General features: G+C 43.4%; 2 protein-coding genes and 1 pseudogene across 2 annotated transcripts; 1 reads left to right on the top strand and 2 right to left on the bottom strand.

Moving 5' to 3' along the window:
- The first annotated feature begins 7,938 nt into the window (after window positions 1-7,938).
- Window positions 7,939-9,388, top strand: TEDDM1 (transmembrane epididymal protein 1). The gene has a single exon (XM_086944437.1). The coding sequence runs from the start codon at window positions 8,147-8,149 to the stop codon at window positions 9,074-9,076; it is 930 nt and encodes a 309-aa protein (XP_086800563.1). The 5' UTR covers window positions 7,939-8,146; the 3' UTR covers window positions 9,077-9,388.
- A 75,749-nt stretch (window positions 9,389-85,137) lies between these two features.
- LOC147684080 (uncharacterized) lies at window positions 85,138-86,541 on the bottom strand (annotated as a pseudogene).
- Window positions 86,542-125,572: 39,031 nt separating this feature from the next.
- Window positions 125,573-269,327, bottom strand: LOC147684079 (dehydrogenase/reductase SDR family member 4-like). Its single transcript, XM_086944436.1, has 10 exons — window positions 269,224-269,327; window positions 244,992-245,164; window positions 238,925-239,102; window positions 205,915-206,016; window positions 182,566-182,636; window positions 181,905-181,956; window positions 156,692-156,826; window positions 156,294-156,356; window positions 154,324-154,379; window positions 125,573-131,705 (listed from the first exon to the last, which is right to left on the bottom strand). Exons 2-10 carry the CDS (start codon window positions 245,135-245,137, stop codon window positions 131,591-131,593), a joined length of 918 nt encoding a protein of 305 aa, XP_086800562.1. The 5' UTR covers window positions 245,138-245,164; window positions 269,224-269,327; the 3' UTR covers window positions 125,573-131,590.
- Window positions 269,328-288,358: the final 19,031 nt, after the last annotated feature.

Raw genomic sequence — 288,358 nt, 5'->3', positions numbered from 1 at the left:
ATTTCACTGCTCCACTTCTAGGGTGCAAATGCGTCAATATATTACGCCTGCCTCACAGCAGACGTAAGACTGACGGAGGCCCTTTTACATGGGACTTGCCCCATGTGAAAGGACACATTGCTGGAGTTGTGTCACTTTTGTGACACACTCCAGCAATGCGTCACTTTTGCACCTACAGGTACATCAGAAATACTGACGTATCTGTTACTCCTTGCGACATGATGAGTCATACTGTAAATATGACGCATCCATCATGTCGCTAGGAGGGCGCACTGAGAAGTGACGCATCGTTGCTTTCACGCAGCGATGCGTCACTTCTCATAAATGAGGTCCTGAATATTTACCATGCCCCTGTGTTGGTAACTTTGGTGAACAATATTGCATTTTGCAATCTTTTTGGGATATTATGCTATGTACTCAAGGCAGTACATGGTCGCAGGACTATGATCACTGAGTAGATTTGCTGTAATATTGTATGTCCTGCCTGAGAGATCATTGTTGAGAGACAGAATTTTAGCTGATCAGATCTGTTTTCTTATGTGTGTATTTGAATAAAGTTTTTGCATGCACAAATGTTGTGTCACTTAGTCCCAGGTTGACATATATTTGTAATAGAGGGACTGGGCAAAATGTCTAAACCTGCACAATTTTAATGTAATGTGCATACACATTTTACAGGGTGTCCCCACTGCTAACCACACAACCTGCCTCTAATGCAGACACCCTAGCACTATGTTGAAAGCTTTCATCATTTTGCACTAAGCAATAGTTAATGCAACATCACTCTGAGTAAACAGAAATGTAGGTTTGTTCTTGTCATGCAACGACACTGTGCAGCAAGGTGCATTGCAGCGCTGTGCAGCGTCACTTCCGATTGAACCCTTCAGAGCAGCGCCAAGAAACCAACCTGGTGTACGTGCGCTATACAAGTAAATATTAACATTTAACAATGTAGAGCAAAATGTGTGTGCTGTCCATCAGTGAGGTAAAGGTAGATTGGTAACACAGCCAGCACCTCTAACATGTCCTATGTACCCACTGTTTGTTAAAATGGTATGCTGTGCACACACATGTCTTGCCTAGCCCCTGTGCTGTAAGATGGTATGCTAAATAGGACAAACGAGCTTTGTGGGGCCCATGCATGGAATTATATGAGGCTGCCTAATGTTAACATTTCTTGTGTGGCCGCCAACGTTGTAAAATAGAACATTGTGTACCATCAAAATGTCTTGCTTGGCCCCTACCAGGAAGAGTATGAAATGTACTTTCACTTTCTCTTTGTGTATTTGTGATTGGGGATTGTGTGAGATTTTAGGTTGTGTCATTTGTTCTGTCAGTGAAGAATAGTGTCTGCTATGGTGATTTGTGTGTCAATAAGTGTATTGTCTTTACAAATTGTTCTTTGTTTTTCTGTTTGGAGAAGTTTTGAGGGTTAGTTAGGGGTGTTTGGGGTTTTTACTATTTTTTTTCCCATTGATATTGAGTGTGCGTGTGTCGTGTGTGGTAAGGAGAGAGAGAAAAACTTTGAAAAGAGGGAGGAAGTGGCCTTGATATAGTTTATTGTCCACTACCTCCCTTGGATGCTTGAGGTAGGATGGAGAGTCAGCCAAGGGTATGGCCAAAGAAAACCCTGCATTCGGTAGGGGCAGGAGTGAAGATATCTGCTCCCGTCACATGTGTAGACTGCTTCGGCCACCAAATTCAACGTATACTGGCTGATGTGGTCTCAAGAAAGCAGATTTAATGGAACTACTGAGGCTGGAGATCACTGGACCAACTGGTTTGTATTCACTCTCTGACATCATTACTTTATGAAGTACAAAGAATAGTAACTTAGCCATTTTTTATGTGCATATCCACTTACCAAAAAAGGATGCTTATAGCTCCTCAGCAATTTTCTAAAACATAACTATCTGATTGTCATACAAAGCTATGTAAATGTCTCAAATCCCATGTGTAAAGAGCACTTAACAGACGTTTGATGATGTCGCTTAATGTATTCCATGGTCTGTGAAATATATTCAGGCACATGCATCAAAGGAAAAATCGGTCGCAAACGGGCAGATTCTCAGAATCTGCCCCTTTGCGACCGGTATTTTTGCATTTGGGATGCATCATCCCAAACGCAAAAATCACAGTTTAAGGAATCTCTAAATAGCGATTCCTTAAATTGTGATTGCATTTAAGGAATCCCAACTTGAGATTCCTTAAATGCAATGCATTAAAGTTAAAACATTAGCGATTTCGCTAATAGGAGTAGCAAATTACCATGAAGTTGAACTTCGTGGTACTTTGCAAAAACTTTGAAAAATGCACTTTTGTGCATTTTTCAAAGTTTCATGTTGCGCACACACATGCCCTAAGGGCATGTGTGTGTGTGCAACATATGTGCACAGATCAATTTCAGGGGTGCAACATGGTGTCATTTTGACACTCTTGCACCCTGGAAATTGCATGAGCAATTTGCGAGTACCTACTGGTACTCGCAAATTGCTCATGCAATCTCCAATTCATTCCTATGGGCCTGGGACGGCATTCTTTAATTGCGACTAGCAATTTGCGAGTAGCAATTAAGGAATGTGTAGGCATCGCTATTTTTCTAGCGATTCCTACATGCATAGGCTTTTGCAATTCCTAAATAGCGATTCCTTAAAAATCGCTATTTATGAATCGCAATTCCTTCTGTTGATGCATGTGGCATTCTGTTATTAGAAACGTCACCTCTGTCAAATAATTAATGCATCACTAACTATGACAAAGAATACCAACCTCCACATTTGTAGATGATTAGCAGATGTATGTATCCGATCATAATTGTTTAAAGGATGTAATTACTACTATCAATAACACTTTCTAAAGAGGCAATCACAACACATAGGGGCATATTTACAAAACAATTTCGGAGTGCGGTGTTATCCCAAATTTGGTAACTACCATTCTGGCATTTTTTCAAAATGCAAGGATGCACCATATTCACAAGAATACAGCACCCCTGTGTTTCCCCTAATGCTGGCGCTAAAAAAACTGACTAGCGCCACTTTGCAAGCGTGCCTGCACTGCAGGGGCAATTGTTTATGCGCAGGAAGGGACACCTTCCTGCACATAAACAATCAATAATGGTGATTTGCTCTTTCTATGTGTGCTGCTGAATGCATAGAAAGAGCCAAAAATGAGAAATTAATAATTTCACCTTGTATCACCATTCTAAGACCAGGTATTTCCTGGCCTTAGTTTTTGACACTGCCCAGGCCTTGTAAATCTGGGGCAGCATCAAAAGGCAATGGGTGTTGCGCAGTCGCGGCTGGAGCGGGTAAGAGCGGCGAGGTGGGGGCGGGGCGGTGAAGACGACAGACAATGTTGAGGGAAAATAAAATATAAAAAAAGAAAAACACTTACCCTGTGCTCTTCATATTACTAGTGCGAGGAAAGTGTTTTTCTTTTTTGAAATGTTATTTTCCCTTGTCGTAGTCTATCGACTTCACCCCCTATACCCGACCCAGCCACGCTCCACCACTCAAGAACATTTTTATTATTGTGTAACATATCAATGTGCAATAATGTGTTTTGTGCTTGCAAGTAACAATTATCTTCTAACATTTCTTTCAAGTGGTGCAAACCATATGACATATGTGAAATAGCGTCTTTCCCAGACCCAAATGCCAAGGGCAAGTATCAGTAATCTGTACCATTTGCAGCTGACAACATGAGTGGGTGTCAGTTACCTTTTCGGGATTAACAAATAACTAGGAACGTGTTTATCAAACAATATAAAAAAACGTATATGTTGTTCTTAGCATACTCATAAGTAAATTATGACAAAGGTGTGACTACACGACCACACAAGTCCTTTACAAAATGGAATAGGTGGACAGCATATTTCTAGTCTTAAAGGTTTCCATGAGTGGGTCCAAATACAACCCCATCAGTCTCTCACCATCACTCACAAGGTAAAACAAGACCCCCTTAATTACATCTTTCTGGGCACTGTCCTTCTCCGCGACCGCATTGTGCATACCATCCTGGGGCCTGATTTATCAAAAATGGAGGCAGCACCATGCAGCAAGATAACATTCTCTAGTGTGCTGTGTCAAATAGAGAGGGCAGGATTATGCAATATCTATCAAGATGTGGCACTTTTCTGGTCTCTCCTTGTGCCTGTGCATTTGTGGCTGCTTGGCGCATATACAGGCACCCTTGTGCCATGGGGGAAAGGGTGCCTGTGTGCAGACCAGGCACCTTCCTGCAGGAAAACAATCAATAGGGACCCGATTCACAGAACTAATCTGAGACAAACTCCTAAACTTACTACTTTTGGTATTCACAGAAGGCAAAAGTAGTAAGTGCCTTCTGTGAATACCAAAAGCGCCCAACATGTTTATTGATTGCATAGGAAAATGGATTGCCATGATACAGAGGTAATCTTTTATTGTTACAAGGGTATCTTAGTTATGCTTACAATGCTACAACTGTGAGCCCATACTATGTGCAAAGCAAGCCTTTGCTTTGCCCTTGTGTCACTTGAGGTGACAGGGGTAGATACAAAATATTTATGTGTTATTTTACACAACCACTACACCCATTTCTGAGTTCCCTTGAGTGTGGTTGCAAGACAGCATTCTTATATGGACTTATCTGGCATTTCTGGCTGGCAGACATTCCATGGATGAGTCATGCCCATTCACATGGATTACCATAATGTATTCCACACATTGCCAGACTCGCTGTAGCTAATAACTATGTTCATACATTAATTGATGTGGATCCCAGACACACACGTAAGATTGGGACATATCTTTTGTACTCCTAATAGTTTGTCTGTCAACATGTACTACCATCTGCAGCACACCTAGTAAGAGGATTAATGATTTCAGTTTTATTTTGTATTTGCAATGTTATCCCTTCCTACCAGTAAGGAGTTTACAGCCTATAACAATGACACATGTGCACTATGGTGCAAGGGTACCTGTGTTGTTGGTAGACTGCACACGGTGCCCCAGCACACGGAAAAAGAAAATATGCCCATATCCTAGCTGGTATTATGGATGTGCCCTCTCTCAATTGGTCATGAGAGCACAACAACCTTGTTTGCTGACCTGCATTGCTTGAGAAAGTAGTAAAATGTACTCCCAATGGTACACAACTGGCTATCTGATTGGTTTCATTCACCCACTATGTGTATATTTTACACCTTATTTTTGTTTAAATTTGATTTTTGCTACTCAGTTTTTCACCCACATAGGTATAGTAGATGTGCAATTTGACATACCAATAGTAGCTCATTTCCATAGCTTCCATTCTCGAAATGTTTATTGATGGTGTTGTTCTCAAAGATGTAGGCATCATGGACATTTCTTGGTGCTTTGCTAGGACATTGGTAAAGAGCCCATTATGGTCAACAATTGACTGCACACAAAATGGAGTAATTATGCTTACAATGAAGGAAAATATGTGCAGTAGCTTCAGGTGGCACCAATTGCACATGGGTGCGGTCAATTGTACCAAGCAAATAAGGGAATCCTACAATGTCAAAAAAATCTAGCTTGGTGGCTAGTTGTTGTTGGCTGGTTTTTCGAAAGAACAGGTACTTCAGTGTAAGCTTGATGATGGCATCCAACTCAGATGACTGAATGCGGAAATAGCACCCTGTGATATGGCAGCAAACATAGCAGGGCTATCAGGAAAGACCCAGAGTACAACATGTGTAATACTGCCATCAATTTCACATGTGGTGGGATGGCATGAGTCCTCCCAGTTGCTGGTTGCTGACTTGAGGAGATCTTATCCCGTCAGAAATGCCAGGATCCAGGGTCTGCCGTTGAGATGGCTTTCCTCCTTCCTTAGCAACCGTTCCAAGCAGTGCTAATTTCTCGTCCAACAAGAGAAAACTGATTTGTGGGGTCCCCCAAGGCTCCTCCCTTTCTCCACTTCTCTTTAATTTGTATCTTCTCCCTCTAATTCAATCTCTGAGAGAAAAAAGGATTGGGGCGTTCAGCTATGCTGATGATCCCTAATTGGTGTTTGACATCGACTCATCAGCATCCTCAGTCATCCACTTTCAAACTACCATGATCTTTATAAGTGACTGGATGAATAACAACCAACTTAAGTTGAACCCTGACAAAACTGAGCTGATTCTTACAGGTGGCTCTGCTAATCCTTGGCATTCCAATTTCTCACCATACTCTCTAAGCAACTCCCCGGTGCCTGCAACCTCTGCCAAAAGCCTAGGCATCGTGATCTCCAGCAATCTGTCAATGAATGCCCAAATCGGTTCAGTGGTTTCCGCAAGTTTCTTCAAATTACGGAGAATAAGGGAGATTAGTAGATTTCTGTCTAGGAAAACTTTGACCTTGGTTATTTTAGCCTTGGTTATCTATGATATGCTAACTCTTATATTGTGGCATCCCCGCCTATCAACTGAGAAGTCTTCAGTTGGTTTAGAACCAAGCTGCCAGACTCATCTGGCAGCAGGTGACACCTATTTTGAAAAAGCTACACTGGCTCCCTGTGGCTAAGAGGTGTGTTTTCAAGCTGGGAAGCACTATTTTTAAAGCCCTTCATGGCAAAAGTCCTGCTAATTAAAAGCACAAAAAAATAGTAAAACCACTTTTCACCTTACTCCCTTACCAGCCCAGCAAACCGCAAAAAACATTAAATAATACGTCAAATAAATAAAAAAGTACACAACTATACTATAACGAAAACAAAATGTATTACATAAAAATAAAGCAAATAATTAACATATTAAAGTTATTTACATAACTATTAATCACAATATCCAATTAAAATAAAAATAGTAATTACAATTTACAATTTTTTTTTCAATTAAACATTTACATAATTGATAATCATTAAAAATAAAAAAATATTAACAATTTTTAAAAAAAGGAGTTACATAAAGTATCAGTTATATGATTTACATTTTTATTAATTTAATTACCAAATAAAATTGTATAAAAGTAAGAAAATGTACGAAGAATTAAATATAGGATTTTTTTAAATCCCACCCTTCTCACCTACAAACACAAAACCCAGCAAATAATGCAAAAATTTAATTAAACAAAAAATAACACATTCAAAATATAACCAAATTAATAATAAAACTACAAAAAAATTACTTAAAATTAGCAATAGCATATTTATAATTTTAACACACAAAATCAGAAAACATTACAACATAATGACAAATCTATGAACTACATAAAAAAATTACGACAAACACAAACAGGATATTCTTCCCTGAAATGTTCTTTCCCTTGCTATTCTTGCCATCATGATATTTTTTTTACACAAGTTATTTTTGTGCACAATAAGCACACATGTGCAATGACAAAATAAGGACTGCATGCATCATTTAGGTGCAGTGTAGTGAAGAACACAGGCTGATGGAACACTTGAAGATTTTGACGCCCTATTTTAGTACCACTTTTTTACCATATTAGAACACTTCTTAGATCTCTATGCTTTCAGATGACCTGCCACCAGGGCAGGCACTATGTTTCACGTGGCCACTTAGTTACCTTTTTTGCTTTACAAAACAAACTGAATCGCCCCTTCCTTCCATTCTCTCTTCATTCATTCTTTTACCTTCATTCATTCTAAACGTTCTCTTTACTTTCCTCTCTCTCTTCCCTTTTTGTCTCCTTCCTTTCAGCTCTCCTTTCTTCCTTTCTCCCCCCTTTTTTCTTTACTTCCAGTTTCCCTTCCCAAAAGCAGCCCTTTTTTTTCTGAACCCCGTTTTGACGCTCGTCTTCTCAATCTCTACTTCTGCACAATCACTGCAGCACTTTTTTTCCTCTGTTTGTCCCGCACTGATTTCTGCGTGCGGTAGGACGTGCCTTGGTAATCCTCTGCTGAACACGCCCACGAGTTCGTGATTACCGAAGGGCGGAGCGAGAACATTTATTCTTGAGCGGAACAGGTGCTCTGACTAGACAGCAAACCGCGGCTGTGATCAGCGCGCGCGGCTGAGCTGCTCAGGGCAGTCAGTGGCAGCTGGACTGGTCCCCTCTCCTCTCGCCGCCTGACAGGAGTTTCCCGCGCTTTTGAAAGTTGCTTTAACTCCTGCCTACCTACACTACTGAACACGTTTGTGCAGCTCCCAATACCCTAAGGTGCCTCGAGGCGCTTGGATCTCGCCTTCACAATGGGATCGTTCATTGGACACATCTCCCCAGGTCTGGCTTTTCTTTCCTTTGGCCTCTTTTATGCCTTCAGGTTCTCCTGGAGGGTTCTGAATGGGCAGAGGACTCAGTACCAGGAGTGCAAGAGGCCACCCGGGCTCAGGGGAGCCCTACGACACATCCCTGCGGAAGGGGTCTTGAAAGTCATCTACGGCACCATGGCCGTCATGGCCGAGTTCTTTTACCCCCCTGGGGTCAACAAGTTTTACTTCTATGAGCTATCCGACCCCGCGTTCCGGTTCCAACACCCCAACGAATGGCAGCACGTGACCATGTACGGCTACTTTGCGTTCAGCGGCTGGTTGGACATCGTGAGCCAGGCGTGTCTACCCAAGCGGCTGATCTTGCTGGAGCAGGTGGCGCTGTGCGTGGCGTTCTACGTCACCACGCTGCTCTTGAAGTTTCACATGCACGGCAAAGATGGTGTGGAGAACCAGATACACTCCCTGCTTCTTATGACCTGCTTATTCACCTCGCTTATCCTCACCGTGGAGCTCTGGAGGCCCAACTACCGGCGCCTGTGGTTCGCCAAGACTCTAATGGTCATGGTACAGGGGACCTGGCTTCTCCACGCCGCCTTCATCCTCTTCCGTCCGCCAACCGGGGTTCGTTGGGATGACACCAACATGGAGAACCTGATGTTCTTAACTAACTTCTACTGCTGGCACCTGGCGGTCAACGCGGCTTTGCTGGCTGGCATATTTGGACTCACCAAAGTTCTACACAAGTTCTTGCCGAGTAGGCTGAACGAGCCAAGATGCCGCGGCGTGCCGTCCAAGGGGTTGTACCGGTTGGGATGGAACGGGATAGGGAAGCATCCGGAGGAGTTGGAGAAGCTGGCGGCTCAGGATGTGGAGGAGGCGGAGAAAACCTGGGAGGAGGAAGTGTTGTGACTTTCTAAAGTGAATTGGTGAAGTTGGTAAAGTGGAGGCATTGATGTTGATTTGATGGGACACTGAGAGCTGATGAAAATGGTGACCATGCTGGTGATATCCGAGAGACTCTGGGAGACCACACAGTGAGCACCAAGCTCACCGATCATTTCGATTGCTGCTGCTAATACACATTGCCCCTTCCAGGTTTGCTCAGACCTTGAAGAAATGAGCAGTGGAAGGTCATCCTGAGGGCCTGCACTGTGGCCTTATGAATGGTCTAAGTATGAACCTAAGATGCTATGAATAAATTATACCTGCTGTTTTCAAGAACTACTATTTTTTTAGTGTGTGTGTGTGTGTATGCTAGTATGCTCCAGAGCTCATCACAGAGGTAATGCAGTAAAGGAGTGACAGACACACTCATATTGGCAAACAAAAATGTGGGTTAGTTAAAATTTCACTCAGGCTGGGGGCTTCACTGGAAAACCAGTTCCTTGAGCACAGAACAGTATTATTTCATGCAATCAAATTTGCTGTGCTGCATTGTGTGAAAGGGAGAGAGCAGGACAGCACCATAGCTACTAAGCTGCTTTTCTCACGCACTGGTGCACAATCAGGCTGCCTGGCAGCACACACACACACACACATGCAAAGTTTGAAAAGTTTGGAGAAATAAAAATATTTATGTTAATTTGTTGCTTCAAGGAGGCATTATTTTTTGGTGCAAAGCCCAGTCTACCATTACTCGTAGACACAGCTTTGTGTCACAAATCATGGGTGCTAGCGTGACAACTCACTTGCGCCACCCTTGTGATGCAGTGTGAAGTGTAGATAGATCTGGCTCTGTGTGTGCACTGAACTGTGCACCCTCGTATGTTGTCTGGTTTTGTGCCTGTATTTGATATCTGCTTAGGTCTATGTTTGTTGTCTGTGTGTTTGTTAGTGCATGGCTGTATGAGAACAAATACTATTCAGTTTATCTGTTGCTCTAAGCAGACCAGTCGTTAGTCATCTGTTGATGTTTTCCCTCTGAGGCGGAAGCCGGAGGTTTGCTTTGCTCACTTGCACTTTGTAGCATTAAACTGATTGAAAAACGATTGAATTGCTAATCCGTTTATTTTAAAATCTGTAATATATTTTACCAGGTGCTATTTTATATCCCCGCCCCCTCACCTCAAGGCGAGATTAATTTGCAGAGGCTTTGGCACGTTCTCTTCCCACAGCGCCGCTGTACTCAGGCGCTGGGAAGCTCTCAGCATTACTTTGGGCGCCATCTTTAGTTGGGAAGGCTGGCCGGTTTGCTCTGCGCCCCTCCCGCCCTCCCAGGGTATTTAAGGGCGTTACCCTCACTCCCCAGTATCTGTTGATGTTTTCCCTCTGAGGCGGAAGCCGGAGGTATGGTTTGCTCACTTGCACTTTGTAGCAATAAACTGATTGAAAAACGATTGAATTGCTAATCCGTTTATTTTAAAATCTGTAATATATTTTACCAGGTGCTATTTTATATCCCCTCCCCCCCACCTCAAGGCGAGATTAATTTGCCGAGGCTTTGGCACGTTCTCTTCCCACAGCGCCGCTGTACTCAGGCGCTGGGAAGCTCTCAGCATTACTTTGGGCGCCATCTTTAGTTGGGAAGGCTGGCCGGTTTCCTCTGCGCCCCTCCCGCCCTCCCAGGGTATTTAAGGGCGTTACCCTCACTCCCCAGTATCTGTTGATGTTTTCCCTCTGAGGCGGAAGCCGGAGGTTTGCTTTGCTCACTTGCACTTTGTAGCAATAAACTGATTGAAAAACGATTGAATTGCTAATCCGTTTATTTTAAAATCTGTAATATATTTTACCAGGTGCTATTTTATATCCCCTCCCCCCCACCTCAAGGCGAGATTAATTTGCCGAGGCTTTGGCACGTTCTCTTCCCACAGCGCCGCTGTACTCAGGCGCTGGGAAGCTCTCAGCATTACTTTGGGCGCCATCTTTAGTTGGGAAGGCTGGCCGGTTTGCTCTGCGCCCCTCCCACCCTCCTCCCGCCCCGCCCAACTATGTATATTAACAACCGATTCGCCCGACCGCGCAGCGGGCGGGCGCAGCGGGCGCGCCGGCGGTGCGCCGAAGGCGCGCCAAATGCAAGCCCGTCTGCGCCCGTCCGCGCTTGGCCCGGGCCTAGGGCCACCCCCCCTAGTCTGCCCCTTCTACCCCCACGTATCCATTACTCTGCCGCCCAGCTACAGCTTCTTCGCTCCACGGCCAGTCAGTCATGTCTCATATTTCACCCAAACTCTTTGTTCACAAGCCCAGTTGCATACTGCCCAGGCTGTCACGCCATGATACCTTCCACCCGCAAATCACCCCCTGGTGGTAAGCACCACTCTACGGAAACCTACACCATTGCGCTCGCGAACGTCCGCTCACTTGGCAAACACAGCCAAGACATCCATGAGCTGATCCAGGATCATAAAATAGATCTTATGTTTATGACAGAAATATGGATGGGCCAAGCGTCTGACCCGGATCTAGTCATAGCCGTTCCTGCCGGGTTTACCACCTACAGACTGGATAGGCAAACTAAGAAAAAAGGTGGTGGTATTGCCATCTTTGCTCGTGACACTTACACTGTAAGGTTCACGATGATTTCACAGACTTCCTGTGAAGCCTTAGAATTTGCAATCAAACTGTCCCCTTCTTATACCTTTAAAGGGATTCTCCTCTATCTGTCCCCGGGGCCCAGGAACGATTTCCTTGGGGCTCATAGGTCCTTTTTGGAAACATCTGCGCTGGACAACTCCTTCACTATCCTAGGTGATTTTAATTTTCATTTTGACGTTCCTGACAATCCCGATACTGCTACGCTCTTAGCTGACATGTCCACCTTTGGCCTTCTCCCCCTGGTTCACTCCCCTACGCACGAAGGAGGTCACACGTTAGATGGCATTTTTTCTAATGCCACGGGCCTCCAACTCACAGAAATACTCCCCTTAATTTGGTCTGATCACCATCTCATCTTGGCATCACTACAAGTACACGACCCCTTGGCCGACAAACCTAACCCCAATCCCCGTCAACCCTACCTGGCATGGGATGACATAGATGAATGCAGGCTGAAAACCTTGCTCAATGATACCCTCCCCACTCTATCTCCCGACCCTAACACCGCTACTTCCCAATTTCACAACTGGATTAGCTCGGCAGCCAAAGACTTGGCCCAAGTTAAACAACGGTCACGCAACAGATCTACCCCGTCGGCCCCGTGGTACACGGAGGAATTGCGTACACAAAAGCAACAGTGTCGAAACAGAGAGAGACACTGGCGGAAGGACTACACTCCCGAAGCCAAATCCCTGTACAAAGAGTCTGTAGCAAAATACAAAAATCCTATTTTTGACGCAAAAAAAAGTATTACTGCACAAAACTCGAATAAATCTCTATATGAGACCACCAAACAATTAGCAGGTCTCTCTGTCGATCTCACACCTCCCCCGTCCCAAGCTCTCTGTGATGCTTTGTCCAAGTTTTTCTTCAGTAAAGTTGACGACATTTATCGGGTCTTCGCCAACAACGCAACCCCTTCCCACAGGCCATCAATTCAACTTGACGGACCAATCCTCCCTCAGTTTAGAGAGGTGACCTGTCCGCAGGTGCTAAACATTGTATCCTCCATTAAATCCGGCTCGGCCCTAGACCCTTGCCCCCTGAAGGTTCTGCGGCCAATCATGGATGCAGTTCTCCCGGCCATAACTGATATCTGCAATTCCATGTTTAGCACCGGTACCTACCCTGAGACACTAAAGAAAACTCTTATAAAACCGCTTCTCAAAAAACCTACCCTTGATAAAGAAGAACTCAAAAGTTACCGCCCCATCGCCAGTCTCCCACTACTAGCGAAAATAGTGGAAAAAATCATTAATGCCCAACTCTCTTCCTTTATCGAGGAAAACAAATGCCTGGACGAATCGCAGTTTGGCTTCCGCCGTTTCCATGGAACTGAGACGGCCTTGGTCAAAGCGGCGGACGACATCAGATCCATCCGGGATGCGGAAGGCACTGCTGTCCTGATATTATTGGATCTGTCGGCTGCCTTCGACACGGTCGACCATACCACCTTGGTCGACCCTGTCGAGAGCATAGGCATTCGAGGCAACGCTAAAAATCTTCTTGCTTCCTTCCTGGCTAACAGGACCCAGGTCGTCACCGTAGGACCTTTTGAATCCTCCCCCCTGTCACTACCATGTGGAGTCCCCCAAGGCTCATCCCTCAGTCCGACACTATTCAACATTTATGTGTCTGACCTTGCCAATGTCATCAGGGCACATGGGATGAGCCTCACGTCCTACGCAGATGACACTCAATTGGTCCTCGCCGTCAAAAACGACGGGCCTCAGAAAGCCAACTTGTTCAACCAGGGCATGCTGGCAATCGGGAACTGGATGGCACACAACTGCTTGAAATTAAACTCCGATAAATCGGAAGTTGTAATTTTTGGCAATCTTTCCCCGGAGTGGTCCCCCCTTTGGTGGCCTTCACCTATGGGCCAGCCCCCAGACCCGGTTAACAAGGTGAGGAACCTGGGAGTCCTGTTCGACAATCGTCTGAACTTCTTACCACATGCTAACCAGATATCCTCCTCAGCCTTTCATAAATTAAGGCTCATCAAGAAAATTCTGCCCTTTCTACCTGAAAACACTGCCAAAACATTGGTAAGCTCCCTGGTACTCTCCACCCTAGACTATTGTAATGCTTTGTTTCTAGGTGCCCAGGAGAGAGTGTTATTGAAAATGCAGGCTATTCAGAACGCGGCCGCAGGCTCCTAGGGCGAATCCCCAAATACCAACCGGTGTCACCCACCATAAGACAACTTCACTGGCTTCTGGTGAAGAAGAGGATTAAGTTCAAATCCCTGTGCTTGGTATACAAGGCTTTACACAATGCCGGACCAGTGTTCTTCACTCAGAACCTAACCCCCTACTGCCCTTCCAGAACACTGCGCTCCTCCAGTTCCTTGGAACTGCTGGTCCCCCGAACCAAATCTGTCAACTGGGGTGACAGAAGATTTCTCGTAGCCGCACCGAAATTGTGGAACACACTGCCTCACTCAATCAAGACTAGTACCCCCCTCTGGTCTTCCGCAAAAACCTCAAAACCTGGCTTTTTAATCAATGAACTTCAGCTCCCCTTGTTGGCTAAACATTGCAGTTACTTTACGCCGAGATGCCCACGGGCCTTCGTTCGCGCTTTACAAATGCTGTTATAAATAAATAAATAAATACATTTTATGTATTTAGTGCTTAGAAGGTTTACACTCAAACCATTATCATGTTTTTGTCAAACATATATTCGCATGAGAACATACACAAAACTATTTATATCATTAGACTAATTTTAGAGAAAATCCACAAAAAATCGGTTTATCAATTCTAAAGCCATTAAAAAAATAAATTAAACTACTAATTACTCGAATATCCTAAGTAGGGTTAATTAAATGATACATGCCTTGCTCCTTTGACTGAATATCCACATCACCTAATAGCAGCCTAATTATTTTATTTATTTAGCGATTTTCTATATATAGCGCAAACATGGCCTCTGAGGGCGTAGAGCACTTTACAATGAGACTGACATGTTACTAGAGTAGAGGTATTTTGGGATGGTGATCTGTATGCAGTCAAAAAGTTACAGCGGCAAGCAACTCAATTCTGTGGCACTGTGGCCATTACTGGTGAATGTTCAAGTGAATGGAGAGGGCCAAAACAGGCAAGAAGGGTGTTGTAGCCTAGGCCACCTAATAATGAAGGTTGATTGTCAAAACATGAACAGAGTAGGGTATTTTCAAAGGAAAGGACAGTGTAAATCAGGCGAGAATAGGACAAATACTCACAGGAGCTGCAAAAGTAAGTAAATAAATGAGGGTAACCAATTTAAAAAGCCATTTCAATGAAAAAGGGCATGTCTTCTATTGTCGGTTTGGTTCCCATATGGCAAAAATTTCCGGTCCACAAAGAACAACCCTTGCCACCTTTCCTAATTATAAGGCAAAAGGGCGGGGTCCTACGCAAACTATAGGCCTCATTTATGAGTTTTTGACGCAGGGGGCAGTGCACTTTGCAGAGCTTCCCTTCGACAAAAGGAAAGGACAAGAATGCACTAAATTTATGATATACAGCGGATCCGTGTTAGTGGTACAAACTTTTTTTTCTTTTGGTTAACGCTGCATATCGTTTACTATCTTCCCCTCTGAACATCTAATATTGCTATATTTTACTACTAAACAGGCAGTCACAATTGCATACCTTGCAGTTAAAAGAAGCTTGATTTAAATGGTGCAGCAGGTGCGTGGCCCTGGGCCAAAAGCTCTAGGGACCCCTCTAAACACAGATTATTGCAAAATGTTACTACTAAACAGACAGTCACAAGTGCAGTTATCTAGCAGGCACTAGGGTCATGATTACAATGGTGAAGCAGGTGCAGTGACACCGGGACAAAAATCTCTAGGCACCACACTAAACACCTAATATTGCTATATTTTACTACTAAGCAGGCAATCACAAGTGCAGTTACCTTGCATGCAATAGGGCATGATTGAAATGGTGCAACAGGTGCGATGGCACACGGGCCAAAAGTTGTCAGAACTCCTCTAAATTCCTAATATTGCTATAATTTACTACTAAACAGGCAGCCACAATTGCAGTTATCTTGCAGTTAAAAGGGGCATGATTTGAATGGTGAGGCAGGAGCAGTGGCACCGTGGTCAAAAGCTCTAGGGAACCCACTAAACACAGATTATTGCTACATTTTACTACTAAACAGGCACTCATAAGTGCAATTATCTAGCAGGCGCTAGGATCACTATTTCAATGGTGCAGCGGGTGCAGTGACACCAGGACCAAAAGCTCCAGGCACCTCACTAAACACTTATTCTTGCTATATTGTACAACTAAACGTGCAGTCACACATGCATTTATCAAGCAGGCTCTGGGGTCATGATTTGAATGGTGCAGCAGGTGCAGTGGCACCAGGACTTATTATAACAAGTGACTTGAAAAAAAATACAGTGTTTGTTACACCATACAAACTTCAAAATATTTTGCACAATTATTGAAAATGTCACAGTGTACTGTTTAAATAAAGAAAAACTGTAAACCCTGAGTAACACAATGCTAATGGCAATGCAAGTGCAAATATTTACGATATGCTCATAACTGTTTTAGAGTTTATGTTCATGTTTAAGTTTCTTTTTTGCAATTATAAAAAATGTGCTATGCAAAATAAAAAAATACTTCATAAGAGAAATCCGTAATAAAAAAAATGCACATCTCAATAAAACAATAATCTCACTTTCAGTGTGTTTCTTTCACTTATATTGCACTGTTCAAATGCTCATTCGAAAAGTTTAAAGATAATTTTCATTTGTTTATCTGAACAATGGACAATAACCAAACAACACCTTTTTATCTAGTTTATGTAATCTTGTCTTTTTAGATTTGGAAATACAGCGCTTATGCTGTACTTGTATATGGTTTTTCATCTACCCTTTATCTATTCTCCCCACAGCTGCACCACTTTCAAGCCTACTTAGCAGGTACATGTTTTTAGGCAGAGCGTAAGCTTTCGACCTCTTGTATACTTTAGTATACTTCTCTTGTGGGCTTAAACCCATCTGATTAGTTTGTTGCAGCGTCCTTTAAAAATCCTTGCTTGCTACTGTCAGTCCTGCCTTTTTGTCCCTCCTTTTCACTTTCCTTCCTCCCACACAGCGGTGGCTAACTACTGTATCATTACACTTTGATACGTTCATGTGTTCTTCGGGGGGACTTTTTTTTCTTGGTTTCCTGATTGTTTCTGGCGAAGCTCCCTTTCCATTTGTAGAGCATTGTTGCTCTGAGCTTTGCTTCCTTACAACACTTTCTGTAAATTGGGCTGTAAATCACACTGTTATCTCCTTCATATTTACAACACCATTGCCCCACTTGTGTTTTTTTTTTTATTCCTGCATCAGGTAAACTGCAGTGCTCGGTTCTGCTCTCCATGCCGCGGTGCCTCGTCCTCCAAACCTTTCTGGGCTCTGTCATTTCCTTGTGGTCTGCCTGCTATTCTGAAGGTCCCCACGCCCTCTCCTCTGCTGAGTATAGGGCTCCCGACGCGACTCCTTACTGAACCAAGTAACATGGTGGGAGGAGTGAGGGAAGAGAGCCCCTCCCACCATGCTACTTGGTTCAGTAAGGAGTCGCGTCGGGAGCCCCAGCACCTCCACAGCGTAAAAGAGGAATGCAAAACATCCCCTGGAGCATCAGCTTACATCAGGGCAGCGTTCCTCCTCCCAGGGGTCAAATGAGTCTGGAAACGCCAGGCTCCCGCAGAGGTAATTGAAGGCTATAACAGTTGTGGGCTGCTCGTAATCACATGGAAGCACCCTCCCTCACTTGAGTCTTTTGTATTACATTCATGTAGTGCTTCCTACCCGTGACGAGACGTTGAGGAGTTATAGGAAAGAGACAATGTCAATAATTGAATGCTCTTCTTCAGGAGCATTTGTTGACAGGATCAGAGCACCGAACTTCTCTACTGTAAATCTAACAAAGAAAAAAAAAGGACAAATCCATGTTTTTAAAGCTCAGTACAAATTGTGCATGGCTGAAGTTACCACCTCGGACTGTGTTGTAAAGCGACCATGTTCAAGCCTTGTGCCTTTAAGTTGATGGCCTACTGCCCTGTGGGAGTTGAAGTGTGTGTGCTTCCATTAAAGCAATTGGTTTCAGGTGCCTAATTTCAGTAAATTGTAACAGAAAATGCCACAAGCGACATGTTCACAATTTCTGTTGTATGCCTAATTTTAACTCCGTGAAGGGGAATCCACCTGTAAATCCTAGGCCCAGGATTAGCAAACCCACTATTAACCCCTTCCGTGCTCCCGTCGGCCACTCCCTCCCCAGTGCTGCCGACGGCCAACGGCCGACGCAGCCCCGCCCACCCTTTAGAACGCCCGCACCGTGGCGGAAAAAACGCTGCCGTTAAGGCGTTAAGTCACGTTTCAAATTACAAAGTTTATTGAGGTATGAAACACTGTGTGCGGGAGGGGTAGCCGGGAGACACATGAATGTTGATGACGGAAATGATGTAGGTGACTACAGACGAGGTAAGCAGTCTTTCTTCTGAACTTATATTTTTGTGACTCGAACTCTGACAAGGCACGAGGGGACATAATTAAGTAGAGTTAAGGAAGGGACTTGTAGAAATCACGATGGTTGATTTTCTCATTGCCAGTACTTTACTTCTAGGCAGGTTATTCATTCTTTAACATTTCCAGTCTAGTACAAGTATTTGCAATGCAATAGATCTTGCATTTGCAAAAATTGGAACTGTTGGCATTGTAAATGACAATGCCTTTTTGTTTATGTGTTTTGAAATCCTGCAAATGGTGCTAAATACACACTTTCTACTTGTAGTCCTTACTTAGAAGAAGCAAGGTTGGCAATAAAAGAGGCACAGTTGCTGCCAGCCTTGCTTCAAGTAAGCAACGACTACAAGTATAAAGTGCATGTTTACGCACCGCTTCCAGATTTTCAAAACACATAAATAAAAGGCATTATGATTTACAATTCCAATAGCTCAAACTCTTGCAAAAGCGAGACCTATTGCATTGCAAATGCTTGTTTCATCCTGGTCCTCCACCATTTACCTAATCTCCTCACTCAATACCACTAATAACAGCACAATGTATTGCCTGTTTCTATATAAACAAGTCATAACACTTTAACAAACTTTCTGTAACTTATATTGTACAACTACTCAGCAAGCTACAACTTACAAGAAAAAAAGCTTATTATTAATCACATAGGCAAAACTTAATGCATTTACTAATGCTTGTTTTTTCTACGTAGGTGATCTGCGCTGCACAGGTGGGGTCGATTGCTGACTCTTTCACTCTGGTTCGTCTTTCATATAATCTCTTCTTGCGTGGGTAACCAGTAAAATAGGATTGAAGGCCTAGCCATGCGATCCAGTTGGCCCAAGCTAACTGCCTAAATGATTTGCAGACTTCATGCTCTTCTGAAATCTGGTGCCTTCAATAGAGATTTAAGCACAAGGTACAGCATTTCCTTCGAGAGAGCATCCTCAAATTTAAGGCCACCATATGGATGCTCCACACGTAAAGAAATAAGTTACTTTTTCCAGAAGAGCAGCCCATCACTTGTGAATCCCATTGTAACATGTAAGACTTCCAGAAAGTTGTTTTCATGGACCAGATCTACTTTTTGTCCATCAAACCAACTTTTGAGATAGCCTTTTTTTGTTCCAGATATTAAGCATATGGGGCATATTATCAAGGGGGTTTATCTCCGCTTTTTTGGCTTTAAAAGCCAAGAAAGCAGAGATAAAATTATCTCCCTATTACCTAGCTGTCGCTAACACCAGTTAGTGGCAGCTAGTAGGAGATAGCGACCATCTTGGGCCCCACTTTGCATTTCAGTGATATTTATCACTAATGACATGCAAAGTGGGCGTGCCAAGATGTTAGTGACTGAAAACAGTCGCTAACATCGCTATCTCCTATTACCAACTTTTGAAGATATTCGCGCTTAGCGCGAATATCTCCAAAAGCTAACACCTGCCCTGAGCAGTTCTTAGCCATGTTATCCAATGGGAGGTGGATAACATGGCTAAGAGCATTAGCTCGGTAATGCATGAATATCACTGACTTTTCAGCGATATTCATGCATTGCGGCGATTTTTATCGCATTTGCGATAAACCTTGGTAATACCAAGGTTTATTTGCGGTAAAAATCGCCGCAGCTCAGCGGTAAATTTTTGTCTCTAACCAAGCAATAGCGATAATTATCGCTATTGCTTGGTAATATGCCCCTTGGTTTTGGAGATACTGCCCACTCTTAATTTTTTGTATTGCAATTTGTAGGCTCTCTATCCAGCGGTTGTTGGTGCTTGTGTATTTATTCATCATACAGAGAGATCATACTAAATCGACTCAGACTGGTCAAATGCAAACATTTAAATCACAGGCATATTGAGGAAGCATCACCACACACCGTTATTTATAATCATTAGATGCACCAAAGGCAATATCGCAAATTTACAATAATACGCAGACTTAAAATCCCTTTAGCTAAATAAATGGATTAAAGCCATATTGTATCCTAAGTTCCCATGTCGAATACGCAGGTGGAGACTTTCCCTTACACATCCCACCAGATCCATTCATCATCACCTCCTCCATCTTAGAATATATGACTCTCCTATAGTTTTGCAGGGAGACTTTTAAAATGGCAACTTAAAGTAGTTTCATCTTCGCATAACTGTGCTAAGAGTGAGTCTGGGCGGTGAACTCCGCTCCGCTCAGGGAGTTTGTGGTGATTCCTACACTCTGCATTACACGGAGCTCGCAGAGTTCTGAAAACTACGCGGAGCGGAGTTTTTTTCCTCGCTCGCATTTGTCAACTTCAAGTTGGCGAGCACAAGTGAGGAAAATCCATCTCCTGGCAAGGTTTTTCCTCAATTGCGAAAGTCAGCATCAAGTTGGCAGGGGCGAGTGTTGAAAATCAAACTCCAAGCAAGATTTCTTAATGCAGGCGGTCAGATTTCTAAACTATCTGTTCGCGTTGAGAAAGGTGCCGCTTGATCAAAAATCTACTCGAGCGGCAGAGAGGAAGCAGCGCCCACTTGCGCTGTGCATGGTGCCGTTCGTGATGATTGCTGTTCAGTGAAGACAAGCATGTGGCATAGAAAATCATTGCGAACAGCCTTTTTCCAACACACTGTGCCGCTTGCCGAGCGCCACATAGCGCAGCAGAGTTTTTTTTGCACTTTACGGAGTTCCGCGCAGCAGAACTCTGTGTACTCCGCCCAAGCTTAGCTAAGAGGCACAACTTCGCCTGAAACATTTTCCAGCAAAATCATTTGAAGGAAAATTGCCCTGCAAGATTTAAGCTTTATTGGGTTCACTCACTGCAAAGCCTCCTTTCTAGAGAATTTCTTTTCTCTTGCTTTCTGTTTTTCAATTACGTAAAAATCCCCAAATTGGCGAAGCTTCTAAAACACTAACTTCATACACTACTGCAGTCGGCAGTTAAGTATAAGGGGCCTCATTTATGAGGCTGTGCATCACTTTTTGTGACGCACCAGTGGCGTAAAAAAATGCGCCTTGTTGCTCCATATTTACAAAGTAACGCATCTAGGTAGATGTGTCACTTTGTTAACCACTGCGCCACATTATACCTGCGCCAGGTATAATATATGCAAGGGGGGGCGTTTTGACGCAAGAAAGGGTCGTAGAAGTGACGCAGTGAAATCTATAAGATTTCACTGCGCCACTTCTAGGATGCAAATGCGTCAATATGTTACGCCTGCCTCACAGCAGGCGTAAGACTGACGTAGGCCCTTTCACATGGGGCTTGCCCCATGTGAAAGGACGCATTGCTGGAGTTGCGTCACTTTTTTGACACACTCCAGCAATGCGTCACTTTTGCGCCATACAGATACATCAGAAATACTGACGTATCTGTAACTCCTTGCGCAATGATGCGTCATACTGTAAATATGACGCATTATTGGTGTCGCAAGGAGGGCGCAATGAAAAGTAACGCATCGCTGTTTTCACGGAGCGATGCGTCACTTTTCATAAATGAGGCCCAAGGTTTGTGGTTTCGTGTTTGTGTCATTTTAGCACGTTTGAGGTTTCATTATTTGTGCCTGCTACACTACAATGGTCATTGTCAGTGTGTGTGTCAACGTGAGGGTGTGCCGGTCTCTGCATGTCACTTTGTCTTTGTGTATATGTGTGTGTGTCAGTTTGTTTATCTGTAAGTGCTTGCTTGGCAGTTTGTGTCAATGTTTCATTGTGCTTGTTTTGTCTGTGCTTGTTCTGTTGCTGTGTACCTCCATTGCCAATCGGTGTGTTACACATGTGCCTGTTCATTAAATATGTTATCTTACGTTATATAATATGCACTTCTTTAGTTCTCATTCTCGCATTCGTATTCATGGAAGGATATAAATAATGTGTTTTATAATGAAAATGACTGGTATGCAAATAACCCATGCTCAAAGCCTGCTTGCCTCTCTCCTGTGAGTCTGGCGCCCTCTTCTGGTTACTGTACAGACTTCGAACACAATGCATCTGCTTTCTGAATGCTTACGGTGAAAGTATTAAAACTAACAAATAACACAATACAGACCTTTCACTTGCCTCACTATAGTATACATGTCAGTGTTAAAAGTGAAGGCTGAAGAGTGAAGGATGAAGAGTGAGGGATGAGGAGTGAGGGATGAGGAGTCAAAATGAAGGATGAGGAGTGAGGGATGAGGAGTGACACATGAGGGATGAGAAGTGAAAGTGAAGGGTGAGGTGTGAGGGATGATGGATGAGGAGTGAAGGTTGAGGAGTGAGAAATGAGGGGTGAGGATTGAGGGATGAGGAGTGACACAAGAGGGTTGAGAAGCGAAAGTGAAGGTTAATGAGTGAGGGATGAAGAATGGGGGTGCCCTAGAAAGGCACTATAATATATGTAAGGACGTCATGATTTATCTACTTGACTCACTCTTTGGAAGTGAGGGGTGAGGAGTGAGGGATGAGGGTTAAAAAGATGAAAAGTGTGCAGTGGTGGACGAAGAGAAAACATGATGATGAGGAGTGCGAGATGAGGAGTGACATGTGAGGGATGAGAAGTGAAAGTGAAGGGCGAGGAGTGAGGAATGAGGAGTGAAAGTGAAGGGTGAGGAGTGAGGAATGAGGAGTGATCGTTGAAGTATAGTGGTGCCCAAAAAAAAAAAGATAATGTATGTAAGGACTTCGGGCCATATGTATCAAGCAAATTCGCAAATGCCGAAATTCTGCGATTTTCGGTGTTTGCGAATGCAAATTTGCTAAATGGTATGTATTATGGAAAATCTGGTGCAAAACAAGGAATTGCAAAATTTGCGGTTCCTTATTTTGCAATTGCATTTAAGGAATCGCACATATTGCGATTCCTTAACTGCAATGTATGAAGCAAAAAAAAATGCAAATTGTCCTTAAGTGAATCGCAAATTACCACCAACTTCAAGTTGGTGGTAAGTTGCGAATTCCTTGAAAAATGCTAATTTTTGCATTTTTCAAAGTGCCATGTGACGCACATACATGCCCTTAGGGCATGTATGTGCCCCACATGTGCACCCATGCTCATTTCAGGGGTGCAACAGGGTGTCCTTTGGACACCCCTGCACCCTTTAAATTATTCTCAATTTGCAATTCTCAAATTGCGAATCGCAAATTGAGAATAACTTCCCATTCATTCCTACGGGCCTCCTGGCCCATAGAAATGAATGGGAAAGTATTCCTTAATTGCGATTCACAATTTGCTAATCGCAATTAAGGAATACTAAGAATTCGTTAAAAAAATGCGAATTTGTACATACATCCCAATTTGCGATTCTGAAACAGCGATTTCTTAAAAATAGCTATTTCAGAATCGCAAATCAAGATGATGATACATATGGCCCTTCATGTTCTGTCTATTTGACCCAGCCTTGGTAAGGGAGGGGTGAGGAGTGAGGGATAAAAAGAAGAAGTGCACAGTCATGGATGAAGAGAGAAAATGTGGGTTGAAGGGTGAGAAATGAGGATTGAGGGACGAGGGACGAGGAGTGACAAGCAAGCCCGTGGAGGGAGGGAAGGAGTGAACATGGGAAGATGAGGAGTGAAGAAGAATTGGTGAGAATGAGGAGTGAAAAGTGATCTGGAGAGAGGGACAAAGTGAGTGAGACGTGGCATAAGGGATGGGGCGCGAGAGATCAGGAGGGAGGGATTAGAAGGCACTGAGGAGAAATGGAAGACAAGGACCAAGAGATGGGAATGAGGTTTGCGAATCGATGAGTGATGAATGAGTGCTAGGATATGAGGAATGCCCACTGAGGGGTGAGATGAAAGTGATGAAGACTGAAAAATGAGAGTTTGGAGATGAGTGTTAGTGAGTGAGGGACAATGATAGAGGGATGGGGTTTCAAGAGTTAGGAATGAGAAGTGAGGATTAAGATGTGAGGGATTATACTGTCCTAAAATCGATGCTAAACTGGCTTCCTGTTCTACATATCTCTGATGAAGCAGATATTATTTATGATACCAAATGCATATGTCGCCAGGCCCACTTAGAGTGGGAGTTGTAGCCCATGCCGTGACCTGCTGTGACGGTGTGAGGAGAATCCCTATAATGAACCATGGCATCTCTGGGGGGTGAGGGATTTCATCCTATTGAAGCAATACACCACTGACATCCTAGCTTTCAAGTAATCGCTTTTTTTTAGACCTGAGTATTTTGTTGTGTGTAGAGTTTGTGACTCAGGCAGGGTGGTATCTCCGCAGTGCCTGATTCCGCGCTGACTTGGTGCAACCTTGCCTCCAGTAAATCTACTTCTCTTTTGCCACTTAATTTTCTCCTGATACAATTTGTTATTGCACAGTGCATAAGTGGGAATACCATCTGGCAACAGCAGTTCTGGTCTCTTTGGGCCCGATTCACAGAACTAACTTAAGACAAAATCCTAAACTTACTACTTTTGGTATTCACAGAAGTTCGGATTTTGTCTTAAGTCTGTCTTAAGATAGACTTAAGACAGACTTAAGACAAAATCCTAACTTAAGTCTGTCTTAAGTCTGTCTTAAGGCAAACTTTTTTGTTTTACTCACGATTAGAGCGGGGCCTCCATCACCGAGCAGTCGCCGGTTGAGGTGAGGCACACTCCCACAGAAAGCTGGGTGAGTACCAACACATTGTTAAAATATATAAATGGCTGAGATACCCGCCACCCCCTCTCAACACACTCCCCAAGGATGGGAAACCGGAAACAGTTCTGAACTTTTGGAAGACGGGAGGGAGTGACCCTCCCGGCCGTATTTATTAAAATATGAAACAAAATTAAAACATTAAAATAACAGTTTCATATTATGTACAATTTCATTACCACATTGCGATGTTTGGCTAACCTTAACATATTCTCTAATACAAAGGTTCTCCTAGCCGAACTAACATCCTACCAAACATTAACTTGAAATTTTGAAATTGTACATCCTAACGTTTAAGGGCCAACGGCAAGGTCGTAACCGGTGTCAAGATCCCTAAACCAGAAACATCCCCCTCACTTGTGAGGGGCGACCGCACAGAGGTGTACCTCAAGTGCAACTACCAATTTCCCTTGACTTGACGGGGGCCCCAATAAACTCGACGCCACTTAAAGGTCGTCCGAGGACTCGTGTGAGGTATCTAGAAGGTAGCGTAGACCCCCTCCCAAACCCCACACAACTTACCACATCTGCCGTCGCAGATATCCTGGGCCCGGGAAATTCCCCAGGAGGGGGCTGTAACCCCTCCTACCCAGGAAGGGGCCTTGACCGCTTTTCCTTTCCTTTCGGCGGCCCATCCTTAGACGGGACCGCCTACCCGTTGAGGGGCCAATGGCCACCTCCCTCGAGCGCTCCCATCCGTAATGGGTGACGCCCACTCATAGGGATCTTCCAATTAGTGCTCACCGATCATGACCTTACCGCCACAGGCCGGATAGTTGACCGGCTATCCGGACCCCCCACACACTCCTACCTAAAGGTCATGTCTTAAAGTCCTCAGCCAAGCTATCAGGTCTCCTATGAGTAACTCGTTCCCCACCCGGGACAAGTGAACACCATCCCCCAAATACATACTGTCCCCTTTAATACAACCATGCGAAATAGAATGCAGTGTACTTGAACGGAACAATCTACTCACTTTATTATTAATCTTCCTTACTGAATGATTCAGAGCAGAAACTGAAAGAGCCCCCCGCCACACTTTTCGTGGGATCATATGGGACCATGCAATCGTGCACCCTGGAACTCTTCTCGCTAACCAACTTACAGTGGAAAGCATCGCCTCAAGAAGAAGTCGTCTACCAGCGGTCACCAAATCATTTCCCCCAAGATGTACTATGACTATAGCCGGCGGTGACCTCGTCCGCCCTAACAAACCCTCGAAAAATGATTGAAACTGGTCAATACAGAGCCCGCACTTTCCGTAGAAGGACACACTGTACCCGTATTCCCCAGCCACGTGAATCATGTCACCTGCTTTGAATACGTCCGCGGCACGCCTCACGTATGAGTGGCCCACGACCCACACCTCCTTTTTCACAGCCGGTGATGTTTGACCGCTGGCCCGGTGTTGGGTCGACTGCATAGTCCGCCCCGCCTCGTAGGCTTGCGCAACTGAAAACCAAACAAAAACAAGAAGCGTGAGTACATCATTACAGCTTCACAACATGTGCAACCGCACATACCTTTTATAACAGTTGGAGGACCAACGCCCCACACGCTTAACTTGTTCGATATTCAGACCCCTGGCTGTAGCCTCTGTAGCAGCCCCTATCCGAAAGGAATGGGTCCCAAACTCGCCGGGGTTCAAGCCCGCAGCGGACATCGACATCGCAAGCACCCGCTGAAACTGAAACCTCGTCAGTGGGGTGGCGTCAGCGTGTCTCAACAAGGTCCCCCCCCATGATGCCACCCTTTGCGCTAAATATTCCTCTACGCAACTTACCGGGCACATGGAGGACCCGGAAATCCTTTGTATGATTATGCAGTCCCCCATCGCACCCTGATCGGTCTTGGACCTGACAAACGAGACAGTCATTGTCTCCCCACTGACCTGAACGTGCTCTCGGCACAGTCCCCCCATCACATCCCGCTTGTTCCTCGCCACTAGTTCGCTTACCCGCATAGCCCCATGGAATGCCAGCGCAAAAGCGGCTCGAAATAACACCGTCTCAAACTGGGATGAACACGTTGAAGGGAGTACCGATAATAACAGGGCCAGCCTATCCAGACCTATCGGGCGCCTTTCATCTACTCTGCGGCCCTCAAGGCGTTGCCACCCACGTAGCGCTTTTTGTACAACGAAAGACGCTGTCGGGTCCTGGATCCCATAAGCCTTTGCCACAAAGGAGATGGCTGCCCGATGCCTCTGGGCCGTAGCCACTGATTTGCCTGCCCGATGTAGAGACAGCAGGAATTCTACTACCCACTCCTCCTGGCCCCAAAGCTCCCCTCTAGCAGCCCCCAAAAAGGACAAATAGGAACGGAACGCCCCTTCATATGCCTTCCTCGTCCTGGGTGCTAAACTCTCTCCCACGAGGTTTCGTAGTTCGCGGCACCGAGAGACCAGAGAGCTTCGGGAAAGGGTGCCACCACCGGGTCCGCTGTGGGCAGAAAACCCCAGAAGGCCTGCATACGGAAACGAGAAAGGGCATCAGCCGCTTGGTTCATCACCCCTGGCACATGTCTTGCCTTAAATAGCACATTCAATTGCATACACAACAAAACAATTTCTTTGAGCAGTCTCAGAATCCATTTGCATCGTGCCGCCTGGCTATTGATACACTCAACCACGGTCATATTATCGGACCAGAACACCACAGAGTGATCTCTGAACCCCTCGGGCCAAGTCTTCAGGGCCACCAGAATGGGGAACAGTTCAAGAAAAGCAATGTTACTCGTCAGCCCACCCTCATGCCACCATGACGACCATTTTTGAGCCGACCATTGTGTGCCAAATATGGCACCAAAACCAATGCTCCCTGCCGAATCTGTCCACAGCCCCAGCTCCTCGGAGGACACCGCCGGTTTGTTCCAGACAACTCGACCATTGAAATCCGCCAGGAATGCCAACCAAATGCGCATGTCCTGACGAACCTCTGCCGAGAGCCTCGTGCGATGATGACCCTCCTTCAGGCCGACCATGGCCTGAGCGATCGAGCGGGAAAAGGGGCGGGCCATTGGCATTACTCTTAGGGCAAAATTCAACTGCCCCACCAATTGTTGTAATTGATGTAGCTTAACCTTGGACTCACTAATACACGTTTCCAGGGATGCCCTGAACCTTAGCACTTTGTCTCCCGGTAAACGAAAACAACCTTCCTCTGAGTCGAGCTCGATCCCTAGAAACTCGAGGCAAGTCGAAGGACCCACAGTCTTACCTGGTGCCAATGGCACACCAAAATGATTCATCAAGACACAAAAGTCATTCAAAGCCTGACCACATTCCGGATCCCCGGCTGCCCCCAGAAACAAAAAGTCATCGAGATAATGCATAACCTGTTGAAACCCCGTCTTCCTTGTGAAGACCCATTGCAGGAAACAACTGAATTTCTCAAAATAGGCACAAGATATAGAGCACCCCATTGGCATACATCTATCCATGTAATAGTGACCCTGAAACATGAAACCAAGAAGACGCTGATCGTCTGGATGTACCGGGAGCAACCGGAACGCTGACTCGATATCAGATTTTGCCATCAGCGCACCGGGCCCTAGGCGATTCAATATGGCTACGGCCTCATCGAAAGATGCGTACCGCACCGAACACACTTCCGGGTCTATCGCATCGTTTACGGAAAGACCACGTGGGGCTGACAAATTATGTATCAGCCGAAACTCACCCGGGTCCTTCTTGGGCACCACCCCTAAGGGGGAACAAACAAAGTTAACAACCGGTGGCACATTAAATGGACCGGCGACTCGACCTCGAGCCACCTCCTTCCGAATCTTCTCCTGTACCACGGTCGTATGTTGCAAGACTGATATTTGGTTTTTACATTTCGCTACACCCTGAAACTCCCCCACTGGGATGCGGAAACCATATCAAAACCCGTTCCGCAACATCCCAGCGGAAGCGTGATCCGGGTATTCGCTGAGCCAAGGAATCATTGCCATGGTATCAATCGGAGTAGGTAAAGGCGCCCCTCGGACTATTTCAGACCTGTTTGGCGCCTCCTCTACCCCCGTTATCACCCCTTTTGGCTCTGCACATGGACTCAGGATGGGATGATTGCCCACACCCACCACATTCGTGCCTAAATTTGCATGACCCCTGGGGCCTCGTACATTTACCCTTGTTAAAGTTCCAACAAATCCCCCTTTTACCTGTGGTGCCGTTCGGCCTCGAGTGGTAGTCATTACTCGTACCTGATCGAAAAGGCGCCCCAGCATATTGGCGGGAGGATTCGCCCACACTACTCCCTACCAATGGCAAATTCAACATACCAGTATCCTCCATTTTTGACCATGACACAGAATCGTAACAATCCCAAGTTAAGTTTTTATCATGTTCTTTCGCTTTTCTGAAAATATTATCGTAACAGAACCACTGATTGCCCCCATATGATACAGAATACCCCATGATCCGTGACTGATAAATCGGCAATTCGGACAGTAACTCGGGCCTACGTTCACCCAGGATGGATGTAAAAATCCCCCACGCTTTGCTCCAATTGCCAATGTTTTCATTTACCTTAAAGGCGGCCATCTTTGCGCGCCAAACACTCGGGTGCATGAGTTCCTTTTGGCTCTTAACATGCTCCATCTCATAATGATCGGTAAGCAACGAGAAGATGTTTACATACTCATCTGCCCATATCTTTTCTTTAATAGCCATAGGGACATGTTGACCCAACTTTTCCCTTCGTGAAGGTGCAGACTCATCCCTCGCAATCGGCAATGGCCGCTTACCTGAACCAGAAGCTGTATCTGCGGCTGAGCCTGTCCCAGGTGGTTTTTCTACTGCCGCAGCCGGCGCGATAACTGGCGATGCTGCCTTCGCCGCCTCCCTCGTTTCGCGCAGCTGCTTCATCAACACCCGTGCTTCGTCAGCCGTGGCGCCCTCGCTATTCTTACCCAACCACGCTGCTAATTGTGCCGCCAGCTCGGGCGGCATATCCTCCCCGGACACGGGGGTGACCACCACGGGAATCGGATTCCCCTCTGCCGGCACCGGAGTCGGCCCTTCGAGTGGGGTACAGGGAACCGGGACGTCTCCCCCAGCTGCTCCCCTTCTGGGCCTCTTGCCTTTTCCTCCCGGAGCTGTTCCTGCCAAAGGACGTTTCGGTCCCCCTTCCCCGTCTTTATCCGCCATTCGCTTCTTTAGGTCGGTCACCTCTTTCATAAGAACACGCAGCATCTGGTCGGTAGTCATTCGCTTTCCAACTTTCTTAGGCATTCTCCAACAGAGTATCTGTAAAACAAACAAGAAAGATTAACACGCTCAAAATTGGCTCTTCGTTCTGTCTCGAGCTCACGTGCAGCGAGGGGGTGCAGCTTCAGAGCACAGGAACAAGAGGATGCGTTCTTGTCTTGTTGCTCCTTTTATCCGTCTTCAGGGCGGGCGTAAACCCGCCCCCGCCTGCCCCTTAGGGCGTGGCCGGCCGCGTCAGTGTCTAGGCCAGCCCACTCTAGGGCGGGAAAAAGCGCGCCCCGGCTACGCCGCTTCGGGCATACCAGCCGAGGCTCGCCTCCCGCCCAAAAATGGCTTCCCGGGGGGCTCGTGGTACTCCGCCATACGTTCGGGGGGACCGAATGGTCGCCCCTTTCCATAAATGCCTTAAGAAAGTTACAATAATGAACTGGCCTGGTCGATTATAATTTTAAATCGACTTCTTTTGACTATTGAACCTGTAAGCTCCTAGTTTTTCTTTCCACCAGAGTTAGCTTGACCCTTGCACTCACAAAGGTTTTGTGTTTCAGGAATGGAGAAAATGGTCTCACCTGCATATATATGAGAACCATATCGGAGAGGGTGGTAACAAACCACAGATTTATTTTCTTCTTTTTTGTGCAAATCACTTTATATATATTTCTACATTGATTGCTTTCCTTGCAGTAGCAATTGTAATGATCATTAGGTCCTGAAGAAAGCCGGGCAAGGTTGCTGTACGGCTGAAACATGTCGACCTCACTACTCGCCGGGAGATAGTAAATTTGTTACATACTATCAGGCGATCCTTTTTATCCCATGACATGCGGACAATACCTAATAAACCTTAATTTTTGTCCCCATAGTCATTTTTAATTGCACTTGTATTTCACGAGCACTGCACTCCATCAGTTGTATCTCACCTTGAACAACTACTTTGGCTGAGAACAGTGAGAGTATTCGGCCGGGTAACTACCCACGTTAGCCTTGTGTTATACTTGACCTTTCTCTCATAGTCTTCCACATGACGAAGTTCTGCCAAATAGGTGGGCTGATGGAGACTTCTCTTTAGCCGAGTATTGGGCAGGTTATTTGCATTTGGTGGACGGTCTCCTTGGAGCTGATCAGGTTTTCTTGTCATAACAATAGACTTACCTTCTCTTGTTTTGTTGCAAGTTCTGTATTGGGGATATTGAGTAGAGTTGGTCTATAAACACCATCCCTCAGACCCTTCCACACACGTTTCTTTTTCGACTCTTTCCAATCGCCAAGGTGCCATCCAGAGAAACAACCTCAATGCACAACTGGGGCCTTCCAGAATGAGCCCCAAGAACAAATAGCCATAAGAGCAAACAACCTTCCATAAGGAGTGGAGCTGAAGATGGCCATGAGGAGCAGGAACTAAGAAGATTTGGAGACAGCAGCAGGATATCAAGGACTTAACGGAAATCAGAACCAAGCAGGAAGGGCTGGAGCAAAAAAAAAGCAAATGCAATGAAAGAACCCCAAAAGGTTTGCAGCTATCCCAATATCCCTCTGTATCACCATCGTGGATTGAGATGCACTAAAAGAAAGCCATAGGAAGCCCCAGCTAGAGTTGGGTCATAGTAGAACCTCTACATCACTTCCTGTACGAATACTGAGAAGAAGAACACATTGACGTGCATCCACCATGGGAGAGAGGTAAGGATCCTGGACCTGGAACAGACCTGTGAGAAGAAAGCATGGTTTGTAACCAATGGAAGAGGGTTTTAGGAGAAGCTCCAGTATAGCAGGTAAGTACCGCAGAAACTGTGGGTCTCTGACACACTAATGTGCTCAGCCCCCATATCTCTTGTGTTTAGGCATGTCAGTAGATTGCCCATCTCTTCTGTACCTGACTTGACATTCCCATAAACCACTTTTCTCATTTCTTGCTCAGTTACCACATCTTGCCTGTCTTCACTGTCTAAAGAGTTTCTTAGAGGTTAGCGAATTCTTCCTTTTCTTTAATCTCTTCTGTCCTCTGCCACTTTGCTTTCGATCATAACCTTCGCTAGGCAGTCTTTAGCTATACACCCACCTTGATTTCAATCATACCCCTCTCTAGTCAGTGCTTTCCCGGTCCTTCCATCCTATCCCTGCTCTCTCTCACTCCCATCTTTTAATTTTCCCTTCCTTCTTTTCACAACACGCTCTCTTCCATACTTCTCTCCATGTCACTCTCCCTTCCTCCTATTCTTTCATCCATCACTTGTTTCTTCCTTCTCACCTTCCTTCCATTCTCCTCCTTTCATTTACTCCACCCTGATTCTCCTGTCATTTCTTTATCCATTCTTTCATCTGTCCTTTTTCCATGACTTCCTCAGTCAGTGTTTCCACTCACCCTTGATTCCATACTCCCTTGTTACCTTCTTTCCCTTCCTCCCTTTCATCCTTTACATTCTTGCTTCATTCCTGCCTCCTTTCATTCCTTGATCTACTTCCTACCTGCCTGTCTTCTTTTCCTTGTCATCCTTTCCTTCTCTCCTTCCTTTTGGTATTCCTGTCCTTCCTTTGGTTCTCTTTCACTACCCCTTGCTTTCTCCATTCTTTGATAACATTACTCCCATCTTCCTTCCTTTCCCTACATCTTTACTTGAGTCTTGGCATTACTTACTTCCAGTGCTTAATTTGTAAACTGTTAAGTGCCAAGGCTCTGACCAGGAGGCCACTGCAGCTTACACCGCCCTTGTCATCGCTGCCAAAACAACTACTAACCATCTCTCTTGTATGTAAATGCCATAGTTCAGATTATTCCAGGTCCTCAAACCTAAAGGAATGGCTGAGGAGGCAGGTATTAGCACTATTTTTACGTATATGTGTTGAATATCTTTATTCGGTAAAAATTGTTCACCATAAAAGAGTACATATACACAATAAAAGTACATTTTCCCCCTAAAAACAGTGATAAAATATGACAGTATAATTAATATAGACCTAGGACGAAGCATCCTGAACAGTTCACTAAGATAAGTAGGAGAGCCATCAATTACATACAGTCAAGCAATTGGTAGCCTAGAATGCAGCTTCAATATCCTTGAGCGCGTCAGCCATGCACTACTCAAAAATTTTGCCACCCCGCATATCATGGCAGTGGATGTTGAGTCAGTAGAGAGTACACGTAGGGCCAGACTGTGACACCTCAACCCCAACTCCCTGCATACAGGTTTCAGCCAGATCTTCCGAGCCACTTTGTAGGCGGGGCAGGCAAAGAATAGGTGGGCCACAGACTCCTTAGGGGCTGCGCAACCAGGGCATGAACGCGAAGGGACACCAGAGTTGGACCACCTCGCGGTGAATTCATGCACCGGGAGGGTCCCGTACCTTTGTTTTAAATATAACGCTCTGTCTAGAGGTTTGGTTATCAGATCAACAAAGGGTTCCAGCTTTCTAGCCCATTTGAACTCTAAAAACCGATCGGTGAGTGAACCCCCAACCATACCGCGTATTGCCTCGCCCTGTACCCAATCCCAGTATAGCTTCTTGATCACTAGTTTGGGCGGCGGCATTTGTGTCTCCCATGCATCTCTCAGTCCCAGTTGGAAAACCAGGTGTCTCACATTGTTCAGCCATCCAATCTTTTTGCCAGTATCGAGCAATAATAGGTCATCCAACCCTTCAGCATATTTAACAAGCTCCTTAGTCCTTCTTAAGCGGACCCAGAAGAGCAATGGGCGCAGCCTCACTAGGTCCTTAAGGGATCGTCTACCCAAGTCTAGTCGCAAGGGGATCAGCGGGGTAGAGGCGGGGAGAGCCACCACCTCCCTCAAAAACTTATTTTCCGCTAAGGAAAGTTCCGAAACGTTTTCGAACCCCCAAAGCTCAGAGCCATATAATGCAGCCGGGAGTATCTGACCCTCATAAATGGCCATGGCCGGGGACACAGGTTTACTTGTTGACTCTCGAAACTCCCTCAGAGTCACCCCAGATGCTCTTTTATGACCAAGTAACATTTTAGCCAGATGGTCCTTCCAATTCATTCGACTATTTATCCGCACCCCTAAATAGTCGAATGAATTGACCATCTCCAGGGGGACCCCATTAAGTGAAAAGTTGTTTTTAAATCTTTTGGAGGGTGAGAAGGCCATCAGCTTGGTTTTCGAGGTGTTGATGGTTAAGCCTCTATTTATGCAGAAGGAGCTGAATCGATTCAGAAGTTTTTGCAGACCCACTGGGGATTTGGAGATCAATATAGTGTCGTCGGCGAAGAGTAGAGTGGGGATTCTTTCCCCCGCCAGGGATGGGGCATCCGACTCCTCCCCTCTCAGATGATCCACCACTCCATTCACAAACAAGGAGAAAAGAGTCGGAGCCATAACACAGCCCTGGCGTACCCACTCCTCACAGGGACCCTATCAGTTAACTGTCCCTGGGTGCCCCATCTGATCCTCGCGTAGTTCCCCTCGTGGAGCTTTACAATTAAACTCAAGAGTCTACCGGGGAAGCCCACCCCTCCTAAAATCTCCCACAGTTTAGCCTGAGGGACCAGGTCAAAAGCTGTTTTAAGATCTATGAAGGCCATATATAAACTGCCCTTTTTGATGGTAACTGTCTTCCAATAGATAACAGAAAAGCGAAAGACCTGGTCCATCGTGCCTACCTTCCGGCGGAATCCAGCTTGGAAGTGGGAGAGGATGCTAGCCTCCTCCATCCAGTCGCCAACCCTTGAGATAATGACCCTGCCAACCACTTTCTGGATTACATCTATCAAACTGATAGGTCTGTAATTGGCAGGGTCATCTCTTGCCCCCTTCTTAAACACAGTTACCACCTCAGCCCCCTTCCAAGAATGAGGTACAGGGTGGCCCCTTACAACCAAATTCATTATTGTGGCAATTAGGTTGGCCCAGGCCAAAGGTTCCGCAATCAAGAGGTCCCCAGGGATTCTGTCCGGACCGGCCGCCTTCTTGCTACTTCAGAGGCCGTAAATGGAAGCTCGTCCTCCCCTGTAGGTTCCCCACCCCCACAGCTGGCTACCTCGAGGCTATTTATGTCCTCAGTTCCGCCATATAAAGCTGAGAAGTGATTAAACCATTGCTGGCTAGTTATATGAGCAGCTAGTGGTTGCGATCTCCCTTGTCTAGCTCTATTGATTAAGTCCCAAAAAAGATTCGGGTTCCTCATGCTCACAGCATCTGTTAGGTCCTGCCAATGCTGTTCCTCCCATTCGCGTTTAGCCAGCGCTAATACTTTCAAATAATCCTTTCTAGCCGCTCTAACTAGTAAAGTATCCCTTGAAAGTAGGGCTTCTGTCAGGTTTTTCCTTTTACCCTTGCACTGGACCGAATACCAAGGGTTGCTTGAAATGGGGGGTGTGAGGTTCTTTCTACGGCTTTTCCCTTTGTAGATAAAAAAGTGACTTACTTGCTCAATTGTGGCTTTATAGACTGTATCTAGGGTAGTGGGAGGGTTCTGGCTACTCCCGTTTTCCCGATCCCAAACCTCCAGATCCAAATACAGGCCCACCACAAGGGATTTAATGGTCCCTAGATGGTCCTCCTTCAAGTTTGCCTTATCCCATTTCAGTCTACGATTATTGTTATATGGGATAATCTCTTTAGTTAGCTTCGTAGGGGCACTCACCCTCCTATCTTTAAAGTTACCCCACTTAAACTTGCTGCACAACGGGTTATGGTCACTATCCTGAGTAGGTATCACCTCCATATCAATTAAGTCAGTCCACATGCTAACATCCATTAGGATGTAATCGATTCTGGACAGCCCTATGAGCCTATTAAAGGTCAATGCACCGGCCCGGTCGGACATAGTCCTACCGTTAAGAGCTCTTAGTTTGTGATCTCTGGTAAGCACATTAATTTGAATTGCACTAGCAGACCATTTTCTAATGGGGGGTAAAGACAAGGTTGGGATGGACCATTTAGAATCTTCTTCTTCGATACCTAGGGGGTCATCTCCGAGGAGAGGTTCAAACGTACAATTGAAATCCCCCCCACAATAATTTTAGCTGCAGGAGGACAGTTGACTAATGCTGAATCTAGACTTAATATAGTTGCTGAAATGGTATCCCCTGGTGCCCCTAGGGCATACACATTGAATAGTTCAAGCCTACATCCCTCAATATGACCCCTAGAGGAGAGATGTAGTATATCACTACACTCCGAATCGTGGTGGATCACATCCCAATCCAAATCAATTTTTATCCAGAGCGTGAGGCCTCCCGCCGGCCTGCCCTTCCCTCTGCTTACTGCTGGGGAAAAAAAGGTAGTATAACCCGGTTTGTTTATGGGTAGCAGGCTCCAGGTTTCCTGAAACAGACAAACATCGAACTTCTCGATGAATGTATGCCATTCCGGTATGCCCATCTTCCTTTTTAACCCCGCTACATTCCAAGATAACAGGTTTATTACCCGTCGGCCCTTGGATACTTTGGTATGGACCCCCTTGCTCCCCCCACCAATACCCGCCTTGGTCGTGCAGCTACCCACCACCCGGATAGGAGATTTGGGGTGTACAGTGCAGCCAACCGTACTGACCGTACTCGCGGCTACCAATGAAGCCCTAATGGTGCTGTTGATAGCCGCATTTTGAACTACAGGGGATCCCTCCTGCCTTGTACCATTACGGCCACCTGACCGCGGAGCCTCCACACCTAACTGACCACCTCTCTCCCCCTTAGACTGTGAACATCAATCGCAGTCTTCCAACTGAAGGACTGGGTTCTTTGGACCCAGCGGTGCCAGGGCACAACACCTGAAACCTTCGTGGGTAACCTGCTCCGGCGTACAAGTCACAGAGACACGGGACACTTCCTTCGGCGTCAAAGAGTCAAGGTTTATTTACTGCAGGGAACACAGAAGTCACAGGAAGTACATCGAGTGTAGTTCGGGGAGACTGCTTCAAATTGTATTTGTGGATCGCTCCTTTTATACAGTTTTTACCCATAGGATAACATGATACACAATAGTTTACAACCTGGTTCCCACAAGTCGCTCTCAGAGGGGTCGCTTAGATCACTTTGAAACACACAAGATCCGGAACATAAGTGCGGAAACATTTGGCGGTTCCCAACTGTAAAAACCCATCTTCCCACCATTAGCAAATTCCAATCAGCAGTAAAGTAGATCGAAATAGGAACGAAGACAGGTGCAGAGGAAGACGGAGACAGTAGGGAGATCGGAAAGGGTGTAAAAGGGGAGTGTCGAGAAGCACGAGATACAGGCATCAAAGGGACGTGCCTAATGAGATGCACGACTGAGACAATAAGCCCGTGCGGCAAGATGAGCCTCGAGCGGCGCCATCTGCCTTACAGTAGCATCCCCCTCGTCATAAAGACACTTACAAAGAACATGCGTCTTCCGCCATATCTTGGGAGTCCCAGGGTCGCGAAGCGGACAGCGTCCGTTCGCTGGCTACTTGAGGGCAAGAGACAAAATGGATGCCGTATCTAAGATGGAACCCGTGGGTACAGATGACAAACCCACATAACAAACGAACGGTTTAAGTTAGCACAGCGAAACTGCGCACACTTACAAAACTCGTCATTTGCGGTTCATAGATACTAGACTCGACCATATTCGTGCGAGTTAAAAACACCAATTACAATTGTCACGGAACCTCAGACGCTCCTTTTGCCCTCATGTAGGCAAGCACTAGTCGGAATCATACTCGATATTCATCAGACCATCAAGATGTCGCTGTAGCATAGCTCTGTCCAACCGAGTCCCCTTGGTAACAGATGGTTGTCTCATACACGTTGTAGCACAGAGGCCACATAAGGCAGGACCACACTGCACACAAAGGCAACACGTGAACAGGAACACTACCACAACCCCGATGATCGTCAGAATCTTCCAACCCCAAGTCGACACCAGGCCCCAAAACCAACCAAGTAGCGTCCAATCCCCTACATCCACGTGTATGGATTCGGAGATCTTGTGCAACTTCGAGATGGCTTGATAGACAGTAGGAGCATTATCTGGAATGAAAATGCAACAGCTCGAATGGATCACTTTACATACCCCACCGCGATCTGCTAAGACAACATCTAAAACCATACGGTTTTGTAATGTCATAAGTCTCTCCGCCTGAAGTTCTGTGGTGATATTACCAAGGGCACTGGCAGTAATGTTAGCTGTCGATTCTACCACTCGAGTCAAATGTCTCAGGTTCCTACTATTAACCATAGGTCCCCAAAACGGGAGGAAACCCTTGAAAAAGTCTCCTGCCTCTTGACCGGCAGTATCCTCTTCGCTAATTACGCCTCGTACAACTCTAGTCTTATGATAATCGGCATCTACAGTAAACGTCGGAGGCAACAGATTTGCAACAAAACATGAGCCCATGAAGTCTGCGGGCAACCATGTGTATGCACGATCATGACAGATAAAGTATGTACCCTTGGCAGCCAGAAACACAGGGGACGGGGACATTGGCAAAACGTAACTTTCAGTGCAAGCACTTACTCCAAGTGAGGCTTGCGAGCCACGACCCACAAGACAAAGATTACCAGTGTGGGGTACGACCCATATTGGAGGCGAGCTTTTAAGCTGCTTTTCATTAGTGAACGTACTATATTCCCCTCTATTCGGTGCCCTATAGGCTTGTACCTCTGCCTTAGGGATGAGAAAAGCATCATAGATCTCATCTTCTAAATCCTGTATTGCCATCGATACCACCCACTGATACGAGGTAGGACCTGGTTTGGGGGAACGTTCTGGAGAGGGGTGGAAACCTAGTGCGCTTCGAAGCATTGTTTGGTATGCTCGAGCTGACCCCTGGGAACTATACGGTAACACCAGATATGGAATTCCCTTACCCGTAGTATGTGGCATCAACCCACACACCCAACAATTAGTAGTGTTAACCACTAACTGATGCTGATGGAGGAGCTGGATAAAGGAATTGTTGCGGAATTCTACACGTCTAGCCTGTTCGTGTTCTGGTAACATATGAAAGGAATGAGGAGAAGCAGTAGAAGTAATGTTAGGGTAAGGAGTAGGAGTAGGGGTAGGAAGTAAGAAGTAAGACATAGTGTAATACACCCCACCCGCCAAAAATGCAGAAGCAGTTAAAAACAAAACAAACAACTGGGATACAAAACATTTCGTACGACTAAGTTTCTGCAGCTTGACTCTATATGCCTGAGCTCCTTCCAAATCATTCAGCTTCGAAAATGCCATTTCCCTACGACCGTCCGCAACGTTTCTTGACGCACTTCGTTCTGTGCAGCAATAGTCAATCCCCAGGAGTTCCTAGGAACCGACGGTCTTTAACCTAGTGTCAAGACCTACTGTCCAGAAGGAAGTACGCGCGCGGCCCTACGGCCCTCAATACACAATATGTATATATTAGCACAATATTTCTCAGCTGTGGAAGAAAAAGATACAAGGAAGAAGCTTGATATATATATATATACAAAACAATTTTCAATGATACGAATGTTCAAAGTTGATCATGGGAAACGAGGATATTGCAGTTATCAATTTCAGCAAAGCAAGCAAATTTTTATTTGTCCTTAGTGTGAGATCGCAAAGAATATCGATGTTTCCCGGGACGTGTCTGCACGTCGAACAAAGGATCTGTCGAAGAGACAGCGTCCTGCTGATCAGTTCGTTGGTCTGGTCTTGAGTCTCTTGCTGACAAATGTTCAACAGTGGCTTTCTGCTGCGCTGAGGGTTCTCCAACAAGCTGTGCGTCGCTAAAAGGTACAAACGCCGGCAATGTTTCTGTTTCTGTTGACGCAATGCCTTTCCTTACCCACGGGTCTGCCGACAAAGGAATAGGGACTCGCTTACAATGGGTAGCATGTACCCAATTTTTCCGCCCCTCAAGACGAACGGCAGTCCTCGTGGCCAGGAGCACCTGGTAAGGTCCGGTGAAGCGAGGGTCCAGATTGTTTTTTCGTGAAAAATTTCGGGTAACCACCCAATCTCCGGGCTGGAGCTGGTGGCCTGGACCCTCCGTCTGCGTCGGCAAGGCGTCGTAAACCTGTTGATGAATTAACCTCAGTTTAGCAGTCAAGTCATGTAAGTAATCAATCAACATCGGAAACTCAAGATCAGAGAATATTCCTGGCCTAGGAACCCCCCACACATTCGCAGGACGGCCGAACACTATTTCATAGGGACTGAGCCCTATTCGGGAGTGTACAGTCGCCCTAGTTGACAGTAATGCTAGAGGCAAAGCATCAGGCCACGAAAGTCCAGTCGTAGCTTGAATCTTCGCTAATTTTAGTTTAAGGGTGCCATTGTACCCTTCAACCAATCCAGCTGACTGGGGATGATTGGCGCTATGGAATTTCTGATTTATTCCAAGGCCCTTACACACACTCTTCATCACACTTCCAACAAACTCACTTCCGTTATCTGACCACACGACTCTAGGCATTCCATACCGAGGAAAGTATTCCTTCAGTAGGATTTTCGCAGTAGACAAAGCAGTATTGTCTTTGAGGGGATAGGCCTCGATCCATCGGGAGAATGCGCAAACCACAACCAAAACGTATTTCAGGTTATTGCATCGCTCCATATGGATGAAGTCCAATTGGATCACCTCAAAGGGATACAAAGGAGGAGCAAAACTGCCAGGGGGAGTTGGGGTTCCTTTGCCAGGATTGTACATTATACACACCATACAATTCTTCACCAAACGTTCAGCACACTTAGTAATTCCATCATTCTTCCACACATCAGCCAACAACTTGCAAATACCTTTCGCGCTAATATGTGCTAACCCATGTGCCATTTGCACAACGGCCAGTACATACGCATCAGGCAACATCCATCTTTTCTGATCTGACAAATCAATCCAGCAACCATTCACATCCAACCTTCCCGTACTTTCTTTCCACTTCATCTTTTCAGTGTCGGTGGCCTCATTCTGAATTGCTTTCACACTCTCTATAGTATTCTCACACATACTTGATTCTGTAGGCCACCTAACCGAATTCGTCACATACATTCGAGTGCTAAGGTTCCGGGCAGTCTCCTTAGCAATCTCATCTGCAAACGCATTACCACGACCAACATCATCCGTCACTTTACGATGCGCACTACATTTAACAATTGCAACTTGAGCAGGCAAAGTCAATGCATCCAAAAGATCGTTCACAAGCTGGCCATGCTGTATTTTCGTGCCATGTGACGTCAAGAAACCACGTTCTCGCCATAATCGTCCGAAACTATGCGCTACACCGAAAGCATACTGACTATCGGTGTACACATTCACACGTTTACCTTTTGCTAATACACATGCTCTAGTAAGAGCGATCAGCTCTGCAGCTTGGGCAGAATTCTGATTCAATCTCGCAGTCTCAACAACAGTATTCAATGTCACCACAGCATAAGCAGTAGTCACATCACCATTCGGCAATTTAAAACATGACCCATCCACATACAGGATGCCATCCGGGTCTTCCAATGGGGTGTTTTTAAGGTCCACACGACCTTTTGTTTCCTCCTCTGTCCGCAAGTAACAGTCATGTTCTGTTACTGCATCTGACTCTGCACTAATTGGTAACAAAGTTGCCGGATTTAGGACATTACAACGTTTTATCTGAATGTGGCTTGCCAAGAGCGTCAATTCGTACCCAGATAACCTCGCACTCGTCAAGTGCTGAGTTTTCGTACGGTTCAAAAGAGTATCGACTGCATGCGGAACCATCACCGTAAGCATATTATCCATGACCAATCCTGCTGATTGTCGGATGGAGACCGCAGCTGCCGCAGTTGCTCTCAAACAACTCGGCAATGCTCTAGCTACTGGGTCTAAGGTCGAGGAAAAATATGCACATGGACGTTGCTTACCACCAAAAGGTTGCGTTAAGACGCTTAAAGCACAACCTTCCCTCTCGTGAACATATAACGTGAACGGTTTACTGTAATCAGGGGTACCTAACACAGGAGCCGAACACAATGAATCACGTAATTCAGAAAAACTTTTCTGACATTCTTCCGTCCATGGTAAAGGAGTCGAAACATCCTTGCACGTAAGAGCCACCAATGGTTTCGCTAGCAATGAAAAATTAGGAATCCACTGCCTGCAGTACGATGTGATACCTAGAAAGGCACGCACATCTCTTTGGGTTTGTGGCGCAGCCATGCGCGCAATCGCTGCAATTCTCTCTGGGGTCAATCTCCTTCCCTCCTTTGACAATAAGTGACCTAGGTAGGTTACTTCTTGACAACAATATTGGAGTTTAGAAGGTGACACCTTGTGATTTAACTCACAGAGATGTTGCAGCAACGACACTGTAGCAATTTTGCAAATGTCCTGAGTATCAGCAGCCACCAATAAGTCGTCGACGTATTGGATTAAAGCCGCACCAACCGGCAACCTAAACGCATCTAGTTGACCCTTCAAAGCTTGACTGTAAATCGATGGACTTTCACAGTAGCCCTGAGGAGCGCGTTTGAACCGGAAGCTACGTCCACCAAGAGAGAAACCGAAAAGGTCCCTGCTCTCTTCGGCAATCGGGATGCTGAAAAACGCATTTTTCAAATCAATCACCGAAAACCATGAAGCTGTAGCTGGAATCAGAGTCAGTAGCGCCGTAATGTCAGGCACAACAGGGAATTGAGGAACCACAATTTTATTCACCTCCCGTAAATCGATAACAAAACGATAAACAGGCGGTTTGGTAGGATCAGTACGTTTAAGAATGGGCAGTACAGGACTATTGCACACGTTTCCCCGAGTTTCTTCAATGACATCTTTCTCGATCAAATCATAGATGATCGCTAACAAAGCTCGTTCACCATCAAGGGAGATACGATATTGGGGAATACGTGGCAATCGCACATTCGATTTCAACTGAACAACATAAGGGGAGATATCAAGTAGGCCCACGTCATTTGGACCCGTCGCCCACAAAGATGCAGGAAGAGAACTCAATTCCGGTGGAAGCTTATCGAGGGACAAGTACATGGGAGAGACTACCCTCTCTCCTAACGTAAGCTTTACACCCGCAGGAGAACAATACAAAGTCGCATACAAGCGTTTAAGCAAATCCAGACCCAAAAGATTTTCGCCACAACCAGTAGACAAAATCAATGGAGCTTCGAGCTCACGTGGCCCAATTTTAAGGGGCAAAGGGCGCGAAACTGGATTGCTAACGGGGGCGCCAGAGAATCCAACGGAAACATTTGTTAAGCCAGACAAAGGTGCGCCAGGGAGTTTCGAATGCATGATAGAACTTTTCGCTGCACCAGTGTCCAACAGAAAAGGCTCAACGACGCCCGATGTAGCAACTGCGACGTAAGGCCCTCTCTGATCAACCGGAACTGATACCACTCCCTCTCCTTGTCTTTGGCTGTCCTAGTAGTTACTATCGTCAGGTCCCTGATCGACGTAATAATCGTCTACATTGTACTGCGCAGATCGTCCTTGCGATGATCCACGTTGATCGAAACAGTTATTAGAATTTGATGAATGGTCAGAGCGATCATTCTGAGCACCACGACCTCTACCACGTGATGCGTGCTGTGCACCACCACGACCTCCTCTAGACGAATTACCACCACTACGGTCATTTAAAACAGGACAATTGAATTTAATGTGTCCCTCCTGTCTACAATAAGCACATTGATTGTACCCTAATGAAGATCTCTGAAAAGATGAATCATTACGCGGCTGCGATCGATTCGATTGCGACTGCGATCTATTCTGCTGAGGCGCATTCTGATTAGAACGCGGCGGATATGCTTGTTGTAACAACACTTTAGTTTTCAGCTCTTTCGTCTTTTTATCGGCACGGTCATTTTCCTCTTTTTCTCTATTTTCGTAATATTGTGCCGTAGCCAATATCTGAGCTGAGGTAGAAACGGCCCATGAACTTTCTGAATTTTTCAATTTATGGCTTAAGTCGGGCAATAAGTTCGATACGAATTTATCCACAAACAACCTCTGTCCACCCTCAGTACCCATATCCTGCCCACTATGATCGACGAATGTTTCCTCGAACCTCGTAAAGAAGTCTGAAACACTCTCATCTTTCTTCTGCTTACAGGCTGACAACTTGTCCCAATTTACCCTCATAGCTGGCATAAGCGTTTTCATTAATGTAATGATTCGCTGGGGAAGAAGTTCAATCAACTGATCGGGTTTAGTAGCAGCCACTTGTCCAGCGTCTGCCGCTGTAATGGCAGCCCAATCACCACCTAATTCATTCGCGTGATCTTGGTGACGAATCTTGGCCCATACCGGTTGCGGTACGACATTGCCAAACAACATGTCGATATCGGCCAGATTCATTATCGTAGCGTCTACGAGCTGCGATAATTCTTTGTAATACCCCGCAGGATTTTTGCGAGGATCAGGCAAAGTTTGTTTCACCTGAAGCACTTCCGATCGTTTCCAAGGGAGGTGTATCCACACTCTCTGGAAATGTGCTGGTATTGGAGCATTAGCATTAGTATTATCAGCGGGTACCCAAACTGGCGGAACTTCACGCATAGGATATTGGCCAGACCCATCTCGTTGTTCAATGTCCTCAACGAACAATGCATGAGGAATAGGAGCGGGACGAAGAGATAGCAACCGCTCAATAGCACGTCGGACATTAGTGTCGACTATCAGTCCAGTTGCGAACTGAAGCCGGAGTTCAGACAGGGCGGTCAGCACCTCGTCAGGCGCATTGGCCGCTATCTGATCATGTAAGAACTTGCACATTTCATCAAACACATATCTCTGAGTAGGTATGTTGAATTGATCAAACGTTTCGAGGACAACACGAGGTGGATTTCTAACAGGGTTTATCATCCAACCCATCGCCATATTGTATAGCGCAACACGTTCTCTATTACCAGGAAGCTGGCTACGTCTCTGTGGACCATCAGAACCTGCAGACCCAAAAACAGGTCCGAGCGACTGAAAGAAGTTTGTCGCAAGGGGAGAATCACGATTACGAGTAGAGGGAGAAGAGTAAGACACAGGACTAACAAGAGAAGGAGTAGAGACGTTAGCAGCAACAGGGGTTAACAACACAGGAGCAGTAGCGTGAGCAGTAGCGGGAACAGGAGTATGTGGAAGCGGAGGAGCAGTAGGAATAGAAATAGGCAAAGGAGCAGGAACAGTCGGAAGAGCAGGTGCAGGTTGAGGAACTGGTGGAGGAATAACAGGTGGAAGAACAGGTACGGCAGGGACCACAGGAGCTGCGGTACCCTGTACGTACGGAGGTGGCGACTTCATAAGATAGGACATTAAAGAATCCTCAACTGCCTCTTCCTTCTTATCCGACTCCGTAGGCAAAACAGGATAGCATTTGTCTATGGACATACGCTGTAATCTCTCAAACACTTCCTTATCCTTATCCTCCTTATCACGCTGAAACTGCTCAGCTTTCTTCACTATAGTAGCAACAGTATCTCGCTGACTACGTTTATTTTGTCTGATCTCTTTCTGTCGGGCTTCTTTGCGCCAGAACCGAAAGGCATCAAACATGGCCGGCCTTGATTTACGTTCGAACAACTTTATTTCCAAATTATCTAAGATCGACGCTTCGAAGCTACCGTGAGGTGGCCAACGAAGATCGCCGTCTTTCTTTGTATATTTGATCCAATAATCGTTAAAAGCAATCGGGCCTAGCCCATGTTTGCTATATAAGTCATATGTAGGAGTTCCAACCGGAGGTATCGGACACGAGTCCTCCAGCAGGGAATCCGCACCACAAGGTCTAAAGCAACTGAACAAAGTACTGCGACCAGGCATCTTGCACACTAGCCGAGTTTCACAAACTTCAAGGGTTACGGGATTTCGGGATTTACCAAGTCCCAGCAAAGAACTAAACCCTCGGTCTTTGGCGGCTGCAGTCGTCAAACAAATACAACAACAACAAAGTACGCTAGCAAAGTGTCACCGACAAAAACACTCACACAGCGTGTACAACAAAGACACCCGCTAAAGTGTCTACAACAAAAACACTCGCTAAAGTGTGTACAACAAAGACACTCGCTAAAGTGCCTACAACCAAGAACTCTGGGAGCGACCCACAAATACTTAACTCAAAGATCAATGGCGTCCTCAGGAAGGCCCGTCAATCGTCTCGCTATACCAAGGTCTACGCCAGGCGCCAAAACAGGTCTACAGTCAGGGCAGCAGTCCGTCGCAGCCGTTAGGAGGCGGGAATCTTCGCGGGAAAAGTCTTCGGGCCACTTATTTCGACAACAGGATCGATGAAGCGGGGTGCACCTTCCCTCGGAGATTTCACACGAAGTTCCTCACGATCGTCGGGCTTGGACCGGTACCACTGATGCAGCCCCACGTTGGGCGCCAACTGAAGGACTGGGTTCTTTGGACCCAGCGGTGCCAGGGCACAACACCTGAAACCTTCGTGGGTAACCTGCTCCGGCGTACAAGTCACAGAGACACGGGACACTTCCTTCGGCGTCAAAGAGTCAAGGTTTATTTACTGCAGGGAACACAGAAGTCACAGGAAGTACATCGAGTGTAGTTCGGGGAGACTGCTTCAAATTGTATTTGTGGATCGCTCCTTTTATACAGTTTTTACCCATAGGATAACATGATACACAATAGTTTACAACCTGGTTCCCACAAGTCGCTCTCAGAGGGGTCGCTTAGATCACTTTGAAACACACAAGATCCGGAACATAAGTGCGGAAACATTTGGCGGTTCCCAACTGTAAAAACCCATCTTCCCACCATTAGCAAATTCCAATCAGCAGTAAAGTAGATCGAAATAGGAACGAAGACAGGTGCAGAGGAAGACGGAGACAGTAGGGAGATCGGAAAGGGTGTAAAAGGGGAGTGTCGAGAAGCACGAGATACAGGCATCAAAGGGACGTGCCTAATGAGATGCACGACTGAGACAATAAGCCCGTGCGGCAAGATGAGCCTCGAGCGGCGCCATCTGCCTTACAGTAGCATCCCCCTCGTCATAAAGACACTTACAAAGAACATGCGTCTTCCGCCATATCTTGGGAGTCCCAGGGTCGCGAAGCGGACAGCGTCCGTTCGCTGGCTACTTGAGGGCAAGAGACAAAATGGATGCCGTATCTAAGATGGAACCCGTGGGTACAGATGACAAACCCACATAACAAACGAACGGTTTAAGTTAGCACAGCGAAACTGCGCACACTTACAAAACTCGTCATTTGCGGTTCATAGATACTAGACTCGACCATATTCGTGCGAGTTAAAAACACCAATTACAATTGTCACGGAACCTCACAACCCGGAAAGCTGCGAAAACCTATTACAAATATCCAGAGGGGTAAAGGGTCTTAGATGTTCCATCCTTGTGTCATAATTCAATGTGTGTCTCTGGGGTACTGTAATCCAGGCAAAGTGATCAGCAGCCTGGGCAGGGTACTGCCCGTACTGAGAATAAATGCTGCTGTATGTTAAGGGAGGGTTTGGTCTATAACGGTGGAACTTGTTTTGGTGATTGGGGGGAAAAGCCTCTGACCTAGGATAGAAATATGTTAGGGCCCGAGGTATAATACGAGTGTCCCCACTTCCAGTGGGCCAGTTTAGAATGTAGTCTACTGCCCGAGGGTCTCTAAAGTTAACCACCACTATGTCCCCTTCAATATCTTTGTGTCTACTACCAGCCAATTGATCCGCCTGACATGCACTATGTCCCCATCTATATTGTGTGCTATGGGCCTATGTGTCCTCAACCAGTGTATGATTTTATTTTTTAATTCAGCATATCCCTCCTCCTTATTTTCTGCTAACGGTGGAACCCCGGTCAAAACTACCACAAAGGGCACTGCTTCTGGGGGAATTTGCACTTGCGGCCCCTTGTTTACTGGGCCTCTAATATATCTACCTTCCCCATGTTCCTCCCGTTTGTTAGTTGTGGGGACCTTCGTCACTAACCTTTTGCGGTCACCACCCGTTTCAATTACTGGAGTATATATATGTTTAGGAGGGGGTGGATTTTGAGGGCCGGGCTCAGCCCTACCCTGGGGCTGTGGCTTCTGTTTAGTCGGCTGGGGTGGGGCGATTGGGGTATTAGCAACATTGTTAGTAGGTAGCCTAACTGGAGGTATGGGATGCACCACCCCGCTCCCCTGGGCTTTGGTTAAAGTAACCATGCTGTTTATAGCAGTCTCCAGGGTTGTCAATCTGATTTCAACTTTTTTAATGGTCTCACTAATAGGTAAGAGGAGAGATCTCAGTAAGAATTCCAAGTTCCCTATTAATGTGGGGGGAGATGGAATATCTGATGCTACGACCCCCACATTACTATCAGAACCTACAACCTCTGTGACTGTTTCAGGTGATTTGGTTTCTGGCGGTGGGGCCTCAGATGATGGATGTTCCGGCACCTCCACTAGTACCCTCTCATTTGTAGTGGGAGTTTTTAACACTTTACCAAAGTCAGAGTGCGGGATTTTAGCTTTACCTAGGGCCGCCCTTGATTTCCTCCTTTTTTTACTAGGTGGTGGGCCGTGAATCTGGGCAACAACCAATTGCTTAGGTTTCAACTTCCTCGGCTTTGCTGTAACAGTGGTACGGCGAGGGCTAGGAGTAGGGGAAACAATTACAATATGGTCTGAGGGCAAGCAGGGGGTGGGGGTACAATCGCGCAACAGAAGAGGGACACCTTCTTGACTGGCAGTTTCCCCACTCATATCAAGTGAACCTCCCTCCCGGGCCATAGTAAGAGGAGCACTGTCAGTAAGAGATCTATTTTTCAGACTCTCGACTGAACGTCGCCGCTCAGCCCTTCGCTCAGCCAGAATAGAATCCTTGTCACCCTCACACAAGACCGTAGGAAAGTAATTGTCCAGAGACCCATTGCGTAGTCTTCCTCTTTTTCCAGGAGTTCCCTCTTCAGACAGCATAGCCATTCACCTGCCTGTAGCACGGACAACAGATCTGCAGATGTAAATGGGTGGGCCCAGCCCAGCCTACTCAGGCCTAGGAGGGCCTTAGAGGGCCCGCCCTTTGCCCGGGCTTCGCCCCGGACTGCGGCCCGCGCGCGTCCCGCGTACGCGTGGACGGGCGGGGTTAAGTAGATAGGAGGGGGGAGGGCGGGAAGAGTCACAGGTGCGCTGATGACCAGAGCGCTAATCCGGCTGGGACTCGCAGTCCCGCCCTGACGACCCGGCAAGCTTCTCCTCTTCGGTCAGGGAATCCAGGCAGCAAACGGAAAAGGTCAGTTGAGGGAATCCAGGGCCAGCAGCGAGGATCGCTCCTTACAAACCAGGGAACAAGGCAAAGGTCCTGATAGCCCCGCGTCACCAAACACCACAGTGACTCACAGTTGCACTTCCAAGGCTGCGAGCGGCTCCCGCGGAGCGGGGGCCGCAAGCCGTCTAAGTACTGCAGGCGGAGCGGGGGGGGGGCGGGAAGAGTCGCAGGTGCGCTGATGACCAGAGCGCTAGTCCTGCTGGGACTCACAGTCCCGCCCTGACGACCCGGCAAGCTTCTCCTCTTCGGTCAGGGAATCCAGGCAGCAAACGGAAAAGATCAGTTCAGGGAATCCAGGGCCAGCAGCCAGGATCGCTCCTTACAAACCAGGGAACTAGGCAAAGGTCCTGATAGCCCCGCGTCACCAAACACCACAGTGACTCACAGTTGCACTTCCAAGGCTGCGAGCGGCTCCCGCGGACCGCGGGCCGCGAGCCGTCTAAGTACTGCAGGCGGAGCGGGGGGGCGGGAAGAGTCGCAGGTGCGCTGATGAACAGAGCGCTAGTCCTGCTGGGACTCGCAGTCCCGCCCTGACGACCCGGCAAGCTTCTCCTCTTCGGTCAGGGAATCCAGGCAGCAAACGGAAAAGGTCAGTTCAGGGAATCCAGGGCCAGCAGCGAGGATCGCTCCTTACAAACCAGGGAACAAGGCAAAGGTCCTGATAGCCCCGTGTCACCAAACACCACAGTGACTCACAGTTGCACTTCCAAGGCTGCGAGCGGCTCCCGCGGAGCGGGGGCCGCGAGCCGTCTAAGTACTGCAGGCGGAGCGGGGGGGGCGGGAAGAGTCGCAAGTGCGCTGATGACCAGAGCGCTAGTCCTGCTGGGACTCGCAGTCCCGCCCTGACGACCCGGCAAGCTTCTCCTCTTCGGTCAGGGAATCCAGGCAGCAAACGGAAAAGGTCAGTTCAGGGAATCCAGGGCCAGCAGCGAGGATCGCTCCTTACAAACCAGGGAACAAGGCAAAGGTCCTGATAGCCCCGCGTCACCAAACACCACAGTGACTCACAGTTGCACTTCCAAGGCTGCGAGCGGCACGTATATTGTATTCATAAACAACCGTTGTTCTGCTCATCTCTAAATTAGATGAGCAGCACCACCATGTGGCAGACTGTTCTAAATAGGGTGTTGACAATTAGATGCCGGTGCTGAGCACCAGAAACCAATTAAGTGCTGGTGCTGAACACCAGAAAGTACCGGTTCAAATTAAGCACTGCTTCCTTCCTGCTCTTCAATTGCATGGATGGATCTTTCATCATCCAAGCCTCCTTTGCTTTCTTTTCCTATTCTTGCATTCCAGCTGCCTTTCCTGCTTCCTTCTTTACTACATTCAGCTTGCCTTTCTCCCTTCGTTCCTCCCTTTTGCTCCCCTCTCACCCTCCCTCCCTTTCTCTGCACCTTCCTTCCTTCATACCTTCTCATCAGTATTTCGTCCTTTCTTTATCATTTCTTCTTTCCCTCCTTTTCATCCTTCCATTCTTCTGCCATCCATTCTTTTCACACTTGGTATCTTCCTTCAAGTCTTCCTTTCTACGTCCCTCAATCCTTTCTTACAATATTCTTTCATCCACCCTTTCTTCCTCCATTTCTCTCTTCTTAACCCTTCCACCCTCTGTCCCCTTCTCTATATCTTCTTCTATCCTTCCTTAATGCCTTTCTACTGCCTCATCAATCCTCCTGTCCATACTACAACCTCCTTTATTTCTTTTCTTCCCTCCCTGTGGCCCTCCCATCCTTTCTTCATCCCAATTTCAATTCAAAATGCTTTATTTGGTTTGTACAAGTACAACCATATAGCAACATACATAAATACAATTTCAAAATCACATTTATGTAGGTTTTAAATGATAAAACAGTTTAAATTATATCAATATCTATACACCAAACCCATTTTTCGTTATATTATTATACAAAGCATGTCTCATTTGAGTGCAAAAAGGCTATTCAGTCACTATAAACATTGTAGAAGCAACTATTATAGTAAGAAAAGTTTGAGCAAAAACGCTAGTGTAAAGTGCAAAATACCAATCCTATCGTATACATATGGTACTTACGACAGGTGCAAATATGCAATATAAAGTGCATAGCAAATAAATACATATGTAAACAGTTTGACTCAAGCGGTAAATTACACACAAAATAGTACACATTCATATTATAAAAAATCATATTATGATTGATTTCCTTAGTGACATACATTTTAAAATGTAGGTGGCCACATAATAACACACGTCTGGAGAAGCAAAATTAAACATCAGTTGCATCGCGGCTCTTGTATTGCACATGTTATAGTTTAGAAACAATTGCATCAGATAAAACTTTCTAAAACCAGTATAAAAATTGCAGAATAGTAAGAAGTGGCAGACGCTCTGTTTGGATTTTCCATCACATGGACACAGACATATCCCAGGTTTTTTTGCAATGGGGAAGGCCACTAGGTGGTGAACTATTCCCAGCCTCAGACGCGCAAGGACAAAGCGATGGGAATTAATATTAACAAATGTAAGATAAGAAGATAGACCTGTGCTAAGGTTGTATTCCATATATAAGTTAAAGGTACTTTGCATTGCATACTTGTTCATTCTAGTCCCTTTTGCATGGTCCAGGTAAGTGGATTTGAGGTCACGCTTTGTTAAAATTGACTCTGTTAAGGTATCTTTAAAAATATCCTGACCAAAGAGGGTATTGTACCAAAATTGTATATGTTTAAGCCAGGGGATATTAGAGTGACGATCAAGTTTAATACAATCCACAATTACTTCCTGTGTGAACCTGGTTTCTTCCTTGGCCCATATAGATCGCCATAGGGACAAGGGACGCAATGCAATCAAATCTGTAACGTAATTTAGGCCAAGCTCTCTGTGTGTAATCTCGCTAGAGGCCGCAGCAGGGAGGCATAATAATCGTTTTAAGTACTTATTTTCCTCCCGCTGGATGGACAGGGCAATTTGGGGATTATAACCCCATATCCCAGCTCCGTACAGGGCAGAGGCCATACACCTTGAATTGTAGATGGAGATCATCTCACGGATTCTGCGACCCCCGAGTTTTGATGCAAATCTAAAAATACAATTTACATTTCTGATCATTTTCAGGTCAACACATGATTGTTCATTGGCCCATCTCCCATCTCCTGAAAAGGTGATGCCTAAATAACAAAAATTCCGGACGGCCTTGAGTTTTTCCCATCCAGAAAGAATGCCTTATTTTTCCTCATTTTCTTTCCACAGGTCATAGTCATCGTCTTGCCCTTGTTAATTTTAAGCTTTCTACCCTGTATAAAAATATAGAACCTGTCAATTAACTTTTGCAGTCCTTTCGCGGTCCTGGAAATCAGGACCGCGTCGTCCGCATATAAAAGGACGGGTATTTGCTTTCCATTAATTATCGGTGCATCGGCATTAGATTCTCGTAAAAATTGATCAACCTGATTGATAAAAAGAGAGAATAAGAGTGGGGCTAACACGCACCCTTGTCGGATGCCTCTTCCGATTTTAAAAAAGGGGGTACATTCACCATCTGTTCCGAATCTAACCTTACTTGAAAGACTACTATACATTCTGGCCAGGAGGTGAATGATTTCTAGTGGTGCACCCATGGCAAGAAGTGTTGGCCAGAGCAGCGCGTGTTCCACCAGATCAAATGCGGAACTTAAATCGGCAAAGCACATAAACAAATTCCCTTCCTTGGCTTTCGTGTACTTGCCGATAATAAGTTCCAGGTTCACGCACTGCTCCATAGTTCCTAGGCCCCTTCGAAACCCATACTGGATAGGTGAGAGGATGTTGTTGGCCCTCCCATCCTTTCTTCATCTCATATATCCATTCTCCCATTCCCTCTTTCCTTTGTTCCTTCTTTGAAACCATCTTTTCTTCCAGCCTACCTTTCTCCTTCCATGCCCTGTCTTTCCTTACTTACTTTATTGTTACTGTCCATTAGTCCATTCTCTCTTCATTCCTTTTGTAATGTAATGTAAATGGTATGCAGTTTTAGAACGCAAGCATTACCACGGAATACCTTTACAACGCGGGCGTAACAACGAAAGTTGTTACCACGCATTGCACTGGGGGGCGCTCAAGGATAGTAAATGATTTAATTTACTATCCCAACACCTTCCCTACTATCCACGGGGACTGGTGTTGGAATAATAAATTAAATTAATCAATTTTGCGCCCCCCAGCGCAATGCGTGGTAACAACTTTCGTTGTTACGAACGCGTTGTAAAGGTACGCGTTGTCAATGTATGCGTTCTAACGTCATACATCCAGAGCAACAGTCGAAGAGCCAGGTCTTCAGTTTCTTGCGGAATGTTGTGAGCGTGAAGGCTGCTCTGATGTCCTGGGGGAGGGCGTTCCAGCTGTTTGCTACTAGATAGATCAATGAGCGACTTTTTGCTCTGTGGAGAAGTGTGGCTCAATGGTTAGAGCGGCAGACCCTGATGCAGAGGTCTAGTCTGGGACCAGGGTTCAATTCCCCACCTCGGCGGGTCTTCGTCTCAAAATTCCAGGTACCTGATAATTCTCGCCTCGGTGCCTATTCCAATTATGGAGTGCAACTCTGGGCAATAGCTTGCTTAATCTCCGCAATGGCCCCCACAATGCTAAGGATGCTTGACCTCCACCTTGGGGGTGCTCAGGAGTGGACGCCTCACAGAGAAAGCCAGGATGGGTTCCACAGCGGTATTCGTACAAGCGCCTTGAGACCCTTGCGGGTGAGTAGTGCGCTATACAAGTATCAATTTACATTTTTGCATCCGTGAATGCACGGAATGTGTGCGAGTGGCAGTGAGACAGATCGGAGGATGCGGGTTGGCTGGTGAAAGTTCAAACAGCGGTTGAGGTAGGCGGGTCCATTGTGATGCAGCGCGTTGTAGGCTATACCTTTTTTCCTTCCGTAACAGGCATCTTAAAGTAAGTCGGTACTCAGTAAGTAGGGATCTTAGTTCTGAACGTCTTTGGGAAAACATAGGGAAGGAAGACTCTACAGAGAACGAAGTCCAGGCCACTGGTGTGGACAAGTGAGTGTATCTCACTAGCATAACGAGATGTGCCTTCAGATAGTCAGGCTAGCAGTGATACTGGACAGTCACTGATCAGTAAGGAGACAACACCATTGCACAATATACATGTTGCATAGATGAGCACCCAGCACAAAGTATAAACCTATGACTACCATTCCTGAGATTTTTACCAAGCGGAGGGTGTCGCGATTTACGACCAATCGAACCATTCTGATTCCCTATTTTGTGGACTGACCTATTAGTACATGGATTGCTTTGTACAATAAGTATCTGGTAGCAAGAAGGGACTCAGAAATTGTAACCACTTTTTGCGACTGGAACAATAGTACATCAGGCCAAGTATTCTGCCATACAACTGCATGTACTTGGGTGTCCATATATGTGTGTACCTATATGTGTCAGGTTGTTTACGTCTGTATATTATGCCAATCTATGCGTCTCTTCCAAACCTGTCTGTCTTCATACTACTTTTTTCTGATTTTCTCCGGCAGCAAACCTACCCATCCAGAAGTTTTCGATCATGTGTTTTCGGGTATCACTGAAACAATTTACATGAACTGATACCACATATAAAACACATGCCGCTTACTTTGCACCCTGCTGTTTGTCCCAGGCCTATAAGGTCACAAGGGTAGTATATAGATGGTAACAAAATGAAATGCAAGAATGCTTCATTACTATGAGTACCATGTAATTTACACATCTAGAACTTCACAGGAAAATGAATAGCTATATGTCATTTGATGACCACAAACTGCTAATTAAATATGCCTGGACTTTCTTTGAGGTAGATTTTTTTTCAGTATGTGATTTTGTATGTGTGGTTGAGCAAAATGATGAGTGGTTAAATCCAGCAATGAGTCAAAGATAGATGGGAGTTTGAACAAGTTCATGGATAAATGAAAACAGAGGTGAGCAAGTGAATGATGGGTGAATGAAAGGATGAGGGATTCAGTGCATGGATAGCAGAATGTGTGAACAGGTGAGTGCAGAAAGGGATAAGCAAGAACTGTACCCAATTGAAGTGGGATAATGGCAAAACATATTTTGTGAAGAAGACTATAAAAAGACATTCATTAAGACCTTAATGGTTGAATAAAATACCCAGTTACAGGCCAGTCTATTCTCGACCAAAATAAACCTCTTGGGTGTACTTTTTTCCAGTCCTTTAAATAGTAACACCATGAATGAGTGTATTACATAGAATTTAAGGACTTGGTCTGCAGTTCAGTTTATTTCCTTATTATTACGAAGCTACTTTCGCCTGCATTTCTTTATCGAATTATCTGCTAGGTCGAAAATATTTTTTTTAGTGTTGTGCAGAAAAAAAGCTGTATGACGTGGTCAACACTTGCCGCGTCAAAGTGGCAGATGTACTACATTGTTATTGCTTTCACCGGTTTTTATACACTGCAGGCGGAGTTACAGAGTGATCCAACCACTTTGCACTGTAAATAAACCAGGAAAAGTGATCAAGAGAGGAGGTTGGGTGGAAATAGCGCTGGAATGATTAGTGGTGGGTTTCATTTGGAAGTGACTGCACTCCTGTACTCCCTGGAAGTATTGCAAGCTGAGTATCTAAGGTCTGGCCCATGATTGCTCCTTGATGGGAGCCTTGTTCGTCTAGGTATGGCCTTCAGATGTGAGGTAGCCCCATGTGAAGTAATTTGAAGTACATCCTTTATCAGTTGGTATGTAGTCATCATGCCTGTTGGTTAAACAGCCTTGCAATCAGCTGACGTAAGCTCATCACAGGCTGCTTTTGAATTGCTGATAAGTTAACCCTTTACCTTTTTTTAATAATCCTACAACATAAATTTCTCCAATGGAGGTGTTTGCTGCCTACTATATTATCTGCTCTTCATTTTTATAGCGCCTATCTTACATGTGTATTAATGAGTTTGTGCTTGTTGTTTGTCTGTGGTATATCAATACACTATATATTGTCAAGGTACATATATGTGGTTATATACAGTAAAACTTTATTTACCTACAAAAATTTACCTTCACTATATTTTGTCTTCCATATTCTGGACACAACATTTTGTCCCAGAATATTTTTGGTACCTGCTACCTCCACCTTCTGAGTATTATGGAGGTTTGTATGGCTTATGGAATGCAAATAGCCTTTTGGTGGAAAGCATATTGGGAAGTGAAGCCATGGAGTGTGTAGTGTTTTCAGAGAGAGAGACTCAATGTAAAGGTTTTTATTGCATGAGCTAAGCTCCGCAAGATTCCAAAATATAGGCCATTCTGTAGTCTGTGAAGGTTGAACCTTTCCCTTTGACTTCGCTTATGCATATTTTTTTCTCTCACTTGCTGGTAGTCATAACACTTTCTCCTGAGTGTTAGCATTACTCTGAAACTGAGGGGCTAATTTACAAGCCCCTTGGTGCCGGAAAGTCACTTATACTGACGTTCCGGCGGCACACAGTGCAGTGCCATATTAAGAAGGCCACGTTAAACCACCCTGTGTTGCTTGTCTTGGTTTTGGTAAACAGTCTAAATATCAACTTTTTTATTTCGACAGAGAATAATATCGAGTTCAAAATTTCAGAGGGACAGAATATCGAAAAAAATCAAGAATATCAATGACAAGAATATAGACCTGAAGGTAAGAAATATTGTTTTTGTTAATATGGAAGTTAGTAATATTGATAGCAAAAATATCGATGTTACTAATATTGGTATTAATATTAGAGTTCTGTATTTTACTGATATATGTATTACATTTTTAGAAGTTAGAAATAATGTATTTAAGTAAATTATGCGTTGTAGTACCGTAGCAGGTTGTGGGTTTATAGGGGAATAGGGTGGGGAGTAATTTAATTATAGTACATTAATTAAATATTTTTTAGGCAGGATTAAATATTTTTACTTCTGTAGTGGGTTGTGGGTTTATAGGGGAATAGGGTGAGAAGTAATTTAATTGTAATTAGGTAAATATTTAATTTTTATTTTTTGGTATTGGCAAATATTTTTCAGTTAATTAATTATTAATTGGTACTTAATTTTTATTAATTGGTAATTCATTTTTATTATTTGATTAATTGGTAATTATATTAAGTGAATTAATTTATTATTGAAGTGTGTTGTGAGGTTATAGGGTAATAGAGTGGGAAGTAATTTAATTGTAATTAACTAATTAATTTTTTAGTGTTGAGTATTGATAATGACATTATTTTTAGTCAATTATTAATTGGTAATACATTTTTAATAATTTTTAAATACCATAACGGTTCATTAATTATTATTTGATTTTTTAGAATTTATTGGTATTTATTAATAATGTATTGTTAATTAATTTTTAATTGTCAAATGTTTTTTAATAATTATTGTTTTTTGGTATTGCATTTTTTTATTTTTTATTTTATTATTATTTGTTAATACATTTTTGATCATTATTATTTATTTCTATTTATTTTAATTGTTAATTAATTATTCATTGGTAATCATTTTTAAATAATTATTTATTGGTATTGTTAATTAATTTATTGTAATTTAATGATTACATTGTTATTTAAAAAAAAATATATTTTTTTTAAATATTAGTACATTTTTTTGACCAATATGCTATCCAACACTTTCCCTACTGTTGCACCCTCTGGAGTTGGAAGAGAAATTTTAACCCCTACGCTATCTAACACTTTCCCTACTGTTGCACCCTGGAGTTGGAATAGTACTTTTAACCCCTACGCTATGTTATGTTATGTTATGTTAGTGGACTCTGGTATAGCGCATGACTCACCCAGGGGCATCTCAGCGCTTACCTAAAAAGATATCTCAAAAAAGGAAGTCCAGGGAAAAGCTACAATTACAGAAAACACAATATTAAAACAAGAAAGTTTTAAGTTGTTTTCTAAAAGCCAAATAGGAGGTGGATTTACGTAAGGCCTCTGGAAGGGAATTCCAATACTTGGGAGCTATATATGAAAAAGCTCTGCCACCTACACGGCTACGACGAATACTGGGCGTCTTCAAGAGGGCGAAGGAATTTGACCTAAGATTTCGCCCAGACACCTGTTTGCAAAGTTTATTTTGCAAGTAGCCTGGACCTGTTCTGTTGAATGCTTTAAAAGTGAGGCAGCAGGTCTTAAAAAAAGATCTTTTTTTCACTGAAAGCCAGTGAAGCTCTCTAAGCAAAGCGAGTGATGGAGACCCCGGGGGACGGTTTAGGACCATCCTCGCTGCGGTATTTTGGATAACTTGAAGTTTGGCTAACATGGTTTCACCCACTTCAGCCAATAGCACGTTCCTGTAGTCGAGGCGGCTCATATGTACGAAGGGACCCCCTCAAAAGAATACGTTGTGGCCCAGGAACAGAGGGGAAAAAGCAACAATTCTAATGTGGAAATTGTTCCTGCGGTGGCCTGCTAATTCACTTAAACAGCTAAGTTTATAAATATCTAACCAGGTGACAAAAAATAGAAAAAATACTGAAATTATTCAAAACGTATAACATTTATTTTTCTCTTTTTTTATCTTTTAGTTTATATGAGTTCTGTTATCAATCAGAAATCACAGGACATACATTTTTCAATTCATATCAAAAACTTTTTTTCAGGACAAATACAGTTAAATCCTAAATATCTACAAAAAAAGAATATGTACAACATACAAAATTATTTAATAATAACCCTTGGTAACACCCATATCTCTCAACACACTCACGTGCTAACAATCATACCACACTCAAACTCCAGACTAGGATGGTGAAAGGAACTGAATTAATATTTTAGCAAGATGACAATGCTAAAAAAGATCGGGCCAAGATGTAACTTTAGGCTCCCGTCGCAGGTCTACGCGCGTTTCGGCAGCTTAAACCGCCTTCATCAGGACCATTTTCATCATAACTGTGCAGATACCAAGGGATCTGAAAAAGATGTGTATATATATTTACAAAAAATATGTAACCATATTGTCACCACAAAAACGTTTAGACAAATTTAATTTTGTTGCATAACAACAGGGGCTCAACAACATGACCACAGCAAGAAAGAATCTAAAATTATGCAAGACCTATGCTCATTAAGGAAGGAGACCAGACCTAATATATATACCCAAGAGTCCTAGATATAATGATATAACTATGATATAACTATCTCTTCCTTGCAGCTACTTACTGGCGGCATAGGACGTCCTGCCCCCTGAAATGTATTGAAGACGTTCTTTTTGGTGATTCCATTGCTGTGTTATAAGACTGGTAAGCTCAAGGGCTATGTCCTATGGTAGAACAAAGATGATTAATTGAGAGTATAGCTTGAGGTTTGAGACTTTCTTTTCAACTCTATTATATGATAATTCAGATTTACTAGATTACAAGTAGTGTGGTTCCAAATACTTAGCCTCAGTTATATCATTATATCTAGGACTCTTGGGTATATATATTAGGTCTGGTCTCCTTCCTTAATGAGCATAGGTCTTGCATAATTTTAGATTCTTTCTTGCTGTGGTCATGTTGTTGAGCCCCTGTTGTTATGCAACAAAATTAAATTTGTCTAAACGTTTTTGTGGTGACAATATGGTTACATATTTTTTGTAAATATATATACACATCTTTTTCAGATCCCTTGGTATCTGCACAGTTATGATGAAAATGGTCCTGATGAAGGCGGTTTAAGCTGCCGAAACGCGCGTAGACCTGCGACGGGAGCCTAAAGTTACATCTTTGCCCGATCTTTTTTAGCATTGTCATCTTGCTAAAATATTAATTCAGTTCCTTTCACCATCCTAGTCTGGAGTTTGAGTGTGGTATGATTGTTAGCACGTGAGTGTGTTGAGAGATATGGGTGTTACCAAGGGTTATTATTAAATAATTTTGTATGTTGTACATATTCTTTTTTTGTAGATATTTAGGATTTAACTGTATTTGTCCTGAAAAAAAGTTTTTGATATGAATTGAAAAATGTATGTCCTGTGATTTCTGATTGATAACAGAACTCATATAAACTAAAAGATAAAAAAAGAGAAAAATAAATTTTATACGTTTTGAATAATTTCAGTATTTTTTCTATTTTTTGTCACCTGGTTAGATATTTATAAACTTAGCTGTTTAAGTGAATTAGCAGGCCACCGCAGGAACAATTTCCACATTAGAATTGTCGAGGCGGCTCATAACCATTGCCTGGACCACCATTCTACGATGTTCTAATGGCAGGTAAGGCAGTATCCTGCGCAGAAAGCGAAGACTGTAATAACGGGAAGCAGTGATATTCTTAATATTGTCTTTCATGGTCAGTTTGTAATCCAATTGTGATCCAATTGCTATCCAACACTTTCCCTACTGTTGCACCCTCTGGAGTTGAAATAGTAATTTTAGACCCTATGCTATCCAACACTTTCCCTACTGTTGCACCCTCTGGAGTTGGAATAGTAATTCTTACCCCTACACTATCCAACACTTTCCCTACTGTTGCACCATCTGGAGTTGGAATAGTAATTTTAACCCCTACGCTATCCAACACTTTCCCTACTGTTGCACCCTCTGGAGTTGGAATAGTAATTCTTACCCCTACACTATCCAACACTTTCCCTACTGTTGCACCATCTGGAGTTGGAATAGTAATTTTAACCCCTACGCTATCCAACACTTTCCCTACTGTTCCACTCTCTGGAGTTAGAACAGTAATTTCTACCCCTACGCTATCCAATATTTACTGTTTTAGTTCATGTAGACTGTAATTTATTTAAAATTAGATTTTAAAATTGGTTATATATAGTTTTCATATTTTTATTTATATTATTGTTCTATGTGTATGTAGGTATCTATAATTTATAAAATGTTTTTAACAATTTATAAGTTATTAGAATAATTAATTGTAAATATTATTAAGTACGTATATATATATTATATTTTATATGTATATATTTCTTTTTTTACATGATATGTATTACTTATAATTTTAAATATCTTTTTAACTATGTTTATTTTAATTATCTGTATTATTTAATTTTATATTATTTTTAAACGTTAAAAAAACGATATTTTTTTACAACAATATTTTCTTACAACAATTTTTTTTAGATATTTTTGTACTTACCTTAATGTAGATAGGACTTCGATATTCTTGACGTCGATATTCCGCCTCTGATATTTTTGACGTCAATATTTTTGACGGCGATATTCTGTCAGTGATTCCTTGGCTTTGTAGCATTGGTGTGCAGCAACGCATCGCAAGTTGCTGCGCTGCCTCACACTGTGATTTGGAGGTGTTCCTTGGGCGTTACGGTGGAGGTTCCCACATAACACCCATGGCATTTGACACATTCCAGGATTTGCAAAGTTCTGTAAACCTGGGATTGCGGGGAAATAACTTTAATTCTTCTTGTTTTTTCCTTGTTCTATATGTGCTGCATTCTGCAGCACACACAGAAGTAGGAAATCATCTCCACTGATTGTTTCGTACAGAAAGTTGTCCCTTCCTGCACAAAAACAATCATTCCCACAATGCAGACACACTTGCACCATGGTGCAAGGTTGTCTGCTTTGGCGCATGGCAGCTAATTGTGCGTCAGTGCTGGGGCAGAGGACAGGAATGCACCATATCTGATAGACAAGGCACATTCCTGCCCTTTTGTTTTTGAAGTAGTGCAGAGGTGCAAGATGACTTGCAGCATGGCTCTATGCCAAAACTTTGTAAATGAGGCCCTGAGTGTTACCTTTTCCCAATATTTTATCATGGAATCAGATGGTGTGCTGCATTTCCTACATTTTCCTCAGATGTGTGGTGCAGCGGCCAGAGCGGATGATTCCAGAGCATGTGGATCACGGTTCAATCACCTGCGCCGGCGGGAGCTCAGCTTCATGTGACTCTGGGTAATAGCTCACTGAAGCTCCCCGATGGCCCCCAGCGCCTTGAAACCTAAAGGGGTGATATATTTGTGCTTTATAAGCATGGATTATTAATATTACTTTGAACCTAGATGGATAATTAAAAAAAAAAACATATTTACGATGAAAAAAGTTACCAGCAACATTTGCCCGATGTGGTAAAGTGTAGAATGATATAGTCAAAATGCGTATAACTTCACAATTTTTAGTTGTTTAACAAAGTTTTTATGATAAATATGCAGCAGTTGCAAGAAACAAAACTTTGTAACTTCGCAAACCCCTAGCAGAGACCTGATAGAGTGAGCTACCAGTGTTAGGCACTGTTCTAGTGGATATCTCTATAACTTCCTGCATGTGATGGTTCAGAATGTGGCTGGGTTTCCTGAGAGGAACCAAGATTGGCCTGATTGGTTTCTTGCCCTTTCAAGCAAACAAATGCTCTTAGAATTACAGGCCCTCATGGTTCCTAGAAGAATTTCATTTGACCTCTTTCTGCACAGTGTCTAAATACAGGCTCAATTGTTCACTATGACATGCATGTACTAATGACATACCCTTGGGGCATAAAAAAGGTGTGTTAACATTCCAGCGGAGAGACATACTATATGTGCATTGAGGCAAACTAATACATAAGTAGACATTCCTTAAGATCAAAAACTCTTCAAGAACAATGGGCAGGAAATCTTCACCCCTATGATCACTTCACGGTGCACTTTACTCGTGGGTGTCAATGCAAACTTGGAGGAACTCTTAAAAAAATCCATATCTTGTCAATTTTCTCACAGTGCTGCCAGACTGAGAAAGCCTAGCAGAATTTTGTTGACATCTCCAATAGTTGCCTTACAACTGACGCGGGGTGATCAGTTTTCCCCTTGAGGACCTGGTGGTTTAATTGATGAGTTGAGTATACAGGTATTCATTAGTACCACTGTCTGAGACTGGATTGAGTTCATCGTAAAAAGAACCAGGAGAATATAAGATTGCAACGCACAGTGCGATGATATAAAAGTTATGAATTTTTCTAGGTTCAATCTACCTTCAAGGTTTCATAGGTTCCTGTATAGACAAATGTACCTCCTAAAGAGATTTATGTCTAGTTAGAATACATATATTTGGGCAAATTAGCCTAAATCATGCCTTGTAAGTTTATTCTTATTATTATTTGTTTATTTCATATGAAATGTTCAATAGTAGAATGCTACCATAATTTAGGTGCCGGCAAACTTCATAATTAAACAACTGCAGAGATCAAAATTCTCATTAAAATTAGTTAAGAAGAAAATTATGTGATTTTCTCCAACAAAAACTTTAAAGGACTAAGGGTACAAACGAGCAGACTCAAATATAGCCAGCTAGAACCAGGTGATCAAGCCCTGTCAAAGGCAGTGGGGCTGATGTATATTAGGTACAAGTTCTTTGTGTTACACACAGTAAAGACAGAGGGCCTTATATACGAGGCCTTGCGACAGTTTTGCACTTCCGTTGCGTCACTTTTTGTGATGCATCAGCGGCATAAAACATGCCCCCTGTTGTGCCCTATTTACAAAGTGACGTATCTAAGCCGATGCGTCACTTTGTAAACCGCTGAGCTACATTATACCACCGTCAGGTATAATGTATGTAGAGTGGGCGTACCCACGTAAGTATTCCTTGTGGAAGTGACGCAGTGAAATCTACAAGATTGCACTGCACCACTTGTAGAGTGCAAATGCGTCAATATCTTACGCCTGCCTCACAGCAGGCATACGACTGACACAGGCCCTTTCACATGGGGCTTGCCCCATGCCCCATGCCCCGCCACCCGCTCCCCGCCGCCGGAAGTACTGACACGCCCCCTTCCTCCCCGCTCCCGCCTCCCAGCTGCTCCGCCCTCCCTGCACTTGCCCATAAATGGCGACCGTGCGACGCAGGTGAGTGTGACCTATTCATAGGACACCCCCGCGCCGCATGGCCACCAGCTGTCGCGTGTGCCCCCGCCTGCCGCTCTCTCAGCCTTTCTGAGCCTCCCACCTTCGGGCCACGCCCCCCCGCCGCCGATCTTCGTACCCGCATCCCTGCATTGCGCTCCTTCCGTTAGACTGTGGTGTAATTGTATTTTTGCTTTAATTTAAGTTGCTCAGTAATTTCATTTCTGTATTTACATTCCTGTCTGCCTGTGTTTGCCTCTCTGTCCCCCCCCTGTGCTGCTGTCCCCTTCGCGCCTGTTCCCCGCCTCCCGCTTCCCGCCGCCAGAAGTACTGACACGCCCCCTTCCTCCCCGCTCCCGCCTCCCAGCTGCTCCACCCTCCCTGCACTTCGCCATAAATAGTGACCGTGCGTACGCGCAGCGGGCGCGAAGATTGTGCGCCAAAGGTAAGCCCGTCTGTGCCCGTCCGCGCCTGGACCGCGCCCAGCCCCAGGACCCGTGGCCCCCGCAGTACCCAGCCCACCCGCCGGACGTACGATGCCGCCACCCTCAATGCAAACAACGCCGGCCGAATCCCAGGATGCTACCGAGCCACCCCGAGACGCACCCACGGGCCCTTCTGCTGCAACGCCTGCAAGTTCACCTGCATCCGGACCAGCACTACTCCAGCACCAACCAAGACCATGACGAGCAACAGCAGCAGCCACCTGAAATGCATCCTGCTCAACACCCGCTCCGTCCACAGACACGCCATCGAGCTCTGGAACCTGCTCGACACAACCTCACCAGACGTCGCCTTCCTCACGGAAACCTGGATGAACGCCTCTTCAGCGCCCGACATCGCCATCCCAGACGGCTACAAGATCATCCGGAGGGACCGCATCAACCAGACCGGAGGAGGCATCGCCATCATCCACAGGAACACCATCCGCATCACGACCAACACCGAAGACACCCTCGCACCCACCGAACACCTGCACTGCCAGGTCCACATCAACCCCAAGACCACCCTCAGAGGCACCCTCATCTACAGACCCCCGGGACCACGCACACAATTCAGCAAAGACATCGCCGACTTCATCAGCCCGCACGCCCTCCTCTCCGCTGACTACATCCTCCTCGGGGACCTCAACCTCCACGTGGAGAACAACAACGACCGCAACACCACCACCCTGCTGGACAACCTCGCAAACCTGGAACTCAAGCAGCTGGTCACCACCCCCACCCACTACGCCGGACACACACTTGACCCCGTCTTCTCATCCAGCAAGGACATCACCTTCAGCCACCAGACTCTACTGGACGGACCACAGCTGCGTCCACTTCAGCTTCAGAAGGACCACGATCCACCACCACCAGCAACAGGTCGCACGCAGAAGCTGGAACAAGATCACAGCCGACCAGCTCGCGACCTCCCTGAGCATGAACCCTCCCACCAGCGCAACAAACCCAAGCCAGGCGGCCACCAACCTCGCGAAGTGGATCAGCAACTGCGCAGACAACCTCGCCCCTCTGAAGACCCCGCCTAGCAGACCCGGTAGCAAGAAAGCCCCATGGTTCACCGACGAACTCAAGAGCTCCAAGAAGAACTGCCGAGCCCTCGAGAGAACATGGCGCAGAGATCCAACACCGGACAACATGACTGCCCTCAAGCTCGCCACCAAGAAAACCGCATTCAAGGAACGACTGGACAACAACGCACACAACAGCAAGGAACTCTTCAACATCGTTAACGAGCTCTCCAACCCCAACGCTGGAAACAACGACATCACCCCTTCGCAAGACCTCTGCAACTCCCTTGCCTCCTACGTCCACAACAAGATCGCGGACATACACAACAGCTTCAGCACTCAACCAACGCATGCTACGACCGAACCACCACCCCCCACCACCACCCTCCGCACCTGGACCCCGATCAGCACCGAAGACACCGTCCGCACGATGAACTCCATCCACTCCGGATCCCCTACCGACCCCTGCCCTCACCACGTCTTCAACAAGGCCGACGCTGTCATCGCACCCCACCTGCGGGACATCATCAACTCCTCCTTCGACACCGCTACCTTCCCGGAGAGCTGGAAGCACGCCGAACTCAGCGCTCTACTAAAGAAGCCATCAGCCGACCCCACCGACCTCAAGAACTACCGCCCCATCTCGCTGTTCCCGTTTCCTGCTAAAGTCATCAAGAAGACCGTCAAGAAGCAGCTGGCCGCCTTCCTCGAGACGAACGGATCCCTCGACCTCTCGCAGTCTGGCTTCCGGGCCAACCACAGCACCGAGACCGCCCTAATCGCAGCCACCGATGACAACCGAGCACTGCTCGACAACGGAGAAACAGCAGCCCTCATCCTCCTAGCCCTCTCCGCGGCCTTCAACACTGTCTGCCACCGTACGCTAGTGCAGCGACTCAACATCGTCGGAATCCAGGAGAAGGCACTGGAGTGGATCATCTCCTTCCTCACCGGAAGGACACAGAGAGTCCGCCTCCCCCCGTTCAGATCTGAAGCTACCGAAGTCATCTGCGGCGTTCCTCAAGGCTCCTCGCTCAGCCCAACCCTCTTCAACGTCTACATGAGCCCCCTCGCAGACATCGCACGCCAGCACAACCTCAACATCATCTCCTATGCCGACGACACCCAGCTGATTCTCTCCCTCACCAACGACCCCGCCACCGCCAGAGCCAACCTTCACGAAGGGATGAAAGAGGTAGCCGAATGGATGAAGAACAGCCGCCTGAAACTGAACTCGGACAAAACGGAAGTCCTCATCCTGGGATCCTCACCCTCTGCCTGGGACAACTCCTGGTGGCCCCCCACCCTAGGCAGCGCACCCAAACCAACAGACCACACACGCAACCTGGGCTTCATCCTGGACTCCTCCCTCTCCATGACCAGACAAGTCAACGCCGTCTCTTCGTCGTGCATCAACATCCTGCGCATGCTACGTAAGATCTTCCGGTGGATCCCCACCGAGACCAGGAAGATGGTCACCCAGGCCCTCGTCACCAGCCGGCTGGACTACGGCAACTCCCTCTACGCCGGAACCACCGCCAAACTCCAGAAGAGACTCCAGCGGATCCAGAACGCCTCAGCACGACTCATCCTGGACTTGCCCCATCGCAGCCACATCTCCGGACACCTGAGAGACCTGCACTGGCTCCCGGTCAACAAGAGAATCACCTTCCGACTCCTCACCCACGCACACAAAGCCCTACACACCAAGGCCCAGGATACCTCAACAGCCGCCTCAACTTCTACGCTCCCAAACGCCAGCTTCGATCGACCGGCCACGCCCTCGCCGCCGTCCCCCGCATCCGAAGAGCCACCACAGGGGGACGGTCCTTCTCCTACCTCGCCGCCAAGACATGGAACTCCCTCCCGACCCACCTCCGCCTGACCCAGGACCACCTCGCCTTCAGAAAGCAACTCAAGACCTGGCTGTTCGAGCAGTAGCGGACCCTCCGTAGTGCGCTATATAAATGCTTTGATTGATTGATTGATTGATTGATGTGAAAGGACACATTGCTGGAGTTGCGTCACTTTGGTGAAACACTCCAGCAATGCATCATTTTTACGCCTACAGATACGTCAGAAATACTGACGTATCTGTAACTCCTTGCGACATGATGCATCATACAGTAAATATGACGCATCCATCATGTTGCAAAGCGGGCACACCGAGAAGGGACGCATCGCTGTTTTCACACAGCGATGCGACACTTCTCATAAATGAGACCCAAGGAGTATTGGAGAAATTTCAGGCTGTCCTATTGGCGAGTTTGAAATTTAGTGTAACCCCATTAATCAGGTCTCCATTTTAGTGCAGACAGTCCCTCTTCCATGCATTGCAACAGTGAGGAATTATCTTTACAGACATATATTAGAAAGATAGTATAACTAATACATCATGAATGACAATGTTAATGTGGAAATCGGTTCATTCATGAAAATGTTATTTTGCCCTTATTAATAGAATTGCATGTTGTGAGCTCCACATCAACCTTGATTTGCAAATATCTAGTCAAGCAGGCTCTGAGACCTAGGCTTGGGGTTGCTGACTGATAGGTTACAGGTGGGAGGGTGTGCAGCTGGCAGGCAAACATTTGTGCCTCACGGTTAGGCGCAGCTACATTTTAATGGTCAGAGGAGATTGCCCCAATAAAGTGCTCAAGAGGGTAGGCACCCTCCTAAAAACTCCATAGAAGTTCAGATGCCACATGAATTAGGAAAACATAGCCAATCAGGACCTAGCACAAGCAGTGATGACACGCTCCCCATGCCAGACATCTGGACAGGTTATCCACTGGTCATATTGTGTTTCATGCAAGGTTGAGACCCACCTGTGGTAAGCGTTAGACAATTAATTTATGACTCTAAAACCAGCGCCCAACATTCCTCACCCTATATAGTACGCTGAAAACTTTTATAACCCATCATGTTTTGTATAGACAAGGCCAGTTTTTTCCATAACCATTCACGCCTACTTAGGACTTTGTTATAGTTGTTGAGAGTGTTGTATGTGTAAAGAAGGGTATGACTGTATGAATAACCTATTAGGTATTTTATATGAGAAAGTTATCAATGATGACAAGTAGGTGGGCAAGCTGGTGAGAACCTGCCAGTAAGTCCTCCGGTGGTGCGCACGTGAGATACTTTCTCATTTCCCTACACTTTTTTGCACCATTTTGTCTATGTGACACGTATACACTTTATTGTTGACTGGCGCTGGTTGAGTGAACTGACTGGTGACTGGTATTTCTCCCCACTGTGGGACTTTTAAATTATTAAGTATCAAGGCACAGGGGATTAGGCCAGATTTCATGAAAAGAACTACTGATTTTGGAAAAAAAACAAAACTATTGCCCTATAAGTAATCCTACGTATTTATGTATACAAATTGATAAAAGTGCCTAACAATGCCAGGTCCTTGCTGTTGCCCTTCTGTGCCTGGTGGTGTTTATGTGCTTGGCATAGATCCAACGTACCCATAAGAGTGGGGGCAGACTTCCAGACAATCCCTTTTGCTTTGCAGGTACATGGGACAATGTTAGTGTTATTTCTTTCTACTGTTCTATTTTATGTGTTTTTATGAAAACCTTGACTTGTGAATCCTGTTTAAATATAAGACCAGAGAAACAAAATATCCCTTTCTGGTGGGCATTGGCTGCATATCTTGGGTGCTGATTCAAGCTCCCAGAGGCCTCATCTAACCACTTGTGTTGTAAGTGAACCACAAAATGAAATTATGGGATATCTCCCCTTATCAATGCATGTGCAAGAATGTCAAAAGTAGATGTCACCAATACATTAAATAGGAATCACATATCCTTAATTACCACCTAGATATTGTCAATAAGCAGAAGTAAGGCTTCAGAGTTGATAAGCATGAGCCAACCCATCATCCCTAATAACAAGGGGTTACTGTGCTCGAGTGAGGTGCACACATGGAACAAAATTAGCAAAGGGACTAATAACAAACAGCTTTTTTTAAAATATGTTTACAAAACGTCATATCGAATCATAAACCAGGTGGATTTTGTCATACATTTTCGAACAACTTAAAATGTCTGACATGTTGATAAGTACTTTAAAAGGACCTTGGTGATGGTATCTGTTCACTTCAAAGGAATGAGTAAGGGACATTTTTGAGGTATCGAATTTGACTTGGATGAAATGTAGATAATTTTGGCATGCCATGTTTTTCATTTAGGTAGGCTTTATGAAAATATCAAAATATCAAAATACAGGACATACGTTTGTATTTCAGCCTTAGAAAGGTGAAATTCGTTTGGAAAACACTAGTCGACTGTAAGTACATGAAACTCCAATAAAGATTTGTAGCTATTTTGAAACTTGTGTATACTATATATTAAAGATGTTTGATATGACATTTTTTTGTGCTAAATAATCGAAACCCTGCCTCTAACTCTCTTTTCACTGCTGAAACCATGCCATGAACATGAATTTCAACCAGTCATAGGGCCCGATTCATAGAACTAACTTAAGACAAAATCCTAAACTTACTACTTTTGGTATTCACAGAAGTTAGGATTTTGTCTTAAGTTTGTCTTAAGACAAAATCCTAACTTCTGTGAATACCAAAAGTAGTAAGCTTAGGATTTTGTCTTAAGTTAGTTCTGTGAATCGGGCCCTCTGTTTTTAAGTTGAAACTGAACCTGCTGGGACTTGTAAGTCCAGCCTTATGCACGAGAAAGTAAAGCATGCTTAGCACTGCTACCTGAAAACAGTATTGGCTTTATGACACATTTATGACATGGGACCAGTTGGCAACTATGGGAGATTTAAGAGTTACACAATATTTTGTATGAAACAAAAGATAAAATCTTAAACAGATATCCCAGACCTTTGCACCTGCCTGCCAGGACACACAGGCTGTTCAGCTGTCACCTTCAAGAGCACGTTTTCAGTCAACAGAAATATTTTTCTAAAACTTTCACCTGCTTCTGGTATTTGTTTCTGATAAGACATATTTTTGGTAAAATAGATTACTCTGAGCCAAGCCAGCTGCTTCATGCTAAGCTGTACAATTAGGCCCTTATTTAAGAAGGCCTAGCGCCACCGTTGCGTCACTTTTTTGTGACGCTGCGGCAGTGTAAACAATGCAACACACTGCCCCTTAATTACAAAGTGACGCATCTAGGCAGATACGTCACTTAGTATATGCCTGCGCTAAAATATACCTGCATCAGGTATAATGTATGCAGGGTGGGCGTTCCCCTGTAAAAAAGCCTTGTAGTAGTGGTGAAGTGAAATCTATGAGATTCCACTGCACCACGTCTACCACTTGACTGCGTCACAATCCTTACACCTGCTTGAAACAGGTGTAAGGAGTGACGGAGGGCTTTTTACATGGGACTCGCCCATGTGTAATGACACATTGCTGGAGTTGCGTTAGATATCCGACATACTCCAGCAATGCGTCATTTTTGCGCCACTAGATACGTCAGGATTCCTGACGTATCTGTAAATTCTTGTGCTATGGAGTGCTGTATTGTAAATATATTCAGCCAAACAAGTGTCAATACTGTTCTTTTGTTTATACCTGAATTCAAACAATCATATTTATCAGAACAACATGTTCTGTAGACCTTTTATGTCATGAATTAATCTGTATCTTTTTAATTAGTTTTTTTCCGAAAAGCATAGGTTTTTTCAATTTACAAAACATGTACATAATTCACATCAGATTGCAACACAGCAAAAACATAAAAACATTTACATCTCTCTATTTACCATTCCATTTCTCATTCAATCTCTACACACATTCATATAAACATTCACTATATTCACAGCTCTCTTTCCCTATTTACAATTCAGTCTTTTTTTTGGTTTACAATACAAGCCATAGAAATCTTAATAATCCGTTACTCTTTTTTTTGGACACTATTAGAAAAAACGTTATCGGTTTTTCTTATGGCTACACAAAAATTTGACAGCAAGGAACTCCTTCCTCAGGTTTGACAGCTTCCACCCCAGAGCCCTGAGGGAGAACCTACCATTTGGACAATTTTTGCGCATCCGGCGCAACTGCAGCAACATTAACGATTACAAATCCCAATCTACTGCTCTAGTTCACAAACTAGAGGACCGAGGTTACCCCAACAAGGATCATCTCGAAAACATGCAAAAGGGCACGTAACCAAAACAGAGACGCGCTCCTGGAAACCATCATAAAACCATCTGAAACACCCGTGGTAACCTGTGTTACTACATACAACACAGCATCTAACCAGGTGTCCAGCACTATTCGTAAAAACTGGAAAATCATTAACTCAGGAACCAGAAACTGGGAAACGCCCAGCTTTGCGTACAAAAGGTCCAAGAACTTGAAAAATCAACTGGTGTCTACCAGACCCAGGATCACAATCATCCTACAGACAACACAATCCTGAACGCTTGGGGCCTTCCAAAACTCATCGGCCACCAACCCTGTAACAACTGCAGCGTATGTCTCCTAACCTCCCCGTCCAAAACACTCTGCCTAGAAACCGGCAAAACCTGGACGCAACGCCAATTCACCAACTGAAACTCAGCCAATCTGGTGTACTTAATAATATGCAGATGCGGCCTGAGGTACATAGGTATGACCACCAGAAAAGTAAAAACCAGAATGACTGAACACAGGAGTACCATCCGTTGCGGCAAAAACATAAGTAGATTGACTGAACATTTCTTGTCGCAGAAACATACCCCAAATGACTTCACCTGGACGGTCATTGAACAGTTTGACGTGACCCAGTCCAATGAGAAGACCCTCCTCATGCAGGAACAACACTGGATATATCGCCTATCCACGCATACAGAGGGCCTGAACGACTCCATCCCGTGAAATTCACTCACCACCTGAGCCATAAGCCTACATTCAACACTGACTGCGCCCTTAGATACAAGCGCCACCTAGGAGCCATACAGACTCCCCACCATACTCTAATGGCCCATTGTACTGTTTCTCTCTGAATATAGTCAGTGACCCTGACATTCCCAGCTCCCTAGTACTGTAATTTCTCTTTTTTTAATTGCTCTACTCCGTATAATCAGAGTATTAGCCTACATCAGGCCAGTTTTCGTATCCTGACTCATGTGCGACAATTGCGCATGCGCAAGCACTCCGCATTACTTGGAGTGTATACAGCCCAGGCACACAGATGCCGCATCTCCTCACTGCTAGAGGACACACAGTGCATGCACGGTAGCCACGCTACTCCCGTCCACATGCGCAGCACACAAGATGACTCAGCTCCAGGAGCGAGTCGGCACCATCTCTTATTTTCACCAAAACCTCCAGGTGCACATTATCAAGCGGGCTATTTAAACCCGATGAACGGCCCAGTCCAGTCATTCGGGGCACCGCAGAAGGACGACAGGTCCAAGGAGGATCCAGACCGGCAATTCCGTGAGTAAAAGGCTATCGACCGCTACGATCCGGGTAAGCAGATACCTTTCTCTCCTCACAGGTTGAATCCTAATCAATCCCTTTTTCAAACTACCATAGGGTCTTTTTCTCTGCCAAGTGACCCAAGGAGGCTTTAACAGCAAGTAGCCAGTGTGAGGATAATTCATATTACTTACCTGTACCTCACCATGCTATTCCTCGCTGTTTAGCCCACCACCAGACAATCAGCTTTACACTAGGATAACCGACGCCAGTCATGCCCTTGGCATGACCACCTTTTAGCCAACTCTAGGCCGTGCACGCACCTTAGTAGTCAGCAATATGTTGTGTGCCTAGCAAATCATGCTAATTGACTCTACCCTGTACGTCTGTCTATGTCCTTGATGTTATATGTACAGTAAAGCAAGAGGGATTCCCCCTCTGGCATATAACGCACCTTAGCGAGTGCGACACATTAATTAAACAAACACAATCACTTAAAATCAAGTATTTATTTGCACTTTTCACATACTCATTGGTCCTGAGGAAAGCCAGTTTTAAAACTAAAAAGGCCTGGCTGAAACATGTAGACCACACAGGACGCAGGAGGTCATAATCTGCACTCCAGCGCGTCTGTCTGCCTTTTAGCTGCTAACAGGGGCCCGGTGATTAAAGTTTATCCATTTACCCTCGGGTACTGGGCACCACTGTATAGCTTTTAATTATCACTAACTCACTCACTACACTGCACACTCAGCAACAATACCAGCTCCGCAGTAATCTGGCGTCGAAGCACACCCGGGACACATTCGGTGTCACTGCGGAGGGCCCGATGATGAAGCATGCCACCAACTAGGTTGGTGGGTGAGGGCTTCATGATCAAACCTAATGGTTTGCCTGCACACGTACCCATTCTTGAGTCTCTAACCACAAACATAGCTAGTCCTTATTGATAACCATATATAATTTTGGGGATCTGGACTAGCTTACCTAGTCCTCTCTCTCCTTTTTGATTTGGCAATATTAATACAATATACCTTAACAATGGCTAACACCTACCTTCCAAGCCATTCTTACAGCTTTTGAGGCATTAAATAGTCTGAATTACACACTTGGATGAGTGTAATGCTTAGTAGTTGTGTTGGTACTGGCATTGGAAGGAGCAATGGGTTGCTCCAAGCTGCAGTGGCCTCCTGACGAGGGCCACAGCACTTATTTTTCTGCAAATTAAGCAATGCTCTTGGGCCCCCCTCTCACTCTCCTTCCCATAGGGGATTGAGAAGTGCAGTGTTGGACAGTCCCGGGCTGCTACTTAGCGTAAATGGTGAAGGAGCTGGAGTTAGCAGCGGAAAAGATGAGCTCCCTCCTTGGAAGATGAAGCTTACTGTTTATCGAAAGTTTACAGCAAACTTGTAACAAGAACACCATAACAGAGAGAGAAGCTGAATTATGCTGCATGAGTGCTGTCATGAACAGGCACAAACCGGCTTCACAAAGGTGCTCTGGGCCTACATAATCTTGTTCAACAAAATGATGCAACAATCAACAATCATGGTTCCACATGTAGTCAGCTACAAAAACGCTAAGGATTATATTTAAGGCTCCCAGTTTTCTGTTTTTACTGATTTTTACAGATAAATGCAGACACAAAACAATCTAGTTCCTGTCTGTATTGATTTCTGAAAGCAAAAAAATACAGAAAATTGTGCTGCTTGAGAGTGACTCTCCTTGTTGTCCTTAATGAACTCCACACCAACTGCTACAACAGGGTGAGATTCCTTTACATACAGGCATTTGTTAACATATATTTGGCTGGTTAATTTGCTAAAATGCGACAGGCATCAAAGTATGAGTGGATGTTTCTCAGTTAAATAAATGTGGAAATATACCATTTTATGACTCCATTTATTCTCCAAACATGAAATAAATATGTATAAATAGCAATAAAATGGCCAAAAAATAAATATGGATGAATACAGATGCAAATGTTTTTTTTTAAAACATAAAAATGGGAACCCTAATTATATTTCTAGACTACAGACCTAGACTCCTTCCACGTCATCAAGGAAAGGTTTCCAGCCAAGAGCCTTTCCCCTGCAAATAATATCCATCTGGTGCTTTCATCATTTACTTGAATAGCATAAACTGCGTAAAGCCACGCCTCTTCCCCTCCCATGAGCGATTAGTGTGATCCTTAACAGAGGGAAAATAACGTCAGGTTTCTCATGCATGTCCACATCTGATCTCTGGCTTCAGATCCGTGGTTATCTCGCTGCACATCTGGGTCAAGAAGTACAGCACATCCGGGTCAAGAAGCCCAAGTAGGAACAGTTCATCATACTGCAGAAAAGATCCAGTTAGTAACACAACCTGATACTCTGTGCCTCGTGCAAAGGTCTTTAATGCGCTTTCGAATGTATTGACTTTACTGTAGGGAGACCAGGCATCCCGGTTTTGCCGGGACAGCCCCGTTTTTTCACCAGATGCCCAGGCAGATTTCAGGAAATTCAGCTAATGTCCTGGTTTTTAGAGAGAGTCGGCTGAAAACGGTGGGAGATATCTTTTTTATGTTTTGCAAAGCAGGGATATTTAGTAGCTGCTATAAAAAAGCAATTTAATTAACAGTCATTCTACTGGCTTTAAAAATTGCATTTTATGTATGTTCTTACTGCCTCTTCTGTAATTCTCTGCTAAAGAGCACGGTCATTCTGTGAGTTGGGTTGAAGTAAAAGTGTAGTCCTTCTTCTATTTTTGGGAAATGTCCTGGTTTTTGGCTTTAAAATTCTGGTCACCCGACTTTAGTGCTTTAACCTCTTGTGCTCAGGTTATGTTAGTGACCAACCAGTTGGTCAAACAAGACATAGCAGGACCACGTAGAAATAGATTTTTTTTTAATGAAATACCTGTACGAGGGTTGTGTTTACCAGGTGAAGCATTTCCTCTCCATTTTGAGTTATGTATTTGTGGTGTCTTCTTGTTAATGAATAATCACACTGGAAACAGATAGTCTTCTGCGTAGGTTTTATTAAACCTCATCCACAAACGCCCAGAGCCAACTGACTCCAATCACAATGAACATTCCAGAATACAGAAGGATAGAAAAGAACCAAGAAACATAGGTATGAGATAAATTAAAGAAACAGGGGAAAAATAAAGAGGGAAGCATAATATGACACATCTTCCTTCCTAACAAAATAAAAATAATGAAAAATGAAAAAACAATCAAACATAATCTTTCATGTACATAGGGGCACTACGTAACCTCATGCTCCTCTTAGGGGAAGTACAAGACGTGGAAGGAACAGCTGCAGAGCAATCGATGGCATTGAACGAATAATTTTCATTAGACAAATCAGGAATAAAAGTATTAGATTTAACAAGTACAACACGACTCTTATTCCATATCCTCCCATCTTGTGTTTTAATTGCATTCTTGAAAACCTTAATGACAGGCCTTATGTTTGTATATTTAGACCACAACTTACAACCAACAGGAGCTTTTATTTTAACAAGATCACCCACGTTAATCACTTGAATTCGTACACACTTCTTCTCATCAAAATAAACCTTTCTCAACATCTGTTTATTCAACTCCCTTTCTCTCCATTCACCAATGCTATTATCAACCAAGCCTTTATTCAGTTTCATCCAACCAGGACACCACAAAGTATTGGGTATCCTACCCTTGAACAACTCAAAGGGAGATCTCCCAGTAGAGGAATGAGGAGAAAAACGATAGGCATTAATCCTTTCTTGGAGAGCAACCAACCAGTTCAAACCATTTGACCTAGCCAATTGTATAGACTCTTTGAGTGTTTTGTTCACCCTCTCAACTACACCATTGGTCTCAGGATGATATAAAGAACATCTCTTGTGCACTACACCACATTTTTTTAAAAAGTCAGAAAACAAACTAGAACAAAACTGAGGACCATTATCGGACAATAAACTATTAGGAAAAGTCTCCCTTTTAAATATATCCTCCAAAAACTTAATGACAGAGCTAGAAGTAATATCTCTAACCGCAGACACCTCAATCCATCAGGAATACAGATCAATAAGAACAATCAAATACGGGGTGTCAGACACACCACTAAGTGGACCTAAAATGTCAATAGCAACTTCATCCCAAGGGTAACTAGGCAAAGCTCTGCACACCATAGGCATTTGTCTAGTTTTTAAAATCTTGTCACTCGCACAACATTCAACACAATCCATGACTAATCTTTCTACCTCTAAATCCATGTTAGGCCACCAAAACTGCAAACGCATCATCTCCTTTGTTTTAACTATACCCAAATGACCATTATAAACATGAGACAACAGTCTTTTCCGAATACACAAAGGAGGAACTAATTTTGTACCACGAGTCAGCATACCATCCGTGATAGAGAGCTCATCAGCTACAAGAGACCAGGGTTTATTCAAACGCATATTTCCCTTCAAGGAATTTATAACAGAAATCATCTCATCATCCTTCTCCAATTCACTTTTCCAAACACCTTCTTCCACAGCACCATCAGTGATCTCACAAACATTGATAACTTCCTCCATTTCATACATGACATCCTCCTCACTACACTCACTGTCAACCAATCTTGACAAACAATCAGCAGATTTGTTTACCACACCTGGAACATATTGTACGTCAAAATCAAATTCCTGCAAGGAAATAATCCATCTCCTAATTCTTGAAGAAATAGAATCCAACCCTTTCTTTAAGAACACCTCTTTTAAAGGCTTATGGTCAGAAAACACAACCACCTTGGTACCCCAAATCAAATTCTTAAATTTCCTTATAGCCCAATAAATGGCCAAAGACTCTCTTTCAATTACTGAATAATTTAATTCAGACCCTCTCAGGCACCTGGAAGAACAACAAATCAAAACTTCTTTTCCATCCTTCTTTTGAAGTAGAACAGAACCAAGACCCTTTTCACTTGCATCAGTAAACATATAAGTAGAAAGACCTTGTACAAAAGCATGAAGAGATGGAGCTTTTTTTAACTCATTCTTAATACACTCAAACTCTTTCTTACAGTCAGACGACCATTCATAGATGACATTTTTTGCTGTCAATTTTCTTAGATTAAATGACTTATCCGCAAAGTTCGTTATGAACTTCCCATAAAATTCTACCATACCAAGAAATGAAAGTAATTCTTCCTTGTTAACTGGCTCCTTAACTCTGTCAATGGTGTCAACTAATTCTTTTTTTGGAAACACACCTTGACACGTGATGCGATGACCAAGATAATTTACTTCTTCTAATCCAAATTTACATTTTTCTTTTTTAAAGACATTCCTGCAAAACTCAAGCGTTCCAAAACAGCACACACCTGGGAATTATGCTCCTGAATGTTCTTGCCATAAATCAAAAGATCATCTTGATAGCATTTTACCCCCTTAAGACTTTTCAGTATCCTGGACATAATACGCTGGAAAACGGAGGCTGCCGATACGAACCCAAACGGCATCCTCCTGAACTTGAACATACCCATGGGTGTAATAAAGGCAGTCAAATCTTGAGAGACTTCATCTAACTCCACCTGGTGATAGGCAGAAGCCAAATCTAAAGTAGTAAAGTATTTTGCCCCCTCTAGTGTACCAACCATCTCATCAATGTTTGGAAGTGGAAAATGATCTACAACCACCTCCTTATTTAAAGCACACAAATCAATACATAAACGAATCTCATTATTAGGTTTTTTAGCACTAACTACAGGTGCCAACCACTCTGTGGCCTCAACAGATTCAATAATTCCATTTTTTATAAGTTTCTCAATTTCTTTTTGTACACTAGCTTGTTGAGAAAGAGGAATTCTTCTTACCTTCGCTACAACAGGAACAGCTCACTCCTTAAGTCTAATGTGATGTTTGTACCCCTTCAAACATCCTAAACTTTCTTTAAAAACATTGGGGAATTTATCAGAAAACATGGTCGACATGTTACCTATCTCTTGAACTATAACTTGAGGAGACGCATTAGGATTGACTTAAACACCAAGATCACGCTGATGTAACCAACTCAACAAAGAATCACCTTTTTTTGTTACATATACTTTCCCAACTGTCATGCGACTACCCAATTCAAGCATCGCTATAAAGTAACCCAACATTTTGATGGGTTTATCACCATAACCCAACGGAGCAACATCACATTTGAATAACTTCACTTTTCCCTTATAATACCTCAAAAACATTTCCTCATCAATCATAGTAATATGTGAGCAAGAATCAAATTTACAATTGATCATCTCATTTTCAACAGAAACCAAATGAGAGGGATGATCCATTTTCTCACAATTAACTTGAAATGTCACAGTTTTCACTCGTAGTTGCGACCATTTCTTATTTGAACTCTCACCAGTGAACATTTTGGACCTACAGAACTTCGCAAAATGTCCTCTTTCCCCACAAGTGTTGCATAAAGTTTTTAACGCAGGCCAATTTGAAGAATTAGCTAAATGACTAAACTGACCAAATCTGAAACAAGAAAACCTATTTCCAGAATTAGTATTAGAAACATAAGACATATAATTTTTCTTCTCTATATTAACATTAGTTTTTTGTTTAACTTGACAAACAACTTCTTCAACTTTACCTTCACTTTTAGTTTCTACTGTAGATGTCTTCTCCTTTTCACCTTTCAATTCTTCTACACATTTGGTCATATGTTCCACCTGTTTTGCAATAACTAAAACTTCATCCAGTGGTGGTTTGTCCTTCAACCACAATTCTTTTCTTATGTTGTCATGGGGACATCTCAAAACAAATTGGTCTCTTATTCTCTCATCTAAAGTTTGACCAAAATTGCACGAAGAGGCTAACTTCCGTAAGACAGAAACATATTCTTCTACAGTTTCATCTTTCTTCTGCTCCCTTAAATCAAAATGATACCTCTCCATTATGGTACTTAGTCTTGGTAAATAGTGCCGATCAAGTTGAACAATAGCGATTTCATATTCATTTAGATTCCTTTGTTCAGCCGCACTGAGTTCAGGTAAATGTTCTAAAACTTCTTGACCCTCTCCACCCAAACAATGTAAAAGTAACAAATGTTTACGCTCAGCACTTAAATTAGTTCCACAAACTCTTGCATGATTTGCAAAAAAAAATTCTCCACTTTTTCCATTTAACATTTGGTTCACCAGGACTGGTCAAGAAAAAAGCTGGTTGCGTAACATTTTGCATCTTTCTTTAAAGAAAAAATAAAAAAAAAAAACTTTTTTTTTAATACAAGTAATGTTTCTTAAATTTAAAAAAATATATATAATGTCTGAATGTTTTTTTAAACCCATCCTCGTCGCCAATTTATGTGGTGTCTTTTTGTTAATGAATAATCACACTGGAAACAGATAGTCTTCTGCGTAGGTTTTATTAAACCTCAGCCACAAACGCCCAGAGTCAACTGACTCCAATCACAATGAACATTCCAGAATACAGAAGGATAGAAAAGAACCAAGAAACGTAGGTATGAGATAAATTAAAGAAACAGGGGAAAAATAAAGAGGGAAGCATATTATGACAGTATTGATGCACGTTTCTCATGGTCCAAGCTGCAAAACTCAGAATATTGAGTTTGTTTACCTCACAAATGTTCTGGGAGGTATTATCTGTGCAGCAAAGAGTGTGGAAATGTTGGCTTGATTACAAATAGCCCGGGAAACATAATTTACAACGAATGCATTTCTACGCAAGACGTTTACTACGAGGCACTTACCACGTAAACGTCTTTTCCACGCGTATGCCTTCCACGACAGTCTTTACCACGCAAGATACACTCCGGTCATCCTACGTTCTGCGTGTTACACTCCAGTCATCCTACGTTATGCGTGTACGTCTAAAAAGTAGTCCTTCTTTTATTTTGTTTGAAGTGTTTTCAAGCTTGTTTCTTTGGTTGGTCGAAGTAAGGGCTGCTGGTGAAAGGCGTGCGGCTGACAGGTAAGTAATCTACTTTGTATTTATTTTTTACGTTAATACGTAATATTTTAGTGCACTTAAAATGAAATGCATATTTTTTTTACGTAATTGATGTATGTGACATCATTGCTTTGTTCTGCACTTGTGGAAGCTGAAGACAGCTAAGCTAGAAACATTGAGCAGCCCTTGCTTCTCTCTAGAGCATGCCTCAACTCTAATTCTATGTGCAAGGCAAGCATATTAATAGTGGCCTTTATCTGTTCCCAGCTCGATTGCGTGCGTTTAACATACGGCTCAAAGTCAGAGCAGCAGCATTTTTAAAGGTTGTGTTATCTGTAAATATGCTAATATGGTATCCTGGGTGAGACATGCTGTATAGTGTAGGATTCCCACTAGTGGTGCCTTTGTGGATTTTAGGAGGCCATACAGATTTCATTTTAATTGCATCATCCTTATTTTAGACTTCATGGGCTTGAAAAGCAGTTCCGAATTTGCTTTTTTGAGGACCTATTTCACTTGTTCAGTAAGGTGAGCTGGTCCCTGGTGGCCTTTGGCTTCCTGGCTGTGTGTTCCATCTGGTGAATTTACTTTCCTTACTTATAGGAGTAGGATGCTTGGGGTATAGGGGTATTGGGTGGGGTAGTGTTTTAATACCCAGGTTTTTTTTCTTTGTTGAATAAAAAACCCTGAGTATTAATTTGTAAGTTGCTATTCCTTTTTTTGTGTAAAACATGAAGTATACTTTACATGAAATTACTGTGCTAACTTTTAGGAGTGTGATGCTTGGGGTATAGGGGTATTGGGTGGGGCAGTGTTTTAATACCCAGGTATTTTTTTCAACATTGGAAAAAATACCCGAGTATTAATTTGTCAGTGGCTACTTCATATTTATTTGAAAAACATGAAGTATATTTTACATGAAATTACTACGCTAACTTTTAGGAGCGGGATGCTTGGGGTATTGGGTAGGGTAGTGTTTTAATACCCAGGTATTTTCTTTCCTAATTGGAATAAAAACCCTGAGTATTAATTTGTAAGTGGCTACTCCTTATTTATGACAAAACAAGAAGTGTATTTAACATGAAATTTCTACGCTAACTTTTAGGAGCGGGATGATTGGGGTATAGGGGTATTGGGTGGGGTAGTGTTTTAATACCCAGGTATTTTTTTCAAAGTTGAAAAAAATACCTGAGTATTAATTTGTAAGTGACCATCCTTATTTATGACAAATTCAAGAAGTGTATTTAACAAGAAATGTCTACGCTAACTTTTAGGAGCTGTATGCTTGGGGTATAGGGTGGGGCAGTGTTTTAATACCCAGGTATTTTTTTCCTATTTGGAAATAAATACCGAGTATTCATTTCTAAGTGGCTACTCCATATTCATTTGAAAAACTTGAAGTTTACTTTACATGAAATTACTACGCTTACTTTTAGGAGCGGTATGCTTGAGGTATAGGGGTATTGGGTGAGGTAGTGTTTTAATACCCAGGTATTTCTTTCCTAGTTGGCAAAAAATCCCTGAGTATTAATTTGTAAGTGGCTACTCCTTATTTATGATAAAAACAAGAAGTGTATTTAACAAGAAATTTCTACGCTAACTTTTAGGAACGGGATGCTTGGGGTATAGGGGTATTGGGTGGGGTAGTGTTTTAATACCCAGGTTTTTTTTTTCTTTGTTGGATAAAAATCCCTGATTATTAATTTGTAAGTGGCTACTCCTTATTTATGTGAAAAACAAGAAGTATACTTTACATGAAATTACTACGCTAACTTTTAGGAGCGGGATGCTTGGGGTATCGGGTATTGTGTGGGGTAGTGTTTCAATACTCATGTATTAAATTCAAATGTTTAAAAAATGTTGTACAATCAATTAACATTATAAGCAATGGATCAATGCAATTATTAATTACATCATGCACATTTTATATCTTTGCAAATCAAATATATAATAGAATCTAAGATTAAATAATGAATTAAGAAAATAAATTAAGACATTTTTTCAGTTAAAAAATGTATTTATTGAGAAAATATTAAAATATTTTTCAGAAAAATGGATCAATATATTTTTAATAACGCACAACAAATATTTATTTTAAAGCAAAAACATTAGTAAATATTTTCTTAATATGATATATTAATCCTTTTAGAGTTTAGTTTAATCGTTTTAATAGTCCATTTTAATTTTATAGATACAACAGCTTCAACAACCAACCAACACACACCATGACCGAACAACCACCCCCCACCACCACCCTCCACGCCTGGACCCCGATCAGCACCGAAGACACCATCCGCACGATGAACTCCATCCACTCCGGATCACCGACCGACCCCTGCCCTCACCACGTCTTCAACAAGGCCGACGCTGTCATCGCACCCCACCTGCGAGACATCATCAACACATCCTTCGACACCGCCACCTTCCCTGAGAGCTGGAAGCACGCCGAACTCAGCGCTCTACTCAAGAAACCAACAGCGGACCCCACCGAACTCAAGAACTACTGCGCCATCTCGCTCCTCCCGTTTCCAGCCAAAGTCATCGAGAAGACCGTCAACAAGCAGATGGCCGCCTTCCTCGAGACGAATGGATCCCTCGACCCCTCACAGTCCGGCTTCCGAGCCAATCACAGCACCGAGACCGCCCTCATCGCCGCCACCGATGACATCCGAGCCCTGATGGACAACGGAGAAACAGCGGCCCTCATCCTCCTAGACCTCTCCGCGGCATTCGACACGGTCTGCCACCGCACCCTAGTACAGCGCCTCAGCAACTTCGGAATCCAGGACAAGGCGCTGGAATGGATCATCTCCTTCCTCGACGGAAGAACTCAGAGAGTCCGCCTACCACCGTACAAGTCAGAGGCCTCCGAAGTCATCTGCGGCGTCCCTCAAGGATCCTCTCTGAGCCCCACCCTCTTCAACATCTACATGAGCCCCCTTGCGGCCATCGCACCCCAACACAACCTCAGCATAATCTCCTACGCCGACGACACCCAGCTGATCCTCTCCCTGACCAACGACCCCACCTCCGCCAGAGCCAACCTGCACGAAGGGATGAAAGAGGTAGCCGAGTGGATGACGACCAGCCGCCTGAAACTGAACTCTGACAAGACGGAGGTCCTCATCCTGGGCTCTTCACCCTCCGCCTGGGACGACTCCTGGTGGCCTCCCGCCCTGGGCACCGCACCCAAACCGACAGACCATGCACGCAACCTGGGCTTCATCCTGGACTCCTCCCTCTCAATGACCAGGCAAGTCAACAACGTCTCCTCGGCGTGCTTCAACATCCTACGCATGCTACGGAAGATCTTCTGGTGGATCCCCACCGAGACCAGGAAGACCGTCACCCAGGCCCTCGTCACCAGCCGACTGGACTACGGCAATGCCCTCTACGCCGGCACCACCGCCAAGCTCCAGAAGAGACTCCAGCGGATCCAGAACGCCTCAGCCAGACTCATCCTCGACATCCCACGAACCAGCCACATCTCCGGACATCTGAGAGACCTTCACTGGCTCCCCGTCAACAAAAGAATCACCTTCCGCCTCCTCACCCACGCACACAAAGCCCTACACGACCAAGGCCCGAGCTACCTCAACAGCCGGATCAACTTCTACGCTCCCAAACGCCACCTCCGATCAGCCAACCACGCCCTCGCCGCCGTCCCCCGCATCCGAAGAGCGACTACAGGAGGAAGGTCCTTCTCCTACCTGGCCGCCAAGACCTGGAACTCCCTCCCGACCGACCTCCGCCTGACCCAAGACCACCTCTCCTTCAGGAAGAAGCTGAAGACCTGGCTGTTCGAGCAGTAGCAGCACCCCCCCTCCCCCAGCGCCTTGAGACCCTACGGGTATGTAGCGCGCTCTATAAGTGTCATTGATTGATTGATTGATAGTCACTAATTGTTTCACATTTGATTCTGTAGTCGGTGGTTCCTCTCAGCATGCAATGGCATGAAGACGGGGTCCGGTTAAGTTTTGTTCTTTTTTTACCAAATACATTATAGCATTTGGAAGGTACATTTACTGTAAGGAAAGTTCTGTACGTTAATTTCAAATTCTGTGGTGAGTATCATTTTTTATTTTTATAAACTACACTTTGATCCCCATGCAGGTTGCCGTAATATACACACTTTGGGACAATTATTTTCAGACTAATGAACTTTGAAACATTCTTTTATTCATACCTAGCCTTACTTTGTTAATTTAAAAAAAAAGAAATTTAAATAAAAGTGTTTCAAATTAAAAAGATTGATCCAAAATTGATGTGCCATCAGTTAAAAAAAATATGTGCTAGTTGGTAAGATAGCAAAAGTAATTTTTTTTTTTATATTTGGGTCAATTTTGAAAAATGTCAATTATAACTTTTGGGTGATGTGTAAAACAGCCGATTAATTCACATGTTAGAAATGTAGAATATATGCAATACTTTCAAGGTAGTCAGACATGCCCAATAAAGGAAATTGTTGGAGTTTTGATTGAAGTCTTTCAGTCATCTCTCGGCTACGTCGTGTCACTCGAGGATTTAGCATACCTGAAAGTGACTGAGCCATCCTCATTTCTTGAAAACTTTGTTCTTTTTTTAAAATTTCCAAGAAATGATAAAAGTTTGGATGACTCCTACCTATCGATTTTTTAAAAGAGTTTTGCCATCCTTCGATGGAATTGTTTGTTTTTGCTCCTCCCTCTAAGCAAGTTAGGTAGCAGTTCCACCACTCAATGGGGAACCTTGGCTTCCTCCTGCTACCTGACCTGCAAAGATTGCCAATCCAGGTTCCCTCAAAATAATTTAAAAGAGGTGTCAATTTCTCTTCATTTGCTATATAATAATCTGATTGTACAATTGCAGTGTAGAAGTCATCTACAAAATCAGGAGGAGCAAAACACAAAGCTGTTAGTTTTTTAAGCTCATATTGTAGTTTGCTGTCTGACACATAATCTTCTGCTAAGGATGTTTTCTGTATTTTTCTCCAATACGCCTGGGAAAAGTGAAAAAAAACAACCTTGAATTTGGGTGTCTGGATATAGTTTACAAATAGTATTAATCATTTGTATCTCAAAATCAATTATTACTTTCCGAGGACTTTTGTTGAGAGTTTTGGTTTTTATAACTGATAAAAACTCAGTGTAAGTGGAAGATTGTCTGTCAGGCAGCAAACCAAATTCTAAGGGGTGTGGTTAATATTGCCATGAATAGTATTAATTTGGGTAAAAGGATTGGGGGTAGATTTAAATGTGCCGTCCATCATCCAAATTTCTGTATTTTCAAGAGTGGCCATATTACGTGTTGTAGAAAAGATTAGAAGACGTTTTTGAGTATTATCATTATCATGTAAAAGGAAAGTTTCATTAGTAAAAGTCACAGTTAGTTCTGGGGGGATGTTAATATCGGAGAAACTTTGTGGTCTTATTGCATGTGGATTGATGGCCTGTTTTGTTCTTTGATGAATCATGCGCCTTAAATTTGGGATTGTGGGCATATTACTGGCAACATGCATGGAGATGTTTTGTGCTACTTCCTGTAAAACTGAGCCAGAGGGTTCTTTGGAGGTGGATGCCATAAATTTTATCTGCTGTAGATTTTCAATCTCCATTGCAGAGGCAGAGTGGTTATGCTCTGTGGACCTCTCCACTATGTCTCCCAGAGTAACCGCTCTGCCTTTGCAATGTGATAAGAAATTTTCTACGACCTCCAATGACTCCTGGGCACAGTAAATGTAGCCACCAAATTTTAATAACCTGTTAGCCCTCTTAGATTGAACATAATTTGCTTGGCGACTTGAATTATCTGTTGATGATCCTGTAAATAGAAGAGGGTGATAAATGAGTTTTCATTTTTTTAAAACTACTTGTGTTTTTCTGTACAGAAGATTTATGGAATCTAAATAGAATTACAAAAATTAAGATTTTTCCTGTTTTAGAATAGATGCAAGATTTAGTTTAAACAAATCAATAAAAACTAGATTCAGACACTTTAACACAACTGTTTACACCCATATCCTTAACCACACATGCATTATAACGCATGGGTGGTTACCACTAATAGCCTTTATCACGCACACATTTACTACGAGATACGTAGTAAAGACATGTGTGATAATGGAAATTTAAAAAGGGGGGTTGGGGGGGTCTCCCCCCCCCCCCAAAAAGCCTCTTCATTGTGATGTGAAAGCAATCAGCGTGGTAAGTGGAAATGAAAAGACACTTCCACTTCCTCGTTATGATGTGTAATGGGGGGAAAGGGGTATTTATTAAAAAAATAGAGAGCTGGTGAAGGGGAGCCACAGGTATTTGGAACATTGTCTTTGGGGACATAGGTCAGCCCCTGCTGTGGGGTGTTTACTGTTCAACTACCCAAAAATGTTTTACCTGTTTTCTCTGACCCTACAGTGGCAGGGATCGGAGTTATCCTTTATCCAAAATATACCTTTATCATGCCTGCGTTTTCAATGAAAATCATTGTAAAGATTTGGTTTTTAAGGTATTTTTGTGGTAACAGTTATGCATGGTAATGGAATACGTGTTGTAACTCATGCGTGGTAAAATTAAAAAAGGGGGCTGGGGTGCCTGCCAATTTCTGCATACAAATACAGGGGGGTACTATAGGTACCCCCCATGTGCACCCCCCACCCCCTCCCCTTCACCCAGGATTGCGGATTTTCTGCATATTTAAAAAAATTATTTTCTGCGGCGGGTTTTCCGCCGTGGAAAAGCATGTGGAACTTCACAGCGGGGGCCCGTTGCGGGCCCCCTGGGTGAAGGGGGGGTGGGGGGTGCACATGGGGGGTACCTATGGTACCCCCCTGTATTTGTATGCAAAAATCGGCAGGCACCGCATGGTGCCTTCCGCTTTCTGTATACAAATGCAATGTATGCATTTTTACCATTGCGGCATGTGCAGCTTGAAGCCGGACCCGCCGCAATGGTAAAAATAGAGGATGTGACCGCCAGGTTGGCGGTCACATCCTAATTTCACAGGAGGGAACTCCGCAGGCTTTTGGAGGTTTCCTCCTACTCAGGGGTCGCGGACGGATGCAAGTCCGTCGCGATCCTAATGGGCCCCTAAATCTGGCTCCCAAACCTTGTACAACACCTACCCTGAGGTAAGTACACAGAGGTGTAAGAGTAGTAAATCTGTCTACAAAACAATGACCATCATATTCCCTGAGCTAAGTACCAGTCTGATTAAGAATGAAATAGTTTACCAATAGACAATGGCCAAACATCTTTCCTGCAGAAAATTAGTTTATACCTTACTTTTTTTTTTTAAACTGCTTCTCTATCCGATTCAGTATAAAGTAAAATAATTATATATTTTAAATTTCAAAACCCATGCATTTTTATATTCAGTCGAAATATTACAAAAAGACTGAATTTTAAAAACACAAGCATTTTAATATTAAAATATTGACTAGTTACTTTATTTATGTTCTTTGCTCTCTACTCATCAAATTAATAATAATTTATTAGTTACTTTTCAATTTGAGTTAATTCTAATCAAATATCATCTTTCATGGACATTAAGGGGGCCATTATGAGTCCATCCGCGACCATAGAGGAGAAGGGAACCTCCGCATGGCCTGCGGAGTTCCCTCCTGTCCAATTAGGATGTGACCGCCACCCTGGCGGTCACATCCTCTATTTTTACCATTGCGGCGGGTGTGGCTACAAGCTGCATTTCCGCAATGGTAAAAATGCTACATTGCATTTGTATTCAGAAAGCGGCAGGCACCGTGCGTTGCCTGCCGATTTCTGCATACAAATGCAGGGGCGTACCATAGGTACCCCCCATGTGCACCCCCCAACCCTCCTTCACCCAGGAGGCCCGCAACGGGCCCCCGCAGTGAAGTTCCACATGCTTTTCCACTGCGGAAAACCCGCCGCAGAAAAGCATTTGTTAAAGGCCATCTTAATATGGCTGGCGGTGTCTGAGAGACACCGCCACCATATTAGAGCTTTTCCGCCACAGTTGTAAGCCAACCGCGGTGGAAAAGCTGCGGACGGAAACCAGGACCCGCCAGCCATCCTAATGTGGTGGTGGGTCTTTGGTGGGTCCGCTGCGGTTTTTCCGCATCCTCCGGACCGGCGGTGGCTTCCGCCGGCCCGGAGGATGCGGAAAAACCGCAATCGTAATAGGCCCCTATGTTTGGAAAAACTGTTTGGAAATACATTGCTTTTTGCAAACATGGTTTGTGTGACATTTTGACAAAATCAATCTAAAAAAAAGGAATACATATTTTCCTTAGTTTTGCAATATTTTTTTCAGTTGGAAGCAATTGTCACTCTCCTCAGATAAGTTCTGTTACGATAAAATTAAAATACATTTTGTAAAATCTTTTACCAGATTTACTATTCCTTTATATTATTCAATGTGTGTTAAAACGTGTACTTACTTTGGTCAGTAGATGGCAGTTACGTTCTAAAATTGAGCCTTCTTTCTCCAGTTGCTCACAACAGTGTTTACTCTCTAGTTAGCGGCGAACCACTGATAAGAAAATGGGGGACAGCTCTTTATATATGTTAATTGAGTGACAACTGTAATTTGAAATAAAATATGTGTTTATATCTGCTTTAAGAACGGGTTCAGATGGTGACTAAAAGTGTATTTTAAAATGCTTTTTTGTAAATAACAATTCACCTTCTTTGTCAAAATTTTCTTCCATCTTGCTTGGGGACACGTTTTTTGAGGGTCAGTGAAAGTGACAATAGACAAACGCTGTCACTACGCAACACATATTTTTTTTAACCTATTAGTATCATTTTGTTTATTTCAGTGTCATTTGTGCTTGATGGACGTTGGGTGCTTCATTACGTGGTATAATCCTTTGTTGTAAATTTCAGCGTGGTAAAACCTCTTGCGTAGTAAAATTTGCATAGTAAAGACATGCGTTGTATTTGTAAACGTGGTATAATCATATATTCAAATAGCCCACTTTTTGGTCTGGCTAGACCTCTTCTTACTACTACACACCATACACTATACAGAACATACAAACATACCCATATACACACAGAACGGGGCTTTTGGTCAGCTCTCTTCATCCATTGGCTTATTTAGATGAGCTCCCTTTCAAACATTGTGAGGCATTTTCCTCTTTCAACATGTGCTACAGATTGTGGAATGCAGCACACACAGAAACAGGAAGTAACAAGAAGAAATAAAGATATTTTTCCTTGATGCATTCCCAGTTCTATTAGTAATGGTAAATCTAGGAATGCGCCAAAATCCATGGGTGGACGTGTGGTTTGTATGTTCAGTACTTTTATGATCCATTTTATGAATCGAATAAAGTTTTGAAAATGAAGTGTGGACACACCCACGCAATGCCCATGGAATGCCTCCCTGGGGCAGAGTAACAGAACACAGCAGTTGATGCTGCATTACTATAGATTTATCAAGCCACCATGGCCATGCTGGCTTGATAGATCTGACTTAGGGTTTGCATCACTTTTGAGCCCCCATGCATGGTGCAAGGGAGACACAAACCCTACATAAATATGCACCCCACTTCTATATGACTGTCTGTTGCTACAGTTGTGGCCCCTTGCTCCTGCACATCCATTTTCCGACCCCAGTGCGGAGGTTGCTCAGAGCCAACATGGGGCGTAGAGGTGCTAAGTGAACACACCTCCCTCGGCCGAAGAAATCTCACCTCAGTCCTTCTCTGCTTCTAGGCTGCTCGCTATCATTACTTGCATGGTCTGCATGGCCTTGTCCACTGCAGCCCCGGACAGTGCCAGCTCACCGTCTCATTCTGTCAGAGAGGGTACAGATATAAGGGCTCTGGAAAACAAAGATGTGGGTTCAGATTTAGCTGCAGGTGAGTGAGAGGGCATCAGCCACAGTTTGGGTACAGATTATACCCCAAAGTGGATGATAAACTCTGCAATCTTCTGGCACGGCTCCCATGAAAGGTGCTTCCTCTTGTCCTGAGGGAAAACAACTGCTTTCACCCATGGCAAGATCCTTCAAGGTACACTCTCAGACATTATCCACAATCTCTAATCTACATGAACTCAGTAAATTAAGCATTTTTCTTCTTTTGGTTGTAAGGTGAGAGCAGCACAAGACCTTCCTTTATTTTCCGGGTTTGTTATTAAGCACCATAACATATCATAATGTGTATTTGTAAAGCGCAGGTTCACCCGTAGGTATCTTGGCACCGAATACCAGATGTTTATTGTTACTCAACTCAATGGGACTCATTGTATCCACCTCAGAAGGATGAAAGGTTGACCCTGAGGTCAAACACAGGCACCTGCAGTGGACGCATTAGTCCAATGAGCCACCAGACCCGGCTAACTCCACAGTATCCAATGGAGTCTGCGTATCGCTCAGGGATTTCACATGGAATAAGCACCCAGGCATTTCTCATACTATGTCATTGACTCACTTGTGATGGTTTTAACTAAATTGTCACAAATCTTTATACAAAGTTTCTTTCTGCGCAAAATTGATGTCATTGACATCAGATATTAGCTGGTGCAATAATATGTTTATGAGATAATTGCACTGGTTCACAACCATTCATTTGAATGTCCCAGCACATATTTATTGGCTGCATTCTACACATTTGTTAACCCAATCTTCTCACCCACCAACCCCACAGTCACATTCTCACAACGCAGTAGTAAATCACACAATTCAACTGCTTATAAAGCGAGCACGTACTTGACAACCACTAAGCACTCCGCTGTAGAGTGCTAAGCATGGAAATGGCTTTATTCAGCATCCTAGCCATGGACACTAAATCATATCCAATTAAAGATACCCAAAGCAGCACAATGTCAGGAGCACGAGATATACTGTGAGAGTTCCTCTTGCTCATTGGTTTTTATACACTACTCAACTCCTGCCCACTTGAAGCCTCTAAGAAGTCCAACTGGTCTTAAAAACATCCTACAGATACAAACAGCATTGGTAAAGGCAGTAGCCCTGGCTTTATTTAAACAAGCATCACCAAAGCCAAGAAGTCTGAATTATAACTACACATTCAGCCAAACATGACAACTTAGCTGATGCTTGTTACTGAGGAGGCCTCCAATCAGACATAAGTCCTTGGTGTTGCAGGCTACAGTTCCTTAGATAGTTACCAGAGGTCCCAGTAGCTGGACACAAATTCTTTCTGTAGCAGGCAGCAGCAGTACCTTAGGTCATTTCTATAGGTCACTAGAGTCAACCACTTGTCACTCCTGTTGTTAGAAATGGGGTCTCTAGTTGGCAATGGTTTGCACCATTGCCCAAGTAGGGACCCTTCTTCCTAGTCAGGGTGAGGGGGATACACTTCTAAAATAACCCCTGCTCACCCCCTTAGTAGCTTGGCATAAGCAGACAGGCTTATCTCAGAGGCAGTGTGCAAAGCATTTGTGCACGCATACTGTAATACAGTGAGAACACTACAAATGGACACCACACCAGTTTAGAAAAATAAGTAATCTTTATCTAAACCAAACATGACCAAATGACAAAAATACACAATACAGTATTTAAAATGTGACTTTTAAAAGGTAGAAACAGTTCTGTCCAAAGCAAACTATAGATGAGACACTTTCCACACAAAGTTCCTTGGATGCGTCAAGTCAAAATCAAAAACAAGAGCAGCCGCAGGGAAGGTGATGCGTCAGTTCTTTATGCACTGTAAAGGTGAAGCATCGGTTCCTTACTCCAGGGGAGGTGATGCGTCAGTTCCTAACTGTCACGCTGCGGAGGTGATGCATCGGTTCCTTACTGAAGCGGAGGTGATGCTTCGCTTTCTTACTGCACAGGGAGGTGATGCGTCGGTTCCTTTCTGCAGCCCCGGTGTCCTTGTAGACTTGGCACTCAGGTGAGATGCGTGAGGATCAGAGATGCATCGGTTCTCGATGCAGCACAGCAACTGTGCTTCTGTTGGTTTCTTCTGCCACGGTCCCACAATGCATTCGTTCTTACAGCAACACACAGCAGGGCCTGCGTTGGAATCAGTGCAGTGATCTCTGCCTTCGTAGATCGTTACACCTGATGCGGCATGCACCGATTTCTCAAACCACGGTCAGGTGCTGCGCTGGTTTCCTCGGCAATGCGTCAGAAACAGGTATGGATGTGCAGTGCTTCTCCTCGTTGCGTTACCTTTCCCACTCCTAACGACAGGTACAACCTCAAGAGGCCCAGAACAGCAACAGGCACCTCTTGGCAGGTCAGAACTCTCAGCAAGGGAGTTCATGGTAGCTGGGGGTGAAGTCGTTGCATCACTGAGACTTCAAAACAGGAGGCAAGCTCTACTTCAAGCCCTTGGAGATCTTCCTCAAGCAGCGGACACAACACACAGCAAAATCCTTGATCTTCCCTTCGCAGAAACAGCCACTGCAGGCCAACTTCACACAGCACACATCAAAGGGGAAGTACTTCTCCTCAGTTTCTCCAGCTCTTCTCCTTGGCAAAGGTTCCTCTTGAATTCCAGAAGTAATATAAAGTTCAGGGGTCTGGGCCCCACTCTTTATAGCACAATATAATATGTTCCCTGGTGGCAGAGAAGCTCTTTGCCCAGCCAAAACCAGTTTTGTCCTCTCTGGTGCAGCTTCCAGGCAGGAGGTGAAGACTGCATTGCAAAGGCAGACCAGGCCCAAGCAGGTGTGAAAGAAATCTCCTGCTCCTACTCTGAATGTAGCTCAGGTCTAATCAGCCCAGCCCCGACTCACCCTGGAAAGGCAGGACACACCTCACCCCCCCCCCCCCTCTCCAGTGGCTGTCTGAACAGAATGCACATCCCCAGCCCCAGCCCCAGCCCCTGTCACTCCAAAACCAAACAGTCAATACACAACCTAGCAGAGGCACAGAGGATGGCTTAGCAAGAAAACGCCTACTTTCTTAAAGTGGTATTTTCAAACACAGAATGTAAAAATTATCCTCACTAAAAGATGCATCTTTATATTCTGAGTTCAGGCATACCAAACTTTACTTTCCAATCTTGTCCCAAATGGAAGTTATATTTATAAGATGTTATAAATGAACTCCCATTCTATCCTACAGGACAGATAGCCTATCAATAGTGAAAAACAAAATTGGTAATATTTCACTATCAGGACATGCCACACACACCAGGGAATGTCCTAACTTTCACATACACTACACCCTGCTCACATGGGTACCTTGGGTCTACCTTAAGGGTGACTCACATGTAGGAAAAGGGAAGGTTTAGGGCCTGGCAAGTACATGCGTTTTCCGAGTCGACATGGCAGTACCAAACTGCGCTCAGACACTGCAGTGGCAGGTCTGAGTTACATTTACAGGCTGCTCATATGGGTGGCACAATCAGTGCTGCAGGCCCACTAACGATACCAAAGGGGATGATGGAAGGAGCGCCTGAGCACATCAAACACTCACCCCGAGTCAACTGATCTGGGTGTAATCGATCATCATTCTTTAGCTCACTCCACCACCCCAGTTCAGACAGTATTTAGTTTACAGGTCCTGGGCACACAGAGTGCTCTTTACTAGGGACTTTACAGTAAAACAAATAAGTCAATTGTGAAAACACCAATCCATACCAACAATAGACCAATAGACAGGGGGAGCACTTGCACTTTGGCACTGAAGAGCAGTGGCAAAGTGCCCAAAGGATCTAGACCAGCAAAAACGAAGTCCAACACACAGCAAAATAACAGGAGGCAAAGGCAAAATAACAGGGGAAACCTCCGCCAATGATGCCAGGTCTAACACCTGTAATCAAGCTGCAATAGTGTCTGCATTTACTGGAGTGCACCACTGCCCATTCTATACCAGGGTGCTACAATTGCCCCTTGAGTGTTTTTTATTGAACGCGGGAGGTAACAATGGTAACATGTTTTTGCTTTTGCTTTCAGCAGGTCAGATCAAAGAGAGCTTGCATTTTCACTTGAAAGTTTTATTGATCTTTACTCATTTTCTATGTTCCAACTAAAGGTATTTATTTTTGAGCTGGAAAGTTGCTCTTTTCTCAGACCAAACAATATTTTGCTTCCAGTACATGTCCTATGCTAGACAGCACACATTTTCCTCTGCACCAAGGTGCCAGGCTATGCGTTGCACAAGGAGGCAGCCTAATAAGACATCCAGCACAGGGCATGACAGCATCTGCAGGGAAATCTTAGTAGCGGTGGCTCTGCATTGATTTATCCCCTTGAAGCAGCGCAGATAGATGTCCCTTGATTCAGATATAAACCCTTCCTGCTGTCAGGCAGCAGGATGTTATGTGTTTACCTGAGGTCCCACAGGAGACCACCACAGCCCCTTCAATCCCAGGATGCCAGAATATTATGAACAGAGCAAATTACCTTGAATGTATTTTTTATTGAAAGTGGAAACAAACACTGGCAACAATTTGAATGGGCTTTGTTTTTAGCAGCTAGCTAGATAGACATTTCTATATTCACTTTCAAAGGTTTATTAATTTTTGTTTGTATTCCACGTCCTATATAAATATTCCATTGCTGAGTTGTGATGCCCATACCATACCGTACTGTACCGTACCATACCATATCATCCCAAACCATACCATACCATACCATACCATACCAGGCCATCCCATCCCAAACCATATCATACCACACAATGATAGGCCACACCATTGCACCCCATCGCTTGTCATACCATACAATGGCAAGCCTTACCATACCATACCATACCGTACCATATTATACCATGACAGGCCACACCGACCCATCCTATACTGCTCTGTACCATACTACCATACTCTACTGTACCATACCATACCATAGCATCCCATACCAGACCATGACATACAATGACAGGCCATACTATACTTTTGAATCACAGTCAATACTATAGCATACCATAGCATACCGCATGTACTGTACCATACCGTACTGAACCAAGCTGTGCCATGCCATACCATACCATACAATGACAGGCCATACCATACTATACAATGACAGGCCATACCATACTATACAACGACAGGCCACACAATACCATACATACCATACCATACAATACCATACCATTGTGAGAAACTCAGTTCTTGTTGCATTACCCTCCAGTTGTTGCCTGGTTTCTAATGCAACTTTGCCTGTGGCATACTGCGTCCCTGCTGACCAGGCTCCTGGTATCAGTGTTCTTCCCCCGAAATTGTATCACAATTGGCACAATGTCAGCAACCCCTGTAAGTCCCTAGCATATGGTACCCCTGGTACCTAGGTATTTGGGACAGAAGAGGGTCCCTGAGGGCTGCAGCACAAATTATGCCACCCTAGGGACCCCTCAACAAGACCATGCAAACTGCCATTTCAGGCTGTGTATCATGGTGCAGAGAAACTGAAGAGTCAACATGACACACAGTATGTGTGCCATGCCCACAGACACTGATTGAGATATAGGTAAGTCACCCCTACTGTAGGCCTAATAGCCCTAAGGCAGAGTGCCCTATATCCCATGTGTGGACATATCTGCATGAGCAGATATCACCCTACAATATCAAGTCCATTCTTGGATATTGTAAGTGCACAGGGAAGTCATGGAGAGTGCATGGGTTGGATACTTCTCATTACAAGTTCCATGCTCCATGATGGCCTCATTGTATCCTAAAATATTTCATACCAAACATCTTTTAAGTTCAAGAAAAGGTTTATTGAAAAGATTAATATGATCATAAAAACAATACTTCGTATATGCAGTTATTTGTTGATACAAAGATGCATAAGGGTGTAATAAAGAATAATAATGATGTATAATATCCAATAAAATGGTAAAAGGATAATACATAAGCTGATATGAATACAGTCAAAGGATCATATAAATCGTAAATAGCAACAAATGACAGAAATACACTATTTAAAAAAAATACATGAATAAATAATATATATGTATATGTATATCGAACTCCACAGTCTTGAGGTGCATGAACCCAAAGGCAAACACGAAAACAGGTACAGACCACAACGAGGGATAGTGCGAAATTAAAGTGCCTTTATTCCAAAGATGGGTAGCAGCATGACGCGTTTCGTCCGGGAAACCCGGACTTGATCACATGACATACCCAGAGAGAAATGCGGTTTAAATACAGTGAATTACTCCTTCTGGTTCCACCTTCTTTCTGTCATGGACCAGAGAACATACTACCCCAATATTTACACAGTATCTCGAATGGGCAATAGTCAAACATTACATCATATTAACTGTAACAAATAAAATCGTGCTTTATACAGTTGCAATTAAATTATACTCACTGAAAACAACTCATCACTTTTTCCACTATGTCAGAAAATTTCAAATCCCGATTTTGAAAATTAGATCAAATGGGAAAGTACAGCAATAACCATGAAGGGCAAGTGCCCTAATAAATAAGTTTGGCTAATATATTTAGAATATGTTCATCTCAGTTAGATTTGATGAAGGGGAACACAAAGGTACACAACACAGTATATATAAAAACTACTAGATATAAGAAAGTGCAAAAATAGTGCAAAAATCAATTCAAGTTTAATAAGAGCAATAATACCGGAACCATTCCAGGTATAAGCAGCATACGTTTAGTAGTTAATAAAGTGCAAAGTGCAAGAAAGTGCAATTTAGTGTCAAACCGGCTAATTCATAATCATTACTTTCAGTTAGCAGCAGAAAACTCGAGAAAGTACATGTAGTGTATTATATTCACAGACCTTAACTGGCTAAATCCAAAACTCAAATTAAGTTGTCCATATTACAGAGTACAAAAAAATTGTTGTTAACTCATTCCTAATTTTAGAGCCCCATTAGCTATAAAAAATCATCCTCAGCACGTATAAAAACTGGGAAAACCATAAAATCTGTAAAACCAATATAAAATTGTGCTAATAAGAACATAATTTAAAAGGTAGATCTAAAAGGTTCCATGATGGTAGTGCAAGTATGAGGAGGCATTAGAAAAGGACCTTCACTGACAAGCCTGTCATCTATATATATCGATTCAGAAAAGAGGGTGGTGATGAACAGAGTGTCTGAATTAAGCAGACCACTCTTACCCAGTCCAAAGATCAGGGCTTGATCCATCACCGTTATTTATCTCACTGCCCCATCCCAGCTCAGAACCTGGCTATATGCAAATTAGTCTGTCCCTGGCCCAGTGCATCATGGGAACAGGGCAGACCAAACTACCAAGCCAATTCTTTACCAGAAAGGAGACAAGCTACCGGGGACCGGTTTCTGGCATTTCAGCCTCTTCGGCCCGGCTTGCTTGAATCCTGATGGAGCAGTGAGAAAGGGACTCATGTCTGAGTATACCCTGCCACACTTATAGTGGCCAAAAACGATTCAGAAAAGAGGGTGGTGATGAACAGAGTGTCTGAATTAAGCAGACCACTCTTACCCAGTCCAAAGATCAGGGCTTGATCCATCACCGTTATTTATCTCACTGCCCCATCCCAGCTCAGAACCTGGCTATATGCAAATTAGTCTGTCCCTGGCCCAGTGCATCATGGGAACAGGGCAGACCAAACTACCAAGCCAATTCTTCACCAGAAAGGAGACAAGCTACCGGGGACCGGTTTCTGGCATTTCAGCCTCTTCGGCCCGGCTTGCTTGAATCCTGATGGAGCAGTGAGAAAGGGACTCATGTCTGAGTATACCCTGCCACACTTATAGTGGCCAAAAACGATTCAGAAAAGGGGGTGGTGATGAACAGAGTGTCTGAATTAAGCAGACCACTCTTACCCAGTCCAAAGATCAGGGCTTGATCCATCACCGTTATTTATCTCACTGCCCCATCCCAGCTCAGAACCTGGCTATATGCAAATTAGTCTGTCCCTGGCCCAGTGCATCATGGGAACAGGGCAGACCAAACTACCAAGCCAATTCTTCACCAGAAAGGAGACAAGCTACCGGGGACCGGTTTCTGGCATTTCAGCCTCTTCGGCCCGGCTTGCTTGAATCCTGATGGAGCAGTGAGAAAGGGACTCATGTCTGAGTATACCCTGCCACACTTATAGTGGCCAAAAACGATTCAGAAAAGGGGGTGGTGATGAACAGAGTGTCTGAATTAAGCAGACCACTCTTACCCAGTCCAAAGATCAGGGCTTGATCCATCACCGTTATTTATCTCACTGCCCCATCCCAGCTCAGAACCTGGCTATATGCAAATTAGTCTGTCCCTGGCCCAGTGCATCATGGGAACAGGGCAGACCAAACTACCAAGCCAATTCTTCACCAGAAAGGAGACAAGCTACCGGGGACCGGTTTCTGGCATTTCAGCCTCTTCGGCCCGGCTTGCTTGAATCCTGATGGAGCAGTGAGAAAGGGACTCATGTCTGAGTATACCCTGCCACACTTATAGTGGCCAAAAACGATTCAGAAAAGGGGGTGGTGATAAACAGAGTGTCTGAATTAAGCAGACCACTCTTACCCAGTCCAAAGATCAGGGCTTGATCCATCACCGTTATTTATCTCACTGCCCCATCCCAGCTCAGAACCTGGCTATATGCAAATTAGTCTGTCCCTGGCCCAGTGCATCATGGGAACAGGGCAGACCAAACTACCAAGCCAATTCTTCACCAGAGAGGAGACAAGCTACCGGGGACCGGTTTCTGGCATTTCAGCCTCTTCGGCCCGGCTTGCTTGAATCCTGATGGAGCAGTGAGAAAGGGACTCATGTCTGAGTATACCCTGCCACACTTATAGTGGCCAAAAACGATTCAGAAAAGAGGGTGGTGATGAACAGAGTGTCTGAATTAAGCAGACCACTCTTACCCAGTCCAAAGATCAGGGCTTGATCCATCACCGTTATTTATCTCACTGCCCCATCCCAGCTCAGAACCTGGCTATATGCAAATTAGTCTGTCCCTGGCCCAGTGCATCATGGGAACAGGGCAGACCAAACTACCAAGCCAATTCTTCACCAGAAAGGAGACAAGCTACCGGGGACCGGTTTCTGGCATTTCAGCCTCTTCGGCCCGGCTTGCTTGAATCCTGATGGAGCAGTGAGAAAGGGACTCATGTCTGAGTATACCCTGCCACACTTATAGTGGCCAAAAACGATTCAGAAAAGGGGGTGGTGATGAACAGAGTGTCTGAATTAAGCAGACCACTCTTACCCAGTCCAAAGATCAGGGCTTGATCCATCACCGTTATTTATCTCACTGCCCCATCCCAGCTCAGAACCTGGCTATATGCAAATTAGTCTGTCCCTGGCCCAGTGCATCATGGGAACAGGGCAGACCAAACTACCAAGCCAATTCTTCACAAGAAAGGAGACAAGCTACCGGGGACCGGTTTCTGGCATTTCAGCCTCTTCGGCCCGGCTTGCTTGAATCCTGATGGAGCAGTGAGAAAGGGACTCATGTCTGTGTATACCCTGCCACACTTATAGTGGCCAAAAACGATTCAGAAAAGAGGGTGGTGATGAACAGAGTGTCTGAATTAAGCAGACCACTCTTACCCAGTCCAAAGATCAGGGCTTGATCCATCACCGTTATTTATCTCACTGCCCCATCCCAGCTCAGAACCTGGCTATATGCAAATTAGTCTGTCCCTGGCCCAGTGCATCATGGGAACAGGGCAGACCAAACTACCAAGCCAATTCTTCACCAGAAAGGAGACAAGCTTGGAAGCGTGGAAGGGTATTCTCAGATGTGAGACCCTTGCTCATTGCACCATCAGGATTCAAGCAAACCGGGCCGAAGACGGCTGTAATGCCAGAAACCGGTCCCCGGGAGTTTGTTTCCTTCCCAGTGTAAGAACTGGCTTTTGTAGTTTGGTTTGCCCTGTTCCCATCATGCACTGGGACAGGAACAGACTAATTTGCATACAGCCAGGTTCTGAAACTGGGATGGTGCAGTGAGCTAAAAAACGGTGTTGGATCTAGCCCTGATCTCTTGACTGGGTGAGAGCTTTCTGCTTAATTCAGAGACTCTGTCCCTCACCACCCCTTATTGTAAATATTTTTGTCCACCCTAAGCGTGGAAGGGTATTCTCAGATGTGAGACCCTTGCTCATTGCACCATCAGGATTCAAGCAAACCGGGCCGAAGACGGCTGTAATGCCAGAAACCGGTCCCCGGGAGTTTGTTTCCTTCCCAGTGTAAGAATTGGCTTTTGTAGTTTGGTTTGCCCTGTTCCCATCATGCACTGGGACAGGAACAGACTAATTTGCATACAGCCAGGTTCTGAAACTGGGATGGTGCAGTGAGCTAAAAAACGGTGTTGGATCTAGCCCTGATCTCTTGACCGGGTGAGAGCTTTCTGCTTAATTCAGAGACTCTGTCCCTCACCCCCCCTTGTTGTAAATATTTTTGTCCACCCTAAGCGTGGAAGGGTATTCTCAGATGTGAGACCCTTGCTCATTGCACCATCAGGATTCAAGCAAACCGGGCCGAAGACGGCTGTAATGCCAGAAACCGGTCCCCGGGAGTTTGTTTCCTTCCCAGTGTAAGAATTGGCTTTTGTAGTTTGGTTTGCCCTGTTCCCATCATGCACTGGGACAGGAACAGACTAATTTGCATACAGCCAGGTTCTGAAACTGGGATGGTGCAGTGAGCTAAAAAACGGTGTTGGATCTAGCCCTGATCTCTTGACTGGGTGAGAGCTTTCTGCTTAATTCAGAGACTCTGTCCCTCACCACCCCTTGTTGTAAGTAAAATACGGTTAAACACCTGGAGTTTAGTACTCCCAATGTATTGCAAATTGCAAGTACATTGTAAGACATATACTGCGTAATCTGTTTTACAGGTGAACATATACATATATACATATATTATAGAAGATGATAAATCAATCATAATTACAGACAAACTGTAGATGGTCAGGGAGGCTTGATAACTTCTTGCTGTGAGGGAGCGGGTAAAGAAGTTCTTTTCACGGTGTCATCTAGAAATTGTGTGATTGGGCCCCAAAGATGAGAACGTTTAGCAGCAAGAGAGATAGGATGAACGAGTGCTGTATTGAGACAATGGTTGTGACATACAGCATATCACCAAGCTAAATAGGACAATTTAGAGAAATCCTTCCAATTTTTTTATATTTGCTGAAAAGCTACAGCTATTAACAAATTAATGAGTGGTAGCTGAGATTGACTCGTTTTCCAGTCCAGTGTTAAGCTACCTAGAAAAATGTTTGTGGGGGAGAGGGGAATTGTTGTTTGAAATATAGTGTTGATTTGTTGCCAGACCTGTTTCCAAAATATGAGAACATGTGGACATGTAAAAAACATATGATGGAGATCAGCGTCAACCTGGGAACATGTCCAGCAAGTGTTGAGAGTTGTGTTGTGTATTTTATGTAAGTATGCGGGGGTAAAGAACAATCTATTGTAAATAAAGAAGAGTGTTTGTATTGTGCTGGCCACCCTGGATGATTTCCTAAGTTTCTTCCAAATTCTGTTCCAAAAAGAAATAGGCCAAGTCATTTCCAGATCGGATTCCCATAAGAGTTCCACTTTGGTTTGATCTCGGACCACAGGAGGTATCTAAACGGGAATAAATGGTGGACGCTTTGGGGTTTATGTACAAAAGGTTATGCCATGCGAAAAGGCGGTGGGAAGGTGAGGAAGGTAAAGATTTAAGTTTAGCATAAGTATGAAGTATTGCGGTCTGCAAGGACAAAAATGTAGGTTTAAAGGAAGAAGGCAGATGATAAAGATTTTGTATTCGCGAAAATTGAATGGGTGTGCCCTGATCGAAAACTTTATGCACCCAGATTAGGCCCTCGTTTCTCCACACCTTCCAATATATAGGCTTCCTATTGAGAATAATTTGTTTATTGTTCTAAACTGTGGAGTTAAGAAAAGTGTCTAAATTATGTACTGCTAAGTGGGGTGCAGTGGACAGTAGTTTACAGGATTGCTTGATTATGGGGGTGGAGAGCTTTTGTGGTTTGCGAGTAAAGGAGAGATATTCCTGGAATGAAAAGGGAGCTAAAAATGAGGTCTCAAGATCCACCAAGAGAAGTTTATCCTTGTATTGATTAGCGATCCAATTCGATAGTTGTTGTAGTTGAAAGGCTTTATGATTATTAGAAAAATTAGAGAAGTTAACACCGCCTTCAGGTTTTGGTCTTGTTAATTTCTGTAACGCCATTCTTGATTTTTTAGCATTCCATAGAAAATGGGTCAAAATAGAATTCATCTTATGGAAGAATTTAGATGGAATGGAAAGTGGAAAGTTAGAAAGGGTATACAAAACTATCGGAGTCAACATCATTTTAATGGTGTCTAAACGACCCCACCAGGAAAGATGAGGGGGATGCCATCTTGCGACCAATGATTCAAGTTTTGCAAAACATTTGTCCATGTTTAAAGTGATAGATGTCTGTATAGAGGAAGAGAACCAAATGCCAAGATATTTTATATGTTTAGGGTTCCAAGTACAATTGGAGATCCTAAAATCACCCTTGAAGGTGTATTTAGTTAGGGTAATATCTCACATTTCCCTCTGTTCAGTTTATAGCCAGATATCAATCCATAGACTTCCACCTCTCCCATGAAAACAGTAAGTGAAGATTGTGGTTGGGAGAGAAAAACTAAAATATCGCCAGCGTATGCTGCCAACTTAATTTGTTGGGGTCTGAAACAAAACCTGTGATTGAGTTATTCTGCCATATTTTTGAGAGAAAGGGTTCTAAGGCCAAATTGAAAAGAAAAGGAGACAAGCGACAACCTTGGTGTACACCTCCTTTAAGATTAAAATAGGGGAGATGAGGCCATTAGTAGATATGGCGACTTTGGGCTCGGAGTAAAGTAGGAATATTAAAGAAATAATTTTCGGTCCAAACCCAAACCACTTGAGAGCGTGGAAGATAAAAGGCCAATAAACCCTATCAAATACCTTTTCTGCATCTAATGTAATTGCCACCAAGGAGTCTGGAAAGTGTGATGATTTAGATAGAATGTCAAGGTATAAGCGTGTTTTGTCAGTGATGTTACGGCCTTTGACAAAACCTGATTGTTCTTTTCCAAGCAGTATGGGAAGATGTGGTTCTAACCTTAGGGCTAGGGCTTTTGAGAACATTTTTTAATCTACGTTAACTAAGGATATAGGTCTATACTTCTTACAGTAACATAAATCCTTATCTGTCTTTGGTATTAGACAGATCAAGGCTTCAGAAAAAGAGCCAGTGGAATTACAAGAAGCAATAAAGGAAGAAAGAAGAGTGTGCAAGTGTGGGAGCAATAGATGAGCAAAATGTAAATACAATTCTACTGTAAAACCATCTGGGCCTGGGGCCTTGTCTTTTTTAAGAGTGTCTTTGAATTTCGATAATTGGCTATCATCTATAATGGAATCAATATGGAGTTTCTGTTATTTAATCTTTAGATAATTGGCCAAAAGTTTGCCAGATTTGTTTTGACCACCATATTACTTCGCTGAGGATTTCAGTAAGTATAGGGAGGCCTGTTCAGTAGTGGATTCGTTAAAAGCGTTTTTTGCATTGCTGAGATTTTTAAGGGAATCCTTCGACTGTGTGGAAGGAGTGCTCAGGTTTTTTAATCTTAGTAAGAAGTGTATTATGTAATATGCGGGACATTTTACGCTTATTTGACACAAATCTAATGATAAAATCCCGAGCGGCGGCCTTAAAGGCGTCCCACACCGTATGAAAGGAGACATCACTCGTTAAATTAATAGGAAAAAATTGAGCGAAAGAAGTAAAAGATTAATTGAACTTAGGGTCACGGATTAGGGAATTGTTGAAACGCAATTATTTTGGTAATATGGATTGATTTAAAATATCTAGTTGAATTGAAAGAGGTGCATGGTCTGAAATGAGGATAGGGCCTATGTCAGCAGAACGTAAGGTTTGGGAGATGTTGCGAGAAATAAAAATATGATCTTTTCGAGATTGTGTTTGATGTGGAGTAGAAAAAAAGAGTATTCTCTTGTGGATGGGTTACAGAGACGCCATGAGTCTAATAAGTTTCTTTGTTAAATAGTTTGTGTGAAAACTTTGTGTGGCGTGTTTGGGATAAAGGGGGATTTATAATTTCTATGAATAAATGGGTCCATCACTTGGCTACAGTCTCCTGCAAGAATAACGTTTTCTGATGGGTATTTGAGCATTAACTCAGTTAACAAAACCGAAACGTGACGTCACCGCTAGTGGGGGCATAAATGTTAAGTAAAGACAAAGGGGTCTTCCCTAGCATATGGTTAAGAACTCACCTACCCTCTGTGTCAGATTCTTGAGATACAAGCTTGGCATTTAATGTTTTGTGACAAAGTGTTATAACCCCATTCCTTTTGCCATCTCCTGGTGAGAAAAAGATTTCAACAAACCAATTTCTTTTGAGTTTTAATGATTCAACTTCGGTGAGGTGTGATTCTTGCAGTAGTGCAATGTTAACATCTAATTTGGAGAGGTGAGATAAAACGCTCTGTCGCTTAATGGGGGAGTTCAAGCCTCTGACATTCCATGTAACCATTTTCAAAAACGTGTGTGAGATGAAAGTAATAAAAACATAAGTGAACCAATAAAATCTTGTATTCTGTGAACAATATTATTTGTGAGAAATTCAACAAATTCAACAATAAGAACTATAAAAACATTGAGATAAACCTTATATTGGGTACGAAGATATTAAAAATTAAAACCCATTGAGAGAAACTGAAAAAATAGAAAAAAAGAAGAAAAGAAAGAAACAAGATTGAAGAAAGAGGGAGATGATAGAAACATGTATGATAAGAAGACATAGGAGAGAATAAAGAAGAAGAGGTAAGAGCTACAAGGAAGAATATGAGGAAAAGGATCATATCCATATAGAAGTCAAAACAATGGAAGGACGGGGGGAGACCACATGGAATGATGACGTACCCAGACTCCATGAGGTTAAATGGGGAAGACGTCGGGATGTATATGCAAAGTAACACTCCCAGGCACACAGGTGAAATACTGGCAACAATGTAAGTGGCAAACAACAACAAATAAACAACTAAGACAAATTAAGAAAATACATTTTAATGTAACATGATAAGAAAAACTTGATAAAATTCATCGGTCCTTTGATACGACTCAATAAAATAACATTGTATCAATACAGATGATTTCACTTTAAAAAAGAAGGGGGGAGAATATATCTAAAAAATTGATGGTTTCCTGTCGACGCGTTTCGACACCAAAACTGTGTCTTCATCAGCACTGTACCATCGAAGTACTGTGAAAGAGATTATAAAAATATTTTACTATTAGGTCTTGCATATTTTCACAGGTGTACAGAAATTGATTAACATTTGCCTTAAATTATTAACATTTGCCACAAGCATTCTTTTACCAGTTGATACAATACTCTTGATATACCGCTTCATATTCAGTTATAGAACCCAATGTCAGAAAACCTATGTAATTTTTTTTGCATATGATGGTTCACAGATATATTTATTCAAAGCTAACAGACTTTTTTTTTTTTAAATTTGGGAAAAACATGGTCTGTTTTTTGCCAATACAAACGGAAGTTGACATTCCCTATATATTGATGCCATTATTCAGCCAATTGATATATAAGCAAAAAAGTCATAACATTGCCTACATAGGAACATAGACTGATAAGTAATTGTCTTGGATGCTTACACGATGTCTGACATATACTAATCCATTTTCCATTTCCAATTTTAATATTTTGAGAAACAACAATTCAATAAAGATTGTTCTAGGTCAGGCCAAAGGAACATACAAGGAAAGGGAACAGAAAAGGAGGATATTATAGAGGAAACAAGAGCGATAAAGAAAATAAGATAAAGAAAAATAAACATATAGTAAAGAAAGATAAGCATATGCTACCTTAAATTATTCAAGAATTCCTCCCATATTTTGAATCTCACACTTTTAGGTAACCCTCACTATTCATAACATTTAAAACCAAGTTGGTACCTGTTTGATTTTAAATCTGTTTTAATGTTCAGTTCCCCTGCCAAATTAGCGTTGCTGTCTGTCTTGTAATTAGATAGGTCAATTTAGTTTCACACGTTCCACTGTCTGAAATCAAAATAACCGCACTATTACGTTATTTCTACACTTGAAGCACAGAAGGTGCTGCACATTTGTCCAGGATCAAGTCATTTTTCTCATACTTCTCACCTTATCTTTTTTATTTTACACCGTCCGCTGCTCCTCATACTTTTTATTAAACAAATGGAGGGCGGTTATATTGGGTTGAAGTTAGGCACATTCAGTTTTCAGGTGAGTCCTATTTATAGAAATAAACGATAGGCATTTGAAGTTTAATCATAAACACTACCTCAAGTTACGTTTATCTTTAGCTATTTCTTACCTAAAGAGCAAAAATGTTGTTTCTTGTAGCCCCAGCACAGATGTGTAGCGAGGGTTAAAATTTATAGATAACGCCGTGGGCCAGTGTTGACGGCTTGCATACGTAATTCGGAAAGCTTACACCATGTGTCTATTTGAAAAAAAGGGTAAACTTGAATTTCAATGTTTGCATTCCTTTGTCTTATTAATTTAAATAGGATAAACAAACGCTGCGTTTTCTTACCGGTAAACGGATAAAAGCGTGCCGGTTTAACCTTGCATTCCTATTGCCGTGCACACGTTGTACAGACCGCGTGATTTATGCGACTGTTTCTAGTTGCTTTCAAACAAAATCCAAACTGCGTGTTTCGTGCGTCTGGTATTTAAAGAGGGGAGAAAAACGAGAGAGACCACGTAAATCTCTGCACTATTCAATTAATCTTGATTTTAATGTAAAGAGGCAAGGGGAGGGCGGGGGGCGCAGTATGCTCTTACCGATAAAAGACGATTCAGACAGCGTGTCTTGTTCTGCATATAGGTTTTCAGGGTGAACAGCACAGAGTAACTGCTATCGGTGCTTTATATAAGAATCATTTTCATTGGGTCCCATAATTTTTGGATTTCTTAAAGGAGAAAGACACAATTTCAATAGTGTGCCTATTGAGGATAGTTTTAAAAATTTCTTAAAGGGGAAAGTGCCTAATTTCAGATCTCTATCTAGATATCATTTGGTTACAGAACTATACTTGATCAATCTATGGGTTCTATTTAATGTTACAGAATTGCATTTTCCCACAGTAATTCATTATTTAAACCATGGGAAAATGTCTTAAGAGAAAAGATCCAAAAAACTCCCCTCTTTTTCCGTATCTTTTCTCCTCCCTTAGCATTTGGAGTCTGGATCTTTTCCAGTATGCGCCATCTGAGGTCAGATGGGGCATGTTGGAATTCCAGGAAGTGACTGACTAATGGAGCTGCCAATTTTCGAGTTTTAATCGCAGATCTGTGCTCTGTTAAACGCGTTTTTACTGCTCGTGATGTTTCGCCAACATATCCCAAATTACATGGGCATAAAATTAGATAGACTATATTGCAGGTATTACATGTCCAGAGGTCATTGGCTTGAATTTCATAATCATTTAGTTTAAAAGTTTCTCCTGGTATAATACCATCGCATGACTGGCATGATCCACATCGTGAGGTGCCTTTTACAGGATTTGCTCCATGTATGGATTTTTGAATAAATGCTGGCTTGGCGGTTATTCCAGTATACCTTGATCTTACCACTAGATCTTTTAAATTCTTATTACGCCGATGCACAAACATTGGCTGCTTAAGTTTAGTTTTAGTTGGTTCAATGTTTAATAAATGCCAATTTGCACTTATTATTTGTCTAATCGTGGCATTTAATGTAGAGTGTTTTGTAACACAGACCAATTTAGGTTCCTGGATTTCTTTCTTAGATCTTAAAAGGGCATCTCGGTCATAATATCTTGCCCTTTTGTACGCCTCACGCACACGAAGACGTCGGGATGTACACAACATTCAAAATTAGAAGGATTAAGCACATGAGGCTAGCACCTGTTAAAAAGAAACACAAAATGGTTGATACAAACGTGATGGAACGTGTCATGACACATTATGACAACAAGTATTATAAGGTTATAACCTGAAATGGAAGAAAATATTGAGAGCAACACATTATTATACCGTGGCAAAATCCATTTTTGAATACTGTAGATAAAATAACATACTGAAATGCTAAACCCTATTCCAATCTATAACAGAAGAAGCTATTAAGAGGTTAATTAGAACAGAAAAAGCAAATATACCATGGCAAAACCTATACTAAACTTCTATAATTGAACCAGCACACTGGTGATTTAATCACTATTCAAATATATTCCAAAATAAAAACTATTTAAAGCGAGTACTGGAAATGTCCATCTTTTCTGGGCAATGTGTATGAAGGAAACTCTTCAGCTTTGTTGGGTCCTCATAAGTTGTGGTGTTATTGTTGAGAGTAACTTTAAAAAAGCAAGGATGAAGCAAACTGAAACGTGCTCCAATTGATCGCAATTCTGGACGCATATCAAGGAATTCTTTGCGTCTATCTGCTGTAGATTTGGCATAGTATTGCGAGAAGAATAGTTGATGACCTGAAAATGAAATAAGTTTCAGAAGCCTAACTGCAGAAAACACTTTGAGAAGGACCGTATACTCAAGGAAATACAATATAACTCCTCTTGGTCACTTCGTACTTGAGGGTGATGAATGCAGTGGACCTAGTCTATGAGCGTGTTGTATATTAAGAGTAGTGCCCTCCGGTAGATTTAGTACTGATGGTAGAAATTTTTCAAAGAAGGAGATGGGATCCGATCCTTCCGTGCCTTGGGATAAACCATAGATGCGAAGGATGTTGCGTCTGTTTCTATTTTCAAGGTTTTCAACCTGTTTTTGCAAGGATGTAATTTGGGAATGGAAGAAGTCTACTTTGTTGCAACATGCACTGAGAGTTTGAACACTATGTTCAACCTTGGTGACCCTTTCTTCCAATTTTTCCCAGCCATCGGTTAGGATTTGTATTTTAGAGTTTGTCTCCTCAACAAATGGGCGCAGGGCTCTAATTTCCTCCAGGAGGAGATCCATTGAGACAGACAAAGAAGGCTTTGGTGGAGAAGGTGGATTTTGCTTAAGACGTTTAGTTGTTACCTTAGTAAGAGAAGGGGTGCCACTAGCCGCAGTCGAATAAGCAGTTATTTTAGGCGATGATGTTTGGGAATCATCCATTTTAATCTAGTTCATACGTGGCTTTGAATGGACAAGAGATCTACGATGTGAAGATATTTGTAAAGAAGAAACTCTTTTTGACTTACCAATGCAATGGGGAGAGTTAAAACCTATACAGGAAAGATTATATAGAACTGCAAGGTATAACGTAAGTACACAATTTCACCAAATAATTGTGGGCAGAGCACACAACAACAGACTTTGTGTACCTTTGGCGTATGACAGAATATCAAAACATACAATTACCAATAGGCATGAAATGAAATATAAAGATGATATCTGTAAGCTTAAAGGGAAGAGAATACATTTATGAAATGTAAGTCACCACAATACATTACAAGAACATATGTATGCCCAAGCAAATCATACCTTATGCTTAACTTGATAACATATCCAAAAGAGCTACTATTAATAAAGAAACTGGTGGTGCACTTATATATTATTGTAGGTTCTGAGAGAAACACAATAAAAAAAGTGGATACCTGCACACACACATTTTAGCAACACAGAAATAAGGTTACAAAGATGCCCACCTAAAGCTTGTTATTACAAGCGCATGGAAGTAATGACCAAAAATATTTTCTGAAAGACAACTAGTGTGAAACATCTATAATCTGTGAGCCAGGATCAGTAAATGAATGAAACATTTCTCCTTTTGAATAAACTCAGTGCATGATGAAAATAATTTCCTGTCAGGAAGCTAAAGACAGCAAATGAGTAAATCACTGCCCCTTTAACAAGAAGCCTTACACACTGAAAATATGTTCCTCAGCAAGCAAGCTGGTGTTGAGTCAAAATAAAGTCAAAATGCCCTTCACGCCTTAGTTCTGAGTTGCGACCTTTATTCTGTTAGTTTCCTGACATGACTTCTTCTTCACTGCATGCTTTGAAGAAACATCAAGACGTTGTGAATGTAAATTCCCTTGCGCTGACAGCTTCAGATTAACTGCTTCTGTTGAGCTTGTTCACAGCGTTGATGAAAGGCAAAAAGGGAGAGCTACGAATTAGAACATGGCCATAACTCACTTCCTTAATTATTCTTATAATCACAGCCTCCGGCAATATATCCTCATGTAACCGGTGTGAGAATGCAGGCATTAAGGCAAAGACACGCTGTACTGTGAAGATAGGTTCTCTCAGCGCGGGCATAATGAAGAGCAGAAGGGGAGCGCTAAGTATTAAAACACGGCCATAACTCACTTCAATAATTGACTTTCAGATGACAGCCTTCAGCATTATATTTTCCATGCAGTCAGTTAAGGAATGCAAACATAAAAGCAAAGATGCGCTGCAATGTGAAAGCCGGTTACCTTACGGTGGTGATTGCCGGAACTGCAGCTGAAGGCTCAGTGAATAATAAACATACTATTCACGTCGGAACAGAGTTAAAAGAGCTGTCACCTCGTAGCACTGATATTCCGGTTGTTAATCCTTCATTTTAATGGCGATTTATGGTCCAGGCGGTGCAGGAAATCCCTAAGACTGCCTCACTTCCCCAGGCGAGTCATGAGAGAGCCGCCATCATCCTCGGGTGCTAGCCATGCCCCGGCACGCATACCAAACATCTTGTCTTAATAAATCCTTACTGATAACATTGATGGATTTATTTAAAATGGACACAGGCGACTCTTTAGAGGGTCCCCTGAAGCCCTGCCAAGCACTGGTGTGGTCACTGACTAGTCTTAGCCAGCCTGTCACCAACAGACATGTTTCATGGGGTAAGAGTCTTCTCTCTCAGAGGCCAGGAACATTGTCTGCTCTTGGCGGGGTGCTTCACACCTCCTCCAGGCAGGAATGGCATTCCAAGGGGCGGGAAACTTCAAAGGTGATGCCACTTTGAAATGCAACTCAGGCAGCTCCAGATAGTGAAGGATGCCAATGCTTCTGTTCTACTCCACATTTGGTGGATGACAGGCTGGAAAATTAGTTAGATGAGGAGGTGTGCCCACATTCAGCCAGCAAGCCCTAAGGTGGGGCAAGTGATGTGGACATGACTTTTCCAATCCCTCCATCTTGAAATGGCAGCAAAATAGCTTATCAGGGCTAGGGTAGTGCTCCTTCCCACTACTACCTGTCACTCACTTTAATGCTCCTAAATGTTGTATTTAGGTGGCAACCCTGGACCTTAGATTCGATGGACACAAAGAAGATACGGACACAGAAGAGCTGCTGACTTGAGGACTGAAGCCCTGCTGCAGAGAAAGTGGTGCCAAACCCTGCCTGCTGCCTCAAGAATTCGACAGTTGTGGTTGTGCTGTCTCATCCTGCAACTGTGAGGGCTCCTAGAACCCTGGAAAAGCTCCAGTCTTCGCCAAATAGCCAGAGAATCTCCCTAAGAGAAGAGGCTCTACTCTCCTGCATCAGCAGGCACCAAACCACAGACTCTTGTTTATTGACATGCTGAGCACCGGCGACTCTGATGCAGCACCCAGACCAAAAGTGGTACACCAGCACAGGAGGGTCAGATAAGTAGATAAGCCTTCTCATCAGGTTAGAGGACACCAGGACCTACTGGAGCCTTGTCTCAATAATACCTTAGCTATTGGACCCTCTGCAACATACACCAAGACGAAGAATCCACTTTGGATTCCAACTGCCCAGGAATCAAGCACCCTTCAAGGGACATCAAAACCCATGAGCCAATTTGTGAGTGGCCCAACTGTCCTAGAATAACCTCAACAACTTGCCTGCTTCTGAACACGAGGACATATTGATACATGATGCATGGCTGACCTATTGGCACTGCACTCAGCCCTCCCAGCCTAGGTACCGACAAACCAGCTGTGTACTGAGGCCCTTGTGACCTGCTCCCTCGAGTGGGACCCCCCAGGCTTACCTTTAAGTCCTCCTGTATAGTGTGTTTCCGAAGGACCCCCTTCTCTGTAGCTGTCAGGAATCACGGGAGGTTTCCTCCTCATACCTCCTTGGTGGCTTTTACTCTCCCATTCCAAACTCAGAGAGTAATTCATCCTTTGAGTTGGAGTGCTTGTTGGCATCGCAGAAACTCCAACATGGCTGCCAACATCCTGACACTGCAACAGCCTAATGCTGTTTAGCAGTCTAGTCTTCCAAGCAATCACAGCCTGGTGCTTCAACATTCTACTTTGCACTTCACTGAAGAATTTACTAGAAGAGCATCTGAAAATGGAGCGTCGTGGAAGTTAGTCAGGGTAGACTCGAAATATCCGGGTTTAGTTTCGTCGGTATTATCACAGGTTAAAAACTAAAGGTTAGTGTATTATTCTATGTATTCTTGGAGTCTAAATGATTAATCTTTTCCCTTGTCAAAAATACCCTTGGCTTCGAAGAAAGAAATAAGGTTGTTTAAAAGTCTGAGAAATGTTGTTGCAGTGAAATAAAAGAACATTTTAATTTCCAAGAATAAAGCTTAGTAAAATAATCCAGTTAAGAGTTGACATTGGCGTGCTGCATTTTACCTCCTAGTTAAAAGAATGATTAAATATTAAAGCGTGCACAATAATATCTTGCAGTGTGTTGAGTAAAGCCTGCAATTCATCTTATTTGACAGTTTGTCACTGTGTTTAATTAAGGAATACGAACGTGCGTGAGCTCTTCAGTTTACTGCGTTAAATATTCTTCTGAGCTCAATTAGAAAGTCGAACTTTAACTTCACAAGGCAATGATTTTCAGCTTTGAAAGTTGTCTGTAAATGTGAAAATCATTTCTTCTCACTTTTAAAAAGAAATAACAAACATAGGCAGGGAGAATAGGAGAGAAGTGAAGAATTCGACACAGTATTCCTGAGCCCCATTAAAAGCCACTACATTTACTTGTTAAGTCTATACTACTATTATAAAGCGAGAACTGGGAACCTTGGAGGCGGGTAAACTCCAGAAGTACACCACCAATCATAACACCCAATACAGCGTTGGAAAGGGGAGGTCCAGGAGATGGACATAGGCTATACATTTGTCCAACATATACATTACGAAGGGCAAACAACAATCCAGAAAAAGTAGTTCCTTGTGGGCGTTGTTCTCAATGTGGGTGGTAACATTGGCAGAGGGGCATGTCCCATTCACTCGGTTTCAAGCACTCAAGCACACACACAACAACTGATTCTGATAGCACACACACAACACAGCAACCAACAGATTCTGCAAACACACACAAGCACACACACAACATAGCAACTTCAGCAAAAACACTGTTTAATGCACATCCACTTCAGGACATAAACATCGTTTTTAAAATAGCAATTTCAAAATGAACTTTTTAAAATATGTGCAAAATCGAAAATTCTGAATGATCATTTTAAAAATATGTGCAAAATCACAAAATCGCCATGTGCAATAGGCTTATTACTAACTGACTGCAGGGTTTCAAGGCAACTAAAACAAAGGGGCTCGGCCTCAGCAAGGTTCCGAGGCAAAGGGTGCGGCTTCAGGACGAAAAGCCAATCAAGGTTGGGCAAGCCACACAAGCATCCAATCGCGCAACACTCTTGGCCGTGACACCCACAAAACAACCTTGCACAACCAGCCAATCGCGCCACTGCGTCTTCCAGCAAACAACCAATCGCCCCACACACATTACACTAATAACCAATCACGCAAGCACCACACCTTGCAGCAAACAACCAATGGCGCCACACACATTACACAAATAACCAATCACGCAAGCAATCACACAAGTAGCACATTCATTGGAAAGACAATTCATAAAAACCTTCAGCATTGGTCCAACATGCACGTGATTCCTAGGAGCATCATTGCTGTCGGAGCCACTAACGAGGGAAACAACTGAGCAATACACATTGACACAAGCCATGGAAAAAATTGCATTTACGCTCTTTAAAAAACAATTCCAGAGTTGGGCACTGTTATTCAAAGGGGATACACAGGGGGCAGCCAGGGAAATATTCACGAGAACAAGCCTCTTTCACATTCAAAAACGAGGCATCATGTTTGCTCTGTAAACGCAGGGCGGCCAGGGAAATAATCAGGGAGAACAAGCCTCAATAACATTACACAAGGAGGCATGATGCACGGAAATTAACTGTCGAACGTTATTGCAGGGAAAAGCAAAAACACAAGTTCAAAGCAGTCCCTGGACACAGCGCTCACAAGACACAGTCAGAGCATTATTGCTGCGTGGCTGTGTGGACTTACAGGTTGAGAGAGGGCACAGAACGAGCCACAATAACACTGTTGCAAGGCCCTGGAAAGGGGGCAGCCAGGGCCTCATTGAGGAAGCTTTACACAGTGAATGCATGCTAATTGAAAAATAAACTAAAAAATACAAATTACAACAGGGCGACATGCTTGCAGAGGGAAACAAATAGCCCTGCTCTGTCCCCTCGCTGTAATTAACCAAAAAACAGCAACACATTTAAAATATCTACAACACATCACAGGTTCAACAAGGGGGCAGGCACCCGACCAAAAACATGAACATTTAAATAACACTCATTAATTTTCACATTACAGGCACACTACATTACACATTAAGACAGGGGAAAGACAGGAAAACAAAAACAGGAGGAATTCAATAAGCCTCATTTAGATTGAGAAAAGAGGTATGATGTATACTAATTGACGCAGATTACAGCTACTTGGTTGGGGGCTGGCAGTGAAACTAAAAAAGGAAGATTTACATAACACCCCTTACACTTTTAACAAAAAATACCACTACATTACACGTTGCCACAGGGGGTGGACAAGAACACATAAAACAGGAGGATTTAAAAAGGCAGCATTTACTTTACAAAAAGAGGCATGAGGTATAGTAATTAACGGCGCTTTACGCTACTTGAGGCTGCTGCATTTACATTACAAAAAGAGGCATAATGTACATTAATTAACGCCGCTTTGCGCTACTTGATGCTGCCGCATTTACATTACAAAAAGAGGCATGAGGTATAGTAATTGATGGCGCTTTACGCTACTTGATGCTGCTGCATTTACATTACAAAAAGAGGCATAATGTATAGTAATTGACGGCGCTTTACATAACTAAGGACATTTAAAAGGACATTATTTCTTTACAATGCTAACACCCCCTAACAACGTTGTTCAGGCACAAAAGTTTGAGCGTTCTCTCTTTATAATAGTAGTATACATATTGCTTTTCAAAAAAAGACACCTTTAACATACTCTACTCAATTCAGAACACCCAATGTACTACTTTTTATTTTTTTATTTCCACACTCTTATATAGCGCAAACTACACCTGAATCGGCTATCAGAGCGCTTTACATAGCACCAGTTACGTTACATGAGAACACACCTTCATTTTTTTTAAGGCACAGGGAGATTACGTGATTTGCCCAGAATCACAGATTGTCACGCCTCATTCATTACACTTTCAGAACATATCCAAACCACACATAGCCTACTACAAAAAGGTGCACAACATAAACATTCTAGGACAAATACAATATTGCAAAACACAATACAAATTAGCATAAATATCTTTACACTTTTTTACAAATATTACAATCACTTTCTTACAATGGTGAAGAGGAAGACACAACTTTCAAGGGCAACATATAAAACACAGACACAAAGGAATAAGCACATACGACTAACACAAGAACAGGATCACAACCACTTAACAAACATCGATGATCCATACACTTCTCAGCTTTCACAGCCAATTCAGCACAACAGTGACCAGCCATCAACGTCCACTACTAAACCTCATACTTCCACTTTACAAACTTCAACAAGAGAAGCTCAAACACAACTTACAGACCAACCTTTACTTATGCTTCCAATAACAGTACATAGCCTCAAATCAGCATTCAACTACAACCCACTTATTGACTACATGAACAATGCAGATGTTATAATTGGAAACATGGACAGTGTCTGTAACAAGTGCTACACACAGAAATGGAAGGCGGAACCTAAAGGCCTTTGTTGCTTATCAGGAAAGGTCAATATTAATAACATACAAGAACCACCTCCAATCATTAAACAACTACTTGATGGCACTCACCCACTTTCAAATCATTTCTTAACAAACACACACCGTTACAGTACTCTATTCCAAATGACATCCTTTGGTGCAAATGAAGTCAAAGAAGGCAATTTCATGCCTACTTTTAAAATACATGGACAGTTATACCATTTAATTGGCAGCATGCTTCCAGAAGAAGGAAAGTCCCCACAATTTCTACAAATATATTTCCTTTCCGCAATGCAAGAAGTTGATGTACGATCACACATGATCCCAAACTTAAACAGACAGCTAATTGAAGAACTACAAACCACATTGCACACTCATAACACGTACATTAGGTCACTTAAATACAACTATGAGATGCATTCACATGATGAAGATTTTAAAATTATCATCCACGCTGATCAACGCCCTCCAAATACACATCCAGGGATATATAATGCACCAACAACTGATGAAGTTGCAGTTCTTTTAGGTAATGAAAACAAAGGCCCACGCGACATTGTCTTACATACACGAGAAGGAATATTACGTAAAGTCTCCGAATTGCATAGATCATATGACCCCTTACAATATCCCATTCTATTCCCGAGAGGTGAAGATGGTTATTGTCTAAACATACCACTAGCAAACTGCGGTAAGAACAAAAATGTTACATGCATGCAATACTATGCCTATACTCTAATGGTTAGATCCACATCTTTCAATACCTTACATTGGTTTCGAAATCTTTTTAATTAATATATTGTTGATATGATGGCAAAAATGATCACCGAAAAGCTCGACTTCATACGCCGCAATCAAACACAACTACGGGCAGAAAACTACATAAACTTAAAAGATGCACTCAATCAAGATCAGCACCTTCACGCTTCGGATATTGGACAACACGTCATTTTACCCGCTACCTTCACTGGCTCGCCCAGGTACATGCAAGAAAAGACACAAGATGCAATGACATACGTTAGGCACTATGGGAGACCTGATTTTTTCGTCACCTTCACATGCAATCCAGAGTGGCCAGAAATTAAAAAAGAAATATTTCCTAAACAAAGATCATGCGATAGACATGACATCATTGCACGTGTATTCAATTTAAAAGTGAAAGCACTCATGAAAATATTAACGCAAAAACATATCTTTGGATATGCCAAAGCTAACATATTTACCATTGAATGGCAAAAGAGGGGACTGCCACACGTGCACATCCTATTGTGGCTTGAACCTAAAATACAAGCAGACGAAGTAGATCTCATTATATCCGCTGAGCTGCCAGATCCTGTCAATGATGAACAACTATTTTTGATTGTTAAAAAGAACATGTTGCATGGCCCATGTGGTGAACACAACGTTCTATCACCATGTATGAAAAATGGGATTTGTACCAAAAAATACCCACGCCCTCTCACTAATGAAACAGAAACTGGTGTTAATGGTTATCCCATTTACCATAGAAGGAGCCCACAACATGGCGGACAGACAATCACAATGACTGTTAGAGGCCAAGAAATTACTGTTGATTATCAGTGGGTGGTTCCATATTCACCTGTACTATGTCGCACTTTCAATGCTCACATTAATATTGAATACTGCCAATCAGTGAAAGCTATTAAATATATCTATACTACTATTATAAAGGAAGAACTTTGAGGCTTTGAGGCGGGTAAACTCGGGAACCACAGCGCCGATCCAAACACCTGATACATCTTTGTAATCCTCAGGGTGTGCAGATGGACATAGGCTATATAAAGTAAAAAAATACGTTATATTTAATAAAATTTATATTAAAAAAAGTAGTCCCTTAGAAGTAGCGCCGGCCGCGACCTGTGTGCTCACTTCAGGAGCGCGAGGAGGAGTGGCGGACATGGCGTGGGTGTGGAGGGGTGAGGAGCGGCTGGTGAGGAGCAGCGGACCGGGCGGACATGGCGCGGGGGGAGGAGCGGTGACGAGTGGCCGGTGAGGAGCAGCGGACCGGCGGGAAGAGAGGTGAGCGGCGGAGCGGTGAACTGAGGAGCGGCGAAGAACAGAGGTAAGCGCCGGAGCGGTGAACTGAGAAGTGGCGGCTGAGGTAAGGCTCCGGGGGACAATGTCGGGGCAGGCGGGGGACTCAGAGCGCCTCAACACGGACAATGTCGGGGCAGGCGGGGGTCGGGGCAGGCGGGGGACGGGGACTTACGCACATTCTGTTGACAGACTGTGGTAGAGGCCTTTGCATAGTGGTAAGTCTGTCACCCAAGCTGGGCTGCGTTGATAGGTTCACCGGATTTCGAAAATCAAACACCGGAACATTGCATAAACAAAGAAGTAAGACTGCAATTTATCATCGATCAGTGGGCACAGAATGACTTAACCAAAAGTGATCAGCATCATAGAAAACTCTAACAGTGAGTCACTAAAAGGAATTAAATGCAACGTTTACACACAGTGTCCTCTGTTTTATACTGCCATAATTGTGTACTTTTCAGCATTTCACAAGGTAAGGCTTCGGGGGACAATGACGGGGCAGGCGGGGGTCGGGCTGGCGGGGGACAGGGCGGGGGCCCAAAATGCTGGACAATGTCTGGGCAGGCGGGGGTCGGGGAAGCCTGATTGCTCCCGGACAACGTCGGGACGGGCTGCTAGTAAGTATTAATAAGGAAGGAACTCTAGCAATTACACTAGAATTGAAGGAAGAACACACACTTACCTTGTTTTCTCCATACTAGACAGAGCAGATCAGGAAGCTGAACGACCTGTAAAGAAAAGAACAAGAAACTAGTGAAGACACACACTTACCTTGTTTTCTCCATACTAGACAGAGCAGATCAGGAAGCTGAACGACCTGTAAAGAAAAGAACAAGAAACTAGTGAAGGCTTCTTTTGGTGAAACAGACGTTAGATTAAGAGAAGTAAGAAGAGAGGCAAGCCCCAAAACAACCCTCTGGTAAGATAAGTTATTCATATGCTTAATAAGGAAGTAAGCTTATTGCAAACAGAAAAGGTTATATGAGTACTTATTTTTAGCCTAATAAACAGAAGAAGAAGAAAAGCGGAAGAAGCAAAACAGGCAAGAGTTTTGGAGCGGTCTCTTCTCTATCCCAATCCCCTTTTCCCCCCTTAGTACTTACCTGCAAGGAGTAACCAACCAACCTGGCAGGGGGGTCCTGAGAGGGGCATTGGGACTTAGCAGCATTCTGCTCCTGTGTCGTTACTGGCTGTATATGAGCAGCCCCTTGATAGTTGCACACCAGCTACTAAAGGTTTTGCCACACTGTTCCCGGCAACATCTGAGACTCTCCTCCTGAGAATACACTGGTGGAACATCGGACCTGGCCTTGCTAGCTACTGAGATCCAAGAGATGATCCTTGAAAGTCGATGGTACGATTTTATATGCACTTTTGTCTTTTTCCCTATTGACTTCAATGGTGCTGAATTGCGCACAAAAGTGATTTATTTTGCGAACTCTAAAAATTCACAACTTTAAAAGTACTAACTGTAGAACGAAGTTCTCGGTCTGAAAAATTACATAAAAATCAATGTTATTTGGGGAAATTAGTCTCGGAATTATTCTTGAAGGTGTGTCTCATGTATTGTCTCTGTGAGCACAACAAATGCTTAGCACTTCCTTCTGATAACTGCTCACCTACACTACCACAAATTGAGTGTTAGTATTATCTACTTTTGTCTCTGTAAACCAATAAGGGATCCACTGGACTCTCTACACAGTGTACTTCATTTTAGTGCACTATATAGAGAGACAACTTCCTACAACCATAGTACATAATAACATACCATAATATTCTATATTATTATCATACCATACCATGCAATGATAGGCCATACCATATCATGCTATACAATAGAGTTGTTCAAACCATATGTTCACACAACAGCTATGGTGGCAAACATATTGATTGTATAGGTTATTTTAATGTCAAAATTGAATTGGAGGGCAACCTGGCAGTGGCAAGTGGCAAGATTTATGTGCCAGTGAAGGGAGATATACTTTTGAGATGGTCACAGTAAAAACTCTTGATCCCAATTCAAACCCACTAGTTTTAGTGCATTAAGTGTACAGATTCACTACATTATTGCTGAAAGAATGTCCTGAAGTTTTCTGTAGTAAAGTCTGATGTGTATAAAGTTATATGCACCACATATTTTTAAAAGAGAATGCAATTCCAATTGCTTCGAAGATACAAGGTATACTACTCAATTATTGTGATACTATTAACAATGAGTTGACACATGGTGCAGGGAAATGTAGGGTAGAACCATAGGTGACCCCCAAGTGCACAACGGAAGTTGCCCTGCTCAAGGGGGGCAGTTGAACCGCCATGGAAAGGCTGGCAGGGATGGACATGCTAATTTGACTGGCGGTACCTAACAGGCACCGCTGCCATTCTGGGCAAGAAGGCTGCTCCAACAGGCAGTCGGAAAATGACGGCCTGTCGGAACCGTGGCAGCCGATCTTTCCGACCACCATGTTTTTTTACTGCTTTCCACTTCCATTTCTGACTGGAATCCCATCATCTAGGTCCCTTCGTTTCTGCTCTGACTCCACCACACTGCCAAATGCGTCTGTTGTCGCTGGGATCTTATGTAAGCAACTTTTACAATTGTCTTACTAGGAATAGTGTGATTTTGCATTGCTCTTGCATGCAGTTTGTTCTTATGTGTAATGCAGGAGTGTTCATTTTACAATTTTTCAAGGTAAAATGAACACACCTGTATTGCCAATTAAAAAAATACATATTGTTGTGCTGCTTGGGGGTGTTGTGCCTATGGTGCCTGTGGGTTTGCATTCAATAATTTGTGTATGTTATGTGGCATGTAATATGTAATCAAAAGTGTCATAGCACATTACCTACACATGTTTTGGAGGCAAACACAACATATATTTTTATTGACATGAAAATAAGTTGTACGTACCAGTCTCCACTCCACCAGGGAACATCAGGAAACCTCAGCTATAATTACACCAGCACAACGTGGACATCCAAATAGGCTGGATGGAATACCGCCAGCCTGACAGAACTGGCAGAGCCAGCACACATCTAAATATGGCATGCAGGACTCTGTCAACTTCACGGAGTACTTGAAACCGCCGCCACAGAGGGACGGTGGGAGTACAGCCAATATCTAAATCAGGCTGTAAGTTTGATATATGCTTTTATGATATATATGTTTGTTAATTTCACCATGAACTTTAACACCAGGACACTTCTATCCACAGCCGTTAGTATATGCTCTAATCACTAAAACATGTCAAAATTGGCTTAAAATCTGATTGGCACATTTATCTTTCCTATAAGCACTGGATAGCAGTGATTGGGGGTTTGTTGGAAAGGTTACAGTGGTTTCCATGGACACCTTCTCTGGACCTGGCTTGTTACAATGTATGCATCTGATATGTCTGGAAAAAATATCACATTGTCTTTTGAGAGGCAAACAGGCTGAGCAGCATCTCTTGAGAGCACCTTTCGAAGGTGCATGCCGCTGTGCTCCATTACCGGTGCCCAACCAACTACTTTGTCACACGGCCCAGCAATTTTGAGGCGCTCATCTTTCTGCTTAGGCTTCCAGTCTGAGACTCTGAGTCTGAGAGAGCAGTCACATCCCAACAGTCCGGCTGGTGCACCCAGTCTACAGATGGAACTGTTAGCTGATCAATTTCTCAACACTCAAACCAGTTGATTCATGTGAGTGATGAAGCCCTCCTTACGTTTCATATTTTACTCACCTTGCATTCTCTAAGGGGCTCATTTACGAATCCCTTGCACCACTGGTGTGTCACGTTGCGTTGTATAAAGTGCCAGAAACACACCCCTAACCCTTGAATACTCACAAAGATTTTTCTAGAGACCGAAACGTTTGATCCTTGGTGTGACCTAGGGCTGCATTGATACTAACAGGAAGGAGTTTGGGAGAACAGGGCGTGTAAGGTGGGCATAGGGGAAGTGAAGCATATACTTGGTGTAGATAGATTCTGTTAAAGTAGCAAGTGCTATAAAAAAAGCTGGAAAACGAGGTGTGCAATTCACTGTTGATCAGTCCCACGCACATTAGACATAACAGAAGCACAGCTGCTAATAACTGAAACTCGGATGCTTTTAATATTGCATTGCATGCATGAGGCGGTACTTGGAGAAAACCTTTCCAACATCCAGGAGCTGTTCTTGTCATGGGATGTTATTCATTCCGTCTGCTCTTGGAGGTATGGGGTCCCCGTCAAAGCCTAGAGGTCTTCTCATATTATAACTTAGCCCCTGCACCTAGCACGTGAAGGGTGGTCACTGCATTGTAATCCTGTGTCCACTGTCATTTATAATATGCTGTCCCCTTTTGTGTTTTATGGAATTGTAACAATGCTGATTGTATTATTCTTATGCGTTTGTTTGTTGGTATTGGCAAAAGTACTGCAACTTAGAGCATGCTAGTTAAAAAAACATTTTAAACTGTATTGTGTATCTGATTACTCACGTTGTGAACTTATACGAGATGTAAAACAAAAGAGTGTTCTTGATTCCCACCATTCCTGAGAGTTCACTAAGTTGCTTGTTCTGGGTTGTCTAATCATTGGTAGCTTCGCTGTAGTACGGAGAACGAATAAGACACTGATGCTAGTCGGATTGGGGTTCCGGGCACTGAGGTGGGTTTTTGGTACACCACAATACAATGAGGTCCAGGTTTCCTGCGCATAGTTCTGTGCATGAGCAGAATCCCCGCAAAACACTAGTTCTGTTTGGGTCCTGCCATTCGTGCAGAGATACCCCTCGCTGGGAGATTTCCATGCATAATGCATTTTAATAACATAATATAACATTAAGTGAGTGGTGAGAGTGATGTGGGGAGTGTGAAAGCAACCTGTGGTGGTGATGGTGTAAGTAAGAAGGTAGTGGATGTGAAAGCATTGAGTTGGATGGTGTATGTGTGATAGTGTAATGGTGTGTTATGTGACAGCAAGTGTAATGGTGTGTGACCAGGTAATGTTGTGACGGTAATGAGAGTGATGATGTGATAGTAATGAGAGTGATGGTGTGATAGTAATGAGAGTGATGGTGTCACTGTGATGACAGTGATTTTGATGGTATGAGTGCAAAAGTGAAGTGGTTAGTCTAATCATCAGTCAATGTGGTGACTGTGATGGTGGTGTCAGTGTAATGATTGTGGTAATATGAGAGTGTATTGGTGAATGTGATGCAGTATGATGGTAGTGAATTTGATGGCGTTGTGTAATTGTCTAATGGTGAGGGTGATGTTCTGAGCAAGTAGCTAAAAATTCTGTTCCACACAGGCATGAGAGTCATTTCTTTGGGAAACAACACTTACAACGCAAATTTTACAACGCACTACCTTTACAACGAAACTTTTACAATGCAACATCCATTACAACGCATGCCATTACTGAAGACACACCTATTCCCTAAATAAATGTCCCTCCTCTCTACCTCGCCCTCAACTGGATTACACTTTCTATAGCGCGGGGATGCCCTTGGGTCACCAGGCGCTTTACAAATCGCTATTAAATTAAATTAAATTAAAATTACAACGCAACAATTACAACGCATGTCACTACAACGCATACCACTACAACGCATGTCATTACAACGCAGTCATTACAACGCATACCATTACAACGCATACCTACACTATCCAACACTTACCCTACTGTTGCACCCCCTGGAGTTAGAATAGTAATTTTTACCCCTACACTATCCAATACTTACCCTACTGTTGCACCCCCTGGAGTTAGAATAGTAATTTTTACCCCTACACTATCCAAGCACTTACCCTTCTGTTGCACCCCCCTTGGAGTTAGAATAGTAATTTTTACCCCTACACTACCCAATACTTACCATACATGCAATGTAATGGTATGCGTTGTAATGGTATGCGTTGTAAATGTAGTATGCTTTGTAGTGGAATGCGTTGTAAAGGTAGTTTTAAAGAATTGTAATGGCATGCGTTGTAATGGAATGCATTGTAATGGATGTTGCGGTGTAAAAAATGCGTTGTAAAGGTATGCGTTGTAAAAGTATGCGTTGTAACAACATACATCCCATTTCTTTACAGTGTACAAATATGGGGGCCTGCAGATATGTCCTCTTGTTGTTTACAAAGTTAATTTTCTAAACAACGTAATTTGAACCTTGAACAGTTAAGGATACAGATTATTCTAAGGCCCTGTGCATCTGATTGTGTTTTAAGGGCATCTCCTTCCCTTCCATAGTGACTGGAAACTTCAAATTTTTTTTACTTAAATGTCTATTTAGTGTTTCCTAAAATTGCTTTGCCCTTAAATCAGAATTTTCAAAAAAGATTGGAGCAATAAAGGAGGGAAAACCGACTTTGATGTCATGGACAACAACACAAATGCAAATAATGCTGCAGAGTAATACAAACGGTTGCACAGGGATGCTGTCATTGAACAAACATTCAACACCAACCTTTTGGTGTTGTGCTTATCAAAGAGAAGTCTACTTTCAGGTGCAAAGTTAGATTTCTAGCTGATACAGCAATGAAACGTTTCACAAAATATGAATTCTGCGTCGAAATAGCGATGCCATAGCTAATTTGGCTCACATTTCAAAATGTCTAAGTTTAGCTACCATCTTTGCTTTGTGACATGTGTATACTTTATTTCTAGGCAAGCTGGTATTCTAACTGTCGGATGTGAAGTTGTTTTTTCTTCTTTTCCATGTGGAGAAATGTTTTCCTTTCTTTGTGATTATCCTGGAATGTTCTAATGAATAGCACATTCAAGAGACATATAGTCCATATAACTTATCTAGTTGCAGCTGGTGTAAAATTGAAGGACATAGAGAGAAGCTCGTAGTATGAGAAACCTTGGGAACATATTCAGTATGCAATTGTATCGTTCTTGCTTTAACCTGCTTTGATGGCCTTCTTGTGAACTAGCTCTCTTCCTACAAGGATTGAATGTTACAGACAAACACTGGTTTTCAGTAATATTTTCTTTATTAATAAGCCAAATATGGACCCAACACAGTTGGGCTCATACCCTCTTGCCTTGCTCACGGATAGGCATGGTTCCGAAAAAGATGCACGTGTTACAAGATTACAGAAATACAATATAATTTCCTTACAAAAGTCTTTCTTCATGCGTGTTTCCTACAGAGAGGTTTTAAACCCTTTATATCCTCAAAGCCACAACATGGGGTCTCAATACGATGTTGGTGAGACTGAATTGACGGCACATCATTGTCGGTCCCACAGACAGCTGAAGCAGCGGTAAAACCATTGCATTACGATGCGGTCAGCCCAGCTGCATGGGTGAGGGACCAACAGCTGTGGTTCCCAAAGGGCTCAAGGAGCCCGTCGGCCCAGCGTTGGGAATGTAATCCCTACAATGAGGGCCTTGCCTGCTGAGGCACCGCCATAGGGATTACAATGGCCCATTCCGACGGCCTTTCAATGGCGGACCAACCGCCATTGAAACGCTGTCGAAATTGTCCATGCCCTGTATAGCAGGCACCATGAGGAGCTTGGCACATATATGGTGCAGGGATTTTTTAACACAATCCTGTTAGCATTGGGGCTTTTGCTACGGCCATCCGCTAGGCCACAGCACGAGCCTCAATGCAAGGAGGCATGATTCCGATAGCCTCAACGGCGGTCAGATCCTAATTTGGCGTCCGGAATCGTAATCGGGCCCATAGTTACTAATTTCAATCCGTGTGTATTCATACAGCAACGTAAAATTAATTTTATTGCCAAAATGTAATCAATACCTTAATGAGAAGATAATGATAAATACATATCACATTTATTTTTGTCATTGACCACAAGTTATAAAATTGCACACACAAATATAAATAACTAGTTTACCTGTTGCGCGTTGCTGCGATATCGGAAGAAAGGAAATTTAAGGAAACTTGTTATGATAACATTCAATTTACATTGTGTCATTTTTATTGAAACTTATTCATTTTAATATGGAAAACATTTTAAAGTGTTGTTTTAATTCTGTTTATTTATTCAAGTGCTTGTGGATACACGATATTTTTTGTTTTTCCGTCTGGTGCGTACACGAATAAATCAGAAGGTTTTCTGACGCGTGAGCTGGCCACATACAGTTGTCCATGTGAGAAGCACAGATTCTCCAAATCTAGTACACACACGCGCAGTGATTGTCCTTGTGCTATGTTGATGGTCATTGCAAAAGCGAGTCACACCGGAAACTGTAAACGTTTAGTATTGGAAAGATTATGAGGGCCCTGGGGGGCCAGGGGGCCGATATTTAACCGATTTCTCTTTTTTGTTTTGCCAGAAACCTTCGCTGGAGTGTACTCAACAACTTAAAAAAAATTATTTTTTTTGCCAGAAACCTTCGCACGAGTGTACTCAACAACTTCCCAAAGTTTCATAGCGATCGAATGAATGGTGTACAATACATAAAGGACAAACAGACATACTTTCGTTGTTATATATATAGCTATATACCTCCTGTCTTATCATAGTATATATTCGTACATAATATAAAATCCTAGGCATTGATAGCATCGGCATAGATAGCCTTCATTTCAACATTCATCTCATTGTTTGAAGCCAAAGTGGACCGGAGCACACATTCTTATGTTCTGATGGTCAAAGAATGCCTTATCAAAAGAGAAAAGGAGGAAAACGCAAGGAGGGTGAACAAGAAACAATAAAGAGACTTACTCAGAATTTTTTTTTATATAACTTTGAGACATCTCTCAGCATCAATGACTTAGGCTCATAAGCCAGGTAACAACCACTGAGGCTACAAATATTTTCTCATCACATCTCTAGGTGTACTGCTAGGTCCTCCCTTACATTCGAACTTCCCGGCACCACTGTTTCCAAATGAATAATATATTCAGATTCCAGCTTACGTAGTCCTAGGCACTGATCACTCTCTCTTTGATGTTTCTGCACCTTGTCCATGCCCAAGTATGTCTTACGTGTCCAGTCCCCAGTTATGTTTTTCATGAAAGTGTTGTGCCATTGGGTATTTTGAGTTGTTATTCATGCTGGTCCTCATATGATCTAAAATAAACTTTATTACTTGAAAGATTGTACTGCCAATGCATCTTTTGGACAGGGACACTCTATTCAATAAATAACATGGTCTAGTTTACATTAAATACATTTCCTAATCTCATAAGGGTTTTTCTGAAACGGAAACGCATACCAGGTTTTGTTTGGGCTATAGTTTAACAAAAAATCGGTTCTGTTGAGTAAGACAGGTTATTTGAATAATGCTCATAGATGCAAATGAAAACAAAGCAGCTCTCTGATACAGGGACTAGTGTTTAGTGAGAAATCAATTGCTCAAAACACGGAAGAACAAAGTTATAATTTCAAAGTGTTGTATTGTAGATATTAATACATGATTGCTTCTATACAAAACTGAATTACTTCATTCGTGGATTAATTATACATACATAGCAGGACCGTCATAAAAATGTTGTGACTTTTTGTGAAAGAGTGCTCAGTGAACAAGATAATATATACAGTGTGGGAAAATGAATCTATACAGATGTATATACAGGTACAGTTGGAGTTTGGTCAGATGATGGTTTGATCTCAACCAAGGATTCCTGTGATTACTGTGGGAATCCTAGTGATTCTGAACCTATGGATTCGTTGACGTTTCGACCCTAGTGTGCCCCTGTAGGTGGTCACGGCGGGTCTTTCTCAAGACAGGGAGGGAAGGACGGTTTCAAGATCAAAGCAGGGTTTCCTCAGGTTGATCTAATGTGGCTCAATGGCCTCTCGCATCTATCGCGTCGGTCAAGATGCTCGGGGGTTATCTCGCTCTCCGGTGCCGGTAGCTGCTTCCCAAGCAAGCAACGAGTACAAGAAAAAAATCCTTGGGTTCCCTCCTTAACCAAGGCTGCTGAATCTCAATTTGGAAATGACTTCAGACTAACATGTCCCTAATGTTTGTACTTCTACCATATACGATGCTTGGTCTATTCCCTATGTGATTACCTATTGTCTGTTCACCTTTCAAAATTGCTCTATTCTTTGTCAGGACATTCACGATCATTTTAGAATCATTATTGATTATCGTAATAACCCTGACTTTATTGGCAATTTCCTTCCCTTCTCCGGGGTTGTACTTTCGTATTCCCTCATTCCATAGAGTAATTTCTCCCTAACTTTAGGTTCAAACCTTTAAGGAAGGCAAGCCATAAAATAGAAAATAAAGTTAGATTGACATTAAAAAATAACAAGCAGTAAGCAGGGAGCAGAGTCGAATTCCAGTATAAGTACCAGTATTGCTTACAAAAGGTCTTCACCTTCAGACAGATAAGAAATGTCTATAGGTAAGACCTAAAAAAGGGAACTATTTTGAAAAGCAATACATTTTTCAAAAGAAATAATTAGGAAAAGTACATGCTGTGATTGAACGCATTAATGCAACCAATTGCATGAAAGGGACACCTCTTCATTACTGTGTTATGAAATGTGCATAGTTTTATCCTTTTAAGAGACGGTATCTATTTTAATATTTTCATATTTTTTAGCACTGTTTTCCTTCTGTGCTTGCAGTAAAATGTCAATACTTCTTTTGTTTCATCAGCAAAACCAAAGCTCCTATTTTGCTGCAGGAGTCGAATCCAGGGACAGATTTACAGGTTGGTGGATAGGGTACACCGTCCCAAATGTAACGGAGTACTACGGCGGAGTACCCTGACCACCAAACCTCGGTCAGCCCACCTCGTTTAGAGATGGGTAGTTCTTAACTATTCTGTCAACAGACACCCCATTTCTCTGTCAGTGAAATACTTCCTCTGATTGCCCGATGGAGTAGGGGCCATCGGAGGCCGACCATTAAACCATCCGTCCTATTTATGGTGGACGGCGTAATTGCTTTTTTTCAGTTCCTCATCCTCAAGATAAACCTGGTGGTGAGGGACAGTAAAAATCACTAGTTGGCATGTCAACATCCACTGGAAGTACAATCAGTGCAGGGTTCCACCTGGTACAGTTGAAAATTCTACTACAGGGCATAATACACAAGAACAAGGTTGCACCACATGGGGAAGATAGACACAAAAATGTCTGAGGGGATGCGGAGAGTCAGAAACGCTACCACGTCCACTGGTAGGCTGCCAGAGGATTAAGTACTACTGGGATTTGGTGAGGGGCTGGCTCTGTGAGGCCACCAGGAAAGAAATAGCTCTTGGCCCGGTGCTAGCAACCTTAGGGATATGGGGAGAGCAGACATTGACCAATGACATGTTGTTGTGTGCAACAATGACCTCACTGCAGCTAGAAGGGACATAGCGCAGCTATGGGAAAGTAGAAATACCCCAACAGTGGAACAATTGATGATCAAGAGGGACTGGTGTATGCTGGCACAGAAATCAGTCTACAAAGCTCGAGGTTGCCGGAGAAAATTTGAGAAAGTATTCGGCCTGTGGCAAGAATACGGAAAAAGAGACTAACTTCCCCATGTGCGGGACAACCAGAAAGAGACTGGGGTCAGTGTAAATCCGAGGGCTTGGAAAAATACATTGTGCTCCAAATCTGGAGTATTGAAGGGACCCATTGGGGGGCAGGACATTGGATTGTGTAGTAACTAAAATGTATGCCCATTACAGACACTTGTCCACTGTTGAAGAGGATTTTCAGAAGGAAAAACTAGACAATGGGAATATCTTTCACATGATTATGGAGCCATGCTTCATCATCGGACCTGCTCCTCACTGTGCAGTCGCTGCAATGCCAGAAAGGCACCCACAAGGGTGATCTTTTTCCTAATGTAGCCCGCTGAGGTGTGCCTAATCCTACAGTGAAAGTTAGTGGTGTGTGAAGTGCTGCAGGGTGTGGTGAAACAATATGAATTGAAATAGGCTTTAAATCCCTGAACTTGTTTAATCAAATTCAAGAGGAGGTAGGTCTGATTAAAAACAAAGCGCAAACTAAATAAGACATAATGTGCCAGATGTTTGCCATATCAAGGGAAGGTCAACATGTTTCATACCACTTTTGGTCCCTGAAGGAATCCATGGAATTTCATCAGGACCATAAAAAAAAGTACCTCAAGGCACTCTCATCAACGCGCCCAGATCGCTTGAGGTAATATTACATCCAATGATAAGTACTAACACAGGTAACCATTACCAACCCCTTGGTGGAAGAGATGCTGTTACCCCCCGGGGCAGTTAAACGGGTGCCCCATCAGCTGAACCCGACACCATGTTTAGGATCATATTTGCAATTTTATGAAAGCCCAGCAGTCCTCCGAGGCAAGTCTTGGTGTTCAAGTTAGAATACACATTGGACTGTGTATTCATCAAGAGGAGGAGAAAAACGCGAAGTGGCTCCCAAGACAACTCTCATTAAGTATTGTTGTTTTGTGAAATGTAAACAATCCTAAAAAATACGTTTTAAAAAAAGAAAAAACACTAATTTCCCTCACACCCTGGGAGAAAACCCAGTGGGCGTGGGGGTCATTTGTTTTTTTGTGTGTGCGAAAACAAACTCCCTCTCTGGAAGTTTTGTTTGTGAAAAACAAAATAATGTCAATAGTTTCATGTATGGCTGTTAAAACCAACTGCAGCAATGCACCACATTTGTAGCACCATTACAGTGCTTTTTTTTGAATGTACAGAGATGGCCTCAGGGCCAGCAGTCATTTCTAAATTGGTAACAGCCACTGTTCCATCTGTCAAACTTGAAATCAGACTCTCAGTTCTACATTTTAAAAGTTTGATCACTTTAGCCGAACCATGTAAAGCAAGTTACATATGAACCACATGTTATCCAAAAAGGTCTGTGATTTCTTTGCAGGTTTTTCTGTTGCTGAATTTTGATTTCCTTTGAGTCGTTTATTAAGAGCTCATTAGCAATGATGAAAACAGTCCTGATTATTGTACCTGGAAGTACACCAAAGAAATCTTTTGCTGTTAATGGTGGTACTTGGATAGACACATATATTCCTCATATGTGGAGGGAAAGTTTGAATGATGGTAGTTGTTTCAAATTCTTGATTTGTACCCACCCCCAACCACAATGATCTCTCCAGTGATATAAGAAGCATCCGATGACAAGAGAAAAGACACTAGCCCGGCGCATTCCTCTGGCTCTCCCACTCTGAGGGCAAAAAGAAAACAGCATCATTAACAAACATTTACAAAGCCAAAAGTCCTGACTTTTGTATAACATATGCAAGCAGAGCCAAAAAACATCCTTGTACACATTGACAACGCTCACACAGACATGCACATAAGCAAACAGAGTAACATACTTACCAACCTTCATGCACAAACAATCACATCTACAGAGACAGACACATAGACACACACAAATACAAATCACCAGGCCTAAAAACACCCAAGCACACAGAGTTCCTGATGTGAAATCCATGCACAGACCAACAGATATACAAGTACCTGTGCACAGATATATAGATACTCATGCACACAAACCGTCAAACCTACATTGGCTTGTGTTCAGAGGTAATCAGACATGTAGTCACCTCAGTGGACCGACCAACAGACATCCAATTATTAATGTACATAGACGAACACATTGAAATTCACATACTTTTACAGACCAAAGTACTGGTCTGTACAGTATACTTATAATGAGACAGAATACAACAGGCACATATAGATTTATGGGTTTGCCAGACAGGCAGATGGAAAATGAAGAGTAAAGTATGGGAGATAAAGCTGCCATGGTCACCTAAAATGTAGCCTTATTATGCAGGACATCACAGTTAGAATGGAGAGAAGGCCAATGTCTGTTGAATCCTTGCCTTCCCATTGGAAACATTATCCTCTGTCGTACTGGGAGATGGAAGCCTTCACTCTGCAAGTTTATTCAGTTTGTAACCCTACACAATGCTTGTCTTGTCTGGAGCGAACACTTTTATGAGCACTCTGCATGTCATATTAATCCTTTGCCTCTTTTGAACAAACACATGTGCCACACTGCAATGAAATATTTGTTAGACTCCAGGGCGAATCTATATGAATCTATACAAAATGTAAATTTGGTAGGTACTCCATGAACCCTGAATTACACATTTTTAATCCTGGAATTTGTAATTATCAGGCATGTTACGCCATGTAAGTCAAATAGAATAAACAAAGGGCCTGATTCACAAAGGTAAACTGAGACAAAGGTCGAACTTTATGACTTTCGGTATAAACAAAGGGCATTTACGAGTAATAAAGTTAGACTTTTGTCTCAGTTTAATTTAAGTTTAATTTAAGTTTTGGTCTCAGTAAAACTTAAGACCAAAACTTCAGTTAGACTGAGACAAAATTCTAACTTTAGTACTCATAAATGCCATTTGTGAATACCAGAAATCAGGGCCAAAGACGGCAGCTACAGAGTGCATTTATTTTTAACTGAAATCCTGAGACTAGAACTGTTTCATTTCATCGGATTGCCTTAACTTTTATAGGGAAATTCCATCAGACATGTGAAGGGCCCCAAGTATTAAGTCAATCAAACATGTATTTGACAAAAAATATATTGTTAGGTATGGCAATGCAATAACTTTGATATTATTTTATTAGAACAGATTATTTCTTTCAACTAATACCACCTTCACAAAAAAACAAGATAGAGACACTGGGCCTGATTCACAGAACTAACTTAAGACAAAATCCTATACTTACTACCATTTTGGTATTCACAGAAGGCACTTACTCATTTTGGTATTCACAGAAGTTAGGAGTCCTAAGTTTAGGGCTCCTAAATGTCTTCTGTGAATACTGAAAGTCTTAAAATTAGGATTTTTCTCAATTTAGAAGTAGTAAAGTTAGGACTCCTAACTTTAGGACTCCTAAATGCCTTCTGTGAATACCGAAAGTCTTAAAATTAGGATTTTTCTCAATTTAGTAGTAGTAAAGTTAGGACTCCTAACTTTAGGACTTCTAAATGCCTTCTGTGAATACCGAAAGTCTTAAAGTTAGGACTTTTCTCAATTTAGTAGTCCTAAAGTTAGGAGTCCTAACTTCTGTGAATACCGAAATGAGTAAGTGACTTCTGTGAATACCACAATGAGTAAGTGCCTTCTGTGAATGCGAAAATGGTAGTAAGTTTAGGATTTTGTCTTAAGTTAGTTCTGTGAATCGGGCCCACAGGGTGGTACACCGTCTAAACTCCATTCCTGAATTTGCCTCTCACTCAATCAAAACTCCAGCACTTCCACATACTGCTCCAGGGTTCCTTATACTTAGGAAGACTTCGGCACCAGAATACTGTAGGAAACGTTCGTGGAGCCAGGCCTAAAAATAAGGCGAATCTCAAAGGCAACATTGCTTGTGTTTCCTTTATTATTTGTACATTGATGCACATACTTGCACCTTAATGCCTACATTTAATTGGTATGACCTTTCCTTGACCTTGTGAAGGTATATTCCTACACTGAAAGAATGAAAAAGCAACTGGCCTGTAACAGTTCTCCTGTGTTACTTGCTGTCTTCTTCAGATCTCAAGCTTATTTATTCGCCCCTACCCCAGGGTATCATGGAACACTATTTGAAAAGTAGTAATTTTTATTCGTGTTGAATTCAAGATTTACTTTGATCGTTCTGACTCAAAGAAGACCATGCAGAGGGATGGCAGAGTAAATGTTATCAAGAAAGGTGCTCTGACTAGCAAAGAGACTGCGTTTTTTTGAACAACGTTGAGTTGCCACACATCGGAAGAAATAATTAAGTGTTTCGTATTTGATAGCGACACCGCGAGAAACTGCCCACTACCATTACGCAAACAGCATTTATTACGGCTTTACCACAACCGATTTTAAATCTGTCCAAACGAGGGGACAGAGAATATTTTTTCCCTTAAATTCAAAACACAGGATTTATATACCCCTTTAACTGAAGTCACAGGTTATAAATCAACAATAACCTAGTGGAGTGTGGTAAATAAATATTTACCGTCGGAATTTCTATGCGGTAAAGTTCAATAAAATAACTTAATCGGAAATGAGAGGCAGAGTCCATGGTATCTGAGTTATAAGGGTTTTATTCCATAAATGGAATGGTTCGAACCATGGTATCATGTTCCTTTCACCGCTAAGGTTCAGGAAGGGATAGACAATACTTTATTAACAGAGTACAATATATATAGTCAATGCATATAGTGGTGATGGATACAGAAGGCGTAACAGCTGAGAGAAACGAGATAAGAACACATGTTCGTAACAGAAGGCGTGCACAAGGGCGTACACAGAGGTGTGTGCTAGAAACGTCACATGAAAGTGTCACAAGTGGGTGGATACATAGAGGAATCTTGCAGTGTCAGCAGAAATCTGTAGCAAGGATGCGCGCGCAGCAGCATGACGTGTGACTGACGTGAGGCTGGAGGGTGCAGGGGACTTGACATTTAGCACTAGAGGAAAGAGACAGAAGTCTGGCATGTCAGATCGACTCGTTCCTAAATCATATCTGATATCTTGTGTTTGGGGAACTATATTATCTAGAAGGAAAGGTCTCTTGGGCAGAGGCTACTCTATACTGACTATTAATGCGTGCATATGTGACTACGTGTCTGCGTGTAATGCGAGGGGCCATGGGCCTACCATGGTAACGGGAGCAATGAATTACTTGCATGGAGACAGAAAGGCCGGGCCCTTTGCTCTGCAGCCGGGGATTGTTTATCTACTCTGCTAGACTGGAATGTGTTTTCGAGGAGCTGAGCTCGACTATACTGATAACTTGAAGGCAAAATACTGTCTTTGGCAGGCAAGCAGGCCGAGCCGGGCACCTCTCGCCACGCAGGGAGTAGGACAGAGGTCAGGAATGTATCCCACGTTGCAGCTTTCAGGAGGCAGAGAGCAGAAAGGGCTCGATGACAGAAATCAGGGCCTAGCTCTGCAGGGCTAGGAAAACGTGAAAGTGCACCATGAAAAGACGTTGACAAGGCATACTTAGGAACTGAATTATCAATCCATTCATGGTGGATCTGAAAGAGGACATGTTAACGTTAGACGCAAATGTATTTGCGTCTTCATAGCTGGTCGAGGAGGGAAGTTACATGCACTTTAAGCTCGTACATGGAGACGGTGGGGTACACGTTAGGGGACATTTCTTGACCATAAAAATTCAAATTACCTCATTCCCTCCTTGTCCCCTACGGACCCTTCATGATATATCGATCTTCATTAATCCATCTATCTGTTCATATAACATCATTTGCTCATCCTTTCTCAGGCGGGATGTAGAGCGTGAACTTGAACGAGGAATGCAGGCTGTGGCACACAAGCCACATATCGCTGGCCCACATTGAATGCAGAGACAACAACTGAATACTATGGCCAATATAATCCCTAGGAAAGAAAGTAGCTTCCATCCCCAGGCTGTTATCGTACTCCAGAACCAACCGGACCAAGTCCAGGTGCCTGGATCCTGATGAATCTGATCAGCGATCTTATGAAGACGGGATATGGCTCTATATACTGATGGTGCATTTTCTGGAATGAAAACACAGCAACTCGATCCGATGACTCTACAAGCCCCGCCCCTATCGGCCAGGATGACGTCAAGGACGAGACAATTCTGAAGAACAAAAAGTCTTATAGCAGACTGTTCCTCCGTTAGGTTACTTAGGGCGGAAGTAGTTTCATTCACTACTGCTTCAAGGGTTCTGGTCAATTTTCGTATCAATTTACTATTCGAGACAGGTCCTAAAAAGAAAAAGAATCCTCTATTGAAATCTGTATATTGTTCCCATGCTGTTTCAGTCTGATCTACAATTGGGAGTTCTCTCTTGTGTCTAGATTGTATAAGCTGAGGATTTCTATGGTAATCAGGAGGAGCTAGAAAAACAGGGGGCAGTAGGAATGCAATGTAACAAGTACCATCCCAATCTAGGGGTAAACGTATGTATGCGGTATGACCACAAACGAAATAGGAATGACGGGAAGCTTTGAATGTGGACTTGCCCTTATCACTGAATTCGATCACAGTAATACATTCACTATGACCCAAGTGTATTGAACCATTCTTTCTGACACATAATTCGCCTTTAACGGGTAACACTGACATAGAGGGCAAGTCTGGTTCGGTTTCAGACTGGACATTCAGAATCATGAGGTTAAGTGTATAATTACCTAATCCATATACTTCGTTTTCTAGATCGGTCCCTGTCCTTTGTGGGAGACCATCCTTGTCTGGGAAACATGCTTGATGCATGACTGTGTTCAGATTTCCCCATACCCAATTGCCTTGGTAAACTATGGAATCAGTGTCTACAGAATTAATTAAGCTGAACCAGGCACCACAGGAACCATTGTGCGTAAACGGATACGGGAAGAGGGGCAGAGCTCCTTTGTATTTCTGATAGGGAGGGAGTCGGCCACATATCCAACAATTTGTAGCATTGCTGGTCTGATGGGAATGGTGTAACATACTGATGAATGTATTGTTGCGCAGCGCAAGTCTGTAAGACACTTCATATGGAGGCAGTTCACTGAACGTGTGCTCTGCAGTGTTATTAAGAATAGAGTGTGCAATAGGAAAGAACATATGCAATAATACAATTATGCCAATGACCATAAGACTCAGAAAAAACATAATCAATAACGTAATGATGAAATAGCTCCGGAGAGATTTACAATGTTTCTGTTTCTTGATCTGTTTCTGTCTATCTCTCTCTCTATTGGGGTCTAACTTGTACATGTCAGGAACCTGTCTAACCGCTTCACCTAGGGGAGGACTTAAATAATTAAACTGTCTGACTTACTAGACCTCAATTTCATGCGAAATTCTTGAGAAGGAGTTTTCTCTACCAGGGGGAGTTTAGTATCAGTCTCTGGAATGGGGCAGGGCTGGGAGTCTGTTTTTGGCGGCAGTCCATAGCATTTCTTGATGCGGCTGGAGTGGAGCAAACCTTTGCGGCCCTCCACCTTCACTGCTGTCCTCGTGGTCAGTAGAACAAGCTTCGGCTCCTGCCAGCGGGGCTCCAGCGGACTCCTCCTGTCGAAATTCCGGATAAACACCAAATCTCCAGGGACGATCTCGTGTGGCTTCACCTCGGTGTTGTCGGGAAAGGCTGCAGCCACCTGTGAACGACATGATTGTAGTGCAGACATCAAGGAAGCAAGGTAATCGGTCAGCATATTACAGTCAACATCTGTGATCTTACGAGGCAAAGGCGTCCCCCACATATTCGGTGGCCTACCAAAGACCACCTCGTACGGCGATAACCCTGTTCTAGAGTGTGCGACCATTCTCATATAAAACAATGCAACTGGCAAGGCGACTATCCAGTCAACCCCTTTCTCGGCACAAATCTTGGCAAGACGTTTTTTCAGTGTCTGATTGTGTCTCTCTACGAGACCTGCTGCCTCGGGATGTCGGACGCAGTGGAACTTCCACTGATATCCTAGCAGGAGTGATACCTGCTTCATTAGCTCGGACGAGAATGGCTGACCGTTATCTGAGTACACAACACGAGGCAAACCGTACCGTGGGAAGAATTCACGAACCAACTGTTTGGCAGTGGTCGGAGCAGTGTAATCTGGGACTGGATATGCTTCTGTCCAACGGGAAAGTGCACATACAACTACGAGGACATATTTGAATCCTCGACATCGTTCCATCTGGATATAATCCATCTGGAGGACTTCAAAAGGGTAATCGGGAGGATGAAATCCACCTTGCTCTACAGGAATGCTTTTGCCTGGGTTGAACTGACAACAGATCATGCAAGTACGCACTTTCTGTTTTGCTGCTGCTCGTAAATGTTTGTTGTACCAGAGATTCTGTAAACTGTCTAACATGGCTTTTTCTCCTAAGTGTGCTGGACTGTGTGCGGTGTTAATCATAACTTGAACCATAGAGTCGGGGAGAAACCATGTGGCTTTTCCCTTCGTCATCCATCCCTGGTCTGTCTGGATCCCTCCTAGTTCAGTCCATTTCTTTATTTCGTCTGGAGTAGCATGTGTCTGTATGTCAATTACATCTAGTGCGGGATCCTTAACTGTCATGCAATGTGTCGGTGTCGGAACTATTGTCTTTGTCATATCAGCTGCATGTGTATGAGTCAGAGCTGTGTGTTTCGCAGTTCGATCGGCCAGGTCGTTACCCTGGGAAATAGTATTGGTAACTTTAGTATGTGCTTTGCACTTCATGATAGCTATGGCTGATGGCAAATGTATTGCTTCTAATAATGCTTGAATGAGGGGACCATGCTGGATCTTGGCTCCGTGAGAGGTCAAAAAACCTCTTTCTTGCCAGAGTACACCGAAGTCGTGTACGACTCCAAATGCATAACGTGAATCTGTGTATATGTTAACGTTCCTGTTCTTGGCTACTATACAGGCTCGAGTCAGAGCAATGAGCTCTGCAGCTTGAGCAGACAGTGTATCAATACGGTGTGTTGCTTTGACTTCAGTTTCAGTGGTCACTGCATATGCGGCCACTAATTCTCCTGTGCTTGTTCTCATACATGAACCATCCACATAAAGTGTCAGGTCTGGGTTAGTCAGTGCAACATCTGTCAAGTCTCGTCGGGGCTTTGTTACTGCATTAATGATCTCTATACAGTCATGTGGAGCTGGATCTGTTATGTTCGAGGGTAACAATGTGGCAGGATTGAGTATATTGCAGCGTCTGATTTCTATGTGTGGCTGGAACAATGTCAATTCATAACCTGTCAGTCGTGCTATGGTCAAGTGTTGAGTCTGTGTTCTGTTTAAAAGAACTTCCACAGAGTGTGGAACTTGCACTGTCAGGGGATGTCCTAACACTATGGAATCACTTTGTCGGATTGCTAGGGCTGTCGCTGCAACTGATTTCAAGCACGCAGGCAGGGCCTGGGCTACTGGGTCTAATGTACTCGGAAAATAAGCACACGGCTTATGTGAACCTGCTTGGTCTTGTGTGAGGACAGATAATGCTGTGCCGTCACGTTCTGTAACGAAAAGTGTAAAAGGTTTGCTGTAACATGGTGTTGCTAAAACTGGTGCTTGACATAATGCTTTCTTTAATTCATTAAAAGCCTGTGTGTGTTCCTGAGTCCAAGGGAGGACAGTCGAAGTCGCTGCCTCCTGTGTTGTCAACTGTATAAGTGGCTTGGCTAGAAATGCGTACTGGGGGATCCATTGTCTACAGTAAGAGGTGAGGCCAATGAAGGCCCGCACTTCCTTTTGTGTCTTGGGTTGCGGTAAGTGTGCAATTAACTGAATGCGGTCAGGTGTTAGCTGTCTCCCCCTCTTGGACAGCAAGTGCCCAAGGTACACCACTTGCTGAACACAGAATTGTAGCTTTGAAGGGGACACCTTGTGCCCCTTGTCAGCCAGAAAATGTAAAACTGTCAGTGATGCTTGCACACATTCTGGTTCACTCCGGGAGGTGATCAACAGATCATCGACGTACTGGAGTAGGGCAGTGTTAACTGGCATGTGAATACTGTCAAGTTGTCTTTTCAAAGCTTGGCTGTAGATGCTGGGGCTTTCTGTGAATCCTTGAGGTGCGCGTGCAAATTTGAAGCTACGGCCATTTAAACAGAATCCGAAAAGATATTGGCTTTCCGGATCAATGGGGACACTGAAGAAGGCGTTCTTGAGATCAATTACAGTAAAGAACGTCGCCTCTGAATCAATAGCAGTCAATAATGATGAGATGTCTGGGACCACAGGATATTGTGGTACAATACATTTATTCAGTTCTCGTAAATCGATAACTAATCGATAAACTGGAGGTGCATTCGGGTCAGTACGTTTAAGAATTGGAATGATAGGGGAATTACATAGATTGGAGTCGGTTTTGACAACCACTCCTTGTGCAATGAGCTCTTCAATGATTTCCAGTAAAGCCACTACAGCATCGGGTGGTAACTTGTATTGTCGGATTCGGGGTAATACAACTCCTGGCTTGAGTGTAACTCGGTATGGTGTAATGTGCATACAACCTACATCAGTTGGGCCTTGCGCCCACAAATGTTCTGGTACATTTTTCAATCTGACATCAAAATCTCGTAATACATAGTGACCCTTAAAGTCACGCAAAAACAGTCTAACTCCTTCCGGAGAACAACATATCACTGCTCCTAGAGCCTTTAGCGTCTTGATACCTAACAAGTTTTCTGGACATGATTTCGTGAGCAATAGGTCTGTAGTACGTGACAATGGACCAACTGCTAGGGGAACAGGTTTCGATACTTCATTAACAATAGGCTGTCCTGAAAATCCAAGGGAAACATTCTGTGAGCCTGAGAGGGGTGCCCCTGGAACCTCGTCGTGACTTATTGTTGTTCGACTTGCCCCTGTGTCAATCGAAAACTTTCTATCTTTTCCTAATACTTGACTATGTACATAAGGACCCTCTTGATCTACAGGAACTTCAATGAGAGGCAAGCCAACCTCCCTCTCTAGGCTGTTTCATGAGTATCGCTGATAATCGGGGTAATCAGACTGTGCATACTGGTACATCTGTTGTGAAACTTGCTGTGTCGCGGCAATGGGCTGTGGATGTGGTACCGCTACTGTCTGTACTGTCTGCTGTGGAGCAGGCATAGGCTGTACGTTCTGTGGAATATGTTGCTGGACCTGATGTTGGACCTGATCCTGTCTAGGCTGACGTGGTCTCTCTTTAGTTTTGCCTGTTGCTATATTGTGTTTCAGAACTGTACATTCGTTCACATAGTGACCTGGCTGTTTACAATAGTTGCATGTCCCTTTAACGGGAGCCGCCGTATTATTAGACTGTGTCATACCCCTTTTCTGACCGTCAGCTGGAACTGACTGAGCAACTAACATTTTCATTTTCGTATCTTTCATACGTCTCTGTTCGTGATCTTGTTCTTCCCTAATTCTATTCTGGTGGTACTGTAACATTTGTAACATTTGGGACGGCGTATTTGCTTGCCATGTGCTTTCGACTTTCAAAACACGGTTCTTAACTTGAGGCAGGGAATTCTCGACTAATTTTGATACAAAGAGGTGTGGGTATGACTCGCTACTTGTTTTCAGGCCACTGTTAATAATAAAACATTTCTCGAATCTAGAATAAAAATCACTAGTATCTTCATCGTGTTTCTGCTTACAGGCTGAGATTGCGTCCCAGTCTTCCTTTTTAGTCGCTAACAGTCTAGGCAAAACCTGTACTAATACAACTGGTAATGCTTTAGCTTTATCCCCAAGGCCTAACCCTGGGGTACGACCTCTTTCTTCGACTTCTAATGCAGCCCAATCAATCTTTTTGTCTCCCACCTCCCATTCTTTCTCCTTTAGTTTCTCGTAAATTCCTGCAGGCAACAGTACCTTTAACATTTTCATATTATCTGAATACGTGTAATCTCCCATGAGTAACATATCTTTAATTTCTCGGTGAAAACCTGCAGGGTCTTTATCATGACTGGGCACTATTTTCTTCATTTCCAATAATTCCATTTTAGTTATGGGTGTGTATACATACACACGTGTAAGGGTATCATCAGCATTCCTGACTGGATGTACTTCTCGCAAAGGATTCTGTCTGTCGAAGTAAAACATTTTTCTTTCTGGGGGTGTTGGAGCTGAAATAAACTGTGGTTTCAGGAAGGCACTATATTTGTGTCTATGTTCTAGAATTTCTTTAATTAAATCAGTGCCTAGGCCTCTCCATCTATTCGAGAGTAGTTCTATTAGTATATCTGGTAAGGGACCTGGATCAGAATGTTGGCTTTTGAACAACGTAATGAGATGCTGAATCATGTATACACCAGCTAATTTCTGTTCATCAGGGGAGAGGTTCAAAAATGTCTGTGCTACTGTATCATCATTATATGTACTAGAATTGTCAGCCCATTGTACTGCAGACCGGGCTAGTTCTTGTTCATCCATGGAATTGAGTACGAGGTACCCCATTCGATCTTGAAGTATTTTATCGGTAGCCTGAAACATATGTTCAGGAGATCTCTGATTTGATATAGCAGAGAGAAAAAGTCTTTTGCTTTCTGGACGTATTGTTTTCTTAAGGTATCTTCCCTTACCTACATATGCTATCATCTCTTTGTCTGACTGTTGCGAGGTTTCTGCTAGATCCTCTATATCATCCTCCTCTTGCGAGGAAGTTGGATCGTCTAATTCAAGTTGTTCTTCAGGTGCTCGCTGGGCATGTATTTCTATTATTTCTTTACGGATCTTTCTAACCATATGATGTACACTGTTCTCCTTATCATGTTTACCCTCCGCCATATTCTGGCTCCATCTAGTCAGTCTATTCATCTCACTTTGTCGAAAACCTGCCTGATCTTGTTCTCTTATTAAACAATTTACCAAAAATCGCATTATTAAACCTTTATTCTCAACTTTCTGACGTGACATGGCTTCAGCAACAGACTCCGGTCCTTCTCCTGTTCTAATAAAATAATACAATTTGTCTAGATGTTCTGGCATTCCTGGTAGTAGTATCAAATAATCTGTAACGCGTCTCAAACGTAGGGACGCTAACAACATGGGTCCTGACGTACCAGGCACTGGGTCATATCTGCAATCTGTAAGTTCTCTTCTAAGTTGTTCGGCCGGTACACCTTTAGGTGTCCGAGCCTTTGCTAAATCTCTCATTGTCACTCGGTGTAACTGTGGGGGTGTTTGATAACCTCCTGTAGCACCTCCTGAAGCGGAGGCTTGAGCATAACCTGGCTGTAGGGTCGGTACCTGCTGTAGCTGGGTTGGATCCTGGACCACGCCAGTCCCAAAAGGATTTAATGGATGCAGTTGTTGAATACCGGGGGGAACAACGGGAGCGGGTGCGGGTAGCGGACCTGGAGGGATCTGCTGTTGCGGACCTGGGGGCTGATGATCATGGTGTAGGTGGACGTCAGCAGGTGCAGGTGGTGCGGGTACATGGGCAGGTGCAGTAGTATATGTGGGAGCTACATCATCCAAATAGGACGAAATAAAAATGTCTGCTGCGGTCTTGTGACGTAATTTAGTCGGAACCAATGGAGGGGGCAGATCTTTTGGTATTTCCGGAGTGGCCTTAGGTAAACCCTCGGCCAAAAGAGGATACATACCATTCACAAGAGTGTTTCGTTGTCGGTCTACTTGTTCTGCTTTAACTCGTATTCCTTCTTCAACTAGTACGTTTTCTCGGGCTTTATCTGAATCTTCTCTATGTTTTTCTGCTTTTCTGAATTCTTTCTCTGTACGTCTATGCGATTCTTTACGCCACAATTCTATGGCGTCCTTCTGAGATTGTCTGGCCTTCTTTTTCCATAGCGCTTCTTCTACTCTCATGATGCAATCTGCATCCCATGTCCCTGTAGCGGGCCATCTATATTTCTCGTCTAGGTTCTTAGTATAATCGACCCATAAATCTAGATATAATATGGCATCTAAGCCGTGTTTATGATACATAAAATTTCCTGGAGTGTCCCTAGGTGGGACAGGAATCGCTTCCTCTAGTATCCCTTTCCTGGTTCCTAACTGTCTTAACTTTGAGAACAATGACATCTCGATACTTGGCACTTGACACTTACTCGAACTTGAACACAATTTTTACACAGAAAACACGGTAATGTAGATCAAACAGTCACTCATACCACGACATTAATCACATAAAAACATTTTGAACACATATTGCCTATGCATGAATTCTATAACGAAAACAAAATCGAACCGTTGAAGACACGAATTACTTGATATACTGCTAAACAGTACAGATACACTGCTAAAACAGTGCAGACCGAGTCTGTGTACCCAGACCCGTCTTGACCGGATACATAGTAATGCACCCGTCTAGATGCGTCCCCAGCAACGGTACTCACCGGGAAGCACGGAACGGAAGGCCTCGGAAACTCGTCTGGACTGGACCGGACTGGACTCGACTCGACTCGTGACGTCACAGGTACATCGGAACTGGTGGGCCTCTAGACACCTCCGACCTTGCTCTCTCGGCTGGGCTCTGGTCGGGATCCTCCGCACTCCTCACCGCCTCGTCTGGATGCTGATCGCAGTCTCCGTCACCTCGGTAGGCCTGAGGGAGATACAGGAAATCCTGCGGGTACGCGTAATTGTCCGTCACGGCTGTGGCAGGGGACAAAGCCTGCGACGCACCTACCGGCGCGTGGGGTGGGGGAGGGGTCCCTATTCGGGCGCCAAATTAATGTGGTAAATAAATATTTACCGTCGGAATTTCTATGCGGTAAAGTTCAATAAAATAACTCAATCGGAAATGAGAGGCAGAGTCCGTGGTATCTGAGTTATAAGGGTTTTATTCCATAAATGGAATGGTTCGAACCATGGTATCATGTTCCTTTCACCGCTAAGGTTCAGGAAGGGATAGACAATACTTTATTAACAGAGTACAATATATATAGTCAATGCATATAGTGGTGATGGATACAGAAGGCGTAACAGCTGAGAGAAACGAGATAAGAACACATGTTCGTAACAGAAGGCGTGCACAAGGGCGTACACAGAGGTGTGTGCTAGAAACGTCACATGAAAGTGTCACAAGTGGGTGGATACATAGAGGAATCTTGCAGTGTCAGCAGAAATCTGTAGCAAGGATGCGCGCGCAGCAGCATGACGTGTGACTGACGTGAGGCTGGAGGGTGCAGGGGACTTGACATTTAGCACTAGAGGAAAGAGACAGAAGTCTGGCATGTCAGATCGACTCGTTCCTAAATCATATCTGATATCTTGTGTTTGGGGAACTATATTATCTAGAAGGAAAGGTCTCTTGGGCAGAGGCTACTCTATACTGACTATTAATGCGTGCATATGTGACTACGTGTCTGCGTGTAATGCGAGGGGCCATGGGCCTACCATGGTAACGGGAGCAATGAATTACTTGCATGGAGACAGAAAGGCCGGGCCCTTTGCTCTGCAGCCGGGGATTGTTTATCTACTCTGCTAGACTGGAATGTGTTTTCGAGGAGCTGAGCTCGACTATACTGATAACTTGAAGGCAAAATACTGTCTTTGGCAGGCAAGCAGGCCGAGCCGGGCACCTCTCGCCACGCAGGGAGTAGGACAGAGGTCAGGGATGTATCCCACGTTGCAGCTTTCAGGAGGCAGAGAGCAGAAAGGGCTCGATGGCAGAAATCAGGGCCTAGCTCTGCAGGGCTAGGAAAACGTGAAAGTGCACCATGAAAAGACGTTGGCAAGGCATACTTAGGAACTGAATTATCAATCCATTCATGGTGGATCTGAAAGAGGACATGTTAAGGTTAGACGCAAATGTATTTGCGTCTTCTTAGCTGGTCGAGGAGGGAAGTTACATGCACTTTAAGCTCGTACATGGAGACGGTGGGGTACACGTTAGGGGACATTTCTTGACCATAAAAATTCAAATTACCTCAGGAGTCTCAGTCAACTGCTTTTCCTGAAGATAGTCTGATGGTTTTATATCCTCTTTCTCTCCAGAACATCAATTGTTTTTAATTGTATAGAGAAGATGTTCACATAGTGTTTTGTACAGGTTAACGGACGTCACCTTGCAAACTATGTGTTGAATGAATGAATGAATGGATGTCTTGTAATGCGCAAACTTAACCCGGAGGACGTCAAGGCACAGGCAACACACAGGCAAAAGTAACAAAAGGCAGATACCACAGAAATGAATACGCCTGGGAGAAGAGCCAGGTCTTCAGGAGTTTACGGAAGATCACAAGTGAGGGTTGGCTGGCAAGTTCAGGGGGGAGCGAGCTCCATAGTTTGGGGTCCAAGGTGGAAAAGGCTCTTCCTCCCCACTTAGCCTTTTTGAATCTGGGAACGGCGAGCAGATTTCTAGAGGCTGAGCGAAGGATTCTGCTCGGGGTATAGGGACTAACAAGGGAACTTATCCCTTCAGAACCTGATCCAAAGACTGCCCTATGGGCCTGGCAGAGGAGTTTGAAAGAGATCCTGGCTTGAATAGGTAGCCAATGGAGATCTTTCCTGGCTAGGGTTGCCGATGCCCGCCTAGGGAGGTTCAGGAACATCCTGGCTGCTGCAGGAGTTGTTGCTACTCTTTTGGTTATCATCCCTGATAAATGATTTTATGGTACATATATTAAATACATGAATACATATTTTTTTGAAATATCTTTTTTGCCCCGTGTATGATTTTCTATTTCCTTGTTTAATTAACAACTGCCATCAATTGACTCATTTACGGCTTTGTTTAATTCAGTTGCCCGCTACTAATGAGAGTGTGACCTTGAATAGCTTTATTGATCAAACATTTACATATAATTGTAGATAAACAAAATCCCTTGTAGGCCATTTGTTTTTGTAAACTTCACTGCCCAAGCCTGCAAGGGTATATTGGATTCCCACTCTCTATTGAAAACTGACTAGCAAAGAACACTTGTAAGGTTGAAACATATATACAAGATTGCTCTTAGGAAATGAACTTTTTGAAAAGAAAGAAAGGACGTGTTTCTTTGTTTCTGCAAAGCTATTAAATGTGTAGATGTCGGACGGTAGTGTTAGTAAATAATGTGGAAAGAGAACAATTGTTGGCCAGAATGTAGAACAATGTCAAACATTCACCCCAATTCAGAGATCTGGGCCTAAATCCATCGTTTTTTTGCTCCCCATTCTATTCCAATTTGAAACCAGCCACATGCAAAGCAGTCTTGACCCTGCGCCCAATGGGAACAGTCCAGCCCGTACTGCAATTGTGTGTCTTTTGCTGTAAATAATGTGGGGCATCTAATTACCCAGTCACTAGGTATGAATAAATATAAACCCTCCACCTACATCATAGGGCTGGCACCACTAAATCTAAACCATAAAGAACACATTATCTCATCTCATCTCGAAAAGCAGGAAGCAGTAAGGGAGACAGAACCTGCAACCTTACGACACCGATCTGTCAGTGTCCAGCAATTTATTTATTTATAAGGTTTTATATAGCGCAAACGTGACCCACGAGGGTATCAGAGCGCTTTAAAGTATACAGTTATAAAACATAAAGATATGAGGTAGTGCAAGGAATTAGGTAATCGTCATTACATACAATCAATGATTTAATTTCATTTGAGGAAAGGGGAATTACATTTTTTGCTGTCTTTGATCCTTTGTGTGCCACCATCTATCACTATGCGGTATTTCATGAAGACATGATGGTGCAGTTCAAGTTGAACTGTATGACTTTGGACTTATAGTAATTGCTTACTGCAGCTTTTGTAAGCGCCCTCAAAACATGGAAGTGAAAACACTCAGCATGAAGATCTGTCCTGCTACTGCAGGCAAGAAAGCAAGGTCTGTATAGCGGTCAGACTGAACTTCTCTTTCCCTCCAGGGAAATGGTTTTAGAAGATGCAAGTCCAACATCATCAAATGCACATTTGATTGAGAATTTTGGATTTAAAATTCAACTGGTGAAATTCCTTGCAGTTCTGTTGAATTTTATTTCTAATATTCAAAGTTTGTACACAACTATACTAAGTTACATAACATTATCAAAAGTAAAGTGCCACATGGGATAAAAGGCTGTAAAACAGGAAAGCCAGAGAAACTCAAATTCAAGATCCATGTATTCTCAAGCATCCCAACCCCTGTAAAGGCCTTCAGTGGAGCCGAACGATGAACCTGACCCTCTCTGCAGGGCCACCCCCAAACCTTTTACCTTCATCCATCCTGATTTGCTGAGATTGTTTTTGTTGGATTTTAAACTCTGTGTACTTTACCACTACTAACCAGTGCTAAAGTGCTTGTGCTCTCTCCCTAACCCATCGTAAAATTGGCCTACACATAATTGACACATTTAAATTACTTGCAAGTCTCTGGTTAATGGTTCTTCGTGTGCCCAGGGCCTGTAAATTAAATGCTACTAGTGGGCAGCAGCACTCATTGTGCTACACAACCTGGCAAATTACACCTTTTCTTACGCTTAAAAATTTCCTCTTAATACTTATAAGTCACACTTAAGATAGGCCCTAAAACTCCCATGGCAGGGGACATGGTATATTAAAAAGTAAGACCTGTGGGTTTATGTTTTACAAGTCTTGGTAGTGATAAATTGTAATAGATTATGGTGTAGAGTGATTTATCAGTTACAATAATAATGTTGAAGAGGGGTTTATGGGCTCTAGGAGCGATATAAAGGTATTGAAATCATTTGTAAATCATGTACATACATTATGTATGTTTTAATACAGTTTTTATAATATTTTCTGGCAGTATTAATTAATAATATTACTCCTGGTATTTATTTATTTATTCTTTTAATACTGCATTTACCTTGTATAGAACGAAATCATGATCAACTGATTATAAAAAATGGACTTGAACATTTAGAAATTGTTTGCACCCCTGGTTTTAAAGAATATATGTGCTTATGTATCTTTTATGGTTTGTTTTTAGCCGAAATAAAGATTTTTATGATGATAAAAAATTATAAAGGTAGTTTTTACTGATGTAAGGCCTCCCTCTGCCAGGGATTTACACTGGTTTGCCTTATTACATGTAATAAGTGCTAACTTTGGATGGGAGCAGGTAGAAATATACTCCTTGGTGTCTTTTGAATTGCGATTTAAAATCCAACTTAAATGGTAAAATTTAATTTTAAGTTATAATTAAATACATTTCACTTTTTGAAAGTTGACATTTTTGTGCCCAAATAAATTGTGCGTGTTTGTTATCATACTAGCACAGGAGGTGATGGAATGCACATCTTTCCTGTCACAATATGTCCATAATAATCCAAAGTATGCGTGCAGATTGGGCTAATGCCTTGCCCGGTGTCATACTGGTCATTAACGTGCTGTGTGGAGCGAATACTAATATAAAAATGCCAATACTGCATAGTCCTACTTTTAACATGTGACAAAACCCTTATCACCCTTTACTATATCAATGCAACCACTAAAACAGACCCTTTCCTTCTCCTTACACATTTGTTATCAATCCTATCTCTTCTGTAAACCCAACATAAATCCCCCAGTGCCATTAGAGTTTAACTACACCTCTTCCCCACCCATCTCACCAACTAATACCCCTTGCTCTCTCCCCTTGAAACTCACAATCATACTCCATCCTCCCTTGCTCTCTCCCCTTGAAACTCACAATCATACTCCATCCTCCAATGCTCTGCCTTCCTCATGGCACAGTAATCATTCCCTCAGCTCCCTCTCCTCGATTCACACTTCTCCCTTTACTTCTTACTATCTAATCTCCCCGACCACCCGCATTCAATCTCCTTCTAATCTGACACACTCTGCATCCTCCTTCATGAAGTGTTTCTTCCCGCACGTGACCCTCCCCATTTAAATCCCATACATTCAGCAAAATCCCTCCTACCAACGTATCTGCTAATTTAACACCTGAAACTCACGCGACTCTCCAAACACCGCAGTTTCACAAACTCCAACTCCCAGGATCCACTAGATTTCATAAAACCTAAATGTTACATAGAACTCATATAATTACGCACAAATTAACTGAAGTATTGTAACGTAAATATATTGCGTGACAAAAATAATTCTTCATGTGTAAAAGAGCGATATTTCCAAAACTTAAATGTCAAAAGTCGTGGCATTATTTATTGATAAGTTGACGTGGACTTGCTTTCAGAATGCAGATGTTTTACTTTGCATATGGTAATACTCGTCAGCTTGCCCGATTCAACCTGAACTCCGATCACGGCACGCCACTAAGGAGGGGTAGGTCACTGGACCCGAGAGAGTCGAGCACATTAACTCAGCCTTCTACCAAGAGGGTGCCGACGGAGCCTGATTTCTTTAAATGAGGGGTTGGGGATAGGTACCTACAGTGAGAGTCCCTATCAGGGCAAGGGCGCCAAAATTCCTTAAGAACAAGGTATCACAGGTACACAGGTTTTGTCTTTCCTGGAACCTGTTCTGTGTTTTCTGTTTTTCACTTACATTCCGGTCCTGACGAAGCACCAAATGATCCTTTAGGGACCACCTGAGAGCGTGAAAAATGTAGATATTGTTTTATGTATGATTTATTCACTACAGCACTTATCCTGAGAGCAGCGGTTAGTCAAACATCCACCCTCTGTATTTGTTTCTAAGAGGAGCTCCAGGATCCACCCTTTTAATTTACCACTCGGACCCCTGAATAAACACAGGTTCTGGGTACCGTTTGGTAACTTTATAACACCCACTCACTCACCTCCCTAGGCCCAGACACCCACATGCACAACTGCGACGTCTCCTTAAAAGATCTCAGCTAAAGAGCCTTCTTGCGGGGCCCGTGAGGGACTGCAGCGCCACTCCCACGAGGAAAAACGCCCGATGATGAAGCATGACACTCGCAAGAGACGTGTGAGGGCGCTATATCCAAAAGGAAAGATTCCCCATCACAATTTTGAGATCCAACCTATCGTGAGTCTGACCACTTAGTACTTTCTCCATTTACAAACCATAATTTAGTTTCTACTTCTCTGAGATCTGAGTAACAGTTACCCCCAGTGTATACATAAAAGGTGGCACTCTCAGACCCCATTTTATAACACTCCTGAACCTGTGCCACTTTTCTTTGTTAATGTCCTGGTTGTGGTAAGTTCTTACTGCTACTTTAATCAGAAGAAGGGCTGCTTGGCATCTTACGGACTGCCCTGCTGCTTGAGGGGCTACAGTGCTGACTGAGGAAAGAAGATTGGACTTGCCATGATCCCAGGCTTAACAATTCCTCAGGGACCCCACCAACCCAAAGGGAACTCCTTATGCCGGACTTGAGGAAGTAACTTCAGCAGTATTAACCTTGTCTAGGTATTTCACCTGTGCTCCATCCCGGTCTGGCTCTACTTATGACTTTCCTTTGGTCTGGTGTGACCAGATAACTGCAAATGGTGCCTTTTGGCCTTTTTTTACCAATATCTTTAAAAATCCATAACTACAGTTCTACTTGTTTTGGTGTCATTTTACGTATTTAAATGTGCTCTATTTTCCAAAATTTGTTTGGGATTTTTCTTGTGGTGTGTTTTAATTTTATTATTACATGAGTGCTATATACATACTTTACACATTGCAGGTTAGACCTTTCATTCTTAGGGTGGTCTTTCCCCAAACTTTTGGCCTTTTGCCTCCCATTTTTACTGATTATTTTTGTTGACCTTGGGACTCTGGGCACTTTACCACTACTGACCAGTGCTAAAGTGCATGTGCTTCCCCCCAAACATGATGACATTGGCGTATACCTGAATGTCATATTTGCTGTACAGGTAAGTCTCTTGTAGAGTGGTATACCGTATACCCAGGGCCTGTACATTAAATGGTACTAGTGGGCTTAAGCCCTGATTGTGCACCCCAGAGAATTGACTTTTCAAATCTGTTTCAGGCCTGCCACTGCGGTGCCTGTGCGTGCCTCTTCGATTCGGCATGTAAAACTACTTGCCAAGCCTTAAACCCTACTTTTATGACATATAATTCACCCCTAAGGTAAGCCCTAAGTAACCCTAAGGCAGGCTGCCTTCCAAGTAAAAGGTAGCCCATGTACTTGCATGATTTGCATGTCCTGGTTACATTTTGGAGCAACTTGACGGCCGCATGCATACAGAAGATCTGATACCTGGACCCTTTTACCTCTTGAAAACATTTGAACCGATTGTGCTACAGGAGGTAATCGCTGCTTACTAGAGATTGCTGAAACATACAGAGCCAACACTAATAACACAGGAATTACTACTGTTACAATACAAAGCACATGAGAAAACTTTGCCATCTCGATTGTCTAACTATGGAACTGATAAAATAAGAGAGTCTCTATCTTGACATAGTGGCCATCTCCAAATTGATTCAAATTACAAACCCTTCTTTCGATATAACACTGACAGCATTGATTCTGAAAATTAATATATACGCTTTCACCAACGCTGCTGTTAAAGTTGACTTGAAGTCACATCCAACATCAACAGCAGAAAAACACTTTGAAAAAGCCCTGAGGAAGTCCCAAGAGGGATGAAACACGTTGGCAAGCAATTGTGCGGTGTTTTAAAAGAATAAATAATTTTCAATAAAAGGACTTATCTAACTACAATCAAGACATATGACTTCGTCATTTCTGGGAAGCTATGCTTTTGTTAACATATTGTGTTATTGTTTATATACTATATACTAGAACAATCAAATAATGTAAATACCTATTTATCTTGGTTGCAGGGCACTTTTTTTGTTAATGTTCTGGTTGTGGTAAGTTCTTACTGCTACTTTAATCTTTAGAATGTTTTACCTGGAATTCTTGTTGTGTCATGTTATGTTCTATTCTAGCCCTGGCAGTTGCTGCATGTTTACTTGCTGTGCAGCTGTTCCTGCCATGGCTCCTTACTGCTTGTATGCTTACTTGGTTTATTCTAATAAACCCTTCTGGATCAAAACCATGTCTCTGTGAGTTCTTGTTTCCACCCCACTTCACTGTTAGTGACAAACAGCCTATTTTGCTTTTCCCTACTGGGAGGCCTATCCCTCTCATAGGCCATCTTTGGGAATTTCAAAACAAGACCGGAGGCTACCATTATGCATATTTCTTTTAATGCTAACTCCAAGTAGGCACTTAGAAGCAATACATCATAAAGTAAAATAATTCCAGAACAGAATATTCATAATGTACAATAGCCATGATCCAAGAACACTCTGCCTCGTTTAAATGCGGCTCCAGGCAGATAAGTATTCTTTTTATTACTACTTGTCTCTAAAATCTTTTAACAAGAGCAACTGTTTAATATGTTTTTTTCCTATCATAACATACTTCAGCTCTAACTTGCTACCTCTACAGCAATTCATATCCAATCTCACCTGATTCCAATTTACGGAGACTAATCTGCACCCAAATACTCCCACCCCTCAATATAGGCACTCACAGCTTGGTAATGTTTCATAATCATCCCTTTCAAAATTAGTGTAGGTCACGGGCATAGGCAGCACAAGGGCCTGCTCTCCACAGTCAGCCCATTCGCAGTAAGCCCTCTTAACCTCCATTACTGTTCCCAGTGAGCGCTTGCTCACAGACGGCTCGTCTGATTCCTTGCCTACACAGTGACGTGATACGTGGTAACCGAGACGAGCGCTTCATGTCGACCCTTCTCCTCTCCGGTGCTGTACCCATTTTTTAAGGAAAGAACCTTGGAGACGGGCTCATCTACGGATGAAACAGACCCAACTCCAAGGTATAAGAAAGACTGCATAAAAAAAGGAAAGGTAGAAAATGGGCTAAATAAGAACTAAGCCTGCGTGAAACCTCTTGGTTGCTGTGGTTTCTATGACAACCTAGGAACAGTTGACCGCTTGAGCCTCCGTTTCAACGTAAGTTGAATCGCCTCCACTGTCAGCTGCTTCCTAACGACCGCAAGTACCTTTTCCACCACTAATCCAAAAATGTCAATCTTTCTAGCTTAAAGCCACACAAAACTTTCTACCCCAAGGTTTTTCAGTCATTCAGTGCCAATTTTACCCTACCTTATAATGTAATTTACTCAGATGAAGCTGAGGCTTCCATCCCCAGCATGAATAATGATGGCTTTAAAAGGATTATTCAAAGAGAGATGAACTCCTGCATGCTTGAGACCCTTGATCAAGTTCGGAGTAGAGTTTTCATGTTTGATATGTTTGGAATGGTAAAGATACATCCTCTTTACTGGTGAAGCTGTATTTAACATTACTGTTTTAGAAATGCCACTTTTAAACATGTAACATTTCTATATACTTACTGCTCTTTATGCCTGACAGCCTGCCCGTCTGGGCACTGTGAGTCTGTAGACCTTTATCTTGTGATTTATAGTCTATACCTTGCCTGGCACCATGTGGTATCACTTTGGCTTTGGTTGCAAGCTGATCAAACAATTAAGGTATAAGAAATGCACTTTACCTGCTGAATCCAAAGATTGACTTCAAATATCCAGTTAAGGCTTCTTCGTGCCAATTCTTTTTTATAAAAAGACAGAAAATATTTTTAGGAATTAATGTGGTCCCAAAAGGTGCATGAATTTCACCATCATCCATAACAGAACTGTCTTTCCTCTCTGTATCATCTGCTTCTAAATCATTTACCAACCCCAGGCTCAATAAATAAATATTCCACTTATTAAACTAATTGATAACTTCAAATTCAAGCATTCATCTGTCCAAGCCAATTAGAGATTGTGGATCCGGACTTTGAGGACATTCCTTTGTTCACTAGGGCTAGATGTCAACCCAGTGCATGCACACCATTCACTCACATCATAAACTACCTTCATGCATTCAATGCACTACATATATATACAACTTTATATGGTCACATAGTGCACTGTACAGAATTATCCATCTCTTGGGCACTAGTAATCCAGTCTGTGCATTCAGAATAGACAAGACCCCATAGCAGAAGAGTGTATTTCAGAAATACAGTCACTTGAAATCTTGGCAAGCAGACTATGGGCCTGATTTAATATTTGGCACATGGCCTGTCTTCCACCAGTGTGACAGAGTAAATTACTCCATCTCCCTGACAGAGGTGCCACCCACCAAATGTTGTGATGCCCACTCTCCCAGTGTATATTTCAAGCAATGAGAGGAACTGCCAAAGCATTGTAAGTGTGACAGACGGCTCCATCAACAAGATCAAGCCGTACGTCAAACTTATTATTTTTTTTTTCACATTGAAAATCCTAAAACAGGATTTTCTTTTTGAAGATAAAAAACTCAATGGCCCCTCGCCCTGGGAATTTCCTCCCTTGGCAAGGGGGGCATTGAGCACTTTTCATTGCCCCTGACTGCCAGGTTTTTCCTGGCAGTGACAAGCACTAAAAAAAGGCTGTATGTCTGCCCATCTGAATAAGGTGGTCAGACATACAGCCAAACCTCTGACTGCCCTTGCACCGTAGTCTCAGCTGTCGTCAAACTATGGTCTACACAAATTTAATAATGCAGGGCAGACAATTATGTTGGTGGGGAGGGAACTTTGTCACCCTCGCAACAGAGTTCCCGCCAACATATAAATCGGCCCTATAGCCAAGTCCGGCATCCAAGGCCATTTAAAAACTGTGATTTTGTAGCACAGCAACTGGTGAGCAATGAGGGAAGTGCCAGAGTTGCCAGATAAACATGATCTGCCTATGTCAGCTCAGCAAACCTAATCAAATATTGTTTTTATCGGTTGCCGGCTGCCGGGGGCAAACTTAGACCCAGTGGTCCTTCCTTGTGCACCGCCATGTTCCCTGGGGATTGGACTCCCTCATGCCATCCCCGTTCGACCAAGATGCGTCGGGACAGCAGGCACCCAGCTCCTGGACAGTGAGGCTGGACTGGGGGCATATAAAGGATTCCTTGAGGGAGTTCCTGTCCCCACCCATATGGCCTTGTCTCGACTCCAAGTTACGAACCTCTTAGAGCTCCCACGTTACATCAATGGTTTGTTTGTTGTTTGGATGGCAGCGCATTCCAGATGGTTAGATGGTTGGATGGCTAGGGCCTAACTGGGATTTCTGGCGAGTACAGATTCCAGCCGATCGGAGCTCATAGTCGCTCCTGCTCTTTTGCCCATCATGCTCGACAGTAAATAGTTTATACTATTTAGCTTGCGGGAGAGTAAATAGCAGAGAAAATTCACTATTTACCCAGCAGCTGGGTAAATAGCTGTTAGCAATAATAAATACCTGTCAATATGTTTTTCTTCTATATTTAGGAATAAACATTGTGGTAAAATGGCATTTACCACTCAATATTTCAGACCCATACCTGATGTGGTTATACCGGCATCCATTAACCCCAACATTACTCTGCCACCCTCTCCCGCTCTCTTTGATCCCGGCGCCTGCCCCTATATTACACTCAGTCACACTGTCAAATGTAAAATCTTACCTCTGGTAAGTCACTCTCGCTCTGCCCCGTTGGCTTCAACATCACTGCGACATCCTCAAGCCCCTAGACACAATTCAGTACATTGTATTTATTGTTCAAAAACCTTTAGCACCATATAAACAAAATATGACTGCTCAAATTTTTAGAGATTTGTCCTTTCTCTGTCACTAACTAGCTATGAATGAGCTGCTATTAGACTAGGAATCTCAGCTCAGCAAAAGCTCAGTCAAAGATATCAGTCTGCCTGCCTCATTCCAGAACAGATTCAACCCAGATCTGTGACTGGGGGTGAGTATCTGAAAAGTTCAGCACTCCATCCATCATCACCTTGTGTTTGCTTCAACCCAGATCTCAGATTGCATTCTTCTCGCTTCTCTTTTATTTCTTCATAGACCTACCTTGGTACTGAATGCAGTTCTGATAAGGCCTGGTGCCAGGGCGTTCACTCGAATATTCATAGGGTCCAAAGCTGGGGCCAGAACCTTGATCAAGCCATTTAAAGCCGTCTTACTGACACTGTATGGACCAACATTCTGAGGAAGAGCAGGAAAAGAAAGTGTTACTTATGGATATGTTCACACGTGGCATCATTCACTTACCACTAGACATGCAATGTACACTGTGCTCAATGAATGCTGCACATGACAAATTAATAAAGCATGATCGAGAAGCACTGAACCTTTCAGCATTGCAGTACTTCTAGCAGTACCGCCAGTCACTGAATGAATGGGTTAGTAACTCTGGGCCCCATTCACAGAACTAATTTAAGACAAAATCCTAAACTTACTACCATTTTGGTATTCACAGAAGGCACTTACTCATTTCGGTATTCAGAGAAGTTTTTAGGACTCCTAAATGCTTTCTGTGAATACCGAAAGACTTAACGTTAGGATTTTTCTCAGTTTAGGAGTAGTTACTTTGCTACTCCTAAACTGAGAAAAATCCTAACTTTAAGACTTTCGATATTCACAGAAGGCATTTAGGAGTCCTAAAGTTAGGACCCCTAACTTCTGTGAATACCGAAATGAGTAAGTGCCTTCTGTGAATACCAAAATGGTAGTAGGTTTAGGATTTAGTTTTGTTAGTTCTGTGAATCAGGCCCTCTGTTGTTTTGTGACTGTTCTACATTGTTTGATTACGCAATGTTTTGCAAACCAGATATTGCTGCATCAGACAACATCAGCTCACAAGAGGGAAACATAAGACGCTCCAAGTGCGGCTGAAAGCATGATCAGATACAGGGATGCTTAATTTGTAAAACAATAAGTGCCAGGGCTCTCGTCAGGAGGCTAATGCAGCTTGCACCACATGCTGCCCTTGCCATGCTGCCAATGATATGAACACCAGAACTACTAACCACCACATTCCTACAAGTGTGAGAATTCAGACTATTTCAGGCCCCCAAAGCTATAAGAATGGCTTGGGCGGCAGGTAATAGCCATTTTTATGTATATTAAATTAATTATTAACTGTAAATTAGCCAGACAGTGCCACCTTGTGACAGACTGTATCCAACGTAGGTATTGACAACTAAGTGCCTGTGCCGAGCATCGGAAACCACCGGCTCAAATTAAGCACTGGCGCAGCTATGAATAGCGTAGCAAGTGCAATGGATCCTACGCCCAGGGATATTAGGCTCCACTGACCCCGACTCATAGCTGTTTTTTTACTACCAGACTAAATGAAATAGGACCAAATGCCTGTTTTGTGAAGGCATTGGCACATGGCTGAGTTTGGTTTGTTCTGTTACATAGAGAACGTCATTCCGTGTTTAGAATGTAATGAGGTCAGATGGGGATGGTTGAAAGCGGAGGAGTCGGATGCTGCATGATAGACACTCTGACTCTGCATGCTGTGCCAGGATTCTTCCAATAAATTATGGGGCATATTATCAAGCCTGTGCGCTAAAATTATCGCCGCTTTATCGGCCGAAAACGGCCGATAAAGCGGCGATAATGGGCTTGATAATATGCTCTATGGAATTCCAATCGAAGCACATGTTAGATGTGAAGACATCTAACATGGGCTTCGATTGGAATTCCACAGAGCATATTATCAAGCCCATTATCGCCGCTTTATCGGCCGTTTTCGGCCGATAAAGCGGCGATAATTTTAGCGCACAGGCTTGATAATATGCCCCCTTAACTTCAAAGAAAACGACTACTGTTCTTAACAGGATTGGTGACGAGTTATCAAGCGATCCTGACATGGAAAATTTAGGCGTGAAGTGTTTTTTTCTATCTAAGCTGCGTGCCACGAAAAAGTCTGGTAAAGGGAAGTTCTAGCATACCTTCGATCTACATATTTTGTCTGGATTCGTCCTCGAGGTATTTTATTTGTGTACTTACTTTAATTTTGGCAGTGCAGATTCCCTGTGGTGTGGAGTGAGACTCCTGTTTCGGGCCTCCCTCAGCATGGCTTATGCCGCACGCATGTATCGTTCCTTCACTCTTGAGCTTAAGGGAGCACATGCATGCTGACGGGTTGTGCTTTAAATACCATCCCATTGCGGATGCATATTAGCACACAGCGCCTGGCACGGTTGTATGGTACTTTAACATTTAACACTTTAACAAGTTTTTTTACCACCTTGCAATACAATCTACTTACACACTATTTCAGTTTATTACCTGTTTGTGATATGGCTTCTGGGAATATATGGAACATTTCATCTCCTCAGCCATTCTTAGCAGCAAAGGGTGAGCCAATATTTAAATGGAAAAAATGGAAAGAGCATTTTGAGAATTATGGAGCTCATTACGATGGCGGACGGACATGAGTCTGCCCACCATTGCTGCGGTGCTAGGGACCGCCCGTCAGTCATGCAGCAGTCCCACCACTGCAATTACAATGTGCCCGGCAGTATGGCGGGCGCATTCCGGGCATTTAACATTGCGAACGGTCCTGCTGGCTGCAGCACCGTACGCAATGTTAAAATGTGATGCTGTGCATTTCCCTGCACTACGTGACAGGCACCACACAGTGCAGGGATATGCAGAGGGGTACCATGTACAATGGGTACTCCCCCAGTGCAGCAACACCCTCCCCCCAAAACAAGGGTGGACCGCCAGCCTTTCCATGGCGGAGGAACCACCATGGAAAGGCTGGCTGAGGCTAGCATTGTAATCTGGCGGACCGTGGCTGCTAGGCACAGCAACCATTCACATGCATTTGTCCGCCCTGCCAGGAAATCGTAACAATTGCCAGTGGCAGAAGCGGGGCGTGCGGTCTTTGCGCCCGTCACGCTCACGGAACTATTCCGCCCACCATTGTGATGTGGCGGGGGTAAATTGACAGTTGGATGGCGGAGGGCCCTCCACCCCGTGGCAGGCCTTCGGCCATCCTAATCGGCCCCAATGTTTCAACCTTGAAGACGAAGAAGATTTAACTTCAGACAAGACAATTTCCCTGCACTGTTTGGGAGCTGGTGGCCTGAAAATATACAACCAAATATAATAGAAACCCAGATTTGGTGAACAAAGTGATGTATATAAACTGCGTTGGAAGATTTAGATACTTATTCTAACCCCACAGTATGCGTGTCTGTAGATAGATACAAATTTTCTTCATAGGGAGCAAGGCGAGAACGATCCTATAGAAGATTACGTAGCAGCTTTAAAGAATCTAGCACTAACTTGTAGATTTGCCAATTTGCATGATGAGTTTATTCATGATCAGATAGTCGTGCATGCTGCTAATTCTAACATACAAAACAAGTTACAGAGTACAGACTATGGGTGAATCCACACTACAAGATGTTGTTGATGTGGTAAAAAAAAGCAGAATTAACCGGAATCTGTAGAGGATGGGGTCCAACCTCTACGATAGGATCATGTTTATCCGGGGGGGGGAGGTCCCAGAGGGGGTCATGGTTACGAATCTTTCAGGCCTTATGCTGAATGAAGCAGCGCTGGACGGCTGGTACTCGCCACCAGCGTGTGCGAAGTGCCGGAAGTTTTTCCCCCCGGATAACATGATGCTTCCGTAGAGGACCCCATCCTCTACAGATTCACTCGACTCTAGACGCTGACCTCTGATTCACCCACAACTGGACCTCCAGACCCCCGGTCTCTCGTGATGTCTGATCCTCCACAGCACCGGTTTCTTAAGGCAACCCTGTCCTGAAGATGATCCTGACTAACAAGGATCGAAACGTCGTCGACTCCTCAGCTCATTAAATGGCGCATCCCCCATTCTGGCTCAATTGAATCGTTCATTCGAAACGGATAAACCTTCGCATTGTTATATGAGCCATGCCGTTGTTTTGATTCACTGTATATAATTGCACACTTGCACTCCACGGGCCGTTCTAGCTGATCACAATTGTCACTTGTGTCGCTATACGTATGTCACCGTCACATACCATGCACCAAGTCCAATTTGGGTTGTTTTGACATTAATTTTGTACAGTGCTGTTACAACTCTGTTTCTTCCTTTGTTTTCTGAATTATATGATACTATGAGCACATTCCTAAACCGGTTGGAGTCTCCTTGTCTCTGTTCACATAATGCTTTCCGCATGCATATGTAATTGTCTATACAATAATACCAGTTGGGTCACTGTTTACGCATTATAAACTACCTACCCTGATCCCAACATGGTCTATGGGTCATGCTCCTGTAGTTATCTACAAGGTGGAGAATAAGTCTCCATTTCGCTGCACGACTAAGGAGATTACCTACTTAGGTATCCAACTTAACCCCTGTACCTCCGACCTCTACAAAGCTAACTTTCCTTTCCTTTTATGCCAACTAAAAAAAGACCTGGGCAAATGGAGTGCTGCATATGTTTCCTGGTTAGGTAGAATCAATGCCATTAAAATGAACAAGGTCCCTCGTTTGCTTTATCTCTTTCAGGGGCTTCACATCCCGGTGGAATAAGACCTCTTTAAGGAGTTACCCCGAATGTTAACAAAGTTATATGGATGGGGAAGAGAGCCCGCTTGCCCTATCGCCTGCTCATGCGGCCATGTAGTGAGGGGGGTTGGCACTTCCAGACTTTCAGGGGTACTACAGGGTGGCTCAGCTGCGTGTAATTACAGAATGGTTGTTGCGGGCTTCTGATAAGCATTGGCTTCATATGGACAGGCAGATCACCAGCCACACCATTTGGGACTTACTGTAGAAGCCAAAACACGAAAGACCGCTCAATGCCTACATCAGTACACCCACATCCACTACATTACAGGTATGGGACGACCTCACTACAAGGTTGCAGTTGACCACTTTCATACATTTTGCTGCGGCCTTTCCTCCGGCACTGAAGGAGGGTCCCTTTGATGCATGGCGGGAGGGGGGCTGTCTCCGGATTTCCTACCTCTTTCAGAAGGGAGAGATTCTTACATTTCAGGAATGCATGAAACAATTCTCACTAATATCCAGGGAGGGATTTTACTATCTGCAACTCAAACATTGGGTACGGCAGCCTCTGGTGCAGCTGCCCGCTACCAGAGACCTGCTCCCCATAGAGAAGTTTGCTCATTCAGGGTCCTCCTCCAAGGGATGCATCTCCTTTTTATATGCTCTCATACAGGCCCTGAGTCCCAAGGCGACCCCAAGATTTGAACGCTTCTGGGATGCACTTGTAGACACTCCTTCGATAGACAAACAGTGGGAGCATTTAAGAAAAGACATAGTGAAATTTAATAGGACAGTCGCAGTTTAACAACTTTTGTTACACCCTTTGGCTGCTTCAGGTATTTTGGTTAAGCTATAGCAGCCGCCACGTTCCAGCATTTAATGTACAAACTATTCAAGAATGTTAGAAATGCTACCTTCTTCCAAGATGATATACTCATTATGGGGAGGATCAAGAGTGATCATGATAAAGGTGTCAGAGAAGTGATGGGTATTTTGAGAACCAGAGGTTTGATTGCGGATTTTATAACATGTACGTTTGCTAGGAAAAGAGTTACCTACCTAGGTCATGAAGTATCAGTGGATGTATAAAACCCAAGAAAGAGTTGATTGCAGCTATAGTAAAGTCACCGTACCAGGTAACAAGGATGAAGTCAGAGCATTTTGGGTTTAGTCACATTTTACTTAAGATTTGTTCCAAATTTTTCAAGTAGAACTTAGAACAAGTTTGTGTGGGCCCATGAATGTCAACAGGAATTTGATTTAATTAAAAAAGAAATGTGTTCAGACTTGCCCTTATAAGGATTTGACCCTGCATTGCAATCTGTGGTTACTACAGATGCTATTTCTAAAGGTATAGGCACTGTCCTCACAAAGATAAATGACTGTGGTGGCTTTCGAATCATGATCATTAACACCCACTCAGGAGAAATGGTCAGTGATTGAATGGTTAGCCCTAACATGTGGGTGGGGTCAGAGGTGGAAGTGGTGGATAAAGCTGATGCTGGAACTGTCATTGGAATTTTAGACAACATTTTTCTCAGGGAAGGTTTACCTAAATCATACGTAACAGACAATGGCATACAAGTTGTGGCTGAAGTGTTTAAGAAATTTCTGAAATGTAATGGTAATAACCACTATACCACCTCCATGTATCATCATGCAGGGAATGGTGCAGTGGAAAGGTTTAACAGAGTGATAAAAGGTGTGATTCAGTTAGCAAAGAACAACCACCTTAATTGGTAAGTGGAATTATTTCACACTATTTGGGCGTTTAAGATAGCCCGTTCACCACCACAGGTCATTCACCTTTTGAATTGATGAGAGGAAGAACTACATTTTCCAAAGACAACATTGGTTGGATGACTAAACCCAAGAGGATGTCTTGGGACCCTGACGTAGTAAAGGATAGAGTGAACAAGGCAAAACTGTTGTACAAAACTTATTATGACAGAAAGCATGGATGACAGAAGGTGGGTTTACAGGTGGGTGATGTAGTGAAAGTAGAAAGGTCTGGAGTCTTGAGGAGTGCTTTGAGCAGGTACTCAGAGTAGAGAAGGTGTTTTGTAATGCCGCACTTTTGAGCAATGGTAAAGTAAGGCACATGTGTTCTTTGTCCCGGTGTAATAAGGGGGAAGTCTAGGATGGCGGTAAATTCGAATGGTTGAAAAAGGAGAGAGTAGTGAGGAAAATGAGATTTTGTCTCCCTTGGCCCCCGAAGGTGAGGGTGAAGGTTCACCGGTGGATGGAAATGGTAGGAGTATGAGAGTACGGCACCACCATAAGGTTGTAATTGTGGGAGCTGTGCCTTCCCTGTTGCTAGTGAAAGAAGCTGTGAAGTTAAAACTGGAAGGTTTGGTAGATTAGAGAAGAAACCTACCAGATGCAATGATTACATATGTGATTAAGTATTTATCTCTCCTATCCTTAATGTTAATATGTTAATCTAAGCATATTGTTTTTAATGAAATCTATTGACCACTGGAAAATTGTTTTATGTCAAATTCGTGTTTTATATTTTTATTTAGGGTTGTTATTAAAAGAAAAGGAAGATGTGTTGTGATGGCATTGGCACGTGGCTGACTTTGGCTCGTGCCTGTCACCTAGAGAATGTCATTGCGCGTTTAGCATGTTATGAAGTCAGATGAGGACGGTAAAGAGTGGAGGACTTGGAGGTTGTGAGAGAGCCACTCTGACTCCGCATGCTGTGCCAGGATTCTTCCAATAAAGCCTAACTTCAAAGAAAACGGCTACTGGTCTTTACACTATGCTTGCATTAAGACGTGTGGAACCTTAGCTAGGCCACTGGTTCCATAGTGACACTGCTGGGCTGGTACTGATTAGCCTTATATACCACTCCACATAAAACATTGTGCTGGAGAGACTGGGCCTCCTGCCTCATAGGACACAAGTGCAGATGAATTTTAATATGCTAGCATATAATGATTAATTTAGGAGTGTTTTAGTTAGCGTATCTAGGCCACATTGCAATCATTCATGAAATGTTACAGAAACATCTATGTTTATATAAGGTGTACAACAGTTCCATGTGCCTGTGTCTTTCTCTGTTTCAGAAAATCAATGAAAATACAGCTGTAGTCATAGTCTGTCCTAGAACAATTGTATAATATTTGTTCCCTCCAAAGGGACGGATGTTCTTACTGTTACAAGTTTCAAGGCTGCTTACTGAGCTGCACTGTAGCATTGAACAATCTATTATATTTCTGTGTTTAATAATGGTTATATGACGGAAGAATATGGCTTATGGAGCAAATGTTTTAGAGTGACACCTGCATTAGCACGCCAGATTTTTGTATGACATTGATGGAGCAAGGATTCAAGAAAAGAAACTTGCTCGGATCAATCTCTCATTAACAGGTACTAATAACTAGAAATAGTAAATAGGAGAAAACTAAAACTCACACAACATTTACTTATGGGAAAAAGAGCTTAATGCACGCTTGAATAACAAAGAATAATTTGCTACATAACTAAAATCCCGCTTGAAACTGAAAAACGCTTTACTCATGTGCAAACTAGTACTGTGTAAATAATCATGTGACTAACTTGTTTGAGAGGGAAACTCACACGCATCTTAGGTCTTGAGGCACCGCATGCTTGGCATATGCTTGCCTGAACTTCAAAAGAAGAGGGTGCTGCTCATGCTTTTGCTTACAGAAAGAGAATTTAACATGGGATAGAGTAGAAGTGGGTGGTGAATAGTGACAATCACATATCTAAGAAAATAACATCTGTTTATGTTTCTTTTATTAATAGTGTGTGTTTGGGCTAATGTGCTAAGCCAATGAAAAAGATGACAATGAAGATGTGCATTATTTGGGACATGCCCGGTGTGATAAAATTGTGACCCGCTGACCGGATCGTTGACAGGCTGCCAAGAGCCAAGGACAAGTTGTTGTGTGAACGCGTTCATCAACTGTAGAATCCTAATGAAAAATTGTTTAAATTGATACATCAGACGCATGGGCAAATAATAAGGCAGAATAATAAATTAGCTAAAGGGGAAGGGTTTTGCTAAACAAAGAATTAGTTAAGAAATTGAACATGACAGCATGAGGTGATGACAACTCCCCTGCCCCTGCCCGATCACAGTCCATGATTCACTGATATTTGCAACTTTTGAGGGTGGGACATGCAGAATTAAAGAGTATAACTAGAGTGACTTAAGTTAAGAAAGTGTGGACGTCGATGCTGAGCGAGGTGTGGGCGAGAGCTGCTGCTTGAAAGAAGATAACAGACTGGGAAGATTCATTCCTGAATGACAGCCTCATTAGAGGGAAGATTTGCGGAAGAATATCAAGGAGGGAGAGAGTGTAAGAGAGGGATGTGTTCTGGTGCGTCAGAGTTCTAGAGATGTGGAGCAAGTATTTCCCTGTCCTGATCTTGCTTTAGTCTTTGCCTCCTGACTATTAATCAGGTGACCTCCACCAGTCCTTTGGCCAGAGAGTCGGGTTTTCCTGTCTCACCATTTGGTAATTATATTCTATCTTAATATTTTGCATATCAGTTGCAAATGTATGATTTTTATGTCTTTTGTCTCTTAATCTATCACTCCTAAATGCATAAATTTGTTGAATGAGTCTATGAATTGAATTTATTTGATAAACAAATTTTCTCTCCCATTAAAGTTGATGGAGTTTGCGCTGTGAATCGGTACAAATGAGCGTTCATTTTGACTGAGTTATTTGATAAAATTTATTAAATCGTACCTGGACTCTGTGATTATTTTATTGAGAGTTAATTTGTTAATATCACCATCAACTACTCGACTAATGGTCCATTGACCAAAGGAAGAGTGTTGATCTGTGAAGATTATTTAGGCTTTGACTAATCCAGATCAAGGGGAAAAAAAAACTTGACCCCCAGCGAAACTGTCAGGAAACTTGAATGTGCATGCTGGCCCATTTTGAAAATGTGTTGATTGTAAATTGTGAATCATGGCCATTTGCTGGATCAACATGCTTTATCACGCCGTCATATGCATACGGATTGTAAACACCTTTACAATGAACGCCTTGCTAACGCGTCCATGTATGCCAATTACAATTAAAACTACATGGTTATTAGCGGCAGGAATTGATGGAAATCAACATGCTGCTTTAAAAATACATTTTACACACCATTCCCCATGATAGAAGATTACCAAACAGGCAAAGGACTTGTCCGCTTTGAGGAAATGATTACATTTGATAAACAGCACCATTCCAAGGTTCATGCCTAAAGCGCATATGTAATATGTGTATGGGCTTGTAGTCCTACCTTACTGCCTAGGAATGTTGTACAGCACTCCCCAAAGAAAAAAATGGCTCTGCTGGTTAGCCGGTAATGAAAAAGTTCAAAGTAAAACACATTTAAAACAATATCATTTTGACATGTGTGAATTAGGTACAAACTATGCATTCCAACACATGTTTGCTTTGTAAAAATTACTTCCTTCGTGAAAACGTATAAAGCTAGCCTACCACCAATTTGTCCTCACTTGCTGGCTCACACTAAACAGCACCACAAGTTTTTGACTCCTCCACTGAGGATAAGAGCTTCAGTGCCACCTAGTGGTTAAAGGAAATTCAGCATTAACACAAACATAGGCATTAAGGGGTGTGGTTTGCTGCAAGGTCTCCTCTTTATGATGAAATGCTCTGCTAATATGCTTCTATTCTTGTATGCTCTTACCTAGGTCATTGAGAGAATGTTGGTATGTCACAGTGCTATCTGTGTATAGAGTTGTTTATACTTGAGGTTGAACGTCAGTTGATGCTGTGGCCTTGGCTGTTGGATGGGATCTTCTATCAAGAATAATCCTGCATTTAACAACTCATCTGCATTCAGCGTCTTACTTCTGAAATCCGACACTGGCGTAGTCGGCAGGATTTGAGAAGATCTCAACACGGGAACAAGGCTCATCAAATGAAAACTGGTGAGAGATAACCTTTTAAATGACTTTGAACTTGTATTGCATAATTCGTCTATTTACTACGATTGACTTAAATGCGCTTGAGTTAAGCGTTCATTTTTTTCTGCTGAGTGGATGTACGTTAAGCTTTACTAATTTTTAATGCTCTGCAAGAACTTCTTCGTATTAGCTCTTTGCTATTGGATACCTATTCTATTAATTGTGGGCCTTACAATCTCTCCTGAGTTGTCAACTTCATTTTAAATTTTGAGCCGCTGTACGGCCTCAACAAGCAGTCTCTATAACTTGCAGTGGGCCCGTCCCGAGCATTCCAACTGCCTTTTTGTTCCTCGAGCGTGTCATTTTTTATGTGTGACTACTTGAAATAACATTTATTTATTCCGCCACCACCAAAGCTGCTAAGAGTTCCCTACCTTTTTGCGTTTCAAATCCTCTGCGTTCAACTCTTCTACTTCCTGGAGCGGTTTATTTTTTCCAGCCCCATATTACTGATTCGAAGCATTCTTACAATCAGCTTCTTTCCTGCTGGCACTTCCTGACTTTCTCTTGGCTCGCTATTGGATACTTTCTGAAGGAGGTGTGTCTGTTGGCTGGGTTTGTATGTTCTCTATCATTTAACCCTACCTGCATTTACCGCACAACAAATTAAGTGAATTTCGCTTTTTCTGTCGGTTAATCATTCATCGTGTATCAGGCAGAACAGTCATTAAAACGAGAGACAGAAGAGAGCCGGACAACAAAAGAGGCAGCATTTGTACCAGCATCACAACGATGATCAGCCATTTCTGTTGCTGAAGTATTCTGCACTCCGGATTTTGTACTTCTGCACAATGACATGCACATTTTCTGGTGGGAAGCATTTCTGTGCATGTGGTGTCAATGCAATGATGTGCACATTTTGCATCTTCTTGCTGTATTTAGGCCATGCTGACTTATCTAGTTACACTAAAGTGCACAATGTGTTTCTTAAAATTTAGTATATTACTTACCTTTTGACTTTCAGTTTGCATTTGTGTAAGCACTAACAGCTAGATGCATCAAACAAAAGTCCGCTGTCAAAGGGGCAGATTCTCAGAATCTGTCCCTTTGCGACCGGTATTTTTGCATTTGGGATGCATCATCCCAAATGCAAAAATCGCAAATTGTAAAATCGCTAAATTGTGATTATTTGCATTTAAGGAATCTCAAATTGAGATTCCTTAATAAAATGCATGAAAGTTTTAAAAATAGCGAATTCGCTAATAGGGCACCCAAATTACCATGAAGTACAACTTCATGATAATTTGCAAAAACTTTGAAAAATGCACTAAAGTGCATTTTTCAAAGTTTCATGTTGCACACACACATGCCCTAAGGGCGGAACAACCTTTATAACGCAACTTTTAGCACGCAGTGCTATTACAACGCAGACTTTAAAACGAAAACCATTACAACGCATTACACTGGGGGGCGCTCTAGGATAGGGAATAGTTTTAATTTACTATCCAACACCTTCCCTAGTGTCCACGGGGACTGGTGTTGGAATAGTAAATTAAAATATTCACTATCCATCACCCCCCAGTGTAATGCTCTGTAATGGAATGCTTTTTAAAACTTGCGCTGTTACAGCATGCGTGGTAAAAGCATGCGTTGTAACAACGTACATCCGCCCTAAGGGCATGTGTGTGTGCAACATATGTGCACAGATCAATTTAAGGGGTGCAACAGGGTGTCCTTTGGGCACCCCTGCACCCTTGAAATCGCAATCTCAATGTGCGATTCGCTCATTGCGATTCGCAAATTGAGATTGTCTTCCCATTCATTCCTATGGGCCTCTAGGCCCATAGGAATGAATGGGGAGGCATTCCTTAATTGCGACTCGCAATTTGCGAGTCGCAATTAAGGAATTCTAAGAAATCGCTATTTCTTTAGTGATTTCTTGATGCATTCCATTTTGCTATTCCTTAGTGCGAATCAGTATTTTTCGCTATTAAGGAATCACAAAATGGGATGTTGATGCATCTGGGGGTTAGTGTGTCATACATTTGAGTGCTATACATACATTTTCTGTTTCCCCTGTATTGTCTATTTCATATGCAAAATGTTTCTTCAGCTCCCTTTTTCCTCTCCAATTCTGGTGTTCCGCCTATAAAATGGCAGAAGTGGAAAAAAGTCTTCGAAAGGTACGCCAGGATTTGTGGGACTTCCCTCAGTGTGGAAAGGAAGTCATCATTGCTTCTTCATTGTTTGGGCTCTGAGGGGCAAGATGTTTTCGATCATCTACCTGACTTGTCTACTGAAGAAGCAGGTGAGTTGAATGAATATGAGATCTGTATCAAGAAATTAGACAAGCATTATTTGCCCAAAGTTTGTACGATCTTAGAAAGGTACCATTTTGCAAAAATAACGCAAAGGGATGAAGAGTCTGATGAAAGCTATTTGACTGAAAAAAAACTTGCTTTTTCAGGAAAGTTTGAAAACTTAACGGATGAACGCATCCGTGATCAATTAATGTTTGGGTGCAACATGGAGAAAGTAAGAGAAGAACTTTGGTTGCCTGATGAACCAAAATTGGATGAAGTTCTTACTGTCGCCAAAAGAATTGATCATTTTTTGAAATGTGTTGCTGTTATTAAAAAGGAAAATGAAAAAGATTCCAAAATACATGTTAAGGTCAAAAACCAAAGATGGAGTGAAAGGGATCGGGAGAAGTTTCATCTTAACAAAGAAGGGTCTAAAGAAATAATAGTAGACCTAAAATGCTATAGGTGTGGTAAGGCTGGTCATCTTGCCAATGATAAGAAATGTCAGGACTTGGGTCATACTTGCACTAAGTGTACAATAAAAGGGCATTTCTCCATAGTATGTAAAAGTAAATCTAATCTTAGAGTCAAGAGGGTTGAAGTTTATGAGGGAGACAACTCTGAAGTAAGTTCTGACGACTTTGAATGTGGGCAAATTGTATTTCAAGTTCAAAATGTTAGCAGTAAGAATTCTTGTCCCTTCGACATTATTACTGTTGACGGGGAACCTACACGTGTTCTGTTTGATTCAGGTGCCAAGATTACAATTGTATCCAATGAATTTTAGAGGTGAATGCTGGCAATGAGTGGGTGTGTGTGTTAGACCACAGCTTCATCTTGGAAGAGAGATGGTGCGAAGAAATAGCTAAGGATTCCACTCTCATAGAGGTGATGTAATTCGTGCACAACGGTTGCTCTAGTCTCAAGGAGGGCTCTGACTTGACCCTTCTGTAATTTACAGCACAAACTGTCAGTTGAGAATGGTTTCTTATTTCGTGGGACTAGATTAATTCCACCTAATTGTCTCAGAAAAGAATTGGTAGACTTAGCCCATGCTACTCATGCAGGTCTCACTAAAGCTAAAGAAAGGTTGCGTATGTCCTACTGGTGGCCCGGCATGGACAAGTTAGTAGAGCGTTTGGTACGTGACTGTCTCCTTTGCACCATGAGTGAGGAGTCAAAATGTCCTCGAGTGCAACCCATGGTTCTCAGAAAGCACCCTTCGCGTCTGTGGCAAGACATCACATTGGACATCTTGGGACCTTTTCACAGTGGTGGCTTACAAGTGTTCCTCTTAGTTGTTGTTGATATGTACTCTTGTTGGCCTGAAGTCTTCTTCATATCAATGATCGATTCTGGCCATGTCATTAAGTGTTTTAAGGAGTTATACTTTAGGGAAGGTGTTCCAGAATCTATTCTTACTGATAATAGGGTGCAAGTGATAGTTTCTGTCCTCAAGAGGAATAATCCTCAAAATGTGTTCCCTTTATCATCCCGAGGAGAACAGAATGGTCGAGAGATTTAATAGGGTACTTAAATAGACCACTGCCATAGCAAAATCTTCGTCCTTGGAATGGAAGGGTGAAGTTGTTAAGAAAATTGAGGAATATAGAATGACTCCTCATGGCACACCTGGGAAAACTCCTTTTCTACCATTTCATAGCAGAGTGCCTAACACATGCCTTGAACCTTCTTGGGTCAACAGCTATGCGTTATCCAGGGGTAAGGACATTTTTGAGATGGTAAGGATGTGGAACAGAGGGAAGAATGGAAGGCTGTCGAAAGGAAAATATATTTTGATTCTGAAAGAGCTGTAAAAAAAATAAAGGTGAATGTAGGAGATTGGGTTGTACTCAAACGTCCTGGTCTCTTAGGTGGTTCTCCTACTAAGTTCTTTAAACCCATAATGGTTATCAAAGTATTCAAAAATGATGTTAAAACTCAAGATCATCGCATTTGGAATTCTTAACAGAGTTGTGGTTTAAGGGGCAAACTCAATGGGAGATGTGATATGAGCTCCCGCAAAGACAACACTCCTCTTGGTCATCTCACCGAAGATACAGACGGTATGGAAAATATCCGTTGTTCGTCTAGGGTGATTAAACCTCCTGGTTATCTCAATGATTATGCTTAACTTGTATGTACAAGTTTTCCATGCATAGTATGTATATAGTTTGTTAAGGAAGGGACGTGTGTGGTATACTGCAATGTCTCCTCTCTATGATGAAATGCTCTGCCAATATGTTTCTATTCTTGTATGCTCTTGCCTAGGTCATTAAGAGAATGTTGTTATGTCATAGTGCTATTATGTATTAAGCACAGTCTACTTTCATCCACCCAATTGACCTTTTAGGTCAATTGGAAAACAGGAAAACATTTTTTAAACAATCATACCCCTCAGGGCATGCAGTGTAGAATATTGTGAGGTACAATATTTTTCCTAAAAACGCAAACAAGGAGGAGGTCAATTTTTACCGTACTGTGGTATCAATCAGCTAATTCTAACTCCTCAGATGGAATAACTCAGGGCAGGTGCCGAACAATGACCTGGGACATGAATTACTGTTTTAACTCCACAGGGGGAACAACTCAGGGATGGTGCTGGACAGTGACTGGGGGCATGTATTTCTGTTCTAAATCTGCAGGGGGCATAACTCTGGGCAGGTGTTGGACAGTGACCGGGGGCTTGAGCTACTATTCTAACTCCGCAGGGGGCATACCTCAGGGCAGGTGCTGGAAAGCGACCAGGGGCATGAATTACTACTCTCACTCAGCAGGGGGCATGCCACAGGGAAGGTGCTGGACAGCAACCGGGTGCATAAATTACTATTCTAACTCTACCAGGGTAATTCCACAGGGCCAGTGCTGGACATTGACTGAGGCGAGAATTACTGTTCTAACTCTGTAGGAGGCAAAACAAAAAATAGGTGCTGGACAGTAACTGGGGACATGAATAACTATCTTAACTCCGCAGTGGGTATAACTCAGGGCAGGTGCTGCACAGTGACTGGAGGCCTGAATTACTATTCTAACTCCACAGGGGGAATAACTCAGGGCAGGTGTTGATCAGTGACTAGGGACTTGAATTTCTGTTGTCACTCTGCAGAGGACATTACTCAGGGCAGTACTGTTCTAACTCTGGAGGAGGCATAGCTGAGGGCAGGTGCTGGAGAGAGACAGGGGCCATGGATTACAATTCTAACTCCACAGGGGATGTATATCCGGGCATATGCTGGACAGCGACTGGGGGCATGAATTACTAATCTAGCTCCCCAGGAGGCATAACCCGAGACAGGTGCTGGAAAGCAAACTGGGGCATGATCATTGTTCTAACTTCACAGAGAGCATAACTCAAGGCAGGTGCCAGTAAGTGACCTTGAGCATGAATTAGTGTCCTAAATTCATAGGAGGCAAAACTCAGAGCAGGTGCTGGATAGCGATTGGGAGCATTAATTACTATTCTAAATCCGCAGGGTGTATAGCTCAGGGCAGGCGCTGGACAGTGACATGGGGAATAATTACTGTTTTAACTCCACAGGGGGCATAACTAAGAGCAGGTGCCGGACAGTGACTGCGGCAGGTACTACTATTCTTACTCTGCAGGGGGCATAACTCAGGGCAGGTGCTGGACAGCGACCGGGGCCATTAATAACTGTTCTAACTCAATCAGAGGGATGCCACAGGGCCGATGCTGGACAGTGAGCTGAGTTTTGAAATACTAGTCTGAATCCACACAGAGCATTATTCTGGGCAGATACTGGACAGTGACCGGGGGCATAAATTACTATTAGAACTATGCAGTGGGCATAAGTCAGGGCAGGTGCAGGACAGTAACAGGGGTGCACAAATTAGTACGCTAACTCCGCAGGGGGCATAACTTAGAGCAAGTGCTGTATAGCAACCGGGGGCATGAATTACTATTCTAACTCGCAGGGGGCATAACACATGGCAGGTGCTGGACAAGACAGGTGACATAAATCACTATTCTAACTTAACATGGGGCATATCTCAGGGCAGGTGCTGGACAGTAATAGTGTGGTAATTGCTATTCTATCTCGGGAAGGGGCAAAATTTGGAGCAGGTGCTGGACAGTGACTGAAGGCATGAATAACTATACCAACTCCACAGGGGGAATAACGCTGGGCAGGTGCTGGGCAGTGACTGGGGACATTGATTACTGTTCTAACTCTGCAGGGGCCGTAACTCAGGGCAGGTGCTGCTTTGTGGGGGCATAAATTACTAGTTAAACTCTGTAGGAGGGGTAACACAGGAAAGCTTCCAGACAGTCACCAGGTGTGTAAATTACTCATCCAACTATACAGGGGGCATTTCCTAGAGCAGGTGTTACACTGAGCGCGAGGAATTTAAACTCCGCCTGTTGCATAAATCAGGGAAGGTTTGGTTTGGGGCAGCGACCGGTGGCATTAATTCCTAGTCTAACTCAGCAGGGGGCATAACTCAGGACAGGTGCTGTACACTGACCAGCGGCATGAATTACTATTCTAACTCTGCAGGGGGCATAACTCAGGGCAGGTACTGGACAGCGACTAGCGCATGAAATACTACTCACAGGGGGCATCACTCTGGGCTGGTGTTGGACAGTGACCTCGGGCAGGAATTCCTATTTTAACTCTGCAGGGGGTATAACTCAGTGCAAGTACTGAATAGTGACAGGGGGCATAAATTACTATTCTAGTTCAACAGCCATTTCACAGATTTTTTTACTTCGCAATACCATTACAACGCATGCATTACCACGCATGCGTTGTACATCGCAAAGTCATTACTACGCATTTTTTTAGAATGCATGATCATTTACCACGCATGCCTTTACATTGAATTTCATTGTAAAGGTATGTATAGTAAATGGCTATGGGTTCTAAAAAAATGTAGACGATCCACGTTGTCGTAAGGAAACAAAGGCAGTTCCGTTTCCTCATAACGACGTGCACCGACCCTCTGAGACGACGTGAAGCAGGAACCAGAAGGAGAGAGGAACAACGAGGAGAGAGAGGTAAGGGGGATTGGGCATGGGATGGGGTTACTTTTTTAGGGTTTAAGGGGGTCAGGGGGTCGTGCTGGGGGTAGTGTTTTAGTATTCAGGGTAGTTTAGTGGTGTTTGTGTAGTGTAGGGAGTTGTGCTCGGGTAGTGGTTTAGGGTTTAGGGTAGTGTAGTGGTTTTTTGTGTAGTGTAGGAGTCATACTGGGGGTAGTGTTGTGGTGTTTGTATAGTGTACAGTAGTGTTTTAAGGTTTAGGGTAGTGTAGGGGGTCCTGCTGGGTAGTGTTTGAGTGTAGGGACAGGACTGGGGGTCGGGGGGTCGTGCTGGGGGTAGTGTTTTAGGGTTTAGGGTAGTGTAGTTTATATATTTATTTATAAAGTTTTATATAGCGCGAACAAGATCCCGAAGGATATCAGAGCGCTTTACAATAGGCTGGAAAGAAAGACATAAATGCAATAATGACAACAAGTAAGAATAAGAAACGAGAAAGATTGCATAATTACAGTACAATTGAGTCACGGAGAGTAGTACAATAAACATGTATATAGCGGGCTGTGCAGGGTGGCACACTATCCTGTAAAGACCAGCAGTATCAAATACTGGTAGAGTGGTTGTAGGATCAATGACTTCGAGTAGGTGAGCCTATCCCAATTAAGGTAAGAATTTATTCATTAGGAATCTTTTGGCTTCCAGTTTGAAAGCAGTCTTTGAGGAGATTCTGCGTACTTCCGGTGGAAGACAATTCCATATCTTTTGGGCAGCACAGGAGAAAGCTCGGTGACAAGTTCTCTTTTTTTTAAGGATGAGTGGTTTCAATAGGAAAGTGTTAGCGCTTCTTGGGCCTACCACCACTGGATAATTCAAGCTTTTGCACTAAGTACCTGGGAGTTTTGAAGTGAAGGACTTTGTGCACCAGTGCAGCAATCTATACCTGAATTCGAGCTTTAGAGTATGGTGTTTGTGTAGTGTAGGGGGTCATGATGTGGGGAAGTGTTTTAGGGTTTAGGGTAGTGTTGTGGTGTTTGTGTAGTGTAGGGTGGTGTTTTAGGGTTTAGTGTAGTGTAGGGGGGTCGTGCAGGGTAGTGTTTGAGTGTAGTAACAGGACTGGGGGTCGGGGTCATGCTGGGGGTAGGGTTTTAGGGTTTAGGGTAGTGTAGTGGTGTTTGTGTAGAGTATGGGGTCGCACTGGGGGTAGTGTTTTAGGGTAGTGTAGTGGTGTTTGTGTAGTGCAGGGGGTTGTGCTGGCGTTAGTGTTTTAAGGTTTAGGGTAGTGTTGTGGTGTTTGTGTAGTGTAGGGTAGTGTTTTAGGGTTTAGTGTAGTGTAGGGGGTCGTGCTGGGTAGTGTAAATGTAGTGAGAGGACTGTCCCTTACCTTAGAAACTTTTACCATGACTAAACCTTTACCACGCTTGTTTTTGCGTTGTAATGGCATGCGTAGTACAGGCATAGTCCGGGTAAAAGATTGCATTGTAAAGGTATCTCGTTGTAATTGGCAACGCGTATTAACACCCGTGTTGTAATGATACGCGTTGTATTGGTACGCGCTGTAACGAGTGCTATTCCTATTCTAACTTTGCAGGGGTCATAACTCAGGGCAGGTGCTGAACAGTTACTGGGACAATAATTACTGTTCTGACTCTGCAGGGGGCATAATTAAAAGCAGGTGCTAGACAGTGACTTGGGGAATAAATAACTATTCCAAATGTGAAGTGGGCATAACTCAGGGCAGTAACTGGACAGTGACCGGAGGCCTGAATTTCTGTTCTAATTCTGCAAGGGGCGTGATTCACGGCAGGTGTCAGACTGTGATGGAGGACATTAATTACGATTCTAATTCCGCAGGGGGCATAAGTCAGGGCAGGTGCTGGACAGAAACTGGGGGTACACATTAGTATTCTAACTCTGCAGGGGGCATAATTCAGGGCATGTGATGGGCAGTGATTAGGGGCATTAATTATTATTCTAACTCTGCAAGGGGCATAACTCAGGGGGCATAAATTACTAATATAACTTCACAGAGGGCATAACTCAGGGCAGCTGTTAGACAGTTACCAGGGTGATGATTACTGTTCTAACACTGCAGGAGGCATAATCAAGTGCAGGTGCTGGACAGCAACTAGGGGCATAAATTACTATTATTACTCCGCAGTGGGCATAAGTCAGTACAGGTGCTGACCAGTGACAGGGGGGCAAGAATTACTATTCTAACTCCGCACGGGGCATAACTCAGAGCTGGTGCTGGACAGTGACCTGGAGCATTAATCACTATTCTAACTCCGCAGGTGTCATAACTTAGGGCAGGTGGTGAAAAGTGAATAGGGTATGAATTACTCTTCTAACCCAGCAAGGAACATAACTCAGGGCAGGTGATGGACGGCATTGGGATATGAATTAGTATTCTATCTCCGCAGAGGGCATAATTCAAGGCAGGTGCTGGACAAATACCACGGGCATAACTCACTATACTAAGTTCACAGGGGGCATAACTAAGGGCAGGTCCATGACTACGACCGGAGATTAATCACTATTTAAACTCTGCCGGCGACATAAATCAGGACAGGCGCTGGACAGTGACAGTGGGCATGAATTGCTATTTTAACACAGCAGGGGGTATAACTTATGGCAGATGCTGGACAGTATCCAGGGGGTTGAATTACTCTTCAAACTCCACAATGGGCTTAATTTAGGGCAAGTGCCGGACAACGACGGGGGGCATAAATTACTATTCTATCTCTGCACAGAGGCATAACTTAGGTTCCGGAGAGCAAACAGGTATGAAATTCTCTTCTGACTCCACAGTGGGCATGACTCAGAACAGGTGCTGTACAGTGACCGGGAGCATGAATTACTATTTAAATCTGCAGGTGGCATAACTCAGGTCAGGTGCTAGACAGCGACCGGAGGCATTAACTTTGCAGGGAACATGAATCGGGACAGGTGCCAGGCAGGGACCGGGGGCATGAATTGCTGTTCTAATTCTTCAGGGGGCATAACTCAGGGCAGCTGCTGGAAAGTGACAGGGGGGCATGAACTAGTATTCTAACTCCCCAAGGGAACATAACTCGGAGCAGGTGCTGAACAGTGACCGGGAGCATTAATTACTATTCTAACCACGCAGGGCACATAACTGAGGGCAGGTGTAAGCCAGTGACTAGGGGCATGATTTACTATTCTGTGCCCGCACTTGACATAACTTAGAGCAGGTGTCGGACTGCACCTGGAGGCACGAATTACTATTCTAACTTGCAGGAGGAATAACACAGGGCAGGTGCTGTAAAGCGACTGGGGGCATTAATTACTATTCTACGTCCTCAGATGGCATTACCCAGGCAGGGCATGTGCTGGACAGTGACTGGGGGTAGCTATTACTATTCTAACGCTGCAGGGTGCATAACTCGGGGCAGGTGCTAAACAGCGACTGGGGGCATGAATTACTATTGTAACTCTACAGGGGGCATAACTGAGGGCAGATGATGGACAGTGACGCCAGCATGAATTAATATTCTAACTCTGCAGGAGGCATAAAACAGGGTAGGTACTGGGCAACAACTGGGGGAATGAACTAGAATCCTAACTCTGCGGGGCGCATAAACTCAAGGCAGGTGCTGGACAGTGCCCGGGGGCATGAATCACTATTCTAACTCCAAAGGGGTCGTAACTCAGGGCAGGTGCTGGACATTGAATAGAGGCATGAATTAATATTCTGCATCCACAGTGGCAATAACCCAGAGCAGGTGCCGGAATGCAACCGGAGACATGAATTACTATTCGTATTCCGCAGGAAGCATAACTCGAGGCAGGTGCTGGACAGCGACAGAGGGCATGAATTACTATTCAAACTCCGCAGTGGGCATAATTCATGGAAGGAGCCGAACAGCGACAGGGGGCATAAAATACTATTCTGTCTCCGCAGGTGGTATAATTTAGGGCAGGTGCCTGACAGTGAACAGAGATATGAATTACTTTTAATAAATCTCAATGGAACATAAATCGGAGCAGGAGCAGGACAGGGGCCTGGGGCAAGAATTGCTGTTCTAACTCTTGAGGAGACATAACTCAGGGTAGCTACTGAACAGTGACTGGGAGCATTAATTACTATTTTAACTCTTCAAGTGGCATAACTCAGGGCATGTGCTGAACAGTGACGGTGCATAAATTGCTTTTCTAACTCCACAGGGTGATAACTCAAGGCAGGTGCTAGACAGTGACTGGAGGCATGAATCACTATTCAAACTATGCAGGGGGCATATCTCATGGCAGGTGCTGTACAGTGACGGGGGTCATGAATTAATATTCTGGATCCGCCCAGTGCATAACTCAGGGCTGATGCCGGAATTAACCTTTAGATGAGTTCATTGTCAACAGTCATCCAAATTAACCGTTTGTTCAAATTGATTGGTCCACTTTGTTTTAAAAGCAAGTAAAAAGAAAAAGCAAACAAAAATATAAAATGAAATAAATGCACTTTTCTTACAAAATTTTCAGACTGAATCAGTGGTCTTTGGGTTGAGTAAATTTCTGCTCAATACCGTGTTAAAAGCACAAATTATTGCACAGTACTGGCAATTTCTTTGTTCATGGAATTAACCTAGAGGCATAAATTACAATTCAAACTCTGCAAGTGGCATAACTCAAGGCAGACGCTAAACAGCGACTGGAGATATGAATTTACTATTCTAACTCCACAGGGGGCAAAAACTCAGGGCGAATGCTTGACAACAACCGGGGGCATTAATTACTATTCTAATACTGCATGGGGCATATCTCGAGGCAGTGCCGTACAGCGACCGGGGCATACATTACTATTCTAACTCTGCAGGTGGCATAACTCAGGCAGATGCAGGACGCCGACAGGGGGCATGAATTACTATTCTGTGTCCGCTTTGGTCATAATTTAGGGCAGGTCCCGGACAGCAGCTGGAGGCATAAATTACTATTCTAAATATGCAAGTGGCAGAACTCAGGGCAGGTGCTAAACCGCAACTGGGGGCATGAATTACTATTCCAAATCCGCAGGAAGCATAACTGAGGGCAGGTGCTGGACAGCAACCGGGGGCATGAATTAGTATTCTGCCTCTGCAGGGGGCATAACTCAGGGCAGGTGCCGGACAGTGAACAGGAGCATTAATTACTATTAATAACTCTGCGGGGAATATAAATCTGGGCAGGTGCAGGACAGGGACCTCGGGCATAAAATGCTGTTCTAACTATTCAGGGGGCATAACTCAGGGCAGCTGTTGGACAATGACAGGGGGGCATGAACTAGTATTCAAACTCCACAGGGGGCATAACTCGGAGCAGGTGCTGAACAGTGACCATGAGCATGAATTACTATCTAACTGTGCAGGGTACAAAACTCAGGGCAGGTACTCAACAGCGACTGGGGACATGAATTACTATTCTAATTCTCCAGGTTGCATATCTTGGGACAGGTGCCGGACAGCGAAGGGGACACAAATTACTACTCTAACTCCACCGTGGCATAACACAGGGAAGGTACTGGACAGCGACAGGGGGATTGAATTACTATTCTCACTCTGTAAGAGGTATAACTCAGTGCAGGTGCTGGCAAGCAAACAGGGGCACCAAATACTATTAATAACATATATCTTGGCAGGTGCCAGACAGGGACCTGGGGCATGACATGAATTGCTGTTCTAACTCTTCAGAAGCATAACTCAGGGTAGCTGCTGGACAGCGACAGGAGGGCATGAACTAGTAATCTAACTCCGCAAGGGAGAATAAACTCAGGGCAGGTGCTGGACAGTGCCCGGGGTCATAAATTACTATTCTAACTCCGCAGGTGGCATAATTCAGGGCAGGTGCTGAACAGAGACAGGGAGCATGAATTACAATTTTAACTCTGCAGTTGCCATTATTCAGGGCAGGTGCCGGACAGGGACAGGGGGCATACATTACTATTCTATCTCCACATGAGGCATAACTCAGGGTAGGTCCTGGACAGCGAACGGGAACATGAATTACTATTATTAATTCTTCATGGAACATAAATTGGGGCAGGTGCAGGGCAGGGACCTGGGTTATGAATTGCTGTTCTAACTCTTCAGGAGGAATAACTCAGAGCATCTACTGAACTGTGACTGGGAGCATAAACTACTTTTCTAACTTTGCAGGGGACATAACTCAGGGCAGGTGCTAGACAATGACTGAGGCATGAATTACGAATCTAACTCCGCAGGGGGCATAACTAAGGGCATGTGTTGGACAGCAACCGGGGGCATGAATTACTATCTAACTGTAAAGGGGGCATAACTCATGGCAGGTACTGGACAGCGACCAGTGGTATGAATTACTATTCTAACACCGAAGTGGGCATATCTCGAGGCAGGTGCTGGACAGCGCCGAGGGGCATGAATTACTATTCTAACTCCGCAGGAAGCATAACTGCGGGCAGGGGCTAGACAGCGAACAGGGGCATTAATTACTATTCTAAATCCGCAGGGTGGCATAACTCAGGGCAGATGCTCAACAGATGCTGAACTTGCGCTTAACAAGTTATTTCATACATTCATAGGTTTTCAGTATTTAAAACGGATGTATGATTTACCCACTAATCCCTAAACAACAAATTCCTTAGCCACGATGGCTAAACAACGATCAATCCCAAACCACTACTTTTTTTATTATGAGTTCCTAAACCACGAAAATATATTTACATAGCTCATTACATATTTACACCATATTTTTCTTTTAAATCATAATGCTTGACATTTTTTAAATTAAATCTATTAATAGATTAATTTAAACAGTGTATTTGTGGGGGGAGACCCCCACAACCCCCATCTTCCCTTTTTGGCCGAGGCCAAGCATTCCTATTAACCCTGTGCCCACAGACCTAGTACAAAGCTGGCAGGATGAAAGCTGACTACATGACCCCGTGCTCCTCAGAGCCCACCTGCCTGGTGGCTGCAGTGCTGAGTGAATCATGCCAGGGGTCAATGAGCTTGTCAGGCCAGGGGGTGCGAAGGGTAGTGACGTACCATGCAGAGTGTTTCTCTGGAGCAAGGAGTTTTGGGAATGGGGAATGTCAGGCCTTGGCAGTCTTAGATCATTCGTTGTTTAGAATAGTCGTGGGTCTGGAAAGTTGTTGTTAAGGATTGTTCTTGGTTCGGACTTCGTGATTCAGGTAACTCGTAATTAAAACTTCGTGGTTAAGGTTATTTCCCATTTAAAATGTGGTGACAGGTGACAGGTGACTATTAGTTTGCTCAGGATATGAGCGTAAGATAATAGCAGCTGCCAGCTCTTGCAGGGGACATGGTACATGGAACTCGGTAGAACTATGGATGCCAACATATAGTAATCCTATTGGATGTAGACGAGAGATTAATAACCTTAAGTATAAGATAGTTATACGAGACAATGATCTGCAGGTCTGGCATACAATTCATTAATAAACTGGGCTCTGATAATAAAATAATATATACAACTTAAGGCCTTCAAATGTTTAGTGTTACCTTATTAATTTCCTAAAATCATTTCAAAACTTGTGACAGTCTAAGATCTTTACTTACCGTAATGCCTGCAAAGCCAAGAACAGATGAATTCAGGACAATAGACCCACCACTGCAAGAAATGAGAGCAAAAGATGTCTGTGTCGAGTTCTGAAAAGTGGCTACATATTCCATATCCTAGTCAATATTTTGCCAATGATTTTTCTTATATCTTTGATTCCACATTCCTCATCATTGATTCTTGATTAAAGCAATACTTTTTCACATAGTGTGCCGTAACCACTTCAAATTCTCCCACCACAGTTATAGCGTTTTACCTCAACATCATATACCTACCATCAGTATTTATGTCATTACCCACTGTATTTCCATCTATCAGTATCCATCTCTCATTATTTGCTTATTCACCAGTTCTCTGTCCAAGACCCACTAGACTAGATCTCTCACTGGCCACCCTGCTCCCACAATTGCTAATTCCTTTCTTCCCTATCTACCCTTTTTTATCCCTTTGCTCCCTTCAGTCATTCGTCTCAACCTAACCCATGTCCCTTCCTTCGATAATTTTTTTTTCTTCCATACCGCTCTCCCTCCCGTCAGCCTCAATTACTCAGCCCTTTCTTGGGCACAGATGGTTATTTTTTTATTTGCTTCTTAGCCTTGCAAGACCCTTCAGCTCTCTCCCCAGCAGTCCCACTTACAACCTGTCTTTCATGATATTTACCCACGCTTCTGCATGTGAGGGAATGTCTCTTGCACCATAAAAAACATCGCCTTCAAGTTCAAGTTCAAGTTCTGAAACCACAAATAAAAAAGAAGCAATGAAGAGAAAAGCATGACATGCTTACATGAGAGTCATTATATAGAGTAATGAATCTTGCGAACTATGTCAAAACGCACCAAAGGAGAATGATCTACATGAATTATTCTTCTGCCCAGCATACAGCAAACCGAGGAATAAATGGATTAAACCCATTTGCCGTAATCTGAACACTAAGGGGCCCATTATGATGTCGGGCGGATTGCCCCCGCCAGGCTGGCGGTAGCCACCGCCAGCCTGGCGGGCACAATCTGTCCGACATCCACACTCGTTTTCAACCCCGCCATATTAGTATGACGGGGGGGACCTCGGCGGACGAAAAGACCGTCCGCCGCTTTTCTGCCCCGGTTTCCGGGGCTGAAAGGAATACTATGGTGGCGGTGTCTATCAGACACCGTCAGCCATATTATGATGGGCGTCTGTAGGTGCCTTTCCGCGGCCGCACTCTGGGGGTCCCCCGTGGGCCCCAGAGTGAAGGAGAGGTGGGGGGTGCACATGGGGAGTTACCTGTGGTACCCCCCTTCATTTGCATAAACAATGCAGCAGGCACCACGCGGTGCCTTCCACTTTGTTTATGCAAATGCATCAATGCATTTTTAGCATTGTGGCGGGCGGTGCAGAGAGCACCGCCCGCCACAATGCTAAAAATGCCGGATGTGCCCGCCACTGTGGCGGGCACATCCTAATACCCCCTACGGGACCCCCGCCCTTATGGCGGGTGGTCCCGAATTCAAAGTCCGCCCGTCATTCTAATGAGCCCCCTAGAATTTGTATAGAGGCAGAAAGAATACTGAAAACAGATACCTCTCAAAAAATTGTTTTTAGTGTCAGTAGGTTTTTATCTAATGTGAGTCTTGTAAGAGCTAAAGTTGGATTAAGACTGTAATTATGCACATGCACGTTATGGCCTAAATGCTAAAAATTAAACTATGAATTTACTTTTGCATAGAAAAATATTCGAGTTGGTATGCCTATGTGGAAATAACATTGAAATTGTATATAATCATGCGCATATGTAGACTAGGTTAACAAACAATGACTTATGTGCATATTAAATTACCTGTTAGAAAACTTTTATGTCTAGGTTTTAATGTATTTAAATATTTTATTAGTATTTTTTGGTACGGAAAATGCATTACTGATTTTCAGCCCCTACCATGCTGATGCCCTACTATTTATACTCAGAACTGCCACATGTATTTTACAATTGAATGTGCATATTGTTGATGTATCTTTTATGGTTTCATTTTGAACCGAAATAAAGAATAAATTAATGAGTTATTATATAAACGTATAAAATAAATGGTTGTTTCTCAATTCTCAAGAGAATTGGAAGTAATGGTCCCTTTCTCTAAATTAAAATCTTTCGCTATAAATACATTGGTTTATATCTGTGACTTAGCATGTATATGCAATATAATGACAAGAGAAATTAATTCCTCAGGAAACCAAAAATATTCTGTACAAAAAGAATTGCACCCTGTCAAATGCTTTTTGCAATTGAGGCTTACTGTAACTCTTGTGACTCCTGAGTTACTGAACACACCTAGTAAATCAAATAGGGTGCATATGTTTTTATAGCACAACCTTTTTTTAATTAGAGTCTGGATGTGATGGCTACATTTGTGGAATAATCTTCCAATCTTCATACTAAAATGTTAGTAAGAATCTTCAAATCTGCATTAAGTTGCAAGATGGGTCTATAATTAGCACACAAGTCTAAATCTGTATCAGATTTTGGAATTAGTGTTTTAAATATCATATATATCATGATCAGTTTACAACTTTTCTGGGGCCTATCATTTATAATCTTGTGCAAGAAGTGTTGAGAGTTTTATATTGCAATTATTACAGCATTTAGTTGGATAGTCATCCACTAGAAGCGTTTAGCCTTTTTTATGTAGACATACTGTTATTTCAATTTCCTTATTAGTTATTTCTAATATTATTAAAAATGATCTTCTTAAGTTAAAGTTGGAAAATATGCTTCTCCGAATAAGCATATTTTCCAGCATCAATATAATAGTTTATAGTAGTCACCAAATATATTGTCTATACGTTTATCATGGATAATTGTATTGTAATGAAGAAAGATGCACAGTCAGGGTCTTGTAGTTCGCTAAGTATATTTATTCTTGAAGTTACAAAGTAGATTCTAAGTTACAGGAAGATGGTAAGTCCTTTAGATGCTTCAGTAATTGCCATTAGATGTCCCTTAAGTTGCCCCACCAGGAGCAGCCTCCTGGCTGCTCAGCCATCCAGATCAACTGACACTTCACCCATACAAACACACTCCAACATTCTACATGACCTCATCACAAGCTGAGCAGGTAGGCAGAGAACTACTGAAAGGAGAGTGCAGCAGGTAAAAGGAAGACTACAACAAATTGTTTGCCCAAAAAATAAGCAACTGGCACAGTTATACAGAATTATTTTTCTTTCACCAATCTGTTAACTAAAAGTTTAAAGCCGAGATAACCAGTTTCAAGTAGATTTGCTTACTGTATATATTGGACTTGGCCCTTTCTGCAGGGTAAACCCCAAAATGTATGCCTTCACATTCCTGTTTTCTGAACCCATTCTGGTTGGCTTTTCAGGCTCTGCACACCTTACCATCACTAATCAGTGCTAAAATGCTTGCACTCACTTCTTCAAACATGGTAAACTGGGCTTACACCCATTTGGCACATTTAATTTTCTTGTATGTTAATACTAAAGTGGTACTACATGCACCCAAGGCCTGTAAATTAGATGCTACTAGTGGTAATACAGCACTAATTGTGCCACTCACTTAATCTGCCCTTAAATCATGTCTCGGGCCTGCCATTGCAGCCTGTGTATACAGTTTTAAACTGTCATTTTGACCTGTCAAAAATGAACCTCTTCCAAGGCCTGAACCTTCATTTTTAATACAAATAAGTCAAACCTAGTGTAGGCCCTAAATAATTCTCACTGCAGGGTGCAGAGTATTTAAAAAGTTGGGCATATACTTTTAACCTTTACATGTCCCAGTAGTGAAAAACTGTAAATTCATTTTTCACACCTACAGGACCTGCCTCTTCCTTAGAATAATAAAGGCTTACCTTATTACAATTAATAAGTGACAATTTTCAATTAGGAGCAGGTAGGAATATTGAGTTTGTTGTCTAAAGAATTGTAATTTAAAACCCTCTTTAATGGTAAAGTTGGATTTGCGTTGCAATTCTGAAAATGGGAATGGTAGGAAGTTGCCATTTTCTTATCCCAACCTGTCTGTAAAGTCATCCTTAGTTAAGACTATATCTGCGTTTGTAGTGGACTTTATTTCAAATGTGTAATTTTGATTTCTGTATAACAGCAATTGCAGGGGACAAACTAATCATTATCTTGATGATACAAAAATAGAAAATTATTCTGTGCCAGGATCTTTTTAAAGCCTTCAATCTAATGAATCATTTTGGCTATAAAAGTTATAAGGGTTGAAGAAATCAAACACTTTACTATGTTCAATACATTATTCTTAAAAAACTTGCAAACAATCCATCTAATTATTATAAGTAAGAAAAGATTAGTATATTACAACATATATATTTATGCTTACTTAAGGCTGTATTTACAAACGTATAGCGTGTTCATATTTATGTCCAAGTTGCATATGTGTAAATGTGTACTATACTACCGAGGCACGTTCATATAAATCACAAAGCATGCAGATTTGAAATCCTTCTGCTATCTTTACATGGTATGCCATCCTTTTTATAATTTATAAATCACATGTATTCCTTCATGGTCTCTTTGAGCTAGGTAAGGTGTGTGACTGAGTGATCACAGCTCAGAACCCAGTCCAAAAAGTTGTGTCTTATATGCTTTTGAAAAGCCTGGCAAAGACAGCATGGCCCATTACCCAGCAGTTGCAAATCACTTAAGCAATACATGTTTAGCACAGTCAGACTCTGCATGCTTTGGTGTCTTTGCTAAGAGCTGATCAAAGTTACTTGTGTGTTGTTCTTCATGTATTTCTTTAATTCTTTTTTTTATGAATTAGATGGGCAGATCATGTTAGGCAGAAGGTGGGATGAGATGCTTCACTCTCAGTAGACACACAATTGGTGCCAAATAAATATCAGTATTGATGTCGTTATAAAAACCTTTGAAAAAAGCAAGGATCACCAGGACACAAGTTCAGGTTATCATCCACAGAAGCCCACTACAACTTCAGAGTCACCACCAACGCCCACCACCAACTCATCAGAAAAACAAGGAAAAAAGCAATTGAAGACAGAATCTGCACTCATGGACACAACAGCAAAGAACTCTTAAACATCATCAACGAGTTCGCCCAACCCACCAGCGAGTCCACGGACATCCCTTCCTCACAAGACCTCTGCGACAAACTCAGCACCTTTTTCCACCACAAAATCAAGAGCATTTATGACAACTTTGACGAAGACAACCAACACACTGAACCCTCACCAACCACCCCCAACACCCTGAAGCCAGCGATCGACAACTGGACAGCCCTCACCACCGAAGACACACTGAAGACGATGAAGTCAATCCATTCCGGTGCCCCCACAGACCCCTGCCCCCACCACATTTTCAACAGAGCCGCCGACACCATCGCACCCATGCTCTACCACACCATCAACCTCTCCCTGGCAACCGCCTTGTTCCCCTACGACTGGAAACACGCTAAGATCAACCCCCTCCTGATGAAACCCTTGGCGGACCCCACTGACCTCAAAAACTACAGACCCATCTCCTTGCTCCCGTTCCCAGCGAAAGTCCTCGAGAAAGCCATCAACAGCCAACTCACCACATTCATCGAAGAGCACAACTTTCTCGACTCCTCCCAATCCGGCTTCAGAAAAAAACACAGTAGGGAAATCACCCTCCTCGCTGCAACAGACGACATCTGCACCTTACTGGACAAAGGAGAAAGAGCAGTCCTCATCCTTCTTGACCTCTCAGCGGCGTTCAACAGTCTCTCACTGCACCCTTATATGCAGACTCCACGACGCAGGGATCCAAGACAAGGCCCTCGACTGGATCCGCTCCTTCCTCTCTGGCAGAATGCAGGGGGTCAGACTCCCCCCTTTCCTCTCTGAGCCTACACCTACCACCTGCGGCATCCCCCAGGGGTCCTCCCTCAGCCCTATGCTCTTCAACGTCTACATGGCTCCGCTCACCCCCATCGTCAGAACCTACGGACTCAACATTGTGTCATACACAGACGACACCCAACTCATCCTCTCCCTATCCAACAAACCCAACACTGCCAGACACAACTTTCGAGAAGGCATGGAAGCCGTGACCAAATGGATGAAAAACAGCTGCCTACAACTAAACACCAATAAAAAGAAAGTACTCATCATGGGCCCAAACCCCGATGCCTGGAACGACACCTGGTGGCCCCCTTCCTTCGGAAGTCCGTCCGCTTCCACGGACCACGCACGCAACCTGGGAATCATCCTGGACTGAAAGCTCAAAATGGACTGCCAGATCAACTCTGTCTCGTCCTCCTGCTTCCAAACCCTCCGCCTCCTACGTAAGACCTTCAAATGGATCCTCCTCGAACACAGAAAGGCTGTCACTCACGCCCTGTCACCAGCAGGCTCTCTATGCCGAAATGAACAAAAACCTCACCCGCAAGCTACAGAACATCCAAAACTCTACTGCATGACTGGTCCTCAACTTGCCAAGACACTGCCACATCTCCCAGCACCTGCGCACACTCCCCTGGCTCCCCATTGAAGCTAGAGTCACCTTCAAGATGCTCACCCACGCACACAAGGCCCTCCACGACACATGACCAGCATACCTGACAGCCGACTCAATTTCCAGGCACCCCAAAGGACCCTAGGATCAGCCCAGCTCTCCTATGCCATGGTCCCCCGCACCAGAAATACCAGATCTGGAGGCCGCTCCTTCTCCTTCCTTGCAACCAGAGCCTGGAACGACCTTCCTCTCCACCTCAGACAGACAACATCGCTCCCCATCTTCACAAAAAAACTCAAAACCTGGCTCTTCGACAGACCCCCTCCTTGATAGACTGGAACCTGCGAACCCCCCAGCGCCTTGAGACCCTTACGGGTGAGTAGTCACACTTAAAAAACACCTGATTGATTGATCATTCTGAGGTTAGTAAGTAAATTATCACCAAATCAGAAATGGCAGAAATGTGGTATAGAGAACTATATAAAACAAGATTTGTAAATGTAAATGTAAATGTATAGGCATTTATATAGCGCACTACTTACCCGGAGGGTCCCAAGGCGCTTCGACCACTGCAAAACCCTTCCTGGCTTCCCTGAGAGATGGTCCCTTAATGGGTATCTCCAGGCATCCCCGGCGGTCTGGTGGGGCCGTTAGTGAAGATGAGGCAAGCTAATGCCCAGAGTTGCCGAGTGTGCACCGAGGCGAGAGAATTATCGAGTCCGCTGACCCTGGTCCAGAAACCTGCCGCGCCGGGAATCGAACCCTGGTGCCGGGCCGTCCTCTGCTCTCGGGTCTGCCGCCTCTAACCAGTGAGCCACACTACTTCACTTTGTATGATCATAAAGGCAGCACACAGTGAGCTGAGATTACTTTAACCCTATTCAGTGAACTATTCACAAGGTATATTAAAACATGTTAAGCTTGCTCATTTCAGAAGAGATTTCAGAGGCCCACTCAACCATAGGAAGAGCCACGGGAATAATGTGATTCCGTGTCCGTGCTAATTTTTTCATGAAGATGGATTTCCCTCATTTTCTGTACAGTTCATAGTCCGCTGCATAATTTCCAGATTTTAGCAAAAGAAGTTTCTAGCTTAAACGGATCAAAAGTTACTGAAAACACACTGACAAGTCTTGTTGTGAAGCCGAAGGTCATTTATAAAGATGTAGGTAATTGTATTTTACCACTTCTTAAATACCAAATTTTACCGATTCGGTATTTAAGAAGTGGTAAAATAGAGGGGGGGATGTAGGTATTACTGAATCTGTAAATACCGAATCGTTAAGATTCGGTATTTACCGATTCTGTAAATACCGATTCGGTAATGCCCATTGATTCCTATGGGCATTGAAGCCCATAGGAATCAATGGGCATTACCAAATCGGTATTTACCGATTCGGTAAATACTGATTCCAGCAAGGGTGCAGGGGGTGTCACTTTGACACCCTCTAGCACCCCAAATACAGGCATGTGTGCCATGTGGCACACATGTCACATGGCATAGGTGTGCATGCACACATGTGCATGCACACCTGGATTCGGTATTTTACCACCCAATTGGATTGGGTGGTAAAATACCGAATCTGAAAGGCCTTTGGGACTCAGAAGAGTCCCACCTACATCTAGAAGTTACCGAATCGGTAAAAATACCCTTTCGGTATTTTACCGATTCTGTAAATTTACTGATTCGGTAAATTTACCGAATCGGTAAAATTGGCCCCCTACATCCCACAAACCCATTTACCGTTCGGTAACGGCCGAAATCGGCCGTTACCGGCCGGTAAATGGCCACCTACATCTGGCCCAGATAGCCACCTTCCAGATGCTGATTTCTGTTTATGACTGTTAAACTGGGACTAATTAGTCCAAACGTTTGTCTATACTCTGTTAACAAGCGTAAAAATTACAAAATAATCAACCGATACTATCACGGAATGTGATACACCGCATAAATTACATTTTATTGGCACACAATTTGGTCCTCCCTTGCCACATCATTCTAGTGGCTGTGATCATACCTCTGGCTGGGTCTCACTTTACCCATCCAAATAAATATTACACACAAGAGCTATCAGACATTGTTTTGGCGTCTAGCTAGATAAATTAAGTGCTATCTAAATCCAATTAAAATTGTTGATTGCAGGACTGTCCCTCAAAGTACATGCAAACACAAATGCAGTCATTTTTGCAATACACATATGTTTATTGTGAAGTCACATAATTACATAAATTGGCACTGATAAAAAAAGATTTATTTGCCCAAACATACAGCCTGTTCTTTGAGCACAAAGCAACGCGCCTGAGCAAAGCCAAAGTAAACATTTGTAAATAAAGTACTGAGATATTTTCTTGAAGCTTAGAGTCAAGAAAGGCAGGGTGCCTTTCCAAAGCTACTACCTGGTCCTGGAATTGTGGACTGGGTGCATTTATCCACCGTGGGGTTCACTGCACACTTCATCACTTTGACTACGGGGCAGGAAAAGTAGGGCAAGCACATGACGAGGACGCAGCACAGACAAGGAACTACTCTTTATAACACTCCTGGTAAAACTGTGCCTGTGACACGCCTGTAGGCCTGGGTCGAATCGGTCTGGCCCTTTCTACCTGCTCTTGTATGATATTGTATTTGAACACCTAGGGTGTGACGCCATTTCTTGGTGTTGTGATTTTGTGAACAAGAGCGAGGGTGAGCCCACTAGGGCCCTTTTCTCTCTTTTTGCGTGTGATTATTTTTAATTTGAAGCCAAACTTTGGGTGTGTTAATAAACTTCTTCTCTATTTACTTAAAATGATAGGAGCTTTATTTATTGGAAGCCCGCAACACTGCAGTTGTACGCACAAATTAGTTGTATTGTATGGTTATTAACGTGAGTAGTAAGGGAAGTGTAGTTTAATCTACAGAAACTTCATAGGGGTGGCGGGCTAGTAGACAGTGGGTAGTTGTCTTGTGAGTTTATTACTCATGTGGGGTCTTTGTTTTTTAAAGTTTTTGATGGGTCACCCTGTAAGTGTAATGTTGATATTTACTCCCCCCACAGAGCACAGGATGCCAGGTAGTGTGAAGGAACAAGGATTTATTTCCCTTTAACAAGTTCGCTATCATACAGAGCGCCGAGCGTCTAGCTGTCCCCAGCTCCGGTCGCTTCTGCCGTTTGCTGCCTTCGCACGCTTTCACTCTCGCTTGCCGCGCATGCGCCGGTGTTCCACTCTTGCTCCAGCGCGGCACGTCATCACGTCGTGTGCCGGAGACTAGAGCGCAACACCACAGTAAGTTTTATTTGTACGCTCTGTGCATAAAAGGAGAAATGATCTTGATAACGAGGAGTATTTTAGAGTGCTCGTCTTTCTCTGGCTGCACAACTACGGGGGTTAAGCGGTGATTGGCTGGTGGAACTATTTCACCTGTCGAATCGGAAGCATGCTACCATGGCAACTGCAGAAGAGTTGATGGGCAGAGGGCCTCATTTATGATGCTGTGCGTCACTTTTACCCCGCCGGCGCGTCACTTTTTGTGACGCACCAGCAGCGTAAAAAATGTGCCTTGTTGCACCATATTTACAAAGTGACGCATCTAGGTAGATGCGTCACTTTGTAAACCCCTGCGCTACATTATACCTACGCCAGGTATAATGTATGCAGGCTGGGCGTTCTGATGCAAGACAGGGTCATAGAAGTGATGTAGTGAAATCTATAAGATTTCACTGCGCCACTTCTAGGACACAAATGCGCCAATTTCTTACGCCTGCCTCACAGCAGGCGTAAGACTGACGCAGGCCCTTTCACATGGGGCTTGCCCCATGTGAAAGAACACATTGCTGGAGTTGCGTCACTTTTGTGACACACTCCAGCAATGCGTCACTTTTGCGCCATAGAGATACGTCAGAAACACTGACGTATTTGTAACTCCTTGCGCCATGATGCATCATACTGTAAATATGACGCATCTAGCATGTTGCAAGGAGGGCGCAGTGAAAAGTGACGCATCGCTGTTTTCAAGCAGCGATGCGTCACTTTTCATAAATGAGGCCCAGAGAGTTTAGGAAAATAGAAATTATAGGGGAAATCCGCAGACAGCGTCGAGGTACTATAAACATCGGCTTAGACACCAAAGACTCCCTCGGAGGGACGCGCGCAAGAACACACTTTTACATGAGATGTCCCTCATCGACCTGCACTTGAGTGTCCTTTCTGTAGTTTAAAACCATAACAATACCATTTGTAGTGTTTTGTTTATCTCTTTGTTATTATCATAAGAGGAGGTGGGTAGCAACACGTATCACTACTCAGCTTGCTGCCAAGACTTCAGTTTGCTTGTGTGACATTTTCACATTTTTAGTGTGGTTATGTGTGACATTTCAATGCTTCTTGTGTGACACTTTGTGTGAAATTTTTCCTCGGGTCAACCAAAATAGGTCAACCGCCCGACATCCACTCTTGATTTTCCCCCGCCATATTAATATGGCGGGGAGACCTCGGCGGACGGAAAGACCGTCCGACCGGGCGGAAATGGAATAATATGGTGGCGGTGTCTATCAGACACCGCCAGCCATATTATGATAGGCATTTTTCAATGCCTTTCGAAAGGCATGCGGACTTCACTCTGGGGCCCCCTGCGGGCCCCCAGAGTGAAGGAGAGTAGGGGGGTGCACACGGGGGGTACCCCCTGCATTTGCATAATCAAAACGGCAGGCACCGCGCGGTGCCTGCCGCTTTGATTATGCAAATGCAAAAGTGCTTTTTAAGCATTGTGGCGGGCGGTGCTGAGAGCACCGCCTGCCACAATGCTTAACATGCAGGATGTGCCCGCCACTGTGGTGGGCACATCCTAATACCCCCCACGGGACCCCCGCCCTTATGGTGGGTGGTCCCTATTAACACGAGGATGGCCAGCGGGCAAAGTCCGCCCGCCATCCTAATGACCCCCTAAGTCTCTTTTATTGACAGTACGAGATGAACACAAGTCAGGGCATATACCATTCTCTTGTTCTGTAAGGGCTCTGTTTATCTGTACGATTTGCTGCAACACGTCTGGCTCCATTAAGACCTGACAGGTTAGCTGTTGTTCTGCAAACCTTTGAAAAGTAAACCTATCATATGTGGCACCTTCAGCCATTCACAGCTTTTTCAGCTAACACCCTGCTGCATTCTGGGACATGCAATTTACTTTTTACAGGGGCTGTTGGGTTTGGGCTGTCACCCACGTAAAATGTTATCTTTCAGAGATAAAATGTCCCCATCATTTTCAGACAACTCTTTCCACTCTTCTTTAGTCATACTGGGAAGAGTCACTTGCAACACAGAATCATCTGTACAGCTAAAATCTTCCTCATCTTCCCCTCTGCAAGGTAACTGAGAAAGGCAATCGGCCACTAGATTCTTATTTCCCGGTACAAAGTAAACTTTGAAGTTATAACCCTCTAAGCCTAAAATCTACTTAGCTATCCAAGGGGTGGCATGCTTTTTACCTTTAGTGGATAAAATGAACATTAGTGGCCTATGATCAGACCTCAGGGTAAAAGTTAGACCCCATAAGAAAAATCTAAAATGTGTTATAACCCAATATATAAAACCCCGGGGATATGGACTAGCTACCTAGTCCTCTCTCTCTCCTTTGATAGTGATAGATAGAGCCCAATAACAACCAGGGCCTTCCTTTCAATCGTGGAGTGATATACTTCAGCAACCTTGAGGCAAACGCTGACTCTTTCTTTGCCTTCCACCACTTGCACCAGGGATGCTCATATCCCCTTCCCACTTGCATCTGTGGAAACAATGGTTTTCCTTGTTGTGTCAAAATGTCCTAAATGAGTAGCCTCCAATACGGCTCACTTAACCGAATCAAAGGTTTTTCCACAATTTCGATCCCACTCAAAGCAGACACCTTTTTTTAAAAGATTCCTCATGGGCGCAGTGTGGTCAGCAAAATCCTTCACGTATTTCGCCATATACTCTGCTAACCCCAAAAACGATGTGAGTTTCTCCTTATTCGTGGGAGGGGGTGCCTATTTGACTGCATCCAGTAACTCATATTTTTGTTTAATTCCTTTTTTGGAATTGTTGTGACCCAAGTAATTCACAGATTGAACACAAAAACTTCACTTGTCTGCCTTAATGGTCAACCCCACATTCCTCAGAGTATTAGGAACAGCATCCAAAGTGACATTATGACTACTGTCTGAATCACCAAGAATCAACATGGGATCTTGGAAATAAGGAACATGTTCAATATTGTTCAACAACTGATGCATCACTCTTTGAAAGACAGCTGCCGCAGATGCCAGACTAAAAGGCATTCTGCGGAACTGAAAGGCACCAAACAGCGTGATGAATGACGTAAGGGATTTGGATTCAGGGTGAGGTTCAGTTTGATGATAAGCTGAGGAAAGATCAAGCACGCTTAAGTATCTTGCATTACCAATCATACTTGGCATTAATCTTTGGCAGGGGAAACCTGTTGGCCCATATGCTGTTGTTTAGATCTTTGAAGTCCACACACAAATGGATACCTTTCCCGCCCGTCTTCTGTGCGAGGACGACGGGGGCAAGCCAAAGCAAACTCTCAATGGGCTCGATTACACCTTGTGAAACTAATTTGTTCAATTCATTTTCCAAAGGCCAGACGCATTAAATGAGAAATGTTTTTTCGCTTTATTTACCACAGGCATTTCATTCTTTTTTTAATTATTCTGTGTTTTAAGTTTTTTAAATGGCCCAATTTTTTTACAAAAAATGTCTGGAAACTTTCCAAGCATAGCATCTTTGAAATGCGTATTGCCAATACCCATGGCCAGTTCTGAGCTACTGGGGTCTAATTTAATGGCAAGTTCTTATTGATGTTTCCAACCAAGAAGGTTTCACTGTTTGATTTGTTCAGCATTCTGTCTATCATCTGGTGTTTTTGCATGCAGATGCTAATCACCTCAGTGTCCACAGGGTTATGCGAGCCGAGGAACCACTTGTTTGGGAGTGTGCCACAAGGAAATAAAACATTCACTAGCGCTGCTACCTGGACCAAGGCACTTCATGCTGTTTCTTGGACTGTAAGATACACGATGATCAAGTTTTACATGATGTCAAGTGACTGAGAGGCCCAGGCCCACTCCTGATAGCAGTGGATACAATGTATCCAACTAGAAATCAAGGACGTTGCCAGACGACTCTGGGTCCCCAATGCAACAAGTGAATTCCTCCAGGCCCAGCTTGCAGGCCATCATGATGTGAATGTGTGGTATCTTGATGTGAGTGGTGGAATGCAGAATCTGTGGTGAAGAAGGTTTCAGTGGTGTTGATGGATGGATTGTGGAATGTTGGAAGGTCATTTGGAGCTCCAGCCATAGCTGTGAATAGAGCCTGCATTTTGGAATAATCCAACTTCTTCTTGAGACGGTTGTCCTGCACTTTATTTAGCGGGTGGGATTGTCAGGTGAAAAGGAGTTGTGTTTAGAGGTACTAGGTTGATTCCCCCAGAATCGGTGAAAAGGATGTTGGTGAAGAAGGTGCATGAGGGTCATCAGGGAATTTCCGGATAAAAAGAGCTTTGGCGAACGATTTATTGCGGCCCGCAATGGATAGAGTAGTAGAGAGAGAGGAGAGGGGGTGTAAAGAGTGCTGTCTAAGTGACAAGGTATGTAAGACATGAGAACACTGCATGATAGTGAGGGTTTTGCCTAAAACAGTGTGGAATGAAGTGAAGTTAGATATTTTAGAATCTCTGAATGACAAGGGGCTAATGTATTATTGCTTTGCTGGACCCTTATTCCAGGTGGCCAGAACTGATGGTTGTGAATTAAGTCACTTCACAGAAGGTGATAGATTTTTGATCTCAGGTGTTTGCAAGAGAAGGGCTGCCTGAATCAGTGTGTCCGGTTTGTTTAAAGAGAAATGCAGGAGTTTTTACACGGAACAGGGATTATACACAAATATTCAGCATTGTTTTATCCAGAAACCAATGGCACAGTGGAAAGGATTAGTTGCACCGTTAAGAAAGCTATACAATTAGCAAGAAGTTCTGGGAAGGATTGGATGTCTGAACATTTGAAGTTTATGGGGTGACACCACATGGTACTAAATGAAAAACTCATTTTGAATGATTAAAAGGAGGAGAGCCAATTCTGTGTTGTCACCAGCATAGGTCAAGCACTGTACTGGAGTGAATGGGAAGGATAAGGATGGTGGATGTAGGGAAAGAGCGATGGAAAAGGTGATGGAGAGGAAAATAAAAACGGTGAAGTGGAAAGCTGAGAATACCCTGATGGTAAACGTTGGTAACATTGCTAGGGAGAAAAGCTCCTGTCACACATAGTTTTTTTCTCCAAAATACAGTTATTCAATGAAAGTAATCAAAATGTGTCTGCTTTCGAGGACCTAAACAGGTGGGGCGTTTCAGAACTGTCCCCAAAACGTAGGCCTTAATAGCCTGCAGAGCGTGGATGCAACCAGTGTGTCTCTGACCTCTGCCTTCCACCTGCATCAGAGTGGATGCAGGTGAGAGAGAGTGTTAAGGTCTTAGGCTGTTGTTGTCCCACTCAGTGGGCCTACATCTGACAGTATGTCAGTAAAGCCTCCAGAAATATTCTGTCTCCGAACCCTGAACGGTGAGTAAGAATGATGCCGGGATGGTAGCATGCATAAGGTAATGGCAGTTTTGCACAGTCTGAAACAGGGCACGAGTGTCTGTCTCTGTTTGTACTGTACTGGTCCAGTAGATTTCTAGTACTCGGTGTACCTTTAGCTGCTTTACTTTGAGACACATTATATAAGGAAAGTAATTCTGCTGCAGTACATTTTGGGTGAAAGCACTAGGACCGGCTAAACCTGAAATAAACATTGAGCAGTCTACAAAAGACTGAGCTAAGGGTTATGATGTAATCAATAAGAAGCTGGATCTTCCTTGTTGATTAAGCAAGTTACTTTATTGATTAAGATGAAAAGTAATACGTTGTAACGTTAACCCCATCAGGAGCAGCTGTCCTGCTGCTCAGCCCTCATCCAACTGACAATCATAACACACTAACATTCCAAGCATCCAACATTCCACATCTCATGCAAACAAGCTGAGCAGCAGGAAGATACAAGATACAACATATCTCCCTTCGTTGGGAAATTAAAAAGAATCAAATTAAACATTGACAACATGTCAAATACAATTTCTCATGCAAACAAGCTGAGCAGCAGGAAGATACAAGATACAACAGGTTACTTACACAGGTTTACATAAACATGGTTTGATAAAATGGAGTGGTGTACTGCCAGCAATTCGAAAAATGCTGTGTTCTGTTTCCCCTGCTTGCTCTTTGGGGGTGAAGTTAGCTGAACTAGAACAGGGGTTACTGACCTAAAACAACTGGCAGAAAAATAAAGAGACACGATTCCAGTGATTCCCACTTGATCAATGTAATAACGTTATCTTTGTTTGGAAAATCAAATATTGCACTGCAGATAAATGAAGCCTACTACAAAGAAGTAATCAACCAGAATAAGTAGGTTCATAAGAACTGTTATATATTATAAAAACTAATTGACTGTGTGAAATATTGTGGAGTCTTTGAATTGGCATTCATGGGTCACTCTGAAATGGAAGACTTTCTGGATATAATGATTAAAGTAACAGAGAGGCATTTGGAGGAGGAATTATACACAAACCCCACAACAAGAATACCCTGTTACATTACTCTAGCTATAACCCTGAATCTCAAAAGGACAATATACCCTTTGTGCAGTTACTCCGTCTCCGGAGGAACTGCTCCCTGTTGAATGATTTTTTTAAGCATGCTTAAAGAAGAAACTAAGGGAGAGAAGGTATCCAAAGAAACATATAAACCACTTCCAAAACCTCTTCTTCTATACCACTGAGTGTTCTACTGGAAAGGTCAACAATGAGTGCTGTCTCTATCTGTAATATATTTAGCTGCTGGTTCTTATGTGTTATTGAGGGGGCTGGTTTCTCCTAGATTGAGTCCTCAGGGGCTGGCCCCTCCCTCTGTTTGAGTAGTTTCTCTGGCCTCTCCTCTGCCTTTGTTCTAAAATAATATATTATTTAGTAGAAGTTTGGGCCACATGTTCGGCTCTACTATGGTCTTCCTCCTCACTGCTGGAACCAGAAGACTCAGAGTAGGTCACATGTTTGGGCTTCCTCGTAAATGGGAATCTTCCCCGTGGCTGTCTTTCCCATCCCTGTTCCTGCTTCTCCAAATAGTAGTTCTTGTTAAGGTATGGGCATGTCACTTCATAACTGAACCTATTTATATCCTGCTTCAATTTCATGGTTTTCTTATTAATCAGGTATTCCCGATATCCATTCATATTTTGATGAATTTCCTCCAGTTTCCTCTTTGCCTCATCTAAGGCAGTGCCTTCTCTCAGACTCACTTCAAGTTCCTCAATCACTTGTCCTTCTACTATAAAAACTTCCTGAACTGTTTCTATAATCAGCAGCATCCAGTCTCAGTCGAGCAATAAGGACATCTAAAACGAATGCACCCTTGGTCGATCACTTTGTGGTGATGGGGCATATTGCCAATGCATTTAGGTGGTTTGTCCCAGAAAAAAATCAAATGTAGGAGAAGAGGAGGTAGTGTACAGGCATGTAGGAAGATGAGAGAACAGTTGTACGTGGTGAGGTTTGAACCAGTAGATGAGACCTTAACAACAGGAAGGATAGGGACTGCATTATTATGGTAAAATATAGAACCCATTTGCAATAATAGAGAGGGAGTGTATCCTTCACCCTTTGGTGGACTGAAAGAAATATGGAACACACCTGTTAGGGATGCTTACCATTCACTGATCTAGGAGTGGAGAAAGCCAAATTGCATGCACAGTCTGGAAGTTGGTTCGGTCCTATAGCAGCAGTAATAACCTAGTGGAATGTAATAATAAAGCTCAACACAAGTAACCATATTGTGTACTTTGAGTAGGTGTTATTTGACTTTATTCAAAATATAACCCTCATTCAAAACAAGAAGCCAGATATAGGATGTGGAAGCACTGATTGGAGTAGAGTGGGGTTTTGTTTGACACTCCAAGGTGGTGCCCCACATGACACATACTATGGGAGACTTATACATTTTTAAATGTCACCAGGTTGAGGTTTGACATAGAGCTCGTTGTGATGATAAGACACCCAATGGTTTCTGATTCGTCTTTATATGTATTTTTTTAAGCACTACATTAACTTTTATTCCTAATCTGAGGGAAGTTCAGACCAAAGAAGATGGCCGCAATTTGGTTTTAGTCCACCGTATTTATATGCTGAATCTGACTAAAATGAGGGATTCTAGATGAAAAACGTTAATTCCGTCAGGACTCTTGTTGGTTACGAAATAATGGATCAGCATCTCAAACAGATGCTGCAACACTGTTCTTAAGGGGTCTCCCATTTGGTTATTGTTTTATAATATAGGTTTTTTATTTGATTGTATTTTGTTGCGAAGATACGGGTGGGGACTTGAAAAGGGATTGATTTTAACTTATGAGAGTGTTTCTAATTCATATGGTTCCTATATGCACTATGTGATTATAAGAAACCGTTTGAGTATTTATATACAGTCCTCAAGAATAAGCATGGGCGAATTTTGCGAATCTGGCGTTCGCGAATTTGCGTATTTGCGAATTCGCAATCCGCAAAAATCAAAAAATCTCGCGAATTTGAGGATTTTTTTTGTGTTCGCAAGGGTTTCTGCCAGTTCGCAAGGGTTTTGTACCAGTTCGCAATTGCGAACTTACTTGTCGGCTCGCAACGGTCGCAACTTTGTTGTTTCTACGTCTCGTTCATCATCACAGGTTCAAAGGACCCTCTGTTTCACCACTGCCACCCTCTGATTCACCCATGCCACCCTCTGGTACATCACTGCCACCCTCTGATTCATCACTGTAGATTATGGGGGGAAAAGCAAGCACACCTGCCCAGCTTCAACTGACATGAATTAATTTCTGGTTCATCACTGTAGATTATGGAGGGGGGAAAGCAAGCACACCTGCCCGGCTTCAACTGACATGAATTAATTTGGGGTTGATTATTGTGTCACTGAATTTAAACTTCCTGTCTGGCACCTGCTTCCTTATCTGTAATTTGCTTTCTATTGCAGTGCAATTTTTTTTCCCCAGGACCTTTGTGGCCTACTTGTAGCTATTCTATGAGCCTGCTGTGAGGGTCAGAGCAGGGTCATAGAATAGTTGCAAGTAGGCAACTGAACTCTGGAGGGGCCCCTCAGGATGCACTACAGAGAATGGTTACTAATGATGAGTTTGAACTTTTGCACCTGCTGAGTGCTTTCAGTTTTGCAAAACTTGTTTTTCTGTGGGGCACTTCCTTCCTCCCCCCCCCAAAAAAAATGGACTCCTTGCAAAAAAAAGTGCAGGCAAATGTCAACCTGAGGAGTTATTCTGATAAAAATCATCATTTTCAGAAGGTTTATGCTGCTTGCTGGTGGATTTCTTGTGCAGAATTGCAAATTTTGTAATTTCGCGAGTGCGAGATTGTTGCTGCCTGCCGCATCTACATGTTCGCAATTGCGAACTCTCGCGATGCGTCGCCAAACTCCCGCGGGATCCCGCAGCAAGATCCAAAATGGTGCAGCACTCGCAAAATATCGAGAAAAACAACTCGGCAAACGCTGAATGACGATAAGTGAACGCCGCACGCCGCAATATTGTATCACCAAGCAAAAAAATCCGCTGCGTGCAAATTTGCGGATTTTCTGTAAATTTGCGAGAGTTTGCGGTTTGTCGAAAATCCGCGAAATCCGCAAGCGGAACGGATTTTCCGCCCATGCTTACTCAAGATATTAAAGCTTTATATACATTTCCTCTCTAGTGGTATGTGCTTTAGGTTACTGAAATGAGCGGCTGCTTGTAGCAAGGGATTGATTGTACTGACAGTGTGTCAATTTGATCCCAAGGGGAGTCTTTTACTCTACTGATTTGCAGTGCACCTTTAGTTGTGTGAGGGTCCCCTCTCATTTGTATTATGGACCAACTTGAAAGCTATTTGCTCTCTCGCATGTACTGGCTGAATATATAGTTATGGCCAATTTATGCAATATCATTATAAAGTCATCACTTTTGGTCTTTTTATTTAAAAAAATTGGGCTGTAAAAAGCATCATTTTTATCCCATTTTTGTTAAATAAGAGTTGCAGAGTACATGGAGACTAGCCTCCCCAAAAAGTTCCATGCACCTTTAACGTGCACCCCCTTCTCCCTCCCAAGGCCAAGCCGTGCCCTGCCAGTCACAAACTTCACCAGCCACCGCTGGTGTAACCCTTAATGTGTGGTACTTGGCAAGGTTGACTCAGCTCAGGTACGAATGGCGGAAGGGAGTATTTCAGAGAATTGCATTCACATGTGAAATGCAGAAGAGAAATCCCAGTCTGATTTCCTCTGGTAAATGACAGTAGAGTGCCTGTAAGAGAGCGGTGAGCTAGGCAGGGAGTTCGAGGATGGATTGTGCATACAGTCCAAACACTCCAAGACGAATATTATATGTTGGTTCAGAAATCAGACACTCCCCACTCTTTTTTTTGTCTTTTTTTTTGTCCTCATTCGCCTTTAACCCTCTTGATAAATCTAACCGTCCATTCATAGCCTTACTGATTGAGCTCAGGAGTCTTTAGCATTCTTATGTTGACTCAAGCATAGGTATGTTTAATAGGTCGGGAGAATGTCAAGGGTTGAGGTTAGGTTTTACTTCAACTCGGTCTTTACAGACCTGATGAACCATATCTATGGCCTGTGAGCATACAGTAGTTCAAAGAGTATCCAAAAAGGCATAATGATAGGACCCGGGAGAAGAAGAAAAAAAAAAGCCACCCGGGCTCTCTATTTCCACTGCATCAGCAAGTCCCAAAAAGCTATTTTTTTCTGGCTGCATGATCTAGCCATGTCCATCTTGGATACTCCATATAGTGAGGTCAGCCATTCTGAGTGGTTTGGTGGGACTGGATCCACCCAATACTTGCAGATTTATCTCCTAGCCATTACAATTGCATAGAATAACAGAGTTCTAGCAGATCCAATAATGTTATCATTAAGGCCGAAGATTATCAGAGGCAGATCGATGTCTAGTGGTACTTTCAAGATGGACTCAAGAGTCTTTCGCACATTTTCCCAAAAGGGCCAGATGGAAGGACAATCCTTAAACATATGAACGTCTGATGCTTCAACCATCCCACATTTATTGCATACTTTCCCTTTCAAAAATGTCGATAACTTAAGAGGGGAGAAATATGCTCTATGGGCCGTAAACAAATGATTCCGCTTCAACCAAGCAGGTTTTACTACTATGTGAAGGGTTTTGAATGAGTCCAACCATACAAGATCAAACTGTATATCCATCTGCTCTCCCCATAACTCATCTGCAAGTTTAAAGACTCAAATTATCACAGAGTTACATCAGACACATATAAGTAAACTATACAATAGATTTAAGAATAATGTGGGTGAAATCACACAATGTGAAGCATCATCTGATTGATTTAAAAATGATTTTCTCCATGATCTTGTTTAAAAGCTTCTTTTCACTGTAGCCATTGCAAGGGACATTTTATTGTTTGCAGTCCTCTGCGGTAAGAAACAATGTGAAGATGCAGGCAGGAAGGGTCAGGGCTCAGAGGAAAGCTGCAGATGTGGTGGGGGTTTAAAAAAGTGAAGAAGATGGGCCACAGAAACTTAGATCACATCTAGGTTACAGTCTACTCATACAAGCAAAAGAAGCCACTCTTCCAAGACACAGAATAGTGACAAAAAACACGAAAAAGAAGGTGTAGTATAGGGGGAAGGTGAAGGAACTCAGAACAATGATGATGACATCCACATGGGAGAAACACCTGTAGATAGAGTGCATCAGTGTATTTCCTGCAGTGAAATAAACTAGAATCTATTGTGAAAAATATTTTAAACCATACATTCTATTATGATGGCTCCTTCGTGTCCACACCACTGCAACACCAAAGTCTGCGCCCATCCGCGACTGGACTGCACCCAGAGCCACAAAGCCTGTTCAATGGTCTCCCAGTTATTAAGCCTAATCACTTCACCTGTGATGCATCTACTCCCGTTGCTGTTGACCCACTACACACACCATGATAGGTGCCTACCTTTGCAGCCACTGCTGATTCTCCTGCAGCAGCCTATGCAAACATCACCCACATCTAACAACACACGCTATGGCAAACCCACACCCTAAAATGCTCACTCATATGCAAGCTACTCAACACACAATCTTTTTGCAAACATGCAACCAAAATCTATGACCTGCTGAGCAACAATGCACTGGACCGCCTCTTCCTCGTGGAAACCTAGCTCAACTCCATACTAGGATCCCAACATAGCTGCGACAATCCCAGTAGGCTAAACAACCGCAACACAGGACTGCCCTCACAAGACAAGAGGAGGTCTCGCAGTCATCTACGAAGACTCAATCAGATGTTCAATATCCTCGGAGAGTGCCACCCCAATCATGGGACACTTACACTTCAAGCTGCAAATCTCTATCAACTTCACCCATCTATCGACCACCAAGCTACCTTCACCAGCCTCATCACTGACTTTAACGCCCTTTTTATTATCACATCTAGAGAATTCATACTTCTCAGCGACCTCAACTTCCACCTAGAAGAGAGAACCAGTCCCTGCTCTATAGCACTCCTCAAAATCCTGAACAACCCTGGACTAACCCAACTCGACACAGAACCAACAAAATCACAGGACACACACTGGACTCCACCGGAATTTCGCTGAGGCATCAGACTCTTGGAGTAAATATCCCACTCCTGTGGGTTCCCCAGGTAAGGTAAGTTTTCCTTTTATTCAGAGTATTGCTCTCGGCAGTACAGTGATATAAAAGTAACTATCTTACACCTTTTATATTTTCACAAACATTAGGATTTATTAGTCAATCCTATAGGCTACATATTGGGAAGCAGAACTGAGGCAGACAGCATATTCCATCCTAGTGGAGGTTGTCTGCTAATTGATTAACCAGAGAATTTAGATCCTGAAGAAGGCCGCTGACTTTGTTAGGTGTATACAGGATGTCCAAAACATGTTGACTATGTAGGGATAACAGGGTTACTAATGTATCTGGGTTCATATTTGTATTTTTATTTTTAATCCAAATGGGCATTCATCAATAAAGAATATATACTCCACACCTAACAAAAACCATTGCTCCCACACTTGAGAGTCTTTTATGATGTAGGGCGGATAGGCACCGCCTGCATGGCGGAGGCGATCCGCCCTATATTCTTCCCCGCCCACCACCCATTTCCCCCCCACCATATTAGTATGGCGGGGGTACCTCGGCGGAACGGAATCTGCCTATTTTCTGCCCGGTGGACAAGTCGACTTGGAGGAAAAAGGTTTAATATGGTGGTGATGTCTGCTAGACCCCGCCATCCATATTAGCGTGGGAGCAGGAAGATGCCTTTCCGTAGCGAAAGGCATGCGGAATGCACTTACAGGGGCCCGTTGCGGGTCCCCAGGGTATTGGGGGGTGGGGGTGAACATGGGGGGTACCCATAGTACCCCCCTGCATTGTCATGGACATGGTGGCAGGCACTTTACGTTGCCTGTCACCTTGTGCATGACAATGCACACAGTGCATTCGCAGCTTGGTGGCGGGTGGTGCTTTGAGCACCGCACGCCACAATGCTGGGAATGGAGGATGCAACCGCCACCGGTCTGCCGCACCACTGGCAACCGGTCCCGGCTGCGCTAGGGTGCCATCCTAATGGGCCCCTTTGTTTGGTTGAGCCCACCTTCAACTCATTTCGGTTCAGGGTATGGGAATCCCAATGATGAAGCATGCAACATCTCGATATGTGTGAGGGCCTTGTTTTTGTCAGAGAGATCTCTCTGTTGTAATATTTAAACATCAGCAGAGTCTTGCATGGGCTTGATCTGTTTTCTGCCTCATTATCAAGTTTCTATTATATGGTGCCATGTTGGAAATATATTAGTTTTAGAACCAAACCCATTCAATGGGGTCATCAAAATCATTTTGATCAGTATTTAATTTTCAAGACTTAATGTATTTTGTTAGTATAGTCCTTAAGGCACAGGGAAAAAAACCTGAGACATTGGATACATCTGATACAACACATTGATGTTAAAGAGATGTGGTCCCATTCAGGGGTGCATGCTGCAACTATACCATAGATACTTCCAATACGTAGGGGCTACTTCAATGAGCTTTGGACAGTATTCCTAAATAAACAGCAACTGTTATGAAAATGTTGTGCTGATATAATTGGGCAGGTTTTTGAAAAAAGCAACGTCATTTGTAATCTAGTATATGACTTGTATATGTTTTTCACTTGTTAGATGATTTAATAGTACTGGATGAGCTGTTGTCCAATACTCCGGGAGTAAGAGGAAATCTCACACCTCTCAACTTGTCAAGGTCTATATAGAACCTAAACCTTGAAGGCAATTCATTACACAAGAATTTCATTTTGGAGGAATGTGGTAACATAACAGACCACTTTTTGAAGCCCAATATGGTACAGTGAAAGCCAAACTCTCCAAGCAGGTTGCATTGTGACCCCTGTTACATTACCGCATCCCAATCTTCTTCTGTTGTCTCCAAGATTTCCTTGCTTAGTGGTTCCATGGATGCGCTCGAGAACAGATAGTCAATTCCGCCATATTTGTCTAAGGCCTGCACCAAAAACAAAATCAGAAAAATGAGGATTGTTGAAACTTAACTCTGTGCTGTTGTTTCATCAAACAACATCAACTATTCTATCATCTTAGTATCAAATACTGCTCACATTTGATTGGTCAAATCATGTGACATTCGCCTTCCTGCGAGCATGTCTTTCTTAAAAAAGTCACCAGGTTCCTCAAGCAACTAACTGGATTTAAATACACACTGAGATGAAAAATCTGAAGAAAAAATATATATAAGTCCCCTTGTAGCCAAGAGGAACACTAATATTAGAAAAAATATAGATATTGGTGTCCTGTCTTATCTTTATACCCCATATATCTTTGAAATCATTAGTACTATTACTAGAGCACAAACTCCCAAAAAAATCAAACCCTGGTGCTCACAAAATATACATTGAAGCAAAATGTGGGTGAAAAAATAGTTTGTCTTGTTTCACAGGGTCCAGCAACACTAGGCCTTAAGACACACTACTCCTTTAAAAAAAATGTTTTATTGAATAGTTCAGGTGTATACAAAAAATAGCTTTTCAATTAATACAAATGTTCCAAAGAAGTACCGATCAATTTAAGAAGGAATATAAAAAACAATTCATCACAGGGGGCCATAAAACAAAAAAACAGCAGTGCATCATAGTATTTTAAGATAAAACATTAATCCTAGGAATAAAAGCAGGACAAGAATTCATCAGTTACTACATACCTCCAGCTAGTAAGGGGGGTAAGATACACTACTCCAGATACCATATATAACAGTCATAAATCCCTCACAAGCTTTTCTCAGTACAGTGAAACACACAACATTTTTTATGGCATGAAGTAATGAGCGCACGCACATGGAAATATTTCGAAGCACTGCATTGACCAGAGGGCTCTGCGAAGGGCCACGCCCACTTTGGCAGGTGATGTTGATTATTTCAAGTGCTCGAAAAACGTTGCTCACTTCTCACATGCATCGCCAGTTGCCACCGAAGAAGGGAGGATTGGAATCCGGAAACATGTTTGGCGCTCTGACTGTACTGGCGCTTTAATTGAACTGATGCCTTTGTCTGTTGTGCTACCTGCTTGCAAGTCATTGAATAAAAGTGGCAAACCACGTATTTCCTTGTGGTGGAACTCCTTTGGGGCTTCTACCTGCTCGTGTGTGTAATATATATATATATATATATATATATATATATATATATATATATATATATATATTCAAACAAAACGGCGTTCCAAGCGCGCACTCAGGTACCATAAGAATCCACACCAGAATGCAGGTCTGTCAAGTAAGTAGGGTTTATTCACGCCATAAGCCCTACGTGACGCGTTTCGCACCCCATGAGGGCTTGTTCACACAATAATGCTCAAAAAGTTTGCTGTTTTTACCGTGTGTCTACAGTAAACATTGACAAAGGACTCATCTGTCTTAACATAATTATGAAAGCGCCATCTTATAATGGTGTTGGCTGTATTGCATTAATGCTAAATTACTATGGTATTCAACATTAATCATATCACATTACAGATATCCGGCGTTATAACCACAAACGAAAATTTACTGAACATTGAGTACATGTTTCGTAAAATAGATCACGTAATCAAAATTACTGACATTGTGCATTGGCCTGAACAGGTATACCTTCATGCTTGTAAATAAAGTTATAAATAATAACTCTAAACGAATAAGCTCCCGCAAGAATATGCCTTGCAAATTCAAACATATATCGCGGTCATCCAATCCCCTGCTAGCACTCTTAGCACGTGATCGGCAAAGGGAACACATAGCGGTTTCCATGGTGACGTTACGTGTACACCGGTACAAGTGTACGGCACAGTGAATGTTTACTGAGCATATGGGAATACATGAGAATGGTTGTTTACTGATCCCCCCTGGTTAGTGGGTGAAGTCCAACCATAGTTCGATATGCGAAGTTCTAATCCCCTGGCTAGTGGGGGAGGTCAGGTATCTCGTGGTCAATGTCCAGGACATAACTGTCTGTCACAGTCTATGTGTCAAAACACGGTTCAGCAAGAAGTGAGCAATATGTAAAGGATCAGCCTCGAGAAAAACCCGTTCCAAATACCCATAAGTGTTTCAGTGTACTGTGATACAACATAAAAAGACAACATACTTGGAGCGAAGCATGGAGAAGGCCAAGTTGAAAGGACTCGGGTACTAGGATCACAAGCCTGAGAATAAGTCCCACCCTTTCAACCTGTAGGGAAAAGTATATAAGGACCAATGTCAGAATGAGGAAAAACATTCAATCATGATAGTAAATGACAATAAATTTCATTCCTGATGTAAATGCACATTATATTCCTCATCAAGATTATGTCCATTCGGAAAACGTGTGCAGAGACCAATGATGTGTCTCGACTCTCGTTGTCTAAGTCTTAAAGCTCCATTCCCACCCCTTGTGGATAGGATTACCTGTTCAACAATATAGTACCTCAGAAGTTTGGCATTGGAAAAATGATGACTTTCAAAATGCCTAGCAATAGGGTATTGTTTGTCTCTGTTCGTGATAGCTCTAGTATGTTCCAATATACGTTGTTTGGCCATTTTTGTGGTACTGCCCACGTACCTCAGTTCACATGGGCATACTAATACATACACCACAAACATGGTCGTGCAGGTTAGAAATTGTTTTATGGTTTCCATCTTGTTGGTACTCGGATTCCAATATTCCCTAACCATATGGCTGTTTGAACAGGCTTTGCAGTGACCGCAAGGAAAAAATCCGGGGAGATCCACCCCCGTGGTACAATGTCACTAATCATATTGTGTACCAGTAAGTCACTTAAGTTACGTCCCCTGCGGTAGGTAATGCTAGGTCTTGCTGGTATGGTACTACCTATGATGGGATCATTTTTAAGAATATCCCAATTCTTTGTGATACTTTTCTTTATTTGTTTGTAGTTACCGTTGTAATCAAGGACAATGCAGGTGACATCATTATCCTCTACCATTGCATCATCATTCTTTTGGTTGGTTAGTAAGTTCTTGCGTTCCACTGATTTCACTTTCTCAATAGCTCTTTTAATCACCCATTTCGGATAACCTCTGTTAGTGAACCTTTGTACCATTGTTGCCTCCTCTTTTATATAGTCATCAATGGTGCTGCAGTTGCGTTTAGCCCTGAGTAGCTCCCCATAGGGGATGCTCCACTTGAGGGGCTCAGGATGACTACTCAGGGCATGCAGTAAGGTGTTACCAGCTGTCTCTTTCCGAAACAATACAGTTTTGAGTTTGTTGTTTTGTACTCTCACCTTGATATCCACATTTTCAATCTCCCTATCACTGATGTTACTCGTTAGAGTGATATTGTTGCTGTTGTTGTTCAATTTGGAGATGAAATCAATGGCCATGTTTTTACTGCCCTTCCAGATCACAAAAATGTCATTTATGTATCTTAGCCACATAGTGACATTATGAAAATCTTCCTGCACATCTGGTCTATTTTTGATGTCAGCCTCCCATGCGCCCATGAACAAGTTGGCAAAGCTCGGGGCAAAGCATGTGCCCATCGCTGTGCCATGCAATTGGACATAGATGTAATCATTGAACAGGAAGTAATTGTTGACTAGACAGTGTCTCATCATGTCTAAAATCATAGTTGTATGTCCCAAATATTTGATGTTGCGAGTTTTCAGAAATCTGGCGCATGCCTGTATACCTTGATTGTGTTCTATAGAGGTGTATAGTGAGCTAACATCAAGCGTTATGAGCAGTAGATCCTTTTCCCACTTAATATCCTTGATCTTATCAAGGAAATCTTTGGTGTCACGTACATATGTGGGTAGGTTTCTGACATATTCTTGTAGAAAGTAGTCCACGTATCTGGAGATGTTTTCCAGTACACTCCCTCTGGACGAAATGATGGGTCTGCCTGGGGGATTATGTTTGCATTTGTGCACCTTTGGAAGCAGGTATAGAATTGGGAGGATTGGAAAGTCATGTTTTAGATAGCAATATTCCTCCCACTCAATCCATCCTTTATCTTTCCAATCTGACAGTTTATCCCAGATTGTGGTGATACTCAGATTGTATTCCACTCTGTTGCTTTTTCTGTATGTTTTTTCATCCATGAGCTGCCTCATAGCTTCCCCTATATACATTTCTTTGGGTAGAATTACAATATTACCACCCTTGTCTGCAGGACGGATGGTAATACTGTCATCTTCAGCTAATTCCATCATAGCTGATTTTTCTGCTGATGTAAGATTATGTTTGAAAGTTTTCATTTTTCTCTGCCAGTTCTGGCTTCTGTACTGAAGAAGTTCCTTCCGCACCATTTCTTGAAAGGTGTCTATGTTATCATGATATAGCTTGGGGGTAAAGGTGGATCGGGGTTTGAAATTGCTCCTGGTACTGTTATCATGTTGTATCTCAAGGTCTTCTAGGATACGTTTGGCTTCCAAACTTATATCATGATCATCCATTTCCTCATTGACTTCATCCAAAGCCAATAAATTGTCTATATCCCCAATGATCAAGTTATCTTCCATCTCTCTAGTGTCACTTGTGCCAATATTCCTGCTTCTAGATGGTTTCAATACATGCCACTTTTTAAGTTGCAGTTTGCGACAGAACTTAAATAGATCAATTTTGTTGTTTACATAGTTCATAGGTACAGAGGGACAGAATGAAAGACCTAAACAAAGAGTGCGTTTGTCTTTCATACTAATGTCTCTTGAGGAAAGATTAATAATAGTACAATTTACCTGGTCTTCATCCATATTCAATATTTCTTGTTTTGGCCCTTCTTGTTTCCCACTTGGCCTCTTGCTCTTGCTCTTAATCTTTCCTCAAGAGACATTAGTATGAAAGACAAACGCACTCTTTGTTTAGGTCTTTCATTCTGTCCCTCTGTACCTATGAACTATGTAAACAACAAAATTGATCTATTTAAGTTCTGTCGCAAACTGGAACTTAAAAAGTGGCATGTATTGAAACCATCTAGAAGCAGGAATATTGGCACAAGTGACACTAGAGAGATGGAAGATAACTTGATCATTGGGGATATAGACAATTTATTGGCTTTGGATGAAGTCAATGAGGAAATGGATGATCATGATATAAGTTTGGAAGCCAAACGTATCCTAGAAGCCCTTGAGATACAACATGATAACAGTACCAGGAGCAATTTCAAACCCCGATCCACCTTTACCCCCAAGCTATATCATGATAACATAGACACCTTTCAAGATATGGTTGGGAAGGAACTTCTTCAGTACAGAAGCCAGAACTGGCAGAGAAAAATGAAAACTTTCAAACATAATCTTACATCAGCAGAAAAATCAGCTATGATGGAATTAGCTGAAGATGACAGTATTACCATCCGTCCTGCAGACAAGGGTGGTAATATTGTAATTCTACCCAAAGAAATGTATATAGGGGAAGCTATGAGGCAGCTCATGGATGAAAAAACATACAGAAAAAGCAACAGAGTGGAATACAATCTGAGTATCACCACAATCTGGGATAAACTGTCAGATTGGAAAGATAAAGGATGGATTGAGTGGGAGGAATATTGCTATCTAAAACGTGACTTTCCAATCCTCCCAATTCTATACCTGCTTCCAAAGGTGCACAAATGCAAACATAATCCCCCAGGCAGACCCATCATTTCGTCCAGAGGGAGTGTACTGGAAAACATCTCCAGATACGTGGACTACTTTCTACAGGAATATGTCAGAAACCTACCCACATATGTACGTGACACCAAAGATTTCCTTGATAAGATCAAGGATATTAAGTGGGAAAAGGATCTACTGCTCATAACGCTTGATGTTAGCTCACTATACACCTCTATAGAACACAATCAAGGTATAGAGGCATGCGCCAGATTTCTGAAAACTCGCAACATCAAATATTTGGGACATACAACTATGATTTTAGACATGATGAGACACTGTCTAGTCAACAATTACTTCCTGTTCAATGATGACATCTATGTCCAATTGCATGGCACAGCGATGGGCACATGCTTTGCCCCGAGCTTTGCCAACTTGTTCATGGGCGCATGGGAGGCTGACATCAAAAATAGACCAGATGTGCAGGAAGATTTTCGTAATGTCACTATGTGGCTAAGATACATAGATGACATTTTTGTGATCTGGAAGGGCAGTAAAAACATGGCCATTGATTTCATCTCCAAATTGAACAACAACAGCAACAATATCACTCTAACGAGTAACATCAGTGATAGGGAGATTGAATATTTGGATATCAAGGTGAGAGTACAAAACAACAAACTCAAAACTGTATTGTTTCGGAAAGAGACAGCAGGTAACACCTTACTGCATGCCCTGAGTAGTCATCCTGAGCCCCTCAAGTGGAGCATCCCCTATGGGGAGCTACTCAGGGCCAAACGCAACTGCAGCACCATTGATGACTATATAAAAGAGGAGGCAACAATGGTACAAAGGTTCACTAACAGAGGTTATCCGAAATGGGTGATTAAAAGAGCTATCGAGAAAGTGAAATCAGTGGAACGCAAGAACTTACTAACCAACCAAAAGAATGATGATGCAATGAAAGAGGATAATGATGTCACCCGCATTGTCCTTTATTACAACGGTAACTACAAACAAATAAAGAAAAGTATCACAAAGAATTGAGATATTCTTAAAAATGATCCCATCATAGGTAGTACCATACCAGCAAGACCTAGCATTACCTACCGCAGGGGACGTAACTTAAGTGACTTACTGGTACACAATATGATTAGTGACATTGTACCACGGGGGGTTGATCTCCCCGGATTTTTTCCTTGCGGTCACTGCAAAGCCTGTTCGAACAGCCATATGGTTAAGGAATATTGGAATCCGAGTACCAACAAGATGGAAACCATAAAACAATTTCTAACCTGCACGACCATGTTTGTGGTGTATGTATTAGTATGCCCATGTGAACTGAGGTACGTGGGCAGTACCACAAAAATGGCCAAACAACGTATATTGGAACATACTAGAGCTATCACGAACAGAGACAAACAATACCCTATTGCTAGGCATTTTGAAAGTCATCATTTTTCCAATGCCAAACTTCTGAGGTACTATATTGTTGAACAGGTAATCCTATCCACAAGGGGTGGGAATGGAGCTTTAAGACTTAGACAACGAGAGTCGAGACACATCATTGGTCTCTGCACACGTTTTCCGAATGGACATAATCTTGATGAGGAATATAATGTGCATTTACATCAGGAATGAAATTTATTGTCATTTACTATCATGATTGAATGTTTTTCCTCATTCTGACATTGGTCCTTATATACTTTTCCCTACAGGTTGAAAGGGTGGGACTTATTCTCAGGCTTGTGATCCTAGTACCCGAGTCCTTTCAACTTGGCCTTCTCCATTCTTCGCTCCAAGTATGTTGTCTTTTTATGTTGTATCACAGTACACTGAAACACTTATGGGTATTTGGAATGGGTTTTTCTCGAGGCTGATCCTTTACATATTGCTCACTTCTTGCTGAACCGTGTTTTGACACATAGACTGTGACAGACAGTTATGTCCTGGACATTGACCACGCTATACATGACCTCCCCCACTAGCCAGGGGATTAGAACTTCGCATATCGAACTATGGTTGGACTTCACCCACTAACCAGGGGGGATCAGTAAACAACCATTCTCATGTATTCCCATATGCTCAGTAAACATTCACTGTGCCGTACACTTGTACCGGTGGACACGTAACGTCACCATGGAAACCGCTATGTGTTCCCTTTGCCGATCACGTGCTATGAGTGCTAGCAGGGGATTGGATGACCGCGATATATGTTTGAATTTGCAAGGCATATTCTTGCGGGAGCTTAATCGTTTAGAGTAAATATTTATAACTTTATTTACAAGCATGAAGGTATACCTGTTCAGGCCAATGCACAATGTCAGTAATTTTGATTACGTGATCTATTTTACGAAACATGTACTCAATGTTCAGTAAATTTTTGTTTGTGGTTATAACGCCGGATATCTGTAATCTGATATGATTAATGTTGAATACCATAGTAATTTAGCATTAATGCAATACAGCCAACACCATTATAAGATGGCGCTTTCATAATTATGTTAAGACAGATGAGTCCTTTGTCAATGTTTACTGTAGACACACGGTAAAAACAGCAAACTTTTTGAGCATTATTGTGTGAACAAGCACTCATGGGGTGCGAAACGCGTCACGTAGGGCTTATGGCGTGAATAAACCCTACTTACTTGACAGACCTGCATTCTGGTGTGGATTCTTATGGTACCTGAGTGCGCGCTTCGAACGCCGTTTTGTTTGAATATTAAGCACCGGTTACCTCACCGGCAGCGCGCCACCCCCACTCGACGAGGGATACCCCATTGAGGTGATCGTTGGATGTCATATATATATATATATATATATATACCTTCCATGTACTTATGTATCTTTATACTCATTATTTTGCTTCTACTTCAGCATATCCAATGCGCTATGCCTATATCTCGCCCTATCTTTCTCTCTCTACCTCCACTCTCAGTCATCTCAAATCTCATTCTACTACTCTCTCCAATGCACTGCCTCATTTCTCATTTCTCATTTCTCAATAAATATTCTTCCTCAACTCTCTGACTCATCTTAAACCTCATTCTACTACTCTCTTCAATGCACTGCCCTATTTCTCACCCTATACCACTATAAACATATCCTCTACCTCCACTCTCTCATTCATCCCAAACCCCATATCACTACTATGATCCCCAAAATAACCCTATCTAGACATTTCGTTCCTCTGCCTCTCCTTGCATCATATCATACCTCTTTTACTCTTCAGATCTCCCAAACAAGCCTTTCGCAAACCCTTGCCTCTGACTTTTCCCCTCCACCTTCTCTTTACTCACCCCAAACCCACTCCTACTGCTATGAATTCCACAAAATTAGGAATTCTAGACCCTTCCCTCTTCTACCCTTCTACTATTCCTTTTCAATCCAAATAACAGACTAGCATGCTCACCACTCAAATTAATTTCATATTTCCCTATTCTAATTCTCCACTAATCCTGTTTAGATTCCGGAGTAGCGTGCTACCCGCCAAAAAGTACTTAACACCTCATCAGGGGTAGCAAGCATTCTATAAACGCCAACCCTTCCCTCTTCCATCCCTCTACTTTCCTTTTCAATCTAATCAACAGACTAACATGTCCACCGCTCAAATTAATGTAACATTTCCCAACACATATTCACCACTAATCTTTTTTGGTTCCGGAGTAGCGTGCTACTCGCCTAAAAGCACATTTGTATCTCATCAGGGGTAGCAAGAGCTATATAAATGCAAACCTTTTGAATCTTCTATCCCTCCACAATCCTTCTCAATCCAAATAACAGACAAACATTTCCCATGCTCAAAGTAATTTCATGTTTCACTATGCTAATTCACCACTAATCCATTATGGGTTCCGGAGTAGCGTGCTACTCACTGAAAAAGCACTTTGATGCCTCGTCAGAGGTAGTAGGCGCTATATAAATTAAATTACAATACAATATAGCCATTTATCCACCAACTAACCCATTGCTACCTTCATCCACTCACCCATCTACAGTAAAAAACACATTCAGAAATTTACCAAAAATGTGCAATATAATAGAAAAGAGGTGATATTCTACCAGATAAACATGGCAGATGTGCTTTGCAATTAGAAATAAATAAAAATTAAACATAGAGGTGAGCAGCCATTTTAAAATTAAATATGTGTATTGTGATTAATTAAAGCACTAATCCAATGATATGTTGCTTCTGAATGTGGCTATCAACATGAAATGGTAAAACGCTGATACACTATATATTATGAAGATGGCTGCCTGGTTTAGAATTAATGGTCAAGCAGGAAAATGGTGCACTGAAGATGAAATAAGCAGTAAACAAGGAGCTCATTAGAATTGTCTATACAGCTGCTGAGTGCTGAACATTTTTAAAAGATAGAAAAAAATGAAGGAAAGGACCTATAGGGACGTATAAAAGGAGAACATGCAAACCTAAAGTGACTGGCACACAAGCCCTGGCCCTGGAGCACACTTACCTAAATGCCATTATTCAGAGGGCTATAGAGCCAATTGGTGAAGTTGGCTAAAGTTGACTTTATGTATTATTTATTTATAGGTTTGATATAGCACTATCTAGACCCTAAGGTATAAGAGCACTTTATATAAAATGAAAAAAAAATAGGTTTACATAAAATGCAAGATACATAGGTTCAATTACAAGAATATATGGAGACAAAGAGAATCGTTAAGCAATTAGGGCGGTTACAGTATGCAGACAATTAGAACAGATTGAATTAAAGGAGTACATGACATATTAGTCAGCTGGGACAATCAAACAACCAACTGTCACAAAGGATCTAGGCATAGGGAGAATGAGCTATTGGAACACAATTCAGTTGTCGTGTGTGTCAAAGTATTTGTTGAGGAGAAGGAGTTTCAGGTCCCCTTTGAAGCAGGAGAAGAAGGTACTGCATCGGAGATCTCTGGGAAGTGAGTTCCAAATCCTAGCTGCATTTCCAGAAAAAGAACAAGTCATGGTGGATTTCCTTTTCAGTTTGGGAGGTATGAGAAGAAGTGTGTTGGAGTTTCTCAGAGTTCTCGTTCTTCCTGCTTTCATACGGTTGTTGTCTAGATAGTTGGGGATATGTGTGTGAAGGGTTTTGTATGTGATGCAAGCAGTCTTGTAAATACATCTTCCTTTTATGGGAAGCCAGTTGAGGCTCCTGAGGACTGGTGTGATGTGCTCAAACTGCTTAACACCTGTTAGGAGCCGGGCCACCATGTTTAGAACTGATCTTAGGGGGGGGGGTGAATTGTTGGCGTCCTTGTGAAAATGGTGTTCTTATGATCCAGTTTATAGAGGACTAGCGATTGTACTATCATCTTGCAATCATTGGTGAGAATTAATTGTTCAATTTTCCTGAGGTGTTTTAGTGTGTGCAGTGCCCCTTTAGCTGAGTTTTTGATGAGATCTTTGATTGACATGTTTTTGTCCAGGGTGACGTCTAGGGACTTTATGGAGTTGGACACAGTTAGGGGGAATTTAGATCACCCAGTTTGAGCCAGTCTTGGATTGGTAGAGGGTTGCTTTAAGGGGAAGAACAGAATTAGTTCCGTTTTTTGGGGGTTCAAATTTAAGTGGTTGGTATTAAACCAAGTTTGTATCTTGATTAGTGTGGTGTTGAGATGTAGGATGTCACTGGGTGATTTGATTTTGTAGTAGAGTTGAGTGTCATCTGCATATAGGTTATATTTGACCACTGCTTGCATCAGGAGATTGTAAGGAGTTCAATAAAGAGATAGAAAATGGAAGGGGAGAGAATTGAGCTTTGGGGAACACCAAGAGTGATAATGTGGGTTTGGAGACAGGTGTTGATTTTAATTTGTTGCGAGCAGTGTTGCAGGTAAGCTATGAACCATCTTAGGATTGTGCCATTGATACCAGAGTGAATCTTTAGTGTCTCAAGTAATGCTGAGTGATTTACAGTATCAAATGACGCTGATAAGTCAAGTAGGATAAGTAGGCAGTTTCTGCTAAATGATTTCTCTAAAGAGCAGTGAATTCATTGGTGGACAACTACAAATGTAATATTTATTACTTTTCAGATACCACCCTAAATATCCACATAATTCATATTATGTAAATGGGTGGTCCTGAGGAAAGTGGATCAAAATCGCTCAACCCACCGAAATGTGTGTCGATCTGTTGATTTGGAATCCCAACTTACAACACTACAACGACAATTGTTTGAAGGTTTCTACCCGTTGTTACCACCTGTGTATGTAGTTCCGTTTGGGAAGGGTATGTATGAGAGGTGAATGTGAAGTGGCTGGGGGTACAATTATAGATATGTATCTTGCAAGTCTTTAAATGTTCGTACAGTTGGCAATTTGTTTTTTGTCAAACAAAGACAATCATTGTATGTATTACAATGTGTAAGAATTACGCATTTGGAATTAATGATCAACATGTGGTTATTAAAAAATGGTTTTAACGTTATATAATACAATAGGAAGAAAACAATTCAAACATTGAAAAAAAAATAATAATACAAAGATCAGCCTGTTCATGCAATAAGTTTAGTGGTGGTTAGTTCATAGAGGGTTTTCAAGCCTACAAAGAAGTAATAAAGGTCACAAGAGAGCTATTCTGTTTAATTTAGTTTCTGTGCTACAGCATTGACTAAATCCTGATTGGACGGTTCATGGAGGTTGAATTCCCATATATGTCAGTTAAGTTGTTGTAGGATGCACTTCTCCATAGTTTTGGCTAGGAACAGAAGGTTGGAGATAGGCCTGAGGTTGTTGAGATCATTAAGGTCTGCCCCTGGTTTTTTGAGTATGCAACAAGAGAAATATATTGATGATTTTTGTCCAGAATGGGACAATGATGTGGGTAAGATTTTGTACTATCGTGGATGGGGTCAGACAAATAGGCCTTGTTTTTCGGTTGAGTGAGATCATGTTGAAGAGCTCCATGGGTCTATTCTTAGCATGGTCAAGTTGGTTACGAAAGAAAGAGGCTTTTTCTCTGAAAATATGCTTTTTATATGAAAGTCATGCGGTTGTTAGTAGTGCTAGGTGCATTATCGAGAGATTCTGGGCCCAATTCACAGAACTAACTTAAGACAAAATCCTAAACTTACTACTTTTGGTATTCACAGAAGTTAGGATTTTGTCTTAAGTTTGTCTTAAGACAGACTTAAGACAAACTTAAGACAAAATCCTAACTTCTGTGAATACCAAAAGTAGTAAGTTTAGGATTTTGTCTTAAGTTAGTTCTGTGAATCGGGCCCTATGTCTCCATATCCTTTCTGCCTGTCTGAGTTGTCACCTCTTATTGTTAATATCTGATTCGAACCAAGATTTAGATTGGATTGATCACAATTGTTTTAGTTTGAGCAGCGGCACTTGGTCGAGAACTTCTGTCATTGTTGTATTATAGAGGGCAGTGAGATCTGAGTGAGAGGGTGACGCATTAGTTGGGCACAAGCCCAGATTCCAATTCAGTTATTGGGACTGCTTGTTTGTTGTTCCTAGTCCGTTGCTTAGGTTTATCTGCTAAGGCTTAGTGGGATCGGAGGAGGATATTGCTATTAAGCAGTATGAGATGGTGGTCGGACCAGTCAATGGGTGAGATGAATCTAAGTGAGAGAAGCTCATTATTAGTGATAATCGCAACTAGTGTGGAGCTTTTAATATGTGTTGGTCAATTGCAGAGTTGTTTAAGGTAATCTATTTCAAGAAGGTTTGTGAATATTGAAATCGCCCAAGAACACATCCTTTGTGTCAGTTAAGGAGAACCGCGTTACTAGGTCAGTAAGCTCGTCTGCAAAGAGGGAGTGATCACCAGGAGAGTGGCAAATGGTGTATAGTTTGATAGGAGAAGAGCCTTTTACTGTAAGTTCAACTCCTAGGGATTCAAAAGTTAGGTATTCTGCGTTTTTTTAAAATGGAAAGAAGTATTCCTTCCTTGTGAATGATAGCTAGTCCATCACCTGTTCTTTTTGGTCTGCCATGACTAATGATGGTGTAACCAGGTGGTGTAAGCCAGTTTAGTACGGGGTGGAGTGGTCATTAAGCCAGGATTCGGTGAGGAAATCAATATTTATTTCTTCACCGAGTATAGCTTCAGCGATATCTGTAGCGTGTTGAACTGCTGATTTACAGTTGAGGACCATGCATGATAGAGGGCAAAGATTATTGTTAGTGTGAAAGGTGGTGCATTGAGCAGGAGGTCTGGGCAATTAGATCATTCTAGGGATTTTATTTGTGCCCATTTTTACTGGGATTATGGAGGGAGGCTTTTGAACCCTATTCTGGTTCTTCGTGAGGTAAGGTTCGCTGATAGCATCAGCTTCCAATGCTGACTTACCATTGTTCCATCATATACATTGTCATGGACAGGAACAGAATGTGAATGATATTTAAACAGACAAATCGCCTAAATTAAATGTGCCAATCAGGTGTATTCAAATTTAACTATGTTTTAAAGAGAGGGCACAAGCAATTTCGCACTGGTTGTCAGTGGTAAAGTGCACAGAGTTCTAAAGCCAGCGAAAACCAAAAATTGCCAAGTTTGGGGGTGATCCTTCAGAGAAGGCCATTTTCAACAAATGTAATAAGAGTTAAATACCCTGTAATTGTGTATGAGCGTTTCTAACCCCTACTATCACTTAGGGAAAAGCGTGAGTCATTGACTCACTACTCCAAGAGGGCTAAGTGGTATCATTTGGATTCAAGGTCTTGAGGATATTCCCAGATATTAGTGACTGTGGTTTTGAGTCATCTGGCTACTGAGTTGAGTGTGGAGTCCCACGAAGATCCCAAGAGTCTCCCGCATTTATCTCACCCTGCTTTGAGACAGTGGTAGCTGCTATGTTTTAAAAGTCATGGGCCCAGACCTGTTAGGCACATAAAACCCTATCCTTCTGTAAAGGACATACCAATTTTCGCAACAATATTGCAGAAAAAACACTCCCCTATCCTTAATTATTTGGGGTAGTAGGTATAGCCCTGGACGGTGCCTTATTTAACAAACGCTTGTTCCAAAAACATCAATTCAGTTGTGAGACACAAACACTTCCACACTTTAGAGTCACCCGTGTTACATAAATGACAAAAAAATATGAGTGAGAGCGAGAAAACACCTCACGGGCGCACCACCAACGGGAACCTGGCAGGTACTCACCAGGATTGCCCTGTTATCATCATTGGTGTTTTCAAGCTCAGAAAAGGAAAGGAAAAGTGTCCAGAGCACACAAAGAATTTGTGTAAAAGAAAATATGCAGTGAAAAAAGAAGATCAAAGTAGTGATCTACACAGAGTCCAACAACATGTAAAAACACATAACACACAGCAACACAGATATATCACTTTATTCTTTTTCTTGTGTTGGGTGTGAAACTCTAAAAATAGTAAGTGAGGTCACTAACTATCCAACCATCACTACTATACTTGCCGACATGTTTCATTGCCATATAGAAGTTTTGGCAATTTCTTCAGGGCGTCATATATATTAATGCCACTGCATATGGACCATTAAGTCTGCACAACTGAAATGAAATAAAAATACGTGCACCATGATTAGCAACCTGCGTGTGGGACTCAAGCCACTTCAAGACCGCATCGCATACACCTATCCGATATTTACCCTTTCACGGCCATTTCACTCGTACCGGCCGCTGGATAGATATCTAATAAAGATGTGTTCATAGAGGAATTTTCCCATCAATTTTCTGCGGGTAAAATAAATCAAAAATCAGTTATATGTGTCCGGGGGCAAGACCACCTCTAGTTTAATAACTACATAGCATTAACTTTTCAGACTCATTTGTTCTAGTCTTGTAGTGTATTATAAAGTCTAGAAACAATCCTGCTTCTTCATGCCAGTAATTTCAAAATTAATGCAAGGACTCTTCATCCGCTCCTCCCGCTCGTGGTTACCTATTCAGGGCTAAATAATGATTACTACTGAACTCAGATATTTCGTGATTCTGAGATTCGCAAAAGGACTCCTCAAGTCGCTCTCTCGACTGGTGTTTACTTAATCAGGGCATTCCCAGCGAGCCTTGTTGAAGTAATGAACCATTCATATTCAACCCTCATCCTCTCCTTAGTCAGAAACTCCTAACTAGAAAGACAACAGCTCTGGGAGAACCGGAGCCCCAACTCCTTACCGCTATAGTGGAAAACCTCTGCCGTATCATCAGCCCGTGTGTTCTTTCCGAAACCGGCTCACAGATAAGCGTAACTGCGCACGCGTAGTCTCGCGATAGCATTACCGCCATCTTGGATATGGCTAGTTATCATTCGAAGGTACAAAGAGACCGTTGCGAGGTAACTTTCTCGCGAGATTCAAGGACCTTATGTTAAAATCGATAAAACAAAAAGTCGAAAGAGGCTTTTTAGCATTATTTAGCACCAACGCAATATCGTGTTGTCATACTACCCGTGTGGTGATTTCAAGTCGGATTTAGTCCGCATGCCTAAGGCATGTTTTTATTCTTGATTAATCTAAACATTGTTATTCAGACGGATAGTCTGAAAACTACTTATGTTCTGTTGGGCAAGTTCTTAATATGCCTCATGTCACATTATTCTATAATTTATTTGGAATTGCCATGTTATACGCACCCAGGTGTTGCTTGAAGGGTACTGAAATAGAGGGAGACGGACTCGTGACAGCCTCATACACATACCAATAGAACAAAAGAATGTTAAGACAGTGTATCATGGACCAGCTTCCCAGATTCAAACTCAGTTTCATATGTGGGCAATTAGATCCATTGGGAACAATGAAATCAATACACTGAGTCCCACCCAGGTAAAAATTACTTTTTGAGAGACACAGATGCATGTATAAATCAATGTATTTTGTTCCATTCAAGGAGATCGTTAAGGCCCAATGTTTCACTCTTCTCCTGAAAAATCCATTTTGCCTCCTTGAAAGTGAGTAAACGTTCCACTGTATTAGTGTCTCCCATGACTTTTTCCAAAACCAGCCACTTAAAGGTATGTTTGTTACTGTAGCAATGCTGTACCAATTTTGTCGTCAGCTTCCCTGCTTTGGTCGTGCTAATATGCTCCTGGATGCGAGTTTTTACCTTACGTGTGGTAAGACCTATATACTGTAATCCACACTCACAGTCTAGTCTGTACACTACATTGGTAGTATTACAGTTACTGAACTGTCTTAATTCCCACTCTTTGCCTGACCTCAACGTGACGCTGTTAACTTTTGAAGTCAGGGGGCAAACCGAACACGTGCCACACGGATGGTGGCCCGTAATTTTTGTCCTGCCCGTGTCTCTGGGGTTCTGCATTCTTGAGTGCACTAGCTTGTCTTTCAAGTTACTTGAGCGCTTGAAGGCAAATCTAGGGGGCGGCATTTTGAAATCTTTGTTTGATAGGATGTCCCAATGCTTGCGTATTGACTGCCTTATTTTTGTTGCAAGTGGGTCGAAGGTCAATACCACAGGCAAACATTCACTAGTCTCTTTTCTATTTTTCTCTAAGAGAGCACTCCTAGGGGTGTTCAGCGCTCGCTTCCTTGCGTTTTTGATGATTTTTGATGGATAGTTCCTCTGCAAAAGTTTTTCACCTAACGCCTGTGATTGTTCGTTAAAGGTTTCAGTGGTTGAACAATTTCTACGATACCGGAGAAATTGGCCCACAGGCAAATTGTCCCTGAGGGCCCGTGGGTGATAGGACTGGTATGATAATAGGGAGTTCCTATCAGTTTCTTTTTGATGTACACTGGTACTTAGAGATTGTCCGATGGCTTTGATGTCTAAGTCCAAGTATACCGCTGTGTCCCGACTGTAGGACCAAGTGAATCTGAGGCTCTGGTCCTGTCCATTTAGCCAGTTAAGGAATTCCAACAGTTTAGTTTCTTCTCCAGTCCACACACAAAGCACATCATCTATATATCTCCTCCAGAGACGTATATGGTCTCTGAAGGGATTGGTGTTGGGATAGATGATGTGCTCTTCAAACTGGCCTACATAAATGCAGGCCAGACTAGGCGCCATTGTAGCCCCCATAGAGGTGCCCGTGGTTTGCAAAAACAATTTGTCCTTGTAGCAGAAGAAATTGCGTGTGAGTGCCATTTCGATGCACTGCAGCACAAAAGTCTGCGGCGCATCATAAAACCATTCCTGTGCACTCAGGGCCCTTGCTGCTGCCACCAGCGTGGCGTCCTGAGGTATACAGGAATATAATGACTCTATGTCAATCGTGACTAACAATTCAAATGTAGAGTCAAACGTCATCTCACTCAACACGTTGAGGATGTCCGTGGTATCCTTAACAAAGGATTTCTGGGTTACCACCGACTCCCGCAAGAAATAGTCAGCGAATTGCGAGAGCGGCTCCAGAACCGATTGTATCCCTGATACAATAGGCCTGCCAGGGGGGGGCCTGGCAGGCTTATGTATTTTTGGTAGAACATAGAACGCAGGGGTCCTGGGACTGGTATTCACCAGGAACTCTGCTTCTTTTTTAGTGATCCATTTTTTCTCAAGTGCCTCGCCCACCATTTGTTTGATGAGTTTGAGTAACTCCGGAGTGGGGTCCTTTATCAGTGGCTGGTAGTTGGCCCTGACATTGAGTAGGCGTAGGACCTCTGCCTCATAGTCCCTGGTATTCAGCACAACCACCGCACCCCCTTTGTCCGCACTTTTTATTGTTATTTCCACATTATTTTGTAGGGTCTTGACCGCTTCCCAATCTGCTTTGGACATGTTCTTATATATCCTGCTCCTGTCTTGTGATTCTAGGTCTTCAATGTCTTGTAAGACTTTGGTTTCGAAAACCACAACTTCAGGACCCACAACTGTGCTGGATGGAGTAAAAGTGGATGGTTTCCGTAGATTTGTATTAAAACTCTCATGTTTGTCTTGTGGTTGATTAGCAAAGAATTTTTTAAGTTTTATTTTTCGAACTGTTTCAAAAAATTCCAACCTGCATTTGAAAGGGTCATGTGTGGGTGTGGGGACGAACCCTAAACCTTTATTGAGGATTTTTTCTTCACTCTCTGATAACTTATGGTCAGAAAGATTGACCACTATATTATTTATAGGGGTTGCCTGCCCCTGCTCCTGGTCAATCTCGGGGAGAAGGTTTGCCATTGGGGCGGTCGGTTGCCTCTTCCTCTTCCTCTCCCTGGCTGTCCACCTCCCCTGTTGGTCCCCTGTCCTTGTTCTAAAAAAGAACGTAGTAATGTGCCCAAGTCTGCGTCACTCTGTGGTTGTTGATTGAAACGCACTCGGTTCCCTTGAGGTCTGTCCTGCTCGTCTTCACTAGACGTGTTGTCAAACGACCAGTTGGCCGGAGTACGTTTCTGTGTAGGTTGTTGTTGTCTATTACCTCCCCAGCCTCTGCGTTGTTGGTTAGTTTGATTGGCTTGTTCAGGTACTGTCTGGTAATGTGAGTCTGCTACATATGGGAAAGCCCATTCATGTGTGTATCTTTGTAGATTCTTCTGGAGCCCTTTGATTTTTTGATTTATCATGTATGTCTTGTACTCAGTTAGATCTTCCTGTATTCTGCTCAGTTGTTCTTTGGCATCCGTAAAAGTACTGTCACGTTTTATTGTCTCCTCTAGCTCCAGAATTTCCTTCAAGAGTTCCTCGCTCAATCTCTGGGCTGTGCTAATTATCAAAATTAGCCAGTCCCTGGTGCATTTATTAGCTATGTAGCTCCAGTCCAGTCTGAACTTTTTATCGTCTAAGAAAATTCTTGGTTCTATTCTTACTAAGAGGCTGGCAGGTGAGGCTCCTGATGTAAAATACTCTGACATCAATGCCCCATGTAATGCTACTCTGACCTGCTTCTTTCTTAAATTACTCAGTTTCTCCCATTCTTCCCTTACAGATGTTTTACCCAACAATGGCGTATCTGACAATAGTGAGGGTGCAGCCAAAATTGCAGCTATTTGTGCATCTGTAAAGGCCAGACAGTTCTTGTCCATAGTTTGGTGGGAGACAGCTAACTAGCACTCCAAGAAGAGGGAAAAGGAACCAACCTGGGGAACCCAAGAAAAATTCCGGGAAAATTCAGTGAATGGTGTATGCGATCGGAAACACACAAAACAGGTGAAAAGCGTAAACACGGTGCACTAAGATAAAATTTGGAACATCAAGCTGAATGCGCTCTCACGGCTAATCCGCCGTTCACAGTATTCAAAAACACAGGAGCTTAGAGGGTAAAGCTAGTCGTAGGTCGCCCTCCACTCATAATACCACATACGAATACAAGACCCAGACCTGTTAGGCACATAAAACCCTATCCTTCTGTAAAGGACATACCAATTTTCGCAACAATATTGCAGAAAAAACACTCCCCTATCCTTAATTATTTGGGGTAGTAGGTATAGCCCTGGACGGTGCCTTATTTAACAAACGCTTGTTCCAAAAACATCAATTCAGTTGTGAGACACAAACACTTCCACACTTTAGAGTCACCCGTGTTACATAAATGACAAAAAAATATGAGTGAGAGCGAGAAAACACCTCACGGGCGCACCACCAACGGGAACCTGGCAGGTACTCACCAGGATTGCCCTGTTATCATCATTGGTGTTTTCAAGCTCAGAAAAGGAAAGGAAAAGTGTCCAGAGCACACAAAGAATTTGTGTAAAAGAAAATATGCAGTGAAAAAAGAAGATCAAAGTAGTGATCTACACAGAGTCCAACAACATGTAAAAACACATAACACACAGCAACACAGATATATCACTTTATTCTTTTTCTTGTGTTGGGTGTGAAACTCTAAAAATAGTAAGTGAGGTCACTAACTATCCAACCATCACTACTATACTTGCCGACATGTTTCATTGCCATATAGAAGTTTTGGCAATTTCTTCAGGGCGTCATATATATTAATGCCACTGCATATGGACCATTAAGTCTGCACAACTGAAATGAAATAAAAATACGTGCACCATGATTAGCAACCTGCGTGTGGGACTCAAGCCACTTCAAGACCGCATCGCATACACCTATCCGATATTTACCCTTTCACGGCCATTTCACTCGTACCGGCCGCTGGATAGATATCTAATAAAGATGTGTTCATAGAGGAATTTTCCCATCAATTTTCTGCGGGTAAAATAAATCAAAAATCAGTTATATGTGTCCGGGGGCAAGACCACCTCTAGTTTAATAACTACATAGCATTAACTTTTCAGACTCATTTGTTCTAGTCTTGTAGTGTATTATAAAGTCTAGAAACAATCCTGCTTCTTCATGCCAGTAATTTCAAAATTAATGCAAGGACTCTTCATCCGCTCCTCCCGCTCGTGGTTACCTATTCAGGGCTAAATAATGATTACTACTGAACTCAGATATTTCGTGATTCTGAGATTCGCAAAAGGACTCCTCAAGTCGCTCTCTCGACTGGTGTTTACTTAATCAGGGCATTCCCAGCGAGCCTTGTTGAAGTAATGAACCATTCATATTCAACCCTCATCCTCTCCTTAGTCAGAAACTCCTAACTAGAAAGACAACAGCTCTGGGAGAACCGGAGCCCCAACTCCTTACCGCTATAGTGGAAAACCTCTGCCGTATCATCAGCCCGTGTGTTCTTTCCGAAACCGGCTCACAGATAAGCGTAACTGCGCACGCGTAGTCTCGCGATAGCATTACCGCCATCTTGGATATGGCTAGTTATCATTCGAAGGTACAAAGAGACCGTTGCGAGGTAACTTTCTCGCGAGATTCAAGGACCTTATGTTAAAATCGATAAAACAAAAAGTCGAAAGAGGCTTTTTAGCATTATTTAGCACCAACGCAATATCGTGTTGTCATACTACCCGTGTGGTGATTTCAAGTCGGATTTAGTCCGCATGCCTAAGGCATGTTTTTATTCTTGATTAATCTAAACATTGTTATTCAGACGGATAGTCTGAAAACTACTTATGTTCTGTTGGGCAAGTTCTTAATATGCCTCATGTCACATTATTCTATAATTTATTTGGAATTGCCATGTTATACGCACCCAGGTGTTGCTTGAAGGGTACTGAAATAGAGGGAGACGGACTCGTGACAGCCTCATACACATACCAATAGAACAAAAGAATGTTAAGACAGTGTATCATGGACCAGCTTCCCAGATTCAAACTCAGTTTCATATGTGGGCAATTAGATCCATTGGGAACAATGAAATCAATACACTGAGTCCCACCCAGGTAAAAATTACTTTTTGAGAGACACAGATGCATGTATAAATCAATGTATTTTGTTCCATTCAAGGAGATCGTTAAGGCCCAATGTTTCACTCTTCTCCTGAAAAATCCATTTTGCCTCCTTGAAAGTGAGTAAACGTTCCACTGTATTAGTGTCTCCCATGACTTTTTCCAAAACCAGCCACTTAAAGGTATGTTTGTTACTGTAGCAATGCTGTACCAATTTTGTCGTCAGCTTCCCTGCTTTGGTCGTGCTAATATGCTCCTGGATGCGAGTTTTTACCTTACGTGTGGTAAGACCTATATACTGTAATCCACACTCACAGTCTAGTCTGTACACTACATTGGTAGTATTACAGTTACTGAACTGTCTTAATTCCCACTCTTTGCCTGACCTCAACGTGACGCTGTTAACTTTTGAAGTCAGGGGGCAAACCGAACACGTGCCACACGGATGGTGGCCCGTAATTTTTGTCCTGCCCGTGTCTCTGGGGTTCTGCATTCTTGAGTGCACTAGCTTGTCTTTCAAGTTACTTGAGCGCTTGAAGGCAAATCTAGGGGGCGGCATTTTGAAATCTTTGTTTGATAGGATGTCCCAATGCTTGCGTATTGACTGCCTTATTTTTGTTGCAAGTGGGTCGAAGGTCAATACCACAGGCAAACATTCACTAGTCTCTTTTCTATTTTTCTCTAAGAGACGCTGGTGGCAGCAGCAAGGGCCCTGAGTGCACAGGAATGGTTTTATGATGCGCCGCAGACTTTTGTGCTGCAGTGCATCGAAATGGCACTCACACGCAATTTCTTCTGCTACAAGGACAAATTGTTTTTGCAAACCACGGGCACCTCTATGGGGGCTACAATGGCGCCTAGTCTGGCCTGCATTTATGTAGGCCAGTTTGAAGAGCACATCATCTATCCCAACACCAATCCCTTCAGAGACCATATACGTCTCTGGAGGAGATATATAGATGATGTGCTTTGTGTGTGGACTGGAGAAGAAACTAAACTGTTGGAATTCCTTAACTGGCTAAATGGACAGGACCAGAGCCTCAGATTCACTTGGTCCTACAGTCGGGACACAGCGGTATACTTGGACTTAGACATCAAAGCCATCGGACAATCTCTAAGTACCAGTGTACATCAAAAAGAAACTGATAGGAACTCCCTATTATCATACCAGTCCTATCACCCACGGGCCCTCAGGGACAATTTGCCTGTGGGCCAATTTCTCCGGTATCGTAGAAATTGTTCAACCACTGAAACCTTTAACGAACAATCACAGGCGTTAGGTGAAAAACTTTTGCAGAGGAACTATCCATCAAAAATCATCAAAAACGCAAGGAAGCGAGCGCTGAACACCCCTAGGAGTGCTCTCTTAGAGAAAAATAGAAAAGAGACTAGTGAATGTTTGCCTGTGGTATTGACCTTCGACCCACTTGCAACAAAAATAAGGCAGTCAATACGCAAGCATTGGGACATCCTATCAAACAAAGATTTCAAAATGCCGCCCCCTAGATTTGCCTTCAAGCGCTCAAGTAACTTGAAAGACAAGCTAGTGCACTCAAGAATGCAGAACCCCAGAGACACGGGCAGGACAAAAATTACGGGCCACCATCCGTGTGGCACGTGTTCGGTTTGCCCCCTGACTTCAAAAGTTAACAGCGTCACGTTGAGGTCAGGCAAAGAGTGGGAATTAAGACAGTTCAGTAACTGTAATACTACCAATGTAGTGTACAGACTAGACTGTGAGTGTGGATTACAGTATATAGGTCTTACCACACGTAAGGTAAAAACTCGCATCCAGGAGCATATTAGCACGACCAAAGCAGGGAAGCTGACGACAAAATTGGTACAGCATTGCTACAGTAACAAACATACCTTTAAGTGGCTGGTTTTGGAAAAAGTCATGGGAGACACTAATACAGTGGAACGTTTACTCACTTTCAAGGAGGCAAAATGGATTTTTCAGGAGAAGAGTGAAACATTGGGCCTTAACGATCTCCTTGAATGGAACAAAATACATTGATTTATACATGCATCTGTGTCTCTCAAAAAGTAATTTTTACCTGGGTGGGACTCAGTGTATTGATTTCATTGTTCCCAATGGATCTAATTGCCCACATATGAAACTGAGTTTGAATCTGGGAAGCTGGTCCATGATACACTGTCTTAACATTCTTTTGTTCTATTGGTATGTGTATGAGGCTGTCACGAGTCCGTCTCCCTCTATTTCAGTACCCTTCAAGCAACACCTGGGTGCGTATAACATGGCAATTCCAAATAAATTATAGAATAATGTGACATGAGGCATATTAAGAACTTGCCCAACAGAACATAAGTAGTTTTCAGACTATCCGTCTGAATAACAATGTTTAGATTAATCAAGAATAAAAACATGCCTTAGGCATGCGGACTAAATCCGACTTGAAATCACCACACGGGTAGTATGACAACACGATATTGCGTTGGTGCTAAATAATGCTAAAAAGCCTCTTTCGACTTTTTGTTTTATCGATTTTAACATAAGGTCCTTGAATCTCGCGAGAAAGTTACCTCGCAACGGTCTCTTTGTACCTTCGAATGATAACTAGCCATATCCAAGATGGCGGTAATGCTATCGCGAGACTACGCGTGCGCAGTTACGCTTATCTGTGAGCCGGTTTCGGAAAGAACACACGGGCTGATGATACGGCAGAGGTTTTCCACTATAGCGGTAAGGAGTTGGGGCTCCGGTTCTCCCAGAGCTGTTGTCTTTCTAGTTAGGAGTTTCTGACTAAGGAGAGGATGAGGGTTGAATATGAATGGTTCATTACTTCAACAAGGCTCGCTGGGAATGCCCTGATTAAGTAAACACCAGTCGAGAGAGCGACTTGAGGAGTCCTTTTGCGAATCTCAGAATCACGAAATATCTGAGTTCAGTAGTAATCATTATTTAGCCCTGAATAGGTAACCACGAGCGGGAGGAGCGGATGAAGAGTCCTTGCATTAATTTTGAAATTACTGGCATGAAGAAGCAGGATTGTTTCTAGACTTTATAATACACTACAAGACTAGAACAAATGAGTCTGAAAAGTTAATGCTATGTAGTTATTAAACTAGAGGTGGTCTTGCCCCCGGACACATATAACTGATTTTTGATTTATTTTACCCGCAGAAAATTGATGGGAAAATTCCTCTATGAACACATCTTTATTAGATATCTATCCAGCGGCCGGTACGAGTGAAATGGCCGTGAAAGGGTAAATATCGGATAGGTGTATGCGATGCGGTCTTGAAGTGGCTTGAGTCCCACACGCAGGTTGCTAATCATGGTGCACGTATTTTTATTTCATTTCAGTTGTGCAGACTTAATGGTCCATATGCAGTGGCATTAATATATATGACGCCCTGAAGAAATTGCCAAAACTTCTATATGGCAATGAAACATGTCGGCAAGTATAGTAGTGATGGTTGGATAGTTAGTGACCTCACTTACTATTTTTAGAGTTTCACACCCAACACAAGAAAAAGAATAAAGTGATATATCTGTGTTGCTGTGTGTTATGTGTTTTTACATGTTGTTGGACTCTGTGTAGATCACTACTTTGATCTTCTTTTTTCACTGCATATTTTCTTTTACACAAATTCTTTGTGTGCTCTGGACACTTTTCCTTTCCTTTTCTGAGCTTGAAAACACCAATGATGATAACAGGGCAATCCTGGTGAGTACCTGCCAGGTTCCCGTTGGTGGTGCGCCCGTGAGGTGTTTTCTCGCTCTCACTCATATTTTTTTGTCATTTATGTAACACGGGTGACTCTAAAGTGTGGAAGTGTTTGTGTCTCACAACTGAATTGATGTTTTTGGAACAAGCGTTTGTTAAATAAGGCACCGTCCAGGGCTATACCTACTACCCCAAATAATTAAGGATAGGGGAGTGTTTTTTCTGCAATATTGTTGCGAAAATTGGTATGTCCTTTACAGAAGGATAGGGTTTTATGTGCCTAACAGGTCTGGGTCTTGTATTCGTATGTGGTATTATGAGTGGAGGGCGACCTACGACTAGCTTTACCCTCTAAGCTCCTGTGTTTTTGAATACTGTGAACGGCGGATTAGCCGTGAGAGCGCATTCAGCTTGATGTTCCAAATTTTATCTTAGTGCACCGTGTTTACGCTTTTCACCTGTTTTGTGTGTTTCCGATCGCATACACCATTCACTGAATTTTCCCGGAATTTTTCTTGGGTTCCCCAGGTTGGTTCCTTTTCCCTCTTCTTGGAGTGCTAGTTAGCTGTCTCCCACCAAACTATGGACAAGAACTGTCTGGCCTTTACAGATGCACAAATAGCTGCAATTTTGGCTGCACCCTCACTATTGTCAGATACGCCATTGTTGGGTAAAACATCTGTAAGGGAAGAATGGGAGAAACTGAGTAATTTAAGAAAGAAGCAGGTCAGAGTAGCATTACATGGGGCATTGATGTCAGAGTATTTTACATCAGGAGCCTCACCTGCCAGCCTCTTAGTAAGAATAGAACCAAGAATTTTCTTAGACGATAAAAAGTTCAGACTGGACTGGAGCTACATAGCTAATAAATGCACCAGGGACTGGCTAATTTTGATAATTAGCACAGCCCAGAGATTGAGCGAGGAACTCTTGAAGGAAATTCTGGAGCTAGAGGAGACAATAAAACGTGACAGTACTTTTACGGATGCCAAAGAACAACTGAGCAGAATACAGGAAGATCTAACTGAGTACAAGACATACATGATAAATCAAAAAATCAAAGGGCTCCAGAAGAATCTACAAAGATACACACATGAATGGGCTTTCCCATATGTAGCAGACTCACATTACCAGACAGTACCTGAACAAGCCAATCAAACTAACCAACAACGCAGAGGCTGGGGAGGTAATAGACAACAACAACCTACACAGAAACGTACTCCGGCCAACTGGTCGTTTGACAACACGTCTAGTGAAGACGAGCAGGACAGACCTCAAGGGAACCGAGTGCGTTTCAATCAACAACCACAGAGTGACGCAGACTTGGGCACATTACTACGTTCTTTTTTAGAACAAGGACAGGGGACCAACAGGGGAGGTGGACAGCCAGGGAGAGGAAGAGGAAGAGGCAACCGACCGCCCCAATGGCAAACCTTCTCCCCGAGATTGACCAGGAGCAGGGGCAGGCAACCCCTATAAATAATATAGTGGTCAATCTTTCTGACCATAAGTTATCAGAGAGTGAAGAAAAAATCCTCAATAAAGGTTTAGGGTTCGTCCCCACACCCACACATGACCCTTTCAAATGCAGGTTGGAATTTTTTGAAACAGTTCGAAAAATAAAACTTAAAAAATTCTTTGCTAATCAACCACAAGACAAACATGAGAGTTTTAATACAAATCTACGGAAACCATCCACTTTTACTCCATCCAGCACAGTTGTGGGTCCTGAAGTTGTGGTTTTCGAAACCAAAGTCTTACAAGACATTGAAGACCTAGAATCACAAGACAGGAGCAGGATATATAAGAACATGTCCAAAGCAGATTGGGAAGCGGTCAAGACCCTACAAAATAATGTGGAAATAACAATAAAAAGTGCGGACAAAGGGGGTGCGGTGGTTGTGCTGAATACCAGGGACTATGAGGCAGAGGTCCTACGCCTACTCAATGTCAGGGCCAACTACCAGCCACTGATAAAGGACCCCACTCCGGAGTTACTCAAACTCATCAAACAAATGGTGGGCGAGGCACTTGAGAAAAAATGGATCACTAAAAAAGAAGCAGAGTTCCTGGTGAATACCAGTCCCAGGACCCCTGCGTTCTATGTTCTACCAAAAATACATAAGCCTGCCAGGCCCCCCCCTGGCAGGCCTATTGTATCAGGGATACAATCGGTTCTGGAGCCGCTCTCGCAATTCGCTGACTATTTCTTGCGGGAGTCGGTGGTAACCCAGAAATCCTTTGTTAAGGATACCACGGACATCCTCAACGTGTTGAGTGAGATGACGTTTGACTCTACATTTGAATTGTTAGTCACGATTGACATAGAGTCATTATATTCCTGTATACCTCAGGACGCCACGCTGGTGGCAGCAGCAAGGGCCCTGAGTGCACAGGAATGGTTTTATGATGCGCCGCAGACTTTTGTGCTGCAGTGCATCGAAATGGCACTCACACGCAATTTCTTCTGCTACAAGGACAAATTGTTTTTGCAAACCACGGGCACCTCTATGGGGGCTACAATGGCGCCTAGTCTGGCCTGCATTTATGTAGGCCAGTTTGAAGAGCACATCATCTATCCCAACACCAATCCCTTCAGAGACCATATACGTCTCTGGAGGAGATATATAGATGATGTGCTTTGTGTGTGGACTGGAGAAGAAACTAAACTGTTGGAATTCCTTAACTGGCTAAATGGACAGGACCAGAGCCTCAGATTCACTTGGTCCTACAGTCGGGACACAGCGGTATACTTGGACTTAGACATCAAAGCCATCGGACAATCTCTAAGTACCAGTGTACATCAAAAAGAAACTGATAGGAACTCCCTATTATCATACCAGTCCTATCACCCACGGGCCCTCAGGGACAATTTGCCTGTGGGCCAATTTCTCCGGTATCGTAGAAATTGTTCAACCACTGAAACCTTTAACGAACAATCACAGGCGTTAGGTGAAAAACTTTTGCAGAGGAACTATCCATCAAAAATCATCAAAAACGCAAGGAAGCGAGCGCTGAACACCCCTAGGAGTGCTCTCTTAGAGAAAAATAGAAAAGAGACTAGTGAATGTTTGCCTGTGGTATTGACCTTCGACCCACTTGCAACAAAAATAAGGCAGTCAATACGCAAGCATTGGGACATCCTATCAAACAAAGATTTCAAAATGCCGCCCCCTAGATTTGCCTTCAAGCGCTCAAGTAACTTGAAAGACAAGCTAGTGCACTCAAGAATGCAGAACCCCAGAGACACGGGCAGGACAAAAATTACGGGCCACCATCCGTGTGGCACGTGTTCGGTTTGCCCCCTGACTTCAAAAGTTAACAGCGTCACGTTGAGGTCAGGCAAAGAGTGGGAATTAAGACAGTTCAGTAACTGTAATACTACCAATGTAGTGTACAGACTAGACTGTGAGTGTGGATTACAGTATATAGGTCTTACCACACGTAAGGTAAAAACTCGCATCCAGGAGCATATTAGCACGACCAAAGCAGGGAAGCTGACGACAAAATTGGTACAGCATTGCTACAGTAACAAACATACCTTTAAGTGGCTGGTTTTGGAAAAAGTCATGGGAGACACTAATACAGTGGAACGTTTACTCACTTTCAAGGAGGCAAAATGGATTTTTCAGGAGAAGAGTGAAACATTGGGCCTTAACGATCTCCTTGAATGGAACAAAATACATTGATTTATACATGCATCTGTGTCTCTCAAAAAGTAATTTTTACCTGGGTGGGACTCAGTGTATTGATTTCATTGTTCCCAATGGATCTAATTGCCCACATATGAAACTGAGTTTGAATCTGGGAAGCTGGTCCATGATACACTGTCTTAACATTCTTTTGTTCTATTGGTATGTGTATGAGGCTGTCACGAGTCCGTCTCCCTCTATTTCAGTACCCTTCAAGCAACACCTGGGTGCGTATAACATGGCAATTCCAAATAAATTATAGAATAATGTGACATGAGGCATATTAAGAACTTGCCCAACAGAACATAAGTAGTTTTCAGACTATCCGTCTGAATAACAATGTTTAGATTAATCAAGAATAAAAACATGCCTTAGGCATGCGGACTAAATCCGACTTGAAATCACCACACGGGTAGTATGACAACACGATATTGCGTTGGTGCTAAATAATGCTAAAAAGCCTCTTTCGACTTTTTGTTTTATCGATTTTAACATAAGGTCCTTGAATCTCGCGAGAAAGTTACCTCGCAACGGTCTCTTTGTACCTTCGAATGATAACTAGCCATATCCAAGATGGCGGTAATGCTATCGCGAGACTACGCGTGCGCAGTTACGCTTATCTGTGAGCCGGTTTCGGAAAGAACACACGGGCTGATGATACGGCAGAGGTTTTCCACTATAGCGGTAAGGAGTTGGGGCTCCGGTTCTCCCAGAGCTGTTGTCTTTCTAGTTAGGAGTTTCTGACTAAGGAGAGGATGAGGGTTGAATATGAATGGTTCATTACTTCAACAAGGCTCGCTGGGAATGCCCTGATTAAGTAAACACCAGTCGAGAGAGCGACTTGAGGAGTCCTTTTGCGAATCTCAGAATCACGAAATATCTGAGTTCAGTAGTAATCATTATTTAGCCCTGAATAGGTAACCACGAGCGGGAGGAGCGGATGAAGAGTCCTTGCATTAATTTTGAAATTACTGGCATGAAGAAGCAGGATTGTTTCTAGACTTTATAATACACTACAAGACTAGAACAAATGAGTCTGAAAAGTTAATGCTATGTAGTTATTAAACTAGAGGTGGTCTTGCCCCCGGACACATATAACTGATTTTTGATTTATTTTACCCGCAGAAAATTGATGGGAAAATTCCTCTATGAACACATCTTTATTAGATATCTATCCAGCGGCCGGTACGAGTGAAATGGCCGTGAAAGGGTAAATATCGGATAGGTGTATGCGATGCGGTCTTGAAGTGGCTTGAGTCCCACACGCAGGTTGCTAATCATGGTGCACGTATTTTTATTTCATTTCAGTTGTGCAGACTTAATGGTCCATATGCAGTGGCATTAATATATATGACGCCCTGAAGAAATTGCCAAAACTTCTATATGGCAATGAAACATGTCGGCAAGTATAGTAGTGATGGTTGGATAGTTAGTGACCTCACTTACTATTTTTAGAGTTTCACACCCAACACAAGAAAAAGAATAAAGTGATATATCTGTGTTGCTGTGTGTTATGTGTTTTTACATGTTGTTGGACTCTGTGTAGATCACTACTTTGATCTTCTTTTTTCACTGCATATTTTCTTTTACACAAATTCTTTGTGTGCTCTGGACACTTTTCCTTTCCTTTTCTGAGCTTGAAAACACCAATGATGATAACAGGGCAATCCTGGTGAGTACCTGCCAGGTTCCCGTTGGTGGTGCGCCCGTGAGGTGTTTTCTCGCTCTCACTCATATTTTTTTGTCATTTATGTAACACGGGTGACTCTAAAGTGTGGAAGTGTTTGTGTCTCACAACTGAATTGATGTTTTTGGAACAAGCGTTTGTTAAATAAGGCACCGTCCAGGGCTATACCTACTACCCCAAATAATTAAGGATAGGGGAGTGTTTTTTCTGCAATATTGTTGCGAAAATTGGTATGTCCTTTACAGAAGGATAGGGTTTTATGTGCCTAACAGGTCTGGGTCTTGTATTCGTATGTGGTATTATGAGTGGAGGGCGACCTACGACTAGCTTTACCCTCTAAGCTCCTGTGTTTTTGAATTAAAAGTCATGGGGCCAACAAAGAAAATGACATTAAACCTGTGAAATATAAAACTTGCCTTGAACAAAGATCTTCTGCAGCACATTTGGCTCAATACACTCTCGAAGTTCATCCTGCCTCGCGCTGCTTGCTGGACAAAACCATCCAAGCCAAAGCTGAGTGATTCTCTCTTTCCGCTTACAATGCTAAACAGCCTAAGAGCAGTGCTATGATGTGTTGGAGCAGGCAAAAACAGTGCTGGTTGGGACACTTATGGGGCTGTGACTCTGCTTCTCAGCTGCCTTTCAGCTGTTGATTGCACAAACCTGAACTGCGCATGTCAGGCTCTCCAAAGAGAAATCACTGGCCAATCTGGCATGTCCTGTTCAGTAGACACAGCCTCGGCCCACCCACTGAACTGCTGTGATGCAGTGGGGAGGTCTGGGGGTCAGTGCCCTCAAGTCCCTATAGACAAACCACCCCTGCTTTTGAGACCTCTTTAAGAACATTCAAATGTCCACTGAATCATATGCTGATGACACATAGGTCCATGTTAGATTCTCTGAGGAATCTTTTCTTGCAATGACTTAACAGAAACCTTGAACAACATTCAGTCATGGATGATTGCAAATCCCCTAAAACATTATAATTCCAAAAAAGAGAGCATCATTTCAGTGGCTAAAGAGAGATAAACACTTACACCATGAAACCCCCTCCATTCGTTGGTCCATACATCACTGAGTTATACATTTATAAACCAGTTCTATTTAGCTTGGCTACCTGCATCCACTATGTAGCCTGAATGCAGTTCAGATATAATGTTGACTTACACCTCCACAAGAAGCCATCAGAGTTCCAGTCAGGTTCTGTAAAATAGTTCACTCTATAATCTCAGGCCTAACGATGGTTCACATTTCTCTGTTCATCCCTCTGTCATACAGAATACTCTCCCACTATGTTAGACTTTCAACTATCTAGCGAGAATTCAGAACAAATCTCTAGACTTTGCTGTTCGCCACTTATGCACTCAGAAGAGCACGATGAGACTGTCAGATTGTAGGGGACTATATACATTCAGTCACTCATTATACTGAACAATAAGATACCCTGCATTAGTGGAAGTAGAGATTAACCACATCAGATCCTTCCGACAAAAGTTAGCATCTACTTTCAGAGGGAATCTAATAGTCACTCAGTTCAATTATCCTTATAAATTAATGTAATAAAATGACATCCTGATCAGTAGTGCAAACAGGTAAAACAAACCTGGAGGATGAGTGAACGCTGTCCCAACTTGTAAAATCAGTGCGATGGAGCCTCTTTTGTGATCCTTCTCTTGCAATAGTTACTTTGTGGGTAGGTGACTATTCTACCATTTTCTATATCCCTCTGCGTGGAGTTTCCTGAACCAAGCTGTTTCTTGTGTGCCACAGATGTGGCTCGTGTCTTAGCACATGGTGTTGGCTACTGCCAGAACAAATATCAAAATACTGCCTCACCCATGTGTCAATTGAATAAACCTAGGACAAAATAATCTGGCTTAGGTGTAGGAAACAAAAAAATTAAATCATGATATGCCAGACTGCCAACCCATGACTATGGGAGATTGTGTGTGCATTGCCTTTGCGTCTGCATTTGTGGGTCTGGTATATACAGTTTCAGACAAAAAGAAGTTGAATTATACATGGGCGATGTTATAAGTCTACATAAATGACCAGACTGTAATACACACTCAGTCAAATCTACTATAGTTTACAAGAAGCAACCATTCTGTTGCAGTTCTGTTTACCAATTGTACTAGACTCTTCCTGTCTTCCTTCTTCCCAGCATCACAAACAGTTCCTGTCACAGTCAGGTTCTCTGCTGCAAGCTGCTTAATGGCTGCATTCACGTTCTCTTGCTCTCGGCTGCTCAAAACCACATGAGCACCCTGCTGCGCAAGGCGCCTTGCAACTGCAAAACCAATCCTGAAAGAGAGGAATATGAGAGGAGACTTTCAACAGGGCAATGATAATACTTTATGTACAAGGTTTTAGAACTCCTTGGGTCTGATTTACAAAGGTAAACTTAAACTTTTGTGTAACTTTACTATTTCTTTGCTTTTCACAAACTACAAGTTAATAGTAAGTTTATGACTGCAGAGACTCTGTAGACATTCGGGGCAGAGAACTCCACACATTAAAAGATAGGCCTGTCTTATCTTTTTATGTGCGGAGTTCTGTGCCTACTAAGGCATACTGATGGTCTGTTCAATAAGACACCTTCAAGATGCAACTCTTTGTGAGACCAATTGAATTATAAATGATTCATTTTTAAGGGTGCTTTGAAGGGCAATCATCAGATCACTCATGTGATTAAGGAGAAAGTTGTAAAAAATATAGGGAGAAGAAATAAGTGGGTAACAGAATCAAGAGGAAAGACTGGAAATTGTGTTCCACTAAAGTCTTGAGATTTTAATATTGATCCACTTATATATCAACTTCATGCTATCGAACATCAGCTCAATGTCAATGTGAGAAGATGAGGAGTATAGAGTAGTGAATCTAAACTTCCCTATAGATGCTTACCTTCATGATCAAGGCAATACATTGATATATGTTCAGATCAATTTTATTACCCTTGATACTTTGACATACGATGAAAGCTAGAATCAGATAATGGAATTGGTGCTGAATACAAAAATAAAGGGGGGTTTAAGAGTGTATAGTGGAATTAACATCCTGTGGATAGAAAAGAAGACCCTAAACCATGCACAATGCTGGGAGGGGTAGAAAATGGGTCAAGGAGTGGATACTACAAATTAAGATATTAGACAAAGATGTGTGGGCCAATTACTTAACATTAGAATGGGCTTGGGAGAAACTAAAATAAATGGTTTATATTCAGAGGAGAGGAATCACGACATGGAATGGTTATTATTGAAATTGAGTGGAAATCCTAACAAAGGAGGTGTAGTTAATGCAAGTCAATATACACAAATACAAAATAGATTCACATGGTTATTGTTCTCTTTCACTGGCCCACAGATAATTACTAACGTGCAGTACATGTGCATCAGTGAATTAAGAGCTGAGTTCACTAAACCTTAATACCTCAGAAAAGGAACACGCCTCTACGCCACGATTTTCATGGCGGTTCCTACTCCATGAAAAACATGGTGGAGAGGAAAGGGCCCTCTGTTGCCTCAAGGCCATGGGGTGCATGCAGGGAGACACAATCTGTCCCCTGTGTACATGCACCCCTGTTCCTGACCTGCATGGCCTTTACAATGGTGTTCCCATTGCACTGCCCATTTTAAGAGGCACTGTCACGGGACCTCTAAAAAAAGCCTGCCAGACATGAGGAAACTTCTAATCTGGTGGGTGGTCATAAATAGGTTTGGTGGTGCTAGAGTGGGCCGCCAGCATGGTGGTCCGCTCCCGCAACACCAGACTCGTGATCAGGCCAGCACTCGTTATGGCACATTACACAGTATAGTTGTCTGGAGAAAGTCTTTCTTACACATCTCCCATAGAGCATCTATTTGCAAGTACATGTTTGACCACCACTAGCTTCTTTAGCCACCAGCACAGGGACTGCTCACAGTTGTTTGGCATAAAGGAGAACCCCAATATACCTACCGTAATCCTCTGTGCACACTTTCCAAAACTCATTGTAAGAGTTGTATGAGGGTTGCATCTCTGGAATCATAACTTTCTGAACATCCTATCCGGGAGCGACTTACTGCTGACAATGTTTGATTGTAAAGACAAATGCAGTGATTTGTCCCTCCACCTAGTGGGCACAAAAATGCGGCTGGAGACGCAGTATAATTCGAAATTGAATATGTTGTGTACACAGTTGTATGTTGTGCTGAATGTAAAACAAATAAAGATTTTTTTTAATAATTGTTTTTGTGCAGGAGGGACACCTCCCTGCTCAAAAACAATCCCTAGAGGCTTTTTTCTCTATGTGTGCTGCAAAATGCATTACACATAGAAAAAGGAAAAAACAAGGTGAAATAAAGTTATTACTCCTCATTGAGCTTCACCTGGGATGGCGTACCTTTATGACCAGCTTGAGTAATTACGACTAATTGAGGGCACAGATTCAACATCAGGAGCACAGGAACGATGAACTAAAGGAGAGTGAGCGGCTGCTGGCTACTGCTGATCATGTCCAGTAGCTTTTAGAGCTATCTTCTTGGCACAATGACTTGACCATGGACCCATTAACCGAGACATGTATTTAAAATTAAGAAGAGTGTCAGGACCCCGGGAAAGTCCTCTGAAAACCAGGACTGTCAGAGGAAATATGGGATGTCTGGTCAACCTAACCTTAGTGCAAGTGTCTGCGTCACTCTAGCATTGGTTTTATCTTGGAATGTTATCCTTCCAGTATAAAGTACAATACTTGACTAAGCTTTATGCTTTTCTTACTTTGTATTTGTGCTGTACAGTGGGGCACACATGAAAGTCAGCAAAGCTTGGAGAGAAAAAAACATTTCTCCTCTATAATGCCAATGTCAAGGGGGAAATATTGTTTATGTGAAACCCTGACTACTAGATAGAGTTTTACATCAAAAACCATGGGTGGTTGCAAGGGAATGCCCATGTCCCACCCATAGGACACCCCTTTGACACAAAGTAATGCAAGCAGCAACAGGTCCTGCATTGTGTTACATTCCGGTGACTTTCAAATGCAACACAATTTTGTGCTGGAAAGTACATTTCAATGAATCTTGTTGCACCAATTTGGGTCACTTCTGTGCAGGGCTGACTCTAGGGCAGTGCGACCGGAGCAACAGCACAGGCACTCCCTGTTTTCAAATATTTTGTGGATGTTAAAATACGTGCTGCAGCTTCTTTGCCTCCAGCAATATCCAGGCAACTATGCAAATGTCAACATAACTCTGGAAATTAATGGGTATGCTGGAGAGAGATCAGAGCTTTGTCTAGTGAAACTTTTGACTCATCATAGCACAGAGGGTTAATGCGCCTGCTGCAAAGAACGAGCCCCATTCAGATCACCAAGTGCATATCATGTAAATAGTTCAGTGGGTTACTGCTTTTGTCACAGAGATCCTCTTGTTACTTGCAGTTTATAAGTTAAAATCCTAATATAGAACAGCGACCTATTAACTGTCATGAAAGAGCTGCATGCAGGCTGCAAGGTATAGGTTAGAACATTATGCGTTCTTGCCAAGTCTTTCATTATCCTAATATTGCAAAAAGGGTTCATTCGGGTAGAAATCAATTATTATTACTAAAGACAACCCTCAACCATGGTGTTGCCGGGTCTGGTGGGTCAGTGGACTAATTCGTCTACTGTAGGGACCTGTGTTCAATCTCATGGACACAGGTTCAAATCCTACTGGGTCTACTCAGCCTTTCATCCTTCTGGGGTTGATAAAATGAGTACAGATGGTTAACAATAAACAACTTTTATTCAGTGCCAAGATACCCTTGGGTGAACGTGCGCTTTACAAACACCATGTTATGTGTGTGTTAGGATTTCCGTTCTGAGTTTGTGCTTCTCCTGTAGTATGGATGAGATGTGACTTCCACACCTTGTAGTCCTCTTTCTTATGTAACATTTCCTATACACTGTTTCACACATGTATGATTCATTTTCTCTGTGCAATGTTTGTGTGATGTAAAGTGCTCTGACACTGGCATGAGTGGTGTTAGAAAACCCCCAAAAATGCATGTGAAAGACTGGTTATAAAGAGTTGAGGAACAGTGTAAAAGGGTGGATGGAGTCCATACTGAAGGAAGCCATTGGGGGGCACCAACAAACACTGACGCCCAGGGCGCCACCAGCGCTAAAGCCAGCCCTGCTCCTGTGACGCAAACTTGGAGCAAAATGTTTGTACCTATACCCCAGACTCTTCCCCTCTCTCACTGATTCTTATACACTGCTCCTCTTTCCCTGTTTGTTTCCTCAAGCCTCTTGCTCTGTGTTGCTGTTCTGCCCGCATTACACTCATCTGTCACCTCTCTGCTGTGCGTCTCCCTTGTCACCTCTCCCTCACCTTCTATCTAAGTTATTTCCTTTATCTTACCACCTTTATATATACTGCACCTCCATTCTCTGTGCTTCATTTACCATTTTCCTTCTTCTTGGATGAGTAGGATTGCCACTTGGCCAGTTTTATTCCGGCACCTCGAGTTTTTTAATTTCCCAGCCGGATCAAATAGAAGCAAACTCTCCTATTTTTAACCCTTACCTGTACAAGCAGCAGGTATATATAGAAAGTATTTCTCAAAATACAAAATGTGTTCTAGAGCTGCGTTAACCTCATAGTTGCTGCTGTCGGCCGCTGAACGTTCGGAGTACTACCTGGCTGGTGCTGCGAACATTCAACGGCCGACGAGGCCCCGCCCACTCTTTGGAACGCCCAGCACTGCGCCGAAATAACGGTCGCAGCTAAGGCATTAATGATCCTGGCAGAGGTTGCAGATGGATGGACCTGCATTGCCTCCAATTCAATCAGTCAAACATCTGGTCTACTGCATGGTGGCCTAAGCAGCTGGGTCCAGTACCTGATCCTAATCTTAAGGTCAGGAATCTCAGCATCTGGGTAGATGAAAAGCTGTCTTTTTACAGTCAAATCACTGCAGTTTCTGGAAAATGCTTTAGACTTCTCAAAATGCTGAGGAAACCTTTGCATTTCTTACCAAAGTCGGCTGGAAAGACAGTAGTACAGGCCTTGGTTGTGTCGAGGCTTGACTACTGCAATGTTTTATATCTTAGAATTACACAGGGTAGGATAAAGGAACTCCAGAGAGTGCAGAACGCGGCGGCCCAGCACCTACTGGATCTGCTAAGGCACGAGTCTATTGGGGCTAAACTTAAGCAGCTCATTGGCTGCCACTAAGACAGAGATCCTCATTTAAAGCCTTGTATTATTGCTCCAAATTTCTCAATAGCAAAGGCCCACAGTACTTGAAATAATTGGTTAGACCTAACGTACCGCCGATGAATATGATCGACAGGAGATAGGTTGGCCATTGTTCCCAGGGTTAAGAAAGTGGGTATGGGTGGGCGCTCGTTTGGCTACCTAGGGCCTAGACTAGGGAATGCACTGACCCTACCCGCTCATCAGGCCCAGTCAGAACGCCTTTCAGGAAAAATATTAAAACCTGTTTTTTCTCTTCAAGATGTCAGGGGGCTTAAAACTCTAGGAGTTTGGTGGTGCCTAGTGCTGGGACACCTTATATGAGGTAGGTATGCACTCTAGAAATCACTTTATTGTTTTTATTGTTATCCCTGACTAAACTTAAAGTAAACAGAGATAGAAAAGTCATGTTACAAATGAATACATATGATTTTTTTAAATCCTATTTCCTATAATGTCCATCCCTTTGCAGTCTCTTAACAACACAACAAATGTTGGTTATTTTTCTCTTGAAAATGTGACACCCGTATAAGGTGAGCAATATTCATTCAGGATACCCTGCTTTCCATTCAGGCAGGGGCTGGGCTCTCTGCTCACTAAAGGGCCCCTCAAGAACCCATCTAATCACCCTTCCCATGCAGATGCAACATTTAGATTGCTGAAGCCTGTTCGGCCCAGGAAAGGGGGCGCTCTCCCCTAGACCTCACAGCACTGCATCACCATTGAAACAGAGTCTTTTAAATGGCATTGGTGCGAAGCCCCACTTGCATGTAAACAGACATGCGGCCCTGGGCAGCTGCCCACACTGCCCATGCCTAGCGCTAGCCATGAATAGGGTGCATAATGATTGCTGCTAGTTATGTGTGAGCATCAGGAATCAATCAAGCTTGTACCCACATGCACTTTGATATATGCCCTCTATCCCAATGATCTCATCACAACATTCAGTTATGTTCTCTTTGCAGTGGTTGCTTACCCCTTAGTGGAGGCAGTCATTACCGCCACCTTCCCAGCATGCATGGCTCTCCGCTCTTCTGCCCTGCGGATCCTTCTCGATGAACAGCAAAGACTTGTTAGCGTTGATGGCCGAAGAGTCCTATTAGATTTGATCAGTGAATACATCTCACCCCTGAGACTGGTGACCTGATTCTGTAGAGTAAATACAAAAGGTTATTATCACAATTAGATGCTTGGTTGAGAACCACAACAGAAAAAACCCTCTATAACTGCAAAATGCTACAGGATCTTCTGAAAATATTAAATGATAATTGCTCTCTTGTCCCCTACCTGCTGATCTTCTCCTCCAAACTCACCCTAGCGGTTTCTCAGTTTTGATCTACCACCTAAGATGAGAGTGTTGGAAAGTCCAAAACAGAAAGTGGGACAAATCCACTTAGAAATGCAAGGAACAGACTATCTAAGGGGTGGGGGGCACATGGAAAAAGCAACATAGAAATATAGCAATTCCAGTCAACTTACTTCTGCCAGATTGTCAGGTTATCCCCTGAATACAGATCATGCACCCAGCTCCTTTGAAACGTATATACCAATGAAATTTGGGTGGAGGGTGGATATAGCAGTAGGGAAGCAAATGTGCACAAGAGTCTGCCATGGGGCTCTCCACCTGCAACCATGGCTAGACAGACTGTGGTGTTTGCTTAGTTGTAAGAGCTGGGAGAAGCAGCTTCAACCTAACCCTAGAGGGTCCAGCAGGGTAAATCACAGGGATTGAGGGCTACTTGGCCAGAAGCTAGAGTATGGGGGGTCATCAGCTTCCCCTGTGACTCCTACAACTTCCCCTACCAGCAGGGTGACACAACACAGAATCCCTGCACAAATGACTGATGCTGGGTGAGGGTCCAATTTGGCTATCTTTGGCAAAGAGAAGAAAATCCTCAACTAATTCCAAACCTCATAGGTGTGTGGGGGGAGACACACATATCTAAGTGGCAGGGGTTCACAGATTATGATGCAGCCTGATGTAATGGGCAAACACTAATTATGGGGTATGCACTCAGATCTAATATATAGAAACTCTGAGATGAAATATGTGTGCACTTAAAGGAGAGAGATACCAACTTTTAAATGGGGAAGGGAGTTGTCATACTGAGTATGGATCTTAGGCAAAATTTACGGCAAAATATAATATGAGCTCATTTCTCTCTGGTTTTTATCAGTGTTCAGACTGCCCTACCAGAAGCAAGTCTATTGATGATGTGTAATTAACTAAGGGCTTCATTTAGAAATTAGAGTAAGGGGAGCACCACCGTAACTCGCGGTTCCACGACTTTACTTAGAGTTAGGGGAAGCGCAAAGTGTACACTGGCAGAACCTCCATAAAGTCCACCATTGCAAACCTCTGATTTGGAGTCCTCTGAAAAATGGCCACTAGCTCACCGTGGACCCGATGGGTGGAGAGGCCGTATTATGATGTGTTGGTTTTGTGTGTCTTTTATAAAATCGATAAAAATTATTATTTTTTAAAAAATCTCTTTTCCGTGTTACTTGAATAATGGACTGAAATGTTGTCATCCTGAATGGACTTCTTTTAAAGACTTGAGATTCAAAACTGGCCTTAACTCTCAATTTGGTTGCTCCCACCAAAAAAAGAGCAAAACATAGGGATCTCTTTCCTTCTTGCATATGGAACCATCAGAAAATGCCAGATAATTATATTTTCTGACACCAACTGGCAAGACCAAAATGGCCTACATATGGTCATGCTTTGGGAGGGTTTGTCTAATTTTCTGTAACACTGGTTGCAAAGCCTGCTTTTTTCATCATCGACAAATTTCTATGGCTTTTGATCTTTTTCCAGATTTCATGGTATTGCTCCATTTACTGGAAAAGAATCAAAGTTTCTGGCCTGGCAGCAGGCGATCAGGGAGGGCTTGGAATGAGCTAAGACCTCAATGATAAGGTATGCTACCCTAAATCTGACATACAGTTACTGCCCTGCCTGTCACTAGTTTCCAATGCACAGGGAATGCAGAGGGCAGAGGGAAGAGGTGTGGCGCCGCGGCTAGGGCGACTGACTCCAGAATCTGGGGATCACGGTTCAATCCCTGACACCGGCGGCAGATTAGCCCAGCAACATGTGACTCTGGGCAATAGCTTTCTTAATCTTCCCGACGGCCCCCAGCGCCTAGAGACCCTTATGGGTGATTGTGCGCTTTACAAATATGGATTATTAATACTGCTTTGTTTTAACTAGATTCCGGTTGAACCAGGTATGACGGATTTTAGCCTTTCCTAAGGGATATTCAATCCCAGGTACCCTAAAGCCATGCCCCTGAGACAGTATTTCAGATACTTTGCATTTTATTTTCTTCTGTGAATTCTATGCCCCCCTTCGCAAGAAATTCATACTGCCATTAGTGAGACAGGCCAACTTTGTTTAAGTTGGGCCTGCATTGTTTTTTGCAAATGTTACCCTCCCCTGTGGTGTGCTTTGGGGTCGCCAGCTTTCTGCCAGGGGCCATGAGACTGAGGAAGAACTTGTCCTCGCAGTAGCTACGTAATATCTTTTAAACATGGAAATGGTACTATATGCCTTTTTCTTACATATTTTATATGTATTATCAAGAATTTTTTTTTAAAACTCAGTACTTACTTTCATGTATCTCATCTCGTCGTATGTTATTAATGTACTGGTATCTGTCATTTGACTTTAAAAAAAAATTGTCTTCCGAATTAATTGCAGTACATGTAAGATGTGTATGATAGGTTCTTCGCGGACGATACGCAGCTGGCATTCTCTTTAGAAGGAGAACAGGCAGTTCCCCTGGAGCAGTTCCAAGAGTGTATGCGCCACACCGCGGATTGGCTGCGGAGGAACTCCCTGCAGTTCAATAGCGGAAAAACTGAAGTGCTCTATTGTTCCCCTGCAAGGCTGACTATCTACTCCCCATTGGAGTTGAGACTCACTCCGGAGGAAGACCCATTGACCCCGGCCAATACAGTACGGAACCTGGGGGTCCTAATTGACAAAAACCTCCAGATGGAGTCGCAGGCATCCAAGACAGCTAATATTTGCTTTGGTCTGTTGCGCCTGCTCCGTCGAATACTCCCCATGTTGCCAAAGGAATTGCGCGCTGTGGTGGTAAACAGCACAGTGCTGAGCAGACCGGACTATTGTAACTCTCTATATTTAGGAGCCCCCCAGTACATCTTTCAGGGGCTGCAAAGAGTCCAGTCTGCTGCTGCAAAATTGGTACTGGGGCTGCGACATGACTCTTCTTCCACCTCCGCACTGAGGCATCTCCTTTTGCTACCAATTAGAGAAAGGGTTCTATTCAAATCACTCTGCCAGGTGTTTAGGGCCTTACACGAGATGGGCCCAATCCCATTACAGGAAAGATTTTCCTGGTATCTCCCTCAGAGACAGCTCCGGTCCTCGGGTACCGGTCTGCTGGCAGTCAGAAAATTTAAACGCTCCTGGATGGGGGGTGGAGGGCTTTCAGTGTGGTAGGGGCACAGTTATGGAACAAGGTACCACAAATGATTAGACAGAGTGTTTCATTAATTGAATTTAGGAAAGGCCTGAAAATTCGGCTTTTCCCAAAACTCTGATCTATGCTTCCATTTCTTTTCTCATCAACCAGCAGACCAAGTATCTGGATATCTAAAAGCGCCAGGATACCCGTAGGGTGACAGTAGCGCTATAGAAGTATAGATACAATACAGTACAATACTTTGTAATGACCAAGTGCATTTTCCTTCAATGTATCGACCATACTGTAAAGTTGTAAAGTTTTAAGGTGTCTTAATTGTTTACTTTTATGGCTTTTAATGGTCGAATAAAGTAATTGTGACTGAATCAAATCTCTGAGGGTAAAAACCTGCGAAGAACTGCCCCTCAGATTCTTCCATATCAGGAGGTGCAAAACCTAAAATATCTTTTAGATGTGCCAAAAAAAAAACCTTCAATCTGTATCCTAAAGATATCTTCTGTTTCGTTAATTCCCTTCAGTTTAATCACAAACATACATAGGAGCAGTTTCAGCTTGTTTCCTCGTGCCTTGCTGACTGCTTCATTAATGGTCTTCTGCAACACCCAAAGGGCCAAAAGATTGTTAGCTCAGTCTCCTGCTCATGCTGAGACTGGTCTGAATGCTGGTGTTTCTCATCACCTTTATGGCCCTTCACAAGAGACGTCAAGCAGAAACAAAAACATTACGAAGAAGTGCATTCAAATACGCTTTATTGTTTTGCTTTCCTATGTTTTTCTAGGTACAGAAAGAACAAATTGCAAGAACTCTGTGTGCCTAATATCTCAGACATAGGGGACATACTTCAAGGACTGATTCCTGCCAGTAAATGTGTTCTTTAATTTTGAGTACAATGGTTAATGAATTGAGGGGCATATTATCAAGGGGGTTTATCTCCACTTTTTTGGCTTTAAAAGCCAAGAAAGCGGAGATAAAATTATCTCCCTATTACCTAGCTGTCGCTAACACCAGTTAGCGACAGCTAGTAGGAGTTAGCGACCATCTTGGGCCCCACTTTGCATGTCAGTGATATTTATCACTAATGACATGCAAAGTGGGCGTGCCAAGATGTTAGCGACTGGAAACAGTCGCTAACATCGCAATCTCCTATTACCAACTTTTGGAGATATTCGCGCTAAGCGCGAATATCTCCAAAAGCTAACACCTGCCCTGAGCAGTTCTTAGCCATGTTATCCAATGGGAGGTGGATAACATGGCTAAGAGCATTAGCTCGGTAATGCATGAATGAATGAATAAGCTTTATTTCGATATAAAAACATATCATAAAAGCTGCATTTTACAACAATAAAAACAATATTTGGCACATACAATACAGTACAATTTTTACATACTATACAATAAGAACAATCTAGATAGTCATTTGGGATTCTTTAAGCAGGGAAGAAGAGGAAATAAAAGCATACTACTGTATCAACAGTTTATTTGCAGTTCGTATGCGCCAGGCCCAGCCAAAAAATTTTGCCAAACAGCAGGCGAAGAAGGGTCTTGAATCAGTGCACAATATGCGTAGGGCTTCTACATGCGATCTTGTTCCCAGGGTCCTACATAGTGGTTTCAACCACAACTTCCTGGGTGCAATGTAGGTGTTACATTCAAACAACATATGTGCAACAGATTCAACCCTGGTTTCGCAGAAGGGACAATATGGCACAGTTTGTAGGGGCGGTTTCCAGGATGAGGTAAATTGACAAAGAGGGAGAACACCTAACCTGAATTTTATATACAATGCTCTGTCTCCAGAGTTATGAATGGAGTCCAGATAGGGTTCCCTAAAAGGAAGCTCTTTGATTAACAGGAACTGGACAACAGTTTTGCAGTGATTAGGATTGCACAGCATTTCATTGTCCAACCACGACCAGAAGGCTTTTTTTATTACTTGTTTTGGGGGTGAGGTTTTACTAACCCAAAAATCTCCTAACCCCAATTTAAAGAGGAGGGATTTAACATCTCTAAGCCAGGCGATCTTATGGCATCCTGTATGGGACAAAAGATCGTCCAGGGCCTCTGCATAGCTTTGGAGTTCTGGGACATTCCAGATTCTAGACCATAATAGAAGCCGGCGTAGTTTTGCTTGATCACATATCGGGCGTGAACCGGCATCAAGCATAATAGGGATTGTAGGGGTACTGTGGGGCAGCCTCAAGAGGTCTTTATGAAAATTGTTATCAAGGGAGGCAAGGGTATCAATTTTCTGTGAGCCCCACAGTTCCGCGCCGTATAGTGCTGCGCTTACAACCCTTGCCCTATAAATGTCTAGAACAGCCCCAATGGGTTTCAGTGGCGAAGCTCGCTGTTGTTTGAGCAGGGCTCCAGCTACCCTCTTGTGAGCAAGAAACACCTTCTGATGATGTGACCTCCAACTCATGGAATCGGATAACCGAATACCCAAGTAGTCGAATTCCTTGACTCTCTCTAAGTGCACAGAGTCAAGGACAGGGGTAGCGACTGTTTTTTTTGGGGGATTGAGCACAAGGAATTTGGTCTTTGCTATATTAATGGCCAGACCTTTGTCATCACAAAAAGACTTAAAACTGGATAGCAATTTTTGGATACCCACTGGGGTCTTAGAAATTAGAAGGGTGTCGTCCGCAAACAGGAGCGTTGGGATTTTTTTCCCCGCCAGGGTCGGAGCATCAGATGGATCTCGTAAAAGGTGCTCCACCACTCCGTTAACATAAAGAGAAAACAGAGTGGGGGCGAGTACACAACCCTGGCGGACGCCCCTGTTGACCGGAATGCGGGATGTTTTTTCGCCTTGTGAACCCCATCTAATTTGGGCAAAATTGCTATCGTGAAATTTTCTCAGTAAGGCTAGTAGGTAAGGAGGTAAGCCTAACTCGTTGAGAGCATTCCAAAGTGATGCTCGCGGGACCAGATCAAAAGCTGTACGTAGATCGATAAAGACCAAATACAAACTCCCCCCTCCCAACACCACCACTTTCCAGTAGAGAATAAGGAGGCGAAATGTCTGTTCAATAGTGCCAGTCCCCTTCCGAAAACCTGCTTGAAGGTTGGACAGTATCTGATTTTCTTCTGCCCACTGCAATATCCTATTTAGGACAACTTTGCCCGCCACTTTTTGGGTAGAGTCCAGCAGGCTGATAGGGCGGTAATTCGCCGGGTCGTCTCTGGAGCCTTTCTTAAAAATGGGGACCACTTCCGCTCCCCTCCAGGAGTCAGGAAAAGCGCCTCCTAGCAGGGCCTCATTTAAAAGGGAAGTGATCAGTCTGCTCCACCACGCCGGGTAGGCTTTTAACAGATCGCCCGGGATTCCGTCGGGGCCTGCAGCTTTGTTAGAAACAATGCCCTTAATTGCATTTTCTACCTCCTGCCTGGAAAAAGGGCCACCACTGCTCATAGGAACTATTGTAGGGCGAGGCAAAGGAGCCAAAATGTGATCACAAACCCCCAGTGGGATGGAATACAACTTGGAGAAATGATCGAACCATGCGGCACCGGAGATGTTGCAGGTTATTTGTTGATCAATAGGCTTTTCCCTGGCTCTTAGTAGGTCCCAAAACTCCTTGGCATTTTTCTTTTTACTCGCTTCTGCCAGATCCCGCCAGAAGTTTAAGTCGTGTACTTCTTTTGCTGCTGTTATGACTTTTTTGTAGATCTTCCTTGCAGCCCTTACTTTGTCAGGCTCCTCGTTTTTTACTGCCGAGATAAGGGCCCCCTTTGCTTCTCGGCATTTCGAAGAGTACCACGATGACCTGGACGAATGAGCACCATTACGGGCAACCTTGGAGCTTGTCTGGGAAATAAGGAAAAGATCACTCAAAGCCTCCATTGTCTTTACAAACAGGGGCAAGGTCCTTCCGTCCGTGGGGATCAATGCATCCAGCCTGGAATCAGCCTCTAGCAAAATAGACGCCGCTTGTGATAGCCTCTCTTCGTCCGCCGAGACTCTTGCCCACTTCAAGCGCCTACTACAGTTAGAGGGAACGATTTCGCGGGAGGTTTTCCACTTATGATCTGAACTAGCAAAGGTCCCCTCTTTCCATGGGCTAGTGATCAAAATAGAAAGTGGGTTATGGTCACTGTCACTAGATACAATGACCTCCATATCTTGGTGGAAGGCCCACAGATTAAAGTTAAGCATAATAAAATCGATTCTTGAGGTCCGTCCAATTCTGTTATAAGTATGGGCTCCATTGGGGTCCGATTTGGAGCGACCGTTGACTGATCTTAGGTTGTGTTCCAGGCAAAGGGCATTGATTTCTATTGCACTTTGAGTCCATTTGGGGATCGGATCGATGGTTAGAATGGGGATACCTCTCCTAGAGTCCTCTTCGAAGGTATCCAGAATGTCATCCCTAGACAATGGCTCAAAGCAACAGTTAAAATCACCCGCCAGCAGGACATAAGAATCAATATTACAAGAGGCTAGTTCGTTGCTTAGGCCTGTAGATGATAATCGTGAAGACCCACCATTAGTGCCCCTCAGATAGATGTTGAAGATTTCAAGGGACCTCCCTCCTTTGCAATGCAATGATAGCCATTGTAGGTCAAGAGATTTAGTAGACCTTTGGGTGACACCTAGCCTTAGGGCGATACTAATCCAAATCAATAGACCACCTGAAGGGCGACCTTTAGAACCAGGAAGCTGTACGGCTGGGACAAAGTAAGTCGTGAACCCCGCTCTGTGCCTTGGTTCTTGGCACCAAGTTTCCTGAAAGAGGCAGATGTTGTATGGTTCTAGGAATGCAGTCCAATCTGGATTATCGAGGTTGCGATCGAGCCCAGCCACATTCCAGCTCAAGACCTTTATTACCGATGAATCAGAGGTATGCTGTAGAGAGGCGAGGATGGGCGGAGCAGCTTCAAATACAACATCCCTGAAGACATTTGGGCTAGATTTAGAATGCTGCGAAAGAGGAGTCTTAGTTGGGTCAGCCCCATTCACCTCTGCAGCACTCCCTAGACTTAGTGGTTGAGGAGTCGTAAAGGATGGGACTATGTCACCTTCCGAAGTATGAGAGTCGGAAGTGCCAGGGGGCGTCAACCCTACCTTATTATCTAGGCCATTGGTGCATCCCACTAAGCCCACTGCGGGATCTGGGGGTACATGCTCTAGTGGGCTTCCGGCGAACAAGTCAAAAGATTTTTCGGAGTTATGCTGGAAATGTTGGCTAGAAAGTCAATCCACCTCCTCCAGACCACCATATCTGTTTGAAGTGGGAAAGCCATTCCAAAGTGGCTGGAATTGATTGTGAACTTTAGGATGGCTTCTCCAGGGTTGGTGTTGAGCTATGGGCCAATTGTCCACTGGGGTATGCTGGGAACGGGGTGGGTAAAAGAAAGACAGGGGTCTGGGTATTACAGGGGACCCTTCAGAACCAGGCCAGGAGCAGATAAATTGTGCCGTATGCGGGTCCTCGAAGGTCACCACTATGCAATCCCCTGGGCTAGATTTCTTTGTGGGGCCCACCCAGTGAGTTCTACGGACCATCAGTACTCTGCTTTTCTGGCCATTGGGGATAGGTCTATTATTATTTAGCCAATACATTATTTTATTTTTTAGCGACCAGTGGTTCTCATATTGGTCTACACCAAGCTGAGGGACACCCGTTAGGACCACCACATAGTCGTTGGCCTCAGGGGGAAGATCAATATATCCCCCTCTGAAATTGGCCTTCGAAGGCGGGTCCTGTGCAGTACCAGAGGTAGATTTGGGCTGAGCATCAGGTTTGGGCTTACCTGAGTGGGGCTCTGTAGCTCGTTGAGAAGCTTTAGATTTGGTGGCAGGAGGGATTTGATTCACTGCCACCGACCTTGGCTTGGGTATCGGTCGGGAGGGGGGTGGTGCTGGGGGCGGGTTATCCTGACATGGTGCGGCAGGGTTACGAGGAGAAACATCCTGCGATTGGGTTGAAGAAATTGGTGGTGTGATGTCCGGGGCAAGCTGCCCCTGATTTTCAAGGGTTTTCAAGCCGAGAGTGGCCAGAGCGATAATACTTTTTTCCATCTCGAGCAAATTATTCTCTATTCTCGAGAGTCTAAGGTCGAGAGGGGAAAGAAGTTTCTTTAAAGTTGTCCAAACCAAATCTATAAATGCCCTATCGTTGTTGCCTAACCCTTCAGTCTGCAAGCCCTCAGTCTCTTGAACCATACTAGTTGAGATGGCTTCAGGAACCACTGTACCACCCTCCCTAAGTGTTTGTGACCCCATACTTTTTCCTTGGGAGTCATTTGATGGCGCGTTAGGTGATAGGGCTCTCGTTAAATTTAGGTTTTGGGGCAGCACAATTTTCGCCTTTTTTCGGGCATAAGCAGTGCCTGCTCGACGCTTCCTTTTGGGTGGTTTACTAGTAGTAGGGTTTGAGGGTAACTGGGGGTTAGGGGTCGAAGTCTGGGCACAAAGTGTAGACGCAGGTAGGGGTTTGGCTTCTTCTACTATGTTATATTGCTCTAGCAATGGGGAGGGGGTGGAGTTAGTTGAGATCCGGTGGACAACAGCCTGTGTGACTACGCCTTTAGGGACGACAGGGCGTTCTGGCGTAACCGCGGTGGCTATGTGGCCTAAAGAGGATTTTTTTGAGTGCGCTATCACTTGCGACAGGCGTCTAGCAGCATCTAGTTCTAAGGACACCCGGGTTTGCAATTTAGATATTTCATTATCAATGGCGATGTTAGTGCGAGTGATAAAGTCATCCATAGGGCCGCTGATTTGTGAAGCTGCCTTGGAGGTCTTACTCCGAGTTGCTCTAGTACTCATTTCGTATGGAGCAAGTAGATGAATATCTATAGGAAAAAACGATAGAAAGTGGGCCAGTCCAGTCCTCTGCCGTCCTCTAACGGCCTCAAACGGCCCAGTCTTAGCCCTGTCTTCGCCCGGGCTGCGTCCCGCGCTGCGGGAGAGTCGAGCCAAGATATAGTGGGCGTGTGGGGCGGAAAGGGCGGGGGGAGGGCCGGCGGGGAGAGCGGACCGGATGCTAGTCCGTGGTCTTCGCAGGGACTCCTGGATAACGGAGTCCCTGCACACTCGCAGCCCACGCCTTTCCTCTTACCCCTGCCTCTGCTTCCAGTGTCCAGGTGCTGGTGGTAACACACGCACTCCTGTGCGCAGCGGCTCCCGCGGAGCGGGAGCGGCAAGCCGTGTGGGCGGAACTGCCCTCAGAACTCCTCAGCAAACAGGGTGAGCCTCTTCTCGTGCTTAACAGCGTCCCACGGAGATGTTAATGAAAGCTCCCTTTAAACTGTCAGATGGGCGGGGGGAGGGCCGGCGGGGAGAGCGGACCGGATGCGAGTCCGTGGTCTTCGCAGGGACTCCTGGATAACGGAGTCCCTGCACACTCGCAGCCCACGCCTTTCCTCTTACCCCTGCCTCTGCTTCCAGTGTCCAGGTGCTGGTGGTAACACACGCACTCCTGTGCGCAGCGGCTCCCGCGGAGCGGGAGCTGCAAGCCGTGTGGGCGGAACTGCCCTCAGAACTCCTCAGCAAACAGGGTGAGCCTCTTCTCGTGCTTAACAGCGTCCCACGGAGATGTTAATGAAAGCTCCCTTTAAACTGTCAGATGGGCGGGGGGAGGGCCGGCGGGGAGAGCGGACCGGATGCTAGTCCGTGGTCTTCGCAGGGACTCCTGGATAACGGAGTCCCTGCACACTCGCAGCCCACGCCTTTCCTCTTACCCCTGCCTCTGCTTCCAGTGTCCAGGTGCTGGTGGTAACACACGCACTCCTGTGCGCAGCGGCTCCCGCGGAGCGGGAGCGGCAAGCCGTGTGGGCGGAACTGCCCTCAGAACTCCTCAGCAAACAGGGTGAGCCTCTTCTCGTGCTTAACAGCGTCCCACGGAGATGTTAATGAAAGCTCCCTTTAAACTGTCAGATGGGCGGGGGGAGGGCCGGCGGGGAGAGCGGACCGGATGCTAGTCCGTGGTCTTCGCAGGGACTCCTGGATAACGGAGTCCCTGCACACTCGCAGCCCACGCCTTTCCTCTTACCCCTGCCTCTGCTTCCAGTGTCCAGGTGCTGGTGGTAACACACGCACTCCTGTGCGCAGCGGCTCCCGCGGAGCGGGAGCGGCAAGCCGTGTGGGCGGAACTGCCCTCAGAACTCCTCAGCAAACAGGGTGAGCCTCTTCTCGTGCTTAACAGCGTCCCACGGAGATGTTAATGAAAGCTCCCTTTAAACTGTCAGATGGGCGGGGGGAGGGCCGGCGGGGAGAGCGGACCGGATGCTAGTCCGTGGTCTTCGCAGGGACTCCTGGATAACGGAGTCCCTGCACACTCGCAGCCCACGCCTTTCCTCTTACCCCTGCCTCTGCTTCCAGTGTCCAGGTGCTGGTGGTAACACACGCACTCCTGTGCGCAGCGGCTCCCGCGGAGCGGGAGCGGCAAGCCGTGTGGGCGGAACTGCCCTCAGAACTCCTCAGCAAACAGGGTGAGCCTCTTCTCGTGCTTAACAGCGTCCCACGGAGATGTTAATGAAAGCTCCCTTTAAACTGTCAGATGGGCGGGGGGAGGGCCGGCGGGGAGAGCGGACCGGATGCTAGTCCGTGGTCTTCGCAGGGACTCCTGGATAACGGAGTCCCTGCACACTCGCAGCCCACGCCTTTCCTCTTACCCCTGCCTCTGCTTCCAGTGTCCAGGTGCTGGTGGTAGCACACGCACTCCTGTGCGCAGCGGCTCCCGCGGAGCGGGAGCGGCAAGCCGTGTGGGCGGAACTGCCCTCAGAACTCCTCAGCAAACAGGGTGAGCCTCTTCTCGTGCTTAACAGCGTCGGTAATGCATGAATATCGCGGACTTTTCAGCTATATTCATGCATTGCGGGCGATTTTTATCGCATTTGCGATAAACCTTGGTAATACCAAGGTTTATCTGCGATAAAAATCGCCGCAGGTCGGCGATGAATTATTATCTATAACCAAGCAATAGCGATATTTGTCGCTATTGCTTGGTAATATGCCCTAGAGTGTCTGACTTCCTTGAATAATGCCCCTTTTCACTCAGCCCTTAGTGTGAAAGGGGCGGGCAATGGGTGTTGCAGTGGGTGTCCCGCCCCTGACTGTTTTACTTGGAGGAGAGGCTAGTCCTGGGATACTGGGTCCATGGGACTAGAGCAGGAAGAACAGCTTTATGAGACTAGCTGTGTAAATGTGTTTTTGAGCGCAGAATCTCAAATGTTATCACTGGGAAGAGGAAGGCAGCTGAAGTGCTGATATTGCTTTGTTTGATGACCTATTGTAGCATAATTTACTTATTTTGTTGCTTGCTTTGTAATTTTGAAACCTTATTGTTCCGAAAGCCTTCCAGTTGGTGTGACATCTTTGTGCTGTTCCCTGTTGTGCGTTGATAGTATTCGTTGTCTAACCTTTGCTGCACGAGGAAAGCTCCTGCAAATGAAAATGGTGATTCTAGAAATAGCCACATACAGCTGCCAGATCTGCATAAATCCTGCTAAAATAAATAATTAGCTGCAAGCTTGTTTTTAATTAAATACTTGCTGTAAGAAAATGCCCCTTTTTGTGTTGTTGTCTCCATTTTTTTGCTGAATGTTATTGTTGGTTGTTTTTTTTCAGTCTCCAGTGCATGTCATCTGACCCCTAAAACATTTCAGAATTGGCTCATCCCTGACTGGCATATTTAACTCTCCGGTAAGGCCATAGCATATGGTGTAATAACTTAATCCACAGCATAGAGAGTTAAATGTCGCCTGTGGATTGCAGAACAGATTGTGCCATCATCTAGTCTGCCAAAGAAAATATGTCTTTGAGTCTACCATTGCAGCCTGACTGTTGTAGTTAACCCCTTCGGAGTGACCTGTTTCAATTTCAAAATATCTTTATTCAATTTACAGATAAAATCATAAAAGAACATAAGACAAATAAATAGAATATAAGATGTTACAACGCATGCAATTACAACGCATGCTTTTACAACGCAGTCTTTATATAGCAACTACCATTATATTGCATGATTTTACAACGCATGCCATTACAACGCATTTTTAAAAACTACCATTACAAAGCATTCCATTCCACACATACCATTACAAACGCATAGCATTACAAAGCATAATACTTTTAGGACAGGGTACTATTCCAACTCCAGTGAGTGTAACAGTAGGGTAAGTGTTGGATAGTGTAGGGGTAAAAATTACTATTCCCACTCCAGTGAGTGCAACAGTAGGGAAAGTGTTGGATAGTGTAGGGGTAAAAAAATATACTATTCCAATGTACCCCAAAACCCATATCCCTCATAATACTAAAAAAATCTCCATTACGTACCTTATAATGTGTTGTAATGGCATACGTTGTAATAATATGCATTGTAATGGCATACTTTGTAATGGTATCCGTTGAAATGGCATGCATTGTAGTGACATACATTGTAATGGCATGCATTGTAATGGCATGCGATGTAAAGGCAGTTACGTTGTAAAGGTAGGGCGCTGTAATGACTGCATTATTATAGATGTTTCCCCAACAATTAGAATACATTGCATCTTGAAGAAATACAACTATTTATAAAGACCGTTTTGATAATGAACAATCTCACTACTGTTATTGCTTCCATGGAATGCAAAGTTCTATAAAATGCTTAAATAACATTTAAAGAAGGTGCAAGTCACTAGAAAACGACCCCTCCCCAAATATCGAACCACAGGTTCAATAGTTAACCGAGTTAAGCTTCTCAACCGTCCATAGACTTCCTGCTGCTAAATGCTAAATGCTAAATGCTGCAAATTTAAGAGAGCATATGTACATTACTGGAAGGCTAGAGGTTTCCGGATATATTTAAGGCAGCTTAGAAAGAAAAGTTTGCAAAATTTGCAAAGGAACATAAAATGTACCAAGGATTGCTCAGCCACCCCACAGCAAGGGCAGGTCGGTATGTTGCTCCCCCAAGGCTTCAAGTCATCAGGAAAATACATAAGGCACCAAACTGTTCCAGCCCTTAATTTATAAAGAAGTGAATTTTCCCACCATAAGAGCTCCAAAAACAAATAGGATGCCTTCTCCCCTGAAGCTAAAAATATATAATGGTTTTGTGAATGGCACTTATTAAACACACCCTCCATTCTTTGAGAGCTACAGAACTCTACATGATGGGACTTGACTAGCTGTTTAATAGATTTGTCAAGTTAATTGGGTAATAAACATTTTGTGGTGCCCAATATCCATGAATACCTTATTAACATATTTCAGCTAGGGTACAGCTAAACCCTTGTCTTGACTGAGGCAATCCAAAACAACCTCCCTATTGAAGCTTTGTTTCAGGCTGCACCATGCCTTAATTCACAACAGGACCGGCGCCAGCTTAACTACATCAGAACCTTATTGTTGAATAAAACGCGGCAGCAAGACTTTTGCTGGGGATCCCCAGATATGTTTCAGTACGTGAGGGGCTTAGGAAATTACACTGGCTGCTGGTACCAAGACGTGCTCAGTTCAAGGCTCTGTGCACAGTCTTTAAAGCGCTGAAGGCCCTGAAAACCCACAAGGACCCTAAATTTCTCCTTCCTGGGCCACATGCTATTAAATGAGATTTCCCCAAATTAGTTGTCAAATCTACACTCCCCATCGCAGGGCACAAGGGGTGTGGGCCATTAGGACAGCGTCATCCGCATAGAATAATGTTGGGAACCAGGATGTTAGGTATTTTTGGTGCGTCTGAAGTAGCTGACCTTAGGTGAACACTTAATGCATTAATGTAAATAATAAAAACCAGAGGAGCCAGGGTCCGCTCTTGTCTATGGGAAAGATGTCTGAAGTTTACCCTGCGCGTTCATAACCTATACATGGCCCTAAGTTCTCATATAGTGTGTACAGAAAATTTACTGAGGGGACTTCCACTCCCAGATCTAAAAGAGTCAGCCGTAATTTATTCCTATTTACACTATCCAATGCAGTTGATAGGTCCATAAAGGCCAGGTACAGTGGATAGCGCCTAGCAATGGTATACCTCCCCACAATCAAGTGTAGGTTTAGACACTGTGCCAATGTGCCTAACTCAGGGCAGAAGCCATACCTACAAGGGGACAAAATGAGGAGGAAAACATGCAATAAGTAACTTACTTACAATGCAAAAATTAAAAAAAAGACAAACCGTCCCAGGAGCATGACTGAATGCGATTATATTTTCGGCAAAGACATACAAGTTGAACTTCAAAAATCAAAATGCAGCATCAACCATGCTCTAAAGTTTTGTACTAAGGGAAAAGGTGAACACTTTGTGCTCATAAAAAAACATTAAAACGGCACAAGTGAAGCACGTGAAGGTAATAAATAATGCTTCAGCGTAATGGACATGAAATCAAAGCAATATGAATGAATCAATACATATATGGAAGAATTTATAAAATCATGTCATATTTCAAAAGTCCAAATATAGGGCTCGATTAGGATTGCGGTGAATCCGCATCCTCCGGGCCGGCGGAAGCCACCGCCAGCCCGGAGGATGCGGTTTCACCGCTGTGGTGAATGAAAAAACCCCCCACCACATTAGGATGGGTGGGGGGGTCTTCCCGTCTGCCGCTTTTCCGCCGCGGTCGGCTTCCGACCGTGGCGGAAAAGCTCTAATATGGTGGCGGTGTCCATCAGACACCGCCATCCATATTAGGATGTGCTTCAGAACATGCCTTTCTGCGGCGGAAAGGCATACAGTGTTTTCTTTGGGGGCCCGTTGCGGGCCCCCAGGTTGAAGGGGGGATGGGGGTGCACATGAGGGGTACCTACGGTACCCCCCCGCTTTGTGCATGCAAATTCACAGCATGCATATTTAACTTTGCGGTGGGTGTTGCTTAAAGCAGCACCCGCCGCAATGTTAAATATACGGGATGTGACCGCCAGGGTGGCGGTCACATCCTAATTCCACCGGAGGGTCCGTCGCTGCCCCTGCGGACGGTCCCTCCACCTCAGGGTCAGGGGTGGCGGACGGACGCAGGTCCGTCCGCCATCCTAATAGGCGCCTTAGCTTGTGCAGGTCGACGGCATTTCGAACTTCATGACTGGGGATGAAAACCAGGACATAAACCACACAGCGTAGGGTGATAGCTGCCATTATTAGTAGCATGTTTATGCTTAATATCACATGTGAAGAATTTTCCCTTTTGCTATGTTTAGGAAGAGAGGTAATGTTCCATGCTATACTTATTATGTATGATGTCGTGTTTCCTTCAATGTGTACCACATTCTACTTGTGTTGGTATGTGACTTATGTTCCACTTCCAAAGTGGTATCCAGGGTAGGACTGCCAAAGCGGGCTATCAGCCATGGGCCAATCGGCCAGTGCCTAAGTGCCAGAAGGGGCCCGCTTTCATTTGGGCCCCTGTCAATAGACCTTAGTGTGGGCAGACAGGCTAGAAAAACATAGTGCTATGCTTTGTGGCAGGGGCAAGGATGAGGGGCTTGCAGCATCATCATTGGGAGGCTAGCTGAGACCCCATGGGGGTGGACCTAACTCCAGAAGCAGTGTTCATCCCCAACTCTCCTCCCCCAGCTGCCACACTGAGACCATGATGAGCGTGGAAGGGAAAAGTATGAGGAGGTCAGGTCTTGTTGTGGCCTTTGGGCCATTGTCAACTAGTTGTCAGGTCTCGGCTCGGCCATCATGGGCCAGCGTGGCCTAGAAGCAAACCTATGTAATTTATATTTCATCTGACCCCCTCCTCTAACAGGACTTCACATTTAGGTCTTAGCAGGAAGGGGTTGGGTGATTGCAAAAAGGTTTAAAGTCCTCGCTGGAAGGGTTGTGGCCATTTTCACCTCGACCTGGCCAGTTCAATTTTAATTAAGTAATTTACCCAGCACATGCCCAATTTTTTCTACGTATGTACTTGCTGGAGAGTTCTATGTTTTGTCTAGTCAGATTTAACTCATCATAAGTTAGCAGAGGGTGTTTATATCCCTGCGGCAAAGCACAAAGTGTATCCTGCAGATCACAGATTTGTATTTTATGTAGAAAGGTCAGTGGGTTACTGCTTAAGGGTCCTATTGTTACTTGCAGCTTATATGTTGTAACCAGGGCTATTGGAATTATGCAGCAGGGTCGCCAAAATTATGCGCCGCGGTTGACTACATTTTGTGACAAGAAAAGACAAATTATGAAACTTTTGTGATGGTATTGCTGCATTATTTAATCAAATCAAATCAAATCAAAATCAGCTTTATTCGGTGTAACAAATCTCACCATAAATGCATACTATAAAAGAAAACAGTCCTAAGTTTACATTTTTATTCTGGTATTTTAAAAGATAATACAGTAAAATAATTATTTAAAATACATTTGTGAAATATTTTATCGAATATATTTTATTTTATCGAAAAGTCTGTATGGCCATCAATAATCAATCTTGGCATTTTTTAAAGGGACCAAGGATTTGCGAGCTAATCAAGAGTTAATACATTCAGTCGCGGGAGATAAAGTGCTGGAGCAAGATGGACATAATGAGAATACCTGAAATATAAAGTTAGCATTCTTGGCAACCAATCAATAGTGAAAACAAAGCAATATTTAAGAATGATCATCCAAGTTTTCATACAGCAATGCCTCAAGATGTGAGTAATCTTTTCGTTTCCTGACTGCAAGCTGCATGAAGCAGATCACAGTACATATAATTTTCACGTTTTCTAAGCTACATAAAAAATGTAATGCATGTGTATAATTAAAAAGCATGTTTGATAAAAATAGAGGTTTTAAAATTAATTTCTGGATATCCTTATAAAAACTACAAAAAAGAATAAAATGCATTGTAGATTGCATAGTGTTTCCATCACAAGGACATTTCAGTAGTTTCTGACACCATTTTTCCACTCTAGGGAAAGCAACTAGGTAATGTAGCGTACTCATCCTTAGCCTAGTGAGATAAAATCTCTGTTGGATATTTTTTTACCAGTATTAAGTACGGCTGTAGGCCCCTCACTAAAGGTTGTTCACCATATGACATGACAGTGTGTTTTTGACTAACAGACCGATCTCTTTCTTCTTCCTTTAATTTTAGATATTTGCGCTTAAGATCCTGTTTACTAAGTTCCGATATAGGAAGGGGGTCACTTCTGTCCATGTCAGGTTAACAGTGTTTTGAAATGTTGTGAATGTGCTGCAGCCAAGGAATCCTCCTGCTAAGATCAAATGCTAGACACTCCATAATTATGTCTTTTGTGAGTTTGGTTTCTTCCTTAGACCAGATGCTATGACAAAAGGTGAGTCCTGCAACATTTATTGTGTCACTAATATATGGGGTTGATAATTCTTTGTGGATTATGTAATTTGCAGTCCCATAAGGGACTGCCAATATTCTTTTTAAGAATGTATTTTCTTGGGTCTGAAGGGAGGTGATGTTAGACCTGCCCCAGATAGCAGCTCTATAACAGACCCTTGAAATACATTTGCTCCGATACAGTGTTAAGATTTCGCGGATAGGTTTATTTCCTATCTTTGCCGAAAATCTAAAAATGCTCTCTATTATTCTTAAAAATGTCATGGTACATAAATCAATATGAGCGTTCCATGTACCATTCTTATTAAAAAGCAATCCCAAATAAAAAAGGACGAGACTCGATTAATTAAAACTCGACCTACATGATGTTGTTTATATTTGGGATTTTTGCCCCCACATGTCATTACAAAAGTTTTCTTTAGGTTTAATTTCAGATCTTTCTTTGTTATGTAAAGGGTAACATTTTCTATAAGTTTTTGTAGGCCGTTTGCTGTCCTTGAGATCAGGACAGCATTGTCTGCATAGAGCAGTACAGGGGTTATACGAGTCCCAAGTTTTGGAGCATCTGCACTAAGGTTTTGTAAAAAGGGGTCTACATTGTTAACATTTAGGGAGAAAAGGAGGGGCGCTAATACACAACCCTGTCTGATGCCATTCTTTACACTGAAATCAGGTGTGCATTACCCCCTCTTTCCAAATCGTACCCTCGATGTTAGATGGGTATAAATCTGTGATAGGTATACGATTATAACAGAGGGGGGCCCTAGCCCTTTCAGTGTTTGCCATAGTTTACTGTGATTGACTAAGTCAAAGGCGCTAGTAAGGTCAACAAAACAGAGGTGCAGCACCCCTTTTTTGCTAAAGTGTACTTCCCTTTTATTGACTCTAAATTCAAGCACTGCTCTACCGTCACAATTCCTCTTCTGAAACCATACTGTACTTCGGTCAATATTTTTTCTTCGTCTGCCCAAATTTTGAGTCTGTCCAGCATTATACGGCCGATCAGTTTTGACGAGAAGTCAAGAACAGATATTGGGCAGTAACAATTTGGCTTTCCTCTATCGCCTTTTTTAAACATTGTTACAATGATACTTTCAACCCAGGTGGTTGGTAAAAAGCCCCCTATAGTGGCAGTAAAACATTTGTTAAAATGGGTACCCAGAAAATCCATGTCATGCTTAAAAACATCTATTGGTACTCCGTCCGGGGCTGCAGCTTTACCATTCACACATTTTTGCAATGCTAATTTAATTTAATCTGGCGATATTGGTAATAAGTTGACAGGTTCTATCATTATGAAATTTCCTTTTCTGTTCTCACTTATTTTTGCACTATCTGAGTTAAAAATCCCCTCAAAGTGGACCACCCAGTCTTCTGGGGGTACCACAGTATCAATATTTGCATTTGTATTATCTTTATTTATGCATTTTAAAACATTGTAACCCAGTCTCGGCAAACGTTTCACCTCATTAGTTTCAGTTTAACAATCATCAACCTCAATAAACAACTTAAAGATGACCAGTCAACATTTGAGAGGGGTCTTCCAATGTGTAGGAAAATGTGTTGCCAGGTTTTAGTAACTTTTAAACTGACAGAGCTAGAAACTATTTTTCTCCTTACAATCGGCATATTATGCAATAGGTGAAGGATTAAGTGGCAAATGCAGAAAATCTATAATTAAGCGTCCCTTAGACAATAAATTACCTCTAGTGTGCCAGCACCAGCATTTTGCCATAGGTTCCCCATCCCATATGCCCAGAATTATGTCTGCATTTTGCCATAGGTACCCCTTGTACCAAGAATGATGTCCAGTATGTCAGCGCCAGCATTTTGCCGCAGCTGTCCCGTATGCTAAGAATTACAGCTTATGTGCCTTCATTGTACCTACGTACATAATATACCAATAATTACCTCCTTATCTCTTCTTCATTTTCACTCTGTCTTCCATCTAGCTCACATCACTTGCACTCACTCTTTAATTCTAACTTAGTCTCACGTATTCCCACTTCTCTGATGCATTCAATCACGCTTAGTTACACCATCACTCATCCACACACATACACACTCTCATCAATCAGTCAATTAGGATTTTATATGGTGTGGGTACTCACCTGTGAGGGTCTGAAGGCGCTGAGGGGGAGGGGTGAGGCTGCTGGTCCGTCTGGGCGAGGAGGTTTAGTTGAAGAGCCTGGCCTTGAGGTCCCTCCTGAATTGGGTCATCCATAGGGAGTGCCTGAGGTGGAGTGGGCGGGTGTTTAAGGTGTTGGCAGCGAGGCAGGAGAAGGATCTTCCTCCGGTTCTGGTCTTGTGGATCCGTGGGACGGAGGCAACTGCAAGTTAGATGGAGCGAAGTTGCCAGGCGTGCTATGTGGAATGCGAGGAGGTGGTTCAGATATGCTGGTCCTGCTTTGTAGACATGTGTGAGGAGCTTGAAGGTGATTCTCTTGTTGATTGGGAGCCAGTGGACAACATTTCTCAGGGTTTTATTTTACGTATCTTCAGCTACCTGACCTGTTGTGCTTCAGCTGATGGCACTGGGTAACCTCTCAGGGCAGGTACACAGGTTCTTCCAGCCTCGAGAACCGAAGCACAAAGTTGGAGTCCGGACAGTGACCCATAGGCTATAGATGTCAGTTTCTTGCCTTGTCATCTAATCTTGTCATCAGGTTTGGTCCAGTGAATAAGGAACTTACCAACCCCTCTCCATCTCCCTATGATGTGATTGGAGAGGATGAGCTGACAGCATGTCTGATGGGTAGCCTTGGGCACAGCAGGGATTTCGACAAAAGCACCCAGGGCTACCTGTCTGTACCAGCGACACTACAGCACTAATGAGAGGTCTTGAGGTCTGGCAGGATCCAGAGGCAACAGCTAGGATATAGTTAGTCCTGGTCAATCACGTGATGGCTGTTTCAGGTGCCTCCGTGAGGCGTTTACAATCATGAGACTGATTTACTGCCTCAGGCGGCAGCAAGGGTGGGGATATTTATTATTATACTAGTAAATAATAGGTTATTATTACTTGCTGGTATTATAAAAAAGGGTGCAGAAGCAAAGGCGGCCTCCACTAAAAATGACAGTTCTTATTCTATGAAACCCGTACGTAGTGAATCGTCACGAGGAGGAATTTCAGAGCTGCCTTTTCTCTTTTCTTTTGAAATTGTAGGTTCTTTTCCCAGGGATCCTGACTTAGCCCCTTGGCTTTGTCCTAGATTTCTGATTGATGTTATCTCCGCTATCCTTTTCAAGCCAAATAACAGACTCACATGTCCACCACTCAAATAAATGTCATATTTTCCTATACTAACTTACCACAAATCCTTTTTGGGTTCCGAAGTAGCGTACTACTCACCAAAAAGCGCTTTGGCGCCTCGTCAGGGGTAGTGAGCACTATATAAATACAATTACAATTATAATCAGGGTCACGGACCTAGTTGATTGGGTGTGGGATTCTTGCAACCTTGTAGAAGGCGCTGAGACTGGAATAAGTATTTAGGGGCAGATTTACAAGCCCCCTGCGCCACCAGTACGTCACTTTTCACAGGAGAGGAAAAGCCACCCTGCATAACTTTTCCTCTCCTTGTAAATATGACCCCTTCACACGCAGCACTTTGCGTGGATGGGGTGTTCCATGGGTGTTGCTGTGGGTGTTCCCAAGAAACACCCGTGGAACGAGACACATTTCCAGATTGACGAGGAATCGTAGATCTGGAAATTCGTGTCAATGCTACGCCACCCCAGGGGAGGCATAGCGAGGTGCAAGTAGGAGAAATGTATTAATTTCGCCTCGCTTTTCCCTCTTTCAAAGCGTGTTGCATTCTACAGCACGCATTGAAAGAGGAAAATGCCTGTAGTGATTGTGTTTGTGCAGGAAGGTGCCCCTTCCTCCACAAAAAAAAGGAAGGTGCCCCTTCCTCCACAAAAGAAAGGAAGGGGCACCTTCCTCCACAAAAGAAAGGAAGGGGCACCTTCCTCCACAAAAGAAAGGAAGGTGCCCCTTCCTCCACAAAAAAAAGGAAGGTGCCCCTTCCTCCACAAAAGAAAGGAAGGGGCACCTTCCTCCACAAAAGAAAGGAAGGGGCACCTTCCTCCACAAAAGAAAGGAAGGGGCACCTTCCTCCACAAAAGAAAGGAAGGGGCACCTTCCTCCACAAAAGAAAGGAAGGTGCCCCTTCCTCCACAAAAGAAAGGAAGGGGCCCCTTCCTCCACAAAAGAAAGGAAGGGGCCCCTTCCTCCACAAAAAAAAGGAAGGTGCCCCTTCCTCCACAAAAGAAAGGAAGGGGCACCTTCCTCCACAAAAGAAAGGAAGGGGCACCTTCCTCCACAAAAGAAAGGAAGGTGCCCCTTCCTCCACAAAAAAAAGGAAGGTGCCCCTTCCTCCACAAAAGAAAGGAAGGGGCACCTTCCTCCACAAAAGAAAGGAAGGGGCACCTTCCTCCACAAAAGAAAGGAAGGGGCACCTTCCTCCACAAAAGAAAGGAAGGGGCACCTTCCTCCACAAAAGAAAGGAAGGTGCCCCTTCCTCCACAAAAAAAAGGAAGGTGCCCCTTCCTCCACAAAAGAAAGGAAGGGGCACCTTCCTCCACAAAAGAAAGGAAGGTGCCCCTTCCTCCACAAAAGAAACGAAGGTGCCCCTTCCTCCACAAAAGAAACGAAGGGGCACCTTTCTCCACAAAAGAAAGGAAGGTGCCCCTTCCTCCACAAAAGAAAGGAAGGGGCACCTTCCTCCACAAAAGAAATGAAGGGGCACCTTCCTCCACAAAAGAAAGGAAGGTGCCCCTTCCTCCACAAAAGGAAGGAAGGGGCACCTTCCTCCACAAAAGGAAGGAAGGGGCACCTTCCTCCACAAAAGGAAGGAAGGGGCACCTTCCTCCACAAAAGGAAGGAAGGGGCACCTTCCTTCAGCTACAGTATTTTCATTCTTCTCCAAGGATACTGACCCTACAAGCTTTAACGTGCCTAAATGTATCACACGTTTCTCCAAATGTAACCTCCTCACACCAACCAAGCAATGTTTTGTGAAAGGTCTCGCTCCTCAAATATGGGCCACTTTGGGCCAATTTTTGGCCTCAATCGGACCCTGGTGGTGTCTGCTGTTCTGGGGGTTCAGGTGGAGCTGTTCTGACAGACACTGCCAGGTCCTGAGCTCAGTTGTACAATTAAACTACTTGCCAAGCCTTTCTTGTATCCCGGAGTGTTTACCACAAGCTAATTTACTGCCCTCTGGCCCCGAGCTCTGCTCTCTGCAGCCCGTGCACCGGCTCGGATCGTTTTAGGGTTCACCTACGCGCTGAAGAAGAAAAAGACATACATAGAGGCAGGTGCGCGCGCGCAGCGCAGAGAACGAGACGTCCCCTCTAATTTCACACGTGAAACGGGCCAAGGAACCTGTTGGAATCAGTGAAAATCGATTCTTCTGCTGGAAAAACAAATAAGTTCCCCTCTTTTCTAAAGTATCCAAAGACAGGCTTCATGGCACCTCGAAAAGATAAAAACAAGGGAGAGTGACGCATCAGTTCCCCATCTTTTCTCACCTGTGAGTCGGTGCCTGGCACACAGCGCGCTGCGGTGGAGATGGCTTTGAAACAAGTTTTTGGAAACGTGCGTTTTATTACATCGCCGCGCCCTCTCGCCCTGCCCACACTCGGGAGGACTCACAACTCTCCCGGCTAGAGCGTTGAAAACATGTACACACGGGACAGCAGAGGGGGCGGGTGGAGGTGGCTGCGCACTCCGGCTGTAGACGCAGGGCGCAGCCTGCACCAGGCACAACTTATCTCACCGGGTCGAAGGGGAGGAAGGTATGATGCGCCCAGTAGATTCCGTGCAGCAGCGCGAGGGTGCAGCTTGCGCGTCTCGGCGCACGCGAAGGGGCTCGCGGGCTACTTCAGAGCGCCTTTCATATTTTCTTTTTTTTAAAATTTATTTCAAAGTATTGTATTACTTTTTTATAAAGAGATACATTAGCATTTCTGTTATGAGGTTAGCCAGACGTAGATTGTGATTACAGGTACTTTGAAATATATGTTTAGCTAATCCGCTCTACATGGTGGTGTCAAGTACACTCTGCTGTTGCAATGCCCAGAACACTTGCTTCTCGTCTAGCCTGGCCTATGATACCTTCCCCTTAGTAACTGTGGAAGTTTGGGCGATCTGAAATATATACTTCACTCTGAGTCAGGTGGAAGTTAGGTTAGAGCAAGGCATTCATGTGCACCAGAGCAAATGTCCTGCAAGGCCAAGCATTAACAGAACAGACAATGGATCTTTACAAATATTTTTGGGTGACTTTTTTGCCAGCAGGTCAAGCAGAAGGCTGCCACTCAGAAGAGATAGTTTAAAAAAAAAAATTAAAAACACAAAAGAAACATTAAAGTGATATATACCGAAAACTAAAATGTGACATAGTCAATGCCATAGTAGGTTAAATACTTACCTGGAATAAAAAATAAACAAGTGTCCTGCAACAAATTAATTAGGGCGTTCGATATTGAAGAGACTTGAAAGATAAGCATAACAAGCATTTGCAATGCAATCGGTCTCGAGTTTGGGACCTTAAATGTATTTAGCTACGCAGCACATTATCCTGGGTGCTGAAATATCTACTGTTCTTTAACATGGAGGGAAAGTAAGCACCAAACTGCGTGACACGCCAGGTATGGGAACACATGGAGAGATATATTGCCTTTCAGCAGGAAATGGTATAGTCCAAAGCACAGTTTTTATTATAAAATCAGAGCCTTCGGTGGTCATATCACTGAAAATACAAGATTAAAAAAAAATATTATTGTCCACGGGTGCTCGGGAAGACAATTTCTATGGACTGGAATATGGAGAATGCTAAAGTGATTCTGATATTTTACTGACCTCTGCTGGTCGTTTTCTGTCAAGAAAGTTAACTAGAGGCAGTTACCAGAAAAATTAAAAAGAGAACGTCTCTAGCAAAAAGCAATTCTGGTATTTTACTGTCCTCTGCTGGTCGATTTCTATCAAGACAGTTAAATAGAGGCAGTTGAACAGAAAAAAAAGTCCCTAAGCAGAAGCAGACAAGTCCTAGGGCTGATCTCCGAAGCCCACAAAGTACATACACATATAAGTATATACTAAAGTATATAAAAGAGGTCTCGAATGCTCGACCTAAAAACTGTTCTGCATGGAGAGGTGTCATTTTCAGAGGCCATAACCTACTACCCAGGCACTGAGTTTCTTCGTTAGCTGCTCAGGATGGCTGTACCTCACTTGAGGGCTCTGGAGGGACATTATAGTTAGAAGTGGCCAAGGTAAGCACAGTTTTATTTACACCAGTGCTTTTGCACACAGTACATACATTTTGCATTTATTTGTAATGTTGGGCACTTGAACCAGCTTCGCATGATGAAAAGGTTTCTAGTAAGAAAACCCTGTTTTTGAAGAAGAATTTACCTGCTTAATTTTTGTTTGGCGGGAAATCCTCTCTCCAAATGTGTTTTTTTGCCATGTTTGTTTTCCTGCCTGAGCATATGTTTTAAAACTTTGTTTTAAACTTATATTTCTTAAATTTCACAAAGATTATGAACTTTATGTAGGCTTTAAATAATAGGTATCTTGTAAAGGTTTATTTTGGCAAACTTCCACACCACTAAGGTAGAATTTTAAAATAAGCAGAAGGCGTGAACTCTGTTGAAGGCCACTCCCACTGAAGATAGACATTATCCGGAGGATTGGCACACTGTGGAAGGGTGCAGAAAATATTCATTGCTGAAAATTGACACAAATGATTGTGCCAGAATGCTAAATCAGTGGGCATTATACAACACCCATGCAGACTAAACAGGAGTTGATATTACTTTTTGGCCCACAAGGCACGGATTAAGCCTCACTAACCGGTTTGGCACACATACCTGTAAACCCGCTCCTGCCCGTATTACTGAATGCGGAATGATTCAGCTTGTCTGAGGAGCTTACATTTCTTTCCAAGAAAATCTAAAGCTTAATGCAAAATAAATGGTTGGCCGGTTTCCAAAACAATGCAGGAAGGAAGGGCCGAATAAATTGCAGACCTTACACTTAGAGTCAACAGTGTGATGGCCAGGTCACCGTCACAAACTCACAAAGTGGTGGGGCAAGGTGTACCATGGGGAGCACTAGTTGCAGCAAAATATCATAGTGTAATCACTGCCACTGGGGTAGACACATCCACTCTGCTTGCAGACCACCAGACTCCTACAACAGTCAATCGAACCTCCGCGTGGACCTTGCCAAAGACCAGAGATCCAGGGCACAGAATAGAAGTTCACAGCATTCGGCTAAGACTTCATCTTTCTATTTGCAGGAAAGTCAGACACTAATCAAAGCATAAATCATTGAACGTATCCAACCAAGATGGCCAAGTTGCAACCAAGATGGCTTGTTTCAGATGGGGACTGCGTCGGAGTGGAGGGACTCTCTAGATCCTACAGGATGATGCTAGCGTCCATGGATTGGGAGATGTTAATACAAGTGAGGACAACAGCATGCAAGTACCTTAGAAATGGCCATCTTGCATGGCCAATCTGAAAGTGTCACAGCAAACATGGCAGCTCTTCCATCATCGGTTCAGTGTTGGCAAGTTCCTAAAGCCTGTGTGGGTGAATGTGCTGGTTGGAGGTAAATGGGATTAGATTAATTGCAGATGGTGGTAGACTAACTCATAACTCTGAAATAAAACTCTACAGAGACGAGGCAAATTACAGATAAAGAACATCGTGCAGCCATTTGATCTTAATGTCAGAATTAAAAAATGCTCAGTAAATGTACTACTTGAGTTGGTAATACTTCTAAGTGTCTGTTCTTTTTGGATACATAGTTGCCTAATCCCAGTTTTATCGCAAAAGTAAATTCAATAAACTAGTTTAACCAACTTTCCAAAACTGGGGAGATGTGGCATGAATATTAAAGGTATCTGAAATTGGTTCAAGAGCTTATCTTAATCGAAGATGTAATGCTGAATCATTTTCTTTCCATTTAATATTCATCCTAACATTCAATTAACAACCAAAATGCTAATTTGTTGTAGCCACACAGAGCCATGAGTAAAATGAAGTCCATGTCGTATGGAGTTATCTTGCCAAACCTTCAGACCTGTGGTGACGCTCTGCGAGGGGGCTCGCAGCTTACCTGATCATCGTCCTTCACCAAACTCATTGGGCATTTGGGCACAGCTGGGCTCCTGACGCTGTGGTCTCCCCCGACGGCGAGCTGCTGACATCGCTCGGCCGCGGAGCGGGGTCGAGACTACAGCTCCCAGCCTGCCCTGGGAGATCGCCGCCCACTTCCTGCTTGGCGCGAACGGAGGCGCATAAAAACAGACAGCTTCCTCCGCATAGCGGGCTCGCGCGGGCGGCACCGGTCGGAGCCCGGGCAGAGGGCGGGCCGTCTGTGGCCGTCCGGGGACGCCGAGGGACGGGACGGGCCACCCCCCTTGGTCCCTCGTCTCCGACAATACACCTAGGTACTGTACCCTGGCCATAGGGGCCTTGCATAGGGCAGTGGAGCCCCTGAAAGTTACACGCTAAACCCCCACGGCAGTACCCAAGAGGATTGGCTGAACCCAAAGCCGCACCTTGTTGTGGCGATAAGGAAAGAGACCAAGGGGGAACGATGTCCACTCACCCTAACACACGCTCGAATGGGACCAAGTCAATCAAGAGAACAACCCCTAAGATAACACGGGGGGAAATAAAGGAGGCCGCCCACGCAAAGGGGAACAAACCTACAGCAATTGACTTTATGTTAAAAAAAGTCACAGGGGAAATTGAACGAATGGAACGGAGTTTATCCTCCTCGCCAAATCTCAATGCCATCACTTAAACACCCCCTAGAGACGTACTACTAATTGATAGTCTAAACACCCAGGGCAGTGTGTCACAAACAAACTATGACACAGTGGATGTCCCTTGTGCGCAAACCTCAGGGCTAGAATCCCCTGAACTTATTGACACGGCCCCTCGAAAAGTAAGGAAGCGAGTGGGGAGGAATAAGGGTCAGCAGAGGCAGAGGAAAGCACCCCCAAGAACCAACTCCCCAATAAGCCTTCAAGAATATAATTCACAAGAAAATATTCCCCGAGTTGACACTATTCCCCCAGGGTGGATCGAGATAGTAGTAACAGACATTAAAAAACAGCTAGAATCCTTCATTGCGGCACAACTAAAACCCATCATAAGTAAGGTGGATAAAATAATGTGTGAGCTCTCCAAACAATCTAAGGCATTAGAATACGCACTCGTAAAGACTTCCGCTGACCAACCACAATCAACAGTGGAAACCATAAATGATAAGGTAAACACAAAGAGGGCCCAAAATAACAACTGTGTTAGCCATGCCCAACAGGCTATAGCTCAGATTCATGAGGCCCCCAGCACTGTCCAAAACCCCAACGGGGACACAAACGATAACCATAGAGGGAGACATCAACAAGGTGCGAATAACACACAGAGGGAAAAACCTCCCATACAACCACTAATGCAATGGAAACAAGATGAGCGCCTGCAGAGAGAAGGGAATTACAATCACTGTTACACAGACTCTGATCCCTTTTACAACACCAATACTCAGGCACCACACTTAGATTTACCCCCCGAGGCGAATCCCTTTGTAATAATCTTTGCAGGGGTCCCAGAAAATAGGCCCAATGAGAGAGAAACACATCTACAATTGCTCTCAAGAATTTCTAGATGGTTGAACATCCACAGACCCTTAGATACTGGGGAAAGAGGAGAGATTCTAAGTGTAAGAAGGGTAAACTGGGTTGGGAGGAGAAAGAAAGATATCAGAGGTGACTGCATAGTCGCAAACTTCACGGACACTAGTCTGGTAGAGTACATCCTAAAGAATTCCAACAGGAACCAAACCAGCACGATTTGTGCCCTCCCACTTGGGTATTTCTACCCAAGGACACGAAACAACAATCGTGGGGAGGATGAGGGAGGATGGACGCTGGTTAGATCACAGCGCCCACACAGACCTAGACTAGCAAGCCACCTCGAACAGCCCTACCCCCAGCGTGACTTCCCTCAATGGAGAAACAGATATGCCCCATTTCAATCTTTAGAGGACATAGATTGACTCAAACTCACTCCCTCCACTCAAAAGAACATAACAGGAAGCCCGGCCACTAGTTGCTTTCTTGGCCCACAAGTAGGGAACACAGGGGGGAGCGTGGAGAGCATATTAATTAGGGGACCAGACTCACCCCACCCCCAAAGGGAAAAGGAACATACAACTAAACTAGGTTTCCCATCAGATGGGATGGAGAGAGCAACTGAAACCCACATGGCAAGAGGCAAAGAAAAGCGGGAGGGCCTGACCATCCTATCTTGGAATGTCGCAGGGCTGGAAGCCACATTAAAAAACAAGGAATGGCTAGAATTTATCAAATGTTTTCATATGATAGCGCTACAGGAAACATGGGCAAGAGACTCGGGCCCATGTCAATTGGAGGGCTACAAATGCTTCTTTAAACCCACACAGGGTACAAACTCGGGAAGAGCAAAGGGAGGCTTAGTCCTATATGCAGACTTAGATCTGAAAGGTTCCTGGTCATTTACCGATGGTCCCTCAGATAATATACAAGCAGTTAGACTTACTCATCAGGGGGAGTGTTTACTGTTTGTGAATTTCTACAATTCCGGACCGGTGGAAGGAAATTTCCCAATCTTAGAGCAGTTGGAGACCTGTTTAACCAAGGAATTAGATCAAAGGGCGACGGGGCTCGAACCCACTGTCCTGTTGATGGGGGATTTTAATTGCCATCTATGCCCCAAATTACTCCCCTTAACTCCGGATTGGTCAGCTTGTCCTTTAGAAAAGGGCCCCCACTTTATACATACCAAAGAGGGTACATTACTGATGAAGTTATTAGATAACTTTTCCCTTACAAAGGTCATGGATTTATCCGCTCATAAGGCAGGTGAATCCCCAATACCAACATTTAAGGGAAAAGGCGGGGGATCTATAATAGATTACGTTATGATATCCGCCTGGGCTAGGGAAAGGATCATAAATACCAGGACAGAGTGGAGTCCCTTTAGCGACCATAACCCCATTATAACAGAAATTAAAGGGAATGATTTTATTAAAAAAGTACCAGGGGTGATCCAACAAGCAGAAATCCAACCAACAGATCAAGGGAGACGCCTAAGGTGGTCACTGATTAACCCCCAAGACTTTTATGTTAAATTAGTCAACGAAGGGAAAGATCACATAGAGACCTGTCTAGATGCTACAATAGAGGGCAGAGGAGTAGTAGAGGCGTTTGAATCCCTAACCAAAATCGTAGAGAATCTCCTGACAACCAAGAAGCCCATAACCTGCAATTCATGCCCAGATGGTTTGATGCTAACTGTTCGAAAGCGTTAAGAGACTTAAAACAGAGCCTGAAAATGTCACCAAGGGACAAAAATGAAATCACTCATTGTAGACAAAACTATAAAACCCAGATCAAGATCAGAAAAAGTACCCTTCAAAAAGAAATCTGGGCAGACTTAAGGGAGGCCAGTGAAAACAAGGACTATACCCAGTTCTGGAAAATCATAAACAAACCATGTTTTCACGATTCAAGCTCCCCAGTCATTAGCTCAAACATTCTGCCGGAACAATGGATTGCCCATTTTAAATCGCTGTACAATCAGCAGGATGTAGACATTGGTGACGGAATATGGAGGGGGCCAAGGGCGGAAAAACTCGAATTATCCTTGGATGAAGTTCTTAAGGCAATAATAGGGTTAACACGAAACAAAGCCCCGGGCCCAGATGGAACCCCCCCGGATCTTTTCCTGAGTAACCCCCGACCTTTGGGCACCAATGGTAACAAGAGTATTGAATGCAGCCATCAAAACGGGCCTGCCGAGATCATGGTCCACTGCGGTGATTGTCCCGATTTACAAAAAAGGCTGTAGGGACAGCCCGCAGTGTTATAGGCCAATCTCGCTCATTGACGTCTCTGCCAAGGTACTGGGAAGGGCACTCCTTAACCGCCTACTGGACTGGACTGACACCCATAACACTCTGGTGGATACCCAGTACGGGTTCAGAACGGGGAGATCAACCACCGATCAGTGCCTCAACCTGTACCTGCTCACTGCCAAGTACACTAAAGCGTCTGAAGGTACCATGTATATGGGGTTCATGGACTTAGCAGCGGCGTTTGACAATGTTAATAGAGCCAAACTATGGTCGATCATGTTTAACTTGGGAATCGACCCGGATCTTATCAACATCCTGAGGGAACTCCATTGGAACACCACTGCCAAGGTCCGCTACAGCGCGGGGGGGGGGGGTGAGTACCGATCCCTTCCTGTGCTCGGGCGGGGTGAGGCAGGGGTGTATCCTAGCCCCTTTTTTGTTTTCCCTCTACATAAACGGCCTGGAGAGCGACCTAATAGCACTAGGAACTGATTGCCCAAAGGTGGGCTCACGTCATCTGCCAGTACTTTTGTATGCTGATGACGCCGTCCTCCTAGCCCGGACGGCGGTCGGACTGCAACTCCTAATCAAGGGTTTCGCAGATTTTATGCGGAAATTGGACCTATCTGTAAATATGACAAAATCCTTTATCATGATAGTGGGGAAGAAACCTCAGAAGAAATTCGTATTTAAACTAGGGAATCATGTTTTGGACAGTGTTAAAACATTCCCATATCTGGGTCTCTTATTCGATGAGAAGCTGAAGTTCGCCCCGTTGGTAGAGGAGAGGGCGAGGAGACTTGTCTCAGCAAATGGAGCCATTTCAAACTTTGCTCGCTGAATAGGAAGGTGGTCCCCTGAGCAGGTGTTGACTTTGTATAGATCAGTCAGCATCTCAAAAACCATTTACGGATCTGAAGTCTGGGGTTTCAGAGATGCTCAATTAATCCAAAGTGAGGAGGAGAAATTTTTTTAAAAACTGCTAAAACTTCCGCTGAGCACCTCCGCTGCAGTAATACACAATGAGCTGGGAATAACATATATAGCGGACTTGATTAGACTGAGACCCATACTGGCCTGGATCAAAATTTGGCTAAACCCCAACGCGGAATTATCCAGACAGATTATCCAGGATTGTTTGACGAAAGATAAATGCCTCCAAATCCCCTGGCTGAAATATATTAAAGATACCCTGGGGGAAATAGATGAACAAAGATTATTTTTGGACCCATCCCTGGTGGACATATATACCAGTCACTCGGTACAAGGGCAATTGCTGGATAAATTTGGTGGCAGGAGGAGGGAGCTTGACTCTATTAAATCCTCCGTAGTTGCTCACTCGCTAGTCTCGAATCAAATTGGCATGGAACCCTACCTCTTTTTATTGTATAGTCAGCAAGAGAGGTTTTTAATGACTCGTTTTAGGCTCAATTTGTTGCACCACAATTTAGCTCATCCATCAGGGTTTACTTCAACAATTGAGCAGAAGGGTGCCTGCGGCTGCGACAATAGGTCTCCGCAGGACACCCTTCATTTTGTATTATTGTGTCCTTTTTTTTAAAACACCTCGTCAAAGATTTCTAGTAGGGGTTTTAAAAGACTCAAAAATCACCCATGCCAAATCTGCTTTACTGTTTCTGCAAAGAGCCACTGAAATGCGAACCCTATGTGCTATTATAACTTTTCTTAAAATTGCTTTTAAACTGAGAAACACTATGGGCTGTTGAAATTGGTAGGCAAGGGAGACATTTATTATGTGATGCGTGGCTTTTGTATCTCATTTGTACTTTGGTCCTACTACTCACAAAAACCCCTCTTTTTAAAAAGTGATGCCCCTTTACCTTCCTTTTTTAATGAAGTGTTGTTAAGAAAGTTTGTGATCATGTTTTTTTACTGTGATGTATTTTCATGATGGTTTTTAACCTTCGAAATAAATAAACAAACTGAAACTTGTGTCCAATAGGTCAGATTGAAGGTGGCACAACTTTTGGTTTGTACCCGAAGTTGGCTTTACATGTCTGGTGTTGGAAGTGGCGTCCCACTATGCACTATGTGTAGATATCTCCAGTGGTGGAACCATATCTTCTAGTGCCTTAATCTAGATTTGAGCAGATCAGCAAAAACCATCGGCCAAGTGACCACTGACATCACTTAAGTGTGCCAAACTTGGTTTATTTGGAGAAATACATGAATTGCATTGTTGCTCTTTCGTGGGGAAACAGAAGGATATCTTTCCGGAGGATGCTGCTCAACTAGACCTTCTGGAAACCATTTTGTGGGCACATTAAGCAGAAATATCCAGAAAGGGAAACACATTAATTCTGGGGCTGAATGAACTCTTCTTATAATAAAGCAAACACAAAGAGGTGATGGATTCAACTCAGATCTGTGACAGGAGGTGAGTGTCTGATAAGTTTCAGCGCTCCGTCATCATCTCCTTGTGTTTGCGTTGTTCGCCCTAAGTTGGCAGGGTATGCCCAGATGTAGGTCCCTTGCTCACTTTGCCACTGGAGCCAAGCTAGCCTGGCTGATACCTGGTGTTACCTCCAAACCGGTCCCAGGATGCTTGTTTTCGGTCCAGGGATAACTCGGCTTGGCAGTCCGGGTTGGACTGTTACCATGAGGCACAGGGTCAAGACTGATTTGCATATAGCTGTGTCAGAACTGGGGTGGCGAAGTGAGCTGAAGAACTATGATGGATTCAACCTAGATCTGTGACTAGAGGTGAATGTCTGAAACGTTTCAGCGCTCCGTCCATCATCTCCTTGTGTTTGCTTTCTTCACCCTAAGTTGGCAGGGTGTGCCCAGATGTGGGTTCCTTGCTTACTTTGTCACTGTAGCTGAGCTAGCCTGGCTGATGAGGGGGTGTCACCCCGAAACCGGCCCCAGGATGCTTGTATCCAATCCAAGGATGACTTGGCTTGGCAGTTCGGTCTGGACTGTTCCCATGAGGCACAGGGTCACGACTGATTTGCATATAGCTGTGTCTGAACTGGGGTAGCAAAGTGCGCTAAAGAAAGATGATGGATTCAACCCAGATCTGTGACTTGGGATAAATCTCTGAAAAGTTTCAGTGCTCCATCCATCATCTCCTTGTGTTTTCTTTCTTTTTATAATAGGCAAGTGTACTGGAGCTGGGTACCAGCACCTTCGCTTTGAACCATACTAGGCCACTCAGGCTTCCTCACCTTTGCTACATGCAGCTTCCCTAGAGTGCCTTGAGTCTAAAGGCACTAGGCAAACTGAGATGTTTGAAAGAATTACCCCCTCCTCCTCCTTCTATAGGGAAATTAATACATAACCAGGCTGTCAAAACTCTTATACAGGATCATCCTACTCCTACAATCAGCATGACGAAAGTCTAGGACCAACACCCACCCAGGACTAGGAAAGGCATTGTTTCATGTCCACGCTTATCCAGGGTTTTGGTTGGCCTAAAGTGATGATCTACAATGGATGCCCACTTACAACTGTTTGACACTGTCACCAAAGAGACACAACAACTTCATGCTTTTTGAGGTGGAAATCAGGTTACCTGGGAAATCGTTGTCAGCATCTTATGATAAACTCAGTGCTGATCCGTCCTGTCGTGTGATGAGTCCTGTCAAAGTCCCTGCAGAGGTACTACTGGTCTGGGCCCCACAGGGTAGTGCAACACTCACAGTGGTAATCACAGGCCTAGAGATGACTTCTTTTTCTATGTTCAACACCTTCCCTACTGTTGCGTAGACTGGAGTTGGTACAGTAGTTCTACTTTTGCAAAGTCCAGAACCCCCTAAAGGCAAGTTGATGTTTTACTTGCGAGCTAAAGTAACAAGTGGTAATGTTGCATGCAGGGTACTGACTGCGTTGCAAAGGCATGCAGGGTAAATGCAGGAGGAAATTCCGTCATACTACTTTTACTTGCAGCCTATGGCACAAAAGACATGGTACAGTCACCCTGCTGCAATGTCACTCACGTAAGAGTCGGGTGGTTGATAAATCGTAAATCCAACTACAATTTGTTTTAGAATATACCAAGGATTTACTCTGTTCGAATGGTCCAATCTCCACGTATATTAGTTCCGATGTGCGACTTTTAGGGCATGTAATAAAGGCTCCGGGCAGACTTATTAACAACCTATTCAATTAGAAGAAAGAGGTGTTAGGAGCTCTGGGAGAAGTCATAACTGAGCGTGATCCGGAGTCAGGAGCTGCTGACCCTGGATGAGTTCTAAAATGTTAAGTAAGTAGCCTGATCTAATCTATCACAAGTGCATACCTACCTTTTTTGGGGGGTGCATCAGGGTGGGCTTTTGGCCCCCTTCAGATTGAATGCGCAATTTGCGAGTACCTATTTGGTACTCACAAATTGCGCATGCAATACCATTCATTCTTATGGGCCTCTAGATAGATAGATAGAATGAGGGCGATAGTGTGGCATGTAATTATGTGGCACTGAGTGGTATTGTTTGGAGTGTCTGTTGCATTGTAAATATGTAGCATATAATTATGTGGCACTGTGGTATTGTGTGGAGTGTGTGTTGCAGTCAATAGAATGTAATTATGTGGTGTGTAATTATGTGGTACAGAGTGGCTTTTGGAGTGTATGTTGCGTTAAGCGCAGTGTAATTATGTAGCATATAATTATGTGGCACTGAGTGGTATTGTGTGGAGTGTATGTTGTATTCAGCAGAGTGTAATTGTGTGGTGTGTAATTATGTGGCACTGAGTGGTATTATTTGGAGAGTATGTTGAATTGAGTGCAGTGTAATTATGTAGCATATCAGTATGTGGCACTGAGTGGTATTGTGTGGAGTGTGTTTTGCATTCAGTAGAGTGTAAATATGTGGCATGTAATTATGTGGCACTGAGTGGTATTTGGAGTGTATGTTTCATTGAGTGCAGTGTAATTATGTGGCAATGAGTGGTATTTGGAGTGTATGTTGTGTTGAGCGCTGTGTAATTATGTAGCATATACTTATGTGCCACTGAGTGGTATTGTCTTGAGTGTATGTTGTATTCAGTATAGTGTAATTATGTGGTGTGTAATTATGTGGCACTGAGTGGAATTGTTTGGAGTGTATGTTGCATTGAGTGCAGTGTAATTATGTAGCATATAATTATGTGGCTCTGAGTGGTATTGTGTGGAGTGTGTGTTGCATTCAGTAAAGTGTAATTATGTGGCGTGTAACTAAGTGGTACCGAGTGGTATTTGGAGTGTATGTTGCATTGAGTGAAGTGTAATTATGTGGCGTGTAATGATGTGGCACTGAGTGGTATTTGGAGTGTATGTTGCATTGAGTGCAGTGTAATTATGTGGAGTGTAATGATGTGGCACTGAGTGATATTTGGTGTGCATGTTGCGTTGAGTGCATTGTAAATATGTGCCAAGTAATTATGTGGCACTGAGTGGTATTTGGTGTGTATGATGCATAGAGTGCAGTGTAATTATGTGGCATGTAATTATGTGGCACTGAGTGGTATTTGGAGTGTATATTGCATTAAGCGGAGTGTAATTATGTCACTGAGTGGTATTGTGTGGAGCGTATGTTGCATTCAGTAGAGTGTAATTATGTGGTGTGTAATTATGTGGCACTGAGTGGATATTGGAATTTATTTTGCATTGAGCGCAACCTTGTAAGTGTTTAGCTAGAGCTATTGGCTATGCCAATGTGTTTAAGTTGCGTTATAAAAATTACTTAATAAAAAAGCTATCAGCGGTCACCATGGAAACAGTCCTATTTGTGGAAGAGTTCTTCTGCTATTTGGCAGACTTCTACTGTTATGAATTACAGGTATATTTATTAGCAAAGGATGAATTTGAGTCTAAACAATGGCACGATCTCGCTGAATACAGTTTATCCACTGGAAATGGGTGCGAGAGGCAAACCAGACTGACAGTTTGCGCCCTTCAATCTAACATTATTGGAGAAGTAAATGACTGTGTATTGAAAGCTGCCAAGAGGGACGCCCAATGTAAATGGCAACTGAATGATACTTCAGTGAGCCCTTAGGATGAGGAGATGTATTCTTACAGCGCCACGAAAGGCAATAACAGGGCAGAACGAGTCTGTTGTAACAATTACGTGTACTGTGTGCCATTCCACAAAAAATTATAAATGAACGTGCCCGAAAAGCACATTTGTTTTAAAATAAATATATATCCAATTTCCTGTAGCCACAACGGATTCCTTCCCACCTGTTTGTGGCCTTTTTAGAACAATACTTACTTGTGTTTGCCAAAGGCGATAGAGCACGGTTTATTTACCCATGTCTTGACATCTGTTAAAATTTTGAATACTCTTCTTTGTGAAGATACATGGGCTGCATATATCGATAATTTGTATAACTTCCAGAGTCCCCCAATTAACACAGTAACTTCAAACCACCCAAAAAAAGGTCAAGAACAAAAAGATAGAACCCTAGGACAGTGGAAAAAGTACCAGCCCGAAGGCACTGCCTTAGAGGAACAAACGCCCTTGACAACTGCCAAACAGCTAACCAGCCTAATAAGGAAATTAAAAGTGGAGGGAGCAGCTGGCCCAAATGGAATGCCTAATGCCTTATTCAGATATGACATCGACTTCTGGGCAACTTACCTGACTCCATTATTTAACCACATTTATAAGGAAAAAAAGATTCCTGAATCTTGGCAAGGAAGCATCTTCCACCCTCTCCTCAAAAGAGGATGCAGAATGGACCCTGGTAACTACAGACTAATAGCCCTAATCGATGTGGAGGCAAAGCTTTTTTCTTCTTGCATATTGTCTCTACTAAGACAATGGATAAAAGAACACAATATAATACCCAACTTTCAAACCGGTTTTAGGGAAGGCATGGGCTGCTTAACCAATCTGTCAGCCCTGTCCTTATTAATCGATGGAGCAAGGAAAAAGAAGATCGGTCTAATAGCCTGCTATATAGACCTGAAATCCGCCTTCGATCGAGTCCCCAGAAAACGACTATGGGAAAAACTGGATCTCATGGGTCTCCCACCGGCACTAACGGAAACATTAATGGTTTTATATAGCAGAACATGGGCCAAGGTAAAATTGGGTGATGGAAGAAGAATATCTGCTGAACAAAAAATAATTAATGGCCTTAAACAAGGCTGTGTGCTCTCCCCAAGCCTTTTTAATATATATCTGGCCGATTTGAAAGACCATCTCAAGAATGTTAATGGACACCCGCCCAAACTGGTCAATGAAAGCATCCAGTGCCTCCAATATGCGGATGACATTGTAGTTTTAAGCCAAACCCCAATAGGCCTACAAAGAGTAATATCAGAACTAACTGACTATTTCGAGAGAGAAGGTTTGGAAATAAACATCAAAAAAACAAAGGTGGTGAGATTGACGGGCACCGGTGGAAAATCCTTCACTTGGCAAACAAAAGGAAAACCCATTGAGGAAACAACTGCTTATAAATATCTGGGGGTTACAATAAGTAAAAACATGTCCCTCACGGATCATAAAAGAACAATTACCGCAAAGGCCCAAGCACTGAGCTTTGCTTACAAGGTTTTGCAAAAGAAATTGCAATGTCCATCATATGACCACATCTTAAAAGTAATGACAGCCCAAGTCTTACCATCCCTCTCATATGACTGGAAATATGGCATGGGAAAGAAGCAGTTCTCTTAAACGCACTCCAGACAAGAATATATAAAACTGTCTTTCACATATACAAAGGAGCAGCCCCTGCCCAAATAAGGCTAGAATTTGGTCTACAAAATCAAATCTACCAGAGGAAAGCAGCTCTAGTGAAATGGTGCTGGAAATTGAGATTATCGGAAACTGGATCTTTAAACAACTTATGTTGGCAAGAAATTAAAAAACAATATGACCAACAGGAACCCGACTCATGGGGCTATGACCTGAGAGCCTCACTAGACACCCTAAAAATAGTGGAGATCTGGAATAACCCACCGGAAACAACGTCCTTTAAAAAAATTTGCAATCTAAACGCAAAAGCCTTATCGCTTGTAGAGGATAAAAAGACTTTGGCCAAACGTCGACACGCATGGACCATTCTAAATTCGTATAAACGACTAAAACCTCAACCTTATCTCACTGCGCACTTCCGGCTATCACTAAAAACAAAATTCATGGCCTTCAGAATGGGCAACCATATCTCAAAAGACTTGATTCCGTCATGGAAGGTCACTCACCAGGAACGAAGATGTAGATTATGTGATTATCACAGTGAGACCTTGAGTCACCTCCTGTGCACGTGCGAGTCTTCTAAAGAAGAAAGGAATATTTTACTGAAACCAATTTTTAATATGCTACAGATCCGTACCTGCAGGCAAGCTGTGACCAGCTGGATGGGAGCAGGTTCAAACATTTTGATATGCCGCGGGGTAAAGTTTATGAACTCTGTAGAGACAAAGCTTCAAAAAGCAGAATCAGACCCTCGATAATGACTGGGTTAGTTGTAAATGAAAAAACGAGACAAGTCATTTTTAACTAAAGGAACTTTTAAGTGTGTGTTACTTTTAAATTGTTTTTTGGATATGTATACTTTATGGTTGTGAAATACCAAATAAAGTAATTTTTTGACTTGAATACTCTTCTTTGATGTTATTTCAGTTGGAGAAGCAGTGCTGTGTCCTATTGAACCCTTTTTGTTTGCCAGGTAGTGCTGGACAGATGTTAAAAGCTGAAGGTGTAAGATTCACAGCAACACAACTATTTTTGATAAATGCTTGCGGTTGCGAAGTAGCGTGCTACACAGTGAAGCTTTACAGCTCGTGGTGTTTGATTTGATTGATTTGATTTATCAATTTGTAGAGCGCGCGAATGCCCGAAGGCGTCTTGGCGCTAAGATGTACCATTGGCTCTTGAAGATGTTAATTAGAGCTGTGCGGAGAAAAGCCATGTTTTAACTTCCTTTCTAAAGAATTTCAAGGATGGGCTAATTTTTATGGCCAGTGGTAGCTGTTGAGGCCTTCCACAGGAGGCGGAGAATTGAAGACGATGGCCGGATAGGTGTGAGAACTGAAAACAACAATGGGAGGGTGGGTTAAGAATTGTAAACAATGGGAGGGTGAGGAGAATTGAAACCAACGACAGTAGTGTGGGTATTGAAACCAGTCTGCTATAAACTAACGACTAGTAGTGGGTCAGAGGGTGGGACCGTGTGCAAGTAACTGGTGATCACGTAAAGCGGCCCAATATGTTCAAATCAAGTTGGCACTTTGATTTTCTAGTGAGTTGGGAGGACAGTAAGAATCAATGGGAGGCTATTTGGGAACAGGACGGGCAAGATGGGGGGTGCAAGGGAGAGCAGGCAGCGGTTTATTGGGAAGAAGGAGGAACAAGAACTCGAGTGGGGGAGTGCGATTATGCAAGTGGTATTCACACAACTGACTTGCTAGAATATGCCAGGCCACAAGAATAAGTGAACAGCCTCCAGTTGAGCTACAGTTGAGCTAGGGCGAGGGAAGCCAGGCAAAGGCATTGTAATTAAATAAATCACGTGCCCTGTGTCCCAATGTGCGCATTTAAAGAACATCAGGAAAATAAGTGATCTGCTGTCCTCCCCTCTGACAAGGATAAACTAGGGTGGGGGTGGAACATTGGTGGAATGAAGGCACAAGCCCTTGCCGTTGATGTTTTTGCTCAATGAGTCGCTGGATCAACTTGAACATTTGCCCGTATGGGTATCGAAACCACAATCTCAGTGGCATTAGCACTATGTTATGACCAGACTGGACTGTCTGATCAGGCTCAATGAGACTTGTGCATGTTTACACAGATGAAGACACATGCTGCTCAATATATTCACCCCCGATAGCGCCGTGCCAGGCATACCCCTAAAAAGCCTTAAGGCATAAGCAGTCAGCCCTTAAGAGCACCGCCAGGGGATGAGAAACCTCCCCTAAAAGGCTCTAGACTCACAGCATAAAAACACTGATGATGCCTCCTAGCTCAAAAGCGGGAGAGGGATAGGGCAACTAGCGATGCAGTCAAAGCTAAGTCATTCATTTCTACTGAGTCTTGGACGAGTCGCAAGGCGTCCTATTTCCATGACAAAATCGTAAGCATTCAGGAATCCTTCCTGACCACTCCCCGGGCACAGAGTGATAAGGATGCGCCAAGTCACCCTCTAAATCAAGTCAAGGGTCCTTCCTTGGGAACAATTCCCACTGATCTCAATGGGACAAACTCTAGAAATCATGAAAGGCCTTAAATCTGTCTCTCCCTCTGATCCTTGCCCTGCACATACGCTGGCATCAATCGCGGATATCATAAATCCAGCATTTAATCAGATCTCAAACCTCTCCCTGAAGATGGGCCAGGTCCCCGACAGATGGAAAAGAGCCAAAATCTTGCCCATCCTAAAAAAAAAAACACCCTGGGCCCTGACTTATCTTCCAATTGCAGGCCTATATCCCTGCTTCCTTTCATGTCCGAAGTCCTGGAAAACGTGGTGAACAAGGTCGCCATGGATTTTATCGAAACTAATTCCTTACTCCATCAGAGTCAGTCAGGGTTCAGGGCCAACTTCTGCACCGAGACAGCACTCTTGGAAGTATTTGTAGCTATAAAGGCTGGAAGTGGACAGAGGTGGCAAAGCCATACTGATACTGCTCGACTTATCTGCGGCGGTTGATACTGTTCCCCATGATCGCCTCCTGCAGAGACTGCGGGTTTGGGGGTACGGTACTATATTGGTTCACCTCCTTTTTAAAGGACCACCAGCAAACAGTGTGGGCTCCACCTTTTGCTGCCCCGATCCCCCCCTGGAGGTGGGTGTGCCCCAGGGCTCTACGTTGAGCCCCATCCTCTTCAATCTGTACATGACCCCCCTCGCTACTCTGGCTGAGAACCACAGCGCAAAAATTGTATTGTATGCCGACGATATGCAGCTACTCTTTACTAGCACGATATGAAAAGGGGAACCCGATATATCCTTGTAGGCTTGGGCATTGAACATTTGAGGTCAAGTGTGTGCTACAAGGGACTTGATTCAAAACAGCAGTAAATAACGGTTGGGAGTAGTACAAAAGTATCGTCCTCCAGTGAATCAAATTTGATATCACACTAGAAAGCAAGAGCACTTCAAGCTAAACAAGGAAGTTCATAAGTTCATAACAAAAACATCAACTCCTTGTGAATCTCTTCCATCATCTCCAGAAGCGTTGCTTTGGCACCAACACGCGACCATTATTAATTATATGATTTGGTTGTTTGTGAGATTCACAAGGAGTTGATGTTTTTGTTATGAACTTATGAGTTGATATAATCCCATTCTTTGTTCATAACTCTTTTTGCTTGTTTTGTATGTATCTCCCTTTTAGATGCTTTGACACTCAATATAAAATAATATTTGACATATAATTTTCTTTCTCCGTGTTTTTCTCCTTGCTTTCCTTCTTTGTTTAGCTTGATGTGCTCTAGCTTTCTAGTGTGATATCAAATTCACTGGAGGACGATACTTTTGTACTACTCCCAACCGTTATTTACTACTCTTTACTAGCGGCAAAGACATGGACTTCAATGGTGACATGATTAACAGCTGTCTAACTGAAGTATTCCCCTGGCTCCAGCACAACCAGCTTAAATGCAATCCTGGTAAATCAGAGATTATCTTCTTCGGGCACCGCCCAAGCAACCTCTGGCGCAGTTGGTGGCCCGCCGACATGATCCCCCCCACGTCCCCGGTAAAGTCAGGGAAAAATCTAGGGGTGAAGCTAGATGAAAATTTTTCCATGCAGGCACAGACTCAATCTGTGGCGGGGTCATATTTGTGCTGCTC

The sequence above is a fragment of the Lissotriton vulgaris genome, chromosome 11 (assembly GCF_964263255.1).
Source record: "Lissotriton vulgaris chromosome 11, aLisVul1.2, whole genome shotgun sequence".
In the NCBI taxonomy this organism is placed as follows: Eukaryota; Metazoa; Chordata; class Amphibia; order Caudata; family Salamandridae; genus Lissotriton; species Lissotriton vulgaris.
This window is presented reverse-complemented; position numbering and strand designations above follow the sequence as displayed.

Bases quoted from the DNA above. Each gene is read 5' to 3' on its own strand.
- LOC147684079 (XM_086944436.1), bottom strand. From the start codon at position 245,137: ATGTATTCACTGATCAAATCTAATAGGACTCTTCGGCCATCAACGCTA. The intron at 206,017-238,924 runs GTAAACAGAACT...TTTTTGGTGCAG, and splicing joins GGAAGAGTCTAGTACAATTG to GCCTTAGACAAATATGGCGG. The intron at 181,957-182,565 runs GTAAATATCATG...CATTTCTTGCAG, and splicing joins CCTCACATGCAGAAGCGTGG to TGGTGGGTCTATTGTCCTGA.
- TEDDM1 (XM_086944437.1), top strand. From the start codon at position 8,147: ATGGGATCGTTCATTGGACACATCTCCCCAGGTCTGGCTTTTCTTTCC.